The sequence below is a fragment of the Lissotriton helveticus genome, chromosome 12, assembly GCF_964261635.1.
Source record: "Lissotriton helveticus chromosome 12, aLisHel1.1, whole genome shotgun sequence".
NCBI lineage: Eukaryota > Metazoa > Chordata > Amphibia > Caudata > Salamandridae > Lissotriton > Lissotriton helveticus.
Window position 1 is genome coordinate 742840081 of NC_136073.1, and position 288358 is coordinate 743128438.

The following is a 288358-nucleotide window of genomic DNA, read 5'->3' on the forward strand; positions in this document are numbered from 1 at the left end:
GAGAAGGTAGAGTAGATGAGCCGAGGAGCGAGAGGGAGCGGTTGACCAGGCAGAGAGCTTAGCTATGACTGAGGAGTCTTTAGACTAAGTTGTAAGAAAGTGAGTGGACTTCTTTGGAAGTCGCCACTGCTGACACCTTTATTAGATTGGGCTATTTTTGAGTAGGGGTGTCACTTAGTATAGTGTAGGGACAGATTAACCTGAATTTATACCTTTTATCAATGCATACTAAAACTCAGGTTATAGCAATTCTTGTTAGCCTGATGATTCTTGAATTGATTCTTGTATTATTCCTGAGCCATCTGAGACTCTTCCGTAGGATTATGTTTGTATTAGTGCCTGTTTATCTTCTAAACCTTTTGCTGAGGTGTTTATACATCCAGTTGTTTTTGGCTTTGTAATAAATCTTCAAACTTAGTCCTTAGTCGGTGGTTCTTTGGGGGAAAACAGTGGGAATCGTTGAAGTGGATTGACTATTGATAGATAGATTGCCTAAATCATTCTATGACAGGTAAAAAGGTCCAGTCGACCTGAGACGGGATTCTAGAGAATGAGATGCAGACTCTAGAAGGAAAATCCCGCCCTTTCACAGGCAAAGGGTTAAAGTTTATATGTCAACTCGACAGTCATGAATTTATGTTGTGTACAACAACTACAAAGATGGAGGCCTGAGGCTGAAAATATAAACGGTGGAAAGCGTGGATTGATCAGCATATGTATCAATTATCAAGATTAAAAACTCTAAGGTACACTGCTAAATTCATATAATTTAGGTAGTTAAAGTTGGTTAATATACCAAGTTCGTGCCCTGGTACTGTAGGATATAATCTTCCCTTTAACCGTTTTAACCGATTGCAAGTACATGTAAATGACATCAGTCACTGGCTCCTGGTATGCTGCCCACGGGAAACAGCCACTACAACGCGGCCCTTTCCACGCTGTACTTAACCACGTATGCTTTACAATGCATGCGTGGTTACCACGTAAAGCCTTTACCATGCATTTCTTTACTACAAAATACGTAGTAAAGGAATGTGTGGTAAAGGTAGAATTAAAAAAGGGAGCTGGGCGGGCTTGGGGTGGGGGTTCCCCCCTCAAACAAAAGAGTGAGTTAAAAAAAAAAATCTTACCATAAGGACGATGATTTGTGCCTTTTGTCCTTCCAGAAATAAGCCAGCCTCCCTAACGATGTAATAACGTACGTGCGTCTACTTACTGCCTTTTCAAAAAAATAGAAAAAGGACCACCTAACATTGAAGAAGGAGAAGTCCGTCTATGAAAAACTGTGAGTATTTTTTTTTTAATATACTAACTTATAATGATATTAGGGAATATATAAGGAATTGGGGCAGGGATCGAAAAAAACATTTACAATGAAAAGGCCATTATCATGCATAGTTATACAAAGAAAATCGTTGTTTAACTATGCGTGGTAAAGGCATTTTCGTTGTATAGCAAATTCGTGGTAGTGGTATTCGCGTTGTAACGCATGCGTGGAAAAGGCATGCGTTGCAACGGAATGCATAGTAACATCATACAACCCCTGCCCACAAGCTAAGCTATAAAGTATATGAGCATGTTTCACTAGTTTTGCCTGACTTTCCATAACATTTCTGGGTGGTAGGGTGTGCCGGATCACTCCTTAGTAGGGCACATTGGTGCTGTTTTTCATTGTATCCTTTGTTTGATATAATGCAGAATACTTCAACGGCTCTCCTGCCTGCCCCAGAGTATAAGGGATTTACTTTCAGCAGCAAATCATTTCCCTTAATTGCAAAAACTGAAGTGGACAACCACATAGCTCCTTTAGTAATTATTTGAAAAAGGGAAATGTATGACTAGGATCCCAGTGTGGTTGTTTGTCATTGTCAGTGTTCCCCCTTTCACAGATAGAGTGATCACCCCCTTATCAGTGGTATAAGTCACCCAGTGTCATAGATTTCAGTTCCTCTCATTATACTGCCCTTTGCAAAAAAGATAATTATGATGGAGGGCTGTAAAGAAAATCTACCTGGCGTGACACTTAAGGTGGGTTCACAACACCACTACACGAATTAGCCAGATATAATAGGGGCCACTGGAATTATGTGGCAGCTGAGTTTTTCATATAAATATAGATTTGCCGCATTTCCCACATAATCCATCATCTGCTGCATATTCTGCAGATTTTACCCAAAAATTATCTGGCAGATGCATCAACGAAAATACCTCCCGGTAAAACACCGAATCGGTAAAACAGGCCGATACCGAACGCAAAACCAGAAAATGCTATGCATCAAACAATAAATCGGAAAAAAATAAAGATTCGCTAAAACCCCACGCGGTAAATTACCGAATCACTAAACAGACAATCGGAATTACCGAACCCCAAAGCTGACTTCGGAAATACCGAATCGCTATTAACGAACCGCAATGGTATGCATGAAAAGTCGCTAATACCAAAAATCCCTAAAATCGCTATTTAGCATGAGCAAAATAAGGGGAATCACAATCAGGAGGTAAAGTTAACTGAAGGACAGAAAAAAAAATTCCAACCCCATCAGCAGGTGCTGACAATCAGTAACCCTTCATAAATGCCCTGGGAAAACCCACATGTCAACCAAAATGGCTGCCCCCTACGTGCTTGCTAGGAGGAGGAGGTTCAACGCCCAGGCCCAGCGCAGGAGGATGATACAGGACAGGATCTTCAGGGTGCGCATCACTTTGCTGGGGCAGACCGAGGAACAGGTGTACGACAAGTATAGACTCAACCGTGCCATGATAATGCGCCTAATAGCAGACCTGGAACCATTACTGCAGCACGAGACCCGTAGGACCAACGCCATACCAGCCCATGTGCAGGTCCTATGCTGCCTGCACCTGCTTGCGTCTGGAAGCTTCCAGGGAGTAATAGCTGAGAGTGGAGGCGTGTCGCAAAGTGCTTTATCACGATTCTTCCACCGGTTCCTAGAGGCCATGCTGACATTAATAAATCGCCACATTACCTTCCCCACAACCCCCCAGCAGCTGACCCGCACCAAACGAGAATTCTACCAGGTGGCACAATTCCCCCATGTCATCGGGTGTGTTGACTGCACGCATGTCGCCATCTGTCCTCCATCAGCCACCGAATACATATTCTGCAACCGGAAGTCATACCATTCTATCAATGTGCAGGTGGTGTGCAATGCCAAGTACATAATTACGGACCTTGTAGCCCAATTCCCCGGGAGCACACACGACGCCTACATATTCCGTCACTGTGGCCTCCACAGGCGCCTGATCAACGGTGAATTCGGAGAGGGACACCTACTAGGTACATATAGATGCATCATCGTACTCTCCAACCACTCCATCCCCACATGTATATTTTCATTCATGCTGATTACCATTCTCTCCCCATCCTGCAGGTGACAGCGCATATGCATTGCGTGAATATCTCCTCACTCCCTATCTCAGCCCAGCTACACCGCAAGAGCAGCGCTACAACAGAGCACACATCAGCACCAGGAATGTGGTTGAGCGGACATTTGGCATCCTCAAGAGCCGCTTCCGAATACTGCACAAGACTGGAGGTGCCTTGCAGTACGACCCAGTGACCTGCTGCCAGATCATTGCTGTGTGTGCCATCCTGCACAACATCGCCACACGCAGGGGGATACCCATAGAGGTGGACGGAGAGGATGAACTACGTGCACAGCAACCCCCCCCAACACCGACAGGCGCATGTGCCCAACACAGCTGAAGAGCAAAGGAGGCGGACATACATCACACGGAATAATTTCTGAGACAGGTAAGAGAGTGACTTGACAACAGGATCAGTTTTGCAAGGGTTTAATGGGCATGGACACCTGACTGGTGCAGAAATACGTAACACAAACATGCTGCTGCTGCAGTTAAAGTCAAACTAAAATTGTCCCTTCTCAGAACGGGTGATGCGTGCGGCACCTTAGTCTGGCCATGGTTACGTCACCAAGGACTGTGTGACTTTGCCACATGTTCACTTCCGTTTGCCGCGTACCCCCAGTCTCTTGTCCTGTGACTCCTCGGCTTCTACACGATGGGAGTCAGTGGCAGTTGCATTGCGGCCACTGCGCCTCCTCCCGCTGGACTCCGACAGGGAGACGCTGCTGACACTGGAGGCTGCCTCACTCCCCTCTTCCGCTCCCAGACTGCTGACACTGGCTGACCCAGGCTGCAGTTGCTCCACTGCAGTGGTCACCCTCTCAAGGGCCTTTGCCACATCCCCACAATAATGACCTAGGTCCACTTGCAGGGACACGGACCTGCGGGACAGCACAGCCGTGCTGTTGCACAGCTTATTAATGGCCTTGTTAGTTGTATTCACTGCCAGCATGATCTGCCTGTGACGCAGGCGCTCACTCCGTTGGCCTGCGACCACGGCACGTGTCAGTTCTTGCAGGCACAGCTTGATTTCATTGTTGCCGGCAGCTACGGCAGTGGTGTGCTCACGCACAGCGTCAGTCATGTTGCCTAGTTTGTTGCAAAGTTTGGTCATGGAGAGTTTCATGGCACCGATGTGTCTCCCCTGCAGGCGCTGGACACGCAGCATCCGGGTCTCCACAACTCCGTACCCTTCGGACAGATCGACTGGTCTTGCAGCAGCCCGACCCGGGAGCACAGCCCTCTGCCTGATGCGCTGTTGTGCTGCAGTTTGGCTGGTTGGAGTGACGACAGCCTGGCGTGGAACATTTGGGTGTGCTGAACTGTGATCCGACTCCATCACGGGCAGGGAGGGAACATCTGCTCTGCGGCTCTGCGGAGTGGCCCGCACTGGTGGTGGTGGTGGTGGTGGTGGTGGTGGTGTCTTGGACCGCGAGGATGGTGGTGGTGGTGGTGGTGGTGTCTTGGACCGCAGGGATGGTGGAGGTGTTGTCCACCGTGGTGGTGAAGGGGAGGACATGGCTTCAGCTCCCTGTGAGCACTCCGCATCTGACAACACTGGCGTCTCTGAGATGACGAGGCGGGCACTGTCGTCAGAATCGATGGGGGATGCATCTGTGTGTGAAACAGTGCATTGTTATTATCATGGTATAGTATGTGACAATAGCTGTGGCATCTCACAATAAATAACTTTTTCTGACTGACATTTGGCCCTTTGCTGCTGTATTCATCTCTGGGCTCTGGCATGCACCCATTCATGTATTGACTACAACTCCCATGGTGCAACACAGTGGTGAGGTTATGTGTTTAGGGCAATGCTACATGTGCACTGGGTCTGGCATGGGGGATTGGGCAGGGACTTAGTACGCGCTGCATTGTTACGCTGCCATGCTTCTTACCTTGTCCTCCTTCCGCAGCACCAATCAATCAATCAATCAATCAATCAGAGAATTTGTATAGCGCACTACTCACCCGGAGGGTCTCAAGGCTCTGGGGGGGGTCCGCTACTGCTCGAACAGCCAGGTCTTGAGCTGCTTCCTGAAGGCGAGGTGGTCCTGGGTCAGGCGGAGGTGGGTCGGAAGGGAGTTCCAAGTCTTGGCGGCCAGGTAGGAGAAGGACCTTCCTCCTGTGGTGGCTCTTCGGATGCGGGGGACGGCGGCGAGGGCGTGGCTGGTCGATCGAAGCTGGCGCGTGGGAGCGTAGAAGTTGAGGCGGCTGTTGAGGTATCCTGGACCTTGGTTGTGTAGGGCTTTGTGTGCGTGGGTGAGGAGCCGGAAGGTGATTCTCTTGTTGACCGGGAGCCAGTGCAGGTCTCTCAGGTGTCCGGAGATGTGGCTGCGGCGGGGGATGTCCAGGATGAGTCGTGCTGAGGTGTTCTGGATCCGCTGGAGTCTCTTCTGGAGTTTGGCGGTGGTTCCGGCGTAGAGGGAGTTGCCGTAGTCCAGACGGCTGGTGACGAGGGCCTGGGTGACCGTCTTCCTGGTCTCGGTGGGGATCCATCGGAAGATTTTGCGTAGCATTCTCAGGATGTGGAAGCACGACGAGGAGACGGCGTTGACTTGTCTGGTCATGGAGAGGGAGGAGTCCAGGATGAAGCCCAGGTTGCGTGCGTGGTCAGTTGGTTTGGGTGCGCTGCCCAGGGCGGGGGGCCACCACGAGTCGTCCCAGGCGGAGGGTGAGGATCCCAGGATGAGGACTTCCGTCTTGTCTGAGTTCAGTTTCAGGCACCAGAGGTGTCCAGACGTGTGACCCCCACAACAGCTTCCGGTTCTATGGTGGACTCCACTAGATCCTCCAGGGCTGTATTGGGCGTCACATTGGATGTGCCCCCTACTGTGCCAGCAGCATCCCTGACCCTCTGTGCTATCTTCTCCTTGGCCCTCTTACGCAGGTCGTACCAGCGTTTTTTTAGGTCGTCGATGCTGCGGTGGGTGACTCCGCAGGCATTTACCTTGTCCTTGATGCGCAGCCACATCTTTCGTTTTCCTGCCTCTGGCACCTTCAGCGACAACTTCCCAAACAGTCGGTCATTGTTGCTGGTCACACACTCTATTAGGATTTCCAGCTCCTTATCAGAAAACTTGTGTTTTCGCTTTCGGGGTGTGTCCTTTCCCTGCTGGGGGGCCTCCTTCTCCATCTTGTCCTGCTTGCCTTGTCCTGGTTGCTACTGGTTCTGTCAGGGTCCTCAACTCCTGTGCTCTGCCTCCTTCTCTGTGCTACTCCAAACACTGAATGCAGAGTGGCTGTCCTACTTCCTGGTTGTGATGTCATCGGCCTGCTTCCGAGGCGTCGCGTAAATTTACCGTTTTCACTATTACCGAATTCGCTAATACCGGATTCACTAATACCGATTCGGTATTAGCTAACTTGGTATTTGCTACGCTGTCGTACTTTCAGTATTTAATAGCGATTTTTACCGATTCAGTAATTTTTACCGATTATTTTGATGCATCGCGGTTTGCATGTCCTTAATAGCGATTCGTTATTTTTCGCTATTACCGACATGTATTATCGATTGTTGATGCATATGCCCGTATGTTTCTAGTTCAAACAGTTGCTGCGCAATGGATGCCTTTAGCAAAGGTTAACTGCTCACCTTTCTGTTGCTAATTGCAATATTGTGGTGTTAAACAGGTGATAATGAGGTGTAACTGATGCCCAGACAGTGTTAACAAGTGTAAAAATAACAAAATAATGAAGTAATACTATCACAAAATGTGCTGTGTTATATCATTTTAAAAATAAACTAAATTAATTAATTTGTGGGGGGGAAACCCCTTTTAATAATTATCCTTACCGCCCTATACCCCTACCTAACCCAAAAACACTCATGCCACCCAATACCCCTAACCACCCCTATACCCTAAAATACCCATACTCCCCTATCCACCTACCATCCCTAACCCTTTACCTCCTTATACCCTTACCCACCCTATACCCTCAAATCTACCCTTTCCATCGAATATCCTTACTCAACCCTAAATCATAAAAATACCCGTACAACCTAATACCCTTACCCACCCCTAAACCCTAAAAATATCCTTTCAACCCAATACCCTTAGCCACCCCATAACCCTAAAAATACCCTTCCCACCCTATACCCCTAACCACATCAAACCCTAGAATTCCTTAACCACCCTATACCCCAACACACACCTCAAACACAGTGCAGCACCATTTCTACAAATTCTGGCCTGCTGCTGGTGTTACACGCTGTGCTGGTGCACAAACAAATATATGTCATTAGAACTCATGCGTTACATCGCATGCCATTACTACGCGGTCGTTTCAACGAACGCGTTGTTACATTGCACACGATTATATCGCAAGTTGTTCCAACGACTTGCTGTAGGGGGTGCGCTGGACTTAGGAATAGTATAATTTATTATTCCTACTCCAGTTTGTGCAAAAGCAGGGAAGGTGTTGGATTTACAATCCAACACCTTCAGCCCCCACAGCATTGTAACGACTTGCGATGTAATCGTATGAGATGTAACAACGCAGTCGTTGTAACAACCACGTTGTAATGTCATGCGATGTAACACATGCGAAGTAGACAATGTCTCCTGCACAAACAGGTGCATTGTGTGAAGCACATCCTCCTGCCGTGGAAGAGAGGATCATGTGCAGGGTCTTGCATAGGATTTATACTGAGGGAATACAGATTTAATGCAGATGTCTGTGAGTGTGAGTTTCTATGTTTTGGTGTTCATACAGGTGGCCCCTGAACACATTCAGTCCTTGAATTGGGACTGAATGAGACTAAAATTTCAATATAGCCGAAGCATGAGTTTGTTGTCGAGTGCGTACGCTCAAAAACACCATCCAAAAGACTTGATAAGAATGGCAGGAGGAGAGATGCCCGGACCAAAAAGGGTGTGGCTCTGGGAAGTGTCCTGGGGAGTCCACAACTGACTACTTTAAGGCTGATTGAAAAGGTGACATGGTGATAGATTGGAAGTGGTCATCTACAGAGGAGGCAAGCCACTGCATTAGAATCTTTATTAGTAAAGAGGGACAGACGACTGATCGGCGTCGTGTCTGACAACATGTCGAAAGCTACTAAGAGGGCCCTCATGATTGCCACCACCATCAGAAGTCTACAAATGTCCTCCGTTGCAGAAGCACGTTTTGAGGGCAGGGTGGCTGGAGGTGAGTAAAGTTTGATTGGCGACAGGAGGGTAGTCAAGTCAAGTCAGGGACATTTGTATTGTGCACACGTCACTCCAGGAGTCTCATGGCGGTACCCCATGCCTCAGATTGTCCATTCATCATCTATGCACGCAGTCACTCATCCACCCGTGCACTTATTTATTCATGCATTCACTCAGCCGTTGACATATTCTCACATTCACCCACTCGCACATCTACATATCCAAACACACAAAAACACACCAATCAATGAAGAAGCACTTTCAGCTATAAAAAAAATCCAGACCTTTTGGCTCTGCCAATCCATGTTTATCTCTCATCTTTGGCCACATTTATGTTTGCCTGTTCCACTGTTTCCTGTTCACTCTTGCAGATACTACTCCATGTGCCTCACCGTGTCGTGCAGGAGCCTATGAGATCTTCCCTTCAAGAGACTGCTGCTTTTAGGAGGCATGTTTGGCTTTTGCAGGATAAGCTGCATGACTGAGATTACCTGCATGGCTAGGTCATCTGTGCTTTTAACTCTTCATCATGACCTTCAGCTGTGCAGATGATGTCTACTTACAGCAGTCATACACTTCACTTGCCTATGGACCTCCATTAGGTCTACTTGGCTAGGTAGGCCCAAAAAGGCTTATAGCCAACATTTGCCTGAAAGTCCTGATGTGTGTTCAGACCAGCAAATGACCTCAGACACTTGGAACCATTTGGAAGACCTATTGAGCATCCAGTGCTTGGTCTGTAAAAACCCAGGGTGCAAGGGCCGAAACGTTTTCTTTGTAGCCTGTGACAGGCGCTGGTGAATGCTTGTATCACTTAACTCGTAGGCTTGATTAGTCTTACTTGTACCTCCTGCCCCTTTTATCCAGCCCTCCATACTTCTTGTCTCTTTCTCCCTTTGGCACTATTCTCCTATCTTTCTCTTTCTTATTTCTCCATTTTCTGTCTTTCTCTTTCTCTTTATTGCTCTAGGTCCATGTCTCTGGAAATGTGTGACTCTACTGCCACTAGCTCACACCTGCACAAAATAAGCAATACTTTCGAGACCTAAAGTGTTGTACCTGCTCTTCTTATTCCTTGATGCTATGCAAGGGTCTGAGTCAACTTTGACTTACAGAGGTTTATAGATTCACGTCTCTGAGTACTTGCAGTTTGAAGTTCACATTTGCTACGTCTTTTTAAGTATTATGTCAATGCCTTTTGATTTGTCCTTTGTCGATCCTTTTGTATCTCTTTATGCACCATCCTGAATTAATTTTGCTTGTTTACTGTGTTTTTCATGCACTTACTATTCCACCAATAAAATGCTCTGTTGGATTTCCCTTTTATGTGAATTTCCTTTAAGAATAATATGGAGCCAGTTCTAAACAGACCTGTTATTAATCACTAATAAACATGGGTAGTTTAGGCAAAGAGAAACACACTTTTCCATATATTTTACACTAGCTATACCCGGCTATACGTTGCTGCGGCTCAGTCTTGTTAAATTGAAGAGAAAGAAAAGAGTAAGTGCACGTTTCTAATATGTTTAATTTACCAATGCTTGTGGGTATACAATATGTGTTTGTCCATCCTAATATATGTAGACTATTGTCTATATGCATTCCTTGCATTTGTTGTGCAGCAACCAAATCAATAGGGTCTGTTCGGCCTTTCGATTAAAAACACACGCGTATTGGACACGCGCGTATTCGAATCCAACGTTGTGTATGTATAAAAACACTCTAATGTTGCAAACTGAACCAACTCCTCCCCCCTCCCTCCACCCACTTCCCGGTCTGCCATCCTGACACCAACTGTCCACCCTAATATATGTAGACTATTGTCTCTATGCATCCTTTCTTAAGTTGCCAAGTGAACCAACTCCTCCCCCCCTCCACCCACCCACTTGCCGGTCTGCCATCCTGACACCAACTGTCCATCCTAATATATGTAGACTATTGTCTATATGCGTCCCTTGTATTTGTTGCGCAGCAACCAAATCTATAGGGTCTGTTCGGGTTGCAAAGTGAACCAACTCCTCCCCCCGCCCTCCACCCACTTCCCGGTCAGCCATCCTGACACCAACTGTCCATCCTAATATATGTAGACTATTGTCTATATGCGTCCCTTGTACTTGTTGCGCAGCAACCAAATCGATAGGGTCTGTTTGGCCTTTCGATTAAAAACACGTGCGCATTGGGCACGCATGTATTCGAAACCAAGGTTGTGTATATATAAACATGCGCTAATGTTGTAAAGTGAACCAACTCCTCCCCCTCCCTCCACCCATTTCCAGGTCTGCCATCCTCACACCAACTGTCCATCCTAGTATATGTAGACTGTTGTCTTCATGCGTCCTTTCTTAATGTTGCCAAGTGAACCAACTCCTCCCCCCTCCCTCCACCCACTTCCCGGTCTGCCATCTTGACACCAACTGTCCATCCTAATATATGTAGACTATTGTCTCTATGCGTCTATTGTAGTTGTTGCGCAGCAACCCATTCGATAGGGTCTGTTCGTCCTTTTGATTAAAAACAAGTGCGTATTTGACACGCGCGTATTCAAATCCAACGTTGTTTATATGTAAAAACACGCTTATTCGAATTCAACGTTGTGTCCAAATTTCAAAGCAGTAGGTGAAGAACTTTCGTAGATTTTAGATTTTTCTCAAACGCACATTGACATTTGTATGTGTCTTTTTGTGCTCTCGATTAAAAACACGCACATATTCGACACACGCATATTCGAATCCAACGTTGTGTATATAAAAACACGCACGTACTCGAATGCAAAGTTGTGTCAAAATTTCAAAGCAATCGGTGAAGAACTTTCGGAGAGTTTAGATTTTTATAAAACGCACATTGACATTTTTATGTATTGTATTGTATTGTATTGTAATTGCATTTATATAGCGCTTACTACCCCTGACGAGGCGTCAAAGCGCTTTTTCGGCGGGTAGCACGCTACTCCGGGACCCACAGAGGATTAGTGTTGAATTAGTATAGTGAAACATGCAAGTACATTTTAAGTGGTGGATAGGTTAATCAGTTATTTGGATTTGGAATGATAGCAGAAGGATAGAGTAGGACAAAGGTTTGTATTTATCTATCGCTCGCTTGTTGACGCATGCTATTCAGGGAGCCTATAGAGGATTAGTGGTGAATTAATATGGTGAAATATGAGGTAATTTCAGTGGTGGATATTAGTCTGTTACTTGGAGTGAGAAGGAGGCTTTTGGATGAGTAAAAAGGAGTTTTGGAGGGAAGGAGTCAGAGGGGAGAGTTTAGAAATGTTTGTTTTAGGGGATAGGTGTAGTAAAAAGAGGTGTCAAATGATGCAAGGAGGGGTAGAGCAGGAGAGAGTCTAGAAAAGGTTATTTTGGTGATCATAGTAGTGGTATGGGGTTTGGGATAAATGAGAGAGTGGATGTAGAGGATATATTGATAGATCTATAGGATGCGAGATAGGGTAGTGCATTAGAAGGAGTAGTAGAAAGAAGTTTGAGAGGAGTCAGAAGGTTGGGCTAGAAGATATATTGAGTGAAGTATAGGCTGAGAAATAGGCTAGTGCATTGGAAATGCTAAATTAGAAGAAAGAGATAAGTATATAGATCCATAAGTACATTAAAAGTATATAGATACATAAAAAAGTAAGTATATTTAGATTAAATATATTGATAGAGGCACAGGATGAGAGATAGGGTAGTGCATTGGATATGCTTTTTTTCAGGAGAAAAGTAACAGACACACAGATCCAAGTACATGGAAGGTACATAGATGTACAATGGAAGTATGTACATGTAGACCAAAAATGATTTTTATTTATTGATGATGATTATTATTATTTATTTTTTTCGTCTCTTAAAAAAATTATTGTTTTACATGTTTTATAAAGTAATACACAAAGATAGGTACATATCTATAGTGAAAATAAATGCTTATATACAGAGGGATATGCTGTAAATTTCTATTTTCGTATGGTGCTTATGTGGGGAAGAGCCAGATCTTGAGTAGTTTTCTGAAGATAGGTGGTTGTCGGTGGATCTTATGTTGGGGGGTAAAGAGTTCCATAGTTTGGCTGCTTGAACAGAGAAGGATGTGCCACTCATTGTTTTTTTCTTGTACGGTGGGATTTTGAGGCGAGATTCTCCTTTAGAGCGTAGGTTCCTTTGTTGAATGTGTTTGGTGATTTTATTCCTGATGAAGAGTGGTCCTATTCCATGTATTGCTTTGTGGGTAATACAAAGCACCTTGAAGGTGGATCTTCGGGCAACCGGTAACCAATGCAGGGCTTTCAAGGCAGGGGAGATGTGGTCTCGTGGTTTGATATGCAAGAGTAGTCTGGCAGCCGAGTTCTGAATCCGTTGTAGTCTTTTCATGGTCGTTAAAGGTGATCCGTGGTAAAGGCTATTGGCGTAATCGAGTTTGGATAGAACAAGGGAGATGGTAGCTTGGACCTTGTGTGGAAATCCCAAATGAGGGAAAATTCGTCGCAGCGTTTTTATAGTAGCAAAGCTTGATCTTGCTAGTTTATTTACTTGGACATTCATTGACAGCTTGGAGTCCATGGTCATTCCGAGGTTTCTTACTTCCTTCGATACTTTAGGCAGTGATCCCAGTTCATCAGGCCATGCGGCAAGCGGGTTGTAATTTTTCCAATCGCCACACGTGAGTATTTCAGTTTTTGAAGCATTCAATTTGAGATGGCTCCAAGTCATCCACTGATCCACGGCTCTGAGACAGCTGAAAATTGGTGATTTTCCAATGTCTTTGGGGCATTCTAGTTGAAGGAGTATTTGCGTGTCATCTGCATAGTTGTAGCACGTGAGGTGAAATTTATTGATCAGTACTGGTAAAGACTTCATGTAGATGTTGAAAAGCATGGGCGAGATGATAGAACCTTGAGGAACCCCTGCTTTTGTGGAGTACGGTTTGGACGAGAAAGGTGGGGTGTGGATGACATTAGTTCTGTTTCGAAGGTAGGATGCGATCCAGTCTAGAGCAGTTCTCTCTATGCCGGCTTCATAAAGTCTTTGTTTCAGAGTGTCATGGTCAACTGTGTCAGAGGCTGCTGAGAGGTCCAAGAGGAGTAGCGCAGCAACCCCGTTGCGGTCAACTGTATTCTTTAGGTCATCCCAGATGGCAAGGAGGGAAGATTCAGTGCCTCTTCCCGGACGGAATCCTGTTTGGAAATCTGAAAGTATGTCATTCTCTTCAATGAATTGGGACATCTGGGCGAACGCTGCTCTTTCTATCAGTTTGCCCAGGAAAGGTCCATTTGTAATGGGTCTGTAGTTTTCGGGGTTCAGCGGGTCCAAGTTTGTTTTCTTCAGTAAAGGGCGTATGTATGACTTTTTGAGTTCTTCTGGAAATATTCCAGTAGTTAAGGAATCGTTGATGATTCTTCTTACTGGAATGGCAGCAGAGGTTGATAAAAGAATTGTCTTGAAAGTTTGTGGCGGACAGGGGCCAGAAGGGCTGCCGGCAGGCCTGCTTGCTTTGACCAGGTCCATAAATTTATCGTGTGAGATGTGTTGGAAGGAACGGAGAGGCTTGATTAGAGCATTCTTGGATAGTTGTTTTGTACAAGGGTTAGTGCTGGTGCTTTGTTTCTGTTGTAAGTACGAGTCCAACGTGTCTGCTTTGTCCTTGTAATGATTTGCCAGTTTGTCTGTGAAATCTTGAGTAACAGGATGAGTTCCTTCTAGGCAATTTGGTTTTCGAAATTCATTGAGTATTTTATAGAATTCTTTATTTGCACATTTAGCGTTTTGAATTCTGTCTGAATAGTACCTTTTTTTAGCTTTTTTGATAGCCGACTTATATAATCTGTTAATTTTTTGTAGGTGAAGTTTGTCTTGTTTGGCGTTTGTTTTGAGCTAGGTACGTTGCAGCTTTCTAATTTGTTGTTTTATGTTTTTTATTTCTATGTTTCTCCAAGGCGCTTTTTTCCTTTTGTTCTGTTGTGTGGTTTTGAGTGGTATCAGGATGTCAAAAGCTTCCTGTAGCCACTCATATAGATTCTGAACAGAATTTATGGTTTCCAGATTTATACTGGGTGTTAGTTGTGTTTCCAAGTGTTCCAAATTGAGTTTGTTCCACGGCCGATAGGTGGATGGATGTAAGGTAGTTTTAGGTGAGTCGCTTAGTGTTGTTTTATGTTGGAAAGCAAGCAAGTGGTGGTCTGACCATGTGACTGGATTTATAGTTTGAAAGATAACTTGTTCAGTATTAGCAAAAATGACATCTAGGATATGTCCAGCGATGTGTGTCGGATTGGGGACAATCTGATGCAGGTTCAATGCGTCTAGGCCAGTGATTATTGTTTTCGGATGGGTCACATTGGTTTTATCAAACCAAACGTTAAGGTCACCGAGAATGCACAGGTTGGAGTGTATTGTTATCAGATTTGAAACTGTGTCTAGAAGTGCGTCTGGGAATGTTGCCTTGCTAGGTGGAGGTCTGTAAAGGAGCAGGAAGTTACAGGTGGAAGACGGTGTAGGATTGCATCTTGTTAGAAGAGCCTCACAATTCTTTATGGAGCTGTTGTCAATTTTAGTGATATGTATTGTTTGCTGAATACAACAGCTAGACCACCTCCTTTTTTGGCTATACGATTTTGGGTGATTATTTGATAACCTAGAGGAATGGCTTCATGCAGGACTGGAGCCATATCCTCTCCCAACCATGATTCAGTTATGAATAGTATGTCTGGTTTTGCATCGGTGAGAAGGTCGTAGATGTGATGCTTGTTTTTAGAGAGGGATCGAGCATTTATTAATAGACAGTGTAGATAGTGGCCTTTTGTGATAGTGGGACTTTGTTTTGTAGAAGAGTGATCAGTATTGTGTGGGTGTGTAGCAGGTGAGTTTTTAGTGCTGGTATTAGCTGTATTAGGATAGCAATCGTGTAGCTGTTCTATATCGTGTTCCTCATCCAGCATGCTAAGAAGGCATTTTGATGGGTCTGCATGTGTATGTGTTGGAGATGGTGTTTGAGAATGAGTTGGAGTGCTCTGTTGCTTTTGTGGTGTAACATTGTTGTGCGGTAGACTTGGGGAAGCAAAGTTGTGAGGTGTGGCATGTTGCTTATATTTTTTGCGTATGTTGAAGGTGGAAGGTGTATGAGTCAGGGGAGGTGGTGCAGCATGTGGGTCATGCCGTAATGTTTTAAATTGTCCAATGGATGAGAGGCGGTTAGAAGAGAGGTGCTGTATTGCTGTATCTGTGTTAGGTGTGGTGGAAGAGTGGAAGCTTGGCATTGGAGTTTGTTCCTTTGTGTGCTTTGAAAGGTGGGTATATGTATGTATTTTGTGATGGTAAGTATTATGAGGTGTTGCGCTCTGAAGATCTTGTTGTGCTGGTGTGTGTGATATGTTTTGCTTTTGAGGTGTGGTGAAAAGGGGTGCTGATGTATATGTTTCATGCACCTGATTTGGTTGTGTAGTATTGTTTGTGAGAGGAGGGTGTGACGTAGAGGGGGTGGTGATGTGTTTATGTGTAAAGTGTATGCTGTGTGTAGAATGGAATGAAGTAGAGGTGAGAGCGTTTATCTTAGACTGGTTTGTTTCAAGAGTTATATGTCTGTGCTTTCGATTAAAAACACGGATTATGGTTATTGTGTAATTCATTTTAGGTGTGAGTTGTGCTGTTTGTAGGTGTTAAGGATGGGAAGTAATTTATTTGTAATTGATGAATTAATAATTGGATGTTAATACATTTCAAATAATTAATTGGTAATTAATCATGGTAATTGTGTAATTATTTCTACGTGCTTGTTGTGGTGTTTATAGGTGTTAAAGGAGGGAAGTATTTTATTTTAAATTGATGAATTAATATTTTGATGTTAATTAATTTTAATAAATTAGTTTGGTAATTAACTATGGTAATTGTGTAATTAATTTTAGGTGTGTGTTTTTGTTTTTATAGGCGTAAAGGGTGGGAAGTATTTTGTATTTAATTAATTATTATATAGTTGTTAATTAATGTTAATTATTTGATATGTGAAGTGAAGGAGAAGTGTGGCTCACTGGTTAGAGGAGGCAGACCCTGAAGCAGAGGTCAGACCCGGGACCAGGGTTCAATTCCCGACGCGGCAGGGTCTTGAGCCCAAATATCCACGGACTCGATAATTCTCGTTTCGGTGCCTACTCGAATCACGGGTTCACACTCTGCAGCTCTGGGCATTAGCCTGCTTAATCTCCACTACAGCCCCCCCGCGGCGGGATGCCTGGCTTTCACCTTGGGGAAGCCAGGATGGGTTCCCAAGGCAAGCGCCGAGATGCCTACGGGTAATCGAGCGCTATATAAGAACGCATAATAATAATAATAATAATATGTATTTTAGGTCATTGTTTATTTTTTTGCCTGTTGTTTTTACTTTTAAAGAGGTATAGGGTGGGTATTAACTACATTTTAATTACTTTATCATTATTTTTTAATAGTAATAGTGTTTAATTTAAAAATAAGTTTTAATTGTGTTTTATTATTTTAGAGATTAATTTAGGTGTGTGTTGTGGATATCATAGTGTTAAAGTGTGTGTAGTCAATTAGGGCTAGATGTAGGTAACTAAATACCGGTCGGTAACGGCCAAAAATCGTTAATTATCCCGTTAGCGACCGGTATTTAGCCTTTTCTAATGTAGGAGGCAGGTTTTAAGGATTCATTAATTTACCGATTCCTTATTTTAAGGAATTGGTAAATTACCGAATCCTTAAAAGCTATGTAGGAGGCACTCAAGTGAGTTCATGTTAGCTTTAGGGGTTCGTTATTTACCACCAACTACAGGTTGGTGGTAAATACCGAATACCTTACATAAAGCATTTTTATGCTTTTATCTCAGTGCCATGTGGCAGACATACATGCCCTTAGGGCATGTATGTGTGCCACATGTGCACACATGCACGATTCAGGGGTGCAACAGGGTGCCAATGTGACACCCTGCCACCCTTGAATATGCTCCCCCTAATACCGATTCGGTATTTACCAAATCGGTAATAGTGAATGGCTTCCCATTCATTCCTATGGGCCTCCAGGCCCATAGGAATGAATGGGAAGGTGATTTTGAATTTTTACAGATTTATTACCTACATCACATTTACCAATTCTTAAATACCGAATCAGTAAAATTCGGTATTTAAGAATCTGTAATTTATGATTACCTACATCTAGCCCTTAATGTTTATTAGTTTTTTTATTAATAATATTTTTTACATTGATTATTAATTGTGTTAATTTTGGAAAAAATGTAATAAAAATGTTGAAGTGTTTTGTTATTGGTATGGTCTTATAGGGTAGGAAATTAAATAAATACATTGATGTATTAATTAATTTGTTTGTTTGTAAATATTTCTAGTTTAAAAGACTTTTTTTAATAAATATAATTATTATTTTATATTATATATTTGTAGTTTTTTATATGTAATTAATATTATTATATTTTTTCTTTTTATATATTTAATATATTTAAAAAAATTCTTTCTAAACATTGTTTATTTATTTTTATGATTTTTTAATAATTTGTTATATTTTTTATTTTTGTTTTAACTGAGTGTGAATGTTAATTTTTGTCTCTTCGCTATCCAACACTTTAGCTAATGTTGCACTCACTGGAGTGGGAATAGTTATTTTTACCCGTCCGCTATCCAACACTTTCCCTACCGTTGTACTCACAGGAGTGGGAATCAAAAATGTTACCCTTCCACTATCCAAACGTTATTCTAGTGTTGCATTCAGAGGAGTGGGAATAGTCACTTTTACCCCTCCGCTATTCAACACTTTCCCTACACGTTGCATTCAGAGGAGTTAGAATAGTCATTTTTACCCCTCCGCTATCCAACACTTTCCCTACACGTTGCACTCTTTAGAGTGGGAATAGCTATTTTTTTTACCTCCGCTATCCAACACTTTCTCTACTGTTGCACTCACTGGAGTGGGAATGGTAATTTTTACCTCGCCACTATCCAACACTTTCCCTACTGTTGCATTCACTGGAGCGGGAATAAAACATTTTACCCTTCCACTAATCAAACGTTATTCTACTGTTGCATTCAGAGGAGTGGGAATAGTAATTTTTATGTAATGTAATGTAAGTGACATTTGTACCGCACAACTTCCACTCCAAGGAGTATCTTGGCGCTCACACAACTCAGATGTAAGAGTTGGAAAGGAAAAAGAATATCCTTTAGCCCTCCACTATCCAACACTTTCCCTACACGTTGCACTCTTTAGAGTGGGAATAGTAATTTTTCCCCTCTGCTTTCCCTACTGTTGCTCTCACTGTAGTGGGAGTAATATTTTTTACCCCTCCGCAATCCAACACTCTCCCTACTGTTGCACTCTTTGGAGTGGGAATAGTAATTTTTTACTCCTCTGCTATCCAACACTTTTCCTATTGTTGCATGCTTTGGAGTGGGAATAGTAATTTTTTTCCCTATGCTATCCAACACTTTCCCACTGTTGCTCTCACTGGAGTGGGAATAGAAAATGTAATTATTTTGCTATACAACACTTTCCCTACTGTTGCACTGATTGTATTGGGAAATGTAAGTTTAAATATGTTTTAATAGTTTAATGTTTTACTTTATTAATTAAAGATAACAGTTTATTAAAAATGTTTTAGTAAAAAAAACAACAACAAAAAAAAATATATATATATGCCACTGACTTTGAGATTTGTGTTAGTGACTTGCGCAGCCGTATGAAAGCCCGAGGGTACACAGAAAAAATGTTTAATCAAGCGCTAGTGAAATCACAGGGTAGAACACGGGCCAGTTTGTTAAGTCAAGCTTCTGACAATACCGAATTGCCTGATGAGACATTAGATATCATCAAACAGGAATGTCCCAGATTTATCACTGATTATAGCAGCCAACAAAACAAGATAAGACAAATAATAAACCATCATTGGCCTACCATACTAACTGACAATGTATTGGGTAACATGCTTCCTGATAAACCCATGGTTACCTTTCGTCGGGCACTAAGTATGGGAGCTGTGCTCGATCAAAGCAGCCCTGAGCTTAAACTGAAACCAAATTGGCTAATCAAGGAGGGATTCCGGAAATGCTCCACTTGTAGAGCATGTAATTTCGGAATAAATAAGACACATTATAAAACTCCCTTCTGTGATACTGAGCTTCCTATTAAAGGCCAGCATACATGCAAAACAGAATATGCTGTATACGTACTGACATGTACTTGCGGCCTCAATTATGTAGGCAGTACTAAACAGCCAGTACATGTCAGAATTTTACAGCATATTCGGGCCATTCTACACTCAGACCCTGCATATCCAGTGGCACGCCATTTTTTTAGCTCACGCAACAAAGATATCAATTGCTTGTCATACTATGTAGTGGCCTCAGTCCCTAAATCAAGGCGAGGTGGTAATCGGGAACTCAAACTCCGGCAACTGGAGTCACGAATGATCCTTGATTACGACAGTAAATGGCCGAATGGGCTTAACATCACAGAGGATCTTCGTCATTTCCTATGATATATTTCCCTATGTAAATATTGAGTCTTTGCGAAAAATGTATTAACTCTGAGTGTCATTTTCCCCTAGGTAGTCAGGTTCCCTGTTATCTAGTGAGTCTAATATTCTTTCCAAGGTGACCTAGGATAGTACTTGTCTAGTAAGCCAGTTGATTGGCCAGTCAAGTTCCTTGTTGGCCACTTTGCCATCAATACACCTAGCTCCTTACCTCCTCCAATTTTGTAAATATACACTGATTGCTATTTAATATTTTGTATACACCTTTTTTTATCAAACTTTGTCTGATATTTATTAGCACTTTTTTACACTGGGTGTTTTTAGCCATAAGTAATTTTACATATTGTACTTTTTATGTTGGTATCAAATGTTTTTACAGTGTTTTAAGAGATACAGAAAAGGACAGTGTCCTATCTCTAACTGTTAAATTGCATTTATGCATTGAATACACAAGGTACTTTTTGCAATATGTGGATTCAGCACTTTATCCCCATCTCCCCTATTCCCTCATGCACTTTAATATACTCCACTTGACGCAGGCTCGGAACCAGTCAAATTTGTATATATTTGCACTTATAAATCAGTCCTCCAGTCACTTTAAATACTATATATATGAAATTTACGGTCTTTTTTTAATGGATTTATCCTGAAATATGAAATTCTTATAAACAATGTTTATGGGACCATATTGCACAATTATTGCATAGTGTTATATTTCATGGTATGTTGCCTTAAAGCATGTTTTTTCTTAAATGATATACACACTAGTTGCTATAATGTAAAAAATTCCGTATGAAACACTATACTCCGATAGACAGGAGAAGTATGTCTTTTATTTCTATGACACTTTGACATCATGTGACTGGGCGGGCTGATTGGGTATGCACTGCATTATAAAACTAAAAAATTTTTAACTGGCTCACTTGCATGTGAACAAGGGCTTTTCAAGCCCGAAACGCGTAGTGCCCTCTTGCCTACCGACTATTTTGCAATAAAAGAACCTGTGAAGCGCACCTGGTGGTCCGTCTCCTCTGTTCCCTCGCCGATCTGACTTCTGTCTGACTCGGAAGTGGTGTTTGGAGTTTCCGCATATATATATATATATATATATATATATATATATATATATATATATATGTATATGACAAGTCTTTCTGCCAATTAGTAGGAAAAACCAGACACTCCAATAGAAAGTTTTAATGGCACAACAACGCGTTTCAGCTTACTCCTTCATCATGGTCTACAAAGATTCTAAATTACACTTTCATTTTTTAATTTATTACATTGAAATAAAAAGAGGACTACACCAAAACAAAGTGTCTTCGATAGTGAACAGAACCATGGCGGCCATTTAAACTCTGTAAAATTTATTTACAAAATTGTGTAAAAACATCGTAAAGGTTTTAAACATATTAGATGAAATATTCATGCCGAATGCAATCAATATTACAACCAAATTCATGATAAAACAGAAATGATCCGAACTCCAGTCAGTAATGTAACTTGATTCATAGGTAATGCCTTATGTCCCTATGAGCAACAAACAATGGCGGCCATTTTGCCACTGTAAAGTAAACTCACAATGTTCAAAGATTATATTCCCATTGTGCAGTTGCCACCACTTACGTCATATTAAGTCCAGTATGATACAAACAATAATACGATCAGCATCAAATGGACATGCATGATAGAAGTAAATGTAACACATCATAGATTCCGTTATGATAACTTCATTCAAGTCAAGTCAATTTCAGCTTTATTCGAGTTACACTCATAAAAGCACACAGTAAAAGAGAATAAATGTCTCCTGGGCTGCACATTAAAACATGTTAAAACTGATTAATGTATACATTCTAAAAGATCATGATAAAAATACATTGTACACAATAAAAAAAATATAAAAACCGTCAAGGTACAATTAAAATGCGTTAATGTAAAATTCACCCTTGGAGCCTATTTCCAGCTTTGTGCTCAGCCTAAAAAAAAAAAAAAAAGATCACAGCAAGGGCTAACTTCACTCATAAATTAAGACCCAGTGGTCTACTAACACTCAATACATTGAATGATCTCAACGTCCTGCCCAAGTGATATAATAGAATTAAGTCAAATATGTCCAAAAAAGATAATGGTTCCATGTTAGTCACTATCAACAAAAAAGGTTGTGAAAATCCCTGCACCTGTGTGAATATAAAGCAAATACAAACATCTTAAAACATCTTTAAAAGTCCTGATTCTGCAATTCTATTTACACATTCCTATGCATTCAGATGGATTGCTAGTTCCTCACTGGAACTCAAACCCTGTGGTACAAATCAATAATATATTTAGTTTCCATCTTGTGCAACATCAGTTCCCGATTTCCACCCCTTACATTGACATTCACTGCATCAATTACCATCATTCTCAGTTTTTTCTCATTTTAAAAATGGCAGTTGAAAGAAGTGACACGCCACTGGGTAACGTCTATCATTGTGCCTGATGGAACGTACATGCTCCAAAACACGTTTCTTTGCACGATGTATAGTGCTCCCTATGTACATGTTATTACAAGGGCAAATTAGAGCATATACACAGTGAGTGGTATTACAATTTAAGGATTTCTTAATCTCAAATTCTCTCTTTGATTTCGGTATTTGGAACTTCAAACAATCTGTACTATTGGTGCAAGCTTTGCAATTTCTGCAACACCGTAAACTTAAATGTCCCACAACACACGATTCTTAATTTTTCGTGACCAAGTTGACACTCAATTCATCACATAACAATCTACTTTTCCTAAATGTAATTTGAGGGTTGCTGTTCAAATATTTAGACAAGCTCTCATTAAACCTAAGGACATGCCAATGTTTATTTAAAATCTTCTGCAAATCATGTGCTTGGGAAGAGTCTATTGTGATGAACCTGATATGTTCAGAACCTTCCTCGTGTGCTACTGGATGCAATAGCTCATTCCTTGTTACCTTTTCTACTCATTGACTAGCCTGTTCAATAATCTTTTGGCTGTGTCCACGTTCAACAAAACGTTTACACATAATTGATTTTTCACAAGAGAATGCTGCTTCTGTGCTACAATTACACTTAACCCGTAATAGTTTCCTATAAGGGATACTGTATATCAGGTTAGATGGATGAGCACTTTTTGCGTTCAACAGACTATTACCTGCCGTTAACTTTCTGAATAGGTTAGTCTGGAGCTTCCCTTTTTCTATGCTCACTACCCCCTCCAAAATTTCAATGTTTGTTCTACGGTTCTACTGATGTGCTCAGTAAACAAAAGGTTACAAGAATTAGAATTAAGCTTATGCACACAACTCTTGGCAGAATCCTCATCCCCCTTCCAAATACAAAACATTTCATCAATAAAACTCAGCCACAGGACCACATAGTTTTAAAACTCCTCCAGCTGCACGGCCACCTGCTCCTCCCACCAGCCCATGAATACTTTGGCATAGCTGGGGGCGAAGCAGGTGCCCATCGCTGTGCTCTGTGACTGCTTGTAGTGGAATTGTCAAAGATGAAAAAGTTGTTCATCAAACAAAAATAAATCATATCCAAAATCATTTTAGAATGAAAAAATATAAAGATATAGAGCGTTTCTTTTAAAAATGTCTAATGGCTTGCAAGCCCGGATCATGTTGAATGCTCGTATATAGACTGTTGACATCCAAGGTTAGAAGAATATATTCTTCTCCTCCATGGATGCCATCAATGACAGTTACGAAGTGTTTGGTGTCCCATAGATATGCCGACAGCGCCATTACAAATGGTCTCAAATAGTGATCAATAAATCTAGAGGTGTTTTCTAGAAAGGATCCAATTGATGAATCAATAGGCCTGCCAGGCGGGTTTTCCACATCCTTGTGCAGTTTGGGCAAAAGATATAATATTGGCATTTTAGGATGGGTACATTTCAAATAGTTGAACTCCTCCCATTCACACAGCCCCTTTCCACCAAATCTTCTATTAGAGCTCAACACTTCATTATTGCTAGAGATACAATAGCAGTTAACATCATTTAATTGTCTCATTCCTTCAGCCAAATATTTGATTTTATCCAAAACCACAACATTTTCGCCTTTATCTGATTGGCGAATCACAATGGAACTATCAGAGCTCAACCTCTCTATTGCTTGCATCTGGGTGATCGTTAAATTCTATCTATATGTTGGTAAAGTTCTTTTTTAATTTTTTATTTAATCAGTCATGTTAAATGCTTGTTACATATACAAAAGGAAAAGAAAGATAAATTATACATGATACATGCCATACAAGCAGTGCATAAAGTCTAGATCCAGTTTTTGTTATACATATCCCCAACCCCCCTCTCCCGCCACCCTTGCCCCAGGACCATGGGGAACTATGCCAAAGTCAGGCTGCGACAACAAAAACGAAAAAAGAAAAGAAAAGAAGAAAAGGAAAAGCAAAAAGAAAAAAATCACTTCCTTAGAGAAGCATTACAAATATGAAGCAGAGATTGCAGGGATGAGTGCTCTTCCTTACCCTGTCTATTTAACATACTATAAATCTTATGCCGATTCCCAAGAGTTAAATCCCTGAGGTTATCTATGTCCCCCCGGACGACCGCCAGACCCAAATTGTTTCAAGCCCGTATGGCCATTCTCCTCAGTAAAGTTTTACAAGATAGATTTGTTAATCCAGGTGCTGATTGGGACCAGATATCCTTCCCTCTTTTCCTTGCTCTCAGGCCTCTGCGTTTGTATATCTCTTTCTCCCACAGATAAGTAGCTAACAGTTTCCCCAGCCAGCAGTGCACTGAGGGAGGATATTTGTCTAGCCATATGGTTGCTATGAAGAGCCTAAAAACCGCCATCATAATAAAAAGCAAGGTCTTCCTGGGCGCCGTCAGAGCCTGGTTGCTTACCCCTAGCAAGATGACTTGTGGAGACAACAGAACTTATATAGTTCATGATTTGATTAACGTAATATGTCATTTTGCCAATCAATTCGGTTAGCCGGTGGCAAGTCGCAAACATGTGGACACTATCGGCGGCGAGCTCTCCGCAGCGAGGGCAGTAGATACCTGTAGAACCTCCCCATTTAGAGATCCGAGAAGGAGTAATATATAGATTCATCCATGTTTTAAAACATTGAACCTGTATATTGGCAGATATAGCTGCTGTTGAGCTTAGCAACAAGGAGTCCTTGCACACTCCTGTATCCACCTGGACATTGTCCTGCCATCTATCCATATGTTTATATGTTTATCGTCCTCCATATTTTGGCTAAGCAGTGTGTAATAATTGGAGATGGAAACCCCTTGAGTCCCCAAAGCCGCCTCCATAAGGGGAATTTTAAAACTATCTTTTTTGACAAAAAATCCCTGATTTGTAAAAATTTTTAAAAGTGATTATTTCCCACTCCAAACTTTCCCTTTATAGCATCAAATGGTAAAATTGTGTTATCCCTCATTAAGTCCCCAATAAATCTAATTCCTTTCTCGCTCCAGAGTTCCATATAGCCATCATTAAAAATTTCAGGTAGGAGTGAATTATTTTGCAAGGGAGTATACCTATGAATCCTGTTCATCTTGAGTTTTTTCCTAATCGCGTCCAGATTTTGAAAGCGCCCAACAAGACCTTGAACTTTACTCTTTTAAAATAGACAAAGTCGATGTGCCGCATCAAGCAGCCTTGTGCCTCTTTTCTGAGCAGTAACCTGTAAATAGATGGATAAGAGCCGGCTGGTGCCTCTACAGAACCTTTCCCTAGCAAATCAGTCATCTGGCATAAGTTTGTAGCCCAATAAAATATCTGAATATCGGGGACAGACCACCGACCCCGCGTCTTAGGTTAGGTCATGTATTTCAACGCTCTCCGCGGGTGTTTCCCAGCCCAGAGAAATTTAGAGATAACTTGATTGAAGGCGGAGAGCCAAAGTTTGTTAACCTCCAGCGGGATTGACCGAAAGAAGTATAGGATTCTAGGCAGAAACATCATCTTTATCACGTTACACCTTCCCAGTAGTGTCAGATGTAAGCTGTTCATTCTGTTGAACTCAGATTTGGTCTTGCGTAGCAGGGGCTCCACGTCACATTGCACGATCTCGTCTACATTTGCGGAGATGTCCACTCCCAAGTATCTAGCCGTGTCAGTAACTCTGCTATCCACCAGAGTTGCCCCCGCATTTTTAACAATCATTGTTTTACCCCTGTTTAAAAAATAACCAGAGACTGCTCCAAACTTTTGAGCCTCTAGTTCCACTTCCTTTATTGAGATCGCGGGGTTAGTGGTGGTTATGACTAGATCATCCGCATATGCCAACATTTTTAAATCCACCCCTGGCGTTGGGAATGCCCTGATGTTGTTATTCCCTACAATTATCCTGATGAATGGGTCAATGTATAAAGCGAACAATAGGGGGGAACACGGACACCCCTGCCGAGAGCCACGTGTGATTTTAATTATATCCGACTCCCCGCCCATCATAGTGATCCTAGCCTCAGGGTTTGGTACATGGAGCCTATTGCATTAGTGAATTTGCTACCCAGACCCTGCCTTGCCATAGTAGCCCACAGAAAGGGCCAGGAGACTCTGTCGAAAGCCTTCTCGGCAACAAGAAAAATGGCTGCGACAGGGTCTCCTGACACCCTTGCCAGGTCAAACAGAGTAATAATTCTTCTTACATGATCTACCGTGCCCCTCCCAGGCACAAATGCATGCTGGAATGGAGAAACTAACTTTCCTATAACTGATGACAGCCTGTTAGCCAAAATTTTTGAATAGATCTTGAGGTCGCTATTCAAAAGGGTTATTGGCCTATAAGATCCCAGTTCAACTATGGGTTTACCCTTTTTTGGGAATACTATAATGTTTGCCCCTCTCCACGAAGCTGGGGTAGCCTGGTCCCTTTGAGCCCTTTGGAGAACTTTCAACATCAAGCCCATAATCTGATCTTAAAATGTTTTATAAAACTCCCCTGGAATTAAGTCTGGACCGGTGGCTTTGCCTGAGGAGGACATATCTATAGCTGTTGAGAGTTCTTCCCATGTGATTGGTTCGTCTAATCTCTCTCTTTCCTCCCCTGAGAGCTGATCCAAGGCTATCCCTGAGAGATAATCCTGGATTTCCTGGGGACCTCCCTGGGAGTCCTCGGTGTATAGCTTCTGATAGAGCTTCTGGAACGCTGAGATGATATCCTTTGAATCTGAAACCAGACCCACCCCGGGGTCCCTGATCTCCTTAATTCCTGCATGGACTATTTTCTCCCTTGTGCGTGTTGCTAGCAAGTGACCTATTCTCTCACTACTCTCATAGACCCGGGTTTTCCATGCCATATATTTGCCAGCTGCTTTTTTAGCTGAGATTTGTGTAATTGCAGCTCTGGCGATTGTGACTTTTAACTGTATTTCCTCCGCAGCCAGGCCGGCAGACAGTGCCTGTATCAGTTGGTCCTCTTCTGCGCCTAGGTCTCTATATAAAGTCTGTAGCAGGCTTTTCTCCTCTCTTTGGGACTCCCACCCAAACCTGTTAGATTCTCCTCATAGCCCTGCTTTCAGAGTGTCCCACACATTGCTTATGTTAGTGCTTCCCAAGTTATCCTCTATAAACCTAGGGATGCACTCTCTAATCTGCCGGGTGTATTCTGGGTCAGTTAAGAGCGCTCTGTTGAACGTCCACAGGGTCTGCCTGAGAGGGAACTCAATCTCTAGCTCAATCACCAGGGGGTTGTGATCAGACATAACCTTTGGGAATAGTTCGATGGAGCTCTTTGTGACAAGCTCTTGTGATACCAAAAAGTAATCCAACCTAGCATGTACCTTATGTGGTGCAGAGAAATATGTATAGCCTAATTCAGTCCCCCTAAGCAATGCCCACAAGTGTTCTAGACCATGCAATGCCTGCAATTGTGACAGAGACTTAAACACTTTGGGCTTCCTTACCTGATAAACTGACTTCCTGGAGGCTACCTGACAGTTCAAATTAATATTTAGGCCTCCGCAAAAGATTATCGGCAAAGTCCAGCCTACTAATTCGGATTTGAGCCAATCAAACAAGGCTGGATCATCTAGCACTGAGCCGTAAACAGAACACAGGGTAAAAATGTTATTCTCCATACACCCCTGTACTATTACTCATCTGCCGTGACTATCCGCCTTGCATCGTGTAAAAGTAAGACAGCTTTTTGTCCCATTCCTTGCCAAAGCAACCACCCCCTTTGTGCGAGACTCTTGCGATGTATTGGCTACAACATAATACCCAGACAGCTCGAGAAGCCTTTTTCTGCTGCCCTCAATGTGAGTTTCCTGGATACATAAGATATCGGCTCTTAAGAATTGCACATCCACACTCACTCTTCTTTTTTTTGAGGATCATTTAAACCACATATGTTAATAGAGGCTATTCTGATTTTCTTCATTTATACCTTAGTGATGCTGACCAAAACAAACCACCCTGCAAAATAACAAAATTGTGCAATCCCAGATCCCGTGAGTATCCTGCTTTTCCCTTGGTCCGGGATCCCCACCCCCTCCCTGCCCTGCCCACCCCCTCCCTTCAAAGTGGCAAAATAGGTCCGTAGAACCTTGAGATGCCTCCTGCATGTTGTTGCGCCCCTAGCTGCTCCCTCTCACGACCACACTTATAAATCCGGAAAGAGATTTAACCAGATTTATAAAAAAAAGAAAAACACCTCCCCAACCTGTAGTGCACCTATTTCTCCCCAGGTTAGCCCTTATTTCCTTACACTCTTGTTCGTGAGCTCAGTCAAATACTCCTGTGCTTGAATTTCTGAGGTAAACATTCTGATCGAGCCCTTGCAATTAACTTTCAACCTAGCTGGGTTCAAAAGAAAAACCTCACAACCCTGTTGCTGAAAAGGGGTGATAAGAGAGCGGAGCCTCCATCTCCTCTCTACTGTAGGGTGACAAAAGTCAGGTCGTGCAAAAAAAAGAATGTCCTGCTGCAGATCTTCTCACATCCGGCCTGGCTTTCTCAAAGATGGCTTCCCGCAGTAGAAAGTTCCCAAAGAAAATCAGTATGGCTCTTGGCTTTTCTTCTTGGCCTGGTCTTTTCTTGAGCATTAGGGGGAACCTGTGAGCCCTTTGCATCTCAGCATCCCAATTCCAGTGGTCTAGCTCGGGAAAAACCTCTCGAAACAGCTTTAATACAAAGCCCCGGATATCATCGCCTTCCTCTTTTTCTGCAATACCTAAAAGCCGAAGGTTGTTCCTTCTTTGTCTGTTCTCAAAATCCTCCAGCTTCCAGAGGACGTCGGTCATTCTGTTTTCGTTAGAAATGGATTGTTTGTCAGAGTTCTCCACACTTGCTTCCAGGTGGACTATGCGCTCCTCCAGTGCAGTAGTCCGTTCATTGATCTCTGAGCAGGTCTTGTTAACCTTTCTGACAGCGCCCTGGAGTTTTCTGGTAGCCGTGTGCGCTCTCTTGTGCTCATGGCGGGCTTCAGACTGAATTTGTTTTAGGGTAATATAGATCAGATCCATAGATGGTTGACCACCTTGCGCTCCCCTGGCTCCGTCCGCCCCATTGGTGCTATCCTACGCCGGAAGCATTTCAGACCCCTGGGCCTCTGCTAGGTGTGAACCCGAATAATCCCATTTCAGCTGATTCGACTGGCTGCCTTCAGAGGTAAATCCCTGGTCTTCCCCCAGATTTTTTAAACCTTTCCTTTTGGTGCGGAAGGAAATACGCCTCTGCGTGTCGGGCTTCCACTGTCTGTTGAGAGCTCCCCAGGGCTGCTTTTCCAGCTATCTTCTGAAATGTCGGAATCATCCGTCATCGAGAAGAACCTGTCCGCCCCTGGAGTCAGAGTATCAGTATATCCGGGTTGATCCTGGCAGAGTATGTCAGAAGGGGCGCGCGGGTGCTTGTCTCCATCAGCCTCCAACTGATCCCCTGGTTGCCCCTCATGTTCCACAAGAGATTCCTCAGAGAGTAGTAGTTTCAGGTCCCCATTCGCCTTGGGGGGTGTGTTAGGGGGAGCGTTGGTAAGTATATTAGCTAGTTCATTAGCGAGCCCATTGATTTCCTCAGCCCCTGTGCTGGCTGTGCTGGCTGTCTTGACAGAGTTGCTCTTGCCAGTAATATTTTGTGCCCCGCTGTCCCCCTTATCCCCCTTGTCTTCAACTGCCTTCTTTGTTCCAGTGTCCTTGAGCGTTCTGGCTTTTAAATTTGCGTTTATGATGTTACTACCGCTTTTGCCCTTGCTAGTGGGCAGTCTGGGTTCCTGTGCTAGGATGGTGTTATTTCCCTTACCTCCAAACATCCCAGGAACTATTGGAGTTCTGCTGCGGGCACCTTTCTTTGACCTTTGCTTGTTGTCTCCGCTCGGCGCTGTTTTTTCGCCCTGGCTACCTGCCTTGTGCAGCCCTGCTTGCCGATCCCGATCGGCGCTGGATTCCAGGGGCTGCTTCTCTCGCGTGCGGCAGGTCGCGGTGACAGGTTTTACTACTCCGGGCCCTTCCGCGTCTTTTGCCCTCTTCCCCTTTGGAGGCATACTTACCGGGATGTCCGATGAGTTGGCAAGGTTCTGCTCCGTGCTCTGCTGCCGTGATTCCAGCTTCTTCACGTGTCTGACAGAGACGGCAGATGCTCTCAGTTCCCTCAGCGCTCGGGTTGCCAGGGACAGCGCAGCCGGTGAAAGCTGAATCCGCATCGGTGAAGGCAGAAGCCCCCTCGCCAGGTAAGCGAAGTATTTCTATATTTTTTTTTGAAGGTTGTAATAGGTCTCAAAGTGAGCCACTATTAGGCGGGGTGCCGTTTCCCTCTTAGCGTAGCGCTGGGTTAAATTCCAAGTTTCTCTGGATTAATTAGAACATCATATGGCCGTGAGTGGGAGAGCAGCTATCCGCAAGAGTCACACAGCCGTCATCTTGCCCCCCCCCATGTCGGCCTCTCTTCAGCACCGTGGTGCTTCACGAAGCTTCTGAGGCCAGTGGTGGAGTCCTTGCGAGCCCGCGGCGTTCGTCTGATCATATATCTCGACGATATTCTCATTTTGGCACAGTGTCCTCTCCTATTGAAGACTCATTTGAATTGGTCAATAGATCTATTACAATCGCTCGGGTTTCTGGTGAATCCTCAGAAGTCTGTTTTCACTCCCTCTCAGTTGATAGACTTCCTCGGTTTTCTAGTCAATTCGGTTTCCTGTCAACTCCTCTTGCCCAATCAGACGATCAGATCCATCAAGAGGGAGTTGAGGTTGGTTTTATCCAGACAGAATGTGTCGTTGAGATCGGTAGCTCGGATTGTCAGTCTACTGGCATCTTAGATTCAGGCGATTTTCCCGGGTCCTTTGCATTACCAGGCTCTTCAGCATCTCAAAATCAGACATCTCCAGAAAGGTCTCCGCTATTCAGATCAGGTTCCTCTGTCGGAGGACGCGAGGTGGGAGATGTTATGGTGGTTGGAACACATGGAGTCTTGGAACGGGCGTGCCCTGTTCAGAAAGTCCCCGGATGTGGTGATGGAATCCGATGCCAGTCTGTGGGGTTGGGGAGCCCGTTGCGATCAGGTTTTGACGGGAGGCTGCTGGTCTCGGAAGGAATTGTCTCTCCATATCAATTGCTTGGAGCTTCTGGCAGGCTCTTTTGCGATTCGCTGTCTGGCCCCGCCAATGACGAATTGTTGCATACTCCTCCGCATGGACAATGTCTCAGCGGTTCGGCATGTCAACAAGTTGGAGGGGATGAGGTCCAAACTTCTGGCGGAGATTGCGAAGGATTTTTGGCACCTTTGTCTACAGCGTCAGATCACTGTTATTGCAGGATACTTTCCGGGTCGCGACAATCTGATTGCCGATTGGAACTCTCGTCATCCGAGGGATTTCAGCGATTGAAGGCTTCATCCTCTTGTGTTCCGGACTCTGTCCTGGATTTGGGGTCGCTGTCAGATCGATCTGTTCGCTTCTCGCCTCAACGCACAACTTCCCCGGTTTTTCAGTTGGCGTCCAGATCCAGAGGCCCTAGCCACGGATGCGTTTCTCCAGGTCTGGCCTCCTCTCCCGTGCTATGCGTTTCCCCCATTTGTCATTATTTCCAGGGTCTTGGCTCGCACAAAGCATTTCCAGTCGGAGCTCATTCTGATCACTTCTCTCTGGAGGGCTCAGGCTTTGTTCCCGGTTCTTATGGAGATGAGTTGTTCAACGCCGCTCCTTCTTCCCCAGAAATGGAATCTGTTGCTGGACCCTCTGCTTAATCCGCATCCCCTTGTACAATCGGGTCAGCTCCTCCTAGTGGCATGGCGGGTTTCGGGGAATGCTGGCAAATCCCAGGCCTTTCTAGAGACGCTACCAGATTTATCAGCGAGGCTTGGTCCCCCAACACACACAAACGTTATGCTTCAGCTTGGAAACGGTGGTGTGATTGGTGTTCACAACGGGAGGTGGATCCCGCTTCAGCGGATATCTCTCTGATTTTGAATTTTCTGGCCTCTATTGCCTCTTCGGGTCTTGCTTATAGTACAGTCAATAATTTTCGTTCTGCCATCTCTGCAGGCGACATCCCTATCGATGGCAAACCTGCGGGGGAACATCCTTTGATTTCTAAATTACTCAGGGGTATACGGCTGGTAAAACCGCCTTGTCCGAAGTATGTGGCTCTATGGGATGTTTCTATTGTTTTGCGTTTTTTGGAGTCTTGGCCTTCCAACTCTTTGCTAACTCGCAAACAGCTCTCGGCTATGTTGACAATGTTACTGTGTTTGGTCTCGTGCAAACGTGTCTCCGATGTTCGAGCTCTGGACCTTGCTGGTCGTACTTTTTCACCTGAAGGTGTTACCTTTACTATCTCAAAACGCACCAAATGTAATACGTCTTCCATTACGTATCCTTCTTTTCCTAATCAACCACAACTTTGTGTGGTTCAATGCATTAAGGATTATGAGGTGAGTACTGCTCCTTTTCGGCAGGATCTGCATGGTCAATTGTTAATTGCTCTACAGAAGCCTTTTAAGCCTGTGACTCTAGCTACGTTAGCAAGATGGGTGCGTTGGCTAATGCTTGAGGCAGGCATTGATGTTTCCATTTTTGGTGCGCATTCCACACGGGGAGCTATGGCTTCTAAATCTTTTCCTATGGGTGTGAGTCTGCTTGACATAATGAAGGCTGCTGATTGGTCCTCTGATTCTGTGTTTAAATCTTTCTATTTTAAACCTATTGTGGATATTGCATCTGTAGTGGTGGCACAGCTATGAATAAGCATAATCGGAGCCTCCGGTCCTGCCATAGAATAAAAAATGTGTAAACATACGTGACAAGAATTTTCAATTCTATTAAGGACACAGAGGCGAAGATTATCCCACCCAACTTTGTCTGATTAGTTTTCTGCATATGTTGATATTATTGCTTTTTCATGCAATTGCATATTGTGTTTCATTTCTCTATGATCCTTGTTGTGTTTACCCTCCCCCTTCTGGTTATTACACATTTCTTCTAGTATGGAATGGTGTATTGCGACTTTTTATTTCTTTTCAGGTTCTGATCCTAAATGAGGTTATTCCTGTCCGTTCCTTTCATCTGCCTGATGACTGTCTCAAGTTCCAGTATTTCTTCTGTTGCTGCGAGCATCGCGTCCTCCTTTCCAGTGGTCTGCTGTTTTCTGGTGTTGACCTCTACTCCATAGTTTTGTTTTGGACTGCGACTTTCTTCAATTGATCTGTTATTATGGACAAAGAAAGAGGATGTGTTATTCTCTATGGTTCTTTATATAGTGTGGTTACTCTATGGTTTACCAGGTGATACCCAGAGCATTCATGTGTATTGTAGTCGTATTTTTTCTTACTTATCTGTGATTGGCTGCTGAGCATTTCTGGTAAAGAAATGAGAAAAGCATAATCTTCGCCTCCGTGTCCTTAATAGAATTGAAAATTCTTGTCACGTATGTTTGCAAATTTTTAATTCTGACTCCTTGTTTGTGAAAGACATGGAGGGCTGTTTTGAATGGTAACCACTAGTAAGTTACCACTTTTTTTAAAAGCACATGCGATTTGTGCAGGGAAGGAGGGAGCAGGTAGGAAGGGGAATGAAGAGGAGATGGCGTAATGGCGGGAGTGGCACTTTGATGCTCGCGAGCCTGGTTCAAGCCTGCGGTTTGATACCTTCGGAGTGGGGGTACAAAAGTCAACAAAAAAAGTTAAAACAAGCAATGGAGTGTATATAATAGAGGAAAAGGCAATAAAGCGATGGAGTAAACAAGAGAGGGGGTGCAAGAGACAAAGGTGCAAAAATACGACATATTGTGCATAAAAGGAAAACGCAATTACTAAAAGCAGTGGGAGAGAGGGCGTGTTCTGGCCACGCGGGAAGATGGCTGCATGAGGGAGAAGCTCCGCCGAGGGATGGACCCCTGGCGAGCTTCCTGCCCTTACCTGGTGGTCAGGATCCTGCCTTTTGTACTCCACTGCAAGCGGGGACTTTGCTGAGCACAGCGGTGGTCTCAGACGTACAGCAGCGCTGCTTTCCTTCATTTTCCGGCATGTCGACAAGGGGCCCGTCTACTCTGGAGCGCGCACCGTGACCTGCGCGCTAATGACGCCGCGCCTCCTCTCAGGGTAAGCCGCGCCTCCTACAACTTCAGGGCCGGGCTTTCTCATACCTTAGGCTGCGCCCCCTCAGACGACGAGGCCGCGCTCCTCAGCCTTTCAGAGAACATGATGAGTCTAACATTGTGTGTATTCTTAATACACAGCGCCTTCTTTTAACACATTTACCAGAGGATTTCTTTGAAGTTTAGTAGAAGAGTCCTCTGAGAATTACTTCCACACGACAACTTTCACTACCTGGAGGCCATTTGAAGTATTTTCCACAGGAATTTATGTTCTGCCTAATTGTGCCTTTTTGAACCTTTTCAAATGAGTTTTATGTACTTCAGTGTGTTGCCTTCAAAGACAGTTGGTGAATTTAACTAACCCCTTCATTGGATTTTGACGCTATATTTTTGCTGTCTCATGGACATTTGGTGCAGTACTATCTACCTTCATCGAATTCCTGTTTTTTTTTTCTCTTCACGTTTATTCTTTCAGGCTGTCTCTCTCATTGTAGCCTTATAACGCGTACCACCTTGGAGACTGCCTGGAATCTATTCATTGTCATTATTTCTAGTGCCAATGCTCTAAGCTTATGTTTTATTCTACCTGCCTTTTTGTGAGTGGACCGGGGGGGGGTTTACTTTCATGTACTGTCTTCCTATTTAGAGATGTACCTTCTCAAGGTGTACAGACCTTAATGTTTTTCTACAATTCAGTCCCATAGCATTGATGGTCTGTTGTCACTCTCCTTTACCGCACTCACATGCTTTGTTTCTGAGGTAGTTCTGGTACGCAAATTTATTATTCCAGTGTTGCCCTGGATTGGTGCTACGATATTTGCTGTTTGTGACAATTTTATAGTGGTTTCTCCAATATCAGGCATTAACTGTATGTTTGATGCACCATTGATTTCATCATTGACTCCTATTCCAATATTTCATCAATTCGCTATTGTAGACCATCACTACAACGGTACACTGCAATGTCTAATATTAGAAACAGTGGTCGTGGCCCTAAGCAGACGCTTTTCACTGAAGTGGTAAAACGACCCTCTACTTCGACAGTTAAAAGTAAAGGCTCTGCGTCGCCTCCTTCATCGCAAGCTGCATCACTTCAGAGCGACAAGTCCTTGTCAGATACTATGCAACGCATTTTACAGGAACTTTCTGGGGTTAACCGTCGACTGGAAGGTTTGGATATTACCATGACGTCATTGGCTGCAGAAACTAAGTCTATTAGAGCAGAACTCACTACTTTCCATACACGGATTGACGCCATTGACTCTAAAATACCGGATATGGAAAGTCGACTGGATTCTGTTCAGGGTTCAGATCAAGACCTACTCTATCTACACAGTAAGATCATCGATTTGGAAGATCGCAGTCGTAGAGATAATATCCGTTTTTTTTGGATTTCCAGAAAATATTGAAAAGCAAGACATGAAGACCTTTCTCTGTGATGCCCTTCCCGTCTTAACTGGTATTTCTTTTGCTCCTCCTCTTGAGATCCAACGTGCTCATAGATTGGATCCCCCCCGTTCTGGTGCCTCTGCAAGACCCAGACCAATCATTGCCTTCGGCATGAACAAACCCAACAGATCTTATCACTGGCTCGTTCCCGTGGCTCCTTTCTATTTCAAGGTCATACCATCCATATGGCTGTGGACTTCTCTAAGGAAACCAATGAACGGCGGAAGGCGTTTCTCTCCCTACGGCCCCAACTACGTCAAATGTACATCAAATATGGATTATTTGAGCCTGCACGTTTTCGTATTACTAGAAACGGCGACTCCAAAGACTTCTATGATCCTGCACTTCTCCAGCAGTTTCTGGACGATATGAAGTCCGATGATATGGAAACTCAATCTTCTTTCTCTGCTCAATCTCCTCCCTCCAAGACCTCCTCTACAAATTTGCCAACGTCTCATTTCAACAATTCTATTGACCCCAGGCACCGTGGCAGGGATATTACCCGTCTGCCTCGCTCTCAAGATGATAGGGATTCAGCTCTACAGTCTGTCTCCTCCCTCACTAACACACAACAAAGAGACAAGTCTAGGTCGCCTCTCAAGAACCCTTCTGATGTTGACTGAATTCTTTTTTATGCTTTAATGTTTCCTTTTTTTATCTTATAAGCTTATTGCAGTCCTTGCTGTTGATGATGCTTTTGCTGTTTCACTTGCCAGTTGGGGTTCAATGTATTGCATACTTTGGTCACTGCTTTTTCATGTTTTATGTTGTGCTCTTTGCCTTCCTGTTATTCTATATTTCCTAATTGTACTGTCTTTTCAATTTTAAAGATATTTATCCATTTTCATGTTTTGATTACTGTATATTGCATGGCTATTGCCTCTTTCATCGAGAGGGCTTTTCTTCCTTTTTGTCCATATTCTTTCCCTATGATGATGTTGTTGTTGTTACGCTTGTTACTGTATATTTCATTTATTAGTTATTACGCTCTTGCATGCTGTCTATTTGTTTCATTGTTTCATGTGTTTAGATTAAGCTTCGTCATTTCTTTTGTTTCTCTTCTTTTGCATCACTTTATATCTTTCCCCTTCTTCTACTTCCTATCTCTTTTCTTCTTTTCACATGGCATTGTACGATTTGCTTCTTTTCGTGCTTTCTTTTTCATATTTTCTTAACTCTATTTTTCTATCAGAGATATTTTTGATGTTCGCTCAGCTGTTTGAAGATCTAATGCATTATATTATGTGGTCATTTTTGATTTATGGTTTACATTATGATCTACATGTTATTGTTATTTTGTATTCCTTCAAACATTTTGCATTGTTTTCAAAGAGCATTTAGCCATTTTCAGGCCTTGCTTATTATGTGTTACTTACGTACAAGTTTTTATACAAGTTTATTTTATTTGGTTTGGTACTCCACTGAGGACCACAAAAAAAGTGTATAAAATTCAATTCGTACAGCTTTTAAAAGTTCTCATGTTAATACAAAGATAAAAAAGGTTTTAAAAATGTATAACATTTGTAACAAACTAGTTCATTAGGGGGAGTTTTGCAAACAATAATCAGTTCCTTGACAGTGGTAATACGGCATCTGAGATATATAGGAGACAGATGTTTTGCTCTCGCCGCTACTACTTTTGGATTGGGGCATATGAACAGTAGATGCTCTAAGTCCTGCTCTCCGCCATTACATAGGCTACATATTGGTGACTCACTTAGATGCCATTTTGATGTTAAAGTTTGGGTGGGTAGAATACCCAACCGGAGTAGGATTATTACTCTCCTAGCGCCGTGAGTGAGATTAAAATCTATATAGTTCTGGGTTTTCTTAAATACTATTGATTCAGCAAAGTTTTTATAGGAAATTAATTTGGCGCAATGTGTCGAGTCAAGTTCAAAACTTAGTCTTGGGGTATAGCATTTTAAGAAGAGTTTCAGTTGAGGCGGTGTACAAGTCAGCAACAGATCAGTACTAATGTTCGCCAGTTTGAAGGCGAAAGACATGTTTTTGTAAAATACGTGCTTCGTAGAATCGTTATCAAAAGTCTCTGTTTTAAGCAGGGAGCGAAGTGTACCTTCCTTTGCATGGAGCAGGTTGTATGCCCACCTAATGATGTTTGCGATACCTCGAGAGTAAGAGCTCGTAAGCGATAGTTCAAGTCGAAGTGCTTGTACCGGTATAGACTGCGCTACTTTTAGCATTTTCCTCAATATTTTTCCTTCTTTTAGGTCCAGAAATGTCCACTGTTTTATAGGTATGTATTCCAGGGCATACGATAAAACTGCAGGGATCTTCACACTGTAGACGTTAAGCAGGGAAGAAAAATGTCTGTTTCCCGAGGCAGCATATAACCTTAGCAGAGCTCCTGCGTGCACCTCAGATTTTCTTGACAAGTTTAAGAACTGGGGGTTATTTTTTAGTGACTTAGTGAAGATCCTTCCCAGATAGGTATACTCCTCAACTTCTTCAATTTTTTCGTCCCCCGAGTCTCCAACAATATTTACTACTTTTTTTCTTGCCTGAGAAAGAAACTATTTTTGTTTTGGCTAAATTAGGTAATAGAAAGTTTTCCTTAGTGTACATAAACAGGGCATCCAGATTGTTTTGTAGCCCAAAGGGGGTTAGGTCCATCACTATAATATCGTCCGCATAAAGTAAGGTGTGAACTTTTTGGGCAGCAATCTTTGGTGGAAAGTTTAGTTCTTGCTGTAGATGCTGAGGCAAATCACAGAGATATAAGGAAAACAACAACGGGGCAAGGAGACACCCTTGCTTGAGTCCATTAGGAGTTGGGATCGGGGTAGTCAGGCCCTTTTCTCTCCCCATTTGTACTTGGCACCAGGTGTCTGTATGCAGTGCCATTATGATTCGTAACAACTGCTCTGGGATTCCTAATTTCTTTAGTTTTTTCCATAGGGTCTCTCTATCCACTCGGTCAAATGCTGTGGTAAAGTCAATGAATGCTGCGTACACAGGCTGGGATTTAACTACCACATATTTATCAAGGATAGTTTGTAACATCGCGATATTGTCTAAGACTGAGTGTTTTGGCCTAAAGCCTGCTTGGTAGAGCGGGATCAGTCCCTGCGTAAAAGCCCATTTTTTTAGTTGATCAAGTACCTCTGCAGCAAAGATCTTTCCCGTAGCATCCAATAGTGCTATCTGACGGTAGTTGCCAGGCTGTTGTCTCGGTCCCTTTTTATGTATCGGTATGACAATACTACCCTTCCAGGATTTCGGCAAATTCCCTGTGTTTTGGATGAAATTGAAGAGGGGAGATAGCATCTTACTCCAACCCTTTGGGTTAGTCTGAAGGACCTTAATAGGTATTTGGTCCGGGCCGGTGGCTCCTGTTGTTCTTGCCTTCCTTATATGCATTTCTACAGAAAAGGGGGACACAGTTCCAATGGATAAGGTAATTCCTTCGCAGTTGTTTGTGGGAGTTATAGGCCTTTCATGGTTAATGTTTAATTTATACAAGTTGGTCAAATATATCTCCCAATCTTTAGGAGAGACTGGGGTGGCTTGCAAGGCTTTTTTTGTGCCTGTTTCTTTGGGGATTAGTGACCAGTAAGTACGTTGATTGTACTGTTTTGCTGCTATTCGCAGGTCGACCCAATTTTTATCTTGAGTTATATTTTTTTGCCGTTGTTTCTCCCTCTTACGTTGGTTCTTTAATTTATTAATTTCTGCTTGTCTAGATATAGAGGGATCCAGGAACTGCGATCTTATTAATTTATTTAACCTTTTTGCACTTGTGGATGGCCTACTAATTTTATTTTTGAGTCTAGCTGGTGCAGCTTGTTGCACTTTGTGTTGGAGCATTTGTTTTAATGTCTCGATTATCGTCTCAAAATTTGTTATTAGGTTGGGGGAATAGATTGCTTGAAGGAGCTGCTTTGTATTTAGTAGAATGGCGACTTTATTGAGTGTAGCAGAATTCCAGTATATCTGCCTTTGGTTTGTCTTTACCGTAACTGTACTGGATTTAAACATGATGTGGCTGGTTGGGCATATGGTCGTTGTCCATTGGGGGTGTAGGGCCTGGTTGGCATGGTCGGTTCCTTGGACAAAGTAAATCTGAAGCTGAAAGACAGACCCGTACATATCCAAGCTGCAGATCATGTAATCCAAAATTGATATGGAGTTCGTTCCCTGTCTCGTATAAGACGCGGGGATGTCACCTTCCACATTTCCGTTTAGGATAGTTCCATTTAGTAGAGGTAGTGATTGTAATAAAATTTTCCCCCTTTTGTCAGCCTTTCTTTTGGTCGGGAACAAAGGCACTGAGATTTCAAGAGCTTCCTTCTTATACCAGCTTGCCCATTTCAGTATTTCTGTATTAGATAGTTTTCCGTTAAGGTCACCCATGATTATAAAAGGGAGATAAGCTTGAGTTTCTATTATTAGCTGGATATCTTCCAAGATTTCAACAAATAGCCCGTCGTTTTTTTGTCCAGGGGGTATATATAAGTTGAAAAGCAATAAGTTTTTTTGCAGCTCTGAAGTGTCTAACCCCAACCTGATCTTGATTCATTGGAAGTGGTTAGATTTTGTGGAGATGATTTCTTGGGCCCAGTTGTACTTTTCACTTAATAGGTTTGCTATACCTCCCTTCGCATACCATCGGCCAACCTCCTGCGCTGGGATATCATAGGTAAAATACCCCTCCTGGTAAAAACTTTTTGTTGACCAAGTTTCTTGAATTGCCATTATAGCTGGTTGATTTTTCGTAAATTCCATCATCTTTTCTGGTGTTTTCCCTGCTATGTTCCAAGACGATATCTGTAGACCACTGCTAAACTGAGCAATTCTTGTTTTTTATTATTTAAAGTCTCTGCAATCCATGACCAAGACTGATCAATATTTACTGTGTCCTTATCTTTGGAGCTTTGGCTCCAGATTTCCCTCTCCCCGTCTTTTACTGAGATAATTAGATGATCTGCAGAGTCACCTATATAATTAGTTTTTTTATTTTGCTGATTAAAGGATTTTTGTGAAGATCCCTCAAGCAGATTTCTCGGTTTTCCATCTGTAGATTTCTGTATTGGGGTTAAATTGTAGCCACATTTATGGAGAGTCTCTTTTTCTTTCAGTATAATTCCAGGGAGCACTGGTGACCAAAATTCTACCACGGTGGTTTTCATTTTTTCTTTATCCGGAAAGGATACTAAATCCATGTCTTTACGTGATAAAGTTTGTAGGGGCAAAATACGTTGAAGGAGGTTAATAATACGGCCTCGATTGAGAGGGGCTTCTTCTGTTGGAAACAGCTCTGTTATTTGCAGCTGCGTCGATATGAACTCTTCTTGTGTTGGATTTTTTTTCCGGTAATCTTCGGATCTTTTAAAATGAACTCTTAATGCAGGGCTTACTGGGTCATAAGGGAAGTCTTTTGCCCTTGGGTTTAACGGATTTTGTTGGAGAGTTTTATTATTAGATTTTTCCATCAGGTTTTGATTTGTTTTCTCTAGAGATATAGGAGATTTTATACTTTCTTCGTGAACAAAGTGGGCGTCGGGAGGGGTGGTGATCTTCTGAAATTTGAGTTTGTGCGCTTTTTTCTTTTTGAATCTTCTTAGCGGCTTTCCCCTTTTTTTCTTTCTTTCCACTTGCTTCTTTTTTATATTTTGTAAGTCCTGCGCATCCTCGCCGTTTAGGCCGGTACTATCCTTTTTTTCTTGGACCATGACGGGATTGGCCATGATAAGTTTGTCTTTGGGTTTCCTGAATATAGGATATTGGTTAGACTCGCTATTGGTGTCTTCTTTAAAGAGTTTCTTTAGGGAATATACCGTAGTTTTAAACTGATTACTTGATGGTCCCTTACCTGATTAATTACCGGTTTGTGTTCCCATTTCTCTTTTCGTCGTTGCTAAGTGGCTAGTGCTTTTGATGACACTTGTTACTTCTTGACAGTTGTCAGGTATTCCCTTTACTTTGGTTTGCTCTGTTTGTTCTTTTTTCCTTTTTTCTTCCACTAGAAATTTTAATATTCCTATTTGCACATAAAGTGTTTGATCCGAGTTCTCCAGGATGTTACCTAGATGAGCGAGGACCGATTCCAGGATTTTTTGCAGTGAAAAAAGAGAGTTCGATACTGGAGTATTGTTGTTCGTTAAGCTGGTGGACTTGAACATAAAAAGGTCCGGGGAATATTCCAGAAGACTCTCTCGGTCAGCGGATTTTTGTAATGTGCTATTGTATGTAACATCGGGCTCCTCTTGTAGCCCCAGATCTGATTCTCCTTTCTTAACGGTTGGTCCACAATGCGTCGAGATATGATCGGGGCTATGTTGAATATTAGATAAGTCCAATGTTATTTGGCCAGTTGACTCTATTTCTGGGGGTGAGTCCTCGAAATCTGTTAAGGGGGTTGTTTGGACAGGCTCAGATATAATTAGGGTGTGTTCTTTGGGGGGGGCCTGAGCACTTCCCTTTTTGTCTTTTCAGTCCTCCATTATTTCAGCTATTATAGTTGGGTTTGACTGATTTATTGCTACTAGCCCCTCCGTGGTTAATGATGTAAAGTACTTTCGTATTCCGGGGGTTCCTGTTATCCTTCCACTTTTCACCGCTTTGTTAGTTGTCTTCCTAATTGCCTCTTCTGTCCCCATTCTTTTCATAAAAATAGTTCGTGATCTCAGTTTCTTAAAGGCCCTTTCCCTGCACCAGGACTATTGATAGTATTTTTCCGATTGTAGGTTATCAATTTGATTGAGACTGTGGAATATTAATTTAGTTTTACACTGGCCAGGGGATTTGAGTGGCTTCCTCCCTCTGGCCTCTATACACTGGATTTTGGCTGGTGCTTACTACTCTGTGGTAGCACCGGCCCTTTCAGATTGAGATGATTTTCAGCTGGGAAGGGCCGTTTATGGTTGGCGTTCCAACGGTGTTATTCTTATAGCACCAAACTTAGCGGGCACACCTGGACTCCGCTTAATTCAATTGCACTCCTATTTTATATTACTGCTCCTTGCCTGACGCACTTAGACAGACCCTCCCCGAGGATTCAGCCTCAGAGGCCCGCGACGCCTCGACAACTCCGCCACCTCACTTTCCCAGGCCCGTCTACCCCTCACAAGGGGGCTGCTGCCGTCAGGGAGAGAGCGAGGATAGCCTCGGGGTTTCGAAGTCACGGTTGTTACCAAAGTTAATAAGGACTGCCACTGGAGGTAGTTCAAGGGGAGTTCGGGGGGAATGGCAATGCTAGCTGCTATTTGCTGCTGCCCCCTTCCCCGTAGCCCCCAGCGCCGCTCTCACCGTTATATTGCAGCTGAATGTCCAAGCTTCGGTACACGCCTCTTGCCTCTGGATTTACTTGACTCCTCTAGTTCCTTAGTTCCTTAGGCACCTCGGGCAGCTGCTTGTGGATGCGGCTTGATTGTTAGCCTGCCAGGATAGTGCCTCGCTATGTGCGCCTTTCTACACCTTACTGCGTGTAGTTCTTTTAGATATCCTTTGTAGGTGTCTGCCTTACTCCATGCTCCGTTGCTGATGGTGGTGCTTCGATTCTCCTGATTTTATCTTTTGGGGGGGGAGGCGAGATTCAGACTGTGGTGCTGAAATCTACAACCGAGCCGAGCAACCCTGCTCCTCCTCTTAGTCTGCTCCCGCTCAGTGCGCTGTTCAGACCCCGCAGGTTCATGAGCGGGTTCGCGCTGCCGCCAAACCTACCGCCCGCTCCTGCTCCCGCTCCCGCTTTGCTCCACACTATGCTGCGGGGTACGGGCTGCGGGCTCACGGGCTCACGGGCGGCGGCAGACAGGTTGCTGCTGTAGGCGTGCTGCGTGCTGCGGGCTGCAGGGGAACGGGCTACGGGCTGCCAGTTCGGGCTGCCGGTTCGATGTCTGAAATGGGTGGCCCGGTGACCAGGATAGCTTTGGCTTTCAACTTCGGTCTCAGGTTCCTCACCGCCAAGCCGCCACCGCTAAGCCGCCAAGCCGCCGGCCGCCGAGCAACCCTGCTCCGCTCCTCACGGCAGGCTCACACCGACTCTCTGTGACTCTGTGACTGCTGCTACTCTGCTTCGACTCTCTGTTACTTACGTAGATTTTGCTTCCTGCATGGGGGGGATTATTTTTTTTTCTATTCATTCCCTTCCCTATGGTGCGGTTAATGCTGTTAAGCTTTACACGGTACATCTCATTTATTTTTTCTGTGTCTTCCACCATGCACTATCATCTGCGTTTACCCCCTTCTTCTTCTTTTGTTCTCTACCTCTTTCCCTCTCTTTATTTGACATTATCGGGTATGTTCCCTTTTTATATCTTGTCTTCCTATTTAATTTGCTGTTTCACTTTTCTTCTGTTGTGTGCCATGTTTTCTTATCTCTACCTCCCCCTGCGGGTCTTTCATTCCTTATCATCATATTATTCTTGCATCGTGTGATTATCGCAACACGTTTTCATGATTCTCTCTATTTCCCGACTATGTTTCATGATGTTCTCTTGTGGTTTATTTCGATTTTGATATTGTAATTTTAATCCATTGTGTTTCATATATTCCATACTATCCTTTGTCCCCTAGATCCTCATTTTTCTTTCCTCGGAGGGGGTCCCACTCCCTTGGCGCTGCTTTCAGTGCGCCCAGACCCGTAGTAAACAGTCTAGGTTCTCTTTTCTCTTTTCTCATTTTTATTCTATTTCCATCTTTAATACTTGCTTCCCTCTATTTCTACCTACTTTATCTATTTTAGATGCTCACTCTGCTTTTCTAAATTACTTTGTTCTTTCTTTTTTTGTTTCTCTTTCTTTTCCTTATTTATCACTTTTCCCAACCTCTACACACTTTGTCTTCTGTTTCCCAGAGTGACATCTTTCTTCTTCTCTTTTCGTCTATTTCTTTCTTTTCTTTCTTTTTATCCTCTTGTTGAATCTTATTATCATGTCTTCTACTCAATCGTTATCAGTGGTTTCCTGGAATGTTCATGGTCTTACTCATTATATAAAACGCAAGAAAGTTCTTTCATATCTGCACTCTAAACATGTAGATGTTGCTTTATTGCCGGAAACACATTTGGATGATGTTGAATCTAGTAAACTCAGCAGAGACTGGGTTGGTAAAGTTATTCATAGTAGTATTTCCAAGCCTGATCCCACCAACCCTAACCCTGTTCGTAAGTGTGGGGTAGCCATCCCCCCCTTTACAATTTCCAAAACATGGCCTGATCCGGAAGGTCGGTATGTGTTTGTTAAGCTGAAAATTGGGAACTCTTTTATTTGTCTTGGTTCTGTTTATGCACCACTAGGTCCCAAAAAACAATTTTTCCTTCGCCTGAATCGCCTTTTCACAGAAATAAATGCTTCTCAGTTTCTCATTGGAGGAGATTGGAATCTGGCCCCAGATCCTGCCCTTGACAGAACAGGTTGCCTCAACATTGTCAATGCTTCTGATAGAGCCATTCTATGGGATATTCTGGCTGACATTGGTCTTGTTGATCATTGGAGACTCAGTCACCCCAGGACAAAGAATATACGTTCTTTATCCTTTTTCTTCCACACACGGCACATTCTCACGTCTCGATTATTTTCTTCTTTCGCAACGAGCAGCCCAATTGGTTACACAGTCACAGATCTTGGACGCAGCCATATCTGATCATTCCCCTGTTTTATTATCTCTCGATTTGGGTCTCTCCAGTCCGGGACGCAAGCCATGGCGCTTAAATGTAAACTAATATAAAACTCCAGCAGGTAAACTTCTTTTACAATCACACCTCCAGGATTACCTTGATATTAACAAGGACTCAATCTCCTCTAAGAGAATGGTTTGGGCAGCTGCTAAAGCGACCATTAGATGTCAACTCATGCGGGATGCTGCTCTTCATAACAAAAAAAATGCTGTTAAACAGGCTGATCTGGAGAAAGACATTCGTCGACTTTCCCAATCATATGTTTCAAAGCCAACCCTCCAGAACCGTAAATTGTTAGAGCAGGCACGTATGTCCCTTAAACGTCTTTTTACTTGTAAGGCTGAATATGCCTTGCAAAAGATGAAAGGACGTCATTACGAACAGGGGGAAAAGGCTGGCCGGTTATTGGCTGCGCCAGATGGCAATTCCAGCTATCAAATCAAGTTGTGGAGGTATACTTACTCGGCCACAAGAAATTGTTGAAGAATTTGCCTCATTTTACAAATCTCTTTACTCTCCAAGCACTCATATAGATATACTTCAAATGTCCAAATTTTTAGACACGGTGCATCTGCCACGACTCTGATGAAGGTAGAGCCCTACTTGATGGTGTCAGTACGAAAGACGAAATATCCTCGGCTATAACTGCCTTACCGTATCATAAAGCTCCGGGTGATGATGGTTTTCTTCCTGAATTTTTTAAGTGGACTGGTCAGAGTATGATTGACACTTTACATGCTGCATTTGGGGAAGCAGTGGAGAAGTCTTCTATCGAATCTCTTTCCAACAAGGCCATTATAGCTGTCTTACCAAAACCCGGTAAAGATCCTTTGTCATGCGGCAGTTATCGGCCCATATCCCTTTTAAATTCTGATGTCAAGATACTTGCTAGCATTCTTGCATCACGTCTTCGTAAAGTTTTACCTTCTTTAATTCACAATTCGCAGGTAGGTTTTGTTCCTGGTCGGTCCTCTCGGAATCATTTACGTACTCTATCTCATACTTTATGGTCAGCTAAACATCTTGCTGATGATGCCCTTCTTCTTTCTCTGGATGCTGAAAAAGCATTTGATCGCATTGAGTGGGAGTATCTTTTTACAATCATGCAAAGGTTTGGATTAGGCAATCAATTTATAGATAAAGTGCGACTGCTTTATGATAATCCATCAGCTCAAGTCAACTGCGGCGGTTTCCTATCTACTCCATTTCCAATTAGACGAGGTACTCGCCAAGGTTGTCCACTTTCCCCTCTTCTTTTCCTTCTCGCAATGGAACCTTTAGCTGCTGCAATACGTCAATCTGCGGCAGTGGTAGGCGTCCCTCTTCCAATTGGTCATTCAAAAATGTATTTATATGCAGATGATCTTCTTCTCACACTTACTGATCTTCCCCATTCTCTTCCTGTTCTCCTTAATATCATCAATGATTTTTCTTCCTTCTCCGGTTACAAGATCGACTGGGATAAAAGCGAAGCAATACCCATGTCCATTGGCACTACCAAAGCAGCAATTTCTGGTTTTCCTTTTCATTGGCAATCATCCCGGCTCAAATATTTAGGGATTTTACTTAATAGAGGATTTGATAATTTGGCTCCTTTAATCGCGCAGATGCAAAGAGACTTCGATAAATGGAAGGTTCTGGGTCTATTTTTATGGGGACGGGTTCAGGCGGTCAAGATGGTTACCCTCCCTCGATTTCTTTATGTTTTAGGAATGCTTCCTCTTCACATTCCCCTAACTACTCTTCGGCCTATTGACTCCAAAATAAAACTTTTTGTTTGGGGTACGCCTAAACCGCATCTTACCTTGGCCAAACTTAAATCTCACCAATTGCAGGTGGGTTTGGGTCTTCCTTCTATCGAACACTACTCACTTGCTCTGCATCTTTCACAACGTACTTTTTTTTTGCCCAAGTCCAAAGATATACCTCAATGGGTCCCTCTTGAACGTCATTTGTTGGCTCTTCGTCCCGGCTTGTCCCTTCTATATGGTACGGGTGCCAGTCCTTCTGATCCAAAAAACCCTATATTATATGCAATGTATAAATCTTGGCAAAGAAGTCACTGTATACTTAAATTTAATTCGCGTATCCATATCAAAGCTCCTCTATAGCTCAATTCTGCTATTCATATTGGAGGTCGCACTTTGTCCTGGCCTATGTGGCAGGAAGCTGGTATCCACACTATAGACCAACTGTTTCATGGTGACGCTTTTAAATCCTTTTTTCAACTTACTGAGGAATTCCATTTACCACCCACACAATCCTGTAAATGTATTCATCTTCAACAAGCTATCACGAAACATTTAGGCCCTCCACCTGACTTGTTATCCGTATCTCCTATTTTGTCATATCTACAGTTGTGGGGAAATCTTAAAGGTGTGACTTCTGGTCTTTATAAGACTTTTCTACATCCTCTATTTTCGCAGCCTCTTTCACAAGCTCTCCAGTTGAAATGGCAATCTCGCTTATCAGTTGTATATTCTAATACTCAATGGGACCAAATTTTAGAACAATTATATAAGGGAGTTCGGTAAGCCCGTCTCAAATTTTGCATTTTCAAAATTATACATGAATGGCATTGGGCTCCAGTTAAATTGCATCATGCTAAGCTGCTATCACACACTTTGTGCTGGAGATGTTCTGCGTCCGGTTGTGACATTACACATATAATATGTGAATGTCCCTGTACTAGATCCTTTTGGCTCTTTGTACAAAAGACATTGGCTAATACGATGTCCCTTCCTTTACCCTTTACTTCTACAAACATTATTTTACATGATTTTCGCAGCCTCCCGAAGCTTTCTAAACCACAAATTCGTCTTCTTCATACCGCTTTGGCCACGGCCAAAATTTGTATATTGCGTCACTGGAAATCTCCCCTTCCTCCTTCCCAGGAAGAGTGGTTGGTGGCGATGGTACAAACAGCATTACATGAACGTACAATTTATAATTTGCACGATCAGTGTGGTGTTGGGTTCAAATCAGGCCTACATACTCAGCTAAACTCTCGAACACCTTAGTATAGAAGTTGGCACGGACACTGGAAAAGGTAAAAGACAAGTTTATTAAGACCCCATGGGGTGGTGATACATTCCTACAGCACCCTTCGGTAATGTAAGAAGTAGCACACCGAACATTGGTGCGCGACCTCTTTTATACAGTTTATTAGCAATAAAAAGATAGGCGGTTACAAGTTACACATTTTAGGTACATATAAGGTCATTTTTGGAACACGGCCAACATGTGGGAGGAGTTTCAACAGCACTGGTCAGTTAGTGTGAACATTCCTAAAGAGTGACCAATTGGTGCGTAATGCGCATGTGCGCTTGACCAGTACTAAAAATAGCCTGTTGCCGAGCAGACTAGTGACCATGGGTATCGAGAAAGGACAAAAGGGCACACTGACCACGAGGCAGCGTGTTCATAGGAAACGGAAGTCAGAGGGAGCCAAAATGGCCCCCGTTCGTTTTGGTCAAGTTAACAGAAAAGACCGTGTAGCTGTGCTAAACGCTAACTCAGGAGCTGCCAAAACACGACAGACGGCCCTTTTAGCGTTTAGCAAAAGCTACCTCATAGTGAACGTAGTCAGAATGTTCATCCTCAATGTCAATAGCCATTATTTTCAATACTTCATCATTGATCAGTTTCTCTTGCTTAACAACAGCTCGTTTGGACGGAATACAGGCTGTGATACATACAGAACATAATGTAGGGACACATTGAATACATAGACAAAGGAAAAATAGTACTCCAATAAAAACACAGAGAATCGTTAATAATTTCCAACCCCAAGTACTAAGCAGGGTCCAGAACCAACCAGAAAAGGTCCATGTTCCATTTTCTGGATGGATCTCAGCAGCTATTTTATGTAATTTTGTAATCGAATCATATACAGAAGGTGAGTTATCTGGTACGTAAACGCAACAACTACTTCCGATGACGCGGCATGCTCCACCTCTATCAGCTAGTATCACATCTAGAACCATTCGATTCTGGAGCGCTACAATTCTGGTAATTTGTAATTCCTCAGTAATATTCCCTAAAGCAGAGGCAGTTTCATTAGCGACGGCTTCCACCACACGTGTAAGCCGCCTTATCTTCCTGCTATTCAGTGCAGCTCCTACGAATGAAAACAACCCCAAATTGAAATCTACATATTGTTGTAATGTGGTATCAGTCTGGTCTATTTCATCAAAATCTATTGTTCGTTTCACTCTATTCAATATGAAATCATGGTACAAAACATAATCATTGTGATACATGGGAGGAGCAATAAATACAGGTGGTAATACAAAAGCTATATAACACGTTCCCAACCATCCCAATGGTAGACGGTGGTATCCCTTATTTCCACAAATGAAATATGTGTTACGTGAGGCTACAAATGCAATTCCAGTTGGTGTATCAAAGGTAAGTGTAATATTACATTCACTGAGGCCTACAGGGATTGTACCTTTATTTCTAATACACAAATCTGCTTTTGTATCAATGACTGTTATTATATGCATGCTCGTCACATTTATAAGTCTTTGATTCGTATATACGCGAGGCGTAGAAACATTGTCCGGACGGTACTCTTCCCATTCGAATTTAGTTCCTTCAGCGTGTGGATAGCCATCTTTATCGTTATAGCATATTTTATTCAACCGAAAAAGTAGTCCACCTTTCGTTGGCCATCGCAGAGTAAAAAGAAGAGTGTACCAAGCATGACAAGAACCATTATGAGTAAACGGGAGAGGAATGAGTGGTGTTCCTCCCTTCTTCTGATGTCCGGGCAACATTCCACATACCCAACAATTGGACGTGTTGGTCATATTATGAGTATGATGCAAAATCTTAATAAAGCTGTTGTTCAAATAAGTCTGCCTATGTCTTTCTTCGTGAAAAGGCAGAGTGAAATGAAAATGTTCGGATGGACTTGGAGTGGTGGGCAGCAAATGTTCTCGTACAGGAAACAACAGTTCTATAGTCCAGGCTAATACTGCGATCACCACTACGGTCAAGACAAATAAAACAGCACCAAGAATTCTCCCTCTTCGTGTCGAAGGAGATGCCATAGTTCACAAAACAATACTCTTCAAAAACAACACTAAGCCGGAAAAATAAAAAAAACGATGGTTCTGAACCGAGGCTGCCGTTGATTTGTTCTCCGGGATTCAAGACGGGTGTCGCTACACTGGGCAGAACTGATCCCCCCCCCTTGATATTCCCGGCTTCCGTTTCACAAACCTCAGAGCGGTTACCAACCAGTTTCAAAAACACAAAAGGAATCTTATTTCCTGGGGCGTAGATTATACTTCACTTTATCAGAAACAACGTGGTCCGGGAAGGCTCCCTCCAATTCATCAGACGTAACAGCTGGGCTCTTTTCTGTATCCAAAATCTTTCTGTAGTCGGATAGCACCACAGGGCTCACCAGGTCCGGAGAGACACGTCGGCAGTGCGTTGAATGTATCCACCGCTTCTTGTTGGTGACTCTCACAGCAGTTCGCGTAGCCAGCAGCACTTGCTCAGGGCCATGCCATCTCGGTTCCAAACTGCTGGATCGCTCAAAGACTTTGACCATCACGTGGTCCCCAGGGCGGAGATCGTGAGCCTCACCAGTGGAGTTATCAGGGAGCGCCTCTCGAACCTGTTGATGAATAGAAAGCAAATCATTTGTTAATCGTGCCAGATAATCGTTCATCATTATACAAGGCATATCATGTATCAAACGAGGTTTTGGAACTCCCCAAATATTCATAGGCCTTCCAAACACCACTTCGTAGGGTGTGAGGCCAGATCGAGAATGTGGCACTGATCGAATGGACAGCAATGCCAAAGGCAAAGCATCCGGCCATTTCAGAGATGTAGATGCCACTATCTTTGCTAACTTCAGCTTCAGAGTTGCATTGTATCGTTCTACTAAACCTGCTGATTGCGGATGAAAGACAGCATGGAATCGTTGCTTGATTCCCAATCCTTTCAGGACGTATTCCACTACTTTCCCGATGAAATGAGGGCCATTATCACTCCACATAAGTTTACAAACACCGTAGCGCGGGAAGTACTCTTTCAGTAACACCTTAGCTGTTGTCAATGCTGTATTGTCTTTCGTAGGGTAAGCCTCAATCCATTTGCTGAAGGCACACACCACTACTAGGACATACTTGAGATTATTACAGCGCTCCAGCTGGATGTAATCCATTTGTAGTACTTCAAATGGTGCAGTAGGTGGAACAAACCCACCTTTAGGAGTATGAGTCCCTTGTCCAGGATTGTGCTGCAAACATATCAGACAGGTCTGCACTACTCTCTTAGCCGTGCTAGCAATGTCAGCATTTTCCCAAACTCGTGTAAGCAATTTAGTAATTGCGAGAGCTCCAATGTGTGCCAGCCCGTGTGTCATTTGCACCATTGTTTGTACATAGGCCATGGGTAGTTTCCATCTCTCCATATCTTTACTACGCCAGCAACCCTCATCATCCAATACTCCTTCAGTGGCCCATTTCACAAGTTCTGCCTCTGAGGCTGACTTCTGTATATCTAGTATTTCTTCTCTAGCATCATGCCACCGCTCAGCTTGTGACTTCACCACATACATGGGGAAATTATTTTGCAGCATAGCGGTCTCTCTCGCAATGCGGTCTGCGAAAGCATTGCCTTGCCCTATTTTGTCCGTCACCTTTTTGTGTGCACTGCACTTGACTATTGCAACTTTCTTTGGACATAACAGTGCATTCAGGAGATCGCGTACCAATTCTCCATGCATGATGTGTGCTCCGTGTGAAGTCAGGAATCCTCGTTCCTTCCAAAGTAGGCCAAAATCATGCACTACTCCAAAAGCGTAACGACTATCCGTGTAAATGTTCACATATAGTCCAGCACTTAACTCACATGCCTTCGTTAAGGCTATCAACTCAGCCGCTTGAGCCGATTTTTGGGGTATTCGTGCTGCTTCTACCACAGTCTTAAGTGTCGTGATCGCATAAGCTGCGGAAGTCGTACCATCTGGTAACCTCACGCACGATCCATCAACCCACAGTTCCCCATCTACATCTGGAAATGGCGTATCCTGTAAGTCGATACGACCCTTTGTCTGTTCCTCAGTCAGAAAAACACAATCATGTTGTTCTTCCTTCTGGGTCTCAGCAACAGGGTCCGGCAATAAAGTAGCAGGATTTAGTGTTGCACATCGTTTTAATGTGATGTGAGGCGCCAACAACGTTAGCTCATATCCTGTAAGTCGGGCACTGGTTAGATGCTGCGTTTTCGTTTGATTCAGTAACGCATCTACCGCATGGGGAACTAGCACCAACAATTTGTGTGACAAAACTATTCCCTCACTTTGTCGTATCGCAACTGCTGTTGCTGCAACTGCTCGAAAACATCCAGGCAATCCTCGAGCCACAGGGTCGAGTACCGCCGAAAAGTATGCACAAGGCCTCTGTTTGTCTCCGTGTGTCTGCACTAAGACTGACAATGCGCACCCATCCTTCTCGTGTACATATAATGTGAAAACCTTCGTATAATCAGGTGTACCTAACACTGGTGCAGAACAAAGAGCTTGTCTCAATTGTTCAAAAGCATTCTGACATTCATCCGTCCATTCAATGGGAATCGGTGTATCTTTAGACAACAATGCTAACAATGGTTTAACAATATGCGAAAAACCCAATATCCATTGCCTACAAAAAGACGTCAAACCTATAAAGGCGCGAACATCCTTCTGAGTGCGAGGGACTGGAGTATCTAGAATTGCTTGAATTCGATCTGGTGTCAATGCACGGCCCTCCTTAGACAAAAGATGACCGAGGTAGGTCACCTTTGGTCTACAATATTGCAGCTTTTTCTTCGAAACTTTATGATTATGTTTGGCCAGGAAGGAAAGCAAGGAAAAGGTACTCTTCTCACATTGTTCTGGCGTATCTGCAGCAAGTAAGATATCATCTACATATTGAATGAGAACCACTCCCTCCTGTAAGTCAAAGGAATCAAGCTGTCTTTTTAATGCCTGACTATAAATGCTAGGACTTTCAGTATAGCCTTGAGGAACTCGACAGAATCTGTACGATTTATTATTTAATGTAAAGCCGAATAGATATCGACTGTCAGGATGTACAGGGATCGAAAAGAAGGCATTCTTCAAATCGATGACTGTAAAAGTAGTTGCCGTCGGTGGAACCAACGTAAGCAATGTGGTGATGTCAGACACCACTGGATACTGAGGCACTACTATCTTGTTTATTTCCCTCAAATCAATAATGAAACGGTAAACCTTAGCATCTGTATCTCTTTTAAGGATTGGTAAAATTGGGCTATTACAAACATTGTAGGGGACTTCCTCAACTACTCCTGCCGAAATTAAATCATCTACAATGTGTATCAAAGCAAGTTCACCTTCTCTGGAAATCTTATATTGTGGGACACGTGGCAGAGATACTCCCTCCTTTACAGTAATACGCACTGGAGGAATTATCATCTGCCCTACATCCGTATCGGAAGTGGCCCACAACGTTTTCGGTAAGGAGGCCAGAACTTCAGATTCATGGAGAAAACACACTCGCTCTAATTCCGGGTAATTCTCATTCAACACAACTCGCACTCCTTCTGGGGCACAGTGAATAGTAGCTCGAAAGTGTTTTAACATATCGAGTCCAATAATATTATCTGGTGTATTTGGAGACAACAAAAAGGGACAAGGGGCAGCAAATTTATCAACATGAAATGCAACTGGTTGAGACAATGGGCTAGAAGTAGGTGTTCCATCGAACCCTATTGCTGTAATTACCTCGCCAGACAGGGGAGCCCTTGGAACCAAGTATTTGGACAAAGCGCTACGAGTAGCTCCTGTATCGACCAGAAATTTATCAGTGGAACCCAGAACATGTGCTTCTATGTATGGACCCCTCTGATCAACTGGTACCTCAACCGATTCCACACCCCATCCTACGCAATCCTATGCGTAATGCTCATCCCGTGGTTCAGCAGGACCACCCTCATTTATCTGATATTGATTGCGATTATCAAACGTATTATAATCTGACTGACCACGACCCCTTGCTCCATATCCTCCACGATCATTCATGCCATAACCTCCTCTTGACCCTCCATAATAGTTCCTAGATCTCCCACTTCCTCGTCCCCTCAAATTACGCTGCTCTCGAAACACCAGACAGTCTGCAATCCAATGCCCAAACTGTTTGCAGTATGCACATTGATTCACAGAAATGTCAGAACGAGGGGGAGGAGCATTACTGTATGATCCTCGCCCTCCTCTACTGTTTCCCCTCGTAGCCTGAACCTGAGCTAACATTACCTTCGTTTTCAATTCCTTCGCCTTCTTTTCACTACTTTCTTTCGCCTCCAATTCCTGTCTTTCATAATATTGAGCCATAGTCAATAAAGAAGCAGGGGTTGCTGTGGTCCATGAACTTTCACTCGCTTTTAATCGTTTCGCAATCTCCGGTAGGAGATTGGCTACATACTTATCAACGAATAGATGCCTGCCAGTATCTTCTGTCAATAATTGACCACTGTAATCATGGAACGCTTCCTCGAAGCGAGAGAAAAAATCGGAAACTGATTCATCCGTTTTCTGCTTACACGAGGCTAATATAGTCCAATCAATCTTTTTAGCGGGAGCAAGAGTCTTTAGTTTTGTTAGTATGGCCCCTGGAAGGTCTAATATTAATTGACACGGCTTACATGCTGGTTCTCTGTCTAAATCAGCCTGAACAAGATCTTTCCAAGTGGCCCCGAGAGTCGTGAGGTCATCAAACCTACGAATTACTCTCCACATATCAGGGGGCAATATCAACCCGAAAAATAGATCAATATCAACTAACGTCATGATACATGAAGAAATTGCACTTTCAACATTTTCATAAAAAGCCGCAGGGTTTTTACGGGGATCAGGTAAAGCATTCTTAAGCGCCATGACATCTGCTCTATTCCAAGGCGTATAAACCCAATTATATACAAAATACCCTTTCGCGTCTTTGGATCTTTTATCATCATCTGTGCCATCCCCTTTATGAGGGACATATAACGGCGCAGCTTCTCGCATAGGTCTAACATTAATCGCAGCGATCTTATCTGTTTCAAAAATAGGGCATTCTTTGGATATCCCCGTCGCTCCGGACGTAGACGAATTCTTCGACTTTTCCAACTCCCGTAGTCGCGTCGCCTCATTACGCAGTTCAATCAAACGCTTGAAGAAGTCATCCGCATCTGAAAGAACAAAAAGACCTTTACGAAAATACTCACGACCCTTGGATATCTCCTTCGGTTCTAACTCGAGAGAATATTTTCTATACCGCTCAACAACTTCATCTCCAAAATGATCTAAAAAATACAGTCGTTCCTTATCAGGCCACTGTTCCATTTGTTCAGTAACGTCAGAAACAGTAACAGTATTAATATTTAGTTTTCGTGCAAATGAACGTAATTCCGCAGCTCGTTCCGCATGTAACCTGGTACGCTGTGTTCGATCACTATCCTCGTCTGATCCCTCGCTCGGAGCCGTTGGCGTGACGTACGGGGCGGACAACGATCTAGTAATGAAAAATCATCCGTTTCATTAGTAAGGACTGGATAGAGAGGACGCCTGATAGGGAATTGACCATTAACCTGTAAATTGCGTTCTCGTCTCTCCCTCTCTTTCTTTTCCTGTAATTCCTTCTCCTGTAGCTGTAAAGCTTTGTCATGTGCAGCCTTCCGCTGCACTTTCTCCGCCAAGGCTTCCTCACGCTTCGCTCGTTCACGCACCTCTTTCTCCCACATGCGCACACAATCAAACATATCTTGTCTAGACCTTCGCTGAAACAAACACTGTTCCACATACTGTACCTTTCGAAGGTCAAACGACCCATATAGTGGCCACTGTAATTCACGATCAGTTTTAGTATACTTATGCCATAATGTACTATACATTATTGGTGGAATACCGAATTTGACATACATTTCACGATTTGGAGTCCCCTCTGGGGGAGCCGGCTGTTTTGCACTTAATCGATAATTGGTACCATTTTCAGAACAGCACATCCTACGGAGTGTGCTAAAAACAGGCATGTTTCAAAAGGTACCACGAAAACGCGATACTACAAAAATGCCACCTAACACGGTGTACCGTTCAAATCAAATAAATCAGAGAAATATCCCTACATGCCTGCCTATGTGAGGTGCACTTCACATATTCAAATTCAAATTCAAAGATTCAAAACGTTAGCTAACAAATTCAAATTCAAATTCAAAGTTTCAAAAAGCCACAGTAAGTGTCAGCAGACTACCTCATCAATCAAAAGCTTACCAATTTCTTTTCAAACTTCCAAAGTCCAACTGCCAAGTTCTGTGGTCAAATCAGCCAAAACAGCACATCACGACAATCCAAGATCAGAATCTCAGTCGAAGACCGGCGCCACCTGGAAGGTCAGATCGGAAGGACGGGAAAACACACCGTGGGTGCCGAGACTCGGGTCACTCAGTGGCAGCGTACGCGTCCATGGCGAGTTTCCTGACCTTCGTCACGACCTCTCCTTCGGGCATCCGAGTCGCCGATGAGTCCCTTCGTGGTCGCCAATTGTGGTGTTGGGTTCAAATCAGGCCTACATACTCAGCTAAACTCTCGAACACCTTAGTATAGAAGTTGGCACGGACACTGGAAAAGGTAAAAGACAAGTTTATTAAGACCCCATGGGGTGGTGATACATTCCTACAGCACCCTTCGGTAATGTAAGAAGTAGCACACCGAACATTGGTGCGCGACCTCTTTTATACAGTTTATTAGCAATAAAAAGATAGGCGGTTACAAGTTACACATTTTAGGTACATATAAGGTCATTTTTGGAACACGGCCAACATGTGGGAGGAGTTTCAACAGCACTGGTCAGTTAGTGTGAACATTCCTAAAGAGTGACCAATTGGTGCGTAATGCGCATGTGCGCTTGACCAGTACTAAAAATAGCCTGTTGCCGAGCAGACTAGTGACCATGGGTATCGAGAAAGGACAAAAGGGCACACTGACCACGAGGCAGCGTGTTGTTAGGAAACGGAAGTCAGAGGGAGCCAAAATGGCCCCCGTTCGTTTTGGTCAAGTTAACAGAAAAGACCGTGTAGCTGTGCTAAACGCTAACTCAGGAGCTGCCAAAACACGACAGAAGGCTTCCATTTTTCTTCAAGTATGGTCCCCTTTCCTGGAGAACACTGTAGATACTGACTCTGTCTCCATTCCTTCTTCTCCGAATACCATTCCTTCTTAATTCTATTCCCTCCTGGTCCTCTTTCTAGTCACTCTACTATACAATCTCTTTACCTTTCTGGATGCCACTTCTCCTCGTATCTGTTCTTGTTGCTCTGGGACTCTTTCTTTCCTTTTCCTTCTTTTTTCTCTCTCTCTTTCTTTTTCTTTTCCTTTCCTTTTTGTTTTCTTTTCTTTTTCTATATTTCTCTTTTTCTGGTATCCCTTGTTATCATTATACTCAGGATTATGGAATATATGCTATTTTGCTTCCTCATAGTTGATATATCTTTTGTACTTCCTCTTCTCATTCGTACTACTTTTCATTTATCAATATTTTATTCTGCTTTATTACTACCTTTGTATTTTCATCTGAAATTGTTGATACAAAATTTCACCACAAAAAGCAATGGGAGAAAACAAGCGAGGGGGCGTAAGGGACAGGCGGGTAAAATGCAACCGGCAATGGAATAAATAGTACCTTCCTCAGCAGAGGAGCACTAATGAAGTCAAATGAATTTGTACTTGAGCGTGCTTTTCAGTTAGAAACGGAAGTGACGTATCAGGTAGCCTAACCAATTAGAAGGTGGCAAAGAGGAGTGACACTATAGTAAACATATAGTAAGTATCAGGCTGGATCACAGTCCTTTTAGTATTTTAGTAAATACAACAGGTCTTGCAAGCAGCGCATGCCTCACTGACTCTCGACCTAAAAAAGGACTGGAGCGTGTAGTTGCAGAAAGACCTGGGGAACTTGGCAGGACAGGTTCTTGTAACACCCCTTAGGATCGCACACGGTCGCACGAGTGGTCCAACTCACAGGTCGGGAGCTGTGATCGGCTGTAATGAACAATGCAGACCGTCATTTTGTATGTGGAAAGAAGCATGCGTGTACCTTTAATACCCAAATCTGGGGCCTCATTTATGAAAAGTGACGCATCGCTGCGTGAAAACAGCGATGCGTCACTTTTCACTGCGCACTCCTTGCGACACCAATGATGCGTCATATTTAATGTATGACGCATCATGTCGCAAGGAGTTACAGATACGTCAGTATTTCTGACGTATCTGTAAGCGCAAAAGTGACGCATTGCTGGAGTGTGTCACAAAAGTGACGCAACTCCAGCAATGCACCCTTTCACATGGGGCAAGCCCCATGTGAAAGGGCCTGCGTCAGTATTACGCCTGCTGTGAGGCAGGCGCAAGATTTTGACGCAACGGCGTCACTTCTACGCCCCTTCCTTGAGTCAATACGCCCCCCTTGCATACATTATACCTGGCGCAGGTATAATGTGGCGCAGGGGTTTACAAAGTGACGTATCTACCTAGATGCGTCACTTTGTAAATATGGTGCAACAAGGCACATTATTTACGCTGCTGGTGCATCACAAAAAGTGACGCACCGGCGGCGTAAAAGTGACGCACGGCCTCATAAATGAGGCCCCTTGTGCGGTGTGCTTAGTTTTGGAGAGTAAGGTGATTAATAAACTTTTTGGGGACACAACCGCTAGTGTTGGTCTGGTTGAAAAGAAGTAGTAACAAAAAGCAGATCACAGCCATCCACTTAACCACGTCCTTTCAAAATGCACACCCTCATAAGTGGCAAGAAATCCTCATTTATCATTTATGCATAGTTTGCACAAGATGGCAGTTCTAAAAAAGTAACGCTAGAGGGAGCCAAATTACTAGAAACAGGAGCCCTTTCTCCGTCCTCGCACAGAGGCAGAAACATTGTGGGGCCTCACTGTTTTATAAAGGTCTAGTTCATGGTACAAATGCCTGTAATTCATTTAATGTCACATGCATCAAAGCTGCTCCGAATGGCTGAATAATTCTAACACGTATGTGAATAATATACAAACGATCCTATTCATTTAAATCAATGTAACTTTTAACTGTACTTTATAACTCCATATTACAGGGGATAGGATGAGTAAATTGTAATTAAGCTTATGCACAATAAGGGTTCATGTTATTTCTCGTGTGAACGTTTTAAACAATGATAGCTAAGCGGGGCCAGAACACACGGAGTTCTCATCGTTCTGTGAGAAAACATGTTATTTCGATCAATTGTCCTAATAAAGATAGATTCCCTCCCAGGGGTGGTTGGTGCATGTGGGCAAAAAGGGCGGTGCCCAGCCACACAGGAGAGAAAGAGGAGAAGGATAAAACTCACAAGCAGCCCAGTGAAAGGACTGGCTGCTCCATCAGGCACAAGATGTGTGTGTTTATTATAACAGGGCATGCAAATGCACCTGTGCAGAGCGAGATTTTCACTCGCCCCTGAGGCACTAGTGAGAGTGCTGGCGTCATTGAAGAGCTGTGGCCTCTTGTTAGTACCAGTGATTCGATCGGCAGTTGGGAGATATGTTTGTGACCCTGGGCGTGGCCAACTGGGTGCCATTGGTTTTAATGGTTAGGGGCAGGACAGACCAGCACATTCAAGGCAGTAGTGAATGGAGCAGGTTTGGGGGAAAGTCATGAGCTCCAACCTCTTTTTTCATTTTGCTCACTGCTGGTTGGACTTTGTGAGGGGCTGGGGAGGAGTCCAGGAAGGAGACTGACTCACCGGCTCCTCCCAAGCCCTTACTAACACCTAATCAGCAGTAAGTAGGCGCTCGCAAGAAGAATTAACCCCTTCGCAGCTGGGCTAATTACCCCGCGGTGCTAAGGGGAGGGGGGCCGCGCGCAGCGCTGTGGTGCTCGTGACGAGCTCAGCTCGTCACGCAGCATGGTGGCGCTGTGCTCATAACGAGCTGAGCTTGTCACGACCACGCCCATTTCAATAGAACGCTCAGCACATTGGGGGAATTATCCCTGCGCGTGAGCGCCGCGTGGGTCATGACGAGCTCAGCTCGTCATGAGCACAGCGCCACCGTCCCTCATGATGAGCTGAACTCATCATGAGCACGGAAGGAGATAATTAGTACTCGTTTCTTCCGTGAGTGACTTGCTGCCGCATGTGAAGTGCACCTAGACAGTCCCTCTCTAATGTTGTGAGTGCTCTTATCTTGACTAAAAGGCCTACTACTGTATACACAAAGCTAGTAATGGCAGCAGTATGTAGCGAGAGTGAAAGCACTTTTAATGAGCCTGCCTTCAGTTCTGACGTCGGACCTGGACTTGGTTTCGCTTTCACATTTCTTTCGAGCCACAGTAAAAAGAATGCATTTTGAAGGACTGGATGAGGTGGTGAGCCCAGTAATGACAGAAAGTACCGTTTTATTACTTCCCTTTTTCTTTTTCGACATGAAAGCTGGCTAAAAGAAGCACAGAAATGTCTTTCCTCAGAAGTCGATAAGAATTATTCTTCTGGGATAAAATATTTCTTAATGGAGCGGCATCTCAGCAGGTTACTTGACCTAGATTGAAAGTTAAGGTGCAAAAGGGTGCTGTCTGTGGAATGCACAAGACCTAGAATGTTAAGTGCACACATTTAAAATCGATGAGGTAATTACGCCCTACCACTTTAAAATGTCACCAGCCACCACTGGGGCAGGGGCGTAAAAAATAAAATGAAATGGCCAACAGCGACCATGAGAGACCGTGATGGTGTTTGCCCCAGCTGTGAAATGTCAGCTAATCCCTTGCTGATCCGCTGAGTGTAATATTAGTATTCTTGGGGGAGGGGTGGAGCATCACGACCTACTCAAGTCTTCACCTTAAGGGAGTCAAGGCACTGCCCACTCTCACCAATAGTAATACATAGCATCAACAATGGGCCTGTACACACGTCAACAGCGTATGCCAAGCAATTTCTCTTTATCAAAAGCTTCTGACAGGATGGTGATATGGTGTTACACAATATATTACAAATGAGTAAAAACAATCAGGAGTATTTATTTGTTCTTCTTTTAATTCTTAACGGTTGCCCAGCCAACACTTGTTTCGTCAGGGGAATTACCCCAAAATTTGTTCAGGGCTTATAGGCAAATGAAAATCGTGGTGGATCTCTCTGCCGGTTGTACTTCGGTCCCGGCTGGCGTAGGTAAGTAGGAGATAAAATCGTGTCAGGTCTCCCTCGCTCTGCCTCTATCTGCCTCCCTCGCTCTCCCTTGCTCTCCCTTGCTCTCCCTTGCTCTCCCTCTGTCTGCCTCTGTCTCCCTCCCTCACTCTCCCTCTGTCTGCCTCCCTCGCTCTGTCCCCCTCCCTCGCTTTCCCTCTGTCTGCCTGTCCCTCGCTCTCTCTCTGTCTCCCTCCCTCGCTCTCCCGCATTCCCCCGCGCTCTCCCTCGCTCTCCCTTGCTCTCCCTCTGTCTGCCTCTCCCTCACTCTCCCTCTGTCTCCCTCCCTCTCTCTCCCTCTGTCTCCTTCCCTCGCTCTCCCTCTGTCTGCCTCGGTCTCCCTTCCTCGCTCTCTCGCGCTCTCCCTCGCTCTCCCTCTGTCTGCCTCTCCCTCACTCTCCCTCTGTCTCCCTCCCTCGCCCTCCCTCGCTCTCCCTTGCTCTCCCTCTGTCTGCCTCTCCCTCGCTCTCCCTCTGTCTCCCTCCCTCGCTCTCCCTCTGTCTACCTCTGTCTCCCTTCCTCGCTCTCCCTCTGTCTGCCTCTGTCTCCCTCGCTCTCACTCGCTCTCCCTCCCTCGCTCGCCCTCCCTCGCTCTCCCTTTGTTTGCCTCTCCCTCGCTCTCCCTCTGTCTGCCTCTGTCTCCCTCCCTTGCTCTTCCTCTGTCTCCCTCCCTCGCTCTCCCTCTGTCTGCCTCTGTCTCCCTCGCTCTCTCACGCTCCCCCTCGCTCTCCCTCTGTCTGCCTCTCCCTCGCTTTCCCTCTGTCTCCCTCCCTCGCTCTCCCTCTGTCTCCCTCCCTCGCTCTCCCTCTGCCTCCCTCCCTCGCTCTCCCTCTGTCTGCCTCTGTCTCCCTCCCTCGCTCTCCCTCTGCCTCCCTCCCTCGCTCTCCCTCTGTCTGCCTCTGTCTCCCTCCCTCGCTCTCCCTCTGTCTGCCTCTGTCTCTCTCCCCCTCTACCTCCTCCCTCTCCCTCTGTCACCCTCTTCATGTCACCCTGCGTGTGTGCCCGGGCTGACACAGCTTCCGGGCACACACACACACACAGCCGCACCCGAGCACTTCACAGGTCTTTAAAAGACCATTCACATGTTAATGAGGCTTTGTTCACCTCTTAGGCCCCTGCAGCTCCACTCTGACTATGGTGGGAATCGCCCGGCCCCCACAGAGCAGCAGTCTTTGAGTCGCTCTGCCGCAGGGGTGTTTGCTGACACACTTTAAAATAAATAAATAATTAAAACATGAGTACGATGTTTGGACGGTCTGCGGGCCGCCAGGGAAGGCTTGCCGGGCCGCTGTTGGACCGCTGGCCGTACTATGAGTACCCGTGATCTAGGGAGATCAGGACGAGTGTGGCTCCAGTGGCTTTCCAGTTCTCTGACAAGTTCTTGTAATAGGGAATATAAATATAGTCACTTTGTTACAGATTCTCAGCCAGCAGGTGTTTTGCTGCATCCATGCAACTTTATCAAGGCATCGTAAAGAAATGGAAAGAAAAATAATCTCTTGTACCAACTCGCAGGAGACAGATCAATGTTTTGAAATTGAAATATATGTGTATATTAAACTGAATATTGAACACTGTATAACTATACTAAATGTAAATCACAGTTAGGACTTTAAGGGTGTTTGAAAGAGGTAGTGTTTTAAAAATACGGGGGGACAGAAATATCTGGAATAAAATATTGTGACACACAAATATCATGATGCACCAAAATTGTTATGAGTAAAGAACAGTGGTCCCAAGATCATAGATATCACAATGTACAAATACATAAAATGATCAATTTATTCAATTGTATCTTAAAAACCAAAAAAAACATTGTGACGGCACAGTGGGTATGTAGTGAGAAACGTGTTTAGTGCTCTCATACAAGCATACAAGTGATACATATGTGTCACGATACGTGTTAAAGAGTGTGTATTAAGTAAGAACACAGACCATTTTTTCTTATGAACAATCAAATTGGGTTGGCTTCTTCAGGGCTGTTACAAACAAAAAGATATACATCAATTGTATATTTAAATTTAAACACACAAAAAAATTATATATGTATCATAGGATCTCCTGGTACAGCATATATTTCACAATAAATGTAAATAATATTCATAGAAAATTAGAACCTTATTGTGCACTAAATCTAAAGTTCAGCAGTCAGTGCTGCATATAAAACTCTTCTAATTCTCTAGAGACATTTAACTCTTTATACATTTTGATTTATTTTTTGTTTTTATGTTTTAGCACCCCAGGGATATGTTTTTCTTTTACCTATGAAATACACAATTCAGTTTTCCCATATTGATTTTGGAGGTAGAGCAGTAGTGACCTTATTAGTTCCACTATGCCTTAGAGCTATTATATTAGAAAATCACTTACCTCGAAAACTTCTGTTTCTTCCATTTTTGAAGTAACTAGACTATGTGCATATTATATCCTCCATTCTTGACAGCACATTTCAGCAATTAAGAAAAAGGGTGGGAAGGGAAGTAAAAGAATGGTCAGAATATAAGCTATAACTAGTATGTTTAGTTAATCTTTTATTGTTACTGCTTATATTATTTGTTTTCTTATAAACTTACTTTTATTAGATGGTAGTTGTTTAGCAATTTCCAATAATACTTTTATAGATCTATTCTGTTCTTCTCTTCTAGTTATATTCTCAATGTAAGCGTCTATGATTTCCTTGTATTTCACCTGTAACAATCATCAAAACGACCCTTACATTATGCCCTAAATTTCACTCCTTTCCTTTAACACCTTAGTTGCTTCGAATGCGGAACGTTCAAAGAAACGGGCGGGGCTGCGACGGCCAACGGTCGTTCGCAGCACCAGCCAGGTAGTGCTCCCATCGGCCGTTGGCCGACGGGAGCACGGAACGGGTTAAGTTCTCTGCTTTTTTAGTGTCTCACCTTATTCTGCTGTTTTCTTTTTCGGTGTATGTCAATTTATCTTTCTTCCAGCGTTTAATATCGTTCCCTTGATAAGGGATACTATAAAGATAATGCATATCTGTCACTCATAACCTTGCTTCGGTTATCTGTTTAATAAACTCGGCAATCAATCTCATCACATATCTCCACATTTTATGAGGATTATCTCCTTTGATATACTGACTATTGGTGTGATGCTCTGCTATCCTTTGTGTCTTTCTCACCGGGTGAGAGTTCATTGGGGAGTTTGGGGGTCTCTGCAAAGTGGTGATGAAATGATAGAGTGAGTTGTCAATTTTTTTTAAATTATATCCCAGAGTAGCTTCAGCATGTTAATATTACCAACGGACTGTCCAGGTCCTAAAAAAATTGTCCATATCAAATTAGGCTGTCAATTCAACAAGTTTAAAATGCAAGGAAGCAAATATATCAGATTAGTATGGTCGGTCTCCCTGCCGAACTTTCACCTGGTGCAAAAGACACTCTCCCTACTATTGCACTGTTTGGCGTTGGAATAGACATTTTTACTCCTCTGAAATCCAATTATTTTCCAATGTTTGCCCTGTTTGGAGTGAGAATGAGAAATTATACTTCTCCGAAATCCAATGCTTTCTTTACTATCACTGATGCCCTAAGATAACTATAACTCGCACCCTAGCCATGAACAGTTTTTTTTATCAATAATTTTATTGCAATATTAGATTGTTCTCAACATATTACAAGAACTTATATGACTCCAAAACGGCTTCCTCAGAAGTAGATATTAATAGCTACCTCGAAGACATAGCCCTAGCATGGCTGTCAGATGGACAACATGAACATCTGCTGCAGCCAGTGGATGTGGAGGAGGTGACTGAAGCCATATACTCTTTATTTAATGGAAAAGCACCAGGGCAGGATGGATTTAGTGGCAAATTTGCTGATCTGTTGGGGCGGTACAAAAGGGGGTGGTGATTGGCGGAACATCTGAACCAATCAAACACTCACACCCAGTCAACAGATCTGGGTTCGATCCATCACCGTTCTTTAGCCCACTCTACCACCCCAGTTCAGACATGGCCATATGCAAATCAGTCTGACCCTGTGCCTCATGGGAACAGTCCAGCCCGAACTGCCAAGCCATTCATTCCCTGGACCGGACTCAAGCTTCCTAGGACCGGTTTCTGGCATTAAAGCCGTCTTCAGCCAGGCTTGCTTGAATCCAGTGGCAAAGTGAGCAACGGACTCACGTCTGAGCATACCCTGCCTCACTTATGGATTAAACCCAGATCTGTTGACTGGGTGTGAGTGTTTGATTGGTTCAGATGCTCCGTCCATCACCACCCCCTTTTGTACCGATCTGTTGGGGCCGCACCTGCTGACGCTCTACACGGAGGCATACACGAAACAGAACCTGCAGCTGACACCATGGGAGGCCCTTCTCATAGGGCTACTGAAGCCAGAGAAACAGCCCAACAACTGTGAATCGTATTGCCCTCTATCACTTATTAACACCAACACCAAAATATTGGCGTGCATACTCGCCAATAGGTACAACCATTGATATGTCAACCAAGGAAGAGTAGGGTACTAGGAGCTAATAAATGTCCAATACCCATGCTCCACACAGTAATTATAATCTAAAAATAGGGTTCCTGTTCGTAATGAGAAAGGAACGGTGTCCATAAAGGGAAAACAGAAATGTAAGTAACTAGGGCCCACATGCATCATTGTGTCTTTTTGCATTTCTTAATTTGCCAAAAATAAGGAATCGCAAATTAAGAAATGCAAAATGATATGCATCAATATTTTCGGTATTCTTGTGGGATTCGGTAAAAATCGCATTTTTTACCGAATCCCAAAGAAATACCGATTTCTTAACTTAATTTTCGCAATTCCCATTGATTCCTATGGGCCAAAAGGCCCATAGGAGTCAATGGAAATTGCGAGTGGCACGTAGAAAATTTCATAGGTGCGGGGGGGGTCCAAAGGACCCCCCCATGCACCCCTGAAATGTACTTTTCAGCATAAGTTACATACACACATGTCCTAAGGACATGTGTGTGTGTAACTTTACAGTTTAAAAAATGCATTTTTGTGCATTTTTAATCAATTTCGCAATTTACCACGAAGTTGAACTTCGTGGTAATTTGCACTTCCAATTTTAAAAAACGCATATTTTTCTATAATGATGCATAGCATTTAAGAAATCGCACAATTGCGATTTCTTAAATGCTAACGCAATTTTAGAAATCGTAAAAAAGATGCGACTTCTAAAATGGCATGATGCATCCCAACAAGCACTTTTGCATTCGCAAACGGCCGATTTTAAGGAATCGCACCGTCTGCGACTGCAAAAATGCTTGATGCATGTGGGCCTAGGTACTCTTCTATGAACAAGAGGCAGTCATAAGTTATGTCCCTTGTTGCCCTCACACACCCCAAGGGATGTCATGCTTCATCATTGGGCTGTGCTCCTCATTGTGCCGGCGCTGCAAATTCCTATGGGTCCCCCGAAGGGTCATTTTAGGGGAGATCTTTTTATTTCACCGTATGATGAGTGAGGTTGTGAGTTTTCAATGAGGTCGTGAAAGGTGAGTGTGTGAATGAATATTAAAACTGGCTAAGGGATACCATGAACGTTTTTTAATATGTTGGTTCCCTTGTCAGAGTTACCTAGGTTTTTGTTACTAGTGGGGTAATAATGTCCCCTAGTAACAAAAAGGTGAACATGTATCTCGCCTTATCGTGGTCAAACAGATCCATGGCGCTTTATCAGGACCAGAGGAATTGTTATAAGTGAGAAATTCTAATTGAGTTAACCCCAATCGGGTTCAGTGATAGTGCGGTCCCCCTTTCTTTTGTTGTGGGTGGCGCCAGCTCGTGTCAATCACTGTTTTACTGACCTAGAGAGCAGAAATGAATAAAAAGAGTGACACTTCTGGTCCTGATGAAGTGCCATGGATCTTTTTCACCATGATAAGGCGTGAAACATGTCCCCTTCCTTTTTGGTTTATGGAGAATCAGTTACAACCCAGTGGTAATAATGCATCTGGATTATTAATACCACTAATATTGGTAATTACCGCCCTACAATCACTGTTGAGTTTATAATGGAGGCTTTGATGTTGGTAAAAGGCATCTGAGGCCTTTCATATGATAGTTTTGTAAGTCCTGATTCCAAAATAATGGTGTCAACCACCTTCCCATCACCGCTACCCCGCTAAAGGAGCTGCATGGCCCTGCGTTAAAACTCTACCTGCGCCCATTAAAGCCTGAAGGTTTTATTTCACTTTGTAGTATTTGCTCTCTATTTGCTTTGCCTTGTCTTCTACAACAGTAGTAACTTCAGGAGGTGGGACACAGCCCCTCTTTGAGCAGGCTCAGCACAGAGGCCACGAACTGTCTGGCCAAGTCTTAACTCGTTCAGTTTGAAGTACACTGGTGGCCTTCTTTATACACTTGGTTTAATTTCTGAAAGCATGTACTACAACCAAGAATAGACTCATGCTCTTTCGATATAGGGTGGCAAATAAATGCCTCATGGTAGCAGTGTAAGACATAGATGTTTTATGTCATTTTTGGTACCACCGCTCTACAAATATTTAGGGAGTGATTACGAGTTTGGCAGTGTTGGAGTGGGCCGCCATGCCACCACCCGGATCCCACACCACCAAACAAGGCTGCTGCCCACCTGCAAGATTACGAGTCAAATTGTGGTCTTGCGGGCGAGTAGTGTGGTGGTCCAGCAGCGGTGCAGTTTAAAGGCTCATTTGTGAGCCATAATGCTGCACAACCATGGGACTGGCACAGCGAATGACAGCACAGCATGGTCAGTAAAGTCCATGCCATGCTGGGACTGGGGGTGGTTGCACACAAGGGGCACAACATGTGATCCCCTGCATGCACCAACATACATGGTGCAAGGGGCCAATGTAGGGCCCCTTTATTTTCATGACCACCAGCTGTTTGATGGAGTAAGAACCTCCATGAGACCACTGGCCATCTTGAAACTCGTAATATGCATGGTGGTGCTGCAGCAGAACAAGCAGCATATTGTGAGCCCCTGACCGCCGGGCCACAGCCAGGGAACATGTTTCCCTGGTGGTTGCAGTGGCCCAATGGCGGTCTGACCACCAAAGTTGTAATAGGGCAGTCGGACCGCAGGTGCACTAGGGCCAGACCGCCATCGCCAGGCCACTATGAGTTTGGGGGTCCACGAACTGCCAAACTCATATTCAGGCCATTAGTGTGCTTGCCCTCGCGCTCTCAATGGTACAAATTTCATCACTGCTGAAAGTGGAAAGGTGGAGTTGGCCCGCTGCAATTTAAACTTGAGTACTGTCTTTTACATGCAGGGGCTCTGTTTGTTGATTTCTTTTACCCATTTACTAAGAGCCTGACTCTTGCTTGAAAAGTCTCAACCCGAAAGATACCCTTGGTCTATCGTCAGGGCCGGCCTTTAGCATGGGCGAACTTGGCCCAGGCTCAGGGTGCCAATTTTCTGAGGGACGCATGGAGCTGTGTGTATTAAGGTCATGCCAACAGCAGCACCCTTCTCATCTTGCTCCAGCCTATTTCTATTTCTATTTAGGGGGTTTTATAAAGCGCATGGTGACGCAACAACCGCGTGTCCCCGCGCTGAGAGGATACTTTATTACTGGAACATACAGAGGCGGCACACCTACTGAGCGAATAGAGCAGTTTTGAGCTTAGCTCTAAAAATTGATTCAGATGGCTCTAATCGCAACGCCATGGGCAGCTTGTTCCATCTAGCGGCTGCAAGGCATCTGAAAGATCTTCCCCCCATCCATGCTTTAGACACCTTAGGGACAACCAGGAGTCCAGAGCCGGAAGATCTCAGGGAATGGGGAGGCTCATAAGGTGTCAAAAGTCCTTGCAGAGGGAGAGGGGATCTCCCATTGCCCTTGTCCATGCCTGTTCATTTCTGTCTGATTTGCCAGTTTAAAGTGGCTTTAGTCCTTCATTATCATATGGCGGGGTGAGGTTTTTAACACCTTTAGCCACTTCCTTGCCAAGCCATAAACCTTTGACCCCTGCTGGCATACAACAAAACCATCATCTGCCTGAAGCAGCTAAGCTATCGGTGATTCGGGGAGGTCAGGGGATGTTTGTGATGAGGGTCCAGTCTCTTCTCATCCAAGTACTGAACCAGTGATCACAAGAGTCCCCCTGCTGTCTCATTTAATGTACTACCATCAGCAAGGGCGCCAAATTTCTCCCCGCCCACACCCAGGGCGCTATCTTAGCAAAGGCCGGCTCTGGGTATCATTTAAGACCGAGGATGAAAAAACACACGCACGCAACCACCCCTGAACCACAAGAATAACGATTTGCTGTTTATAGAGCCTGTGCTCTTGTAGTCATGTGGCTTCATAGCGCTATACATTACAGGTGCTACTGTCACCCAAATTAGTGGTACTCCTCTTATCTTAGCAGAGGCACTTTTTCTGGAACAGCTCTACTGATAAATGACAATTACTCCTTCAACGGTACTCATTTCACCTAAATGTAATCGCCCAACGAACACTCCAATAAGTTCGACTGCAAATCTGTAATGTGCAGGTAGTTCGGTCATTTCTGTGTAGACTCTATATTTGTGGGGTCAAGGAAATATATATTATGTGATGAAATTTGGATCATTTATAACTGCCTTTGACATTGCAGGTAATTTTTAAAACAAATTATGAAAAGGGGTTATGGGGATCATAAAATGTCTCTTTTTAATACAGTAATATTTATATTGGCACAGCTGGCTTGAATCAAACTGAAATCAACTTGAAACTTGTGTGTAGATGATAACCTCACCCACAATGTTATACCTCATTTCGGTGTGCACTGTTGGGGACATCTCAGATTTAAGAAAAATGAACTAAACTCGATTTGTGTTTCTATACGAGACAAAATATATATAAAATCGTAACAATGGTAAAAGAAATATAGGTGCATTAAAATGGCAAACACCCTTTAAAAATTGGCACAAGGTTGATGTTGCCTAGCGTCCTGGGACAATTGTTGCCATCAAGCTGTTGTTTTTTAAATAATTTGTGCACAGAAGAAAGGCTGAATGGCACCAGTTGAATATGTAGCTTCATTGCATGTAAGTGTTTCTTTAGTGCTAAATGGGACTGGGGGAGCATTTTAGCGTTAGGCGCTTTCAAGATACGCATCTCGTGTAGACCACGCCGATCGCGTACTGATGACCACCTTTTTATATTTTCTTCTACTGTTCATTAAAGATGCGCCGAGTGATGTCTTCGATTGAGACGCAAATCTATTCTGCGGACATAAGGCTGTGCTTCCTGCCGTATACTCTTTCCCTTGAGGAAAAGAACCCTTGTGTGTCAGAAAAAGATCTGAAGAAAAAATGCAGCACCGATAACCCGGTGTTTTTTGGGTGAAGTACTTAGAGGGATAACAAACTGACGCTTACCACAAGAGGGCAGCAGAAGAACGCATTAGGGTCCAGAATAAGCGCGGGAATGACAGCTAAAAGAACGCGCTTGTTTATATTTTTTCATTTTTGCAACGGATTTGTGGATCCACTTTCGATTCCGTAGCAAAATTGAAACAAGCATTTGCAATGCAATAGGTCTCGCATTTACGAGAGATAGATCCATTGACATTGTAATTTGCGATGCTGTTATTTATGTGTTGTTTTTAAAGCAGATACATAAACGGCATTGTCATTTACAATGCCAATAGCTTAAACTCTCGCAAATGCAAGACCTATTGCATTGCAAATGCTTTTCTTTGTAAAAAAAAGCCCCATGCTGCACTTTCTCTTTAATGCCAGCTGCGCCCCTTGCTTTAGAAGAGCCGCGTCTAAAGAAATGGGTCTGACTACCTTTAAAGTGAAAGTGCAGTATGGGGCGCTTTTACAAAAAAAAAGCATCTGTTTGTCAAGTTGTTAAACAAATGCTTTTTTTTGTAAAAGTCCTTTATGCCGCTGTTTCACTTTAATAGTGGCCATGCACCTTTCTTTAGACGTGGCTCGTCTAAAGAAAGGGGCGCAGCCATCAGTAATGTGAAAGCGCAGCATGTGAAGAACCGGGTTAATCAGAACCGGCGGCGTCAGGGACACGCCCGATGTCTTCGGATTCCCCTGTCCTGGCAAACAGAGACACGGAAGCTTCTAGGTGACGTCAGAGATCAAATTTATTGGCTGCAGCCAGTAACAGAAGTCCTAGAAGTCATCACGGTATGAGTTCTCAGGAGACTGCTCAACTTTACAAAGCAAGTCATCACTTTTTATGCCAAATATTGTGCTTCAGGCAAACATTCCTAGATTACAGTTCAACCAATCACATGTTTCCACAGCATTACATAACGACAAACCCATTTTACAGTTGTCCGGCCCATGATCAATCACTGAACAAACCCAACATTCTTCTTTAGACAAGCCCATAATAAAAGGACCACAACCCATATCATAAATAGACCATAAAAGTAGGAACAGAAAACAGATAGAAGTAAGATAAGGCATGTTTGTGTGCAATAAAGGTTTACAACGTCCTGTGCTCTGATCCTTAATCTAGATCAGCTAAAGGGCAGGAACTGGTTCAACAAGGTCAGCTTCAGGCAACAGGGTCAGTTCGCTCAGGTCAAACAGAAGTCAGCACGAACTGCAGCTAAGATGTACGTGTACTTAAAAAGACTAGTTCATCCACACTCATCGGCCTATGTGAGGGCAACCACAAAATGGCTGCCAAACACAAAATGGAACCCAAGGGTTCAAAAAGAAATCCCTAAATACACAGTGAATCCATCGGTCTAACATGACGGAAACACTGGTACTTGCCGAACTAACTAGTTACGGTTCGCTAATATCAAATTCGTAACGAAACCATGCCATTTATAAAACGGGTTCAGAATTCACGGAACCACACATGGGGCGCTTGGAAACAAAAACAAGCATTTGCAATACAATAGGTCTCGCATTAGGAAAGTGTGAGCTATTGGTATTGTCAATGACAATTTTTTTTAATATGTGTTGGCTTTGAAAATATATAAATTAATGGCTACCCATACAATAACTATTCTACATTAAAGCTGCTCATCCATGCCTACAAAGTCCTCCACAATACTGAACCTCAATGACCAACTTCAACTCTACTATCCAACCAGAGAGTTTTGCTCAGCCTAACTCACCCTTGCATGTGTACCTTGCATCTGCAGAACCAAGTCAGGAAGGTGCTCTTTCTCCTACCAAGACCTGGATTAAACTTCCTCATCACAGCAGGACCGCCCTTTCACTACACAACTTCTGCAAGATACTGAAAGCCTGGCTGTTCCAATATGAGCTCAGCCTGACCTACGTTCCTGCACTAATGATTTGATACCCCCAAGGGTGATAAGTAACGCCATACAAATTGACCTAAAATAATATAACATTACTAAATCAGCAGTGCACAACCACTGGGTTCCACGCACAGACTAAACACAGCATTAACACACTTACAGACGATATTGCAAACTCAAACAACTGGGGCAGGCCCTAGATATAGAAATAGGACTATATCTTGTCACTCATGGCTATAGAGGGATTTTAGTGACAGTATTCACTGATAGAAAGACTACACAGACAATGATCAGATGCTCTGCATTTTGTTCCACATCACAACATTTTGTCTAGCTTATTGAAATGAGAAAGGCAAGTTGTTTTAAATCAGCGTAGTACATCACTGACTGGTTTGCTCTGAATCCTGGAACATGCAGTCTTTCATTATATTGATTAAAAATAAAGACATAAGTGCCAGAAAGTAAGTGATTAAACCTAGCCTGGATAGGCAAACAGAGATATTTCTGAGGTGCGTCACTCGGAAGATAAAGATAAATCAGAAATATGAGTTCTTTTAATTACCTGGAAATCCGGGATGTCTGATTATCCTATTTCCACGTAAACACTCAAATCTGCTGCTCCAGGTTCAATGCTACAGTGCATGTTTTTAACCGCAAACTCAATAGAAGACGTGCTGCACCCTCAAAATACTATACACAATCAACCCATGAATGCAGAGCAGCTGGTAACCCTTCGGTACTGCATACAGACCACCGAGTTACTAATTCTATGTCAGGACAGGAGGCTCCGATTATGCTTTCTCATTTCTTTATTAGAAATGCTCAGCAGCCAATCACAACTTAGTAAAGAAAAAAACAACTACATTTCCCATGAATACTCTGGGCAACCATAGAGTATATACAGTATATAAGGGACCATAGAGAATACGATATCCTCTTTCTTTGCTGCTCCGCAGCCAGTTAAGTGCATTTTACTTACTACTTTGCATTGCCTGTGGTTTCATGCTTTATTTTGCCTTTAGCGCTGATATCTGCTGTCGCTTTGCTCGCGCTCTACCGGTATGCTGTGCTGCTTCTCAGCTGTTTTCTGTTAACCGCGTGTGCGTTTTTCCATTATCGCCGCTTCTTCCTGGCGTTCCGTGTTGCAGGGAGCGTGTGTTCACCTCCCCGAAGCTGGGCGCTTTGCGCCCGTGTCTTTTACTTTGGTGGAGCGGGAGACGGGGCTCGGGGACTCCCGCGCTGTGCGCGAGGACTCTGCTTTTGCTTTGCCGGGCGGCCATTACCTCGCATGCGCGGCAGACATTATTGCTGCAGTATTTCCGTGTTTACACGGCGCCTGACAGGAGAAAGGTCGTTTTCACAAGCCAATTGCCCACAGCCTGGCATAACAGCCCCATTTACGCCCTTTGCCTAATTTATAGCTTTGGGCAGTTAAGCTATTCATAGGCTTTGCCTAGAGTGACAGTTTGTGCAGCAAGCCCTCCCTCCACATTTTAATATTAGCAGTGTGCTCAGGTTCTGCCTGTGCTGCTGGCTTGCTGTTGGGTTTGTTCACTCCCCCTGCATTGTGCCTTTGGCCATTGTTGATATTTGTCATCTTTGTGGGCTTTATTGTAACACTTTGTGTCACTATGGAAGATTGTTATGATGAAGATGACTATTACTATGGTGAGGACGCCTCTGGCTCTATTGAGCACAACTTGGTTGAGGCCTTGGATCAGGGAGTGCAACACAAGTTTAATAAGGCGCTGGTGCGTGCCATTAATCCCTTGACACAACAAACGAAGTGCCAATGCTGATTTTTATTCAAAAACCTATTTTATCAGAAATGTATAAACCTTTACACATTTGAAAGCTCATTAGTAGCTTTTTATTTTTTGTTTCTTTTCATCTCATGAAAAGTTACAAACAGCAATTATTTGAAAAAGATTATAATACAAAAAATGATTTGGGGACAAGGAAACTAATAAAAAGTCACACAATCACTCATACAAACAATCATATTTCAGGTTCCACATCATAGCACTCACAACCAACTTTCAACCCACCTGCAAGGTACATACACACACCAAAGGTAATTAAAATGATCCACTGGAGTAGCACATGGTTTGCCAAAACCTCTAATAATACAAGGAGTTTTATCAACTGTGTCACAGATGTAAATCCATACGATTGAACAATTTTTACAAGGTTATCTTTTACATTCAATGTTACTATGAAACACCTTATTATTATTAACACACAAGTTAATTTGGCAAACCCAATGGTCTACGCATTTCAAATCCCTTGAGTTTTAGGGATTCTCGTCAGGACCAAAAATAATCTGAAATGAGAAAAGGGCGAATATAAATTGTTGCTAATTCCAATGTGTTGCATTATAGCAAGACAAAACTGAACTCATCGCACCGTTCTACAGCTACAGCTTACCAATATTTCAAAGAAAATTAAACTCTATTTCTTCTTACACCAATAGTTCTGTGGAAGAGAAAGAGAAAAGGGAATGGTGCTGGAGAGAAAACAGAAGATTTATTAATAACTGAGCCCTGGGTGTTCAAGCCCGACTGCTCAGAGGCCAAATCTTTCCAAAGTATAATCTTACCAAATCATCTTCCCCACTTTGTTTATTTATTCAATTTGGACGTGATGGTCGCTCTGCGCACAAGCAGTCTAATCCTCCGCTCCTAGACGGGAGCACAAAACCATAACAGACAATGTAACTAACCCCGTTTCAGAATTGTTAACTCATCCTAACCCCGTTCGAAACACGCGATCATACAAATTGCTTACCTCCAGGAGTCTTTGGTAAACGGTTCCACACGATTGTGGCCGGCAGTTGTTTCTTTTCCGTCCTAGGGTGAAAACGTAAACAGCCTTCAGTGACAATCCAAGCAAAATCAAAGTGGGCCAATATGATCCGGACCATTCGATAATCTCTTACTGTGTAGGAGTTAATCTTTTAGTTATAGTCTGGGACCTTCCTCTTGCAACGTTAGTTCCAAACAGAGTCGGCAACAAATGACGTAGGTACTTCCATTGGATGTTTGTTGGGAAATGTAGTTTTTGAGCGCCTATCGCGCATGCGCATTGCGGTGTCTTTTATTAACAAATGTCCTTCCCTCAAGTAAATCGCAGCCGGTCCGCGTGTCCAAATCTTCATTATTTCAAATTTATACGGGAAGTTGTGCAATGTTAAATGTAAAACATTATCGAATCCTAGTTATTCGTGACGGATCGGTGGTAATGTATCCTCTCAATAGGAATTATGGAAGATGTAGTAAAATGGGAAGGTAGGTGATGGAATTCATGATGACAATATTCACTCATTATACTGAACAAGGTGTTTTTTGTGAATAGTTCGGGCCTTATGTTCTGTTCTATTAAATCCGTATGGCTGCTTTAAATATTACTTAAAACCAGCGATGGCTGGCATTAGCTCATCACATCATAAAAACCGTTCCATGTTTTTTCCGGATTGTGCAGTTCACCAAAGGGAGGGGGGGGGTGTTTTCTTTGTTTGGTTATTTGTGTGCAATCTAGGTTTGGCTTAGTGAGGGGATTTATATATGATGTATAAAAGATGCTCTCTTTGGGGCCCCATCTTCAGGTAAGAATGGCTTAAGCTTCTTATATCTAGGGTATTTTCATTCTAATAAAAGAATAGAGAATTCCCTGTATTTGTCGGAGGGCTTCAGTTATAATTTGTATATTTTAGAGATCTCATTGAGACCTGACACGTCCGTGTCAAATTTCACAATCAAGATTGCCTCTTGTTGGGCTAATTTCAAGTCCATATTGCCACCCCTTTGATCTTTTTCCACTTTGGAAATGACCGTTCATCTTAGGTCATTTATTTTATGTGCTTTCTTTTTCCAGTGGTTTACAAGTGGGGAAGTCTCCACATTTGTTTTAATTTGCGATTTATGTTGGGAGATTCTTTGTCTGACTTCCTGGTTCGTTTTCCCTATGTAGAGAAGCCCACATGGGCATGTAGCCCCGTAGATGACATTTTTTGTTTTACAGTTACTGAATGTGTCATGTTTCCAGGAGATTCCATGGTGTTGAAATAAAGAACCCTCTACTGTCAGTTCGCAATAGACACATGTTCCACATTTATGGTGGCCTACAACGGGTGGAAGTCCAATGAGTTGTCTTAAGGTTGGTTTTGGGTCTTGATGCATTGCCGCTCTTACAATGTGGTTCGAGATGCTGCTTTCTTTTTTTAAGGCAAAAAGCGGTTGTGACGAAAACCTAGTGTCCAAGTTTTTTATTAAGTGCCAATTTTGGCAAATAACTTTCTTCAACTTATTCGAATTTGGACAAAAGGTGGTAACGCAAACTGGGCATTCAGCTGTAAATGTATTCTTTTGCTCCAAGAGTGATTCTCTGGGGGTCCAGCGTGCACGCTTCATTGCATTTCTTACTAGTTTTCTCGGGTATCCCCGGTCTCTTAGTTTTTCAGACAGTATACTAGCATGAAAATTGTAGTCATCATTATAGAAGCAGTTTCTTCGAATTCTTAAAAACTGTCCGTAAGGTAGGTTTTCTCGCAAGCTCCTGGGGTGGTTGCTCGAATATAGTAGGGCTTTATTTCTGTCTGTGGGTTTAACATATAGTGTTGTTACCAAACCTCCTTCCTTCGGATAAACCTCAACATCCAGGAAAGATATTTTAATGGCTGAGTACTGAATGCTGAATTTTATATCCGCAGTTCTTGCATTTAACCACTCAAAAAAGAGCATTAGTTGTTCCTCACCTCCCGTCCAAACCATAAAAACATCATCAATTGAAACGTAGCTACGTAGTAATGTGCTGTATGAATGGGTTGTTGTTATGAATAAATGAGTTCTCGTACATGGACATGAACAGTACTGCCAATTCTGGGGCAAAAGGGCACCCCATGACGACACCTTTTATTTGGTAGTAGAAATCTCTCCCAAAGGAGAAGTAGTTCTTTTTAAGGGCGAAGGCATCTAAGTCAACAATAAATTGGGTTGGCACTTAAACCGGCCTAGATCCTTTTTCCAGGTAATGAGAGAGCACTGCCACTGCCTCATCCTGTGGAATTTGTGTATATAAAGAAAAAGAAAAAAAAAAGAAAAAACAGATAAGGACAGACTTGCACGGCCATTTTTTGTTACAACACCTAAGAGAAGGCACTATTCCGGGAGGTCTACAGATTCGTAACATTCCAGTCATCTTTACGGATGATCCAATTTTCAAAAAAGATTTCAGCTTCATTGAAACTAAGTGTAGCAGGGACCTAATGGTCCTCACTGTTGAAACAGCTTTGAGAATTTCACAAAAAGAATTAGAGGAAATTGCCTCTTTGGAATTGGAAATTAAGAATAATCAAACAATAACAGATTCGAAAGCCTTACTGAACAAGATTGAAAAAGAAATCCAAGAATTCAAGGATTATACGATTACGCAAAAAACAAATCAATTTGAAACAGACCAGAAGAATTTTTCCATGGACACTGTTTATCCATTCTTAGAGGCAGATTTCTACACTAGGGTGGATTCGCGTAGATTTTTACCAGACAATCAAGGAAGGTCACGTAATCAATGTATTTCTTTTTCAGATACCTCTTCGTCATCAGGAGTAGAAACAGATAATAGTGATAGCCGTCCTAATAGGACTCGGAAATGGAACCAACCCCAACAACAACGCCCTTCGACCAGCTCGTCTTTTTTAGGAAGAGGTCAACCCAGAATAAGAGTCAAAGTGAGATACAACAACCAGCCGTGGGAAATGACCACGTGCAGACAGCATTACAAAAACTAGTGGTATTCCCAATTTTTAACTTATCAAACAGAGTGCTAACTGATACAGAGGTAAGTGTTTTGACAAAAGGGTTATCTTTTGTTCCATCAAAAAGGACTGATTTTGTAAAATTAAAAACCGAATTCATTGAATTTTGTCGTAAAATCAGATTAACCGCGTTTTTTGCCAATAATCCAATGAATACAGCATTAGAGGTAACAGGGTTACGGAATAAGTCAACCTTTTGTCCACCAGGATACAAAATACCCAAAGAGGTTATTCTGTTTGAAAAACAATACTGTCTGCTATTTCAGAAATGGAGAAGACTAGGAATTATGTCAAACATAACATCACTAAAGAACAAAGAGACACGCTGACTACCCTAAAAAATGACCCCACAGTGGTAATCAAGCAAGCGGATAAAGGGGGTTCGATAGTCGTGTGGGGAGCAGGCGACTATTCAACAGAAGTTCTCAAACAATTAAACGACCCTACTTGCTACAGAAAGATTTCTAAAGACCCAACGCTTGAACTTTAAAATCAATTATTTGCGATCATCCAAGAAGGATTCGAACAAGGTTTCGTAGGGGCTAAGGAGTTTAATTTTTTTACAAAATAAATTCCCACGGACACCAGTATTTTATATACTGCCAAAGGTCCATAAATGTGAAAAAAACCCGCCCGGAAGACCAATCGTGTCCGCCTGCGAATCTTTATTGGAGCCAATCTCCAAATACGTAGACCATTCCCTGAAAGAATTCATGATTGATGTAATTTCATATCTACAAGACACGACGGACTTCATAAACAAACTTGAACTAGTGGAATTTGACCAGAAGAAAGATCTAATGGTGACTCTAGATGTCACATCTTTATATACACAAATTCCACAGGATGAGGCAGTGGCAGGGCTCTCTTATTACCTGGAAAACAAATCTAGGCCAGTTTAAGTGCCAACCCAATTTATTGTTGACTTAGCTGCATTCGCCCTTAAAAAGAACTACTTCTCCTTTGGGAGAGATTTCTACTACCAAATAAAAGGTTTCGCAATGCGGTGCCCTTTTGCCCCAGAATTGGCAGTACTGTTCATGTCCATGTACGAAAACTCATTTATTCATAACAACAATCCTTTCATACAGCACATTACTACGTGGCTACGTTTCAATTGATGATGTTTTATGGTTTGGACGGGAGGTGAGGAACAACTAATGCTCTTTTTGAGTGGTTAAATGCAAGAACTGCGGATTTAAAATTCAGCATTCAGTACTCAGCTATTAAAATATCTTTCCCGGATGTTGAGGTTTATCTGAAGGAAGGAGGTTTGGTAACAACACTGTATGTTAAATCCACTGACAGTTGTAAAGCCCTACTATATTCGAGCAACCACCCCAGGAGCTTGCGAGAAAACCTACCTTACGGACAGTTTTTAGGAATTTGAAGAAACTGCTTCTATAATGATGACTACAATTTTCATGCTAGTATACTGTCTGAAAAACTAAGAGACCGGGGATACCCGAGAAAACTAGTAAGAAGTGCAATGAAGCGTGCACGCTGGACCCCCAGAGAATCCCGCTTGGAGCGAAAGAATAAATCTACAACTGAACGCCCAGTTTGCGTTACCACCTTTTGTCCAAATTCGAATAAGTTGAAGAAAGTTATTTGCCAAAATTGGCACTTAATAAAAAACTTGGACACTAGGTTTTCGTCACAACTGCTTTTTGCATCAAAAAAAGAAAGCAGCATCTCGAACCACATTGTAAGTGCGGCAATGCATCAAGACCCAAAACCAACCTTAAGACAACTCATTGGACTTCCACCCGTTGTAGGCCACCATAAATGTGGAACATGTGTCTGTTGCGAACTGACAGTAGAGGGTTCTTCATTTCAATGCCATGGAATCTCCTGGAAACATGACACATTTAGTAACTGTAAAACAAAAAATGTCATGTACGGGGTTACATGCCCATGTGGGCTTCTCTACATCGGGAAAATGAACCAGGAAGTCAGACAAAGAATTTCCGAACATAAATCGCGAATTAAAACAAATGTGGCGACTGCCCCACTTGTAAACCACTGGAAAAAGAAAGCACATAAAATAAATGACCTAAGATGGACAGTCATTTCCAAAGTTGAAAAAGATCAAAGGGGTGGCAATATGGACTTGAAATTAGCCCAAGGAGAGGCACTCTTGATTGTGAAATTTGACACGGCCGTGTCAGGTCTCAATGAGATCTCTGAAATATACAAATTATAACAGAAGCCCTCCGACAAATACAGGGAATTCTCTATTCTTTTATTAGAATGAAAAATACCCTAGATATAAGAAGCTTAAGCCATTCTTCCCTGAAGATGGGGCCCCAAAGTGAGCATCTTTTATACATCATAAATACATCCCCTCACTAAGCCAAAACTAGATTGCACACAAATAACAAAACAAAGAAAACGACCCCCCCCTCTCTTTGGTGAACTGCACAAATCCGGAAAGAACACAGAACGGTTTTTATGATGTGATGAGCTAATGCCAGCCACAGCTGGTTTTAAGTAATATTTAAAGCAGCCATAGGGATTTAATAGAACAGAACATAAGGCCCGAACTATTCGCAAAAAACACCTTGTTCAGTATAATGAGTGAATATTGTCATCATGAATTCCATCACCTACCTTCCCATTTTACTACATTTTCCATAATTCCTATTGAGAGGATACATTACCACCGATCCGTCACGAATAACTAGGATTCGATAATGTTTTACATTTAACATTGCACAACTTCCCGTATAAATTTTAAATAATGAAGATTTGGACACGCGGACCGGCTGCAATTTACTTGAGGGAAGGACATTTGTTAATAAAAGACACCGCAATGCGCATGCGTGATAGGCGCTCAAAAACTACATTTCCCAACAAACCTCCAATGGAAGTACCTACGTCATTTGTTGCCGACTCTGTTTGGAACTAACGGTGCAAGAGGAAGGTCCCAGACTATAACTAAAAGATAAACTCCTACACGGTAAGAGATTATCGAATGGTCCGGATCATATTGGCCCACGTTCATTTTGTTTGGATTGTCACTGAAGGCTGTTTACATTTTCACCCTAGGACGGAAAATAAACAACTGCCGGCCACAATCATGTGGAACCGTTTACCAAAGACTCCACGCCGTAAGGTGCCTGGAGGTAAGCGTTTTGTATGATCGTGTGTTTCGAACGGGGTTAAGATGAGTTAACAATTCTGAAACGGGGTTAATTACATTGTCTGTTATGGTTTTGTGGTCCCGTCTAGGAGCGGAGGATTAGACTGCTTGCGCGCAGAGCGACCATCGCGTCCAAATTGAATGAATAAACAAAGTGGGGAAGAAGATTTGGTAAGACTATACTTTGGAAAGATTTAGCCTCTGAGCAGTAGGGCTTGAACACCCAGGGCTCAGTTATTGATAAATCTTCTGTTTTCGCTCCACCCCATTCCCTATTCTCTTTCTCTTCCACAGAACTTTTGGTGTAAGAAGAAATAGAGTTTAATTTTCTTTGAAATATTGGTAAGCTGTAGCTGTAGAACGGTGCGATGAGTTCAGTTTTGTCTTGCTATAATGGAACACATTGGAATTAGCAAAGATTTATATTCGCCCTTTTCTCATTTCAGATTATTTTTGGTCCTGACGAGAATCCCTAAAACTCAAGGGATTTGAAACGCGTAGACCATTGGGTTTGCCAAATTAACTTGTGTGTTAATAATAATAAGGTGTTTCATAGTAACATTGAATGTAAAAGATAACCTTGGAAAAATTGTTCAATTGTATGGATTTACATCTGTGACACAGTTGATAAAATTCCTTGTATTATTAGAGGTTTTGGCAAACCATGTGCTACTCCATTGGTTCATTTTAATTACCTTTGGTGTGTGTATGTACCTTGCAGGTGGGTTGAAAGTTGTTTGTGAGTGCTATGATGTGGAACCTGAAATATGATTGTTTGTATGAGTCATTGTGTGACTTTTATTAGTTTCCTTGTCCCCAAATCATTTTTTATATTATAGTATTTTTCAAATAATTGCTGTTTGTAACTTTTCATGAGATAAAAAGAAACAAAAAATAAAAAGCTACTAATGAGCTTTCAAATGTGTAAAGGTTATACATTTCTGATAAAATAGGTTTTTGAATAAAAATCAGCATTGGCACTTCGTTTGTTGTGTTGTGTATTAGGCTCAGCCTTGCTGATTAGAGCCATACCTGTTTTGGTCCTACTAATCCCTTGAAGCGTCATTTGTCGCAATATGCTCAACAGCAAGGTTGGTTGCCGTCTTCTCGAGCTTCCTCGAAGTCTCCTGCTAACCCTCATAAGTCGGATTTTCAAAGATTGGCAAAGAATTTGACCTCTGATAAATCTTCCTCTAAGAAGTCGGCTTGAGCTTCAACTTCCGCAGATCCCATTACGGATACTGATGACACTAATTCTTCTGCTTCCTATGATCGGGATGATCCTCCACCGATGAAGAAGGCTCGTAAGGAGCACTTCGTTGATGCTCCCACACATCCCCCTTTGCTCAATTTTGATCCTTCTGATATTATGCATCCACACTCCACTTCATGGCTTCCGTCCCCTGCTGTGGCGGAATATGTCCGGACACATATTTGTCGCCGCTTTCAGAAGGATGTCAGGGCCCGTCTCAGGTCTGAGTGTCCACGTCCGGATTTGGCCGACCATTTAGCTGACACTCCAGAAGTGGATCCAACAATGGTCACCTATCTTAAAAAATATGCCAAAGACCCGAAGAAGGGTCTTGACAGGTCGTGGCGGTCCTGCCAAGACAAGATGTTGGACTTACTGGGTCCTCTTATGAAGATCCTGGACCTTGGGTTTCAAGCCAAGGAATCTTCGGCCCTCATTGACCCGGATGAACTCATTGAGTGGTCCCAGAGGGCTATCTGCCAGTTGCGATGCTTATGCAAGCCCTAAAAAGTGAATAAATATAAAAACTTCCGGAAGTGATCGGTGCCGCAAATAAACCAAAGGCGCAGCCGCCACTGTATCAGAATGGTGTGCCAAGCTATAAAAAAAAGAAAAAAAGCATTGCGGGACAGCGTGTTCTACCTGCAACAGCAGGCAGTTGTAAACCATTAGCCAAAATAGTGCTCGGAGGCTGTAATTAAAGCCTTCCGAGTAACATGGGGTGTCCTCATGGGAGGTTACAAAATGAGACAAAGCTATACTAAGCAGGGACTAACAGGTCTATTCACTAGTGAAAATCCACACTTTACAAAGGACGATGACACAAGCCCATGAAAAATATGTGCAGAGAGTAGGCGGAGCTTCAAGCATACCTGAATACATCATTCGCTCTCCAGCCTCGATCTAAAAACAGACTCCCCTCTTCCTGTACGCTAAACCCAGTTCAAAGACGCTTTGCGCATGCATGGAGTCAGACTGAATTAATGTGTGATACTTCTGTTCATTAAAGAGTGTACTAACTTAGGTCAAGAAAAAAATTCACGCAAAGCATTGTCCTTTGGTGGTAAAAGCATAGAGAACGAGACACTCATGCAGTGGCTGAATACCACCAGGCCTAACCAAGAAAACTGAGTTCATATCCTATCTTCCCCGCTTACCCAAATGGTGTGATCCTATGCAAATCACTTTGATTCACATACCTCATTTTAATTGAGCATCAGAATCTGAGACCACATTAAATACATTTTCGATTAAAAGGGTTCTTTCATGTGTAGCCTGCCGACACCAATTTCAGGTTTTCCCGTTTAGTAGCGTTTGATAAAGACATTCTAGTGTATGTAACATCAGCACTGCCTGGTCCTGAAATTGTCATGTGTTTTGCATTATGCTTCCTGTTTCCTCCACTCCACTTCTTGACTGTAGCCTTCGGGTCGGTCCCTGCTACCAAAGGACATTAAACTGCTCTTGCTGCATTACTGGTAGCCATGCCCCCTGACTTTGAGTGACACGTCTTCGGCCCAGACTGCTCATCTCGGCCCTGTGCCACTGCACCTGCTGCACCAACAATATCTACACCCCTGACTGTGAGTGACGCACCTTCGATCCAAAGAGACAACTCATCCTGGACACTGCACCAGCAGCACCATTGATATCTATGCCCCGCCCCTCACTGTGAGTGACGCATCTTCGACCCAAACAGACAACTCATCCTGGCCTGGTGTCACTGCTCCTGCTGCACCATTGATATCTACGCCCCTTACTGTGAGTGACGCACCTTCGACCCAAACACTCAACTCATTCTGGCGCTGTGCCACCGTACCGGCAGCACCATTGATATCCACGCCTCCTGACTGTAAGAGACCCAGCTTTGGCCCAGACTGCTGATCGCTGCCCAGTGCCACTGCACCTGCTGCCCCAATGATATCTACGCCCCCTAACTGTGAGAGACACAGCTTCAACCCAAACAGACAAGTCATTCAGGCCCGGTGCCATTGCCCCGCAGCACCATTGATATCTACGCCCCCTGGCTGTAAGTGACACAGCTACAACCCAAACAGACAACTCACCCGGGCCCGGTGCAACTGCATCGGCAGCACCATTGATATCCACGCCTCCTGACTGTAAGAGACACAGCTTTGGCCCAGACTGCTGATCGCTGCCCAGTGCCACTGCACCTGCTGCCCCAATGATATCTACGCCCCCTAACTGTGAGAGACACAGCTCCGGCCCAGACTGCTGATCGATGCCCGGTGCCACTGCACCTGCTGCACCAATGATATCTACGCCCCTGGCTGTAAGTGACACAGCTTCAACCCAAACAGACAAGTCATTCAGGCCCGGTGCCATTGCCCCGCAGCACCATTGATATCTACGCCCCCTGGCTGTAAGTGACACAGCTACAACCCAAACAGACAACTCACCCGGGCCCGGTGCAACTGCATCGGCAGCACCATTGATATCCACGCCTCCTGACTGTAAGAGACACAGCTTTGGCCCAGACTGCTGATCGCTGCCCGTTCCCACTGCACCTGCTGCACCAATGATATCTATGCCCCCTGACTGTGAGAGACACAGCTCCGGCCCAGACAGCTGTTCGCTGCCCGGTGCCACTGCACCTGCTGCACCAATGATATCTACGCCCCCTGACTGCGAGAGACACAGCTTCAGCACAGACTGCTCATCTCGGCCCGGTGCCACTGCACCTGCTGCACCAATGATCTCAAAACACACAAGATGATGGACGGAATGTTGCACAATGGCAAACCATTTACCCCCAGTCACAGATCTGGGTTTAATCCATCGTTATTTTGCTCACCAAGCCACCCCAGTTCAGACATGGCCATATGCAAATCAGTCTTGACCCTGTGCCTCATGGGAACAGCCCAGCCCGAATTGCTAAGCCATGTCTTCCCTGGACCGGAATCAAGCATCCTAGGACCGGTTTCTGGCTATCAGCCGTCTTCAGCCAGGATAGCTTGACTCCAGTGGCTTAGTGAGCAAGGGACCCACGTCTGGGCATACCCTTCCCACATAGGGTGAACAGCAAAACACACAAGATGGTGGACGGAATGTTGCACAATGGCAAAACATTCACCCCCAGTTACAGATCTGGGTTTAATCCATCGTTATTTTGCTCACCAAGCCACCCCAGTTCAGACATGACCATATGCAAATCAGTCTTGACCCTGTGCCTCATGGGAACAGTCCAGCCCGAACTGCTAAGCCATGTCTTCCCTGGACCGGAATCAAGCATCCTAGGACCAGTTTCTGGCTATCAGCCGTCTTCAGCCAGGTTAGCTTGACTCCAGTGGCTTAGTGAGCAAGGGACGCACATCTGGGCATACGCTTCCCACATAAGGTGAACAGCAAAACACACAAGATGATGGACGGAATGTTGCACAATGGCAAAACATTCACCCCCAGTCACAGATCTGGGTTTAATCCATCGTTATTTTGCTCACCAAGCCACCCTAGTTCAGACATGGCCATATGCAAATCAGTCTTGACCATGAGCCTCATGGGAACAGTCCAGCCCGAACTGCTAAGCCATGTCTTCCCTGGACTGGAATCAAGCATCCTAGGACCAGTTTCTGGCTATCAGCCGTCTTCAGCCAGGTTAGCTTGACTCCAGTGGCTTAGTGAGCAAGGGACCCACGTCTGGGCATACCCTTCCCACATAGGGTGAACAGCAAAACATACATGATGATGGACGGAATGTTGCACAATGGAAAAACATTCACCCCCAGTCACAGATCTGGGTTTAATCCATCGTTATTTTGCTCACCAAGCCACCCCAGTTCAGACATGGCCATATGCAAATCAGTCTTGACCCTGTGCCTCATGGGAACAGTCCAGCCCGAACTGCTAAGCCATGTCTTCCCTGGACTGGAATCAAGCATCCTAGGACTGGTTTCTGGCTATCAGCCGTCTTCAGCCAGTATAGCTTGACTCCAGTGGCTTAGTGAGCAAGGGACCCACGTCTGGGCATACCCTTCCCACATAGGGTGAACAGCAAAACACACAAGATGATGGACGGAATGTTGCACAATGGCAAAACATTAACCCCCAGTCACAGATCTGGGTTTAATCCATCGTTATTTTGTTCACCTAGCCACCCCAGTTCAGACATGGCCATATGCAAATCAGTCTTGACCCTGTGCCTCATGGGAACAGTCCAGCCCGAACTGCTAAGCCATGTCTTCCCTGGACCGGAATCAAGCATCCTAGGACTGGTGAGTCCCTTGCTCACTTTACCACTGGATTCAAGCAAGCCTGGCTGAAGACAGCTGGACTGCCAGAAACCAGTCCTAGGAAGCTTGTTTCCTGTCCAGGGAAGGCATGGCTTGGCAGTTCGGGCTGGACTGTTCCCATGAGGCACAGGGTCAGACTGATTTGCATATGGCCATGTCTGAACTGGGGTGGCAGAGTGGGCTAAAGAACAGTGATGGGTTAAACCCAGATCTTTTGACTGGGTGTGAGTGTTTGATTGGTTCAGATGCTCCGTCCATCACCACCCCCTTTTGTACCGCTTTGTTCGCCATAAGTTTGGCAGGGTATGCTCAGACGTGAGTCCCTTGCTCACTTTGCCACTGGATTCAAGCAAGCCTGGCTGAAGACGGCTGGAATGCCAGAAACCGGACTTAGGAAGCTTGTTTCCGGTCCAGGGAAGGCATGGCTTGGCAGTTCGGGCTGGACTGTTCCCATGAGGCACAGGGTCAGACTGATTTGCATATGGCCATGTCTGAACTGGGGTGGCAGAGTGGGCTAAAGAACGGTGATGGGTTAAACCCAGATCTTTTGACTGGGTGTGAGTGTTTGATTGGTTCAGATGCTCCGTCCATCACCACCCCCTTTTGTACCGCTTTGTTCGCCATAAGCTTGGCAGGGTATGCTCAGACGTGAGTCCCTTGCTCACTTTGCCACTGGATTCAAGCAAGCCTGGCTGAAGACGGCTGGAATGCCAGAAACCGGTCTTAGAAAGCTTGTTTCCGGTCCAGGAAAGGCATGGATTGGCAGTTCTGGCTGGACTGTTCACATGAGGCACAGGGTCAGACTGATTTGCATATGGCCATGTCTGAACTGGGGTGGCAGAGTGGGCTAAAGAAGGGTGATGGGTTAAACCCAGATCTTTGACTGGGTGTGAGTGTTTGATTGGTTCAAATGCTCCGTCCATCACCACCCCCTTTTGTACCGCACCAATGATCTCTACGCCCCGCAACTGTGAGTGACGCATCTTAGGCCCAAACAGACCACTCATGGTGGGGGCAATGAACCTTCTTTTCATACCGGCCATCGGAGACGAGGAGCGCCCTTCTGACCCCTTTCTTCCCCCCTTTTTGAGCCACTGTGACTGCGCTTTGTTTCCGAGTTGTGGCATGTAACATGACAATTCTTACAATCAATCAATCAATCAATCATAGCATTTGTATAGCGCGCTACTCACCCGGAAGGGTCTCAAGGCGCTTGGGGGAGGGGTCCGCTACTGCTCGAACAGCCAGGTCTTGAGCTGTTTCCTGAAGGTGAGATGGTCCTGTGTCAGCCGGAGGTGGATGGGGAGGGAGTTCCATGTCTTGGCTGCCAGGTAGGAGAAGGATCTTCCTTCCGCGGTGGCTCTTCGGATGCGTGGTACGGCGGCGAGGGCAAGGCTTGTAGAACGTAGCTGGCGGGTGGGCGTGTAGAAGGTCAGGCGGTCGTTGAGGTACTTGGGGCCCAGGTCGTGCAGAGACTTGTGTGCGTGGGTGAGGAGCCTGAACGTGATCCTTTTGCTGACGGGGAGCCAGTGCAGGTCCCTCAGGTGGCCGGAGATGTGGCTGCGTCGGGGGATGTCCAAGATGAGTCGGGCGGAGAGGTTCTGTATGCGCTGGAGTCTTTTCTGTAGTTTGGCTGTGGTTCCCACGTAGAGGGTGTTCCCGTAGTCCAGTCGGCTGGGGATGAGTGCCTGGGTGACCGGCTTCCTGGTTTCGGTCGGGATCCAGCGGAAGATCTTTTGGAGCATACGCAGGGTGTTGAAGCACGATGAGGAGACGGCGTTGACTTGTCTGGTCATAGAGAGGGAAGAGTCCAGGATGAAGCCCAGGTTGCGTGCGTGGTCTGTTGGCTTGGGAGCGGTGCCCAGGGTGGGAGGCCACCAGGAGTCGTCCCAGGTGGAGGGCGATGGCCCCAGGATGAGGACTTCCGTCTTGTCTGAGTTCAGTTTCAGGCAGCTGTTCTTCATCCACTCGGCGACGTCTTTCATCCCTTCGTGTAGGCTCGTTCTGGCGGTGGCGGGGTCGTTGGTGAGGGAGAGGATCAGCTGGGTGTCGTCAGCGTAGGAGATGATGTTGAGGTTGTGTTGGCGTGCGATGGCTGCGAGAGGGCTCATGTAGATGTTGAAGAGGGTTGAGCTGAGCGATGATCCTTGCGGTACGCCGCAGATGACTTCGGTGGCCTCGGATCGGAACGGGGGGAGACGGACTCTTTGTGTTCTTCTGGCGAGGAACGAGATGATCCACTCCAGTGCCTTTTCTTCGATACCGATGTTGCTGAGGCGTTGAACTAGGGTGCGGTGGCAGACGGCGTCGAACGCTGCCGAGAGGTCCAGGAGGATGAGGGCCGCTGTTTCCCCGTTGTCGAGCAGGGCTCGGATGTCGTCGGTGGCTGCGATGAGGGCGGTCTCGGTGCTGTGGTTGGCTTGGAAACCGGACTGCGAGGGGTCGAGGGATCCGTTTGTCTCGAGAAAGGCTGCAAGCTGTCTGTTGACGGTCTTCTCGATGACTTTGGCAGGAAAAGGGAGGAGCGAGATGGGGCGGAAGTTCTTGAGGTCGGTGGGGTCCACTGTTGGTTTGTTCAGTAGGGCGTTGAGCTCGGCATGCTTCCAGCTCTCCGGGAAGGTGGCGGTGTTGAAGGAGGAGTTGATGACGTCCCGGAGTTGGGGTGCGATGATGGAGTCGGCTTTGTTGAAGACGTGGTGGGGGCAGGGGTCGGTCGGAGATCCGGAGTGGATGGTGTTCATCGTGCGGGCTGTGTCTTCGGTGGTCACCATGGTCCAGGTGCGGAGGGTGGCGGTGGGGGGCGTTGGTTCGACGGTCGAGTGCGTGGAAGGTGCGCCAAAGCTGTTGTGGATGTCGGCGATCTTGCGGTGGAAGTACGAGGCGAGAGAGTCGCAGAGATCTTGTGAAGGAGTGATGTCGTTGTTGCCGGTGCTGGGATTGGAGAACTCCTTGACGATGCTGAAGAGTTCCTTGCTGTCGTGGGCATTGTTGTCCAGTCGTTTCTTCAGTGATTTCTTCTTGGTGGTGCGGATGAGCTGGTGGTGCTTGCGGGTGGCGTCTTTGAGGGTGGTCATGTTGTCTGTGGTCTGGTCGAGGAGCCAGGCTTTCTCGAGGGTGCGGCAGTTCTTCTTGGAGTCCTTGAGTTCGTCGGTGAACCAGGAGGCTTTCTTGCTTCTGGGTCTGCTGGGCGGGTTCTTTAGTGGCGCGAGGTCGTCGGCGCAGGCAGTCAGCCACTGCGTGAGGTTGCGTGCTGCTTCGTTGGGGTTTGTTGTGCTGGCGGGTGGGTTCTGGCTGAGGGAGGCGGTGAGCTGCTCGGCGGTGATCTTGCTCCAGCTCCTGCGAGGAACCTGTTGCGGGTGGTGGTGGGTCGTGGTTCTTCTGAAGCTGAAGTGGACGCAGCTGTGGTCGGTCCAGTGAAGTCCGGTGGAGTGGCTGAAGGTGATGTGCTTGCTGGATGAGAAGACGGGATCAAGCATGTGGCCGGCGTAGTGGGGGGGGGTGTTGACCAGTTGCTTGAGTCCGAGGTTGGCGAGGTTGTCCAGCAGGGCGGCGGTGTTGCGGTCTTTGTTGTTCTCCAGGTGGAAGTTGAGGTCCCCTAGGAGGATGTAGTCAGCGGATCGGAGGGCGTGCGGGCTGACAAAGTCCGTGATGTCTTCGCTGAATTGTGTACGTGGTCCCGGGGGTCTGTAGACGAGGGTGCCTCTGAGGGTCGTCTTTGGGTCGGTGTGTATCTGGAAGTGGAGATACTCGGCGGCGGCGAAGGTGTCGTTGGAGTCGGTCGTGATGCGGATGGTTTTCTTGTGTACGATGGCGATGCCTCCTCCAGTCTGGTTGACGCGGTCTCTCCGGATGATCTTGTATCCGTCTGGGATGGCGATGGCGATGTCGGGTGCTGAGGAGGTGTTCGTCCCGGTTTCTGTGAGGAAGGCGACGTCTGGTGAGGTTGTGTCGAGCAGGTTCCAAAGTTAGATGGCGTGTCTGTGGATGGAGCGGGTGTTGAGCAGGATGCACTTGAGGTGGCTGTTGTGGGTGCTCGGCTTGGTAGCTGTGGTGCAGGTCTGGAGGCAGGTGAACTTGCAGGCTTGACAGGTGAAGGGTCCGTGGGTGCGTCTCGGGGTGGCTCGGTGGCAGGCTCTTGTTCGGTCGGGTTTGAGTGCGATGAGGGTGGCGGCGTCGTAGGTCCGTCATGTGGGCTGGCATCGTCGGGGGCCAGGGTTCCTGGCAATGGGCACGGTCCAGGCGCGGACGGGCGCAGACAGGCTTGCCTTTGGCGCACAATCGGCGCACCCGCTGCGCGTGCGTGGGGTCGTCATAAGTAGGCAGCCGGGAGGAGGGTCAGTGGCGGGGTGGCGAATGGGCTGGCGGGGCCGCAGGGAGGCAGCGGCAGGAAAGTCTGGTGCGGGCGGGCGGCTCAGCGACGGCTGGGTCGCCCGGGCAGCAGCAGGAAAATAAGGCGGCAAAACAGCGGGGCTCAGGAGAAGCAGCAGGAGGAGCATGGGGGCGACCAGGCCACAGGTGCAGGCACAGTGGTCGCTCCCTGGAAGAGGACACGGCTCCTTTAAGTAGGCAGCCGGGAGGAGGGTCAGCGGCGGGGCGGCGAATGGGCTGGCGGGGTCGCAGGGAGGCAGCGGCGGGAAAGTCTGGTGCGGGCGGGCGGCTCAGCGACGGCTGGGTTGCCCGGGCAGCAGCAGGAAAATAAGGCGGCAAAACAGCGGGGCTCAGGAGCAGCAGCAGGAGGAGCGTGGGGGCGACCAGGCCACAGGTGCAGGCACAGTGGTCGCTCCCTGGAAGAGGACGCGGCTCCTTTAAGTAGGCAGCCGGGAGGAGGGTCAGCGGCGGGGCGGCGAATGGGCTGGCGGGGGCGGGGCCGCAGGGAGGCAGCGGCGGGAAAGTCTGGTGCGGGCGGGCGGCTCAGCGACGGCTGGGTCGCCCGGGCAGCAGCAGGAAAATAAGGCGGCAAAACAGCGGGGCTCAGGAGCAGCAGCAGGAGGAGCGTGGGGGTGACCAGGCCACAGGTGCAGGCACAGTGGTTGCATGTCAGTGTGTTCTGCTGTGTTGTATGAAGTGACACAGCTACGAGCAGCATGTCAGAGCCAGTGTGAAATGGTCGTCGTGAAGGTAAAGGGCTATATTTGATTAGAATTGGCGCTGCAAAGCCACCGTGTTTTAGGCGCTACGGGCCATATGTATCAAAAAGTCATTTTGCGATTCTCAAATAGCGATTTTTTGCGAATCGCTATTTGAGAATCGCAAAATGCTATGTATGTAGGATTTGCAATAAATTTTGCGAATCCTACATATTCCTTAATTGCGAATCTCAAATTGCGATTCGCAATTAAGGAATACCTCCTCATTCATTCCTCATAGGAATGAATGGGAAGACATTCTCAATTTGCGATTAGCAATTAGCGAATAGCAAATTCAGAATGCAATTTCAAGGGTGCAAGGGTCTCAAAAGGACACCCTGTTGCACCCCTGAAATAAGCATGGTGCACATGTGGCACACATACATGCCCTAAGGGCATGTATGTGCGTCACATGGCACTTTGAAAAATGCAAAAAAGTGATTTTTTTCAAAGAAATTGCAAATTACCACCAACTTGAAGTTGGTGGTAATTTGCGATTCCTTAAGGCGAAATGGCACCTTTTTGGTGCCTCTTACATTGCATTTAAGGAATCGCAAAATTTGCGATTCCTTAAATGCAATCGCAAAATAAGGAATCGCAAAATTTGCGATTCCTTATTTTGCACGCAGATTTGCTTCATACATACCATTTAGCAAAAATGTGATTGCAAACGCCGAAATTCTGTGACTTTCTGCATTTGCGATCACATTACTGCTTGATACATATGGCCCTATGACACATATCCTATTAAACCTGATAACATTTCTGCATGCCATCAGCACAAACCATAGAGTCCTGGTTTAACTCTGCATAAACGTTATCCCTGCTGCAGAAGAATTGTAATTCACAAAGAAACATGACTTTAAATTGCATTTGACATCGGTAGCTAATTTAAGCCAAACTCTTTCATACAGAAAACAGTGACTGACTCGGCCACTGTCTAGTAGAGTTTCTAGGATTATTCTTTCTTTTCCACATCTCATCCTACAGTTTTACAAATCACGCAGATTCGCTGCATTCAAAGCTTGAAGAAATTATGAAACCTAGCCCCGCACCTTGCCCCGCTCATGTCCTCAACCCCAACCTCCAAACCTACTCACAGCATCTAAAACCCTGCCTAGATCCTCCCCGGGCTGTTGTCTGTGTGGTCCTGTGGCTCTCAAGTGCAGCAGGCACCAACAAAGCAACGATGGACAGAACACCCACCTGCTTAGGTCAGACTGCTCCCCTGAACAGAATGTGCCTGTACTCACATTCAACCCTTGTTGTGAACAATCTCTACCTTGCGGTTTCTTCTATCCTACTCATCAGAATTTAGGTTGCTGCTGTGGATCGAGATTCCTAAAATGCATAATACTCTTCAGAAATACTTCAAAGAAAATAAAATGCTGTTTCGATGTGCATGCAGCAGTCTCCCTTGACCTTCTGTGTATCAAAATGAAATGAAAAAGATTTTTGTATAGCGCGAATAGTTGCCCTGAGGCGTCCAAGCGCTGAGATTGCAGCTGAGAGTGTAGTTGATTAAGATATATCAACCCGATTCCTGTTTGTTAAACAGGAACGTTTTCAACTGTTTTCGGAATGAGGTGAGATCGGGGTTGGACCTTAGATGTTGGGGGAGAGCATTCCACATCTTGGCCACATTGTAGGAAAAGGACCGACCTCCCGATCTTATCCTCTTTATCTTGGGGACTGTAGCCAGGGTGGCAAGGGTTGAGCGCAACTGTCTAGCAGGATGGTACGGCGTGATGAGAGATTGGTTGATTGCTGGGCCCGAAGACCAAAATGCCTGGTGAGCAATACAGAGGGATTTAAAGCTGACTCTTTCCCTAACGGGGAGCCAGTGAAGCCTCATTAACCCAGACTGGTATACAACGGTAACCACGCGGAACGTTACCACGCTACTTTTACCACACAAGTCGTTACCACGACTTGCGCTGGGGGGCACTCCAGGATAGTAAACAGTTTAATTTACTATCCAACTCCTTTCCCTAGAGTCCACGGGGACTGGAGTTGGAATAGTAAATTAAAAAATGTACTATCCAGCGCCCCTCCACGCAAGTCGTTGTAACGACTTGCGTGGTAAAAGTAGCGTTGTAACGGTACGCGTTGTAAAAGTACGCGTGGTACCGTCATACATCCACCCAGACTTCACAGATGATCTCCGAGCGATTTGCAAAAGGGTCCGGGCAGCGCAGTTTTGTATTAGTTGTAGTTTACGCAAAGTGAAGTCAGGAGCTCCCAGATACAGGGCATTCCCGAAATCCAGACAGGATTGGATCAAGCCCTGAACCACGGTCTTTCTTGCTTCGAAAGGGAGCAGAGGGAGGATCTTTCTAATGACTCTGAGAATGCCAAAGCAGATGGCAGATAGTCTAGTTGCCTGATGGTCAAATGACAGAGACCTGTCCAGCCAGATGCCAAGGCTCTTGATGGTATCCTTGGGTGCCGGAGCAGGGCCTAAACAGGGTGGCCAAAGTGCATCGATGGAAGCTGGTGCAAACCGACCCAGTAACATGAGCTCAGTCTTGTCTCCATTAAGTTTGAGACAAGACTTGGTCATCCAGCTCTTGACCCTCTCCAGACAGCCTGCAAGATCCACCCCTGCTGAAGAGCCCCCTTGTTGAGCCAAAGAGACCACCAGCTGAGTATCGTCCGCGTAGATAATGATCTTGATCCCATATGGACGGACGATCTCAGCTAGCGGCCTCATATAGACGTTGAATAACGTCGGGCTCAACGAGGATCCCTGCGGAACTCCACAGCCCAGCAGCTTACTGGTGGAGGTGGCATTGCCCTCATAAACCTGGAAGGTTCTGTCGTTCAGATATGAGCTGAACCACTCCAGGGCTCTGACAGATATTCCAGTATCCAGGAGACGCTGCAAGAGGATACCGTGGTTAACGGTATCGAATGCAGCGCTCAGATCAAGGAGGATGACTGCCACTGATCCCCCTCAAAAGCGTGTGTTGTGTCTCCGGCTAGTGAATCAGGTGACCTACGCTCGTCACATTGAGCGTTCACACCACATATCCCCCAAACTGTGCAGCTGACTTGCACGCTTCTGTAAACGGACAGTTCTGTGGTCCTCATCTTGCCGACTCCAGAAGGTCGAGAGGCTGGGTTGGCCCCAATGATGTTCATGCCTGTGACGTGCAGCCTTCCCAGAGATGTGTGTGCAGGAGAACGAGCTCTCAATAAGCTACAGGAACTCTGCTACGGCTCTCGGGAGGGGCGGGGGCAAGCTCGTTTGTGCTGCTGCTTGCTCCTGTTCACCCTCCCTCTGTAAAAAAGTGATATAATACGGACACATCTGCACATCACATATACACACGCACTCTCACGGGACACACCGAGTCCAACACACACACATACACACACACCATTGCACGCACACACACACACACTATTGCACGCACACACACATCCTATATATATTTTTTTAAATGTAAGCTATGGGATAGGAAGTTATGTAATGTACTACCAAAAAAGATAAGATAGCATGCTTACATTTAAAACAAGTTAATACTAGCCCACTGTTCCAGGCAGCACCATCTGTTACACGTAAAAAGTCCTGGCCTCTGCCCTGCTCGTCACAACCGTTCTGATAATGGGTCAGTATCAGCTCTAAAACCACAAACAACAACACTAGATAACACAGCACAATAACGGCCCGAAGGTCGAGCAATCCATCACCGCTCGTGTGAAGGATTACAAAACTAGGGGGGAGCTGGTGTGGGGATAAAAGTAAGTAAAGTCGGGGTGGTGAGAGCTAATGCAGCACACAAAGTTGCAAGAAGCTCACAAAAAGGAATCCGGACAGAAGGCGGAGTGAGGAGTAGGCAATGGAGATAATAAACGCGCCAAGCGCGCGCTGTGTTCACACGGAGACAGGAGATGTGCACGCGTACGAAGTGCACATTTCCTGTCCCCCTTCAGAGGAGACACCAGAGAGGAGACGCCATGCGCGTGCACATCGCCTGTCCGTGCGCGCACATGGTTTGTCTTCCTTCCAAACCAAACCGACAACAATAGTCTCGCCAAGGAAAAAGCACCCCATGTGCTGCGTTTGCTAGGCGAGACCTAAAAAGAGACCATGTTTTTGCTCCTCAGCAGGGTCCCTGTGGGACCCCACCACCAGGCCTAGGGGGTTAGGGTATTCCTATCCTGCCTCCTTATGTGTATTTTTCCCTCTTTCTGGGGACTCGGACAAGTCCAAATCCCAAGATGGCTGCCTATACTTCCTGGTTGAAGTGTTGGTAGCCAATCAGATCTCACCATGATATCTGTCAGCTCCACTGAGGATTCACGTCCCTAGATGTCTATAAATCTTTTTCCTTCGATAGCTCCAAAACTACTGAACGGATTTACACCAAATTACAAAAGGGTAACTTTCTGCACTAAGATCTACCTTTCTACCAATTTTGGTGTAATTCCGTTGAGCTGTTCAGGCTGTTGTCGTGTCTAAAATCCTTATGGGAAATTGCATGGGGAAAACGTACTTTAGCCCCCCCTTTTCTCAGCCCTCACTTGATGAATCACCCCTAATATATTGTCAGACCATGCCTTGTCCTGCCACGGCCTCACCCCGGGCCCCTCTTGACTTCTACGCTCTTTCTCCCCTCCAGCCTGCAGACGCTGGCGATCGCGTCGGAATTCAGGATCACCAGGAAGAATGCGGCGGCTGGCCCTCTAACCCCAGCTCCTCCTTTGATGACCCAACCCCTTGGGAGGCGGAGCTACAGCATGACGAGCAGGATAAAGACTGGCGACTGCAGGGAGAAGGCGGAGCCCGGAAGGAGGAAGCGGAGAGTTGGATATCGTGGGGAGAGAAGCCGAGGATCCTGGAGCAGTCGAGATCCCCTGTTTGAGAAGCCAAGTGGCCAACCAGAGGATGCTGCGCCCAGCCAGGGCCCGTAGGGTCGTGGCTTGAACAGGTGCGTGCTCGGGTACGGGGACTAGGGAGCGGGGTGGGAGCTCGCAAGCCGGCAGGTCAAGCGGGGGAGCTCACCTAATCCCGCTGATTGCACATTGGGTAAACAGTCAGCAACGGGTTGTCTACAATCTCCCCTCTCCGGTGACAGTGTTTTCTTCCTGCTCCCTCACACCTGTTAAACCGCAGTGTGTGTTTCCTCACGGCTCTCCCACCCCTGGTTTCCTCTTTGTAACTCAGCAAAACTCGAGCACTAATCAGAGTGCCTGTTGTTTTTTTGTTGTCTTCCTTCTCATTCCACGCAACGAGAGGAGCCCAGCCCGACGCCGTCAAGGAGAGGAGGGTTTCTTCCCCTGGAGAGGATGCGGCCAGGATCGTTGATTTTGGACTTGTTGTACTATTCCTGTTTACCCCTCACACTATTTAAGTGAACCAATCAAAGGGAGCTCCTCCCTTGCAAAGAAATCTCTTGTGGTCCGCCTGATCCCTGTCATACTCCGACATATATATATATATATATATATATATATATATATATATATATATATATATATATATATCCAACAAAACCTCCAATGTAGAGCCCAAAGAAGGACGCCGCAGCCCGGATTTTTGATAAAAACAGGCGCTTTATTCAATGCAAACTTCACAGAGCGGCAACAGATTCTGTCCTGACGCGTTTCAACTCAGGCGAGTCTTGTTCACAGGTGAGCCAAATGAAAAATGACTTTGGATTCAGTCTGCATTTAAAGGGCCACGGTGTCACTCCGTAGTTCCTTCAAACTGCCATATCCATAATGCACCGGGAATGTCTCTTTAAACCTGATAATCCTGTGTTTTTCTCAAAGCCTGCAATTTCGTTTTCCACTCTAGTACTCAGTTCTGGGGAAAAGGCAGGCTTGTTATTTTTATCTGTTCGAGATTTCCCAGCACAATGAAAAGGCTCCAAATCTCTTGTTGCCTAATTCTTTGCAGTGTCTGAATTTCAAAACCCATCAAAACGACCAGTGTCAGTTTGAAATCCCTTGCTCTGCTACACTCCGTAATGCCAGGTTGAAAACATTTTTCGTACCTTTTCATGAAGTGTACCATGCAGGCGGGTCGGGCTCATGTTATTTTTTATCCAACGTAGTTTCTCCAATGTTGAACCCAGACCTCAACAGGGCGGCCACGGCGTGCGGGTATTGGAGCACTCCGCAAACATCCAACAAAACCTCCAATGTAGAGCCCAAAGAAGGACGCCGCAGCCCGGATTTTTGATAAAAACAGGCGCTTTATTCAATGCAAACTTCACAGAGCGGCAACAGATTCTGTCCTGACGCGTTTCAACTCAGGCGAGTCTTGTTCACAGGTGAGCCAAATGAAAAATGACTTTGGATTCAGTCTGCATTTAAAGGGCCACGGTGTCACTCCGTAGTTCCTTCAAACTGCCATATCCATAATGCACCGGGAATGTCTCTTTAAACCTGATAATCCTGTGTTTTTCTCAAAGCCTGCAATTTCGTTTTCCACTCTAGTACTCAGTTCTGGGGAAAAGGCAGGCTTGTTATTTTTATCTGTTCGAGATTTCCCAGCACAATGAAAAGGCTCCAAATCTCTTGTTGCCTAATTCTTTGCAGTGTCTGAATTTCAAAACCCATCAAAACGACCAGTGTCAGTTTGAAATCCCTTGCTCTGCTACACTCCGTAATGCCAGGTTGAAAACATTTTTCGTACCTTTTCATGAAGTGTACCATGCAGGCGGGTCGGGCTCATGTTATTTTTTATCCAACGTAGTTTCTCCAATGTTGAACCCAGACCTCAACAGGGCGGCCACGGCGTGCGGGTATTGGAGCACTCCGCAAACATCCAACAAAACCTCCAATGTAGAGCCCAAAGAAGGACGCCGCAGCCCGGATTTTTGATAAAAACAGGCGCTTTATTCAATGCAAACTTCACAGAGCGGCAACAGATTCTGTCCTGACGCGTTTCAACTCAGGCGAGTCTTGTTCACAGGTGAGCCAAATGAAAAATGACTTTGGATTCAGTCTGCATTTAAAGGGCCACGGTGTCACTCCGTAGTTCCTTCAAACTGCCATATCCATAATGCACCGGGAATGTCTCTTTAAACCTGATAATCCTGTGTTTTTCTCAAAGCCTGCAATTTCGTTTTCCACTCTAGTACTCAGTTCTGGGGAAAAGGCAGGCTTGTTATTTTTATCTGTTCGAGATTTCCCAGCACAATGAAAAGGCTCCAAATCTCTTGTTGCCTAATTCTTTGCAGTGTCTGAATTTCAAAACCCATCAAAACGACCAGTGTCAGTTTGAAATCCCTTGCTCTGCTACACTCCGTAATGCCAGGTTGAAAACATTTTTCGTACCTTTTCATGAAGTGTACCATGCAGGCGGGTCGGGCTCATGTTATTTTTTATCCAACGTAGTTTCTCCAATGTTGAACCCAGACCTCAACAGGGCGGCCACGGCGTGCGGGTATTGGAGCACTCCGCAAACATCCAACAAAACCTCCAATGTAGAGCCCAAAGAAGGACGCCGCAGCCCGGATTTTTGATAAAAACAGGCGCTTTATTCAATGCAAACTTCACAGAGCGGCAACAGATTCTGTCCTGACGCGTTTCAACTCAGGCGAGTCTTGTTCACAGGTGAGCCAAATGAAAAATGACTTTGGATTCAGTCTGCATTTAAAGGGCCACGGTGTCACTCCGTAGTTCCTTCAAACTGCCATATCCATAATGCACCGGGAATGTCTCTTTAAACCTGATAATCCTGTGTTTTTCTCAAAGCCTGCAATTTCGTTTTCCACTCTAGTACTCAGTTCTGGGGAAAAGGCAGGCTTGTTATTTTTATCTGTTCGAGATTTCCCAGCACAATGAAAAGGCTCCAAATCTCTTGTTGCCTAATTCTTTGCAGTGTCTGAATTTCAAAACCCATCAAAACGACCAGTGTCAGTTTGAAATCCCTTGCTCCGCAGCCCGGATTTTTGATAAAAACAGGCGCTTTATTCAATGCAAACTTCACTTCGTCATTTTTCATTTGGCTCACCTGTGAACAAGACTCGCCTGAGTTGAAACGCGTCAGGACAGAATCTGTTGCCGCTCTGTGAAGTTTGCATTGAATAAAGCGCCTGTTTTTATCAAAAATCCGGGCTGCGGCGTCCTTCTTTGGGCTCTACATTGGAGGTTTTGTTGGATGTTTGCGGAGTGCTCCAATACCCGCACGCCGTGGCCGCCCTGTTGAGGTCTGGGTTCAACATTGGAGAAACTACGTTGGATAAAAAATAACATGAGCCCGACCCGCCTGCATGGTACACTTCATGAAAAGGTACGAAAAATGTTTTCAACCTGGCATTACGGAGTGTAGCAGAGCAAGGGATTTCAAACTGACACTGGTCGTTTTGATGGGTTTTGAAATTCAGACACTGCAAAGAATTAGGCAACAAGAGATTTGGAGCCTTTTCATTGTGCTGGGAAATCTCGAACAGATAAAAATAACAAGCCTGCCTTTTCCCCAGAACTGAGTACTAGAGTGGAAAACGAAATTGCAGGCTTTGAGAAAAACACAGGATTATCAGGTTTAAAGAGACATTCCCGGTGCATTATGGATATGGCAGTTTGAAGGAACTACGGAGTGACACCGTGGCCCTTTAAATGCAGACTGAATCCAAAGTCATTTTTCATTTGGCTCACCTGTGAACAAGACTCGCCTGAGTTGAAACGCGTCAGGACAGAATCTGTTGCCGCTCTGTGAAGTTTGCATTGAATAAAGCGCCTGTTTTTATCAAAAATCCGGGCTGCGGCGTCCTTCTTTGGGCTCTACATTGGAGGTTTTGTTGGATGTTTGCGGAGTGCTCCAATACCCGCACGCCGTGGCCGCCCTGTTGAGGTCTGGGTTCAACATTGGAGAAACTACGTTGGATAAAAAATAACATGAGCCCGACCCGCCTGCATGGTACACTTCATGAAAAGGTACGAAAAATGTTTTCAACCTGGCATTACGGAGTGTAGCAGAGCAAGGGATTTCAAACTGACACTGGTCGTTTTGATGGGTTTTGAAATTCAGACACTGCAAAGAATTAGGCAACAAGAGATTTGGAGCCTTTTCATTGTGCTGGGAAATCTCGAACAGATAAAAATAACAAGCCTGCCTTTTCCCCAGAACTGAGTACTAGAGTGGAAAACGAAATTGCAGGCTTTGAGAAAAACACAGGATTATCAGGTTTAAAGAGACATTCCCGGTGCATTATGGATATGGCAGTTTGAAGGAACTACGGAGTGACACCGTGGCCCTTTAAATGCAGACTGAATCCAAAGTCATTTTTCATTTGGCTCACCTGTGAACAAGACTCGCCTGAGTTGAAACGCGTCAGGACAGAATCTGTTGCCGCTCTGTGAAGTTTGCATTGAATAAAGCGCCTGTTTTTATCAAAAATCCGGGCTGCGGCGTCCTTCTTTGGGCTCTACATTGGAGGTTTTGTTGGATGTTTGCGGAGTGCTTCAATACCCGCACGCCGTGGCCGCCCTGTTGAGGTCTGGGATCAACATTGGAGAAACTACGTTGGATATATATATATATATACAGGTTCGAGCGACCGCTCGAACCTGTTCCAGGTGAGGTTGCCCCACCACCTCCGCTGCTCCTGCCCGCCGTGGCCAGGACCCTGCCCTGCTGAGTGCCGCGCACTGCCTTGCACACCCTCGTCTCGCCGCTGTCTGTCTGCTGCGGCGTGCCTGCTTCCCCCCTGTGTCTTCTGTGCGCCTGCTGCGTGTACTATCCACTAGCCCCCCTGGTAAATTCTCCTGTTTGCCTCCACTCGCATCTTCTCCTTCCCCCCGTAGTGTAACTTGCCTCCACTTGTTTCTCTGTCTCCCCCCGGTTTCTACCTGTCCCCCCTCGCCTTCGCTCACTTGCCTCCCCCTTTTGCCTTCTGTACCCCTGTGCTGCCCTCCCCCTCCTGCTCGCTCCCTCGAGCCGCCCTCCTTCCCGCCACTGCCCCCCGGTGTCTCCACCCCCCTCCTGCCCATTGGCCGCCCCGCTCCCGCCACCCAGCTGACCCGCCCTCCCGGCTCCTCACTTAAGGGGACTGGGCACAGAGGTGAGCAGCGACCGCTCGAACCTGTTCCAGGTGAGGTTGCCCCACCACCTCCGCTGCTCCTGCCCGCCGTGGCCAGGACCCTGCCCTGCTGAGTGCCTTGCACTGCCTTGCACACCCTCGTCTCGCCGCTGTCTGTCTGCTGCGGTGTGCCTGCTTCCCCCCTGTGTCTTCTGTGCGCCTGCTGCGTGTACTATCCACTAGCCCCCCTGGTAAATTCTCCTGTTTGCCTCCACTCGCATCTTCTCCTTCCCCCCGTAGTGTAACTTGCCTCCACTTGTTTTTCTGTCTCCCCGCGGTTTCTACCTGTCCCCCCTCGCCTTCGCTCACTTGCCTCCCCCCTTTTGCCTTCTGTACCCCTGTGCTGCCCTCCCCCTCCCGCTCGCTCCCTCGAGCCGCCCTCCTTCCCGCCACTGCCCCCCGGTGTCTCCACCCCCCTCCTGCCCATTGGCCGCCCCGCTCGCGCCACCCAGCTGACCCGCCCTCCCGGCTCCTCACTTATGACGCCCCCTGAGCGACCGCGCAGCGGACGCGCACAGCGGGAGCACCGACTGAGCGCCGAAGGTGCGCCAAAGGTAAGCCCGTCTGCGCCCGTCCGCGCCTGGACCGCGCCCAGGGCCATGACCCCTGGTCCTCGCGGACCCCAGCCCTCCCGCCGGACGTACGACGCCGCCACCCTCAACGCACTCAACGCCGGCCGAACGCCTGGATGCTACCGAGCCACCCCGAGACGCACCCACGGACCCTTCATCTGCCATTCCTGCAAGTTCTCCTGCATACGGACCTGCACTGCACCAGCACCCACCAAACCGAAATCCAGCAGCAGCCACCTGAAGTGCATCCTGCTCAACACCCGCTCCGTCCACAGACACGCCGTCGAGCTCTGGAACCTGCTCGACACCACAGCCCCAGACGTCGCCTTCCTCACGGAAACCTGGATGAACGCCTCCTCAGCGCCCGACATCGCCATCGCCATCCCGGACGGCTACAAGATCATCCGGAGAGACCGCGTCAACCAGACAGGAGGAGGCATCGCCATCATTCACAGGAACACCATCCGCATCACGACCAACACCGACGACACCATCGCACCCGCCGAACACCTGAACTTCCAGATCCACGTCAACCCCAAGACCACCCTCAGAGGCACCCTCATCTACAGACCCCCGGGACCACGCACACAATTCAGCGAGAACATCGCCGACTTCATCAGCCCGCTCGCCCTCCCCTCAGCCGACTACATCCTCCTCGGGGACCTCAACTTCCACCTGGAGAACAACGACGACCGCAACACCACCACCGTGCTGGAAAACCTCGCAAACCTGGGACTCAAGCAACTGGTGACCACCCCCACCCACCTCGCCGGACACACACTCGACGCCGTCTTCTCATCCAGCAAAGTCATCGCCTTCAGCCACACCACAGGACTCCACTGGACGGACCACAGCTGCGTCCACTTCACCTTCAGAAGAACGACGACCCACCACCACCAGCAACAGGTTGCCCGAAGAAGCTGGAACAAGATCACAGCCGACCAGCTCGCCGTTTCCCTGAGTCAGCACCCTCCCGCCAGCTCAGCGAACCCCAGCCAGGCCGCCGACAACCTCACGAAGTGGATCAGCAACTGCGCGGATGAACTCGCCCCTCTGAGGACCCCGCCCAGCAGACCCGGCAGCAAGAAAGCCCCATGGTTCACCGACGAACTCAAGAGCTCCAAGAAGAACTGCCGAGCCCTCGAGAAAGACTGGAGAAGGGAACCTACACCGGACAACATGACCACCCTCAAGCTTGCCACCCGGAAGCACCACCAACTGATCCGCGCCACCAAGAAAACTGCATTCAAGGACCGACTGGACAACAACGCACACAACTGCAAGGAACTCTTCAACATCGTGAAAGAGCTCTCCAACCCCAACGCCGAAAACAACGACATCACCCCATCGCAAGACCTCTGCAACTCCCTCGCCTCCTACTTCCACAACAAGATCGCGGACATACACAACAGCTTCAGCAGTCGACCATCGCACACAGCGACCGCAGCAACGCCACCCACCACCACCCTCCACGCCTGGACTCCGATCAGCACCGATGACACCGTCCGCATGATGAACTCCATCCACTCCGGATCTCCGACCGACCCCTGCCCTCACCACGTCTTCAACAAGGCCGACGCTGTCATCGCACCCCACCTGCGGGACATCATCAATACCTCCTTCGACACAGCCACCTTCCCGGAGAGCTGGAAGCACGCTGAACTCAGCGCTCTACTTAAGAAACCAACAGCGGACCCCACCGAACTCAAGAACTACCGCCCCATCTCGCTCCTCCCGTTTCCAGCCAAAGTCATCGAGAAGACCGTCAACAAACAGCTGGCCGCCTTCCTCGAGACGAATGGATCCCTCGACCCCTCACAGTCTGGCTTCCGAGCCAACCACAGCACCGAGACCGCCCTGATCGCTGCCACCGATGACATCCGAGCCCTGATGGACAACGGAGAAACAGCGGCCCTCATCCTCCTAGACCTCTCCGCGGCATTCGACACTGTCTGCCACCGCACCCTAGTGCAGCGCCTCAGCAACGTCGGAATTCAGGAGAAGGCACTGGAATGGATCGTCTCCTTCCTCGACGGAAGAACACAGAGAGTCCGCCTACCACCGTACAAGTCAGAGGCCACCGAGGTCATCTGCGGCGTTCCTCAAGGATCCTCGCTGAGCCCCACCCTCTTCAACGTCTACATGAGCCCCCTCGCGCCCATCGCACGCCAACACAACCTGAACATCATCTCCTACGCCGATGACACCCAGCTGATCCTCTCACTGACCAACGACCCCGCCGCTTCCAGAGCCAACCTTCACGAAGGGATGAAAGATGTAGCCGAATGGATGACGACCAGCCGCCTGAAACTGAACTCAGACAAGACGGAAGTCCTCATCCTGGGCTCCTCGCCCTCCGCCTGGGACGACTCCTGGTGGCCCCCCGCCCTGGGCACCGCACCCACACCGACAGACCACGCACGCAACCTGGGCTTCATCCTGGACTCCTCCCTCTCCATGACCAGACAAATCAACGCCGTCTCCTCGTCATGCTTCAACATCCTGCGCATGCTACGAAAGATCTTCCGGTGGATCCCCACCGAGACCAGGAAGACGGTCACCCAGGCCCTCGTCACCAGCCGACTGGACTACGGCAACGCCCTCTACGCCGGAACCACCGCCAAGCTCCAGAAGAGACTCCAGAGGATCCAGAACGCCTCAGCCAGACTCATCCTCGACATCCACCGACGCAGCCACATCTCCGGACATCTGAGAGACCTGCACTGGCTCCCCGTCAACAAGAGAATCACCTTCCGTCTCCTCACCCACGCACACAAAGCCCTACACGACCAAGGCCCGAGCTACCTCAAAAACCGCATCAACTTCTACGCTCCCAAACGCCACCTCCGATCAGCCAGTCACGCCCTCGCCGCCGTCCCCCGCATCCGAAGATCGACGACAGGAGGAGGGTCCTTCTCCCACCTGGCCGCCAAGACCTGGAACTCCCTCCCGACCGACCTGCGCCTGACTCAAGACCACCTCTCCTTCAGGAAGAAGCTCAAGACCTGGTTGTTCGAGCAGTAGCAGCACCCCCCCCCCCCCCCCCCCCCCCAAGCGCCTTGAGACCCTCCGGGTAAGTAGTGCGCTATATAAATGTCCATGATTGATATATATATGTATGTATGTATGTATGTATGTATATATATATATATATATACATATATATATATATATATATATATCCACACACGAAGGTTGCCTGTAAAGGAGTCGCCTCACACCAGGTAGGTTATATGCCACTGTAATTTTAATGCAGGTCCAGAGAGGTAGCAAACCGCACAGCACTCCAAATGTTGCTACAGTGCCTGACGCGTTTCGTGTAAGCACACTTCATAAAAGGCTCTGAGTAATTCAAACACAGCTGTTACATTTCTTAGCACTACTTGTAAGGAAACACAGTCCCGCCCCAGTGGGCGCGGCCAGCCCCGTGGCCTGCTGGATGTCGTAGTGCTAAACTCTTGCTCCAGTGAGCTTAACATGCTGAGTCACAATTAAAAGTACGTATTACCCCAGTGGGTTTGTGAAGCACGGAAGAACCCCTCACTGGCATTGTGACTCAGCATGTGAGAGGTTGAATAAAATCTCCCTTACTGCAGCCTGGGGTCCGTGTCTTCTTTGTGCAAAGATTGAAGATTTGGTGTTTATATATATATATATATATATATATATATATATATATATATATATATATATATATATATATATATATATATATATATATATATATATATATAAAAATATATATATATATATATATATATATATATATACATTAATCCAAGGATACAAAGTTCATATATAAATTCCAATCCTGGATCAGTTTTTACTGATGTAAATTAATTATTGCAAATATACATGTGCATTTATATTTTCATACTAATACGTTTAAATATGAAATATTAATATCAGGTAAAATAAATATTTGGATTAATTATGTTACACTATACATATATATAAGTATATAAATACAGAAACACATATATATAAGTGTTTCTTTAAGTAAAAATGTATATATATCATTAACTATTAGTGGAATATCTTTAGTTTACATTATATAAAATGTATATATTAACATATTTAAAATGTACTACTTTAAACTCTATTTATATTAAAAAACAATATTTTGTCTGCTTTTTGGATGATGTTAGCATAATCAATACTTTTTTTCTGATATTTTTGTACTTATAATTATAGTTATAGGAGCACAATATTTTGGTAAGCAATATTTTTGTCAATGATATTGTTTACCACGATATTGTGTCAGTTATCAGACTTTAAAAGTAGATTGGGCATTTACACAGTGACTAAAAGTTAAGCAATCGCTTTTCAGACACAAGTGACCAAATTCATGTTCTCTAAATATCAATGAGTGTCTCCATTTTCGTTCTTTCCCCCAATATCCAGCTAATAGTGCTTATCTTGAGGATTATTTCCAGCACGAGATCTTGCAGTTGATATAGTTGTAGGGCAATAGTTTTGCTTTTGATTTTTTGCCATACAACCACCTTGTGCGGCAGTCACTATCTCCTATGGTTGTCCATAGAACACTTGACTTGCTTCCCTTCATCCATGAGTCAAAGCACAGAGAAAGGCAGTGGAAGAAAAATGTGATGCTACTAAACAAAATAAGGAATTCACCAGGGAACTCAATGCTGCACTTCCTGAAGTATTCACTAGTCCTTACCCTGGGCGTAGTTCGCGTAGTAGCGCTACGCGTAGCTACCTGAAGAGCACTTCGCACCACACGAGTTACACGTAGCTACGCGAACTTCATAGTGCACTGTGCAAAATGCTGTTTGCACTGATTGCACTTTGCCGGATGCTTGTCTGCACTGTGCAATCAGCGCAAAACACATCTTGCAAAGTGCAAGCGGTCGTTTTCTGCAGCTCGAGTAGATTTCTATTCAAGCGTCAGCTTTCTCAATGCGGATTGGTAGTTTCTCATTGCGAGCGGTCGCGAGCATAAGCAACCTTTCACAATGAGAAACCTGACCTCTCTGCGTTGAAAATCTCGCCGAGAGGTTTATTTTCCACGCTCGCGATCGGCAACCTGATGTTGCTGATCGCGAACGAGGAAAAGGTCTCGCCGGGATGCCATTTTGCTCGCTCGCGGTCGCCAACTTGAATTTGAGGACCGTGAGCAGGCAAAAAATGAGCGCTCAGTTACGCTACGCGTGTTTGCACTGGGCTACATGCAATTCGCGTAGTGTGAAGTAGCGCAAACTTTGCAAACTACGCGAGCGTAGCGTAATCACTACAATAGACCAACCAACTTTGCGGGAGACAGGATGTGAATTTGGGGGTCCATACACGGTCCTAACAGGACTGCAAGGAGCCTTGGAATTTGGGGCACCTGCACCTGTTTCTTATGCAAATGCTGGTTTTAGAAGAACACACATTGGACACTAGTACTTAGAAAAGATTTGTGATTGCGAACCATGGGATTGTGGCATGATTTATCTACTTGGAATCACGCTGCACATGACATACTCAGAAGATATACACAGTGGACCCTGAAAGATTTAATTTTTCATCAGGACCGAATATTTAACCGCATGTGCTTTTAGACCTTGATGCTCCATTTTTTTTACACCAGGAAGATACTTGCATTCCCAATGGTTCAGATCTCTGGCCCTAATGAAGCCTTTGTAAGGTGAAAAACGTTGGCTGTGTTATCTTGGAAGTACACAATAAAGAAAAATGCTTCAGTAATAATCAAGACCCACGAGCATCTGTTTATTTTTTTATTTCAAATCTTTTTTATTGAGAATCAAGACAGTACAAAAGGACGCACAAAACTATATAAAATATAAAATAAAGTAAAAATATAAAATACCAAAAAATACAAAAGAGCATCTGTTTATTTTAAAAGTGGTCATATAACTATTTCTGTTGCCTCTCAACTATTGGTATAAAAACTTGACGCTGCAGTCAATCTTGAATACTTCTTGGCCGAAACTGAATTTTGGCACAACCTATTGTTCTTCATACAAGCTGAATTTGTACAGGACTTTCTGAATAAATTAAGAATAGTTGTAAGCCACCTTAGTGAGGGAACAGATCCACGGGTAGTTTACACCATTCATAATTTGCTCCTACAGGGAAGGCAGGCTAAGCGACTGTTAGTCTAGTCTCCATCTGATGTGGGCCATTTCATGATCCCTCCCTCTCACATCTTTTCCCTTTGGCCCAGACTGTGCCCTTCCCCATGTGAGTGAACAAGGGTGATGTTGGAATGTAGAATTTAAGAGACATGGGCGTAATGACGCGTAAGGATCATAGTGAGTGTCACAGCGAGGAGAGGTCTATAGAAGTGCTTTTAGTGTCATTATTACCATAACCCTGATGAATCATTTTGGAAGTGCCAATAAAATGTTTTGGGTAAAAAAAAGACATTTGTTTGGGGAGCGTAGAATGTGTTGGGAGTGAATGAGGTCATGAGTATAATTCGGAAAAGGGCTCTTCCAATGTGACTCACCCTTAAAATATGTGGCTAAATTATATTATTGCCAATTAATTCTCATCAGACCTTTTTTCTCTGTGTTGAATCCTTAATGCTTGTTATTCATAGTTTATGTTTATTGACCTTGCTTCCAACCCATTCGTCCGCTACATCATGTGAATTCCACTATCCACTCTGGAATATTCTTTGTATGTTCCTGCCTTTGTCCTGGAGCCTTGCGATCTCAAGGCCCATGGATTGGGATGTGGCCTAACGGCTAGAGCAGTGGACCTCAAAGATGAGGAACCGGATTCGAGTCTAGTGGGATGTTCAACATCCTATGATTCTGGGCAAATCACTTAATCACCCCTTGCCTAACAAAATGAATGTGTCCCTCTGTAATGCAACTGGTGCTCTTGTAAAGCGCTCTGATACCTTCGGGTCAAGTTTGCACTATATAAAACTAACAAAAAATGGATGAGAGGTGGGACAGAGCCTGGTGGGTTGTCAGTGAGATGGATGCTTATTTGTTTGACAAAGTCAATTTGAAATCAAAGTCCTACAATTCGCAACATGACATGGTAAATGACAGCAAAGTAGCTTTTGCAAAATGCTAAACCAATTTAGAGAGTGGGAAAAGCCTTTCTGACTCGAAAAAGGAAATACCAACCCATTCCAAATCCGATTTGAGAAGTGGAGTGAGAGGGCCATCCCCTCCTGATTGCGATTCTGTGTGAAATTTATCAAAGATCTGAGACTGCAATTGAAGGGGACCACTGCCTGCTCCCACAAATGAGTTCTTAAACTGCCCAAAAAAATTAAGCACCCCTGTAATAGGAGCAGCTTTAAAAAACTTTTCTGCTTTGGAATGGAAACACATGGACACTGGTCTGCTGGTCCTTGCAGGCTACCATCTTTAATGTAGCCTACGGCTAGAGCGGTCGACCTGGAAGCTGGGGGACCGCTTTCGAATCTCGGCAAGGACGCTCAACGTCCTGTGATTCTGGGCAAATCACATAATCTCCCAGTGCCTAACAAAAATGAATGTGTCCATCTGTAACGAAACTGGTGATCATGTAATGCGCTCTGATACCCGATGATTTCTGGGGTCTAGTTCGCGCTATATAAAATAAAAACAAACAAAAAAATATATATATAGTGTGTCACTGGGGGTCACAAATAGCGAACACCTCATATTTTATTGGACAGGTCGTTTTGCGACCCTCGTGACTGACGATTAGTACAGGTCGCATCGCACAGTACATTTGTAAGCAGCCTTTCAATCCGCTGGGAAATAATGTAGTCATTACCACTTATATTGCTAGAAGGCATTCCTGCTTTATTAGAGTCGCCGAAGTCATGGCCTCCTACAAGACTGTGCTTAGCCTCTTGTTCTGTCTTAGAATGGAATACAGCTTAGACATTTACATTCTCCAGCACGCTACGGATGTATGTTTAAAATGAATTAATTGTAGGTGTTTTGTGCATCAACACCATGGGCCCCAAATTGTCTTGCATGACAGACATGTATCCCTTATGCAGTACCTATTATGCATTGTCAGAGTAGCTCAACCTATTGACCTGTTGTTTTTTCATCCTGGTCAAGCCCATCCAGGCTGACCTTTAAATGTAAACACGTATTGGTGTCCTGGGATGCCAATGACAGCAGAGGGTGGGGCTGCTTCACAAACCCTGAAAGAGGCAGACGACGATCCCTTCTGTAATGTAGGTCACTGCAGATAAATGAGTGTTTGTTTACTCTCACGGGAGGCCTCAGTGCGCCTCGGCAGCCCCAAGCCCATTATAATGAGAAATCTGCCTCATGTAGCTCTATGGATACCGGACGTCCAACACAGCCGCTGTCCTTGGTGCTGAACCCGACCGGAAGTAAGTCAAAGCCTTGTGACAACAAGCACAGCTTCCATTAGGGGGCGCTGCCAATTATATGTTTTAAAAAAAATTATTTTTCAGTTGTATAAAGCGGAGAGAGCTAATGAACACATGGGTATCTAACGCGGCACAAAACAAGATCTCCAAGCACCTGCTTAATTTGTGGAAAAAATAAGTGTTGCTAGCTTGGATTTGGTCATACCTAATCTCGATTGCATCAAATACCTCTTTCTGCTACCACTCTACAACTCTTGCCTCTCCTTACCTCACTCTTCCAGGAACTCTGTCTTCCTGTTTTGCTGTTAGCCTTTCTTTCCCACCTTCTTTCTCTCTTTTCTGCTTTGCTCTGTCTTGCCCCGTCACAGTCTGATGAGGAAAACTATGTGCCTGTCCCCAAGAGCCGGCGCGCAACTCCTACAACTGGCGCAAATGAAACACTGATACAATGGGTAGATTGCGATTCTTTAGGAGTAATTCTGTTTATATCAAGTGTGGGCGAAATGTTCATAATTTCTTTTAGTGTAATTATATGAAATTTCAGAACAATAATGCCAAAAAAGTATTTAGCGCTATATTTCAGCACAAAATGCATCCTCTCATCCATTTTGCAAAAACACAAGCGCCGCGAACAACAGGGACGCATGTACTGTTGTTCACATTGTTCACGAGGGATAAAGATAACATTTGACCTCAAACGGCATGTAATTATGTGATGTGGCGTAATCGCATAACTTCTGGTATATTGCGTAATGAAAGTAACATGAAATCACCAAAATTACGCAAGATCCCATCGGCATCACATACATTTCGCCCTGACTTGTTTTTTTTACTGTAATCGAATCATTCATGTTTTCGCACCCCACCTGATGTCTAGGCGGGTCTGGCAACTGTGAGTGCCCGATGGGGAGGTAATTACAGACACAGTAGCTGATATTACAAGCTCAATATCTACCTTAGCTCATTTCCTTACAGCGACATTAACTGGGAGGGAGGACATGTTATTTGATATATTATATAACATATCCCATAGGACATGATAACTAGTAAAATGTTTGTCTGGATTACCATGAGATGATCATTGACAAAAGGCGTGTCTAATGGGACATAATTTGCACAACAATAATTAAGTTGGGAGACCTTATCATTATCACAAACACAGTTTTATTCGGGCATGTTGACTGTTACAGTATTTTTCAGGTGGGGGAGGAATTTCTGCTAATAAAAGTGTCTGATGGCGGCATTGTTTCAGGAGATATATATTTGTCTGATTGAGAAATGTTACTGACATAACACGATTCGGATGGTTGTCAAAGTAAGCAAGCATAGTCCACCATTTAAGAGTGGGTGAGAATCTAAAATAAAGACTAGGCACATATAAATATAGCAAGCAATATTAACAATAAGGCAACACAAGTTTTTATGTGACAAAAGAAACGAATATCAGAAACATAGGCTTCTGCATATTATAAGGGGAGAACATTGGGCTAGGTGTTGAAATAGCCCCTGAAGCTCCATCTAAGCAGAGGGCCACGTGCTGGAAGGACCAGCTTACTCCAAGTCATTTTTCGATCTGTGTGGACAGTGCAGCAGTCTAAGAAATCTTATCTTCAAAGGACTCTTGGCCTTGGGATCTCAGCTTCCAAGTCGCCCTTGAGTTGACCTTGAGTTTGCCTCTTGAGTGCAAAGGAATCAATCCGCTGATACGTCCAGCGTACGATTTCTAAAGACATTTGTTCTTGGGGCAAAAAGGGCCAGATTCTCCTTAGGAAATATATTTTAATATATTTTAAAAAGTAGCCTTCTTCAGGGCTGGGATCTGTTGAATAGAAGGAGACGGGGGGGGGGAATCAGAACACAACTATAGGGGCATAGGGGGAACTATGCCCCATAAAATCAGCAGCCAGTGACTGCTGACACAAAATGGCGGCTGCAGCATTTGGGAAGTGGGAGGGACAACCAATGCAAAGCCCGCAGGAAGATAAGCGACAGATGTGTAGAGGTGTGTATCATAAGCAGAATGGTATGTGCACGTTTGGTGTTGTATTACATTGTTTTATAGTTCATTAGTCTGTGTTAATTTGCATTAGATGAGCTCCAGGTACTGGGTTATGTTATGTTGTGTTGTGGCATTGTATGCTGCATTACACTGTGCTAGAATGTCTGAATATATATGTAGTCTATAAAACATGTATAAATATGAAGGCGATCCTATGGCTTGCAGAATACATTGAGAAAACGGAAAGGGGGATTTATATTCAACACTAGTACATGGTGACTAGCATGTTTTAGGTCTGGCTTGACCGCACAGCTGTTGCTGACCTAATGAGACCAATTCTTTAAAATATAGATTGCTTTTTTCCACCCAGACCAGTAGTGCTCTCTCACCTCATGCTACTGGCTGTTTGTTGTATCATTCTCTCTTATATGGAGTGTTTGCATTTTAATACACAGGGGGCTATACATCTAAAAAGTCTCTGATCCATCAGAAATTAAATTATTTAGGTTATATGCATTTTATACAAAAATGTATATATTTTTTATTTGTTTTTTACTTATTAACTGATGGAGCCTGGATTTCCTGCAGGCCAGAAGGAAGGAGAAGAAGAAGAAGAAGAAGGAGGAGAAGAAGAAGAAGAAGAAGAAGATGAAGAAGAAGAAGAGAATACTAGATAGTAGCCCCTCGGAGGAACCCAGTCACCCTCTAAGCCTGGATTTTATGAACGCAGAACTCCTAAAGACCTTTATGGACAAGGCCTGCGGCGGGTGTTCGTTGGTTGCAGCAAAGTCGAAAATGCTGAGATTTATCCAAAAACAGTAGGACCAGCCAGTTCCTGACTCAAGCTGCTAGCATGGGGCACCTTGAGATTACTGCTGGGGGCTTGGTGGAGGGGGGCGTATCCAGTCACACCTGTTTGTTGCAATGGAGGACTTGCTGACATTAGTAACGGTTGTGCATGAGGGCAGCTAAACCGCAGACCCAGACCCTCCCCCACCCGGCGGCTTGAGACCCTCACTGGTGAGTAGTCGCTCATTATAAGATTCTGATTGATTGATTTAACCGATTCCTGCAATACAATCTCAAGGTTGGGTAGCGAGTCTGGACTAATGATGAAGATACGAATGAGTGACTGCCAACCAAGTAAAGGCGACACCGTTGCAGATGTTTGTTGAGAGTAGGACTGAGTCTGGCTAAAAAGTTCAGTTCTTTTAGGGAGCTGGATCAGTCTGTGACAGTGATCATTCCCTTTGCTTTATAAATCCTAATTGAACCGGGCAAAGAAGGCTCAAGCAGGCTGTGCTTTGCAGCATAGAAACTTCCCACCCCTTAGCTACTGCCAAGCCAGTGTTGTGAATGTGTAGTTGGCTGGCTTCATGATTTTAGCGGTTCCTTCTTGTTGAAAAGTAGGGTGAAATAGTAGACAATGAAAAAAGACTAGGGCTGTAAGAGATTAATGAAGAGTTCAGGAGTAAACTTGCTGTTAATCATCAGCCAGGAGGATCCACATGAAGGCATTGTAGGCTCATGAGTTGACCCTGCATCAATGTAGATAGTTTTCTCTCTGATCCTTCACGTATCGATCTGTTTTCTTGGTTTGGTGCACTGACATCAGACAACACTGATGCGTTTATCTCTTCTAGGGGAGCGTCTCATGGAATCTGAGCCTCAGCATGAGTATTGGTTTCTGGAAGTGGCTTGTGAAACACAGGGCCTGATTCCCAAAGGGCCTATGCACTTGCGGCGGAGGTCCCGCAGTCGTGGAGGAGTCTCGGTACTCAGCGCGGAATCGCCGCAATGGGAATTCTCATTGCGGAGATTCTGCTACAAGTGTGGAGACTCTCCCACAGCTGTGGGTCTTCAGCCATGAGTACGGAGGCCCTTTGGGAATCAGGCCTTCAGTGTGTTATTTAGATATACTATGCATTGCGTAGGTCCCTGCAAAGCACCCCGCACTCCCAAACAATTGAAATCTATGAGTCAGTGTTGCTCAGGATCCTGGAAAGTCAGCAAGTATTGTCTAGCGGCTGTGTTTTAACATCTGGGTACTAGCAGATTGCCTTAACTGATAGAGTCCAAGGAGGGGTCTGCATTTTCAATGGCAGAGGGCCACTAGCAGTTCAGGGTGATGCCGTTTGGGTTGAAGAATGCCCCTGCCACTTTTCAGAGGTTGGTTAACCAGGTGTTGGCTGGACTCGAGGATTTCAGTGCCACATACCTGGAGGTCATTGCAGTGTTCAGTGCCACTTGGGAGGAACATATACACCACCTCTGGGAAGTGTTGAAGGCCCTGCAGAGGGCAGGCCTCACGATCAAGGCAAGCAAGTGCCAGATAGGCAGGGATGAGTGGTGTACTTAGGGCACCAGGTAGGAAGAGGCCAGGTGGCGCCCCTACAGCCTAGGATTGACCCAGAGACCCAGACAGAGGTGCGAGCATTCTTAGGCATCACTGGTTTTTAAAAGAGGTTTGTCAAGAGTATGGCACCATAATTGTTGAGTCCTTGACTCAGCTGACTTCCAGGAAGCAGCCCAAGAAGGTGAACTGGACTGTCGCCTGTCAGAAAGCTTTTGATGCCCTGAAATCTGCCATGTGCACAGTGCCCGTGCTCAAGCCGCCCACTTTCTCAAAGTAATTCATGGTGCAGACAGATGCTTCAGAGCATGGTGTGGGGGCTGTTCTCTCACAGCTAAATGATGAGGGTCTAGACCAACCCGTAGCCTTCATTAGTTGGAGGTTACTTCCCCGGGAACAGAGGTGAAGTGCAGTTGAGCATGAGGCTTTTGCTGTGCTTTGGGCACTATAGAAGCTGAGTCCCTAATTGTTCGGAACTCATTTTTGGGTTCAGACCGACCTCAGGCCCCTCAGATGGTTGATGCGGATGAGGGGTGAGAACCCCAAACTGTTGAGGTGGTCCATTTCCCTACAGGGGTGGACTTTACAGTGAAACACCACCCTGGTGCAGAACACGCCAATGCTGATAGTCTGTCCAGATGTTTCTGCCTTAGTGAAGAGAACTCCCAGGAGGGTGGGGTTGTTCTCCCCACTTTTCAGCTGGGGGGACATGTGGCTCATGCATTTTTGCTGTGTGTTGGATTTAATTTTTGCTGGTCTAGATGCTTTGGGCACTTTGCCACTGCTAATCAGTGCCAAAGTGCAAGGGCTCCCTCTGTAAATTGTGAATATGGATTGGTGTTTCCATGATTGGCTTGTTTGACTCACTACTAAGTCCCTAGTACAGTGCACTGTGTGTGCCCAGGGCCTGTAATTCAGTTGCTGCTAGTGGGCCAGCAGCACTGATTGTGCCACCCACACAAGCAGCTGTGTCTGATCGCAGTCTCTACTGCCATGTCGACCTGGCAAGTAGCCCTAACCTTCCCTTTTATTACATGTGAGTCACCCCTAAGGTAGGTCCAAGGTATCCCTTTGGGAAGGGTGCAGTGTAAGTGAAAGGTAGGACATGTACATATGTGTGACATGTCCTGATAGTGAAATACAGTGTATTTCATTTTTCACTATTGAAAGGGTATCTGTCCCATAGGATAGAATGGGTGTTTTCTTATAATATCTTATAAGTATAACTTCCCATTGGGACAAGACTTGAAGATGGAGTTGAGTATGCCTTTACTCAGAATATAAAAATGTATCTTTTAGTAAAGATGATTTTTATATTTTGTGCTTAAAAATACCACTTTTAGAAAGTGGGTATTATCTTGCTTAGCTATCCTGTGTGCCACTCCTGGTTTGTGGATTGACTGTCTGGCCCTGGAGGGACATGGGCTGGGGATGTGCATTCACTGTAGACAGCCACCGGGAGGGGGGTTGAGGTGTGTCCTGGCTTTCCTGGATGAGTCAGGGCTGGGCTGATTAGAGCTTGGCTGCATTTAAAGAAGGGGAGGAGATTTATTGCACCTGAATGCCTTACACAATGCTCTCTCCCCCCTCCTGCCGGGAAGCTGGACCAGAGAGGACAGAACAGGTTTTGGCAGAGCACAGAGCCTCTCTGCCACAAGTGAACAAAGGAAAATGCTGTTTTAATATATATGTATAAGTATTCTAAAAAATGTGGAATACTTCTGGACTCAGGAGGATCCTCTGCCAAGGAGAAGAGCTGGGAAAACTGAAGGAGAAGTACTGCCCCTTTACTGTGTGCTGTCTGTGGTTGGCCGGCAGTGGCTGATTATGCCAAGAAGAGGACAAAGACTCTGCTTTGTGCTGAGTATCCTGCTTGAAGAAGATCTCCAAGGGCTTGAAGTAGAGCTTGCCTCCTTTTCTGAAGTCTCATTGGCACAACAATTTCATCCCCTCTAAATTCCTGTATCTGGAACTGCTGTTTCAGCTGCCACAGAGGGAAATTGCAACCCGAGGCCAGCCAGCGACGCCATGACCTCTAACGAAGTGGTGGGCACTGCGCGTGAAGTGTACGACACACCGCCCCAATTTACACCGCAGCCCCGATGTCAGCCGATGCTGCACCATATTGACTCCGAAGCCATCATCGAGGCTGCTGCCTGCACCAAAGCCATGGGCACCACTTGTGACATTCACAACACACCACCTCGACTCGCACTGCAGCCTCAACTTCAACGATGCTTCGACATCATGGAGCCAATACCTGACGTGGGTGACTTCCTGAATCCTTTGAAACTGCACTGTAATAAGGAACTGACTCCTCGCTGCCACGCGACATCACCTCCCCGACACCAGTAAGGAACTAACGCCTCACATCCCCTGCATCGCAGTAAGGAACCGACGCCTCACCACCACTGGGGTCATAAGAGACCGACGCATCATCTCCCCTGTGGTTGTAAAGAACCAACGCTGCCCAGCACCAATGAAGCATCACCTCCCTGACGCCGTGCACCATCTTTGTTTTCATCATTTGCCAAGGTAGTGTTCTTTGGGGGTCTGTATGACTCCGCGCTCTACACCACGCACCTCACAGTCTGCGCTGTTTTTTGGATTTTCATCTGTCACTACGTCGTAATAGCTCCAGGTGCAGTTAGTTGTTGTCTAATAAAAGAGAGAGGGACCCAAAACCAAAGGGATAGGGTGCCAAGAATAGACTTTATGTCAAAATAGAATTCCCTTTGGGCACATTAGATATGAGGACATCAACTTCACTGTCACACGATCGGACAACAAATATACACATAAGAGAAAAATATTTTTTCCCAAACCACATAGACTAAGAGCAATGCATAAGCTACAAAATTATGAAATAACGGTAATTTCCTGATAGCACAGTTTATTCATACATAAAATTAATAAAAACAAATTAAGATCACAGTAAAATTGGGAACACAGAAAATATACCAGAAATGAATCAAAACATCAATACATCTAGTCAGATTCAAACACCAAATCAGGGAGGTATACACAATTCCTAAATCAAATATTAATAGTACTATCCCTCTATTTTATTTCAACGCGTTTCGACGGACAGTTGGAATATCGCCGTCTTCATCAGGAAGTATATACTGTATTCCCAAAAGATATCAAGAGTGAAAAGACTATGAATACCTTTCCAAGGTAAGACGAATTGTTTATTCAGTAGGTAATCTACACAGAGTGTATTTGGAATCCAAGGTACTCGCGGTAAAAATCGCAGTTCAGCAGCACATAGCCATATATCTGCGACGCAGTTGCAAGGAACAATCAGTAATATCTTTTCCTGTGTTAGTCTACTAGCTGCATACGTTTTCCGGGCCTTTTTTGGGATTTCAATAGATCCTCAAGCCGCCTCGTGAATGTATTGCTGCTCGCATACCACGGGTAATCTGCTCGTCTCCGTATGATTAAATAATGCACACGTATTCCGGGCCTTTTGTATGGATTTTCAATGAATCCTTAAACCGCCTCGTGAAATATGCTGCTGTGCGCGTCCCGCGAGTAACCTGTCGTCTCCGAATTCGGAGACGACAGGTTACTCGCGGGACGCGCACAGCAGCATATTTCACGAGGCGGTTTAAGGATTCATTGAAAATCCATACAAAAGGCCCGGAATACGTGTGCATTATTTAATCATACGGAGACGAGCAGATTACCCGTGGTATGCGAGCAGCAATACATTCACGAGGCGGCTTGAGGATCTATTGAAATCCCAAAAAAGGCCCGGAAAACGTATGCAGCTAGTAGACTAACACAGGAAAAGATATTACTGATTGTTCCTTGCAACTGCGTCGCAGATATATGGCTATGTGCTGCTGAACTGCGATTTTTACCGCGAGTACCTTGGATTCCAAATACACTCTGTGTAGATTACCTACTGAATAAACAATTCGTCTTACCTTGGAAAGGTATTCATAGTCTTTTCACTCTTGATATCTTTTGGGAATACAGTATATACTTCCTGATGAAGACGGCGATATTCCAACTGTCCGTCGAAACGCGTTGAAATAAAATAGAGGGATAGTACTATTAATATTTGATTTAGGAATTGTGTATACCTCCCTGATTTGGTGTTTGAATCTGACTAGATGTATTGATGTTTTGATTCATTTCTGGTATATTTTCTGTGTTCCCAATTTTACTGTGATCTTAATTTGTTTTTATTAATTTTATGTATGAATAAACTGTGCTATCAGGAAATTACCGTTATTTCATAATTTTGTAGCTTATGCATTGCTCTTAGTCTATGTGGTTTGGGAAAAAATATTTTTCTCTTATGTGTATATTTGTTGTCCGATCGTGTGACAGTGAAGTTGATGTCCTCATATCTAATGTGCCCAAAGGGAATTCTATTTTGGCAGTTAGTTGTTGGTACAAGCTTTATTTGTGTGAATAACCTATTTTGGAGGATATCTTGGTATATGTATTGTAGATTTTTGTAATTTTGATCTTGTTTGGTGTAGATAAAGATTGCTTATTTTTCTAAACTGGTGTGGTGTCCATTTGTATTGCTTTCACTGCATTACTGTAGGCGTGCACAAATTCTTACACACTGCCTCTGAGGTAAGCCTGTCTGCTCATGCCAAGCTACCACAGGGGTGAACAGGGGTTGTCTAAGGGCATAACTCCCTTACCCTGACTAGAAGCAAGGGTCCTATACTTGGACAACGGTGCAAACCATTTCCAACTAGAGACCTCCATTTCTATATTATGTGATGTAGTAGTTGTAACAAAGCTAACACTACTCTTACTAGTGATGGAGTAATGCCAAAAAGGAGATAGTAGTTCCAGTAATGGTAGTAATGCTATTAGTAGTAGTACACTTAATAGTAGTATCAGAACAACTAGAACTAACGGTAGTAATAATAAAATTAATTGTTGTATCAGTAGTAGTACCAGTGGTAGTAGTGGTAACAGTGGTAGAACTACTTTTACTAGTGGTGGTAATAATGTTACAGTGGTGGTAGTAGTTGGAAGAGTATTAGTAGTAACACTAATACTAGTAGTAATAACACTTCATGCACAAGCCGAAATTGAAGGAGATTATTCTTCTGTTGCACTTACATCGGCGACGAGCAAGGATCGGGTTCTTCAGAGGAGAGCCAGATAATAGTTTCAGCTTTTTATACCTTGACTATTTGAGGATTCTGTGAGAAGCCTATCATTAGTGAATCAAGCCCAAAGCTTTTTGCACAGCTCTGTGACCACCGGCAGAGCATTTCCTCCTACAAAAGAGCCATGAAACAGATGACTCAATAGAACACCTGCAGAAGGTGAGTTTTTACAGAACTGGGTAGCGGTTCCTAGAATATTTATTATAAATTTCACAGTTCTTGGCCACAGTGTTCCTGCTCAGGCTCATTATTCACCTCTGATAGATTGACGAAGATGCAATTGTCCACGGTCCATGGTGCACGAGTGCGTGAAATCCTATCTCTAAAATTAGACTAGCTAGAAGCAAAAATCCACAGTCAATGACAGCATTAAAGTTTTACAAATCCATCAACTTACCCTTTAAATTGAATAGATATGAAAACCACCTCATCCTGCTACACAGGAAAAGCACGTTGGTGCTAAAATCTTATGGCTCATCGTGCAAGTCCATGTTCCATCTTCTCAGGGTCAAATATAGACCCTCCTTGGTAATCTATGGTGGATATGTGACTAATAGAAAGTGCCACATAAGGAGACATTTTTAGAAAAGCAATAGCCAGAGTCAATACATATGAGCAATGACCAGAAGACTGAGACTTTATTAACTAGGCTCAATTCATGAAGGCTTCTTGGAAAGGGGGTTCTTTATTTACAGTGCTCTGTTGGTTGTGGCAATAGCACAGCCAGGTTGCGATTGGCCATAAGAAGCAAGATAAGTGCCCCGCCCTACTACTGAATAGTAAGAGAAAATCATATTTCAGGGAAGGGCGCTCCTCAGAGCCCTATGCTGGGTACTACAGTATCTGTTGCCCTAATAATGACCATGCCCCAGTAGTAGAACCATCTACTGGAACATTGTAGCCAATAACCGCTTTCTTTTGCCAGAAGATGTCAAAACATTCTTCGACCACTCTTACTCTAGAGGTCCCTGAGCATTGGACTGTCTAAGCAAGGACGGTGTCTCCATGATGTTCTCACTCCAATAACCCACACTCAGACCAGCTGACTAGGGCACCCAGATACTTTATCATTCTCTGTTACGAAAGAGAGTCGCACTGTGAGCGGGATTCCTTGTAGATGCAGTGGTTGGTGGTACAGATTCTGACTGAGAAGTAGCGGCCATGTGGGTGCCTGAAATAGGATGGTGACCACTCTAACGTCAAAAGTCAAGAGCCGCTGGTTGACATATAAGAAGAATCTTTTGCCTACTGCTCAGGGCTATATTTTATGTAGGGGAGCCTTTAATGACATAGATTTCTGTAGCAGGCTATAATAGCTCAAGAGTTCATTAAATAAAAGCATGAGTAAATAGTACAATTATAGAATTTAAACTATGAGAAAATATGCACTTTCATAAAATCAGCCAAGTTAGGTTCTGTAAAAATGGAATGCTACAACAAAAATCTATCTTGTCTAAGCAGAAAGCAGTCTGTTGTCAGCTAACTGGGCCTGCCTTTGAGGATTCCACATAACACAAAATTCCTAGGTGCCAAATATGGGTTTATTGGAAGGAGCACTTATGGGAGAGATATAAATGACTGTTGTTTGAAGATAGCATAATTCACTTATTAAAAAAGTTGTTGGGGATGCTGCTAATGCATCTAATAGGTGGAGGTTGGTTGGCAGAATGTTTTGTGGCACATTCCTATAGGATATGGCCTGTGACTTCAGGGTATGGTTTATGATGGAAAGAGGGCAGGCTGGGGGGCCTGGGCAGGTGGAAGTCATGATGCACGAGGCAATGTGAGGTCAGTGGATCTGCAAGATTGGTGGAGAACTAAAAGGCAGTCACTATGACAGGAGCCAAGGTGGAAAGAGATCATAAGAGAGAGATTTGTCTCTATGGCCATTCCATAGTGAAAAAGACAGGGGAGCAGGAAAATGGTAGTCTCAGGTCCAGCCCTACGGTTTGGATGAGAATGCAATGGCGGTTGATTGCCGGGGCAACGGGGTGATGCACTGGTTTAACAGCTGCCACCTCTGTGGGAAATGAGTGAGCGGGCCGCAGAATGGACATGATCTTAATCCACTTGGAGAAAATTATCTGGTGCAGTTGGAGGCTTGAAACTGTTGAAGATGATAATGGGGGGCTTGAAGGTAATCCACGACCAGTGGGAAAACCAAAGATGTGTTTTGGACACAGTTGCTGTATAGAGAGTATGGTGGGGTGGTGGTGAGCCAGTGTCGAGCAACGGGTCTTTAGTATGGTGTCTGGTATGTAGGTCTGTAGTACGGTGTCTGGTATGTAGGTCTGTAGTATGATTTCTGGTATGTAGGTCTGTAGTATGGTGTCTGGTATGCTGGACTGTAGCATGGTCTCTGGTATGTAGGTCTGTAGTATAGAGTCTGGTATGTCGGTCTGTAGTATAGACTGTGGTATGTAGGTCTGTAGTATAGTCTGGTATGTAGGTTTGTAGTATGGTGTCTGGTATGTAGATCTGTAATATGGTGTCTGGTATGTAGCTTTGTAGTATGGTGTCTGGTATGTAGCTTTGTAGTATGGTGTCTGTATGTAGATCTGTAGCGTGGTGTCCGGTAGGTAAGTCTGTAGTATAGAGTCTGCTATGTAGGGCTTCAGGGCCAGATGTATGTAGTGTGTGGTTTGCGATAACTTTTTGCGATTCCCTATTTGGTAATCGCAAACACCCATGTACCAATCTGTGTTTAACACATTTTGCGATTCCCAGTGGGTCGCAAATCAACTTAACTCATGAATATGAATGAGGTAGGTCGCCATTTGCGACCCATTGGGATTCACTAAAATCATGGGGATGGTGACCTGCTAGGGTCATCTGACCACCATGTCTTTATTTGCTTTTAAATAAATCATTCTTTTTTTTGAAAAAGCAGCCTGTTTTCCTTAACCGCATGCGTGCGGTTGGAATTCTGCTCCGGCGCTGAGATTTTTTAAATCGCACTTTACATGACGAGCTGGGTTCGTCATGAGCGTGCGAGGAGGCTACCTCATGACGAGCCCAGCTCGTCATGAGCGTCGAAGGGGTTAAAGGAAAACAGGTTGCATGTATAAAAAGAAACATGAAAAGTTTTCTTTTCATTTTTTAAGAGCAGGCAGTGGTCCATGGAACCACTGCCTGCTCTTAAAAATGTTTTCACCACCACTCCCAAAGGGGAAGGGTCCCTTGGGGACCCCTACCCATTTGCAAATGGGTTGCCACCAACTTCAAGTTGGTGGTAACTTGTGAACATTTTGAGATCGCATTTAGGGTCACAAAACATTCATACAAACCACTGTAATTCTCTATTTGGAAGAGATGCCCTAAACAAACTCCTTCCAAATAGCGAATAGCTAACCCATTTTGTGATTCGGTAACAGATTATCAAATCGAAAAATAGGATTTGATACCCGGCAAAAGCCTTTTTTGCACTCTCAAATGGGTCGAATCTGCCCATTTGTGAACGAAAAATTTGTTGATACATGTGGCCCTTAGTATGGTGTCTGGTATGTAGGTCTTTAGTATGATGTCTAGTATGTAGGTCTATGGCATAGAGTCTGGTATGTAGGTTTGTAGTATGGTGTCTGGTTTGTAGATCTGTAGTATGGTGTCTGGTATGTAGGTCTTTAGTATAGTGTCTGGTATGTAGGTCTCTGGTATGGTGTCTGGTATGTAGATCTGCAGCATGGTGTCTGGTATGTAGGTCTGTTGTATAGAGTTGGTATGTACTGCTGTAGTATGATGTCTGGTATGTAGCTTTGTAGTATGGTGTCTGTATATAGATCTGTAGTATGGTGTCTGGTAAGTAGGTCTTTAGTATGATGTCTAGTATGTTGGTCTGTAGCATAGAGTCTGGTATGTAGGTTTGTAGTATGGTGTCTGTATATAGATCTGTAGTATGGTGTCTGGTAAGTAGGTCTTTAGTATGATGTCTAGTATGTTGGTCTGTAGCATAGAGTCTGGTATGTAGGTTTGTAGTATGGTGTCTGTATATAGATCTGTAGTATGGTGTCTGGTATGTAGGTCCTTAGTATGATGTCTAGTATGTTGGTCTGTAGCATAGAGTCTGGTATGTAGGCTTGTAGTATGGTGTCTGGTTTGTAGATCTGTAGTATGGTCTCTGGTATGTAGGTCTTTAGTATGATGTCTAGTATGTAGGTCTGTAGCACAGAGTCTGGTATGTAGGTTTGTAGTATGGTGTCTGTATATAGATCTGTAGTATGGTGTCTGGTATGTAGGTCTTTAGTATGATGTCTAGTATGTTGGTCTGTAGCATAGAGTCTGGTATGTAGGTTTGTAGTATGGTGTCTGGTATGTAGGTCTGTTGTATAGAGTTGGTATGTACTGCTGTAGTATGATGTCTGGTATGTAGCTTTGTAGTATGGTGTCTGTATATAGATCTGTAGTATGGTGTCTGGTATGTAGGTCTTTAGTATGATGTCTAGTATGTTGGTCTGTAGCATAGAGTCTGGTATGTAGGCTTGTAGTATGGTGTCTGGTTTGTAGATCTGTAGTATGGTCTCTGGTATGTAGGTCTTTAGTATGATGTCTAGTATGTAGGTCTGTAGCACAGAGTCTGGTATGTAGGTTTGTAGTATGGTGTCTGTATATAGATCTGTAGTATGGTGTCTGGTATGTAGGTCTTTAGTATGATGTCTAGTATGTTGGTCTGTAGCATAGAGTCTGGTATGTAGGTTTGTAGTATGGTGTCTGGTATGTAGGTCTGTTGTATAGAGTTGGTATGTACTGCTGTAGTATGATGTCTGGTATGTAGCTTTGTAGTATGGTGTCTGTATATAGATCTGTAGTATGGTGTCTGGTATGTAGGTCTTTAGTATGATGTCTGGTATGTAGCTTTGTAATATGGTGTTTGTATATAGCTCTGTAGTTGGTGTCAGGTATATAGGTATATAGTATAAAGTCAGGTATGTAGGTCTGTAGTATGGTGTCAGCTGATGTCTGAAATGCTGAGTGAATGAGGTAATAGAGAGCTGGTGTGTGGTGTGGAAGCTAGGAGATAGTTATAATTGTAGGGAGGATAGAGCCATGATGGGCCCTACCTGCTGCTGTAGCCAAAGGGCCAAACATGAAAAAAGAACTTATCTCATACATGAGTGGCCCCAGAGCCCTCCTGTAAGAAGCCCACTCACGTCTACATTTTAGCAGCAAGTTAAAGGCCTGGAGAGGGAGGGCGGCCAGTCATGAGATGAAAGATGGCCCTGTAACCACGAAGGACTAGCTTCGGCTATCCCACCCTCAAATCCATCTGCAAGGGGTGTCAGCTCAAGCTGCTGCTCAGGAGAAGCCCAGAGGAGCAGGCGGACAAGGAGCCACCTGCGGGGAGGTGATCTGTCCCCGTGTATAGTCCCGAGCTTAGGGACAATGATATGTTGACTGTGTTAAAGAACAGCACTTTACAAACAGTAGGAAGACACGGTTATTGTTCTTTACAGTGAGCATAACTCTGAAATGACCCATGAAGCTTCAGACAGTGGTACATTCAATAGTCACACAAGGACACACAAGGTTATGCGGCTGTGTGCCGCATAACTTCTGAGTAAAGGTCACTGTGGCACAGCCTCGTCTATGCCTGTGGAGGGTCCAGCATGCATTCCGCATAGTTGATGCCCCCAAGTGCAGAGTGAGCAGAGGACTTTACGGGCTCCTGCTAGCGCTGTGGTCAAGGCGGTGGATGGAGGGTGTTGTCTGACAATACGCAGCGCCAGGTAAAGGAGAACTTTCCTCTCCGGCGTAATTAACTCAGTGAAAGAAGAGCATGTGGTGTTTGAAGGCACAGCAGCTCAACCTTCTCATGAGAGAGCCTCTGCCATGTCTTGAATTCCAGACCTGGGTGGAAGAGTGGAGAAGCTGGCTGTGTGGATGTGGTACAAAAGGGGGTGGTGATGGACGGAGCATCTGAATCAATCAAACACTCACACCCAGTCAAAAGATCTGGGTTTAATCCATCACCGTTCTTTAGCCCACTCTGCCACCCCAGTTCAGACATGGCTATATGCAAATCAGTCTGACCCTGTGCCTCATGGGAACAGTCCAGCCCGAACTGCCAAGCCATGTCTTCCCTGGACCGGAAACAAGCTTCTGAGGACCGGTTTCTGGCATTCCAGCCGTCTTCAGCCCGGCTTGCTTGAATGGATGGATGTGACATCATGAAGGAGGCCAGTAAGCTGTTGCTTGGTTGTGAATAGTCTGGAGATGTTGAAGAAAGTGTGAAGAAAGGCTACACAAGGATTCATGGTTCATCCTTCATCTTTCTTGTCTGTTTCTGAGTCTCGGCAAAAACGTTATGAGACCCTAGGGTGATATATGTGCTGTGAGAAGTTGGCCTGATATATGATGTTTCCAATTCTGGAACCACCCTGTATCAGTCCAAACAACCCTTATGGTGTCTGGTTGTAAGTCAACCTTATTAGACAAGCTATCCTAGGGGTAGCATGGACTAAGCAGCCTAAAGGCTTAACTTAAGAGGTCGTGTTAAGCGAGCTGTTTTACCACATACAATCCTGTAATATCAAATGAAAGGACACCACACAAGTATATATTATAAAAATATATGTATTTATTACTAAAAACAATCCCCAGTATTCTTTATGAACAAAGGGGCACAAGCGTTAAATCAAAAGCACAGTATAACATACAAAGTTGCACAATTTTGGATGAGGCCTAGGGGCCACTCAAACCATATACTAAAAAAATGGTATAAGAGATACCAATCGATCAGTGGTTAGGCCTAGGGCCTAGGGAATCGCTGGGAGCAGTCGGGACTAGCAATGCTGAAGTCGGGAATAGCCCGCGGGATTCGGGTGCAGCACGTAAAGTGCGGCTTGCATCAATGTAAAGTCAATGGTGCGTAAAAGTTACAAAGTTAGAGTTTAAGGACACTTCTGCTGAACCTAGAGGAACAAAACTTAAGACACAGACCCTAGAGGTGTGTACCAGTGTGGGAACACCGGCATTGCAATGTTACCTCACCCACAGGAAGTGGGTGCACAGGGTCGAAGTTGAGTCGGGTTTCGTCACGCAGGCTCTTGGTGCTTGGAGCTGAAAGGGCTGCAGGCGAGGTGAAAGAGAAGTGTCCGGTGGAGTCCAAGGGTGGACTCAAGTCGAAAAGTACCTGAAAGCAGAGGGGACAGAGTCTGGGTCACTCAGCAGTGACCAGGGTGGAACCAGGATGGAACCAGGCAATGTCGGGCGCAATCAGGTGGTTGTCGAGGAGCTTCTCTCCGCTGTCACGTGGGCTCTGGGGCATCTACGACGTCCAGGAGCAGGTCACGATCTTTCCCACGCAGGTTCTCGCCGTCGGCGCTGTCGGCTTCAAGATTGGAGCAAACAACACTTGGCAAAAGCAACCCACGCGAAACCGGGAGATTGCTTCTCACTCGAACCAGGAGGGTCAGAGTGGGGGCTCCTTTTCAGGGGAGCTGGTGCAAATCTGGAGCAACCAGAATCGCAGGTCGAATTTCATGTTTCGTTGGTACAGAGGCCACAAGCTGGCTGGCAAGTGACCGGACCAACGCGTTGAGCCAAAAGAAGCAGAAGGGCCCCACGCAGCACTCGTCAAGTGTGGAGGGCTGAACTTCGGTGCAAGAGTGGCTCAGGGTTGGGGCTTCTCAAACCCCGGTGTACAGCTTCGAGGGTCACTCTTGGGCTGCACGGTCAGCGTCTCGTTGTCTTTCCAAGATGGCGTGCCCCACGCTTCCGGTCGCCTCCACGGATCTCAGCTCTGCAGGGACTGTGGATCGGGCTGTTGGAAGGCAGGCAAGCTTGATCTCGTCGATCTCTGTCGCTCGAGTTCCGGCGGGAACTGCAACAAAGCAGACGTCGAAGGCTGGATGGTGCCTGTTTGCACAGGGTGGTCACTCCTTGACCACAAGGGAGATTCTTCAGTCTTCTACGTTGAGTAGGATGTCGAAGGGTCCAGAGTTTCGTTTCTTATGTTTCATCAGGATAATCTGAAGTGCATTGGCACTGCTCCCACTCTTATTCGAATCTAGGGGGCTGGATTACCTGCTAGGTCCCCTCCTATGGGTGGGACCCAGGAAGTGGGTGGATACACCCCCTTTCTTTGATCCTGGCCACGCTGGGACGGGGGCTGGAGTGCCCCAGAACCGGTTTGGCCGGATTATGCAAGGGGCAGCCTGGTGCTCCCCATGCAGTGTCTGGTTTCTTTCAAACCTCCCTGCTACAATCCACTATCTCCTGTCTGAGGGGGTGTAACACCGCCCTGCGACAGGAAACCCTTTGTCCAGGCCCCCTTGGCTGAGTTTCGGTCAGCTGCAGGGGGTCAGACCTGTGTCTGAAGCATCCATTTTGTGGATGTGAGGCTCTTTTAAAATTAACCGCATTTCAGTAAAGTAACATGTCTTCTCCCTCTAGAGGGGTGGAATGCTATCCCCGTCGCCAGAACTGGCGTGGGGATAGTATTCCAAATCGTATGACACCTTACACGACATGTTTTGATAAAGCCAAACCAAAGTTGCTATATAACCGCGAGGATTATAATGCACTTAATAGTATATGGTATGGCATTATCCTGAAACAGCTTAGGGAGTTCTTCCCGACAGCTGCAGACAGGCTCAGCTCATGCTAGAGCTCCATCTCACATTAAACCACGCACTCTGCCTCCAGGATTGATGAGGCCTTCCATAGGAGTGGCTCACAGGTTTATATGTGTCCAGATATAGGTTTAGATATAGGTATACTATACCTAAGCAAGGGGTGATTACACCACCTTGCCCCAGCTGAGTGATCAGCCAGTTGTGTCAATTTAAGAGCCAGCCAGGGGTGGCAAAAGATATGCTGCAGCCCCTGGTAGGCCTTGGTGGCACCTATGCCCTGAGCACCTATAGTGCATGGTACAGGGGCTGACAAGGAGTCCATTTCCAATTGTGGTATGTACCTATAGCACATGTATTAATAATTTAGAGAGAGAACAGCAGGCTGGGGGTCTGTTTAGCAGGCCCACAGCCTCAGTAGTCGAAAACCAGTGAAGCAAAAAGCAAAAATTTGGGGTGACCATAGGATAGCAGACCCTACTCTCCTACACAACCCCCCCCCCCAAACGCAGGGACATTAAACTAACCTTGACCAGATAAGTCTTCATGTTCTAAGTGGAAGTACCTGGGGAGACCATCTGCATTACCATGGTCAGTCCCTGGGCGGTGCTCCACTGTAAAGTCCATCCCCTGTAGGGAAATGGACCAACTGAGCAATTTGGGATTTTCACCCTTCATCTGATTTAGCCACAGGAGGGGCTTATGGTCTGTCTGAACTAGGAAGTGAGTTCCAAACAAGTAGGACCTCAACTTCTTCAGGGCCCAAACCACAGCAAAGGCCTCCCTCTCAATGGCTGACCAACGTTTCTCCCTGGGGGTCAGCCTTCTGCTAATAAAAGCAATGGGCTGGTCTTGACCATCTTGATTAAGTTGTGAAAGCACAGCTCCCATCCCCAACTCAGAAGCATCTGTCTGTACAATGAACTGTTTGGAGTAGTCAGGACTCTTCAGGATAGGTGCAGAGCACATGGCCTTCTTCAGGTCATCAAATGCCTTCTGACAGCTAACTGTCCACTGAACCTTTTTTGGCATCTTCTTGGATGTCAAGTCATTTAATGGTGTCACAATGGACCCATAGTTTTTCACAAACTTTCTGTAATACCCAGTCAGGCCCAAGAAGGCTCTGACTTGTGTCTGGGTAACTGGAGGAGCCCAGTCCTGTATGGTCTGGATTTTGCTCTCCAGTGGTTGAACCTGACCCCCACCTACTAGGTGGCCCGGGTACACAACCTTACTCTGCCCTATCTGGCACTTAGTAGCCTTGATAGTCAGGCCTGCCTTTTGCAGGGCCTCCAGAACCTTCTTCAGGTGGATCAGGTGATCCTCCCAGGTGGAGCTAAAGACAGCAATATCATCTAGATATGCTGCACAGAAGTTATCCAACCCAGCAAGGACTTGATTCACCAACCTTTGGAAGGTGGCAGGTGCATTCTTCAAACCAAAGGGCATCACCACAAACTGATAATGTCCACTGGGGGTAGAGAATGCTGTCTTGGCTTTTGACTCCACAGCTAGTCTGATTTGCCAGTAGCCAGCTGTCAAATCAAATGTGCTCAGAAACTTGGCAGAAGCCAATCTGTCAATGAGCTCATCTGCTCTTGGAATGGGATGTGCATCTGTCCTAGTGACAGCATTGAGGCCTCTGTAGTCCACACAAAACCTCATTTCTCTCTTTCCATCTTGGGTATGAGGTTTTGGCACAAGCACTACTGGGCTGGCCCATGGGCTCTCTGATGGCTCAATCACTCCAAGCTCCAACATCTTTTGCACCTCAGCCTTGATACAATCCCTGACATGGTCAGGTTGCCTGTAGATCTTATTCTTGACAGGCAGACTGTCACCAGTGTCCACCTCATGGGTGCACCAGTTTGTCTGGCTGGGTGTGAGTGAAAACAAGTGTTTGTGGGCTTGCAAAACCTGTCTGCAGCCCATCTGTTGCTGGTCAGTGAGGCTGCCTGCTAAGGCTACTCCATCAACTGAACCATCATCAGGGTTCTGGGAAAGCAGGTCTGGGAGAGGGTCACTCTCTTCCTCCTGTTCCCCATCTGTGGCCATGAGCAAGCTCATGTCCTCCCTGTCCACAAATGCTTTCAAACGATTCACATGGAGCACCCTGTGGGGGCTCCTAGGGGTTCCAAAGTCAACCAAGTAGGTGACTTCTCCCTTTTTCTCAATGATAGGGTAGGGTCCAGTCCATTTGTCCTGGAGTGCTGCTGGGGCCACTGGCTCCAACACCCACACCTTCTGCCCTGGCTGGAACTCAACCAGAACAGCCTTTTGGTCATGCCAAGCTTTCTGTAATTCTTGACTGGCCTCCAGGTTTTTGGATGCTCTTTCCATATACTCAGCCATCCTGGAGCGGAGACCAAGTACATAGTCCACTACATCTAGCTTAGGCTTTTTGAGAGGTAACTCCCATCCTTCCTTCACCAAACATAGCGGACCCCTCACAGGGTGGCCAAACAAAAGTTCAAAAGGGCTGTAGCCAACCCCCTTCTGTGGGACCTCTCTGTAAGCAAAGAGCAAGCAGGGTAAAAGAATGTCCCATTTCCGCCTAAGCTTCTCTGGTAATCCTTTTATCATTCCCTTGAGGGTCTTGTTGAATCTCTCCACAAGCCCATTGCACTGTGGGTGATAGGGTGTGGTAAACTTGTAGTTTACTCCACATTCCTTCCACATTGCTTTCAGATAACTAGACATGAAGTTAGTACCTCTGTCTGATAATACCTCCTTTGGAAAGCCCACTCTTGAGAAAACTGCAATGAGGGCTTTTGCCACCACAGGTGCTGTGGTGGTCCTCAGGGGAATTGCTTCTGGGTACCTGGTGGCATGATCCACTACCACCAGTATAAATCTGTTCCCAGATGCTGTTTGAGGATCCATGGGACCCACAATGTCTATTCCAACACGTTCAAAGGGTACCCCCACCACAGGTAGTGGTATTAGGGGGGCCTTTGTTGTGCCACCTGACTTACCACTGGCTTGGCAAGTGACACAGGAGCGACAAAACTGCTTGACATTTTCTGACATATGAGGCCAGTGAAAGTGTGAAACAAGCATGTCCCACGTTTTGTTCTGGCCTAAGTGTCCTGCAAGGGGGATATCATGGGCTAAGGTAAGAAGGAAACCCCTAAACTTCAGAGGTATGACCAACCTCCTGGCTGTACCAGGCTTGGGGTCTCTAGCCTCTGAGTAAAGGAGTCCATCATCCCAATACACAGTATGGGTACCTTGGGCATCCCCAGCAGCCTCAGCAGCAGCCTGCTGTCTGAGGGGTTCAAGTGAAGGGCAATCTAATTGACCCTGCCTCAGGTCTGCCCTTGAGGGTCCCCCTGTCCCCAGAAACTCAACCTGGTCAGGTTCAAGTTCCTCAGGGACAGTCTCCTCTTGGACTGCAGAATCAGTTTCCTGTGAAACCTGATCCTCAACCTGGGGCAAGGTGGAAGGCTCAGCCTTTCCTCTCTTGCTCCTTCTCTTGGGTTGTGGTTGGTCTATTGTTTCAAGATCCACCACTGGTTCAGGAAGGCACTTCTTAGCCTGAGACCTTGTCACTGTAAGGACATGAGCAGAAATCCCTAGCATTTCTGCATGAGTCCTGTACTCCACTTCTGACCAAACTGAGCTTTCAAGATCATTGCCTAACAGACAGTCTACTGGGAGGTCTGCACTCACAACAACATTCTTTAGGCCATTTACCCCTCCCCAGGAGAAGTTCACAACTGCCACACTATGGGAAGTAGTGGAGTTGCTTGCATTGGTCACTAGGTAACTTTCACCTAGTACAATCTGTCCAGGGTCCACAAAGTCAGGTGTCACCATTGTGACACTGGCACATGTGTCCCTGTAGGCCTGAGCCAGTTTCTCATTGATTAAAGGCGTCTACCTATATTTGCCCAGGTTACTGGGACTCACTGTAGTGGACAAAGCTAGGTCCACATCATATAGGAGAACTGCCTGAGTAGGGATTCTGACTAGGCCAGATCCTACTTCAGTACCCAGGGTTAACCCTACTACACCCTTTGGCTGTGTTCCACCACTGCTTACTGAACTAGGGGGTGCAGGTGCTTTAGGAGCTGCAGGGGTGGGGACTGGATTTGTCTTGGTGCATTCACTGCCCCAGTGTGAAACTGATTTGCAGTTATTACACCAAGGTTTCTTTGGGCCATTCTTCTTCTTTTTCTTGTTCCCATTTTGGGGACCACCCTCCTTATTATTAGTTTGGGGGCCTGAAGACTTCTGGTCCTTTTCTTTATCTTTCTGATTCCCACCCTTCTGGTCTGTTTTCTTCTGGTCACCACCTTGGTTCTGGGGTTTCTGCTTAATCCTTGTTCTGACCCACTTGTCTGCCTTCTTTCCCAATTCTTGTGGAGAGGTTAGATCAGAGTCAATAAGGTATTGATGCAACAGCTGGTTTGTACAGTTATTAAGGATCTGTTCTCTCATGATAAGATTGTACAATCCTGTATAGTCTGAAACTTTACTTCCCTGCAACCAACCCTCCAGACCCTTAGTGGCACAATCCACAAAATCAGTCCAGTCCTGAGTCTGTGCTTTTTGGGTGTCTCTGAACAACAACCTGTATTGCTCAGTGGTTAGGCCAAACCCTTCAATAAGAGCACTCTTCAGGACAGAGTAGTTTTTGGCATCCTCAGGTCTAACTGTGAGGAGCCTGTCCCTCCCTTTCTCTGAAAAGGAGTACCATAAAATTGCAGCCCACTGATCCTGAGGAACCTGCTGTACCATGCAGGCTCTCTCAAGAGCAGTCATCCATTTGTGGATGTCACCCCCTTCCTTGTAGGGGGCCACAATTTTTGTCAGGTTTCTATTATCATAGCTCCTGTCTTTTTCTCTAGGAAATATGCTGCCACCAGTGGCATCTAAGCCACACAATTTCTGCTCTCTTGCCAAGGCAAGTCTAGCTTGAGCCAGGGCTACCTCCTCCCTCTCTATTTGGAGTTTGACAGCTCTCATCCTGGCCTTATGCTCTATCTTTTGTGAGGCAGTCATGCCTCTCTGAGATTCTCTGGAGGCACTAGAAATATGAGAGTCCCCTGATGGAGATCTCACTCTTCTGTTGCCTGGGAGAATGCTCTGGTGGGACCTGGGGAGGTGCTGGCCCTCTCCATTTCCCAGTAGGTTTAAGTTGGCCTGGTTAAGCCTGGCAACTACAACCTGGTTAACCCCTTGATCCTGATCTTCAGGTTCATCTAAGTCTGAACCATCCTCCTCCTCTTCCTCCTCTTCTTCTTCCTCCTCTGGAGTGGTATCAGTTACAGGGGGGTTCACTCCATCTCCTGACTCTAAGGGAACTGCATTCGCCTTTTCTAAGTCATCCTGTTCCAGAATGGCTATCAGGGAAGGACTGGTGGGACTTCTGCCCCTTTTTAACCCTCTTGAGATGCACAAGGCAACCAAGTCTTTGTGGGTTAGCTTGTCATAGCTGGAAGTTGCCTTGGTAAGGTCAACAGTCACAGAACCAGACCCTGAGGCCTTTCCTGTGTCAGACATGACTCTAGTGTGGTGTAAGTGATGCACCTACCTACACTAAGTGTTTCCCTACTGTACCTTACTAGTGAGTTGTAGTCAGGGTGTGCTATTCCCTTTAATCTACAACTACTAAGTTCAGTAGAACTTAAATATGCCAAGCTTTTGATTTATATGTACCTAGAGGTACTTGATGTGATCTTTCAATTTGATAAAAAGATTGCAATGGTAAAACAACAGCAAGCTCAAATCCGCACCGCTGCTGACCAATGTGAGAAGTTGGCCTGATATATGATGTTTCCAATTCTGGAACCACCCTGTATCAGTCCAAACAACCCTTATGGTGTCTGGTTGTAAGTCAACCTTATTAGACAAGCTATCCTAGGGGTAGCATGGACTAAGCAGCCTAAAGGCTTAACTTAAGAGGTCGTGTTAAGCGAGCTGTTTTACCACATACAATCCTGTAATATCAAATGAAAGGACACCACACAAGTATATATTATAAAAATATATGTATTTATTACTAAAAACAATCCCCAGTATTCTTTATGAACAAAGGGGCACAAGCGTTAAATCAAAAGCACAGTATAACATACAAAGTTGCACAATTTTGGATGAGGCCTAGGGGGCACTCAAACCATATACTAAAAAAATGGTATAAGAGATACCAATCGATCAGTGGTTAGGCCTAGGGCCTAGGGAATCGCTGGGAGCAGTCGGGACTAGCAATGCTGAAGTCGGGAAAAACCCGCGGGATTCGGGTGCAGCACGTAAAGTGCGGCTTGCATCAATGTAAAGTCAATGGTGCGTAAAAGTAACAAAGTTAGAGTTTAAGGACACTTCCGCTGAACCTAGAGGAACAAAACTTAAGACACAGACCCTAGAGGTGTGTACCAGTGTGGGAACACTGGCGTTGCAATGTTACCTCACCCACAGGAAGTGGGTGCACAGGGTCGAAGTTGAGTCGGGTTTCGTCACGCAGGCTCTTGGTGCTTGGAGCTGAAAGGGCTGCAGGCGAGGTGAAAGAGAAGTGTCCGGTGGAGTCCAAGGGTGGACTCAAGTCGAAAAGTACCTGAAAGCAGAGGGGACAGAGTCTGGGTCACTCAGCAGTGACCAGGGTGGAACCAGGATGGAACCAGGCAATGTCGGGCGCAATCAGGTGGTTGTCAAAGAGCTTCTCTCCGCTGTTACGTGGGCTCTGGGGCATCTACGACGTCCAGGAGCAGGTCATGATCTGTCCCACGCAGGCTCTCGCCGTCGGCGCTGTCGGCTTCAAGATTGGAGCAAACAACACTTGGCAAAAGCAATCCACGTAAAACCGGGAGATTGCTTCTCACTCAAACCAGGAGGGTTAGAGTGGGGGCTCCTTTTCAGGGGAGCTGGTGCAAATCTGAAGCAACCAGAATCGCAGGTCGAATTTCAAGTTTCATCGGTACAGGGGCCACAAGCCGGCTGGCAAGTGACCGGACCAATGCATTGAGCCAAAAGAAGCAGAAGGGCCCCACGCAGCACTCGTCGAGTGTGGAGGGCTGAACTTTGGTGCAATAGTGGCTCAGGGTTGGGGCTTCTCAAACCCCGGTGTACAGCTTCGAGGGTTACTCGTGGGCTGCACGGTCAGCGTCTCGTGGTCTTTCCAAGATGGCGTGCCCCACGCTTCCGGTCGCCTCCACGGGTCTCAGCTCTGCAGGGACTGTGGATCGGGCTGTTGGAAGGCAGGCAAGCTTGATCTCGTTGATCTCTGTCGCTCGAGTTCCGGCAGGAACTGCAACAAAGCAGACGTCGAAGGCTGGATGGTGCCTGTTTGCACAGGGTGGTCACTCCTTGACCACAAGGGAGATTCTTCAGTCTTCTACGTTGAGTAGGATGTCGAAGGGTCCAGAGTTTTGTTTCTTATGTTTCATCAGGATAATCTGAAGTGCATTAGCACTGCTCCCACTCTTATTCGAATCTAGGGGGCTGGATTACCTGCTAGGTCCCCTCCTATGGGTGGGACCCAGGAAGTGGGTGGATACACCCCCTTCCTTTGATCCTGGCCGCGCTGGGACGGGGGCTGGAGTGCCCCAGAACCGGTTTGGCTGGATTATGCAAGGGGCAGCCTGGTGTTCCCCATGCAGTGTCTGGTTTCTTTCAAACCTCCCTGCTACAATCCACTATCTCCTGTCTGAGGGGGTGTAACACCGCCCTGCGACAGGAAACCCTTTGTCCAGGCCCCCTTGGCTGAGTTTCGGTCAGCTGCAGGGGGTCAGACCTGTGTCTGTGGCAGAAGCATCAATTTTGTGGATGTGAGGCTCTTTTAACATTAACCGCATTTCAGTAAAGTAACATGTCTTCTCCCTCTAGAGGGGTGGAATGCTATCCCCGTCGCCAGAACTGGCGAGGGGATAGTATTCCAAATTGTATGACACCTTACACGACATGTTTTGATAAAGCCAAACCGAAGTTGCTATATAACCGCGAGGATTATAATGCACTTAATAGTATATGGTATGGCATTATCCTGAAACAGCTTAGGGAGTTGTTCCCGACAGCTGCAGACAGGCTCAGCTCATGCTAGAGCTCCATCTCACATTAAACCACGCACTCTGCCTCCAGGATTGATGAGGCCTCCCATAGGAGTGGCTCACAGGTTTATATGTGTCCAGATATAGGTTTAAATATAGGTATACTATACCTAAGCAAGGGGTGATTACACCACCTTGCCCCAGCTGAGTGATCAGCCAGTTGTGTCAATTTAAGAGCCAGCCAGGGGTGGCAAAAGATATGCTGCAGCCCCTGGTAGGCCTTGGTGGCACCTATGCCCTGAGCACCTATAGTGCATGGTACAGGGGCTGACAAGGAGTCCATTTCCAATTGTGGTATGTACCTATAGCACATGTATTAATAATTTAGAGAGAGAACAGCAGGCTGGGGATGTGATTAGCAGGCCCACAGCCTCAGTAGTCGAAAACCAGTGAAGCAAAAAGCAAAAATTTGGGGTGACCATAGGATAGCAGACCCTACTCTCCTACATGTGCCTCAACAAGAACCAGTACATAGACATTTAGAAAGACAAGTAGAACTTTATCCTTGGACATGGGAGATTAAAATAAGATTGCACTATTTGAGAGTATGCAATGTCCTGAAGTCATAGGAAGTTGAAACATCACCTGCCTGGCATTTTCCCAATTGGGATGTTAAAATATGACATTCATTTAATTATTTAGTGGGGTCGTTTGGCATTAATTGAGTTCATATTACTGTACATGCTTGTGCCCTGGTTAGCAGTTTAGTGCAAAAAGTGTAGTACCCATCTGTGTTTTGCTGTATAAATACATGTTGTATGTGACCAAGTGTTGCAGATGTATCGAAGAGTAGTGCCCCGTTGCAAGAGGAATGAGTATGAGTGCAGTGCACTTGTGTTTGTGTGAACTGGGGGAAAGTAGCACCTTGTCACTGGATGTTGTATGCAAAGTTACACCGTAGTTTGTGAAGTAGGGGAAATGTAGTAGTCTCTCGTGAGAATTTGAATGGGGGAATGTCCCATAATGCACTAATTGGGAAGTTGAATTGGAGTGAAATATGGTAGAAGAAAAGGACCATGTTTTGAGAAGCTGCAAGGGAAAGTACCCCATATAGGGACAATTGTGAGGAGGTGTGGCACCCAGTTTTGCTGTGGGTAATAGCCACAAGATTCCACTGAGTCGTCATTCTGTATGAATGGAAGATTTGACAGGGGTGTTGTTGGAAGTTGGAGCATGCTTGTTATTGTTTTGTAGTGCTTTTTATTCAGTTTGCCTTTAATGGAGTTGGTCAGCATTGCATGTGGATGTTAGTTTTTAATGTAGCTCAGTCTAGTGTGTTGTAAGTGAGCACTTCTCTGGCTACCCGTGTGATCTGCGGTTAATGTGTGGTCTGCAGTCAATAGTGATATTCTTGCACTGCTTTAGTGTTTGCTTTTTGTGTGGCATCAATAATCTTTCAGTATGCTTCTACTGGAGGCTGCCATCATTCTGTTGTGTAGACGTCCCTACATTTTCTTGTGCAGTTTCCAGAGGGTGTGGTACTGGATGCAGATGTAGTGCCTTCTTCATCTTGGCATTTGGTCATGTTGGGTTAACCACCTAGTTTGACTAAGTGTAAGCCACGTTAGCGTGCTGGTCTGTATTTATGTGTGTGAGTGTGTGGTGGAGTATGTTTTCATTTTGGGGTTGTGTGTTGATTGTGGAAGATGGAGAAAGTGTGAGAGATATGGTGTCTGTGTTGCTTTAATAGTTTTGTCATGTTGGATGGATGTATGGTACATTGTATATGAGTGTATTTGTGATGAAAGGTTTTGAGTTGGAGTCTGGTCAAGGGAGGTGTGAGTTAAGGTGATGTATGATTAAACATTCCCTTTTTGTTTTGTTTTGTGCTTTGAATGTGTAGACTTAGGGATGATGAGAAAACCTTTCTTTGAATGAAGCAGGAAGGCTCAGTGCCCAGGCTGTCGCATGACATATAATCCATGACTACATATCCTGTGTGCAGAAATGTTGTATGGTGAGTATGTAGACATGTGGTGATAATGCCTCATGTCCGAGGTGATCATAAGATGTGCATAGCTTGAACTGTTGTTCAATGGTGGTCAAAACCTAGTTGTTGTCTTGTTTCTTTATTTTTTATGAGTTGTGGGGACCCCCATGTTTGACCCAGTGCAGAGTTTTGGCGCCTGCTAATTGTTGATGTTTCGTGTCAATGTGGGTACTGGAGAATTTAACGGGATGTTGTTCGCTGAATGTGTAAGCTAGACATGCTGGCGTCTGAGAGATTCTAAATGATTATCCCAGTACTCCAAGTGCAAAAGAATGGCTATTCTTTGTTCTGTAGTTCCTAGGGAAGAGGTGTGGCGCCGCGGCCAGGGCGACTGACTCCGGAATCTGGGGATCACGGTTCGATCCCCGACACCGGCGCCAGATTAGCCCAGCACCATGTGACTCTGGGCAATAGCTTGCTTAATCTTCCCGACGGCCCCCAGCGCCTAGAGACCCTTACGGGTGATTGTGCGCTTCACAAATGTGGATTATTATTATTATTATTATTATTAAGAATAGGAGCCGTTGTTGTATCCTATGTGAACCCATGCCCTGTACGTCTGAGCTGGTGTATGGAACGTGGAGCGCGAATGACGTGATACAGCGTTGGTGTGTGGTGTTGTTAAAGGTCAGGCTACCAGCCGAATTAACAGAACCTTAAGTATTGCCCGGCGGTGTCGCTTCTTAAACCCACAAGTTATTAACCAATGAAGAGGCAGGCGCTGGAGACTGGAAGGCAGGAAACAAGGGTTTTTTATTCTCTCCGGAGGAGAACACATCAGTTCGGACAGCAAGTATCGTCACGAGGTGCTCTACCCGCATCTCGGAGGCCTGGCCTCTTATACACAGGTTTATTGCTTTATTACATACAACACATTCTTGGTAATGCTTTGATGTACGGAAAGGATATCCTCCGAATCTCCCCTTCAGGCTCGTTCCCACACACAGTTACAGTTGAAGTCCCCACCCCGGTCACAACAGGTGATGATTATCGCGCAGCGGGACATTCCGCCGATTCACGGAATGTGGGGGGTTTGATCGGATCTCATAGGGTGGGGGCTTTGATCAACTCGAGGATCCTTTAATGAGGGAAGCTTCCTACTGTACGGGGGGGGCAATAAACAGTATCCGCAGAGCTTAGGTGGTGGCCTGGGAACGGGGAAGACAAACGGGCACACAGGAAAAAGGGGTTTGCATCAAAGGGCCTGGGACCATGAAAGGAATGAAGGGAAGTGTCGCGCTGGGAACAGGATGGGGTTCCGAGGCAGAGCCGCGCAGAAGAGGGGTTTATGACCCAAGACATGTGAGAGTAGAGGGGGGGTTGTCAGCGCGCGGGGGGGGGTTGCCTGCGAGGTCGGGAGAGAGAGAGACGCTGGCTATCGGCGAGGGGCAGGGAGGCCATGGTGTACAAAATGGCTGCCGCTTACACGCACGAATGGGCCCAAGGAGAGCAAGATGGTGCCGATAATGTTGACATTTTCAGTCTAACTTTTAACAGTCCTCCCTTTTCAACATATCTAGCCAACTTGCCTACTCAATGTCAATCTTCATCAAATTCCCAACCTCGGCATCATATAATGCTCCCATGCGTTCGTTTCCAAAGTCCACGGCCTTAGGGCAAATACAGTTTGCACATAATGAACACAGGGGTGGCAGACATTGAATTCCTAAGCATAGGCCACATATTACTACTACAGGAATTAGGATAATGGTGAACAGTCTCCAGCCCCAGTTCTTAACGGTGTTCCAGAACCAACCACCAAGCGACCATTCTTCCTGTTCCTGGTGGACTTCCGAAGAGAGTCTGTGAAGATGTTCGATGGCTTTGTACACTGAGGGCGAGTTGTCCGGTATGTATGTACAGCAGCTGGACCCAATAATGCGGCATGCTCCACCACGGTCCGCAAGAACCACATCTAGGACAAGGCGGTTCTGTAGGGCCACCAAGCGGACCGCTTGGAGTTCGGCGGTGTTGTTGGCAAAGATACCAGCTGTGATGTTCATTGTTGTCTCAACGGCCTGAGTCAAATGTCGGATGGCCCGGCTGTTTGCCATCGGGCCCCAAAGAGGAACAAGTCCCTTCATAGCATCGAGGAACTGTGCTCCTGTTGAGTCGGCTTGCTCAATGTCCTTGGCTCGTTTTTGCCTATGATGATTCGCTGGGGCCACATAAGTCAGAGGAAGGACGAAGGAGATGAAACAAGTGCCCCCCCAGCCTTTGGGGAGCCAGGTGTAGGCCTTTGTGCCGCAGACGAAATACATGTTTGGGGACGATACAAAGGAAGGTGGATCTGTAGTGTCCAAAGTTCTGGTAAACCGGCAAGCACTGCGGCCCACCAGCTGTGTCCCATGTCCTTCTATGCACATGTGGCCTGTGACGTTGACGACTGATAGGGCCACAGTCAGAGTGGCAGCCGTTCGTTTCCGCAGGTAAGAGAAGGTGGGTCTGGTTGGATTGTTGAACACCTGCATTTCAATTCGTTCTTTAGCAGGGATGTCCCTGTGGATGGAGTCGTTGGAGGTCTGCGGGCAGAAGTGTGTCTTTGTTTTGTTTCGCCGGACCCCGTGGGAGAAATGCGTTACGGTTTTGCTGGAGGTGGCATTGTCCTTATAGCTTTCTTGCAGGAGGATCAGCCAAGCAAGGCAGGAGCCATGAACTGAGAAGGGTGAAGGGATGAATGGTATCGAGTGTCCAGTGGCGTGGGGTAGCAACCCACAGATCCAACAGTTGGTGGCATTGGTGGCAAGATTGTGCTGGTGAAGGAGCTGCACGAAAGAGTTATTCCAAAACTCCTTTCGCCTCTCTCTGAGTTGGGGAGAGAGCGAAATCAGATAATGTTCCTTCGTGGTGGTAGGCTGAGCAGTGGTCAGGAATGTTTCGTGAGCAGGTGCATTTTCTTCCACAATCCAGAGTGTGGTCATGAGGAGAAAGCAAAAAAGGATTGCGATGAAGAGTGCAATTGTCTTTGAGCTGTGGAGTCTGTCTGTCCTTGGGTTTCTGTAGTGGGTATTTCCTGTTGTCTCCATCATCTTCTTATTTGGCGCTTCCATCATCTTCTTATCTGGCGCTTCCATCATCTTCATTTTCAAGGTGCTCGGTAGTGGGCAGAACCAGAGACTTAGTTTAGCTTCTCTCCAGGCAACCCTTGATCGCTTTGGGTCACCGTGTTGAGTTTCAACTTAGTTTGTGGTCTACTTAGCCGAAGCTCCCTCCTTTCGACGCAGGAAATACCCTTCTCTGGATGGCACAGTGGGATCAGGGAATTTTGAAAGTTCAAGTGCTTCGGTATCAGGATAGCAGGTTAGTGATGGTCGGTCCTTGTTCAGGAGCTCTTCTTGGTCGCCGATGTTTTCTTCTTACAGTGGTGCGCGTGCAGCCAATGCCTTTTCCCCTCCACACGAAGAGCCGTCCGGGTGGTGATTAACACTTGCCAGGGGCCCGTCCACCGGGGTTCCAAACTTTTTTCCCGCTGAAAGTTTCGGATCAGCACGAAATCCCCGGGTTGGATGGCGTGACCCGGACCCCTGGAAGCATCGGGGATGGCCTGCTGCACCTGCTGATGAATGACAGACAGAGTTTCAGTCAACTTATACAGATAATCAGACATTAGGACGTCCGGGACGTCATGAATGGAAGTTGGCTTTGGTGCAGACCAGATACTCATGGGTCAGCCGAAAACAACTTCATAAGGGGTTAAGTGATGTCTGGTGGGGGTGGAACGCATCGATAGCAATGCTATTGGGAGGGCGTCTGGCCATTTCAGACCCGTGGTAGCTACTATCTTGGCCAGTTTAAGTTTTAGTGTGGCATTGTGTCGCTCAACAAGTCCAGCGGACTGGGGGTGAAAGACTGCGTGAAATTTCTGCTTGATGCCCAACCCCTTTAAGATGAACTGGATGACTTCGGCTATGAAGTGGGGGCCATTATCGCTCCATAAAATACGACAAAGGCCGTAACGGGGGAAAAACTCCTTTAACAGTACCTTCGCGGTGGCCATAGCAGTGTTGTCACGGGTTGGGTATGCTTCCACCCATTTGCTAAAGGCGCACACCACGACAAGTACATATTTCAGGCCTTGGCACCTATCTAGCTGGATGTAGTCCATTTGCAGGACCTCAAATGGGTGGTTTGGGACCCCAAATCCTCCCCGGGGCACTACAGTTCCTTTCCCGGGGTTGTGTTGCAGGCATATCAAGCATTGTTGGACCAGACGTTTGGCGGAATCTGTGATTTTATCATTGTGCCAAACCCTGGAGACAAGTTCAATCATGGGGGCTGATCCTATGTGGGCAGGGGAGTGTGCCATAGCCAGTATGGGAATCAAGTATGAATCAGGTAGCAACCACTTGTTTGTGTCTCTTGTCCGCCAGCAGCCTTCATCGTCTTTCAATCCCACCCGTGTCCATTCAGTCAACTCGTGTTGTGTGCTAGCCGTTTGAATGTCTCTAATAGTGTCTCTAGCGTCAGTCCATTTTTCTGCTTGTGACCTGGTCACGTACATATGTGTTGTCGTCCTATTTTCAGCTGTCGTTCGGGCAGTGATGTCGGCTAGCGCATTTCCCTGCCCAATGATGTCCGTCACCTTTTTGTGTGCCTGGCATTTGACGACTGCAAGCTTGTTGGGGAGAAGGACGGCCTCGATCAAGGCGGAGACTAGATCCCCGTGCAAAATGGGGGTGCCGTGTGAGGTCAAGAATCCCCTTTCCCTCCAAAGGAGTCCAAAATGGTGAACCACCCCAAAGGCATACTGGCTGTCGGTGTAAACGTTCGCTGTAGTTCCTGTTGCCAGGATGCAGGCTCGGGTCAGGGCAATCAGTTCCGCTGCCTGGGCAGATCGTTACGTGATACGGGCTGTCTCAACTACAGTTCGGGCCGTGGTGACTGCATAGGCAGCGGAAGTGGTGCCATCGGGGAGTTTGATGCAAGAACCGTCCACCCACAGCTCTCCGTCAGGATCAGGGAAAGCCGTGTCTCTAAGGTCAACCCTACTTCTAGTCTGCTCGTCCGTAAGAGTCACGCAGTCATGTACAGGGTGCACGTTGGGATCGTTTTCTGGCAAGGGTAACAGAGTTGCCGGGTTCAGTGTGGTGCATCTTTTCAGGGCGATATGGGGTGCAAGCAAAGTCAGTTCGTATCCAGTCAGTCGTGCACTCGTCAGATGTTGCGTCTTGGTTTGGTTCAGGAGGGTGTCGACTGCATGGGGTACCAGTACCGTGAGGGAATTCGAGAGTACGATCCCCTCACTCTGTCGGATAGAGATTGCAGCAGCAGCTACAGCTCGAAGGCAGGCAGGCAAGGCTCTGGCTACAGGGTCAAGAGTGGCAGAGAAGTAAGCGCACGGTCGTTGCTTTGGGCCAATGGCCTGGGTCAGGACAGATAAAGCGCACCCCTCCCTTTCGTGAGTGTAAAGGGAGAAGGGCTTTTTGTAGTCAGGGGTACCTAGGACAGGGGCTGAACAAAGGGCATCTCGTAGTTCCGTGAAGGAGGTTTGACACTCAGGGGTCCAAGGGAGTGGGAAGGGGACGTCTTTACCTAGCAGAGAAAGCAGTGGCTTCACAACGAGGCTAAAGTTTGGTAACCACTGTCGGCAGAAGGAGGTGAGGCCTAATAGGGAGCGTACCTGCTTCTGGGTCTTAGGGACAGGAGTATCGAGAATGGTTTGGATTCGATCAGGAGTGAGTTTCCTTCCGTCTTTGGACAAAAGGTGGCCTAGGTAAGTGACCTGGGGTTGGCAGAATTGCAACTTCTTCTTGGAGACCTTGTGGCCATTTTCCGCAAGGAAGTGCAGGAGTTGAATGGTGGCTGTGACTGCTAATGGAGTGGTGTCGGCTGCTAAGAGGATGTCATCGACATATTGCACTAACACCACTCCGTCGGGTAACTGGACTTGATCTAGTTGTCTCTTGAGGGCCTGGCTGTAGATGCTAGGGCTTTCTGTGTAGCCCTGGGGTGCTCGGCAGAACCTATATGAGCGGTTTTTTAGGGTGAAGCCGAAGAGGTATCGGCTGTCTGGGTGGATGGGGATGGAAAAGAATGCGTTTTTGAGGTCAATGACAGTGAAGGTGGTGGCAGTAGAAGGAATCAAAGTCAGGATGGTGGTGATGTCCGAGACCACAGGGTACTGGGGTACCACTACTTTGTTGATCTCTCGTAGGTCAATGATAAAACGGTATGCTTTCTCATCTCCCTCTCCCTGTTTCTTGATGATGGGCAAGATAGGGCTGTTGCAAACGTTGCTAACTACTTCCTCTACCACTCCTGCGTCTATCAGTGACTGGATAATCTTAGCTAATGCCTTCTCGCCCTCGGGCGATATCCGATATTGTGGAAGTTTTGGGAGAGTTGCGTCTGGTCGGACAGTAATGTGCACTGGGTCAATCAGCATGCGCCCTACGTCCGAATCCGCCTTGGCCCACAGATACGGAGGCAGAGTGTCAAGTAGGGATGTGTCAGCATCGGAGATGGAAAACATGCGTCGGGGAGGGCAATGTCTAAGTAGGACAGGGTTGTCGTAAAGGAAAACTCGAACTCCGTCTTGAGAACATCTGATCGTCGCTCGGAAGTGTTTCAATAGGTCAAGTCCCATAATGGCGTCAGGGCTATTGGAGGAAAGCAAAAACGTGGTGTCAGTGGTGTTGTTTTCTACGTCAAAGAGGATCGGGGCGGACAAAGGGTTAGTGGAGGGCGTTCCATCGAAACCTGTCGATGTTATAAGTGAGCCAGACAAGGGTGCCCCCGGAATCAGTCGTTTAGATAACGCACTACGTGTTGCGCCATTGTCTACCAGAAATGGAGACTTGGTACCCAGGACCTTAGCAGTGACGTAAGGGCCTTGCTGGTCAACATAGAGCTCGACTGGATCCCTCCCTTGCCCTTGGCAGTCCTATGCAAAGTTGTGGGTGTCATCATAGTCAGATTGCTGGTATTGGTTCTGCCTGGGTCGATCAAATGTATTTGGTCTACCTGATCTGTCGTTAATCGTGTCATTTGGGGGCCCTCGCTGTTGTCCCTTATTTCTCGGCCCATTTGCTATGTCCTTGGGGTCTTTGTTTCTGATCATGTCCAGAAGAACTGGGCACTGGGATTTCCAATGGCCAGTCCCTTTACAGAAAGCACACTGATCCTCTCTAATGTCTGTACGTCCACTGTGGGGAGTCGAAGTGCGGTCCTGGGGCTTAGGGGCGTTCGTCTGATAGTTTCCCCGGTATTGGTCTCGTCCTATAGTCACCCCTTGCAGCTGGGCTATCATCACCTTCTCTTTCAAGTCCTTCTTCTTTCTCTCTGTTGCCCTATCGTTTTCATTTTTCTGATGTTCATAATATTGGGCCATCTGGAGGATAGCCGTAGGTTTGGAGGCTGCCCAACTACTCTCGCTAGCCTGTAGTTTCTGGGAGACCTCGGATGACAGACCCTTAACATAATTCTGGACAAATAGATGGTGTCCGGTTGCAGTGGTCATGTCCTGGCCGCTGTAATCGGAGAACACTGTTTCGAACCGAGAGAAGTATTCCGATACATCCTCCTGGGGTTTCTGGCGACAGGCCGTTACTATGGACCAGTCCACTTTCTTTTCTGGAATCAGGGTTTTTAATTTCTGCACGATTTTATCTGGGAGGTCTAAAATGGATTTCAAAGGCTTTTGTCCCGGTCCTCGTTGTTTATCAATTTCCTCGAATTGTGTCCAGGTATGTCCGAGCAGCTCATGGTGGTCGACTTTCCGGATTTGCTTCCACACATCAGCTGGTAGACATAACCCGAAAAACAAGTCGATGTCAGCCAGGGTCATAATCGTTGAACCTAGGGCTGTACCCAATTCAGTATAGAAGGCAGTGGGGTTTTTACGTAGGTCGGGTAGAGATTTCCGGAATGTCAGAATCTCTTGTCGGTCCCATGGCTGGTAGACCCAGTTGTACACTACTCTTCCTTTTGCATCTTGGTGGTTTGCATCATCGTGAGTCCCTGCACCTCGTGGAGGCACCCAGTAAGGGGCAGCCTCTCGTATTGGCATCATGGCGTTAGGTTGCTCAGTTTGTGGTTCGGTCGCCACGGATGTCGTGGGTTTAGTTCCCGATTCTCGTTCAGTGAGGTGGCGGAAAACCTCAAGCGTACGCGTAAGGAGGTCCGTCACATCACACTCGCCCTCATCCCCGATATCGACCTTCCGGTACAGAGTCGCTAGGCTCTCGGGACCTTGGTCTCGATATCGGTCCTCGTATGCGTTCAAGACATGGTAACACAGTCGTACAGTAAAGTGTCGTCTGTGACTGCCTGTATATGATTTAAACATATCCGTGTTGTACTCTTCACCTTCCTTCCTTTCTACCAGTGTTCTTACTATCTTGTCGATCCCTGCTCGCTCATCTTTGCTTAGTCTGTTTATTCTTGCGGAACCGGTCCCTCGGATCTCAGGGTCGCCCAACGTTGCCGTTTGCGGAGTATTTGGTACAGGGGGTTCGGCCGACACAGAGACCATGGGGGCCGATACTGTGGCACCACCCTCATTTGCACCTGGGGGTGGTGGGTGTTGTGTTAAGGGTTGGAAAGGGGCATATGGAGGGGGCATGTAGATGGTCGGAGGGCCTAATAGCAGATCATCGCTCGCTCGTTTTTGTCTCGCGGATAAATCAGGGTAGAGCATGGAGGGCGTTCTAACCGGGCACTGGCTTGATGTTTCCATTTCTAGTTTCTGTTTGGCTTTCTCTCTTTCCTTTATCTCTCCTTCTAGTTTCTGAGCAGCTAGGTGGGCTGCTTTTCGCAGCTCTTTTTCCAACCTACTCTCAATTTTCCTTTTACGTTGTTCAGTTTCTTTGCGCCACATGCCAAAACTATCAAGCATAGCGGGCGTTGTCTTGTTTTTACCTAGGGTTGTTTCTAGCGCGTTTATTTTGTCATCATCGAAGGATCCTATCAGTGGCCACTGACTTTCTCCATTCTTTGTCATATATTTATGCCACAGTTTGTTATAGGCTATAGCGATCAATCCATGCTTCATGAACATGTCCTTATTAGGGGTGCCTTCCGGTGGAGCCGGATGGTTCATCTCTAATAAGCGGTCCGGGCTAAACAGGCTACCGATCAGTGGGGAGAAGACAGACATGACGGCTCGCAACGAGGGACAAAAAGTCAGCACTGCCTATCTTATCACTGTGTGCAAAGACTAGACAGAATATTTCTATTCTACGTTGTTTGCAAGCAGTGAATACCTCATGAACCAATATAAAAATAAAAAAACAATTCAGTGGGGAGAATAAGCAGGCTCGCAAAAGGTCTGCGTTACCTACCCTTTCACTATCTGTAAAAAGGGTGGGGAGAGGGGCTCTTTCCTGTTTGCAGACAGAGAATCTCCAGAAAAACAGTCTGTGAACAATAGTTCAGTTTCAAGTAATTAATCAGTGGGGAGAAAGATAGACACGACAGTTGTATTACCTATCCTCCACCGTTTGCAAAGGGAGAGCCTGTTGTTTCTCCGTTTGCAGACAGAGGATCTCCAAATAAATTAACAAAGAGTAATACTAGTATTTTCTAGACAATTCAAATGACCATTTCGTAATTCGTCGTGTTTACACGACCTTACCCGGACCGCCTGGACAGTTTCTCGTCTTCCGAATCCAGCGCCCGATCGTCCTCTTTTCCTCGTATTCCTCGCGGCACTCCTGATGGTTCCCAGTCAGGACCGTAGATCACTCGAGAGAGGTCTGTTCGGAACCAGTGAAGTTCGGATGATCGGCTGTCAGACGAGGGTCTATCGGACAGGCGCGCTCCCCATCGTTGCAGTCGTTCACTCTGTCGTCAGGACCTCTCCCACTGGATCCACGAGTCACTGATGGGCCCCACGTTTGGGACGCCAATTGTTAAAGGTCAGGCTACCAGCCGAATTAACAGAACCTTAAGTATTGCCCGGCGGTGTCGCTTCTTAAACCCACAAGTTATTAACCAATGAAGAGGCAGGCGCTGGAGACTGGAAGGCAGGAAACAAGGGTTTTTTATTCTCTCCGGAGGAGAACACATCAGTTCGGACAGCAAGTATCGTCACGAGGTGCTCTACCCGCATCTCGGAGGCCTGGCCTCTTATACACAGGTTTATTGCTTTATTACATACAACACATTCTTGGTAATGCTTTGATGTACGGAAAGGATATCCTCCGAATCTCCCCTTCAGGCTCGTTCCCACACACAGTTACAGTTGAAGTCCCCACCCCGGTCACAACAGGTGATGATTATCGCGCAGTGGGACATTCCGCCGATTCACGGAATGTGGGGGGTTTGATCGGATCTCATAGGGTGGGGGCTTTGATCAACTCGAGGGTCCTTTAATGAGGGAAGCTTCCTACTGTACGGGGGGCAATAAACAGTATCCGCAGAGCTTAGGTGGTGGCCTGGGAACGGGGAAGACAAACGGGCACACAGGAAAAAGGGGTTTGCATCAAAGGGCCTGGGACCATGAAAGGAATGAAGGGAAGTGTTGCGCTGGGAACAGGATGGGGTTCCGAGGCAGAGCCGCGCAGAAGAGGGGTTTATGACCCAAGACATGTGAGAGTAGAGGGGGGGTTGTCAGCGTGCGGGGGGGGGGTTGCCTGCGAGGTCGGGAGAGAGAGAGACGCTGGCTATCGGCGAGGGGCAGGGAGGCCATGGTGTACAAAATGGCTGCCGCTTACACGCACGAATGGGCCCAAGGAGAGCAAGATGGTGCCGATAATGTTGACATTTTCAGTCTAACTTTTAACAGTGTGGCATGGAAGCTAGGCGATAGGAACAGTTGGAAGAAGGATGGAACCCTAAAAGGACCTACCTGCCATTGCTGTGATCTATGGGCCTAACATGAAATAAAGGGCTTACCCTAAGTGCCTCCAAATTCCTATATGAAGACCCCGCACCTTGACTTCAACAAGGTCCCACTAGGAGACATTAGGTTACTCTCTAGTTTCTGCAGTGCTTACGACATGGGTGTAGATCAGTCTGGGGACACTGAGGACAATATGGTTCTTGTTACTCAGGTAGGACAATTACACCTGTGCGTGTTGGGGAAGAGGATTTACTTGATGAAGGTGATGGAAGTGTTGGAAGATTTGGGGGGAAGTACGCTTCTGGGTAGGATCTGTTGGAGAGAAGAGAGATCACAGGTTAAGGCAGGGGTGAGGAGCATGGATTGTCAGGAGCTAGGAAGTAGGAGATAAAAACAGTAACAAGGAACCAATTGAAGGCAACCTAGGCGTGCAAGCTGCAAAGGAAGCAAGTGAAGATTTTAGGACTAAGAAATAGTGAATAAAAAGTCCTCAGGTTTACTGTAGCAACTCTGATTTTCAAAAGAGAGACCTTAAGGTTAATCAAAGCTTTGAAGCTGATCCCCCTTCAAACAGATACATTACTTACAGAGAGTTTTTCCAAGCAGAGTTATCAAATAGATAGCAACAGCTCCTATCATTGGTTACTGCATATGCTAATTGGTAAATTTGGTTAATTAATTGCTTGAAAACCTCCACAGCTCCAGCACTTCCGAACTACCAAAAATCTATTATCACAGCTCCCTTCATCAGTTTCAGCTAGGAGTTCCAGCTTATGAAATAATGACAGACGACTGAAATCGACTGCTTTTAATTCCCAATGAATTATTCCGCCACCAAACCATTAGCATATACTGCCAGCAGCATTTAAAGTCTAGATGACTGAATATCAAACATTTGAAATGTCAAGCTTTTAATAATTGAAATACCTCGGTTGTGCAAGCATTGATAATGCCATAAGGTCAGTGCCAGGTGTCTTTCTATGAAGTAATAGGGTATATTTTACTTCTTTTGATTCATTTCTAAAAAAAAAATATATATATATATACAGCGGACAAAGCTTTCTTAGGAGCCTGCCCGGATTCTCATGAATTCCAAGGTTGGCCAATGCCAAGGCTGCCTAGTCTTGATTACACCTCAACCCTCTTTCTTTGCCACCCTACGCTTTCTGTCTCTATCTCACACTTGCAGATTCCGTTTCATCCCTGATTTCTACCTTTTTTTTCTTTTGAGACAATTTGTATTGAATTTTGATCATAATACGTATAGCAAACAGTGCTGATCATACCAAACGCTCTTACAATGCAAAGTTTACTGTAACAGGAGAACATGGTTCGATATGAATGAAATACAAATCTCAACAAACACAACAAAATAGCAGATCACCAAGACATCCTGGGCGTTAATAAAGCCAGCGTCCTAAATGCTTCACAGTCCAGTCATGGGGGTGATTTCTGTGGAACCTTGCACAGCGACCATTATTCAGTTTTCTTACTTCCATGTGTGCATTCAAAGCTCCTCCTTGATGGAAGAAGGAGAAGACAGGCGTCCAATCTACCTTACAGAACAGGGCAGCAGGTTTGCCAAGCCACATCAGCACCACCTCAAATAAGTCCCTGATCATGTGCCAGCGGGCCCGAAACGTCTGTCTCTATCAACCGCCCAGGGGGGCATCCTGCGTATCCTGTGAGTCTCAAAACTTGTTGTCCCACAGATCACCAATCCTTGATTTTTACCTTGTCATTGGTTTCTTGTCTTCCTCTTTCTCCCTTTTCTGCCTTTCTCTCTATTGCTTTGTGTCGAAGCCTGATGAAGGTCAGTAAGTCCTGGTTACTAACGATAAGTGCTGATGCCCACCACCTGCAACCACCAGCACAGATATACCATTGCCCTTATTGCTAAGAAACTGTCATATCATAATGATGGCTGAGCCAATTGACTAACTCGTCCCTTTTTATTTAATTTGATATTAAATCCACCAGGAATGTTCACTTAAAACACTAAGGGGGAATTCCAATCTGGGTAAATGTAAAAGAACACGGTAACATTGAAATCCAAACGGATTTTGTCCTGGATCCTAAAAGTTAGCGCTTCTGGTTATTGTCTCCTAAGGTATATGGTAGCTTTAAATGTCTCCTATCAGATTCCAGCACCGGGGTTCAGCTGTGGTCCGTGCAGGTAACAATCGGTGGGGCAGTGGGGGGATTTCGAGGGACGATGGCGAAGGAAAATTAAATAAATAATTAATTCTCCCTCTGCATCTTCCCTCAAAATCCCCCCCTCCCACATTGCCCCACTGCTGTTACTTGCACGTACCGCGGCTGCCGGTGTTGGGTATTTTATGATGCAGGACATTACTGCTATGCAAACTGCCAATCATGACAAGGCGCGGCACAGCCAGAGAACGGCACTGAGTGGGTGGAATTTGGTGGAACAGAGTCAGAATGGAGACCTGGCATGGGTGGGTGATAGGAGTTATTCAGGGAAATGTAAATAATGGCTGGAGGACCACCAATTGTAGGGTGGCAGCATTGGCATGACTGGATGCGGACTAATTACGGGGACTGAAGACCTGGGGCCAGATGTACGATCAGTGGCATTAGCAACTCGTAATTTGCGAAAAATTGTGAGTCGCAATTTGCGAGTAGCTAATGCCAATGTACAACAATGTCAAAGATAATGTTTGCTATTCCGAATGGGGTAGCGAATCGCATGCTTCATGCATATTAATGAGGCTGTCGCAATTTGCGACCCCATTGGGAATGGCTGGCCCTCCTAGGTATGGTGGCCTGCTAGGCTCAGCAGACCTCCATGCCTGGGACTGCGTTTAAATAAACCTTTTTTCTTTTTAGGTCGAGCTCAGCAATGCGAAGCATTGCGTCTAGCTCGACAACTTATGTTGCCCGTCTCCTTGGAATCTGAGACAGGGGACGGGAACGCGCGGCGATTGGTTTCTGTGGACATGCACGTCCAGGCCGGCGCCGTGCACATCCCCTGCCTCAGATTCCCTGAACACACACATACACACATGCACACGCAGGCACGCACACACACACACACGCAGGCAGGCACACACACACACACCCCCCCACGGGCTCACACGCACACAGCCCCCCCGACCCACATATACACACGCCCAGCTAACAGACACACAGTCACAAATATACATACACACACACAGCTACACCCATACACGCGCACCCCCCCCCAGCCCCACTTACCGTATCGGCGCAACTCCGGACTTAAGCTGCCACCGCGGGGCTCTACCTCGGGCATGGGATCCCCGCGTCATCACTGCTCCTCTCCTAGCCAGCCACTCCGTGGGCGCGAGCTTCCAGCAGGAAACGGAAGTCCCGCCCCACGGCAGTTTTCCTCACGCGCACGTCTTGTTAGCAGAGGGGGCTGAGTTAAGCCGAGTTACAGTGGCCTATGCATGCGAGGAGACTAATGTATACTGTTTGTAACCCATGTCCTGTGCCCACCTCAGTACAAGGTCGGCGGCTCCCGCTCTGTGCGAATTTGCACTAATGCTGTTGTAATATGCTTTGGCCGTGCACTATTAAAGGGGTCATCCATCGGTGTCACAGACCTTCAAAACCCAAGCAGACCTCGCCAAACAAAGGAACTTTCTCAGCTATTTGCTGTTGGTGATTAGCAGTGACTAAGGAGTGGGTTAAGGCGAGTGTCTGTTTTTTCATCAAAACTCTATGGCCCCTTTAAAGCGTACGTTTACTTTACGCTACCTCTGTCCGTGGGGAGGCGGCGCTATCAGCAGATCTGTACCGGCTTGTTTTTCCCAAGACAGCCCTTTTTAAAAGGAAAATGCAAACGTAGATTTGTATATTTGGATCATTACATGTTTGGATGCCAGGAGGTGTTCCACATCTTTCTCTCCTTAGTGCTGTGGAATCCAGCCTCCAATGCGCACGCTGACACTGGGCCGCGCCTCACCTGTTACCCGCCCTTCCTCCCAGGACCAGTCATCCTTCACCACTGTGCACCATTCACCAGCCTCCGCTACCTGTAACAGCCTGCTCTGAAGCATTGTCTGACTGGCCCATCCTTGCCACTCCTAGTGCCCCTTTGTCACTGTTACAGTTTGTAGAAAAGCTGCGCTGCCCCCACCGTCCAAATGCTGCAGCACAGTACAAACATAAACATAGGGTAGGTATTTTCCTACTGGCGGGCAGTGATCAGACCCAGGGTGCTTTGTAGGTTGGGCACACTACAGCAGAGTAGGGACGGCTTTCGAGGACTAGGTCTGAGCCGTGGGATTTTGAGGCGATCGCTCCTGCAGCATCACAGCTCTTCACTTTGCATAGAATGAGTAAGCCAACGCTGATAGCCTTGGCAGACAGGGCAGCAATGGTAGTTAATTAACTGCTCCCAGCTTAAAGGGCCCTCGCTTGGGCTTGGTACATAATTGCGGAGTGGGTATTTAACTCAGTTGCCACTGAGTTTTCCGCATAATTATGAATCTGCAACACTTACCACATAAACCATCTGCTGCAGAATGTTCAGTTTTTAAGAATACTTTGTTTCTCGCTCAGGTGGATTGAAAGTTATTAAAAACTCTGTCACATCCGCTGCTGTAGTATGCCCTTTGCGAACGTTGACTGGTGGCCTTTCGTTTCTCGATAGCTATATTTCTATTAAGGACCACGATGTGGAATTCTGCAGAGTTGCAAAAAATAACTACGTGAAACTTCGCTCTGTTCCGCTCCGTTCCACCCCAATTAATAAAACTGAAATCTCAAACACCTTTGATAAAGCAACAAGCTACTCTACATTTACATGCTAAAGAGTATATAGTTCTCACTAAAGCTCATGCTAGACAAAAAAAAGGGAAGTTTACATTAGTAAAGTCACAGAAAACAGCAATGCTTGTGTTTGGAAAATATTCAAAAGTAATTCCTTTCTCTAGGAACAGCAACAAATACAGCGCAAGGTGAGGACAGCAAATCTATACAATGACTGGAGCAGCTGACACTGTCCCTTACAGCTGTGCGTGTGAAGGACTTGATACCGAATGTCAAACGTCGCCAGAGGTTCTACGTTCTATATCGCAAAACATTGAAACAAGCAAAAGACAAATAATATTGTTTCACCCTCACACACTCTCACCCACACACTCTGCACCCTCACACACTCTGCACCCTCGCACACTCTGCACCCTCACACACTCTACACCCTCTCACACACTGCACCCTCACACACACTGCACCCACACACATTCAGTGCCACATAATTATATGCTATATAATTACACTGCACTCAATGCAACATACACTCCAAACAATACCACTCAGTGCCACGTAATTACACGCCACACAATTACAGTCCACTGAATACAACATACACTCCACACAATACCACTCCTTGCCACATAATTATATGCTACATAATTACACTGCACTCAATGCAACATACACTCCAAACAATACCACCCAGTGCCACGTAATTACACGCCACACAATTACAGTCCACTGAATACAACATACACTCCACACAATACCACTCCGTGCCACATAATTATATGCTACATAATTACACTTCGTTCAACGCAACATACACTCCAAATACCACTCAGTGCCACATAATTACACACCACATAATTACACTCTACTGAATGCAACACACACTCCACACAATACCACTCAATGCCACATAATTATATGCTACATAATTACAATGCAACATACACTCCAAACAATGCCACTCAGTGCCACATAATTACACGCCACACAATTACACTCTACTGAATACAACATACACTCCTCATAATACCACTCAGTGCCACATAATTATATGCTACATAATTACTGCGCTCAACGCAACATACACTCCAAATACCACTCAGTGCCACATAATTACACGCCACATAATTACACTGCACTCAATGCACAATACACTCCAAATACCACTCAGAGCCACATAGTTACACGCCACATAATTTCACGGCACTCAATGCAACATACACTCCAAAAAGCACTCAGTGCCACATAGTTACACGCCATATAATTACACTGCACTCAATGCAACATACACTCCAAATACCACTCAGTGCCACATAGTTACACGCCACATAATTACACTGCACTCAATGCAAAATACACTCCAAATACCACTCAGTGCCTCATAATTCCACACCACATAATTACACTGCACTCAATGCAACATACACTCCACATACCACTCAGTGCCACATAAATACACGCCACATAATTACACTCTACTGAATGCAACAAACTCTCTACACAATACCACTCAGTGCCACATATTTATATTTTACATAATTACACTGCACTCCATGCAACATACACTCCAAACAATACCACTCAGTGCCACATAATTGCACGCCACACAATTACACTCTACTGAATACAACATACACTACTCATAATACCACTCAGTGCCACATAATGGTATGCTACATAATTACACTGCGCTCAACGCAACATACACTCCAAATACCACTCCGTGCAACATATTTACACGCCACATAATTACACTATCTATCTATCTAACGCCCTCACTCTACCTCTCGATCGAACTATCTATCGCCCTCACTTTATCGCCCTCACTCTATCTATCGATCGCCCTCACTCTATCTATCGCCCTCACTCTATCTATCACCCTCACTCTATCTATCGCCCTCACTCTATCTATCTATCACCCTCACTCTATCTATCCATCGCCCTCACTCTATCTATCGCCCTCACTCTATCTATCGCCCTCACTCTATCTATCTATCGCCCTCACTCTATCTATCTATCGCCCTCACTCTATCTATCTATCGCCCTCACTCTATCTATCTATCGCCTTCACTCTATCTATCTATCGCCCTCACTCTGTCTATCTATCTATCGCCTTCACTCTATCTGTCACATCACCACAGCATCACTCAGCGCCACCACAGCATCACTCGGGGGCACCACAACATCACTCAGCGCCACCACAGCATCAATCTGTGCAACCATTCATCTACAAATGGTTCAAATATGTTCTCTCAATGGTTCAATCTTTAGTACAAATGTCACAAAAATATGTTATTTCACTTCTGTTCTTGGATTTTCGTCACAATAAAATACACTGAACATAATCTTCACAAAAGTTATTTACAAAAGTTTAAGCTATTGCCATTATACATTACAATAACTTTTATTTAAGTATTAATTATTAAAAAAATTAAAAGCCATTGTTATTTGTAATATCAATTCATCTAAGTCACGTAAATACAATACACATTGCATTGCAAATGCTATAGGTGTCACATTTGCGAAAGTTATAACTAATGGAATTGTAAATGACAAAGCAATTAATTTCGCTATTTTCAAAACCAACACGTAAATAAAAAAATTGTCATTTACCATACCAATAGCTCAAACATTCCTAATGCGAGACCTATTACATTGCAAATGCTTGTTTTAAATGCAGCCCTTTTTCCTTAAAGGAAAACGGGATGCATTTGAAGACAGAATAATGAAAAGTTTTCGTTTCATTTTTTAAGGGCAGGTAGAGGTCCCTGAGACCAATGCTTGTCCCTAAAAAATATTTTCCCCTGCCTTCACTAAGTGAAAGGGGTCTGCAGGGGACCCCTTCCCTTTTGCGAGTGCTTTACCACCCTCTTGAAGAGGGTGGTAAATTGCGAGTGTTTTGAGACTTACATAGGGTAGAGAGTCGCTATTAGGAAGGGACGCCCTTGGAACGCCCCTTCCTAATAGAATGTCGCAAATCCTATTTAGTGAGTCGCAAATAAATTGCGACTCACTAAATAGCGTTTATACATGGCCCATTGGGGTTTTTGCATTCACAAACCCATTTGCACACGCAAAAATGGGTCGTACATCTGGCCCCAGGTGTTGCTGGTGGATCAGGGGTGAAGTGCTGAATTTTGTCGGGGAGAGGACACCTTCTGGTTACTGAAAGGGTTCTGTGTGGCATTAATCTTATACATTCTCGTCTTCAATGTTTCCAAGCTTAAGCTATATTTTTGTGTTTATTTTTTAGTGTTACAAAAGAATGGGGTATTTATAGTAATCTCCTAATTTGCCTTGGAATATTCATGAGTTTTCCTCAATAGAATTTGTCCATGTCTTTTTACAGAATGCTGGCAGTACGAATTGAGCTAAAAAAAATGTCAATGTCAATGTCAAGGTACTGGTAGGCTGGTCACTGCACAGCTGTTCGTCTTGCTGCTGGTGGGTTCTGACAAAAATGTTTTTTAGGAAATCCATACGGTTTTCCTCAACCGTAAGCGCAATACTATATGCAACTGTTGAATGCATGGATGAAGATGGGGTCGGTGCAGCAGGAGGTCGAAGAAGAAAAATGGTTGCATAGGAAGGATAGATACCTTTAGAATGAACAATCAGTCTGCTGAAAATGGAAGTTTTTTGGAGACGAAGGGGCTGTTTTACAAAGGGCTTACGCACTTGTGGCGGAGGCCCCACAGTCATGCCGGGACTTCCGCAATGGTAACTACAGTACGGAGAATCTGCCACGACTGGAGGGCCGCCACCATGAGTGCAGGGTCTCCGCCATCAGTTAAGGACCTCCGCCACAACTGCAGGCCTTCCCTAATACTGCAGAGCCTCTGCCACGAGTACGGAGCTCCTGCCACGAATGCTGGGCCTCTGCCATGAGTGCAGGGCCTCCGCCACGAGTACGGAGCTCCTGCCACGAATGCTGGGCCTCTGCCATGAGTGCAGGGCCTCTGCCAAGAGTCCAGGCCCCCTGCCAAGACTCCAGGGCCTCCGCCATGACTGCAGGGCCTCCACCACGACTGCAGGGCCTCCCCCATGACTGCAGGGCCTCCACCACGACTGCTGGGCCTCCCCCATGACTGCAGGGCCTCCACCACGACTGCTGGGCCTCCCCCATGACTGCAGGGCCTCCGCCATGACTACAGGGCCACCATCATCAGTTAAGGACCTCCGCCACAACTGCATGCCTCCCCCAATATTGCAGGGCCTCTGCCACGAGTACGGAGCCCCCGCCACAAATGCTGGGTCTCCGCCAAGAGTCTGGGCCCCCTGCCAAGACTGCAAGGCCTCCGCCACGACTGCAAGGCCTCCGCCACGACTGCAGGACCTCCGCCACGACTGCAGGACCTCCGCCACGACTGCAGGGCCTCCCCCATGACTGCAGGACCTCCGCCACGACTGCAGGGCCTCCACCACGCCTGCAGGGCCTCCCCCACGACTGCAGGGCCTCCACCACGACTGCAGGGCCTCCCCCACGACTGCAGGGCCTCTGCCAAGACTGCAGGGCCTCCACCATGACTGCAGGGCCTCCGCCACGACTGCAGGACCTCCGCCATGACTGCCGAGGCCCTTTGTGAATCTGGCTTCTCGTTTTGTTCAGTGAATGGCGAGACCCATAGACAAGTTTCTGCTCTCAAAGCTCGGATGTCCTGAGAGAATGACAGGCAGTGGTTCTACTAAAGTTAGGCTGTCGGTACCCATAAACCCATTGAGAAGCTTCACATCTCAGGATCTGTCATTAGTACAGAACTGCATGTCTGTGATTGTAGCATCAAAACATCACATCCTTTCAGATCATTAAAAAATAATAGTTTAATCATCGCATTTTTACTTAAAATCTCTGCAAAAATAAAAATAGAAATAGAAAATTTGAAATATAAATTTTAATGGAAGATTACCTCCAGGTGAAGAGGTCTTGGAGAGTACTTAATATAGCAGAAGTATATTAAAGAAGTGAACACCGCCAAGAGCAACATCCAGCCTGCTTATCCCACTCTCTCCTACCTGCACCCCATTTGCCAGTGGCACACCAGCATTCCATGACATCAGTGGCCAGTATGAGTAGAGCAAGGGAGGAATAGCCTCTACGGAATATTACAACACGCCCACTTCTTTTTGAAACATAGAACGCGAGCTAGAACAATACCATGCACTTACGTAGACAAGATGTATAGAAAAATGACACACTCAGCAGATAACAGCTATATTTTCGCATGAAAAACAATCCAATCGAAACTACTGTAATCAGCAATGTCTGTATGTCTGAGTATCGTTGACAAAAATATTGTGTCCTAAATATCCTTTACAAAAATATCATCCACTAGATTTCAGGAGCTGCTCGTGTCAGGGAAAAGAGGCGGGGTGGGGAGGTTCGGGCAGGGATGGATGGTGGACGGCAGAGAAAAATTAATAAAATTAAGAAAGAACGTGCCTGCCGCCCTCCAGCTTCGCGCTCTTCTGCTCCTCTCCACTGCAGGCACAGGCTCCCAGACTGTCCTGTGGCCAATCCTGAAGCTGTTCTCATGCATGAGAGCAGCTTCAGGATTGGCCCGGATGCCGTGTATTTGAGCTCCCAGGGAGACTGGGAGCCTGTGCCTGCTGTCTACAACCCGGTAACGCAGCTCGGGTTGGAGAGAGCTTCAGTGCACATGACCGTTTGGACGTTCTCAGACGGTCGGCCAAACCGTAATGCCCACTGATAACAGTGCCCACCACTCCCCTTCAGTACTGTCACTCCCCTGGACCGCCCCCAAGACTCGGCACACAGTCACCTAAAAGAAAAATAAAACGATAATAAAGCGGGTTTTAAACCCATTTTATCATTGTTTTATTTTTAACGTTTTTGAGGGTGTTGGGGGAAGAAAGGAGCTGCCGCTGCTAGTTTGATTATTTCCTCAAATGAAGCAATAGTTTTAATAATGAACGATAATTAGGATGCAATATTTTTGTCATATAATGTTGAGTGCATAATATTCTGGTAACATACTCTGAACTGGCTGCGCTGCTCCACTCAGAAACTGAGACATGCCATGCAGTCTCTACTGCCCACATGACCAGGGACTGGCAGAGACAAGGAGGGACAGAATGAAAGCGACAATGGTGCAGGGAGAGTGCCCCACCAGTAGGGGGCTCACTAGGAAGCAGGTGATCAGTCTTCTTCAATAATCCAGTAGCGTAGCAAGGGGGAGGCATGGGGGGGCGGTTCGCCCAGGCTGCATGAGTTTTGGGGGTGGTGGTCTCCCCCCGCTCTTACTTGAGACTGTTGCGGGGCGGCAAATGCGGGAAACACCAGCATGCCCCCCACGCTCGTACATGCGGCCCCCACACTCTTACATGTGGCAAGCGCAGGGACCGCCACGGGCGGACAAAGGTCTAGCTACGCCAATGCAATAATCCTTATCGACATTAACTGTTCTGGCCTCCTGCTCTTGATTAACCTGGACGCTAACTTCCATTACAACTGATTTCTGTCCTGGAGCTTCCTATCCCATAAAAGAGTGCTACAGTACCAGCAAAAGATGGAGCCACATTATTACACCCACTCATTCGGCATCCATTTGCATTTTTTGTTCTTTGAATTTTTGTCTATAATCCATGTCATGGTCTTTCCCCAAAATAAATCACACGGGGCCAGATGTAGGAGCCATTTACCGACCGGTAACGGCCGATTTCGGCCGTTACCGACCGGTAAATGGGTTTCCGGTATGTAGGGGCACTTTTTTACAGAATCGGTAAATTTACCGAATCGGTAAATTTACTGATTCTGTAAAATACCGAATCGGTATTTTTACCGATTCGGTAAATCTCAGATGTAGGTGGGACTCTTCAGAGTCCCAAAGGCCCTACAAATTCGGTATTTTACCACCCAATCCAATTGGGTGTTAAAATACCGAATTCAGGTGTGCATGCACATGTGTGCCTATGCCATGTGACAGACAGACATGCCCTTAGGGCATGTCTGTGTGCCACATGGCGCACATGTCAATTTTTGGGGTGCCAGAGGGTGTCAAAGTGACACCCCCTGCACCCTTGCTAAAATCATTATTTACCGATTCTGTAATTACAGAATCGGTATTTCCCATTGATTCCTATGGGCTTCACAGCCCAGAGGAATCAATAGGAAATACCGATTCGGTATTTACCGAATCGGTAAATACCGAATATTACCGATTCGGTAATTCCACATCTGGAATTACCTACATCTCCCCCCCTCTATTTTACCACTTCTTAAATACCGAATCGGTAAATTCGGTATTTAAGAAGTGGTAAAATAGATTTACCTACATCTAGCCCATGGTCCTAACTATCCTAATAAGTTCTTCTGCCTCATATATCTTATGCTTGCTTATCTTCACGGTAGTTAGAAAGTGGGGCCTACCTAATATGCACATGACTGTGCTTGCTTATTGGCCCCTCTCAATAGATAAGAACCTTGTCAGCCGGTCCAGAATTTCAGTGAAGGCCTAACTAATATCAGCTAAGCCAGCAACAGAAAAGTGCGAGGATCACACTGTTACTCGTTATTGTTCAGTTAGCAGTAGCCAGGAATGAATAACAGAAATCTACTCAAGTGGTTTCAAAGTGGAACTCATTTCACTTGTCTCAGAAAGAGATCAAGGATTGAATGGGCATGAAGGTGTCTGAAGTCCCCTTTCTCCCATGCTGAGTAGGTACCAGGCACTTTGTCTGCAGAGTATGAAGCATGCATTTGTACTGCGGCCCAAACCCAAAAGCATGGAGACAGCACTTACCATGTACATTATTGTATAGCATTGTAACATTCGTTTAGCATGAACTGCACCAAGGCACTTCTGCTGGTTATTCTAGAGTTTAATTTGTGGCAGTTTGCCCTTGCTCGGCCTGGCACCTATTTCTAAACATTAGCCTTACTTATGAGACTCATTCATTTATTCATCCATAAAAGCTTTATTCTGCCCACATTTTCTGAGCCATAAAAGCACAAACTATTACAATCAATTATTACAGTATTATTAAAAACAATGATCTCTTAAAAATAGAGTTCAAACAGTGCCAAAACAGTTAAAAGGCTCCATCAAATGGTAGCACTGTGTGTCTATTTGTTTAGCAGAGCTAAACAGTGTAGTGCAGGGTCTCCAACTGTTTCTGTTGTGACAGCTAATTCTGCTCAAGGAAAGTCCTGCTGAGCTACTAGCATATTTTATCACTGTAAAATGCGGATTATATGTATTAACAATACACTGTGACCACCCTAAGCACGATTATCAGTAGTAACCACCCAAACATTCCAGGTGAAGTTATCAGCAGAATGCTAGGGAAACGTTTATCAATATTAAATGCTTGTAATCAAGTACAATTCAAATCATCACATGCTGTGTGCCACAAAGGGTATTACCACAGCAGTAAGTCTCCCCAACTCAAACTGAATTATCATTCAGCTAACAACTTTAAATGTGTTTTAGAATTGCAATATTTTGTCTTCATTAGTGTATTAGTTTTTGAAAATACACATATTTTTCTATCAAAATCACTTTCCACTTTGAGCAATCAAACTCAATTTTCTAGAAGAAAAACCTTTCTGAAAAAACATTTTTTTCCTTTAAAAATCAAATCAGTTTTACTTGTTAGAAAATAAACAGTTTTATAAATTAAGCACTTGTGTATTCCTCCACACACTTTCGCTCACACACTGAATCAAGGGCAATTTCATATTAAGGGGCATAATTACAAGCCCCTATCGCCACAGGAATGTCACTTTTAAAGACGTTCCTGTGGCGATAGGGGCTACGCCTTATTTACAAGGTGGGGGTAGCCACTTAACATAGCTTAACGGCACCTTGTAAATAAGGCATCCATTCACGCTATACTTAGCGTGAAAGGGGTAGGCAATGGGTGTTGCGGTGGATGTTCCGCTGCAACACCCATTGATTTCGACACTTCCCCAAGGTTCGCGTAAATATGGGGCAGTGCCAAAATTAAGACCAGGGAAAACCTGGTATTAACTTTGCGGAAGGAGGAGAAATGTTTAATTCCTTGTTTTTGCTGTTTCTTTGTGTGCTGCATTCTGCAGCACACATAGAAAAAAAAACACCATAAATTATTGTTTATGTGCAGGAAGGTGTCCCTTCCTGCTCATAAACAATCATTATAAAATGACAATTTGAAACTACAATGTGTGCTGCATTCTGCAGCAAGTATAGGAGTTTCAAATCGCCGTTCTGGATTGTTTATGTGCAGAAGGGACACTTTCCTGCACATAAACAATCATTCCCTCAGCGCAGGCACCCTTGCACTGCGGTACAAGTGTACCTGCGTTGGCGCTAGGCAGCTGCATTTGGCGCCGCGCATGGAGAAAGGCTTGGGTGCATCGTATTATTGTAAACACGGTGCATTCCTGAGTTTTTAAAGTGACGGAGCATGGAGTTAGCTATGTTGGAGCTAGCCCACGCTCCGCCACTTGTGTTGTGGAATATATCCCCCAAAATCTTTCCCACTCACCAAATTCACATAGTCGCCTAGAGACAATTGCTTGAGAAGTGGGAACTGTAGCCAGACCACTGGATTCTGCGACCATTGCATTTTCTGCATAATTATGATTCACCACTCTTGCCACCTAATCCATCTTGGCTGCATAATTCGCGTTTTGTATTCAAAACTGCATTTATAAATCAAATGGAACAAAACCACAGCACATGGATCTGATCATGGGTCGACTCTTTGCAAAACTTTAAAAAGCTGCTGCCTATTAATTGCGGATTGCTCTATTCAGGTATGTAGAAAAATGACAAAACTGCAAACGAATACTGCCATGGAAAGGGCCTAATTATGGCGAATATAGTTTGAATTTCATTGCCACTGTCAACTCTGCCACATAATTTGGCCCTATATTGCCATATAGCTCCAGCAACTCGACTATATAAAGTATGCTCTCTTCTAGGGTTGAAATCTTTCCAAGAGAAAAATACTAACCATTGGGTCACATTTTTATATTCCGCAAAGGCCCAGACATCATACTTAAATCTAAATTTATACAGATATACAGAATAGCCTGTTATCGTTCTAAACACAGTCTTTCTTTGTTTTCTGTAATTATTAGTCTTGGATCATTAGCAGCTCTAGAAAACATTTTAAAGCGATTTCTTATATTTAAAGTATGTACTTCTGATGGGGAAAAAATACCAGCTTTACATGATTTTCCTAATTTTTATACCGGCAAAAAAAAATACTGATTTTGCTGGTAAAAAAAAACGGCCAGGTAGCAAGCCGGACCCTGGCTCAGCAGACATTTATGTATGTAGACTAAAGAGGCTTCTGTGTACAATCTGTCATCGATTGATCAGGCCTGGCTCGTCAAGCGCAGTCACGTTTTCCGCCTGCGTTGATGTCCACGTGCGTCTAGTAACTATAGTAACTTGCTATTACCTTATCACGAGCTCTCGTCGTCTGTACTCTTCAATCAGGGCCCCTTATTGATTACACTTGCTTATTCCTTTTGTGGCTCTGCTGAAAGGCTTAGGTAAGTAAGCCAGACTGACATTTGCTTCTGCCAGACCCAAGGTGGCCCATTCATCCCCTGTTCAGGCGGGAGACTGGAAGACCGAGATCATTAATGAAGCCATTCCTGGAGCCGGGCAGCCTGTGCCAGGAACAGGGAACCAAGTCAAGGAAACAGTGTCAAAACAATAGGTCTCTCTTTCAGTGTGCTGTGAAACGCTACCACGTATTGATCTTGGAGACATATTTTAGGCTTTCTTTGTTGGTGTAACGTTATTGTGTTGTATTGCAACATTCATATAGCGCTTACTACCCCTAAGTGGGGCACTGAAGCACTTTCTTGTTTGAGTACCATGCTACACCATGTAGGGAGTGTGGTTGGAAGGATGTCATTTTTGTTGTGATGCTGTGTGGGAACTTGGAAGTCTTTCCATGGGGTGCCTGATGACCACCGAGGTGCTGTTATTGTTATTGTGTCATGGCTAAGTACTGCAGTCCTCTGCAAGGCGCTGCATTGTTATAGAGGATCATTAGCAATAGAGATATAGGCTATAAGATGAGCAGGTCCTGTGCTAACTGCCACAACAAAAGCCAGTTGCCTATCTGGCCTATAAATGTAGACAACAGTAACAATATTTGTTGGGCGCCTAGAATAATCCAAAGTACATCCATAAGGTTTACTCCTTTTATTAGAAATATAGAACACATGTCTTAACGATAGATTCTTGTCATTAAATTATACATTCATTCTGGTATTAAAACAGGTAGCAAATATCCATGGTTACAACATAAAGATAACTTAATATCACTCTATTGTGTCGAGCCAACTTGACAACTTTCATCCAGCACGTGTTTCGCAGCAGCCTACAATGCTTCTTCAGGGCTAGTTGCATATATCTGTAGAGTATCATATGGAAAGGTCTGACAATAAATATCAATTAATACGTTGGTATGGATAAGATGATTGTATGTAGAGTTTGAAGTGGTTCGAAGTCATTTCCCAGATACTTTGAATCTGGGTAAGAAAAGGTGAGCACGGATCAAGAGTAATTCTTAGTTCTAGCCAGGATAAAGGCGGAATCTTCAATAGGAATCATCCATGTGTCTCGAACGGAATATGACAGCACTGGATCGATAAGGGCGCCCTGGAGAACGTTCCCTCTACATTTTCTTACGTCTGTTATACCCAGGTTGTGTGTACGTTTGGTCTACAAGCGATTTGTACTATTCCATTTGGATGCTTGAGCCTACCAGAAGAGACAGAAGATCCTTGTTAACAGATGTGTCACCAGATTGTCTAATAATTCTAAGGATCTCCAGTGTGGAGCTGCACTCTGCCTGGCAAGACTGTCCTAGTGCTTTCCATTGTATGGTGGTAGATGTAGTCTCAGAAAGACATTACGCACAGTAAACAGTAGTAACCGGAAAGTTCACACTCATCCCATTGATAAATACCCTTTGACATTTGTTTTATACTTTCCTAGTCATCAGATGAGTAAGGTGGGGGACACCTACTTTTATATTTTTAGGTCTAGCTTGACAGCACAGCTGTTTGCATGAGCTTTAGGTATCAATTCTTTGAAATATACATGGAACAGGCTTTGGCCCTGCCCGGAAGAGTACCCTCTCACTGAATGCTACTGGCTCTATGGTGTATCATGCCACCTTCTTGGAAATGCCTCCAATAGGATGCATGAAGGAATATTCTCCACCTGGAAAGCACTTTCAATTTACACACTGTTTCTTATTTATCTTTGATATGTATTTCCTATAGAAAGCAAGACTTTTTTACTACTTATGTTCAAGTGGTGTCAAGGCCATTAGGCCTGGCTTTAATGTGCTGAACAGCATTTGTGCATGCAAAATATGCAAATGACATCTTTGTAATGCCCTTCCCTCTTGCCCCGGTTTACAGTCATACTTGTTATTAATTCAGAACTCGCAGCATCGTTTCATACTCATCAGATTTCGCATGAATTACCTACCATTAATGCAGGGCTTTCCTGCAAACTGTTATTCACTGCAGGAACTCGGTTTATGTCCCTGTGATGGTTCGTCAGATAAGTCCAACCTGCACTAAATGTTTTTTTGCACTTTTTATCTTTCTCCGAGGCAGAAATGTATTGTCCCGCTTATGCGCAGGTAGAATTGTAGGCAGTGCAGGCCAGCCCTTTGTTATATGCAACAGTGGATGGTCCATTGGTGTGCCAGGCCCTTGCATCTTATCTCTGGCAATGCCTGACATTTAGATGTCAGCTGTCACACTGATCAGACGAAATATATGATAATATTGAGGAAAGTCCATGTGTTTCAGGACTTAATGAATGATGTGTTCTCACATTTACATTGGGTTTATCTAATGGTTTTTTATAAAACGTTCTATTTCAAGTGTCATCCTAACGATGAAGGATAATATTGATTTTTTAGGTTATAAGACCCGTGAAGGGTTTTAATAATTGTATTATTAGAATGTTTCTAATGTTCAAATTAATTGGTTAGTTCAAGATTATCTTACCGTGAACTCTTCTAAAATGTACCTTTGTTTCATTTCTAAGATGAAGTATTCTAGTGTGAATCTTTTTGAAATGTTCCTTCAATTCACTTCTTGGATGAATCGTCATTAGCTGGCATACCAATAGGATTTTTGAATACATGTTTTAGAGGGGGGCCGGGCACATAAATGGACTGATTGTCTGTTTTTAAAATGCTTATTTGGGTGTGTTATGAAATGTTCTTTTTATGCTACAGAAACAAATCAAAATAAAGAGATATGACTGGCTGACATCTTTGTATGGCTGTGTTGGTATGTTTAGGAATAATAAAGTCAGACCTATTGCCTTTGCCAATGCTTATTTCTGGATGAGTACCATAAGAAACTGGTCTCAACCGGCAGGTTCTGCGTATAAATGTAAATGTAGTATACTTGTAACGCGCACAGCTGCCCCAGCAACGGGGCGTCCCGGCGCTGTATAACTCTGGGGAACCCGTCCTGGCTTTCCCTGTGGGATGGTCCCTTGCTGGGAGTCCCCAAGGTGGAGCCAGGCATCCCCGGAATTGGTGGGGCCGTTGTGGAGATTAGGCAAGCTAATGCCCAGAGTTGCCAAATGGAACCCCTGATTAGAGTAAGCACCGAAGCAAGATTTATCGAGTCCGCTGACCAAGGTCCACGACCCTGCCGCGTCGGGAATTGAACCCTGGTCCCAGGCTGACTTCTGCTCTCCGGCCTGCCGCCTCTAACCAGTGAGCCACACTACTCCACTAAGTCAGAAGTTCCATAATGAAGCTTTCATGAATTTATCAAAATGGTTGGGCTGCACTCTGGTTAGCAAGACTGTCCCACTCCTCCCCATTGCATGATGGTAGATGTAGTCATGGAAAGTCCTTACTTATAGTTAAACAGTTGTAACTGGAAGGTTCCAATGAAGACAACATTTGTAGAAGGTAGACATGACACCTGTACATGCTCAGCTACTGCTTTTTGGTAAAATCAGGTACAAATACTCTATGCCCCAAATTATAATTTTGTGTAGTTCGCCTCTCCGTTTTCGCACCTGTTATAAAAAAATTTGAGAAACCAATTATTTTTAGGGTGAGCACCTCACTACGTATCACCATGGACAGTGTTTTCAGTTCCATACTTTTCACAAACAAATCTTTCCTATTGGGTGTCTCAATTTAGTTACTTCAAATCAAGGCTACAGTTTCCACAATGCATTTGGCTTAAGCTTAATAGCCCAGGTCCACGTCAGCAGAACATGGAATAAGGTAGTCACCTTACAAATCATCATTTGTGTAAAGGTTTCATGGTCCCATTTCATGTGCACTATTAGTTAATTTGTTGGAATTTGGTGCTTACCCCCAGTGCAAAAAAATATAAAGAACAATTAGCTTTTGTGATACACTAATTAATAAATACACATTTTAAAAATGTATTTATTCAGTAGTATATCAAATGCATAGGAACTCTTAAACTAGAAGGTCTGCGGATGAATTTCACTAATACGGAATGCTAGGTGGAAAACTATATTTCAATATGATGGAGAAGTGTCTATTTTTCTAAAATGAAACATATATATATATATATATATATATATATATATATATATATTCCATGAAAAGTGGCGTGCTTCTGCCGCTTGCACGGCGGGCGCTCGACCGGGTCGCCAAACCCTTAAAATTCAAAAGTACCTGGTGTAGTTTCTTGGAGAAAATACCAGAGTCGAAGCCCAGTTTCCTTATTCAGTGCTCAAGTTTATTTAGCGAAAATAAACAGCCCCTTGGGGCTGTTTATTTTCGCTAAATAAACCTGAGCACTGAATAAGGAAACTGGGCTTCGACTCTGGTATTTTCTCCAAGAAACTACACCAGGTACTTTTGAATATATATATATATATATATATCTATATATATATATATATATATATCTCAGAAGTGTCTCAATATTGGTGACATCTGTGATGCGGCCCCATGTACTATTCCGCCAATCCTGTGAGTTACAGCTTGAGCTGGATAGTTCAGTCTAGCATTGAGGTGCTGATAATGTGATGTTCCATTCATCAGCGTATTGTCTCACTATGCAGCTTTTCCTAATTGGACAGGGCCAGGTAAGTCGTGAATTTATTACACACAAAGGCCCTCATTATGAGTTTCCAGAAAGTAAGGGTCTGTCATATCGCACTGAAGGCTAGATGTACAGAGAGTTACTCAATCTGTAATAAGTCACAAACTGGTTACCGACGTTTTCGAATGTATCGAAAGCATTCGTTGCGCTATTTTATAGAACCGACAAGTTACCGAATCGATATTTTTAGCAGCCATAGTTTGCATGTCACTGTTACCGATTCCCAAATACCGAATCACAAATAATATGTATAAGCCATTCAAAAATAGAGAATAGGCGCGAAATGTGGATTTAGCAGGTGCCAATTACCACCATCTCTAATCAGGTGGTAACCAGGTGCAACCTTTATAAAAAAGTCCCAAAATGCATCAGGGTGTTCCACCATGGCAGTGCTGTACGTGACAATAAGGAGGATGAGGATTCCCAAATCCTGCAGGGAAGGAGAAGGAGACTGGAACAGATTTTCAGAGTGAGGCAGACACTCTTCCAACAAATGGCAGAGGGCAGTTTTGATAAGAACAGGCTGCGTAGTGCAGCTATTTTAGACATAAGTGCAGAAATAAGGCTTCAGCATGAGGGAAACATTCTGAGAAGCAATGCCACACTAACCGTGTGCAGGTACTATGCTCACTCCATCTTTTAACCTCTGAGAGTTACCAAGGTGTCATTGCGGCTGCAGGTGGGGTATCACAGAGTGCCCTTTTTAGGTTTTTAGGCATAGCAGCATTTACTCACGTCTTCTCATAGGAGAGTTTGAAGATGGCTTGCTACTTGGTAAATATGGCCTATGCATATGACATAAATGTCCTTAATGTTTAAATTGTATATATCATATCCACATTCCTCAAACTTTTTGCAAGTGACAGTACATATGCCATAGGTCATGGATATTAACACCATGTCTGCATCCAGCAAGCCTAAGGGAGAAACACTACAAAGCAGCACACAAACTGACCCGGTCTGCAATAGAAAAGGGCATTTGGTCTCGTGAATAATAGATTTCGCTGTCTACGCAAAAGTGGGGGTGCCCTATGATATTCCCCAGAGACAAGTTGCAAGATAATTTCTACTTCTGCAAATCTTCACATTATTGCAATGCAGAGAGGAGTGCCAGAGATAGTGTCGGAATCAGATTACGATGAAGAAAAACCACAAAAGCCATCAGCAGAGGCAACACAGGAAGGTACATTGGTAGCAGAAGGAAGAGCCAGACGAACAGCCATTGCAAACAGTTACTTTTAAGGTATGTGAATGTGGTTGGGTGTTACATTTTGCACAAAGCTAAACACAAGAAGTGCAGTGTTAAAGAAAATGTCCTTTAATTTTCGGGTTATGAAGGGAGTTATGAAATCCTTTTTACTCCTCAGTTGTTCAAATGAGAGAACAACATCAGTACATATTACATAAATAGCAAACAATGACAAAACAATATGTGGTGCAAAGGTAAGAGTTATTACTCTTTGTGTCAACTGCAAACTGAACTTGGTTGCACAGTTGCAGTGGAGCCTTCTGTAGCAACAACACCACCTCTTGATCTACTGCGACCCACATTCATAGCCTCATTCACAGGAACACTGCTTATACAGGCTCGGTCTTCACTCTCAGCATGCCCAACTACTTTGTTTCATGGGATTTGTATGGCTTGTAAGCTCTCTACTACTGTAGTCACTTGCGCAAGGCCCCATGCAACATCGCCACTATAGTGGCCCATTTCAATCTACAGCCCTACAGTACGGCATCAGAGGGTTGATGTAGCCTGTGCAAGGTGATTTACTGAGCGACTCAACATATCCGTACTGGAGAATGAATGGCACTGAGTGCGTCTGTGTGTTGCATCGTCTTCTTGCACTTGGCCAAGTAGATTGTTCATAGCCGCTGTCATTGAGTCTACGTTTGCTGCAGAGACTGGTGGGTATCCTCAATGGTTGTTGCTGCATGTTGGGCGCCAGTTGTGATGCTTCTTTCTATTTCAGAAATGTTTTTGTAATAATGCGCATTTGCTTGTGTTGTAGGTGCTCTACCTTCAACATGGAGGTTTCAAGACCAGCAAACACTGGGGTGGTATCGCCCATAGCTGGATTGACCTTGACCTGGGATTAGGCTGCCTGGCGACACTGCGATGTTGGTGTACCCCTGTGCAGTGACCTGTGCCTCACTGCAGGCTCTCCTGGGACATTTGGACTCCCTGCATCATTGACTTCCTAAATGGGCAGTGTCTGACTACCATGTTGAGGGCTGGCATCAAAAGGCTCTTCTTTACCTTAGGTGCCATTTCAAACCATATCCACATGTGAGATTCCTGAGATTCAATAATCTCAAACTTTTCCACATCCCACGTATTTACAGAGCCAGACTAGGTGGCAGATCCTTCACCTATGTGACAACTAAGCTGTGGAAAATAAACAATTGATGGACGGAATGCAGAACAATGCAAACATTCACCCCCAGTCGCAAGGATCTGGGTTTAATCCATCATTCTTTTGCTCACCACACCACCCCAGTTTGGACCCAGCCATATGCAAATCAGTCTTGACCCTGTTCCTTATGGGAACAGTCCAGCCCGAACTGTCAAGCCAGGTCCTCCCTGTGGAGCTGTGGAGCACACTTCTTCTTAATCTGAAAAGTGGCACGTCTGAAGCTGCTTTTAAAAAGTCCTTAAAACCTTTTCTTTGTTACTCTTGTTAATGCAGCTGTTATCCACTTTTCTGCTTCCTTTTCTGTTGATCTTTTCACCAAGCACCGGGACACCTCCTTAGATGTAGTTGTGCGCTCTACAAATGAGATTGCGTTGTATTTCATTGCTACTTTGCTCCTGGGGTAATGTATGTGGCATTATAGACTCATTGCCTTCTTGACTGGACACCTGTATGTCTTGCTGACCCTCTCCTTCGGATTCATGTTCAGTTGATGCTGGAACATCTGTATAGAGATGCAATGTGTAATTATTTGTAAATAAATGTTGTTATGTTAACTTATGTTTGTAACAATTAGAGTACGGTAAGTTTAGTTTGTGCTGTAGGTGTCCATAATGGAGTACTACATTTCCCATAATGCACTACTTGGATAGGCCTAACACTATCTAATGGTGATCCTCTTATTATTCTGTCGTAGCTAAACATGTCCCAACCTAACATGTTTGCAATGTCACCTCACACATTACTGCAGACATGGTATTGTGACACTGTAAGCGTATGTTTCACTCTTACCTCTTGAAGTAGAAGGGAGGAGCCTCTGAGGTGTGAATGCTGCTGAGTCCTGGCACAGTTTATGGCTCCAGGGTGGACTCAATCATTTCCTCCAGGGGAGTTGGTGGTGGTTGGGTTAGAGGTCCTCGTCTTAAGCACTGGCCTCAGTTCTACGAGTTACCATCTTCTCTTTGGTCCTGGTTCGGAGGTCGTACCACACTTCAATGGATCTCTATGTGACCCACACAGAGTTGATGCGTGCCTGGATGTTCAGCCAGATTTTCTTCTTATGTGCATCTGGCACATAGGGGAATGTTTTCCTGCACAAGGCATCATGGCTTGCCACACACTCCTCAGGGAGCCTTGCTAACTCTTTTTCAGATCATTTTAATCTTCTCTTCCTCCCTTCAAGCTCCTTCTCGGGTTTCTACCTGGACAGTTTCCTGTTTCCCTGGGCTGGATGGCTGTGACAGCTGCAGATCCCAATTGGATTGTGATGCCTATCACATGTCTCAAGGCTCTCCAGTGTTCTTATAGGCTTGCTGCTACTATGCTTCCTGTTTGTGATGTCATCACTCACTGCCAGGTAAAAATCTGGTATTGGCGACTCAAATCACTATTTACTGAATCACTATTTGCTATTCCTTCAATAATGAAAGCCAGGGGTGGAAAAAATAAAATAATAATAATATATTGTTATTATCATTTTATTTTGTCCTCCTGCTGAGGCAGCTTTGCTTGAAGGTGAGGGGCGGGGCTGCAGAGCAGGGGAGGAGTGTTAGAACCCTCCTGAGTGCGCGATGAATGTTTGGTCGGCCCTCTCGGGCGGCCCAAAACAGTCATGCGCACTTTCCCTGTTCTCCATGCAGGCTGCAATACAGCCTGCATGGAGAACATGCCCAGGCCCACAAGAACCATAGCGCTCAGACCAATCACAATGCTGCATTGCAGCATTGTGATGTCTCAGGGGAGCCTGGCTGTTTCCTGGAGTCCGAGAGGGAGGGGAGCGAGGATGTGGGACCTAACGGCAAGGTAAGTGTATTTTTTTAATGTGCCCCCACGCTGCTCCCTCCCCCTGCTCGCCTCACCAACCGCGAGTCATGCTGGCCATCACTGGTGAATGCGACTCGTACTAGTAATGGTCAGACGCTCACATTCATACATACCAAATACCAATTTATAAATTGCAATTCGGTAAGAATCGCAATTTACAATTCGGTACTCATTTGCTTCATACATCTTGCCATATGTTACCAATACCATGAGAATTGGTTAACACTGGAATCCTTTATAACTCAGGGACTGATCATAAATTCGTTCTCAGGGTATTGGGTGAATAACATGCAGGAATCAGTTTATCTGCACCAGTCCATGCTTGAAACAATTTAAATGCAGGCTTTTGCCAGGGGCAAAGTCCTCCAGGTGTGACCTGCAGAACACTGCACTTTGGGAGACTGGAACAAATGTCTAGAAAAGGAGGCTTAATGTAGTTCGCAATGTTGTCTTTATTCAGAGAGTATTGTGTTATGTACAGGTATCTCTGATAGTCTCTAGATTGAAAGGATAATATAAATCGCGTTTCCGTCTTCTTCACTCTTCCTCTAGGTCATCAGGTGTGGACAAGTTCCTCAGAATCTCGACCAAAAGAAAGTAGCGATAAGTATATGTGCAATTTTCATGCAAATGGCCACCCACATGTAATTCACATTCACCTGTAATTCTTACAATAAATATGCGCATTATTCGTGGAAAAAATTAAACACTTTTGAACAGCCCTAGATTAACCTCCACTGGTGCCCCTAAGAAACCTCAGTCTTCAGAAGTGTTGTGATTATACATGAGATAAACTATCCCCTGCTCTACGATATAAGGATATTGTACCTTACTGAGGAGTTACATGGTCATTTAGAGGAACAAAGCGGAAATCTGAGTTCGTGTATTAGGTAATGGAACTCTGACAGAACTTGCAATATCCTTATCATGTATGACAGGGAGTACCTTATTCCTTATAATATATGGCCACACCATCAATTTTTCCACAAACCACTCAAACCCTGGATGTGCAGCTTCTTATTAAAGAGAGGGCATGTTTGAAAACATAGAGAATAAAAATAGAATCCCTAGTTCAAACATAAACACATCAAAAAGGGGTTAGATAATTATTGCATAATAATATTAAAATCAGTTCATTACAAGTCAGTTTAAAAAACAAAAAAACACAGTAGTTTGCAATGTGAAGAAATATATATGTATCTATGGAACTCTGAGGTAAATTGCGATACCCTTATATTGTACGACAGGGAGAACTTTAGGGCATATTACCAAGGGCCTTATCGCCACTTTAGTAGGAATTTTTCCCGCTAAAGCGGCGATAATTTTATCGCCCCATTACCTAGCTGTCGCTAACACCAGTTAGCGACAGCTAGTAGGAGATAGCGATCATCTTGGGGCCCACTTTGCATGTCAGCGATATTTATCGCTAATGACATGCAAAGTGGGCGTGCCAAGATGTTAGCAACTGTAAACAGTCGCTAACATCGCTATCTCCTATTACCTACAAAGGCGTACTTTTGGAAATATTCGCGCTAAGCGCAAATATCTCCAAAAGCTAACGCCTGCCCAGAGCAATTCTTAGCCATGTTATCCAATGGTGGGTGGATAACATGGCTAAGAGCCTTAGCTCGGTAATGCATGAATATCGCTGACTTTTCAGCGATATTCATGCATTACGGCCGATTTTTTCGCTTTTGAGATAAACCTTGATAATAGCAAGGTTTATCTGCGATAAATATCGCTTAATCTTGGTAATATGCCCCATGATTCTTTATAATACATGGTCACACCATCACTTTCCCCATAAACCACTTACATTCTTGGTGTGTAGCTCTCTCTTGTGAAAGAGAGAGTGTGCTTTAAAACATGAAGAATACAAATAGAATCTCGAGTGCAAACTTAAGCACATCAAATGTGCTGTTAGATAATTGTTCCAAAATTATATTAGAAGCAATTTATTACAGGTCAGTTGTTTTAAAAAGCAGGCACAGGAGTTTGGAATGTATAGGAACATATAATTATCTATGGAGTGCAAAAAAACATATTGTCATAAATATCTTCTTTCTGCTTCTCACTATATAGCTAGAAAAACCGATCATAAGAAAGAAAAGCCACATTTCATTTTTGTTCTTAAAACCGCTGCTTTGATTATGCTCTGTCCCAGACCTCCCTTTTCCCCAGGCTGCTGACTCTGGTTAGTACAGTTGAATTCTGACTTAATTTCTCTATAATAGGTGACTGGGCATGTCACAAGAGTCCTATTATCTATGGAATGAAGTATTCCCTGCCATACATTGTATGGATATTGCAATTCACTGAGGAGTTGAGTGACCTTATAGAGGAGCAAGGCCAACCGCTGAGATCCTTTATAATGTTATGGATATCCGAGGTAACTTGTAATATCCTTATCATGTACGAAATGGAGTTCTTGATTCCTTATGATACATGGTCACCCCATCACCTTTCCTTTAAAACACTTAAATCCTTAGTGCGTAGCTCTTTCATAAGAAAGAGAGAACCTGTTAAAAAATATGAGGAATAAAAAGTAGAATATTTAATGCAAACTTAAACACATCAAAAAAAGCTATTGGATATTTGTTGTAGAATTATATTAGAATCAGTTTATTAAAAGTCAGTTTTAAAACAAAACAGGCGAGTAATATGTAATGTGTACAAAGATGCAATTAACTAAGGAGAGCAAAAAATAAACCAGTTGCTATAAATATCTCTTTTCTGCTTTTCACTACGCAGCTAAAAGAACAGAACAGAATACAGAAATATCAGGTTCATTTTTGTTCTTTAAACAGCAGCTGCCTCTGGCAGCAGGCATTGTGATGTCCGAACTCAACTGTAAGAAGTTAGTACAGTTGCATTTTGGTTTCCTTTTATATAATAGGTGAAATGGTGTATCACAGGTCGCCTGTTATCTATGGAATAAAGTTCAGCTTGCCATACATTATATGGATACTGCAAGTCACCAAAGAGCTCCTTCACCATATAGAGGAACAAGACAAAAGGCTTGGGCCCACATGCATCAAAGGAAAAACCGGTCGCAAACGGGCAGATTCTCAGAGTCCGCCCCTTTGCGACCGGTATTTTTGCATTTGGGATGCATCATCCCAAATGCAAAAATTACAATTTAAGAAATCGCAAAATTGCGATTGCATTTAAGGAATGGCAAATTGAGATTCCTTAAATGCAATGCATTAAAGTACAAAAAATAGCGAATTTGCTAATAGGAGTCGCAAATTACCATCAATTTGTACTTGATGGTAATTTGAAAAAACTTTGAAAAATGCACTAAAGTGCATTTTTCAAAGTTCCCTTGGGGCATGTGTGTATGCAACATGTACTCATATGCCGATTTCAGGGGTGCAAAAGGGTATCCTTTTGGAACCCTTGCACCCTTGAAATTGCATGCGCAATTTGCGAGTACCTATTCGGTACTTGAAAACTGCGAATCCAATTCCCATTCATTCCTATGGGCCTTTATAGGAATGAATGGGAAGACATTCTACATGCATAGGCTTTTGCGATTCCTTAATTGCGATTCCTTTATAATCGCAATTAAGGAATCGCACAAGCCTACCTTGATGCATGTGGGCCAAAGGCCCATATGCATCAAAGGAAAAACCTGTAGCAAACGGGCAGATTCTCAGAATCTGCCCCTTTGCGACCAGTATTTTTGCATTTGGGATGCATCATCCGAAATGCAAAAATCGCAATTTAAGAAATTGCAAAATTGTGATTACTTAAATTGCGATCGCATTTAAGGAATCACAAATTGACATTCCTTAAATGCAATACATTAAAGTAAAACATTTAGAGATTTCGCTAATAAGAGTTGCAAATTACCATCAATTTGTACTTAATGGTACTTTGCAAAAACTTGGAAAAATGCACTAAAGTGCATTTTTCAAAGTTCCATTTTACACACACTCATGCCCTTGGGGCATGTGTGTATGCAACATGTACTCATATGCCGATTTCAGGTGCAAAAGGGTATCCTTTTGGAAGGCTTGCACCCTTGAAATTGCATGCGCAATTTGCGAGTACCTATTCGGTACTTGAAATTTGCGAATCCAATTCCAATTCATTCCTAAGGGCCTTTATAGGAATGAATGGGAAGACATTCATTAATTGCGACTGGCATTTTGCAAGTCGCAAGTAAGGAGGGTTTAGAAATCACTATTTTTTTTAGCGATTTCTACATGCATAGGCTTTTGCGATTCCTTAATTGCGATTCCTTTATAATCACAATTGAGGAATCGCAGAAGCCTACCTTGATGCATGTGGGCCAACATGCATCAAAGGAAAAACCTGTTGCAAACGGGCAGATTCTCAGAATCTGCCCCTTTGCGACCAGTATTTTTGCATTTGGGATGCATCATCCCAAATACAAAAATTGCAATTTAAGAAATTGCAAAATTGTGATTACTTAAATTGCGATCGCATTTAAGGAATCAAAAATTGAGATTCCTTAAATGCAATGCATTAAAGTAAAAAAAATTGCGATTTCACTAATAAGAGTCGCAAATTACCATCAATTTGTACTTGATGGTACTTTGCAAAAACTTGGAAAAATGCACTAAAGTGCATTTTTCAAAATTCCATTTTAAACACACACATGCCCTTGGGGCATGTGTGTATGTGTGTATGCAACATGTACTCATATGCTGATCTCAGGGGTGCAACAGGGTAGCCTTTTGGAACCTTTGCACCCTTGAAATTGCATGCGCAATTCGGTACTTGAAATTTGCGAATCCAATTCCAATTCATTCCTAAGGGCCTTTATAGGAATGAATGGGAAGACATTCATTAATTGCGACAGGCATTTTGCAAGTCGCAAGTAAGGAGGGTTTAGAAATCACTATTTTTTTTAGCGATTTCTACATGCATAGGCTTTTGCGATTCCTTAATTGCGATTCCTTTATAATCACAATTAAGGAATCGCAGAAGTCTACCTTGATGCATGTGGGCCGTCATGCATCAAAGGAAAAACCTGTTGCAAACGGGCAGATTCTCAGAATCTGCCCCTTTGCGACCAGTATTTTTGCATTTGGGATGCATCATCCCAAATACAAAAATCGCAATTTAAGAAATTGCAAAATTGTGATTACTTAAATTGCGATCGCATTTAAGGAATCAAAAATTGAGATTCCTTAAATGCAATGCATTAAAGTAAAAAAAATTGCGATTTCACTAATAAGAGTCGCAAATTACCATCAATTTGTACTTGATGGTACTTTGCAAAAACTTGGAAAAATGCACTAAAGTGCATTTTTCAAAATTCCATTTTAAACACACACATGCCCTTGGGGCATGTGTGTATGTGTGTATGCAACATGTACTCATATGCTGATCTCAGGGGTGCAACAGGGTAGCCTTTTGGAACCTTTGCACCCTTGAAATTGCATGCGCAATTTGCGAGTACCTATTCGGTACTTGCAAATTGCGAATGCAATTCCCATTCATTCCAATGGGCCTTTAGGCCCATAGGAATGAATCAGAAGATATTCCTTAATTGCGACTCGCATTTTGCAAGTCGCAATTTAAGGAATGTTTAGAAATCGCTATTTTTTTAGCGATTTCTACATGCATAGGCTTTTGCAAATCCTTAATAATCGCAATTAAGGAATCTCAGAAGCCTAACTTGATGCATGTGGGCCTAAGTTTCTTTATAAGGTATGGAACTTCAAGGTGACTTGCAATTTCCTCATCATTTATGGCAGGAGGTACTTTATTGCTATAATACTTAGTCACACCATTACCTTTCCCACAAACCACCTAAAATCATGGTGCAAAACTCTTTTATGTGAAAGAGAGAGCAAGTTTGCAACATCAAGAATAAAAATAGATGTTCTGGTGCAAAATTAAACACATCAAAATAGCTGTTAGGTATTTAATGCAAAAAGATATTAGAAGCAGTTTATTACAAGTTAGTTTTAGAAAAAAACAAGGTGCAGTAGAAACATTTAGAAAGATGTCAAGTTATAATAAGGGGTGCAAAAAAACATAAAATGTTTTCCATAAATATCTCCTTTCTTCAGCTAAGAAAACAAAGCAGAAAAAAAAAGTAACTATAATTTTTCGTTATTTAAACACCTGCTATAATTATGCTCCGTGGCTTGACCTGCTTTTCCCTTGGCTGCTGGCTCCGGCAGACATCAGAAAGTTCTAATGTAATCGGTGACCGGGTGCATCACAAGTTACCCATTACAAAGAAATTAGATACAGGTTTTTATAAAGTGATTTCAGAATACCATGTATTATAAAGAAATTAGAGACCAGGCTTTATAAAGTGATTTCGGAATCCCATGTATTGTAAAGAAGTCAGAGACAAGGCTTTATACAGGGATTGTGGAATCCAATCCATACTAATATAATAAAGAGAGAGCCCAAACCTTTGAGGTGGGTAATCTCAGTAACCACAGCACCAATCACAACACCCAATACAGCGTTGGAAAGGGCAGTTGCAGCAGAAGGACATAGGCTATGCAGACGCCCACCATATACATTTAAAAGGTAAAAGAACCGTGCCAGCAAAGTAGTCCCTTGTGGGCGTGTGTGTGTTCTGCTGTGAGCGTGTGCTGGGGGTGTGACAAACGCAGGGGGCGTGTGGTACGTTGCGCCCTTCATGCCATGTGAGTCGTAATTACGCCGCATCAAGGGGCATGCTGGGGGTGTGACACGCTGGGGGCGTGAAAAACGCTGGGGGGGTGTGTCCGCGCTGTGGGCGTGTGTCCGCCCTTCATGCCATGTGAAGCACCAATTACGCAATTGCGCCGCATCAAGGGGCACGCTGGGGCGTGTGCTACGTTCCGCACTTCATGCCATCTGGGTCGTACATTAATCAGATCATCTGCTGTGGCCGTGTGCTGGGGGTGTCACAAAGGCGTTCACCTCGAAGCGTGGTAAGTAACCATTCGCAAGACTCCCTTGGGGGACTGCCCGTTGTCTCACACATACTGGGGGTGCCAAATGTAGTGTGTGCCTTGGCCTGGGTGCATCTGAAAGGGCCAAACGCAGTGTGTGGTTTGGCCTGGGTGCGTCTAAAAAGCACTCGGGCCGAAGAGCGTCGGTGTGGGTTATAACAAAATAAGAACAGCGGGAAACAATCATTCAAGACTCACACAATTCTAATTGTTAGACAGTCGCCGCTGGCCCTCAAGCGGGGGCACATGCGACTGAGCGTGTCTGCGGGAACAATTACTGCAGCCTCTCATGCGCGCTGTTACTGAACTATCACATTAAACCAAATTACACACGCCTGCTAATATCAGCCAGGGTTGTAGCCGGGCTCAGGCGGCGGATCACTACACTAATTACCTGCGCCTGCTAACATGAACCAGGGCTGTAGCTGGGCCTCAAGCGGGGGGACACGCGCCTGCTAACATCAACCAGGGCTGCAGCTGGGCCTCAAGCGGGGGAACACACGAATGACCGTATCTGAATACACACATTACACACATTCTATTTCATACCCGGACTACGTCGGGACGGGCTGCTAGTGTATTATAAAGAAATTAGAGATGAGGCTTTATATAGAGAGTGCAGAATCCCATGTATTATAAAGAAATTAGAGACAAGGTTTTATGGTTGTATGACGTGACCCCACTTGCATTTACCACGCATGCTTTTATCCCGCAGTTTTTACTCCCCAAAATCATTTACAACACATGGCTTTACAATTCACTCTGTTACAATGCATTCCCCATTACAACACAATTACTATTCTAACTCCAGTGGGGCATTACTTTGGGGCATGCGTTGTAACAGTTTGCGGAGTAAAGCCCTGCATTGTAAAAGATTTTGTGGAGTAAAAAATGCGGGGTAAAGACATGCGGAGTAAAAAATGCGGGGTAAAGGATGTTTCCCAGGTTTTATACAGGGATTGCAGAATCCCATGTATTATAAAGAAATTAGAGAAGAGGTTTTATACAGGGATTGCAGAAACCCATGAATTATAAAGAAATTGGAGACAAAGTTCTACACAAGGATTGCAGAATTTCATCCATACTATACTATCTATACTAATATAATAAAGAGAGAGCCCAAACCTTGGAGGCGGGTAATCTCAGGAACCACAGCACCAATCACAACACCCAATACAGCGTTGGAAAGAGCAGTTGCAGCAGAAGGACATAGGCTATGCAGACGCCCACCATATACATTTAAAATGTAAAAGAAACGTGCTAGCAAAGTAGTCCCTTGTGGGCATGTCTGCGTTGTGCTGTGGGCGTGTGCTGGGGGCGTGACAAATGCTGGGGGCGTGTGGTACGTTCCGCCCTTCATGCCATGTCTCATATCGTGTGCTGTGGGCGTTTGCTGGGGGCATGGGCATGGGATTACGGGGAAAAAAGCGAGCGTTGTGCCCAATATTTCATTGTTTTTTCTTCCCAGGTTCTGTACATTCCAGCTCTGTGTGTCCACCCTGCTCCCTTTAAATACCCCTGCACCCCATAATCATAACCCACCCTTACTCCTTAAAATACCCCAACACCCTTAAACACTAACCCATCTTAACCCTATAAATATACCCTGTACCCCAAAACCCAAACCTATCCCTAAACCCTAAAAGTACCCCTGTACCCCAAAACCCAAACCTAGCCCTGAACCCTATAAATACCCATGTACCTCAAAACCTAAACCTACCCCTGAACCCTAAAAATACCCCTGTACCCCAAAACCCAAACCTAGCCCTGAACCCTATAAATACCCCTGTACCTCAAAACCCAAACCTAGCCCTGAACCCTAAAAATACCCCTGTACCCCAAAAGCCAAACCTAGCCCTGAACACTAAAAATACCCCTGTACCCCAAAACCCAAACCTACCCCTGAACCCTAAAATACCCCTGTACCCCAAAACCCAAACCTAGCCCTGAACCCTTAAAATACCCCTGTACCCCAAAACCCAAACCTACCCATGAACCCTAAAAATACCCCTGTACCCCAAAACCCAAACTAGCCCTGAACCATAAAAATAACCCTGTACCCCAAAACCCAAACCTACCCCTGAACCCTAAAATACCCCCGTACCCCAAAACCCAAACCTAGCCCTGAACCCTAAAAATACCCCTGTACCCCAAAACCAAAACCTAATGTTAATGTTGGTAATGTTAAAAGTACTTATTAAGCGCGCTTACACCTAACGGTTTCATGGCGCTGTGAGCGGGGGAGGGGCAGACAGTTCAGCAGTGTAGTAACACAGACAATATTTAATCATAGGCTTTATGGAACAAAAGAGTTTTCAGGAGTGACCTGAAGCGAGCGTAGGAATTAGTTAATCTCAGCTCCAGGGGGAGTGCGTTCCAACAGGAAGGGGCAAGAAACGGAAATCTAAGGCCACCATGTTTTTGCGTTTGAAGGTAGGGGTGGTGAGCAGAGCCAAGTGGGAGGAACGAAGATTACGTGATGGGAGGTAATGATGAAGGAGAGAGGAGATGAACACCGGGCCTTGGCCTGCCAATGCCTTAAAGGTGATACAGCCTAATTTAAATTTGCAGCGCTTGGCCACCGAAAGCCAGTGAAGAGTTTTAAGCAGGGGGCGGACATGGTGGTGCCTAGGTTGATGAAAGATTAAATGCGCGGCCTGATTCTGCACCAACTGTAGGCGGTTTAGCTGATACGCAGGGATGCCTACGTAAAGAGAGTTGGCATAATGAAGCCTGGACACCACCAGGGCCAATAGAGCCAGAGTAAGGGCCTCGCTGGTTAAAAAGCAAGAGATCTTACGGATTTTCCGGAGGTGGAAAAAACTAGAGTAGACCACCGCATTGATATGGGGCTTCAAAGAAAGGTCCTTACAGATAATAACTCCAAGGCTCTTGGCGGAGTCCACAGGGCATGGAGGGGTACCAAGGCAAGAAAGCCAGAAATTAGTGCTCCAGGGATTGGAGACGCCACCGGTTAGGACCAGCTCGGTCTTATCGGGGTTGAGTTTTAAATGATTGTTCTCCATCCAGTTGCTAATGAGGCACAGAGTTGACTGGAAGTTTTGAATAGACTTATCAGAGGAATCAATATCAAAAACTAGCTGGATGTCATCAGCGTAGTTAAATGCAGTGACCTTACTGCCTTGCAGGGAGCGAATAAGGGGGGGTCAGATATAGATTAAAAAGAAGGGGAGAGAGGGAAGAGCCCTGGGGGACACCGCAGGTCAGATTAACCTTTTCCCCTGAGAAGTTAGAGAGACGGACAGCCTGGTGGCGATCGGTCAAAAAAGGGCTGTCCCCTGGATGCCGGCCTCCTCGACACGGTCGACCAAAATGTCGTGGTCAACCGTGTCGAAGGCGGCCGACAGATCCAGGAGCACCAAGGCCTGGCTGGTCCGCCCCTCTCCGCAGTTCCTCCATCACTGAAAGAATGACTGACTCAGTCGAATGGGCAGGTCTAAAGCCAGCCTGTTGCGAATCAAGGAACAGGGAGCCTTCAATGAAGGAGCTCAGAAAGCCGGTGACATGGGCCTCCAACACTTTACTCAAGTAGGGAAGAAGAGAGATGGGACCAAAGTTGCTCATCACAGAGGGGTCGGCATTGGGCTTTTTCAAGATAGATACTACTTTGGCAGTCTTAAAGGATTCAGGGACCTGGCCCAGTCGTAGGGAATTGTTAAGAAGGGTCAGAGGATGTGTGGGGCAAGCAGTGAAAGCCTCTCGTGAGATATGGGGGGGACTGCAGTAAGTAGGGGACACCCGACCCAACTCAACCTTTTTCAACAGGGCAAAGATTTCATCCTCAGACATCGGAGGTATCTGATCTACTGTATGGGGATTTATAGTGGCCGGGGGGGGGGCAGGAATAGGTGTAGAGGGTGCCGTGCGACGAACAACCTAGCCCTGAACCCTTAAAATACCCCTGTACCCCATAACCCAAAACTATATCTGAACCCTTAAAATACCCAAGCACCCCAAAACATATACCTCAGTACCTCAAAACATATACCCCTATACCCATACTTACCTTATCCAACCATTTAAAAAAAAAACATGCTTTTACCATTCATGCATTTACAACGAATTTCGTTGTAAATGTATGATTGGTAAAAGTATATAAAATGTAATGCCATGCGTTATAATGGCACTGCGGAGTCATGGTACTTTCGTAATGAAAGTATGCGGAGTGATGGTATGCGGAAAGAAAGTTGCGGAATAATGGGTGTTTACCCTACCCCGGTAAGTACATTGGTGGCACGGTGGCCCACATCTCCAGCAACATACTCATATTTTTTCACCACCGATTTGAAAAATGCACAGGTCTCTCTCATTGATGGCCTGCACCGGCATACACTTTTAGACACACCTCCCGCCACAAGTTCTAGAATTGCGAACTTTAGAGCTGGGGAGCTACGTTCGAATCTCGGCATCAGCTCAACATCCTGTGATTCCAGGCAAATCGCTTTGTCTCCCCGTGTCTACCACAAATGAATGTGTTCTTCTGTAATGTAAATTGTGCTCATGCCATGTTGTCGAGTTGGCGCTATATAATATTGCAAGGAAAAATAAAGTAGGGAAACTCGAGTTCACACACTACTGAACGCGCACTCTTAAGTGCATCAGCAGTGTGCTGGGAATCGGAGCGTTTCACAGGCCTGTCACAGATAAGAAATTCTATCAAAACGAAATCCTACAACACAATATACAACTGGCCGGCAGCAATTCATACCCGGACAACGTCGGGACGGGCTGCTAGTAATATTATAAAGAGAGAGCCCAAACCTTTGAGGCGGGTAATCTCAGTAACCACAGCACCAATCACAACACCCAATACAGCGTTGGAAAGGGCAGTTGCAGCAGAAGGACATAGGCTATGCAGACGGCCACCATCTATATATATCTTTTTTGCAGAGTTTTATATAGCGCGAACTTGACCCGAACTGAATCAGGTATCAGAGCTCTTTACATAGCACCAGTTATGTTACATGAGGACACGCATTCATTTTTGTTAGGCACGGGGAGATTAAGTGATTTGCCCAGAATCACAGGATGTTTGGCGTCATTACCAAGACTCGAACCCAGATCCCCAGGTCCGAGGTTGAGCGCCTTAGCCGTTAGGCCAACTCCTCCATACATTTAAAAGGTAAAAGAACCGTGCCAGCAAAGTAGTCCCTTGTGGGCATGTCTGCGTTGTGCTGTGGGCGTGGGCTGGGGGCGTGACTAACACTGGGGGCGTGTGGTACGGCCATCACATCGTGGGCTGTGGGCGTGTGCTGGGGGCGTGACAAACGCTGGGGGTGTGAAAAACGCTGGGGACATGTGTCCACCCTTCATGCCATGTGAGTCGTACATACAAGCGCCAATTACGTTGCTGCGCAGCATCAAGGGGCACGCTGGGGGCGCGACACGCTGAGGGAGTGAGAAATGCTGGGGGCGTGTGCTACGTTCCGCCCTTCATGCCATGTGGGTCGTACATTAATCTGAAGATCGTCTGCTGTGGCCGTGTGCAGGGGGCGTGACAAACGCGTTCACCTGGAGGCCTGGTATGTAACGTTACTGCAGCCTCTCCTGCGCGCTGTTACTGAACTCTCTCATTCAACGAAATTACACGCGCCTGCAACCATCCACCAGGGCTCTAGCCGGGCTCAGACGGCGGATCAGTACACTAATTACACGCGCCTGATAATATCAACCAGGGCTGCAGCTGGGCCTCAAGTGGGGGAACACGCGCCTGCTAACATCAAACAGGCCTGCATCTGGGCCTCAAGCGGGGGAACACGCAAATGTCCGTGTCTGCGGGGACAATTACTGCAGCCTCTCCTACTCGCTGTCACTCAACTCTCTCATTAAATGGATTTACCCGCGGCTGATAACTCTCTCATTCAACGACATTACACGCGCCTGCTAACATCAACCAGGGCTGTAGCCGGGCTCAGGTGGCGGATCACTACACCAATTACACGTGCCTGCTAACATCAACCAGGGCTGCAGCTGGGCCTTCTCCGTCCCTATTCTAATGAAACAAAAAATGTTGTCTACCGCGAGATTTTAAAATAAATTGCCCTTGCCAAATACACACATTCTATTTCATGCCCGGACAACGTCGGGACGGGCTGCTAGTGTATTATAAAGAATTTAAAGGCAAGGCTTTATACAGGGATTGCAGAATTATGTGTGTTATAAACCTCTTGCCTCCTACTTTATTACCTGGGAAGATGAGAAGCACTATATGAGTCCTTGGTCCTAAAATAAATTGTAAAATACAAACAACCATGTTGAAACAATATGTCATCAGAATTACCATGCCAGTAAGGTCTGTTGTCTTTAATTTCAGTCCATCGAATAGTCATCAAATCACCCCAGGTTACCTTTCACATTACAAAATGAACACATGGTCTATTATTTATTCATTTTAATTATGAAAGGTGCTTCAACATTCGGTAAATTTCTTCAAGTGGGAAAATCGTATTTACATAAATTATGTGCCAGCAGGTGCACCAATTCATTTGAAGCAGACACCTCTTCATGGGTCAGTACTAGATCAGTGTGTTATCAGAGTTACATCTAGTGTATTCAATGATTCGAAATGCATTCTGGGACATGGATTGTTGTGGCATTCATCAACAAGTTGGACAGTGTTTTATGGGGGCTGCTTGTCTTCCTATTCAGAAGGTGCTATCCTGGAATGTTAAGCAGGACTGTTCCGGTTGGGGCATGGTAAAATCAGATTTGCATAAAGTTGGTCCCTGTCTAAAGTGACATCGCAGGTAAAAAGCAGACTAGAATGTGCCCTGTATGATTGCACTAGCTGAAATGTTTGTAAACTTTTAACTGATCACTTTTGTGTTTCAAAGTGATGCCCCGATACTACTGGTAAGCACCGAGGTGGTCCCCTGCACACTGTGCCATGTAACTCAAGTTGTACCTCATTGATGAAACCTAAACGATGCTGAAACAGGTCTGTGGTTGCTGGTCGCCCAGTCCGTGGGGACTAATCAGGCACTTTAGAGTGGACTGTCCGCAAGTTTCATTTGCATATTGTTGGTCCCTGTCAGAGTGATGTCGTGGACAAGAAGTCATGGTCTGGGAGGACAGTCCAAGTAATTGTCAAAGGCTGACACTTTAGCAAGCCTTCCGTCCATCACCTTTGATTTCAGTGTGACACTGTAAGTGTGACAGTATTCCCAGATAGTAGACTGAGGGTCCTTGAATTCCCCTTCAAAGGAGACCTGTCCTGCCAATTCTTTCTGGACTGTTCCTGCTGGGATAGGCCCAAGCCTGATTTGCACAACTTCAGTGCCTGCCTGAAATGGCACTGCAGGACAAAAAATGATTGACTAGAATGTGAACGCCAGGTAACTGTAAATGACAGAGACCTCTGCAAACATTCCATTCCATTCCTTTGTGTTTTAGTGTAATGCTTGATTTGCCACAGTCGTGTCCAACCATGGGTCCTATGCTTATTGGGAAGCAACCATTACAAAACAGTCATTACAATGCACTACCTTTACAATGCAGTCATTACAATGCAACATCCTTAACATTGCATGCCATTACAACGCAGCCATTACAACGCATGTCACTATAACACATGCCATTACAACACATGCCACTACAACGCATGCCATTACAACGCATTATAAGGTAAGTAATGGGAAATAGTAATTTTTACCCTTTTACTAGCCAACACTTACCCTAATGTAGCACTCACTGGAGTGGGAATAGTATTTTTTACTCCTACGCTATCCAACACTTACCCTACTGTAGGACTCACTGGAGTTGGAATAGTAATTTTTACACCTACACTATCCAACACTTACCCTACTGTAGAACTCACTGGAATGGGAATAGTAATTTTTACACCTACACTATCCAACACTTACCCTACTGTAGCACTCCCTGGAGTGGGGATAGTAATTTTTACACTTACACTATCCAACACTTACCCTACTGTTGCACTCTCTGGAGTTGGAATAGTAATATTTACCCCTACGCTATCCAACGCTTTCCCCACTGTTGCACTCGCTGGAGTTGGAATAGTAATTTTTACCCCTTACACTATCCAACACTTATCCTACTGTAGCACTCACTGGAGTGGGAATAGTAATTTTTACCCCTACACTATCCTACGCTTTCCCTACTGTTGCACTCTCTGGAGTTGGAATAGTAATTTTTACCCCTTACACTATCCAACACTTAACCTTCTGTAGCACTCACTGGAGTGGGAATAGTAATTTTTACCCCTACGCTATCCTACGCTTTCCCTACTGTTGCACTCTCTGGAGTTGGAATAGTAATTTTTACACCAACACTATCCAACACTTACCCTACTGTAGAACTCACTGGAGTGGGAATAGTAATGTTTACACCTACACTATCCAACACTTACCCTACTGTAGCACTCCCTGGAGTGGGGATAGTAATTTTTACACCTACACTATCCAACACTTACCCTACTGTAGCACTCACTGGAGTGGGAATAGTATCTTTTACTCCTACGCTATCCAACACTTACACTACTGTAGCACTCACTGGAGTGGGAATAGTAATTTTTACCCCTACGCTATCCAACGCTTTCCCTACTGTTGCACTCTCTGGAGTTAGAATAGTAATTTTTACCCCTACGCTATCCAACGCTTTCCCTACTGTTGCACTCTCTGGAGTTGGAATAGTAATTATTACCCCTACGCTATCCAACACTTTCCCTACTGTTGCACTCTCTGGAGTTGGAATAGTAATTTTTACCCCTACGCTATCCAACGCTTTCCCTACTGTAGCACTCACTGGAGTGGGAATTGTAATTTTTACCCCTACACTATCCAACACTTACACTACTGTTGCCCTGAAAGTATTATGCATTGTAATGGTATGCGTTGTAATGGTATGCGTTATAATGGGAAACATCCTTTACGACGCAACTTTTACCACGCAGTGCCTTTACAACGAAGGTTTTTCAACGCAAGTCATTACAACGAATTGCGCTGGGGGGCGCTCTAGGATAGGTAATAGTTTAATTTACTATCCAACACCTTCCCTACTATCCACGGGGACTGGAGTTGGAATAGTAAATTAAACTATTCACTATCCAGCACCCCCCAATGCAAGTCGTTGTAACGACTTGCGTTGAAAAACCTGCGTTGTAAAGGCATGCGTAGTAAAAGCATGCGTTGTAACAATGTACATCCGTTATAATGGATGTTGCAATGTAAAAACTGTGTTGTAAAAGCATGTGTTGTAAAAGTTTGCGTTGTAACGTGTCCTATTCATGCTTGTTGTGCCACAAGACTCCAATTACTCCTCCATTATGTACGGGGATGGGTGTATATCCGTTCAGAGGGGGGCCTGAGCTATTTTCAACGACTGAGACCGCTGCAAGCATTCCACTGAGTGCCCTCCCCTCCTCCACAACAATGGTCTCTGCCAGGTGTGGAAGAGCAGATTTCAGGGGACACCTTTCCCTCTGTCCCCTCGTTTGTCGCCCAAGTCTTATTATCCTCGGTTCAGATCATGAGCCCGCACGTGGACACAAAATATAATTATTTACCCTTCCATGCTTGGAATGCAAGAGCGCTCCAAGCCCTCTTTTTAATCAAGATTCATTTCTAAATCAATTACAGCCAACAAGGTAACTATTCCATCCAGCCCTCCAGGTCAGACGTGCTCCCTTCAGACTTGGCGAGTTAGCAACTGTGAAGGGCAAACGCTGTGAGCACAGCCAGGGACATTCATTCACCTCTGATTATTTCAGAAGCGTGATGTGTATAATTAAGAGGGCTTCTGGGCACTGACAAAGCTAAGGTATTCTTCACTTGCTACCTACAACCAGGGGCATCACCAGAGGCGTAGATACCATTGGTGCAGCAGGTGCAGTGGCACCAGGTCCCAGAGAGGCCCATTGCACCCTGATAATTGCTGTATTTACTACTGCAACAGCAGTCATAGGGGGTATTTTTCTTGCTTGCACCAGGGCCCATGGCAACCTTGCTACGCTACAGGGAATAACGCAAGCCGCGGTGGCACAGGGCCGCCCCTCCAATAGGAAGACCTCTTACAGCCCAGGGCCTAGAAATATCTGTGACCTATGAGAGTCTCAGGGGACCCCGCACCACATTGTGCGGTGCGGCCCTATAATTTTGCATTACGCCGCTGCCTACCTCTTGCACCGCATCATATGACGGACAGGCAAGTCGCAACGACTAGTCAGAACTTTACGTGATCTGAAATCTCACAGCTTTAGATCTTTCTATTTGAGTTATTTTATTCGGATTAATGTCTTGAAAACAGAGATATTGCAAAACGTTTACATCAAAAGGAGGGTAATGTTTTTAGCGCCTAAGAACAAAAAACTAAGCATGGGTGAGATTTAAACTACACCAGCGTAATTGGGTTAACTTTGGGAATTTGGGATTCTGCTTATTAGGCGAAATTCCTGAACTATGCTATTAAGCAGCACTGCGTAATTACGCGGCGTTCGCAGCAACATTTTACTAAGACCACTTGGAAATAACATGAATGGCCAGAACTCGTGCGGCTTTTGTTTTGTGATTTACGTGCTATTTGTTTCCAGTGAAATGTGCCCTTGGGTTGCAAATTGATGCCAGGGCGCATTTCACTTAAAAACAACGGCAAGTGACGGATCCGCATTTTGCGTAATTTATGAGAATTTCGCACATCCCCACAAAAAATCAAGATACACGAGTAAAGTGGGAAGCGAGAGAGTTTAAGATGATGCATCAGTTACACAGTAGTCTTTTATTTCTGGTTTACATGCAGTAACCCTCATCCCACCTACCCTCCTTAACTTCACACTCTTTCTTACATATTTAGGCATTTTGCTTCCCTACAGACCTATCAAAGCACCTTGTTTTACACACAGGACAGGACAAACGCGGCGAGCTAGGCTGCGGTTGCGTGTATGCTCTTGATGCTGCTTAGTGTTTAAAATTGCTGATTTTAATAGCACTTTTGACATGTTATTTTAAAAATCCTCATTTCTGCATTTATGGTGTGCATATTGTAGCGCTTTTACTTACCTGCATTTTGACTCGCTCGTGGCCCCGTTCCGGCCCGGCTTTGTGCCGTTTGTGCGGAGGGTCAGCTAGAGGAGCGTCACTTCCTGCTCGTGACACTACTTCCGCCCTGCACCTACTCATCGCAGGTTAGCGGTCTAGTGTTCCCTCACCTCTAGTATAAAATGGCGGTATGGCGGAAGCGCAGCGGACGAGCGCAGCGGGAGCGCCGACTTAGCGCCGAAGTCGCGCATAAGTCAAGCCCGTCTGGGCCCGTCCGCGGCCGACCGGGCCCAGGGCTCAGTCGTAATGCCCTTATTTATACTTATACTTCCACCGACCTCCACAGACTTAACTTCCCAGGGCCTATTTCTGGTTGTGCTGCCAGGGCAGCCCAGGACTGTGGTATCTTTGTCCCTTCTGATATTCCCGTCCTGGAAACCCCTTCCTACCATGAACCCTCTCTATCCCTTCCCTCCTCCACGACCCTGAAACCTGTCCCTCTGATGGTGTCTTATCTTAATACCCGCTCCTTAGTGAGCTATCAGCTAGAAATATTTCAATTACTGCATGAGAGTGCTATTGATATTCTCCTCTTAGCCGAAACGTGGCTAACCGAGGATTCAGCCCCTGACATCCTTGCAGCAATCCCTGCTGGTTATTATATCATGCAAGCCAACCGACCTGCCGGGAAGACCGGTGGCGGGGTGGCGGCCATTATTCGCTCTGAACATAAATTCACAGAGTTGACTATGATCCGTATTCCCCAAATCGAGTGTCTTACTCTCAAATTCTCTTCACCCAAGTCCGCCTTTGTTTGTGTCCTGGTCTACAGGCCCCCTGACTACATGCCCCTCTTCCCTCAACTCTTCGGTGAATTCATTTCCCAACTCACGATTAACCATGCTAGTATCATGATCATTGGAGATTTCAATTACTGGCCATCCGACGCCCGCGAAAGCCATCTCTCTGCAGAGTTCACTGACCTTTTAGCAGGTATGAATTTTCACCAGCACATTAATACTCCTACTCATCGTAAAGGTCACACTCTAGACCAAGTCTGGACGGCCAATCTTGATATCTCACTTCCCTCAGTACTTCCCTGTTCTTGGTCTGACCATTGCTTTATATCTTTCTCTCTTTATCTTTCTATATCCTGTCCCCCTCTTCCTATTAACAACCTATCTGCTCGTAACTGGAAGAAAGCTAACATGACCGATTTTCATGCCTTATTGGCCTCCACCGTCCCTACACCTTCGATTTCGGTGGCTGACCAGGCTGTCCATCTCGAAGAATGGCTGTTATCCGCCTGTGACAAAGTTGCCCCTTATAAAACTATTAAAGCCAAGCGTCCTCATGACGCTCAGCGGTGGTTTTCCGACCAGCTTAAGGTAGATAAACTTGCTCTTCGGCAGGCAGAGCGCCGTTGGAGGCGCAATTATGATCCCCAACTTAGACTTGTTTATGTAGAATCTTTGAACACCTACAAAAAATCCATTCTATCAGCTAAAACAGCCTACTTCTCTCAAAAAATATTGGACTCTAACACTAAAGCAAAAGACATCTTCTCCATTGTTAACGAGCTCTCCCTGCCTGATAGGGTCACACCCCAACCCCAACCGACCCAAACCTTGTGCGATTCCCTCAACTCTTATTTTACAGACAAGATCACTACCATCAAAAACAACATCCCTTCCCCTTCATCCCCTTTTCCTCCACCCCTTCCCTCCATGAACCCTAGTCGATTGGTAGAGTTTCCGCCAATCTCTCCAAAAGAATTCTTTTCGCTACTTCAGAAAGTTAGATCAGGTTCCCCTAACGATTGCTGCCCCCCTCAGATTCTGAGGGAGGCCTTTCTGGCATGCCCTGGCCCCCCATTGGCCCTGCTTAATAACTCTTTAGCCACTGGGGAGGTCCCGTGCTCTTTCAAACAGGCAGCTGTCATACCTATTCTCAAAAAAACTAATGCTGATCCCACTACCTTAAGCAATTACCGACCCATTTCCCTCCTTCCCTATCTGGGAAAAAGTTTGGAGACATATGTTACCCGCTGTCTGAGCACCTTTATTGAGGACTCCTCCTTCCTGGATGCCCAACAAGTGGGCTTCAGACCCCTCCATTCCACCGAGGCGGTCATAGTGGCCGTCATGGATGCCCTTAGGAAAGGAGCCGATAAAAACATCTCACAGGCCCTTGTCCTCTTGGACCTGTCGGCGGCCTTTGACACGGTCGATCACACTATATTGATCGACCGTGTCAACAATGCTGGCATCCAGGGGGTGGCCCTCGATTGGCTTAGATCCTTCCTGGACCACCGGACTCAGGCGGTGCACTTGTCTACTTTTTCTGCACCCTATTCGTCTTTAACCTGCGGGGTCCCTCAGGGCTCTGCGCTATCACCCTTACTGTTCAACTTGTACTTACAGCCCCTCTTAGCTTCCCTCCGTAATACCCCGGGACTATTTTCAACTATGCGGACGATCTTCAGTTAATCTTTCCCATTGATTCTCTTCCCTCCTCCCGTTCTATTTTTCAGTCTACCATGCTTGACATTGCAGAGTGGATGTTTCATAGCCAATTGAAACTGAACCCCACTAAAACAGAGCTCGTATTGGTGGGAGGTCCCACTAATCCGTGGAATTCCACCTTCTGGCCTTCATCACTAGGGGCACCACCTACTCCTGTTAGCACTGTGAAGAGTCTGGGGGTGGTCATCTCTGACGACCTCTCTATGAGGCCACAAATCAACGCAGTCACTTCATCCTGCTTTTTCTATCTAAGGAGGATCCGTAAAATCAGCAGGTTCCTCACCAGAGATGCCCTGATTCTAGTCATCCTAGCTCTTATTACCTCCAGACTCGACTATGCTAACACTCTATATGTCGGGATTCCAGCATTCCACCTCCACAGGCTACAACTGGTGCAGAACCAGGCAGCCCGCCTGATTTTCCACCAGCCGAAACATCAGCACGTTACCCCCCTTCTGCGTAGCCTCCATTGGCTCCCTGTTACCAAACGCTGCACTTTCAAGCTTGCATGTACCATCTTTAAAGCCTTATCAGATCTAGCCCCTGCTTTTATCTCCTCTTGCTTGACACGTTATGTTCCCCACAGAGATCTCCGCTCAGCATCTCTTAATTTACTTGTTGTTCCCAAAACTAGACGGAAAAAGCATGGCGGTCTGAGTTTCTCTGCCATGGCCCCCTCCACTTGGAACTCCCTCCCTTCAGCGCTTCGTCTCTGTCCCAGTTACGACTGCTTTCGCAGACTGCTAAAAACCCTTCTGTTCCACTCTGCATTTGAGTAAACCTTCCGCCCAAGTTTCCGTTTTGTCAGGAGCGCCATGAAACCGCTTGGTGAACGTGCGCGGTAAAAATGCTTTTAACGTAACGTAACGTAACAGGCTTTACCCAAGACCTTTGCATTTTATTAAAATAATATTAAAATGTCTTTACTTATAAGGGCTTTCAGCCAGCCCCTTTCTTCCATTGGTCTGTTTTTGTGTCACTCTAATTTTTCTTTGGACCACCACAGCACGCTTCAGCCATTGGGTAACTTCACTGTGAGTGACGGTATTCTGCTCTTTCACCAGAAACACGGCCATGAAAAAAGTAGTTCTCTTCATGCCCGTAAACTGCTAGGCAATGTGTGCTTCTTAAGACCAAAAAATATTTGTGCTTTTAAGCAATCATTTTTTTTTTTTGATTGACGAGGGCACTTCAGCTTCCCCAACAATAATGTTTTGCAAACACCATGGCCGAACAAACAAGCATTGGCAAACCCCTGTGGCTCCACCAATGCTTGTTTTCTCTTCGTACGGTCCTATTTATTTCCCCAGCCTTCCTCCAATAGGCGGGACCTACCCGTCTTGTATTCTGTAACAGCCAGGCACTGCCAGGGAACTTTCTGTAATGTACCAATGAAAGACATGCCACGGACTCCATAAGGGGAGACGGGGATCAAGGAGTGGAAGACTTGCCTAATGAGGATTACACCAAGTAATCCAGACATTTTCTATTTCTTTCAAAGTGAGGATATACCAATGAAAGAGCAACACAAATGATTCATAAACCATATGACATACACTCCCATACCAAATCAGAAGCAAACCTAGAGAAAGACATTGAACACCGAAACCAAGGGCAGGACATAACATAACACAACAGAACATAACATATAACATAGCATAACATAGCATTTTTAATATTGGTGACTACAATGTCAATGTACACCATGAAATGTGCAGACCCAACAGTGGCAATACCAGTAAATGCAATGTCGTTGTACGCCATAAACTGTGCACGCAATGTCAAAACTAGTAAAAGCAATGTTGATGTACGCTACGACAACTGTGTGCATAATAACGAGATTGTCAGTAAATATGATATCAATGACCACCATGTTCTATGCACACACAGCAGCGAGCTCATATCATTGCTGTTGAATTCCCCCGAGATTACCTCCTCATAAACCTTAAATCAGAAATACTAGGTCCGAGACTGGTGTGCAGATGCCATCATTGATTAAAAGTTCTGCTCAATCCGCGGGGCAGAAGTCTGTCCAGAGGTCGCCGGCACAAGGGTAAGATGCTACATCTGATCCTTAGTCCGAGCTCAGCATTTGGCAAACTAGGACAAGCGCGTAGATCCCTTTTTCCTTAGTCAGCACGCTAGAGAAGGTGAAGGTAGTTTCCATTTTTATCGCTTGAACAGTTGAGCGTTACACAACTGGTACCCCCCTCGCCCTTGGTGGGTAATATAAATCCACTTATTTATTTCATTGGAACCACTGAGTGTCACACAACTGGTGCACTGTCGGCCCTTGGTGTGTTCTATAGGGCCACTACCCTGATCTTATTTTTAAGTTAAAAGAGTTTTCTTAGGGACTGTCGGTTTCTTAACACTGACAGTGTCTGAAAGAAGTGAAGAGGTGAATTTGTTTGCTTGTACCACTGGGAGGTACAGCAGAGGTACGCAGGGCCCCTAGGTGTGATATAGGGTGTAATCCAGACGTTAGGGAAAATTCGGACCCTGGTGAAAATGGTGCAGCTTGTGTCAGGCCGCAGAGGGCCAATAGTTGTCAGGTTGTTAATTTTTCTTTGCACAAATTGTTGCTATTCTTTGTCCCCGAGCCCAAACTGACAGACAATTTGGCTCACTTAGCTCTGTGTAGCACACATAGTATCCCCTCTCCCCGGGCTGTAGGTGCTAGGATGGGCTAAGATTTATTTGGATAAAGGGATTATATTTTCTGCCTATCTTTTCTCTTCTAGTTTCTTTTAGGTTTTCCATTTACATATTGTTGATGTTGTGGTACTGTTCAAATTTTGCAATTGTATTTCGCACACAGTGAAAAGAGATAGAAGAGAACCACTAAAAAAAGGAACATGGGAACTCTCCAACAACTGTCTAACAATTTTTACCGAACCTAGCGACATTCAAACAGAACTAGACAGGATGAGAAGGAGGGACACTATAGGGGAGAACACTGTTTGGCCCAAGGACTTTGTTGAAAAGAGGTTCTTAGGGGTGCAATCACATCAGTGCAAAAATACGTCCACTCCCGCCTCTGTCTGTTGTTCCAGGGTGGCCCTTAACATCTTTGGGGCCACCTTTTTTAATGACAAGTGGACACCAGAGGTGGACTTTTAGTGAAGAGCTGCTCTCCTTGACCACACTAGGAGAAATTAGTTCCATGGGAGAGGGTCAAATGCCAGCATAGACCCCCCTATGCCAGGAAATATGGGATACTAAGATTAATAGGTACACATGGTTGGAGGGAAAAGGGCAAACCCTAACTGTGCAGAAACTTACGCTGTACTCTTTCTGTTTCAAAATAACCATACCGCTTGGTTATAATGAGCACTGGGGAAGTGATAATGCATGTACCGGACCTGCAATGGGGTACCTCCACATTGATTGATATGCACTGGCATTGTGGTGAGCTTGCCTACACCTAGTGTGTCCCTGAATGGTGATAGCTCTGCTCCCTGGTCACCATACATACCCCAACACTGGTCATCCCTGGTGAAAATCTGTCTGAGTTGTCCCAACATCCGCCACAGAAAAAACAACTCTGTATATCAGGCTTGAAGAAGAAGAACTGCTGAATATTTTGGTTGGTCTCAGTACAAGGACATTCTGAAAGAATGTAGACTGACCTTTGAAACTCAAATAAATGCCGGGGGGGTTGATACGCTTTTTCACCTTGCAAATGAAGGAGAATGCCCACTGGTTACAAATAACCAGATGGGAAATGCTGAAGATGGTCAATGACACTGAGCTTGGCCTAAACACTATCAAGAAAGAACCGAGAGCCATCTACCTTATGGTGATGCAGCATCAGCACGTGTTAGATTTGATGACTGTGGGGTGTGTGCCAAGATTGGAGCTTCCTGTTATACTTTTATTCCTGGAAATGATCTCGAAAAAAAACAGAACTCTCGCTCTTGCTATCCAAGCACTGCATCGTCTACAAGCTGACATAAGGAAGGAGGGAGGAGACCCTGAGCAGGACTGGATTCGTAGTATTTTGTCGTATAAATGTCCAAACTATTCACGTCATTACTTCCAGTTTTTATTCTTGTGCTACTGTTGTGTGGTTTCCTAAAAATTGGGGTTCACTGCTTTAAAAACGCAGTCCTCAAATTAGGTAGGATGCAAATAGCCAGAGAAAGATTAGCAGACACTACAGCAACATACAACTTATTGAATAATGTGTTTGTCTTGACATAAAAGAAAATAATGTAGTGGAAAATTCAACTAGAGGGTTGAATGTTAATAACGGTGAATAAAATGTCAATCTACACCATGAAATGAGCTGGCCCTTCAGCAGCAATAAGAGTAAATGCAATGTCAATGTTCAAGAAGAGAGTATGCAGTTCCTCAGGTGGGTCAAAAGAGGAGGAAGGAGATATGTCAGGTTGTCACAAAGGGGAGTGGTTGTCCTACAAAAGTCAGAAGGAGGGGAATTCCTCCTTTCGGAACTAGGGCCCTCACACACCCAGCCAGCTAGGTGTCATGCTTCATCATATGGGCCTGCTCCTCGTCAGGTCAGCGCTTCAATACCAGACGGGCACCCACAGAGGGGCTTTTTGGCAGAGATATTTTGTTCCTTGCCTTTTGGTGCAGTGGGGGTAAGGGGCCTCAAAAGTGTAGATGTAGTGAGAAGTGGTTAAAACAGGTTCGGTAATACAAAAACAATTATATTCAAATTGGTTCTCCACCTGATTAAAAGGAAGGAAGAGTGGCGACTATCTGGAGTAATGGTTCAGGGTAACTGCACTCTACTCTTGTTGGGTCAACATGTTTCATGCCAAATGGTCTGGAGGATCAGTGGCAATTCATCAGGACCTAGTGAATAAACTATCTACACACCTTGAAAGGTGGGACACCTACCTACCACGTGTTAGCGCTGCGAGTAAGGTACACACAGTATCAAAGGATGACCTAAAGGTAATCAAAGTGTCCCCTCAACAGTGTCTTGAACTTCCCAAGCTCCATTTAGCTTCATTGTAGTGTTTCTGCAGGTTTATAAACCCTTGTATGTACAGAATAGACACAACACAAAGGCTGGCACCAGGGATGAATGTGGGTCCTCCAGAGCCACTCATCAGAACACTTCAGGGCCTGTGTAAGTTGCCAGGTGACCGCCCTGCTGCTTGAAGGACTGACTTTCTGTTTGAGAAGGAAGACTGGACCAGCTTGTCCAATGGTCTACAGGGACACAACAAGCTTCAGAGACCTCCCTGCAATTGTCCAGATGACCTCCTGCAAATTGGATTTGCCTGAGCCCTGCTGGCCTCTGCTGGAGTGAGTTGAGATCATCAAAAGTCCTGGACTCTTGGCTAGCATCAGAGTGTACTTCTCCTACAAAAAAAGATTAAAATCCTGAAGGCTGGGCTCCTTGCAACCGCAAACAGGCCCATTCAGGCCAAGACACTGAGTAACCCTGCTCTTAGAACAGGCGCCTGACCCCGGACACCTGCACTTTGCACTACTGCAACCACTGTCCGTAACACTTAGCCTCCTCCTCGCAGCCTTCTCAACATGAACCGAACTCTTCGTGCCAAACTTAGAAGGTAACTTTTCACAGTCTGGTATGAAGAACAGGAAAGCTATTTAATTTGTTTTTGTTTTGCATGTTACCCTCTGCGGCTGTTCCACCTAATTCTCATGTCACTGTATGAAAACATGTTTATCATCACTACTAAGTGCACTGATGCCCTTTTATGCTCTTAGATAATGCTATCCCAAAAACTGCTAAATAATAACTAAAATGTGTCTTGAACACAACCATGAATCCATGGTAGAAGCAGTCAAACCTCAAGACACAACTTGGGTGGAAAACTGAGGACATCAAACCAGGAATTTCAAATTCCCTTAACGTTTTCGATTAGGGTTACTCATGTAATACCCCAGTAGCAATACTCCCTGATGGACCTGACATTCCCAGCGTGATATTCACCCACACTTTGTTTTGCTTTCTCACCTCCTGTTTGATGAATTTGTTTCTGTTGGGCTTTAGGATTATGCACTTTACCACTGCTAACCACTGCAAAAGGGTAAACGTCGTTTACAACGCAGTGTTTACACCGCATGACCTTTACCACGCTGCCATTACAACGCAAGTCGTTACTACGACTTGTGCTGGATGGCGCTATTGGTTAAGGAATATTGTAATTTTATATTCAAACACCTTCCCTACTGTTACGTGGACTGGTGTTGGAATATAAAATTATAATATTCCTCAATCCGCGCCCTCCAACGCAAGTCGTTGTAACGACTTACGTTGTAATAACCGCGTTGTTAAGTACCGCGATCTAAAAGATCACGCTGTACTGACATACATTCATGCAAACGTGTGTGTGCTCTCTCTTTACACATGGTAAAATTAGACTACAAATAATTGGCACATTTAAGTTACTTGTAACTGATTAGTAAATGGTATTACCTATACACAGGGCCTGTAAATTAAATGCTACTAGTGGGTGTGCAGCACTTTAAAACATGTCTCATGCCACTGCACTTTTAAGCTGTCATTGTGACCTGCCAAAAGAAACTTTTTGCGAGGCCTAAGACTTAATTTTTCATACTTATAATTCACCTCAAAGGTTGGCCCTAAAGGGTTATAGGGCAGGGTGCATTGCATTTAAAATGTAGGAAATGTGTATGTAAGTTTTACTGGTCCCGACAGTGACTAACTCCTAAAGTTGTTTTTCATCAGTGTACGGCCTATCTTTCCCATTGACTAACATTGGGTTACCTTATTAAATTTAATAGGAGCTAACTTTGGATCGGGAGAAGAGAGAGATACTCAATCAAAGTGTAATTTAAAATCCTGTTTAAAAGTAAAGTCAGATTTTAGGTAAAAAATCTGAGAATGCTACTTTTTAAAAGTTGGTATTTTCTTGTACCAATCATCAGTGCCTTCTGCCAGTGGCCTGGGTCACATGACTGTGAATGGCTCTGCTGTTGGGGTTTGTTGTAGCTTCCAGACAGTAACACAAAAGATGGCTTAGGTATGGACCGGATGACCCTTCTTGGCAGGATGACCGGGCAGGGGCTGCACGCAGCCTCGCCTTCAAGGATCTTTGACACCTGTATACACAGAAATCTGACACCAGGACTGCCTTGCCCTTTGTCATACTCATACAGTCTAGAATCTTGTCAGAGGAAAGGGAAGAACTTCCCAGAACCAGAGGTGGGGGTATGGCAAAGAGTCCCCATATGCAAAGGCTGGCACCAGGTATAAATGTGAGACCTCCAGAGCCACTCATCAGAACACTCCTGGACCTGTGAAGTTACAGAAGAAGGACTGCCATGATGCATGAGGATTGCATTGCTGTCTGAGAAGGAATACAGGACGTGCATGCCTTCATCTCAGGCTATCCAGAGTGACTCAAGGGCCACTTAGCTGACATTCTGTGTGAGCTACAGGGGCACAACAAGCTTCATAGGCCTCCCTCCAACTGCCCAGCTGACCTGTTGCAACTGGACCTGTACCTCGTACCATTTGTGCCCTACTGGTCTCTGCTGGAGTAAGTCCTGGTCCCCAAGAGGTACCTGGACCCTTGGCTGGCATCAGAGTGAGTTATTCCTAAAGAAAACGTAAATATCCTGAAGTTTGGGATCCTCACAATTATGAACAGGTTGTTCAAGCCAAGACTTTGCTGCTCGTGATGACCACCAACTCTGATGAACCCTGATCTTTGCTTTGACAACAACTGTCAGGCAGCAGCAGTCAATGCTAGACCTGCACTTCATACTACAGCGATGACTGTCTGCGATGCCCGACCTACTCTTCTGGCAACAATGACAACTCTCTGTGATGCTCAGTCTCCTCCTCCTAGATTGGTTTGGGGTTTTTCTTGTCTTGCGATTTCACTTTATTAATTGTCTGTATATTACATAAATAATTCACACGTTGCCTCTAATTTAAGCCTGACTGCTTTTGCTCCAAACTACCAGTGGGTTAAGCTCAGGCTAATTTAGTGGCTTTTGTGAGTTCACCCTGACAAGATTTGTGGTTGTTGGGCTTCCACCACCTCAACTAATAATCCAATCTCATACACTTCAAACTTATCGCTAGAAGCGGGCGGTGTTATTATTGGGTCAGATTCCCTGAGCACTCAAAATGAGGCCCATATTGTGTCTCACTTCTGGGATAATGGCAGGGAGCCTAAAACAGATGCAAGAGACAGAGACACCGCCATTTAACCATGGGATTGACTCCTCATCATTGCAGTTTCAAGCTCAAGAAATACTATGGGGCATATGTATGAAGGAAGAGTTTTGCGAGTCCTTAATAGCAAATTTTAGCGATTCGCTATTAAGAACTTGCAAAAGGCAATGTATGTAGGATTCGCAATAATGATTGTGATTCCTACATATTCCTTAATTGTGAATCGTGAGTTAAGGAATATCTTCCCATTCATTCCTATGGGCATAGAGGCCCATAGGAATGAATAGAAAGCCATTCGCAATTTGCGAGTATCCATTAGGTACTCGCAAATTGTGAATGCAATTTAAAGGGTGCAAGGGTGTCAAAAGGACATCTTGTTGCACCCCTGAAATATGTATGTGTGCACATGAGGTGCACATACATGCCCTAAGGGCATGTATGTGTGCCACAGGCACTTTAAAAAATGCAAAAAAGTGAATATTTCCAAGAAATGGCAAATTACCACCAATTTGAAGTTGGTGGTAATTTGCGATTTCTTAGGGCAAAATCGCACAACTTGCGTGCTATCTGCATTGCATTTAAGGAATCGAATTAACGATTCCTTAAATGCATTCGCAAAATAGGGAATCGCAAAATCCAATGAGCTGTTGGATGGGCTTCCGCCCGACACTGGAATAAGAACCTTGGAATGATACATTCTCGTGAGCAAAAGCAAGTAATGAAGACCAGGGAAACAGATAAATATCCCAAATTACACCCATTTGAGCAACAAGAAACTCTAAGAAGACTTAAAACTGCTGCAAAGCACTAGAAATGGAAGGACACTAACCTAGTGCGCCTGTAGCCATAACTTACTGTAAGACAAATGCATAACTACAATATCAGTCGGTGGGCTCTATGACCCACGTGGGACCTGACAACACCAAACAGGCTGAGAGGTCCCTGCGCGGATCTCAACTGCATAATACATTTAGTCAGAGTCAATTCACTACTGTTAGTAGCCAGTGGCGGCTGGTGACCTTTAAAAGTAGTGAGCTCGAATTCCAAAGAGCTTTTTCTTGAAGGGTTCTCTCATACTTTCCTGCATTAAGTTTACTGTCTCACTCTGACTCACTCAGTCTCACTTGGTGTTACTTATTCACATAGTCTCACTCCTACTCTGGGCCACTCTGTCTCAATCAGTCCCACGCATTCTCACTTTCTCACTCATTCTGAATTACTCAGTCTTACAGTGACACAGTCTCACACACAGTAACACTCAGCTGCACTCACTGTCATTCTCCCTCACTTGCTCGCATTCATTTTCACACATGCTGGTCCTTACTGTCTCTAATTCTCACTCACTCTGATTCATTCCTTCACTGACTCTCTCTCACTTTGGCTCACACACACAGTCACACAGACATGCTCCCAGTGCTGGAATGGTGCAGGCACCCTCATGCAGCTGTGTCAGCAATCAAACAATGCCACAAGCTGCCTCAGTTTGTTGCTGGCCCCAAAGCAGTTCTGCATTTTATTTTCATTATGTCAAAAATTAATAATGATTCTCTCTTACTACAATAAAAATGGACCACAAAACAAGGAGGGTTTAGTGTAGTTGTGGAGCCCATAAAGGAGAGCCGCCACCTGTCCAGGGAAACCTATCCATCAAACCAATCTCTCCATTCAATCATCCATCCTTTCACTTATCCATCTCCCCTTTCATTCATCAATTCACCCATCCATTCAATCATGCATCTAACCTTTAACTCATCCATCCACACTTTTGGTCCATCTATCCATCCTTTCACTCTATCCATCCATCATCCTCCCTTTGACTCATCCATCTAGCTACACTTTCACTCAGCCATCAATCCTTGCACCCATCCATCCATCCTTTATCCCATCCATCCACCCATTCAAATATCCCTCCATTTAGTGTTTCACTCAGCCATTCATCCATCCTTTCACTCATTCACTCATCCATCTATCTATCCATCTATTCATCCATCCATCAATTCACCCTTTCACCCCTCCATCCATCCTTTCATTCACACATCCATCTACCCTGCCTTTCACTCATCCATCCAATGTTTTACTCATCCATCGTTACCTACATCCATTCATTCATCCATCCTTTTGCTCATCTATCCAGACTTTCACCCCATCCATCCAACCACTCATCCATCCATGTATCCTTCCACTCTTCCATTCATTCTTTCACTCATTATATCATCCATCCATCATTTCTCTCCTCATCCATCAACCCACTCTCTCATCATCCATCAACCCATTCTTCATCATCAGCCATCATCCATCAACCCATTCTTTTACTGCCTCTTTTCACTCCATCCATCCCGCCTTCCCTTTCACTCATACACCCTCACTGCCTTTCTCTCTTCCATTCTTACGTCCATCCTTTCACTCATTCATCAATGCATCTATCCATCCACCATTTCATCCATCCATCCACCCTTCCTTCCTTTCACTCACTCACCCTCCGATGTTAATTATGAGCCTTTGTCCCGGAGCTGCCTACAGAAGAGGCCCATAAAGAACCCCACCCCACTGTAGCTGCTACAGCAGGTTTTGAGGACGCCCCTGATGCAGGCAGAAGCTTAACTGCACACTTACCTCTTAGTCCACAAGTGCAATTGTTGACAGCCACTGGTTACTTCACTCTCTTGGGCCTCTATGGTCGAGATAAGGAGCAATCTGTTGTGCTCAGCTCCATAACGTTTTTTTCCCAAGTGAAACCAAATGCAGTACTAAACACGTTACTGCGAAGAACATCCCCCTGGATCCCCCTAGAGCCTTGCCCTCTGTGAGGACCAACAAAGTGTTGCCACCCACACCCTCTTTGTCTCATCGGCCTCCCCACCCCCAGCCATTGCAGTGGATATATTTATGTATCTTCTACCAGGCCTACTTTTTATGCACCCCAAAAGCAACTGGATCGCTTGCTTTCTAACTCAGCACTCCATCTCCTGTGATGTCACTGCTGTAGTGTGTGCGTGCAGGTCAAAGAAAACCTTGCCAGGCTGGCACTTGCGCAGGAGGACATCTGCAAGGTTCCCTAGAGTTCACCCAAGGGTGTCAGCACCCTGCCTCGGAGCAGTGATTTATTTTCAGCTGCTCTGTGTTTACTTCCCTATTCTCGTCTCTCGCGGAAGGTGGCAGGGCAACGCCCCTTTTGTCCAGGAGCACCAGGCATCATCCGTGTTAGTAGCGCAGCCCATCCCGCTGGCAGCCTGGGGACAGCAGTGAGCTGAGGCTCAGTCAGGCTGCAATTTTCAAGAAATGTAATGCTAGCTAATAATTAAAATCAATAATTTACCAACTCCACACATTGTCAGCTGAGCGGTCCCATCCGGAGCGCTGCCAGCCCCACTGCAGCACCAGCGCAGCCTGAGAGCAGTGAACGACAACCAGGCTCAGACAGGAAGTGACGCTGTTAAATATATTGGGGGAGATTTATGAAGGCCTTGCGCCGCCGGTGCATCACTTTTAACATGGGAAAAAGTGACGCACCGGCGGCGCAGGGCCTTCATAAATCTGCCCCATTGTACTGTGCTTGAACGTTGGACCCGTCATGACGAATTAAACAAATTGTAGTCCGACTTCTCGTCCATTCCAATCACGCTTTAATAAATGATTATGAGATGGTGTAATGATTGGGTTTTCACCTGAAAGAAGGCTGCTAGACTCGAGCTGTGTGGGCCAGAATGTTTTTATTTATTACAAATAATAATGCTAGGAACAGCGCCGGGCGACTGGCTCCGTTGCACTCCGAGCCGCTCTGTGTGGCGCGAACCGCCGTTCGCGCATACGCACTCGCAATGCGTTCTAGCCCGTGCGTGCTGCGTCACTGGCACACAACGGGGCTAGAACGCTAACACTACATATCTCCCTTTTTTTATACAACCATATAAATACAGGAAAGTTCAATAGTCGTCTCATTCAAAGTCTCTGAGATAGGCAGGTCTGACAACTACCCTTCCAGCACGTGTGCGTCTTACCGGTGTGGAGGTTTCTTGGACACCTGGCGAAGGACTCATAACTTCTTCTCTCCGCAGACCCGGTTCACTTCTCTTGGGCGTCACCTCCTTTCCTGGTGTTGCCTCCTCCACACTCGGTCTTACCCGGTCTTCTCTCTCCACGTGCACTCCTTCTCCTACGTCTTCACCATCTAATGTCCTTTCTACTGTGTCACTCCTCTGCCTTTGATCTTGCGGTTCACCTCCTTTTTCCGCTGGCCATCGTACAATTTTATTGATCTTTGCCATGCGATCATGGGACCACACGTTTCTGTCACTGAGCAACGCGGCTCTATCATAAACTTCTTCCACTTGCAGGGGTGGGCTGTACTTGCTTTCTCCTTTCTTTCTCAGTACCGCCTGCTTGACTCTCACCCACTCCCCTCTTTCTAGCTCTGTTTCAGTTACATTTCTTCTCCTGTTGTAATGCTCGGTGTAGACTTTTTGGGCTTTCTCCAGGTTGTGCTGGACCATGGCCGGGGACCACTTGCTGGTGATGGTTTTTTCTCTCCAAACTACATTGTCTTTCGTGAACGGGTGCCTGCCTCTTAAGATTTGAAAGGGGCTGTACCCTGTCGACGAGGGAGTGATCCTATATGCCCACATCATTCTCTGGATTTCTGTCTCCCAGTCCTTTCCTTGCATGATTGCAGCTTGTATAGATCCCATGAGGACCCGGTTAAATCTTTCCACCTGTCCGTTTCTAGCTGGGTGGTACACTGAAGTGTGCTTGGACTTGATTCCATTTCTTTACATGTATCGGTGCCACTTTTCCGAAGTAAATTGCGGGCCATTGTCAGTCAGAATTGTTCTGGAGATTCCCTCTCTCAGGAACACGGAGGTGAGGAACTTGATCACCACCTCTGAATCCATTTCCTCTTGCACCTGTACTTCAGGCCACTTAGAGTATTTGTCTACCAACACACATAGGTATTTTGCAGTCCCTTGGTTATCCAGTACTGGCCCTAGAATGTCAACGGCGACTTCTTCCCAGGGGTTGCAGGGCAGGTCAAATCTTCCTAGCGCTGATCTTAACGGTTTGAGCACCTTGTCTGCACCTTGACACTGGATGCAGTCTCTCACATGCCTCTCCACTCGGATGTCCATACCCGGCCACCAGTACATTTGTTTCACTCTCAATTTGGTCTTTACAATGCCGAGATGACTTTCATGCAGTTGACACAGAAGGGTGGGGATCATTTTCTCTGGGGGTACGACCTTGTCACCGCGATACAGGAAGGTACCAGAATCGCACATAGATAACTCTTCTCGCACTTCATAAAACTTTCTAAGTGTCTCTCTTAGTCTTTTCTTGTCTGGCCAACCTCTGATGAGACAGCTCTTCGTCCTCCTCATACGCTTGTGTCCACTTTTGTTTGCTGATGGCACTTTCTGTGTCCTCCATAACAGCTACCATCTCTTCGTTCTCTGCTATGTGGATCGGCGCCTCTTCCATGGCTGAGGCCCTGCTAAGATAGTCAGCCACTTTGTTGCGCATGCCTGGTATGTACACCACGTCATATATGTACTCCAGCAGCTTGAGAGTCATTTTGGCTATACGTGGGGTGGCTGTGGCATGCCCACTTGAGGTGAGCACCTTGACTATTGGTTTGTGGTCAGTCTGTAAGCGAAACCTCGTGCCCCACAGGAACTGCCTGAACTTCCCCATGGCCCATGTGGCTGCCAGCATTTCCTTCTCAATCACGCTGAACTTCTGTTCCGTGGGGGACAACGCCCTGGAGGCAAAGCTGAGGGTTTCTACGGTGTTGTCATCTCTTACCTGTGCAAGGACGGCTCCTAAGCCCTTTTCGCTGGCATCGGTTGTCAGAATCGTTTTTCCTGTGGGGTCGTGTCCATGTAAGGGCACCGCCTGGCTGATGTTTCTCTTCAGTTCATCAAACTCTCTCTCTGCGCTTCTTCGTCCCAGAGGAACGCTGTCTTGTCTCTTAACAGCTGTCTCAGTTTGTAAGTCTTTGTGGCAAAGTGCTGGACAAATTTACTGTAGTACTCGGCCATTCCCAGGAATGACCGCACTTCCTCCTTGGTGACCGGAGCTCTGGCCTCACAGATAGCTTTCACGTTCTCACGTTTGGGAGTGATCCCTTGTCCACCTATCTCATGTCCCAGGTAGGTGACGGACGTCATTCCTAACTTGTACTTTTCCCATTCCGCCGTTAGACCTTTCTCTTGCAGCACACTCAGCACTTTGTTCAGTTTGTTGTCATGGTCCTCACTATCCATTCCCATAATTAAGATGTTGTCCTGGAAGTACTGGATGCCTTCGACGTCCTTAAACAGACGATGCATCAGCTTTTGAAACACCGCTGCTGCTGACGCTAAGCCGAAGGGCATCCTACGGAATTGATAGCATCCGTAGGGTGTGATGAACGACGTGAGTTTCCTGCTTGATGGATGCAAGTTAATTTGATGATAGGCGGACGTGAGGTCCACTGTTGAGAACCACTTCACACCTCTCGTTTTGGCCAACATCTTCTCGATGCGGGGCAGAGGAAATTTCTCGACTATCAGGCACTTGTTTAGCTCGCGGAGGTTGACGCACAAACGTACCTTGCCGGTGGGCTTCCTGGCTACCACTAGGGGGGCCAACCATTCTGAGCTGTCTATGGGTTCAATTATGTAGTACAAAAGGGGCGGTGATGGACGGAGCATCCAAACCAATCAAAGACTCCCACCCAGTCAACAGATCTGGGTTTAATCCATCACCATTCTTTAGCCCACTCTGCCACCCCAGTTCAGACATGGCCATATGCAAATCAGTCTGACCCTGTGCCTCATGGGAACAGTCCAGCCCGAACTGCCAAGCTATGCCTTCCCTGGACCGGATTCAAGCTTCCTAGGACCGGTTTCTGGCATTACAGCCGTCTTCAGCCAGGCTTGCTTGAATCCAGTGGCAAAGTGAGCAAGGGACTCACGTCTGAGCATACCCTGCCAACTTATGGTGGCCAAAGCAGTACAAAAGAGGCGGTGATGGACGGAGCATCCGAACCAATCAAAGACTCCCACCCAGTCAACAGATCTGGGTTTAACCCATCACCATTCTTTAGCCCACTCTGCCACCCCAGTTCAGACATGGCCATATGCAAATCAGTCTGACCCTGTGCCTCATGGGAACAGTCCAGCCCGAACTGCCAAGCCATGCCTTCCCTGGACCGGATTCAAGCTTCCTAGGACCGGTTTCTGGCATTACAGCCGTCTTCAGCCAGGCTTGCTTGAATCCAGTGGCAAAGTGAGCAAGGGACTCACGTCTGAGCATACCCTGCCAACTTATGGTGGCCAAAGCAGTACAAAGGGGGCGGTGATGGACGGAGCATCCGAACCAATCAAAGACTCCCACCCAGTCAACAGATCTGGGTTTAATCCATCACCATTCTTTAGCCCACTCTGCCACCCCAGTTCAGACATGGCCATATGCAAATCAGTCTGACCCTGTGCCTCATGGGAACAGTCCAGCCCGAACTGCCAAGCCATGCCTTCCCTGGACCGGATTCAAGCTTCCTAGGACCGGTTTCTGGCATTACAGCCGTCTTCAGCCAGGCTTGCTTGAATCCAGTGGCAAAGTGAGCAAGGGACTCATGTCTGAGCATACCCTGCCAACTTATGGTGGCCAAAGCAGTACAAAAGGGGCGGTGATGGACGGAGCATCCGAACCAATCAAAGACTCCTACCCAGTCAACAGATCTGGGTTTAATCCATCACCATTCTTTAGCCCACTCTGCCACCCCAGTTCAGACATGGCCATATGCAAATCAGTCTGACCCTGTGCCTCATGGGAACAGTCCAGCCCGAACTGCCAAGCCATGCCTTCCCTGGAACGGATTCAAGCTTCCTAGGACCGGTTTCTGGCATTACAGCCGTCTTCAGCCAGGCTTGCTTGAATCCAGTGGCAAAGTGAGCAAGGGACTCACGTCTGAGCATACCCTGCCAACTTATGGTGGCCAAAGCAGTATTTGGTGGTTTGGTTTGCCCTGTTCCCATCATGCACTGGGACAGGAACAGACTAATTTGCATATAGCCAGGTTCTGAGCTGGGATGATGCAGTTAGCTAAAAAACGGTGATGGATTAAAACCATGATCTCTTGACTTGGTAAGAGTATTCTGCATCATTCAGAAACTCTGTCCATCACCACCCCCCTTTTCCAAAATCGGTTTTATCCACACTATGTGTGGGAGGGTATACTCAGACGTGAGTCCCTTGCTCATTGCACCATCAGGATTCAAGCAAGCCGGGCCGAAGAAGGCTGTGATGCCAGAAACCGGTCCCCGGAAGCTTGTTTCCTTCCCAGTATAAGAATTGGCTTGGTAGTTTGGTTTGCCCTGTTCCCATCATGCACTGGGACAGGAACAGACTAATTTGCATATAGCCAGGTTCTGAGCTGGGATGGTGCAGTGACCTAAAAAACGGTGATGGATTAAAACCATGATCTCTTGACTTGGTAAGAGTATTCTGCATCATTCAGAAACTCTGTCCATCACCACCCCCCTTTTCCAAAATCGGTTTTATCCACACTATGTGTGGGAGGGTATACTCAGACGTGAGTCCCTTGCTCATTGCACCATCAGGATTCAAGCAAGACGGGCCGAAGAAGGCTGTGATGCCAGAAACCGGTCCCCGGAAGCTTGTTTCCTTCCCAGTATAAGAATTGGCTTGGTAGTTTGGTTTGCCCTGTTCCCATCATGCACTGGGACAGGAACAGACTAATTTGCATATAGCCAGGTTCTGCCGCTGGCCGCGCGACGCAAAGGGGAGCTGAGCGAGACAGCGTCTTAGTACCACATGCCGCGCGAGAGGAACTGCAGCGCGCCAGTCTATTGAGCCGCCATCCTCGCTAATGACCAATGGGAGGGCGCGACCAATGGGAGGGCGCCCTCTGGCGGGGTGGGCGTTCCCAAGAGGTTTATTGAGAGCACAGCAACGCTGCTCGGTCTCTCCTGCCGCGCTCGTTCCCTGGGCTGCTCTGCGCTGTGTCGTCTCCTGCCTCGCCGCTTTCCTGTTTCCTACGGTCGTCGTGTGTTCAATGGCGGTGAGTCGTTCCCTCTCGTGGCAGGCAGGCCCCAGGTCTAGCGATGGTTCAGTTTAGGGCACTGTTACCACTTAGCGTGCGGTCACGCGATTGCGGTTTGTTAGTAAGGGGGCATTGCGGGCGTGGGTTCTTTGTGCAAAGCCCTTTGTTTTGGTGCACATAGTCTGGGGAGGCAGCGGCGCTGTGTAGAGGGAATTCTGCCGCTTGAGGTCTGTTGCCGGTGGGAGCGAAGAGATCAGGCCGGGACTCGGGTGTGAGATGCAAAAACGCTGCGGTTCCTTTGTACAGTAATCTCTCCGGTCAGGGTGGCTTCTGGTTCACCCTGGTTAGTCTAAAAACACTGACATTTCGCGAAAGTCTCTTGCTCATGGTGGGGTATTTGTAAGAAGCACTATAGCAAATGGCTTATTGGCGCTCAGGGCATTGATCGGTTTCCTGAATGTAAAGTCAGTAACGGTTCTCCTCGCATAGCCAGGGGCAGAATACTATAGGCCTTAGCTGCGGCACAGAGAGTTGCTGTTTATGAATTGTGAACTGTTATGAGGGCATACGGTCTTGCGTCGATATGATGTGTCCGACGTTCTGCTGTTTGCTCTGCTTACGGTGAGTAGGGATGAGAAGCGTGTTGGCAAGTTTCTTTGTCCGGGTGTATGTGGGGTTATTGGTGCTGGCTCCGGCGGGTTACCTTCTTCTTCGCCAGTCACTCTCCTTGTCCCTCGGTGTCTGCATTGGTGTCTCCCTCCACGGTCCTGTTGCCCTCAGCGTCCCATAATCGTGAATACATTCTAGGCGCTTGTTGGTGAATATATTCTAGGCGCTTGTGGGTTCTCTCCTACCGGGTCCTTGCATACGTAGATGCTTGTGGTAAGGCGGGGCTTTGAGCGCGGTTTCCATCATGTTAGCCTGGCTTTGAGGGTTGATTAACGGGACAACACAGCACTGTATAGGCCTACTGTTGTGCGCGTGCATCTGCGTTTAGCCATTTAATATGCGGGGTGTCTGCTACCCCGAGCATAGCAGTGATCGGGGGGTTTATGTTTTGGGAGTAATGTGGCCGTTCTTGTAGGTCGATGTTTCCACGCTGGGTACGAGTGTCCATGGTGTTGGCAAGCGACTAGCCGAGTCGCATCGAAACCCCTGATCTCTAGCACCGAGTCCGGGGGGACTCGGTAGGCACTATTGTCCGGTGTTGGACAGCGAGGGTGGAGGTCAGAACAATTGTGCCCCTGGAGGCGCCATTCCTCTTTGTCCAGCTTGTCATGCGTTTATTGCAGGGTCGCGGGGGCCGGAAAGGAGTTGTTTTCAGGACGAGGGAGCAGCAGGGCCAGGAGCGTGCAGATCTTAGGTGGGGTTTTGTGCGGCTCCTGGCTCCTGCGGAACTGTGGTTCCGCCCGGTCCTTTTTTGCGGCATGTCTGCTTGATGAGACCGGGGAGCAGCTCTCCCTGCAGCGTCGGGTTCCTGGGGGCCTACCGTCGCTTTGTCGCGTATGGAGAGGATGCATTCACTCGCCTATAGGGCAAACGGAGTGGTTACGAGCGCATCCACATTCCGTGATCCGTCATATCACTTTGGGCTCTTTCCACCAGCAGCACCGGTAGGGGGGGCTCGGGTTGTCATGCTGCGCAGGCAGGGAGATAAGTCAGGCGTTTTCATGGTTCTTTCCGTACTCGATTACGGGGTAACTTTGGTGGCCACTATGCGCCTAGAAGATGGTGGAGAACAGCTGGATTATTGGGCTGGACACTAATCAGGGCAGCCATTTTGAGTGTGTGGGTGTCTGTAAAGGGCTATGAAGGGTCCTGTGAGGTGTCATGCCGAGTGCTTTCCATACGGATCTTTCTTCCCTCAAGCGTAGCAGGCCTGCACCTTTGTGCCGAGGGATTTAGGGCAGAGGATGCCGACAGCAGCCTGGCCTGCATCGAAGCACAAAGGGATGCGTGACCCTGCACTGGGAGACAAAACCCCGCACTGCCTGGCTCCGCCTCTCTCTGGCACAGAGCCAATGAGTCACTAGCAACAGCAGAATAAACCCCCTTGCCACCGCTGCCTGTGCGTGTGCGCCTGTGTGTGCTGGTATCTGCACGTGCGTTAGCGAGTGTGCGTACACCTGTGTGGGGGCATTATTCAGCGTGCGTTTCTTTATGCCCATGCATGTGTGCGCGCATCTGTGTGTTAATATGAGTGCATGATCTTACTGGTGTGCGTGTGTGTGTACTTGTGTTTGTGTCTGTCCGCGACTTTATTTGTTTTGCATGTGTGCATTCACTCGCTTGTGCTGGACCATGTGCAAAGGATGAGTACATGATCTTACTGGTGTGCGTGTGTGTGTATTTGTGTCTGTCCGCGACTTTATTTGTTTTGCATGTGTGCATTCACTCGCTTGTGCTGGACCATGTGTAAAGGTCCCGCCTCCTCTCCCATCTCCTTCTGGAGGCCGGGCCCAGATTGCAAGAGTCGGCGCTCTGCTTGTGTTTGTCAAACAGGGCTGCCTCTCCTGAGACGGAGGCATGTGGCGGGTCCCAGTCCCAGATCACTTTAATCAAGGCATTATTTACCCTGGGAGGCACAGCACAAATGAGAGTAAATCCAAATAAAATTGCATGACTGCGGCATATAGCGCTGGAAGTAATCTGCTATCTCCGAGAGACGCACCTTTGCATCTGCACCATGCGCCATCTTAAAAAAATGCAAAGCAGCATCTCCGGTTTACATAATTTTGTGACTAAACAGATCAGTTCAGGTGACATGATCAAAATGTCCCCTGGAACAAAAAATACACAGTAAATGAAAGAATAAGAGTAATAATCAGCGGCAATCTTAAAACATGCTGACACAAATCTGTAATATTTCGAAGTAGAAGTAGAGATCTTTCTCTTGACGCTGTATTTTGATCAAAATTTAGCGGTGCAGGAGTTACACAAAAGCTGTGAAGTAGGGGTGGGAGAACGACATCAGCGTGTCTCCAGAAGGAGGGCAACTAAACACCCCTTCCGGCAAATTTCACTATATGTATTGACCGTACTCCAAATGACATTTACCAAATTAAGGGGGTTAACGGAAGTGACATCATACATTCCTTGACCACTGATGACACCAAAGCGTTGATTACTGTTCCCGACCGTAGCCGGAGGACCGAGGGACTGATGCGTCAGGGACGGGGCGCAAGTAATTATTGGCCGTTCAGTGGTAATGGCAGAGGTGTTTTGCCACAGAACTTTGCATACCTGCTACCTTCCGGGTGGCTCCAATTTTACCATTGCTATGCGCGCCCAATCAGTTCAAACTGTAGGTCTTATTCCAGTCAGGCCGCGGCGTAGCTGAGCTAGATAGGCCGTTTTATGAAGGGTGCCAACTTAGTGCCGGGGCATAATGTGAGAAGGGAGTCCTAATAGCAGGCAAACTCCTTCGGTCAGTGTCGAGGTCGCTGTATGGTTTTGACGTGCTCAGTACTACGTTTGCGTGTGTGCAATGCTTGGGTTTGGGTGTCCTCTACCCCCCCCCCCTCCTACGCGTTCGGGGATAGGATCATGTACCGGAAAGGAGAGCTACTTGTGAGGCCCGGCTTGTGGCTCGCCATTCTAGGGAGCGGTGCGAGGCACGATAGCCCGTTTCTACCTTTACGAAGTGCTGATGCCTATGGGGAGGTGGCGGCTGTCCGTGTAGAGGTTACAGTGCCTGCTGGCTAGGCCGCGAGTGGGGATCTGCTAAGTAGTTATTGGGTTGCTGGAAACGTGTGACTCAAGGAATTTTGAAATTGCAGAGGTCATGGCATTACAGCTAACTGTGGCTAGGTGGCAGTTGTACAGATTGCTGTTTATGGGCGTTGGCATGTCAATAAGCGTGGAGGCGGTTGGGGTGTCCGACTAGTTATGCAATCGTTCGTTGTCCGCAGTTGACGGCCAGCTTAACCGTTTTACTTTGTTTGGTTTCGCGCACGAACCTGCAGGGCATTGGGCAGGCTTATACGCAGTGCGTGGTTCGTATTCCAGTTTTCAAGGTTATTTAGTTATATATGTTACCATGGTTCTGGCTGGGTGCTCGAGGCCGACAATGTACACTGTTTCGCGTTTAATTAGGTCTGGGCTATGAATATTGCAGGTTGTTTTCAGGTTTGCGGGCGACATATCCCTGCCAGGGCAATGCGGTGTATTTGACCAATGAAGGGTATTTTGATTTAGGCGAAGGCAGGACAAACTGTTGGGCTGTTCGGAGGTTCTTTCAGCTTGATGTAGCATTCCTCAGTGGGTATCTACGTCAACAGATGGCGCTGCCCCCTATCCCTTCGTACAAATTCTCTTCAACTTGAACATACTGCACGTTTTAGCCAGGGTTCAGGGTCACTAAGCGGGTGAGTTAGCTCAGCTGGTCATCGCCCTGCTGCATTTGGGTGAGAACTAACAGGCGGAACACAGAAGGAATTTTAAACAGCTTCCGTTAATTTATATGCAGGGAGGGATGCCTGGAAGTCTTTTGAAGGCATTTAGTTGAGACCCTTCACCAGCACCTCCCTTCCAGCTACATGTTTAGCCAAAACAGGAACCCAGTAGCGTGTTAGGGGTGGGGGTCACAAAGAGGGCAACTATGTTAGTGTGCGGCTACGGCAGCAGCTAACATTGTAATGGGTCTCTTTCTTGTAAGAGCCTGTGTAGCGTTTCAGAAGGCATCAGAAATCATACACTTCCCCTGCCTCCAACCACGTTACCGTGTGCTTGTGTCTCGGAGGTGAAGTCGTAAACGGGTACAGCATGGGAATGTGATAAAATGACCGAGTCCAGACCCTGCATAGCCAGAATTCTTACCTCATAAGACAATTCACTCTTGTGACCAGATTGTTGCCCCAATTATGGTGTTTCTAACATCTTAGTTCGCTCCACTGAGATTGTCGTGCTAATTGGTGTTAGGAAGGAAAACAAGGACCGATTGTAAGCATGAGTTAGAAAGGCAGATGTATCAACAGCAACAGATAGAACTCGGTCATCTATCAGGGGCTATGGTGGTCTCTCACGGTCGCCTGTCCATTAATTGCTGTAACTTGGTGAGTTACATGACGTTTAACACAGCAAACAAGCATAAGTACTTTCCCTTTCAAATATTAGAATCTTTACTTCCAAATCTCAATGTTTGTTCTCTGTACTGTGTGACGAATTCGTTGTTGTTCTCTTGACAAATATACATCATCAGAGATATTTCAGTTTCGAGTGACACTTGCTGGGAACGAAGTTGCCAATTTTCACCCAACGAATCTGTGCCTCGATCTGGCGACCTTTTCACATCTGCTGAGTTTCGAGGTCATGTAATATCGGTGGGGAGAGGCTACATTGGGCGGTTTCGAGCAGCCAGGTAGGCCGGGTTTCGGCACGCCTACCTCGGAGCACTACCTACTTCAGGCTTTTCTGGTAGCTATAAAGCGCCAGCTGTAAAAGGTTTTCAGAGCGCTTCCATGCATATATCCCTTGCAAGCTCTACAGTCTATTGATAGATGCCTGGGCCCTGTGTTATCCCTGTGACGCCTCCCAGAAGCTGCTCGCGCTCTCTGTCTCTCCATTGCGCATGGCCATTTATGAATATGATATTCGTTACCACTGTCTCAGAGTAAGTGAGTAGTAAAGCTGCAATGGCAAAATGAACGTGGTCCATCTAAATTGCCTTCGTGGAGTGCGCATGGCCATGTATGAATATGATATTCGTTACCACTGTCTCAGAGTAAGTGAGTAGTAAAGCTGCAATGGCAGAATGAACGTGGTCCATCTAAATTGGTAAAATAGTCAGAAACATGTAGCACTGGTTGCAGAATTGCATTACTCTTTTCATAGCACTTAATGTAATAGAGGGAGAACCACTAGAAACAGATTGTTCAGTGGGTTAGCGCCATGGTGTACATCCTACATATGATTACAGGCACGGTAAGATTGCCAGATGTCAGGACATCTTCTCAATGGAAAGTAATTCAGTTCAGGTTGGGATAGAGTTGCAAGGCGGAGGCTACAGTAACCCTCTCAGCATTAAGGCAAATGCTAGTTGGTGCCCTAAACAATCTCAATAGCGATCTTGCAGTGATTTGCCAGGACATTCACTGTCACGATTAGTACAGCACTGTACATGACTTTCATAAGCCCTGGACATAAGACATTTATATGTCACTCGAATAGACAAATTCCTTCCAGCATATAATTTACCAAATTGTAGGCAGACACTCTCCCTGGTATGGAAGTGCTATCCAGGCTGTATTTAAGCACACAAGCACTGTGTTACACCAGAGAATACTTCATGGATCCACAAGTTTGGGCGGGCGATAAGGGGTGCAGCAAAATAGGCATGCCAAGCTTGTTCGGCAAACACGCCACCCTGTGTGGGGCTCTACAGGTGGTACGCAATACATGCCTGACACCCAGGCACTAGAACAAACGTACAGAGGCAGCCATGACGCTTGTGCAAGTGCAAAGGTAAAACAACACGTGAAAAATAGCATATGGTGTGTTCAGAGAGAAGTGGGTGGCTGTCCCTAAGGGTAACAAACAAAGGTACAAGGAAAGCACCGCAATAATGGCAAACACTTACACTGAGAACTGGGAATGACATTGACGGTTACGGGCACCCGCTAGCCGGCCCTAACCAGTCGCAAATAATTGTCTTGCAGTGACCTGCCAAGACAATCACTGTCATGATTATTGATGCACCATGGCTCAGGTAACCAAGGGCGCGTCTTAAGACCCATTTAAGAAATTTTCATAAGTGGTGTGGCCGATGTGATTGAGAGCATGAGAACTATAGCAAGAAACATTTATTGGCCGGTACCGATCGGTGAGAAATAAACTTTGATGAAGTGCACTAAACAGCAACGGAAAGTAGCTAGTTGGTGGGGGGCTCTGTCATCGACGGGGGCCTCCTCCAGAGCTGTGGCGGAGTACAGGGCGATCTGGAAGCAGATGGACAGTAGGGGTACCTCTGCAGCAGAAGGATACAGTCAAGACCTCTGCCTGGCACAGTAGGGGTGCCTGAGCCAAGAACCTGGAGCCAAGGGGGTTCCAGGAAACAGCGTTGGCGCCCCGTTAGTTCTTCGGGCGGTCGGGGGGCCTGAACCGACCGGGGCTGTGCCTCATCGCTCCGCCCTGACAGGGGGGGCGGGAGTAGATCGAAATAAAGTGATAATGTACTGCACCGTCAGAGCATCGACTCGCCGTGCAAGATGGCTCGTTAGGCATGCGGGTCAGCGAGGGGCTGCCGCATTGGATCGCCTGTAAGATGACCCACCTTATCTGCTACTTGTTGTGCGAAATAAACCTGCACCACTGCTTTCCCACAAATATGTCTCGTGAGTTTCCTTGGTATATAAGTGTTATGATGCACAATGTGGAGCGAGCGCTGGCGGTGTGGGCACTATGCTGCTGGCCGCGCGACGCAAAGGGGAGCTGAGCGAGACAGCGTCTTAGTACCACATGCCGCGCGAGAGGAACTGCAGCGCGCCAGTCTATTGAGCCGCCATCCTCGCTAATGACCAATGGGAGGGCGCGACCAATGGGAGGGCGCCCTCTGGTGGGGTGGGCGTTCCCAAGAGGTTTATAGAGAGCACAGCAACGCTGCTCGGTCTCTCCTGCCGCGCTCGTTCCCTGGGCTGCTCTGCGCTGTTCCCACCCTATCCCTGACCCAGCGGCAGGCGAAGTTGCGAACTGTTAATGGTCTTGTTTTATGTTGCAGGCGGAGTCACAGGGCGATCTGGAAGCAGATGGACAGTAGGGGTACCTCTGCGGCAGAAGGATACAGTCAAGACCTCTGCCTGGCACAGTAGGGGTGCCTGAGCCAAGAACCTGGAGCCAAGGGGGTTCCAGGAAACAGCGTCGGCGCCCCGTTAGTCCTTCGGGCGGTCGGGGGGCCTGAACCGACCGGGGGTGTGCCTCATCGCTCCGCCCTGACAGGGGGGGCGGGAGTAGATCGAAATAAAGTGATAATGTACTGCACCGTCAGAGCATCGACTCGCCGTGCAAGATGGCTCGTTAGGCATGCGGGTCAGCGAGGGGCTGCCGCATTGGATCGTCTGTAAGATGACCCACCTTATCTGCTACTTGTTGTGCGAAATAAACCTGCACCACTGCTTTCCCACAAATATGTCTCGTGAGTTTCCTTGGTATATAAGTGTTATGATGCACAATGTGGAGCGAGCGCTGGCGGTGTGGGCACTATGAGCTGGGATGGTGCAGTGAGCTAAAAAACGGTGATGGATTAAAACCATGATCTCTTGACTTGGTAAGAGTATTCTGCATCATTCAGAAACTCTGTCCATCACCACCCCCCTTTTCCAAAATCGGTTTTATCCACACTATGTGTGGGAGGGTATACTCAGACGTGAGTCCCTTGATCATTGCACCATCAGGATTCAAGCAAGCCGGGCCGAAGAAGGCTGTGATGCCAGAAACCGGTCCCCGGAAGCTTGTTTCCTTCCCAGTATAAGAATTGGCTTGGTAGTTTGGTTTGCCCTGTTCCCATCATGCACTGGGACAGGAACAGACTAATTTGCATATAGCCAGGTTCTGAGCTGGGATGGTGCAGTGAGCTAAAAAACGGTGATGGATTAAAACCATGATCTCTTGACTTGGTAAGAGTATTCTGCATCATTCAGAAACTCTGTCCATCACCACCCCCCTTTTCCAATATGGGTTCAATTATTCCATGTTCTTCCAGCCTGCGTAGTTCTTGTTGCACTGCTTCTTTCACTGCTATAGGCACATTTCGGACTTTGTGGGACACCGGTCGGGCGTTCTCCTTTAGTATGATCTTGTGCATGAATTTCTCCAGCTTACTGACTGTACCTCCGAACACTTTGGGATAGTCCTTCCTTACTCTCTCCAGGTCCGGCCAGTTGTCTCCGTCCATCAGCAGTACTTGCTCTTTGCCTCCTGGGTCTAATTTGATTCCTAGGTCCCCCTGATCTCTCCATCCCAAAACTGAGGGGTCTTTCTCCGCCACGTACAGTTTGCATGTCGCTGTTCTTCCTCTGAATTCGAATTTCAGGCTCCGGTATCCTACCATGGGGATCAGGTTGTTTGTGTACGAGATTGGTCTAATGTCTGGTGGTTCCAATTTGGGACCCAGGCTGGGCATGAATTCTTCCTCCCACACTGACCTCTGAACAATGGTGTACGGGGATCCTGAGTCTATTGCAATTCTGATCTTCACTCCCCCTATTAGCATGTACGCACGCGGTTTATCGGAGCGTTTGACGTCAATGTCCAACACCTGTTCTTCGATGCATAGCACTTGGTTATCTTCATCTGTTTCCTCGCCTGCCTCATCTTCTAGCTGCGATTGTGCTATGTATTTTACCACCGACTTCTTCCCTCTCCTGTGACAGACTTTCTCGTAATGCCCAATTAGCCCGCAGAACATGCACTTGGCATGGAACGCCGGGTAGTGCCTGTCTTGGGCTGTGTGGGTTGTGCTGCCGCACCTGTAGCACGTGGACTTGCTGTCGGCGGTCTGCTTCCCCGACTGGCTCGGCTTTCCCGCCCATTTGTTGGTTCCTCTACCTTCCCTGGGTGCCATTTTGTATCTCCCTGAGGGCTCAGCATCGTTCACCTTGTTGACCATGATCCTCTGCGCATTTTCCCTTTTTGCTGCTTCAGCGCAACGTTTCGAGAGCTCCGCCTTCTTCACCATCACAATCACCTCTTTTAGTGTTGTTTCTCCGTGCGCCCACAACTTGTCCTGTACGGTCTTGTTGGTGGTGTGAATCATAATTTGGTCTTTGGTAAAGTCGTCCTGGGACGCTCCATACCTGCACGTAATCGCTAGTCTTCGTAATGCCGCGACGTAATCCTCTATGGACTCTCCTTCCCCTTGTTTCCTCTGTTGAAAGCTGAAACGATCTATGGAGATACATACCGCCGGGCGATAGTGAGTTTCTAGGTCTTCTAAGGCATGTTTAAAGACATCTACATCAGCTGCTTGTCGAGTTGCGGGTACTATATTCGTGAATACTCTTATCCCTTCAAGGCCTAAGTTGTGCAGAAGTATCCGTTTTCTTCTTGCGCTGGAGAATTCCTCTCCGTTTTCATCTTCCAAGGCTTCAAGGTAGTTCTTGAAATACTCCCTCCAGTCCTCCCATTTCATCTGGGGTTCACCTGGTTTGGGCAGGAACGGAATCGGCGCCGTGAGCGAGAAGGTTTGGTTGCTCATCTTGGCTTGTTCTTCTGGTTCGCCTCCCTGGTTCGTGGGGCTGCCTGGCGCACTGGCGTTCCCTCCCTGGTTCCTGGGGCTGCCTGGCGCATTGGTGTCCCTTTCTCGCGACGTGCTGTTGCGGGGTTCGCTCCTTCCCCTTTCACCTCGATCACCTTGTTCAGCCAGGGCCTTGGCTGTGGCACTGCCTCTCTCCTACCGTGTTTCTGTGCAAGGTGTGGTGCAGCCTGGCTCCTGGGCACGTGGTGAACACTGCTCCGTCTTTTGCGCCTCTGCCACGCTCTTCCTGTGCTTCCTGCTGCCTGTATCCACTTGCGTGAGTGGTCAGTTTGAGTCTCGCAGCGCCGTCCTGCTTCCTCCCACACCTCCACGCTCTGTGAATATTTTGTTTTTTCAGGGAGAAGCGTGTGGGAGATCCCACTCCTCGTCGCCACTGTAATGATTGGGTTTTCACCTGAAAGAAGGCTGCTAGACTCGAGCTGTGTGGGCCAGAATACTTTTATTTATTACAAATAATAATGCTAGGAAGAGCGCCGGGCGACTGGCTCCGTTGCACTCCAAGCCGCTCTGTGTGGCGCGAACCGCCGTTCACGCATGCGCACTCGCAATGCATTCTAGCCCGTGCGTGCTGCGTCACTCGCATACAACGGGGCTAGAATGCTAACACTACAGATGGTCTCATGATCTGGATTATACAGGCAGCCGCGGTCCATGCAGGTAACAGCGGTGTGGCTGTAAGGGGGGATTTTGAGGGACGATGTGGAGGGAAAATTAAATAAAAAATACATTTTCCCTCAGCATCGTCCCTCGAAATCCCCCCTTACCCGGCCCCACAGCTGCTACTTGCATGGACCGCTGCTGTATACAGGTCATCTGAGCGTAGTGTAGCCCAGTTCTATGTTGACATCATACCCGGTTCCGACGTAAAGAGCTTGTGTATCTTTCTACTATAGGTGATGTCCGGGGTGGGGTCTGTAGCGGTCAGGGTGGATGAGGTGTTGAAGCTGTCGTGAATGTCGGCGATCTTGCGATGTAAGAAGGCGGCCAGGGAGTCGCACAGATCTTGCGAGGGCGGTACGTTGTTGGTGTTGGTGCTAGGGTTGGAGAGTTCCTTCACTAGGAAGAACAGTTCTTTGCTGTCGTGTGCGTTGTTGTCCAGGGGTGCTTTGAAGGAAGATCTCTTGGTTGTTCTAATGAGGTGGTGATGTCTGCGGATGGCGTCCTTGTGGGCTGCGTGGCTGTCTGGTTTGCGGTCGTGTAGCCATTTCTTCTCCAACTTTTGGCAAGTGCGTTTGGAGGTTTGGAGTTCTTCGGTGAACCAGGCGGCTTTCTTGCTGGGGTGGTTGATGGAGGGTTTCTTGAGCGGGCAAGGGTGTTGGCGCAGTCGTCTATCCACTGTCTGAAATTTCGGGCAGCGGCATCTGTGTCGGTGGGGTAGGTGGGCGGATTCTGGGTGAGGGTGGAGGTTAGCTGGTCTTTGGTGAGGTGTTTGAGTGTAGTCTAACTTCATGGGGCTTTTGTGAATTAGACCGACGGAACCAGTTGTTCTATGTTGACATCATACCTGGTTCCGACGTAAAGGGCTTGTGTATCTTTCTAAGGATGGTACATAGCAAGCCTCGCTTTGCATCGTGCTAGAGTGGCACAAAGCCACAGTAAATCCGGGCGTAGGATTTTGTAGGGGATTCCTGTAATAAGTAATAGATGTAGCTGAAGTATGATGATTAAATAGGTTTATTGATGAATTATAAGTCTGAATCATAGAATCACAAAAGCCCCACCAGGAGCAGCTCCCTTGCTGCTCAGCCCAATCTCTCAGCTGACATTCATCCATCAGGCATCCCCAACATTCTATCATCACATCACATAACATACCAACATTCCACTGATTATCCACACTGGCTGAGCAGCAAGGCAGGTAAGCAGGAAGATGTATCGCACCTAAACCACGATACAACACACCTTCCCCCTTTAAGGAACACAAACAAATGAATAATACAAGTAATAAGCATAGTAATAGTAAAATTGAAACTTACAATAAATCTATAAATGAATACAATAACAAATAAACAAAGAATGACATAACACATGACCACCTCTTCCCCTTTACAAAGCGAATAAAAAAAAAATGGTCATAAAGAAATGCAACTGTCAAACTATGGTTTCAATAAACATAAACTTTGTACTAAAATGTTTTGAAGAAATCCAATAAATTGACTTCTACATTACCAACAGGACATACTAGTTGGCCAGACTAGCATGGTGATGGATAGCAGACCATTTTTACCTTTTGGCAGACAGCAGGCTCAGCTGGCATTCCACAGGCTATTTACCGGCGCCCATCTCACACAGCCTACACCTCGCCGCACCCGCTCCGCGGGTGCCGCTTCGCGTGCAAGGACTCAGGACACTGCGGGTGAGAGGCGCTAGCGGGGCTGCGAGCGTGCAGGGACTCCAGGAACCAGGAGTCCCTGCGAGACCGTCATCCAGCTTCCGGTCCGCTCTCCCTGCTGGCCCTCCCCCCGCCATCGAGGAGTGAAAAGCGACCCTCTTTGCCTGTTCCGTGGGAGACCATTTTTACCTTTTGGCAGACAGCAGGCTCACCTGGCATTCCACAGGCTATTTACCGGCGCCCATCTCACACAGGACACTGCGGGTGAGAGGCGCTAGCGGGGCTGCGAGCGTGCAGGGACTCCAGGAACCAGGAGTCCCTGCGAGACCGTCATCCAGCTTCCGGTCCGCTCTCCCTGCTGGCCCTCCCCCCGCCATCGAGGAGTGAAAAGCGACCCTCTTTGCCTGTTCCGTGGGAGACCATTTTTACCTTTTGGCAGACAGCAGGCTCACCTGGCATTCCACAGGCTATTTACCGGCGCCCATCTCACACAGCCTACACCTCGCCGCACCCGCTCCGCGGGTGCCGCTTCGCGTGCAAGGACTCAGGACACTGCGGGTGAGAGGTGCTAGCGGGGCTGCGAGCGTGCAGGGACTCCAGGAACCAGGAGTCCCTGCGAGACCGTCATCCAGCTTCCGGTCCGCTCTCCCTGCTGGCCCTCCCCCGCCATCGAGGAGTGAAAAGCGACCCTCTTTGCCTGTTCCGTGGGAGACCATTTTTACCTTTTGGCAGACAGCAGGCTCACCTGGCATTCCACAGGCTATTTACCGGCGCCCATCTCACACAGCCTACACCTCGCCGCTTCGCGTGCAAGGACTCAGGACACTGCGGGTGAGAGGCGCTAGCGGGGCTGCGAGCGTGCAGGGACTCCAGGAACCAGGAGTCCCTGCAAGACCGTCATCCAGCTTCCGGTCCGCTCTCCCTGCTGGCCCTCCCCCCGCCATCGAGGAGTGAAAAGCGACCCTCTTTGCCTGTTCCGTGGGAGACCATTTTTACCTTTTGGCAGACAGCAGGCTCACCTGGCATTCCACAGGCTATTTACCGGCGCCCATCTCACACAGCCTACACCTCGCCGCACCCGCTCCGCGGGTGCCGCTTCGCGTGCAAGGACTCAGGACACTGCGGGTGAGAGGCGCTAGCGGGGCTGCGAGCGTGCAGGGACTCCAGGAACCAGGAGTCCCTGCGAGACCGTCATCCAGCTTCCGGTCCGCTCTCCCTGCTGGCCCTCCCCCCGCCATCGAGGAGTGAAAAGCGACCCTCTTTGCCTGTTCCGTGGGAGACCATTTTTACCTTTTGGCAGACAGCAGGCTCACCTGGCATTCCACAGGCTATTTACCGGCGCCCATCTCACACAGGACACTGCGGGTGAGAGGCGCTAGCGGGGCTGCGAGCGTGCAGGGACTCCAGGAACCAGGAGTCCCTGCGAGACCGTCATCCAGCTTCCGGTCCGCTCTCCCTGCTGGCCCTCCCCCCGCCATCGAGGAGTGAAAAGCGACCCTCTTTGCCTGTTCCGTGGGAGACCATTTTTACCTTTTGGCAGACAGCAGGCTCACCTGGCATTCCACAGGCTATTTACCGGCGCCCATCTCACACAGCCTACACCTCGCCGCACCCGCTCCGCGGGTGCCGCTTCGCGTGCAAGGACTCAGGACACTGCGGGTGAGAGGTGCTAGCGGGGCTGCGAGCGTGCAGGGACTCCAGGAACCAGGAGTCCCTCCGAGACCGTCATCCAGCTTCCGGTCCGCTCTCCCTGCTGGCCCTCCCCCCGCCATCGAGGAGTGAAAAGCGACCCTCTTTGCCTGTTCCGTGGGAGACCATTTTTACCTTTTGGCAGACAGCAGGCTCACCTGGCATTCCACAGGCTATTTACCGGCGCCCATCTCACACAGCCTACACCTCGCCGCACCCGCTCCGCGGGTGCCGCTTCGCGTGCAAGGACTCAGGACACTGCGGGTGAGAGGCGCTAGCGGGGCTGCGAGCGTGCAGGGACTCCAGGAACCAGGAGTCCCTGCGAGACCGTCATCCAGCTTCCGGTCCGCTCTCCCTGCTGGCCCTCCCCCCGCCATCGAGGAGTGAAAAGCGACCCTCTTTGCCTGTTCCGTGGGAGACCATTTTTACCTTTTGGCAGACAGCAGGCTCACCTGGCATTCCACAGGCTATTTACCGGCGCCCATCTCACACAGCCTACACCTCGCCGCACCCGCTCCGCGGGTGCCGCTTCGCGTGCAAGGACTCAGGACACTGCGGGTGAGAGGCGCTAGCGGGGCTGCGAGCGTGCAGGGACTCCAGGAACCAGGAGTCCCTGCAAGACCGTCATCCAGCTTCCGGTCCGCTCTCCCTGCTGGCCCTCCCCCCGCCATCGAGGAGTGAAAAGCGACCCTCTTTGCCTGTTCCGTGGGAGACCATTTTTACCTTTTGGCAGACAGCAGGCTCACCTGGCATTCCACAGGCTATTTACCGGCGCCCATCTCACACAGCCTACACCTCGCCGCACCCGCTCCGCGGGTGCCGCTTCGCGTGCAAGGACTCAGGACACTGCGGGTGAGAGGCGCTAGCGGGGCTGCGAGCGTGCAGGGACTCCAGGAACCAGGAGTCCCTGCGAGACCGTCATCCAGCTTCCGGTCCGCTCTCCCTGCTGGCCCTCCCCCCGCCATCGAGGAGTGAAAAGCGACCCTCTTTGCCTGTTCCGTGGGAGACCATTTTTACCTTTTGGCAGACAGCAGGCTCACCTGGCATTCCACAGGCTATTTACCGGCGCCCATCTCACACAGCCTACACCTCGCCGCACCCGCTCCGCGGGTGCCGCTTCGCGTGCAAGGACTCAGGACACTGCGGGTGAGAGGCGCTAGCGGGGCTGCGAGCGTGCAGGGACTCCAGGAACCAGGAGTCCCTGCGAGACCGTCATCCAGCTTCCAGTCCGCTCTCCCTGCTGGCCCTCCCCCCGCCATCGAGGAGTGAAAAGCGACCCTCTTTGCCTGTTCCGTGGGAGACCATTTTTACCTTTTGGCAGACAGCAGGCTCACCTGGCATTCCACAGGCTATTTACCGGCGCCCATCTCACACAGCCTACACCTCGCCGCACCCGCTCCGCGGGTGCCGCTTCGCGTGCAAGGACTCAGGACACTGCGGGTGAGAGGCGCTAGCGGGGCTGCGAGCGTGCAGGGACTCCAGGAACCAGGAGTCCCTGCGAGACCGTCATCCAGCTTCCAGTCCGCTCTCCCTGCTGGCCCTCCCCCCGCCATCGAGGAGTGAAAAGCGACCCTCTTTGCCTGTTCCGTGGGAGACCATTTTTACCTTTTGGCAGACAGCAGGCTCACCTGGCATTCCACAGGCTATTTACCGGCGCCCATCTCACACAGCCTACACCTCGCCGCACCCGCTCCGCGGGTGCCGCTTCGCGTGCAAGGACTCAGGACACTGCGGGTGAGAGGCGCTAGCGGGGCTGCAAGCGTGCAGGGACTCCAGGAACCAGGAGTCCCTGCGAGACCGTCATCCAGCTTCCGGTCCGCTCTCCCTGCTGGCCCTCCCCCCGCCATCTACGCCCCTATAAACTTCCTTGTCCCTCCCGCAGCGCGGGACGCAGCCCGGGGCGAAGACTGGGCAAAGACTGGGCCGTTTGAGGCCGTTCGAGGTCTAAGAGGACTGGGCTGGGCCACGCCCCATGGTTGGTTGGTGCATTATACAGTTTTATTGGTGTAAAATTTTATTAATTTTTTATTGGTATTTATTTCTTAATCTGTATAATGTGCTCGCGGGGTAGTCGGAGTAAAACCCTTATGGCTGTGAGTAATTCTAGTTCTAATCGGACACTGGATGATTTCCTAGTCAAAACCAATTTGGCTATTGACGAGGAAATCAGCAAAATGCAGCACAGGGTCTCTTTGGATCTTGAAGCTGCACGAAGGTTATCCGAGCATTTAGCTACTACTAGAAAGTCTTCCATGGGGAATATTGCTTCTGCGTGCACACCCGAGCGTACAGTAGGTCCGCAGCCACTAATGACATCGGCTCTTATCCATCCAGCACCTTCTATTTCCTCTTCAATATCCCCTTTGATCCATTCGCCTACTCCATTGGAACCAATTAAGGATCCCGTCCCATTAACTTGCATGTCAGGCACCCTGTATCCTCCTAAAATTAATTCATTTATGAATATAGGTAGGGCCAGGAAAATGGCAATACATAAAAGGAAATGTATTGCCAGGGCCATCCATGCTCGGAAAAAGGCGAAAATTGCTAGATCACAATTTTTCAATAGCAGAAGGGCACTAGGATCTTTTGGGACAAAGGATGATAGTATGAAAATTAATCCTGGCACTTTGGGTGGGGCAGCCGTTCCGGATTCAAATATCTCCGCGGATGATAGCATCCTGGTTGCCTCCCCAGGGACAAATAGAATGGATGATTCGACGGTTCAAGTGGGTGGATCACTAAATGATAGAGGGGGTAATGAAGAATTCCTCAATATAGTTTGGGGCACGTTAAAACAGCTACTTACCCCCTTAGAATTAAGGCTTTCTCGTATAGAGAATAATCTGTTGGAAATGGATAAAACCATAGTTACCTTGGCTAGCCTGAGCCTAAAGGAAATGGAAGCTAAACGTACCAGTGAGACTGATTTAGCCCCCAAGACAAAAGAACCAGTACCTTTGCCACTACCCTTACAAATACCTCAAAATATTCCTATGCCCTTACCGATAGCAAAACCCATACCGAAGCCACGCACCACTGTTGCAAACCAGACTGCATCAACCCCTATCATTGTTGCACCAAAATTATGTCCCTTGCCTAATCCAGCCTATAGGCAGAATTCTAATTTACGAGCTGCCCCACAACACGGCAAAAGGCAAAATTATCAGAATAATTTTCAGCGGTCGTTCAGTCGCCCCAACTTTCGTGGTGGTTTTATTGATCTTCCACCAGAAGCCGGGCCTTATGTGACTATACTAGCTGGAGTTCCTGAGTTGGATCAGAATTCCCAGGAGAACCCCCAATCCCTGAAAAATAAAGTCATTCATTGGCTTAATTCCAACACACAGCTCCCCGTTCATCATAGAAGCAGTATATTAATGGTCCGAAGAGTGCCATGGATAGGCCCCACACCCAAGTCCGTGGCAGGTGACTGTATTATTGTTTCTTTTGCTGATCCTTACACAGCACAAAACATATGTGTGCGGCCATCGTATGAAGTTAACCCTACAATAGTTATGAGACCCCTTACCTTCTTTTACCCTCCAAGAAGTCACCATGCGAAAGAAGGTTCATGGACTATTGTCCAGAATGCTGGACGGACATCAAACAGGTCCGATGGATATAGCCAGCAAAATTGGTGGCAAGGGACACCAACTACCAACATGTTTGGTTCCCTGCCGGAAGTGGCGGGTTGGTTTCCAAATAATATTCCGTTAAGAAATCGTTTTGATCCACTTGTGGGCATGGACGAGCAAGATTGACCACGACAATATTCTCCGGGTAATGCCCTGATAATAGAAGAGTCCAGCCAGAGGGAGAAGGGTGAAAGTCGCAACGATAACCCATGGGCGAATGTTCCCATCGGTGACGGTCGTGCTTCCAAACCCCAAGTCCCTGTGGCTGGTATCAACACAGAAAGTGCATCAAATGTAACTATTCAATGGCACGTTCCGGAAGTATCACTTAAGCCAGCCACAAAGATCCCAGGTGAACAAAGGATGTGCTTAATTTCATGGAATATTGCTGGGCTTGCTCAAAGACTGGAGGATGAGGCATGGTTAGATTTTGTGGGTGACTGTGATATTTTGTGCCTCCAGGAAACATGGAGCCGTTGCGCACAGGATATTGATGGCTTTCAAGCCCTTAATACCCTAGCGGTACCTTCACAAGCTGGTAGGGCAAAGGGTGGTCTAATGACAGCAACCTCATTAAAACTGTGTAAACTTGTAATTACCAAGATAGTTGACACCCCATGGTTCCAAGTGCTGATGTTGGTCAATCTGTTTCCTGAACCGTTGTTATTGATTAATTGGTACTATAACATTTTTGATCATAACGAGACAACTGTAATGTTGAAGTTGGAGGAGGCCATGACCAGGGCACGTCACGAGCAACCCCTACTTTTTGTCATCTGGGTGGGAGATTTTAACTGCTCATTATGTACCCGTGGGGACTCGAAGGTGTGTGGTTTGAGAGATTCTGACGACCCTCCTTTGACACACTTTAAACACACACCCCAGGGGGACGCTTTAAATAATATCATCATTTTGAATGACTTATCTATAGTGGAACCCTGGGTTGGTCCAGACTTGGCCCCGATACCGACATTTCAGGGAAGTAGAGGCACGATGAGTTTTATTGATTTTGTGATTATCTCCAGTGGGTATTTCCACTATGTCGATAAACTGGAAGTAATTGCTAATGCTGGCAGTGACCACAACCCTTTGACCCTATCCCTCCTCTGTCCTGTTAAACTCAAACATCCTGTTTGGGATCAACCCATAAAATGTAACAGGAATCAAGGTATCACTCTTAAATGGGGTAAAATAGACGCAGCAGGTCTTGAGGCAGAGATTATGACCAAACATAGCTCAGAATATGATGCATGCCTATCACCGACAGCTAACCCTGAAAAGGTTATAGGGAATTTTGAATTATTATGTGGGCATGTAGCCGAACGCCTTACAAAACCAATTGGGAAAAATAAAAGGTCAGGGCCCAGATGGTTTGATGCTGCATGCTCAGCAACACATAGATCCCTTAAAGTGGCATTAAATCAAAAACCCAGGGATATAGAATTGGTTAGGGCATCTAGAATGGCCTATAAAGAAGCAATGAGAATAAGGAAGCTGGACCTAAAAAATCTGGCTTGGGAAGACTTAGAAAAGGCCTCTGATCTGAAGGACAGTAGGCTATTTTGGGAAGTAATTAATCGCCCTCTTTTCATAAGTAATGGTAAGGATAATATTGTGATGCAGATTGCTTGTGAAACATGGGAATCACATTTTGGGGCTATTTTTAATCCGCATGGAACTTCACTTAATGAACTGTCATTGGGAGACCCTAGGGAACTAGTGGTTTCGCAATCATCTTTGTCCCTGAGCTTATCACTCACCTTGCAAGAAGTGGAAGATGCTTTGTCGAAAGGTATATCATTAAAAGCTCCCGGCCCTGATTTAGTGCCATTGGACTTTTTCAAGCACAATGTTAAGATTTGGGCCCCTCTTTTATTAAATGTATTTAGAGCAGTTGTCATTAGTCGTATTCCATCATCATGGAAGGAGGCAGTAGTGGTGCCAATTTTTAAGAAAGGCAATAGATCTGATCCCCGATGCTATCGCCCAATCTCATTAATTGATGCATCTTGTAAGATATTGGGTAGGGTTATCTTAGCCAGATTGGAAACATGGGCAGATTCGGTGGGCCTTATTGTAAACTCCCAATATGGGTTCAGGAAAGGCAAAGGTACTGTCGAACAGTGCCTGAACCTGGCATTGATTATAGGGAAACACATGAAGGCAATGAATTCTTCCATTCATCTTGCCTTCATGGATCTCTCAAGTGCATTCAACACTGTCTGCCGAAGCAAGCTGTGGAAGATGATGGAGGATATGGGTTTTGAGGAACCTCTGGTTCACCTGCTCCGTAGACTCCATGAAGCTACCACTGTAGCCATAAGGTTCGGGCCAGGGGGAGAGAAAACAAAGTCTATCCCCTCGACTGAGGGCGTCCGTCAAGGATGTATATTAGCCCCCTTCCTGTTCCTAGTTTACACTAATGGGCTGGAAAAATACCTGTTGGACCACTGCCACGATTTCCCAAAGGTTAATGGCAGGAGCATACCGATGCTTTCTTATGCCGATGATACGGTATTAATGACTCTCACAGGAAATAGTATGCAGCATTGTCTTGATGCCTTCCATACTTTTATGTTGGACCTAGACCTGAAGGTAAATTTCACCAAATCCTTTTCTATGGTCTGTGGCCCAAAGGGCACCAAAACCAGAAAGTTTGTAGTAAACAACTGTACCATTGAAAAGGTTGAAAACTTTAACTATCTGGGAAACCTTTTTAATAACAAATTAAGTTGGGCCCCGCTAATTAAGACTCGAGTCCAGAGTGCTAGTCGCTCTATTGAAGGACTGTTTCGTTTCTGTGGGAAGTTAGGTCAAAAACCTGTCAATCATTTAAAAACCCTGTATAAAGCAAAATGCTTGTCAGTAGCTATTTATGGGGCAGGGGAACCGAAAGCCCAGATATAATACAAATTATGGAGAATAAATTTTTAAAACGTGTATTGGCCATTCCACTAAGTTCCTCAAATAGATTTGCCCATGATGAGATAGGTTTGAGTTATGTGAGTGACACTATTCGCCTCTCCCCCCTACTATTATGGGGCAAAATATGGCTATCAGAGGATCTACAATTGTCTAGAGACATCCTTCGGGATTGTCTAAAATTGACACACATGAATAAGATCCCATGGTTATCTTATGTAAATGTAACACTTCATAAAATAGGCCTGGGTGACATTTTTGATAGCCCCGAAAACATTCAGGGAGATATCAAATCCGTTATCAAATCAAGTTATTGGAAATCTTCATTTGTGCACTCTTTGGTTAGCCCTCACGAACTTAAGGTTACTTTACATCATCAGTTCTATTTAACCTTTATAAATCATGTGCAATGGCGATTCTATTTGACAAGGTTTAGGTTACACATTTTGCATTTTCTTTTTGCGTTTCCTAGACAGGGGAGCTGGTGTGAGAGACTGCCCCCCTGTCCCTGTAACAACAAAGATAGCCAAAGCACGATGCATGTTGTTCTTTTCTGTTCTTTATATAAGGATCCGAGAATGAGGTTTATCAAGCCGATCCTTAAGGAAAAACAACCTTGCCATTATAAAGAGGGTTATGACCATTTGTTAGCTTTGTCTACATCTGACGTTTGTTGTGCAATGCTAAGTTTTATACGTGTGTCACTCATGATCAGAAAACGGTATAGTTAATTTTGGCTCCCAGAACTAGTTTTGTTGCCCAGGTATACTGTTGTTTTTATTTTTAACACAACACTGATATGAAGTATTCATGATTAATTGAACCTGATCGAATAGCTATGGGTTATAACTTTGTCTAATAATCAATGTATTTTAGTAATTTATTGTATAAATTTAAAAACTGCTTCTAAATGAATTTTAAAGTATGTTCTGAAATGTATTTTTTTGACTTTTATGATTCTTGTGTGAATCGAATAAAGTTTATAAAACAAAACGAAACGAAACGGATAGCAGAGAATGTCAACCATTTAAAAAGAAAAGAGTAAGAGTAAAAAGCACAAGGAGGTACACCCATTAAAATAAATCCATATGACAGTAAGCACTAAGTAGGTGTGAAGTCACCCACAGGTACCATGTGAAAGTGAAAAAAACACCTATAGAAAGTTTTAGCTTATACATATATTTAACTTAATAATAATTCCTATGAAGAAACTAGAGAACTAAATACTGTAAATTAAATAAATGTAGGAATCATATAGGTGACTAATCCACGGGCAATAATTTAAACAAAAGTGGAGAGTCACATGCTCGTATGCTGTCGCATAGCACTATAAATTAAAGTAAAACATCATGCACTAAAATATGTAGGTGACGAATCCACAGGCAAAAAATGTAAACAAAGGTGGAAGGTCACATAGCCAGTAATCAGTAGGCTATTACAATGAATATCTTAATTAATAAAAGTTCATCTACAGGAACTCGTTAAACTGAACATTAATGTCACGTAATTAAGTAATATTGTGTTATAATGTAGATGATGTATCCCTGTCTAAGTGAAACACATGACACAAGCTATCAGACGTATACTTCAAAACAGTAGAATAATTACTCTCAGGATGCTAAAATAACATTTTAACTGTAGGAATTAAACATGCAAAGAAGTAAAAACTCCCATACTTCTTATAATTGATAAAGTAATCTTAACCCCATGTACAATTAGGCTTAATAGCATTAAGGCTTCTCATGGAATGACGTACAATGCATAGAAAAGTATAAATACAGTCCTCCGGAAAACAATAAATTAAAATAACTAAAATAGTCACCGTGGTCAGGAAACAGATGAAGGACTGTGCTCAGGAACAGGGGACTGACCTAACTCCTTGTAAAATGATGCAGCTGTTCAATTGAAATGGAATGTTCCATGAACTGGGGCACAACAATACGTAGAAGTACTTACATGGGAAGGCTGCCAACCGCATTTCAGATTAGGAAACCTGGATTTTTCCTCAAACTGCCGAAAATCGAGCATATAATTATAGCGTGTGCATCGCTGGATTTAGATGCGCTGGACTTAATTAAGTATTTGTTTAGCGTGCGCGTCCCTTAAATTAGACCGCTGAATTTAATTAAATTTGCTTGCAGGTATTGAAGTTTTCACGGATGAAGTGAGATCATCCAATGCTGTAATGCCAGGATTGGCCCAATGACACCGCCTCGAGGACACCACGCAAAGGAAAGACACATTGCAAGGGGAAATACCACAGAGAATGAAGGCGGTGTTTTGCTTCAGTAAGGCCGCTTCAATAAACTTTATTAGAAAGTACAGAACATGGTTGGCAGAACGCGCTAAGAGATGCCTGTTGATTGGAATGCCACTCACAATATGGCGGTACGTAGGGTAACGCCGCACCGGATGCCTCCCAGCATCACCATGCTGTAAACGTTCGTGAAGGCAGAGAACCTTGCGAGGAAGCACACGCGAGGAAGAACGAAAGGAGGCATGGTGGAAGAAGTGGAATGAGGTAACTGCGTGTGCTAGTGTGCATGCGCTGTAGGCAGCTCGTGGGAATTTTTTTAAATGACGGGTAATTGTAAACTGCCATGGTGAGGACACAAATAGCCGAAAACCACATCAAAACACAAAGTACTCACAGCCAAAGGTGATAGACCTTTCTAACACAGGCAAACATAACCGCTGACCAGGATTGCTGATTTACAAATCCCAGCGGTTGCAGAGGGGCAAAGCAGGCAGAAAAATGGGCTTCCTGTTGTAAATATCTTTCAATATATCGCAATTAGATTAATGGTACGTCCCACTCACCCCTTCCTCCCACGGGAAGTACACTTCCCACTTCAGGAAAGGAAGTTGATAAATTGTAGTAGTCCTTGACGCTCTTCCACACTGAAACAGGTAGTGTGCCAAGTAGAGGCAGGCGGGAAGAAGTGTGACGTTGTTAGCAGGGAAGGACTGGCACACTTAAGCTGTATGCAGATAGTAACTAGCACACTTAAGTTGTATGCAGGCAGTAAATGGCACATCCAAAGTTGAGGGCGACCGGTGGAAGGTCACTGGTGGGGCTTGATCGGGGTGCCAGTAAGCTTGAGTTGCTTTTGAGAAATTCTTATATCTGGCTTGTAGTTCTTAATCTTGGAGTTTCTTGAGGATTTTTGAGGTGTAGGTTTGTTCCAATCGTCGCCAAATGTAATAAAATGAAAGATGTAGTCGAAGTATGATGATTAAGTAGGTTTATTGACGAATTATAAGTCTGAATCATAGAATCACAAAAGCCCCACCAAGAGCAGCTCCCTTGCTGCTCAGCCCAATCTCTCAACTGACATTCATCCACCAGGCATCCCCAACATTCTATCATCACATCACACATACCAACATTCCACTGATCATCCACACTGGCTGAGCAGCAAGCCAGGTAAGCGGGAAGATGTATCGCACCTAAACCACGATACAACAATTTCCTTATACAGAAAAGTTAGACAAGTTGCTCTGTGCGAAAAATAGTTGATACCTGACAACTCATATGTGACACCACCATTCAGTCAGTGACAGATTTAAAAAAAAGTTTTATAGAGCAGAAACTAGACCCGAGTCATCAGGTATCAGAGCGTGTTACGTGAGCACCAGTTCGTTACACAAAAACACATTAATTCTTGTTATGCACGGGAAGATTACGTGATTTGCCCAGAATCACAGGATGTTGAGCATCGTTGCAGAGACTTTAACATCGTTCCCCAGCTTCGAGGTCCACTGCTCTAGCCCTAAGGATACGTCCTCTCCCAAAACATCTGGCTTCGGACAGATTAAACCTTCGGGAGGCCCCTAGACAGTCGAAATATCGGTGCCCCCCACGCAAATTATCTCCTAATACCTTTTTTAATTTTACCAAACAACAATTTTAATAAATCCGTTTTATTACACAAAACTAAACATTAACAATAATTAATGTCATTAAACATTTTTTTTTAATTAATAAACTAACAACACTTTAAATATTCACTTTCTTCAATTTGTTTGTGGTGAAATCTTTCAGGATACCTTGGAATATTATTTTGATCCGTTGTCGCAGTGCCCCTAAAAGGAGTGGGGCCCATAGGGCGGTGCCTACTTTGCCTATTTGCTAATCGCGAAACTGTATTTCATCCTAGCCCTTTGGCTAACAACTCTTTACATTCTAGTAGTTTTAAGCCCACACCTAAACCAGAATGCAAAACGTGGCTGTCTGAAAAGGCGGGAATGGCAGAAGGTACCAGAGCTCTGCATGGGGCCCTGTGGAGGCGACGGGAACTATGGAACCGTAAAGTCACCATTGTCTTGTCTTCAATGGGTTTTCCTCGCACAACAAGTGACAGGAACATAATTAGCTCTTCAAACAGGACCACCTGCTGGGTAATGTGATGTCACCATGGCCACATCTCTTTCTTTCAGTGGACTTTGATGCGAGCACCATTGTTATCCAGCCCCCTGCCTCACTGTGACAATTGTGGAGAGCTGGTGGCAGCCAGGGGTGTGTTTGAACGTGGTCTAATAGGGGAAGAAGGCCCCGCCTTCCGAGAGCCCTTGAAAATTCCTGATAATAGTCTAATGCTGTAATTAGGTCGACTCACTCGGAAAATGAAGTGCCACCACAAAGAGATCGCTTAGAAACATAAATATGAAATAACTTGTGTAAATATCACTTCTTATAATGTCTCCACCTTTATTTGCAACAAGTACTACCAGCAAAAAGTTGGGGGCAAGGTATGCTCTGTGATGACGTTTTACTGCATTTTCCCTCTGTCGGTCGGATGTGATAAATGTGCCGGGATCCTGTTATCAGCCTTAGAAAGATGAAAGGCGGACTCACTATGCCGAGGATACCAATCTGCAGTTTGCTAACAGACATAAGTAGTACACGCAATAACCCTCTGAGCTACACTACTGCACATAACTTTGACGCCTTCTGGAGGACTTGTGCACAACTGGGGTGCATAAGGGATTGTCGGTTATAATATGTCAGTCAGTCAAGTTATCTTTTTTCAGCCAAATTTCGACCATAAATCCACAAAATGAAAAACCGTTTACAATGTGCACATCAAAGGTTTACATTTTTTTAAAAAAGACGTTTAAAAAAACACAATAATTTAAAAAGACACCACAATACAATTCATCTTTGAAGTGCATACGTTCTTCTCAGTTTAATATAGCAGCACAATTTCTATTATTATATGGTTTTAGATTGGTCGGTGGATGACAAAGCATTTGTATGCAAATCCATGAGAGCAGGGGCAAAGCCAACAAGCGCAGGGGTGTCACACCAATATGTCCCTGCACCTTTCGTGCAAGATCAGGCGGTCCCAGGAAATAGACAATTCGCCAGGAAGGAGCTAGGATGTAAGCACAGTACTGAACACTACGCCTGCTTTAGGCTGACAGTTTGTAATATGTCATAAAAACACAATTAGAAAGGAAACGTGTGAAACCGAAAGTGGTGTAAATGTTAGTAGATGGGCACGCTTTCTTGTCAGCCAGGGGCGTAGCTTGGTCAGGAAGTTTGGGAAGTGGGGGGTGTAACCCCCTGCTGGCATATCTTGTTGAGATACATTATATGAGAAGCAGGACATGAGAGGCTTAAGACATAGTGGAAAGCAGGGTTGGGTTGGTAAGGCGGGCACCAGGGCAATGGCCGAGGGGCCGGTGTCCGAGTTCCAGGTTAGGGCCGCTTTTTTGGGCAGCCTGGGGGCGGATGTGGGTGGTGTCTGTGCTGTTCGGATGCGGCCAGCAGCCCAGTGGGGGCCTTAGTGGCCTGTCTGGAGGCAGATGGGTGTCCATTACCTCCCTTTTACCAACAGGGCAGAGGTGTCACTCCCTTTCTCTTGCTCGGCGGCCCATTAATATATGCAGATTGAGTGGGGCAGGGGGGCCAGAGCAGAAGTGGTCTCACTTGTATTCATGTGTGGTTCACCAGTGTGAACTAATCAATTTTTTTTATCTTAGTGAAGTTAAGAAAACATGCCCCAGTCAGAGACCCCCCCTTTCTTGTCATAAAACTTTGCCAAAACAGTGTTTTGCAGAAAGGCAATCCGCAAATGTGGACAAGCTTTTTTTTAGCGTGCCCGGGACTATTTTATATCCTAATCCAACCCTGGTTGAAAGGGAAATGAATGTGTGTTGTTAGGGGTATTTAAAACAATATTTAGCAAAATAATCAACATTTTTGAAGGTCTTCAAAACAGAGACGTGTGTGTGTGTGTGAGTGTGTGTGTATGCGTGTGTGTTTGAATGTGTGTGTGTGTGTGTGTGTATGGGTGTGTTTGTATGTGTGTGTGTGTGTGTGTGTGTGTGTGTATGCGTGTGTGTTTGTATGTGGGTTTGTGTTACTATCCTTGTGGGGACTTGGGTGTGATAACACACTCACGCTGTGGGGACTTGATTGCACTGTGGGGACCTGAACCCAAGTCCCCACAAGGCAATTTATTCTAAATGATAAAAAATGGCTTCAGGAACATATGTGCCAATTTTTACAACTTTTAAAAAAATTGCCTTGTGGGGACCTGTGTTTCAGCAAGTGTGTTTAAATTTTTGCTCGCTCTGCCCCTGTAGAGGGGAGCTGGTACTGCAGCCTTAAACACACTTAGCATTTAAACACACTTTGCTCACCAGAATCACCTGCTAGCAGCAGAAAGGACAGAGATGTCAAAGGGAAAGCTGCATAATCTTGTTTTTATACAAATATTTTCATGAAAATTAACCTTTTTTCTATTTAATAAAATAAAAATTATATTTACATGAAGCAATTTAACGTAGACCTTCGGTGTCTCAAAATTGTTGTTGTTTTATAAATATTGCTAAAAGCAATTAGGGTGAGTTTTTAAACCCGGAATACTTCATTATTGCCTTTTGATCCTTATCTACAATTAAAGAATGATGTTGCCCTGCACTAGTTTTTGAAAATGACCTTGAGGCATCAATGCCCATTATTATATTTTAATGCTTGTATCAGGAATTCATAGTTTTTGTTGCTTTGTCTTTGTTCACTTACTAATATGCACAATAGAATATATTCTTTTAGATGATGGCTAGATGAGGTGTTTCAAGGCTTTGATACAAAAAAAGTTTGGAGCATTAGCAAAAGGGTGCTCTGATGCTTTGATCATGGGGCATGCTTTTCACCTCTGGTACGAATCCACTCTTTTCTATTTTGCATAAAGGACATCTCAATACTATGGGTTGTTCGCATCTCTGACTCACTTTTTAAAGTCTTCCCTTACAGATGTTTCTCCTTGCCATGCTGTGATTTTACAGAGCAGAGCACAGTGCATATCCCTTTACTACTGTTTCACCAATGCCTACATCACACTGCAGCCACGACCTGTTCAGAGGTCGAAATAGATCTTTAGCAAACCCAAGGAACATGAATCACAGAATTATTCAGAAGCGTTACATAGCGTTAGTATTTTGAATTTGTGGTTCCTTTTTTTAATCTTTTCGATGTGTCGGACGGCCCCTGGCCGTCAGACGTCTCCATGGGCATGTGCGCCGGACGCCGTCTGAACTGTGCACAGGTCAGTTTTTCCGTGGCGAAGCGGTTAAACACAATGTTTTAGAAATAAGCTTTGGCATAATAATAACCTGATATTTGTGAAGTGCACACTAATCACCCTAAGAGTCTCAAGGTGCTGGGGGCTGTTTTGGAGATTAAGCGAGCTATTGCCCTGAGTCACATGGTGCTGGGCTGAGCTGTCGCCGGAGAATGAACTGTGAGCCCAGTGCTCTGGAGTCAGCTGCCCTGGTCGCTGTGCCACACCTCTCCCTTCCACTAACTTATCACTCACTTTATAAAGTTGAATCGTACTGGCTTTGCTAACCATTGTTTTCTGAGTACTTTACACTATGGTCACTATGGCCATAACTCACGTACAGTGGGTCAGTTTTCAGTTGCAAGCATCTTACCTTAATGTTCTTTCACCGTACAGGCTCTTCATAAAACTATTTACTTATGAGATAAGTATGGGTGGTGCTGTTGTTATGATTAACTCACTTTGGATAACATTCATGTATTCCTAATTTGTGAAATAATTCAAATTGAGCAATAGGAACCGTTTTTTGTGTAACTAGATATTTAAGTATTAGTTAGTTGGCATACAGGGTTACCCCTTTAGTGCAATTGTAAAAGTACCTGGCATTGGCAAAGCCAATGGTGATTAACGGCAGGAGAGGGTAAACAAAAAGCGAGAGAAAGGAGGGGAGGACAGATAGAAAGCGCAATACCGAACTGGCCAGTAGTTGTTGTATGGGTATAAAAATGATGACCGTGGGGATGGGTATAAAAATTATGAACGTGGGAGGAGGATGGGGTGTGAGGGGGTCCGGAAGGGGGTAGAAGAGGGGGACAGAAAGCAGTACAACATGCACTACTACGGAGTACTAAATCATAAATGATGGGGAGGGGAAAAAAGAAAAAAATGTCCCTTTTGACAACCGTGAAAGGGTACACTGAACCAGTAAAAAACAAGGGTGAAACCTAAATAGAGAGCCTTCCTTTCATCATACATTGTTTTATGTCTCTCAGCTGTTGTTGTTGCAAGTATTTCTTTAGGTACATTTGTATTCGCTCAATAATCCAGTTTCATTGTATTTGACATTCACAATGAATTTACTGAAACTAGGATCAATTTAAATCTGCAGCGTGCAAATTATAAGTAAGCAAACACATTAGGCATAAACTTTATAAGGAATGACCTGCCTCTAGAATCCCGGTCTGAAAAGTGCTTTTCACACTATTCTATGCATGCTTTAACATCATTCTACCAGATTTAAAATCTCTTGCCACATATTCAACACAACACTAAATACCTTACGCCAATCATATTTTCTTTGGGTGGGGGCGGTACGAAGAGGCTGACATTCTTTTAACTGCACAACAGACTGCAAGAAAGAACTGTTAAGGGGGATGAGAAGACTAGCGCAAAGCAACAAAAGACAGAGTGGTTCACGTCCAGACCGATGATGTGACCATACCACAGTCATAAAAACAAAGAATCTAATATAACAACATGCAGATATATCTGAGGACAAGCTTTTACATTGCGAGGTCCAGGGGTATAGAGTGTTGGGATAATTGCAGTACAAAGGACGCCAGAGTACGAGGTTTGCCACCAGTTTAATTCATTGGTTTTGCGGTGGTAATAGGCATTGCCCCTTTATTGTAAGCACACTAGAACTTTATTCAGTACGCTACAGGCTTTACAATTTACATTACTCTCAGGTCTCCGCAGTGCCTTTTACAAGTTTTGAAGCTGCAGCCCAAACCATGTTATTGGGGGAAGGGCGAGGTGTTACTTTCATTCACACAGTTAAGGGCTCAGATTTTGACTTTGACCTCTGTTTCCTGCCTTGGAAAAGAAACAAAGGCGCTGATTTACATACATTAACGCCTTTACAGGTGATCGGCCAAAAACTATTGTGTTGCTAATATATTGCTGCCTTTTCTCCTGGTCTGAGAGGGATGGAAGTTTACCTAAATCTAAATTTTGAGAACCGCTGCTTTGAAGGACCCTCTTTCTTCACAGTGTAAAAATGCAAAGTCTTTTAAATCTTTATTACCGCGAGCATAGAAAACAGGAGCAGCTATCTATGTATTCTTTATGTAATCCACATCTTAAAGCAACAATTGGAAAAGTGTCAGCATTTAACTTTTGTGACCTTTGTAAAATACTCTTGCTTAATCCACGCAGAAAAGTGTATGAGAGCTAGGCATAATTGAGGGCTTCTGGGCCTGGTGAGCCCCTTTTGAGCATGATGCATTTATTTTCATCACAAGTGCACCCAGCTCCAAACAGTGTACACTGCAGAAGAACACTCGTTAAGGGGATATGCTTCTTCCACTGTGTCGAATAGTAAAAATCTGAGAGTCTGGATACTGGAATAATAGTACTTGTAAATCAAAGTCAAAGTGGCGTTTTTTAAAAGCTTCTGAAAGTATACCAAGTATTTGGTCCGAGCTCAGGAAATATCTCCTTTACTTGGCAGTAACCCATTGACGCCTGAAAAGGTACAGATCGAAATTAAACTCAACATTTTGAAGTAAATGTTTTATGTCAATTAGAGTGCATATTTGATATTGAAAGGCAGTGTCCATTGAAAATGGATATAGCATTTGCCTTGCAGAGGTAGTAGTCTGATATTATAACTAGATGCACTTCGCAGAGACACACAGGTCACTGCTGGTTTAACTCTTCACGTGGCTGGCCTTGGCTTTCATCCTTTTATGATCAAACTCAATGGATAGTATGCTTGATGGATAGGTAACAAAAGCATCTATCACATTACCTGTTTGGTTTGTCATGTTTGCAGTATGCATAGTTAAGGTGAGCAGTTATTGGCAAATCAGGCACTTTAGTATATCATTAGAATAATGGATTTTAATATTATTATTAAAGCCCCTTTTACCAGCGGAGCTTCTTTTTTGTTACCTGTCATAAAGATGGACTCATACAATATAAATGCATTTTGTGACATGAACATTTGGCACCTTCATTCAGTGCCACATTTTCTCTGTTGCAAACTTTACCTATAGGTAGCCCAATAGCTTCCTCCCCACTCCCAATATTTTTCTACAGTTGACACAGCACTGGCCAAACTAGTTCTCTTTAGTTTAATGATGAAAAGATTTTTCTCCTTCATCTATTTTCTTTAACACATACCAGCAAATACTGCTCAGCAACAGAAGTATAAGCTTCATTCAGAGTAAGGAACAGACACAACAGCAGTACCATCTAACTTACACACATAGAATACCCATAGTATTGATACAGGCAGTGCCATCCTACAGTGCTCTCCCTCACCTCACTAATTTCAGTAGCTACCAGATTAGATAGGGCCAATTAGGCTCCTCCTTTTTATTTTGCTGAGAGTAGCCCAACCAGCCAAAAACAATTGAACACATTAATACATGTTTTTCTACTTTTATGGCTGATTGGACATCTCTGACAGCAAAATCCAAGGGAGGAGTCCAGTCTGCTGCGTGACAACAAGTACTACTGAAAAAGCAGGAGGTAAGGGAGAGCTGCAGGAAAACAGACTTTTTCCCCAGTAGCATCTTGTAAGAAAAGCTCCTGCTTCCTCAGTGCTCCCAATTATGTTTGAGTAGGTGCCAAAACCCTTTTCTGATCGATATTTTTAACCGCATCTTGTGAATATTCTAGAACATCAAACTAGAAACTGGAATAAATCGTAAATCATACATTCTTATATAGCGCCTTTCACCGTAAGGTCTCAAGGCGCTTGCTTTGGGAACCCGTCCTGGCTTTTCCCTGTGAGATAACCCCTAACTGGGCATCCCCAAGGTGAAAGCCAGGCATCCCATCGCGGTGGGGCCATTGTGGAGATTAAGCAAGCTATTGCCCAGAGTTGCAGAGTGTTAACCCATGATTTGAGTAGGCGCCGAGGCGAGAATTATCGAGTCCGTGGACATTTTGAGCTCAAGACCCTGCCGCGTCGGGAATTGAACCCTGGTCCCAGGTCTGACCTCTGCGTCCGGGTCTGCCTCCTCTAGCCGGTGAGCCACACTTCTCCACTATGGAAGACCATAGTACTGCGCTTGCAGGTGGTGTTGGGCAACTCAAAGCCTTATCTGTGCTGCTCCAGAAGACAAGCACTGGGCTGCATATTAGCAACACCCACATCAGATCCTTTCTTTCCTCTCCTTCACATGCACATCCAGATCTACTTTTTCAACTTGACAAGACTTTCCTTACAATTTTTTTCAATTGTACAGTATGAGAGGAAAAATCCCAAAATAACAGAGGTGAACTTTTGTAAGGTTGTTGCAAAAAGATGCTTTTGACAGATCCTCACAAGGCATGCCTGTGGTATCTGGGATTTGAACAGAATTCCAGAGTCTGCGACAACTGCGTCCAGATGAATCTGAAGGCTATACAGGAACGTACAACGAAACTCTACATTGCTAACTTTCTAAGACTCCGCAATACGATTGGTGTCTAATTTCTAAAGGAAGGTGCTGTTCTTGCTCCCAAAGTCTTTCATGTGGCAGATCTTTGTCTCAGTTATGTTTCAGAAAGTCATCAGGTAAGTCCAAGAAGGAGCACAAGAAGTCAATTGAGGACTCTCCCCCTTCCCACTATTCGTGAACTCCAGAAAAGGTGTGAGTACATGAACGTGCCAGTCGGTCATGCTCCCAATCTCCTGAGGAGCCAATTCTGAGCTTTTCACAAGTCAGGTCATTTGCTGCAGCAGCATGCTGCACATCTTTGACATTTAGCTGTGCCCTCTGGTTCACCAGAAGGTCCCTTAGGATCTTCACGACCTCTAGTCAGAATTTGCCTACAGGTCTGCCCTCATGCTACCTGTGCCCCCTGAACCCACTTCGGGTTCTGCACCAGCTCCGGTGCAACTATGGACCTGGCTCCACTCCCTGCGCTGCTAGCTAGTTTGTAGTAAGGGTTACTTGTGACCATTCATGTCAGAAGATTGTCCTCTAAAAAGATGCATGTGACTTTAGTGACTATTAAACCACTATGTGAAAAGTTTGCTAGCAAGTACTCAGTCATAATTTTTCTATGCAGAGGTATCTAGGTTTGAGTCATTTTTAATGCTGGAAGTGAGTTCCAATCACCATTAAGGCTGCAAGATGGGGTCCTACTCTGTAATCTCCAGGATTGCAGAGACGAGGTAGGTCTACCAGCACTGACCACACTTGAGGCAATGAGTATACTTCATTCCCAACCCGCTTGGAATCGCTTCTAAATGCCTGACTAGGACAGAAACATGCAACTGCACTTTCAAAAATCACACACAAAACAGTTGCCTACCCACGGAGATTGGACGCAAGGCCTAGTCAATGCCATTTGTGGTGGGAGTTTGCCGCCAAGGAGCAGCAAACCCCTGCAGTAGCTTGGGTGATGTCATCAGTGAAATCAGCAATTATGTTATTTGAAATATCATCAGTATTGTCATCACTGATGCCTGAACATATCATGAGTGATGTTATGTTTATGTGTAAAGCACACTATCATGTGCAAGGGTATCCTGGCACTGCTGTGATGTGATATTGAGGTCATAAGCAGGGCATGGCGAGGTGTAAGTTACAGTTAGGTCAGTAAACTATAATTTTTGAATTTCAGAGTTTTTTATGACAGACATTTTCAACTACATTGAGACTGATTCACAAAGGGACTTGCATGTAGTCTCTGCTGCTGTGGCGGTGTCTCCACACAATGGGATGAAGTTACACTCTCGGGGCATAACCTCGACACAGCCCACACTCTGCAGTGTGCTGTGTGAAGATTCTGCCCTAAGTGCAGAGATTCCACATGAGAGTGGAGGGTTATGCTGTGAGTGCAGAGTCCTGGCACTCGTAACTTTACAACACGTAAGTCCCTTTGTGAATCAAGTCCTCTAACGTTACTTTAAATGGGTTTTTTTCAGTGAATTTCGAGTTTTTTTTATGTAAAGTGTGATATTATTACCAAGCATCACTATTATGGCACTTTAAAGTTTTTTTTCCAGTGAAACAATGGAATGTATTGTTGTGTGGTTGTAAGACCTCACTATGTAACACACTTACCAACCCATTCAGGGCCCGATGTAGGTAGGACTTATTTACCGAATCTTAATTACTGAATTTTACCGATTCGGTAATTAAGAATCGGTAAATAAGAAGGGGGGACATGTAGGAGCATCCAGATGTTCCTATTACCGAATCGGTACAAATCTGTATTTACCGATTTGGTGAATACCGACCGGTAATGCCCATTCATTCCTCTGGGCTTTGAAGCCCATAGGAATGAATGGGCATTACCGATTCGGTATTTACCGAATCGGTAAATACCGAATTACACAAGGGTGCAGGGGGTGTCACTTTGACACCCTCTGGCACCCCCAAAAGAGGCTCGGGTGCCATGTGGCAGGCATACCTGCCTAAGGGCAGGTCTACCTGTCATATGGCATAGGTGTGCATGCACACCGGAATCGGTATTTTAAAATCAAAATGAATTTGATGGTAAAATACAGATTCTGTAAGGCTTGTGGGACTCAGAAGAGTCCCACCCACATCTCAAATTTACCGATTCGGTAGAAATACCGATCGGTAAATTTACCGATCTGTGATTTTACCGAATCAGTTACACATGCCCCTACATCCCATTTCTGTTATACCGGTCGGTAACGGCCGAAAATACCGATTTTCAGCCGTTACCGACCGACCTACATCGGGCCCTCAGTCCCTTAGGTTTCGTTTGTCAAACCTTCAGTTCAACCATGTGTAGCTGTGGCTCTGAGCAGCAAGATGTGCACAAAGGAACACAAGTAATGCATAAACAGCACCAAAACAATTAAAGAAGGAATCAACAAGACACCAACCAAATCTGACTGCAATTTATAAAAATTGACTGTCTTTTTATCTATATTTAGACACCACATTGAAAAAGATCCACCATAGGGTTCTATAAATATAGAATTTACACGATATATTAAACCAAACCATTTCATTCAACCTTATAAAAGCATTGGCAAAATCAAAGAATTTGACACTTAGCCCAAACATTTGAGTAAAAAACATTCTAGGTGTAATTCAGTCACTTGGAGTTCGTTTAGATGACCAACTCGAGTAGGGAGCCACTCAGGGGGACCAGCGAGGTCCTCAGAAACAGATACCCATAAAAGCCATCATGGAATTGTTGCCACAAAACACGCTTTCAAAGACCAAGTCTGGTTTCTGTACCCCGATGATAGGGTTGAAAAGGAATTAAAGGCCTTTCATCTGTGCCACTGCCTTTCTACTAACGTTATTCAACGTCTACATGAGCCCCCTCGCAGCCATCGCACGCCAACACAACCTGAGCATCATCTCCTACGCCGACGACACCCAGCTGATCCTCTCCCTCACCAACGACCCCGCCACCGCCAGAGCCAACCTGCACGAAGGGATGACAGACGTAGCCAAATGGATGTCGAACAGCCGCCTGAAACTGAACTCGGACAAGACGGAAGTCCTCATCCTGGGATCCTCACCCTCCGCCTGGGACGACTCCTGGTGGCCCCCCGCCCTGGGCAGCGCACCCAAACCAACTGACCACGCACGCAACCTGGGCTTCATCCTGGACTCCTCCCTCTCCATGACCAGACAAGTCAACGCCGTCTCCTCGTCGTGCTTCAACATCCTTCGCATGCTACGTAAGATCTTCCGGTGGATCCCCACCGAGACCAGGAAGACGGTCACCCAGGCCCTCATCACCAGCCGTCTGGACTACGGCAACTCCCTCTACGCCGGAACCACCGCCAAACTCCAGAAGAGACTCCAGCGGATCCAGAACACCTCAGCACGACTCATCCTGTACATCCCCCGCCGCAGCCACATCTCCGGACACCTGAGAGACCTGCACTGGCTCCCGGTCAACAAGAGAATCACCTTCCGGCTCCTCACCCACGCACACAAAGCCCTACACAACCAAGGACCAGGATACCTCAACAGCCGCCTCAACTTCTACGCTCCCAAACGCCAGCTTCGATCGACCAGCCACGCCCTCGCCGCCGTCCCCCGCATCCGAGGAGCCACCACAGGAGGAAGGTCCTTCTCCTACCTGGCCGCCAAGACTTGTAACTCACTTCCGACCCACCTCCGCCTGACCCAGGACCACCTCGCCTTCAGGAAGCAGCTCAAGACCTGGCTGTTCGAGCAGTAGTGGACCCCCTCCCCCCAGCGCCTTGAGACCCTCCGGGTGAGTAGTGCGCTATACAAATGGTCTGATTGATTGATTGATTGATTATTCAACACACCTTAAACATGCCAAAACTCCTGAAGCATGCTTGGAAAAGAGTAGCCATTGACTTTTTCGGTACACTTGACAATAGACATCACCTGATGGAGATTGCGGATGAATACTCACAATTTTTTTAAACTGAGGATCTCTCATCTATCACAAAAAAAACAAGCAAATTAAGGGACAGGATGGGATCTTTGCAAAATGGGGTGCTCCAGCCATATTGAAATCTTGGCCCACAGTTTAACAGTTGTGAATTCAAAGAGTTCTTATAGCAGCTAAATATAAAGTATCAGAAGAGCACACCTCTCTGGCCGCAGGCATATGGCCTTGTTGAGAACTTCATGGGTTCACTAAAGAAAGCAGTGCAGCAGGCTACTCTTGAAAAGCTCCATTTAAAAACTGTATTACATTTTATCTTAAGAGCTTATCATTCAAAATCTCACTTGACCACAGGTGAAAGTCCTGTGACAATGATGTTTGGGAGAGCAATGAGGCAGCCAAAATTCCTCAGTGGACCAATCATAGAAAGGAAGACTTGAGCGCAGTTTGTGTGAAGGACTTGGTTCTTAAAAAAAATGAAAGTTTATGCTGACAAAAGACGACATGCAAAAAACATGGTCTTTAATAGAGGAGATCGAAGGCTCCCACACCAGATGCAGATCATTTTCAAGTGGTTTCTACCAAGGGACACATGGTGACTGCCCAGCACCATGTGTAGTCTATTACCAGAGACTTTTCTCACTTTTTGCGTTCAACTTCTTGTTCTTCAAGTCTACACATTGAAGGAGAGACTGATTCTGCTATACCAGTGACTGATGTTCACCTTCCCCTTCAATGCAGATCCTGGACATTGAGTGTGACAATTCCCAGTTTCCAATGAGGGGATCAGGCCAAACAATTAAAGCACCAAAAAGATTTATTGAAGTGATTTAATTGCATTGTTCATTTTTCATGTAATAGAGGGGATGATGTAGTGCCTTGAGAGTTAACATAACGTGTATTTGTAAAGCGCACGTTGACCCAAAAGGGTATCTGTATAACGGTGGTTTATTTTTACCCAACTCAATGGTACTCATTTGATCGACCCCAGCAGGATGAGAGGCTGAGTGGACCCGCTGTGATTTGAACCTGTGACCATGTGGTCAAACACAGGCTCCTACAGTGAATGCATTAGTCCTTTGAACCACCAAACCCAGCCTAGTTTGCAATGATGGACCCCTTTTAGCTCCTGATGGACCCAGTAGAGCTGTGCCATAAGAGTTAGAGCTGAATGTGTTGCAGACTGATTTAGAATGTTGAGTTCACAGTTCCACACAGAAGAATAAAAATGTGTTATACTAAGCTGCATGTTTGGCATAGTCATTGACGGGTACTTGCCCTGGGGAGGATAGTAAACTACTTAGGAACAATGTAGTTAAACACCATGGGCAGTGTGTGTTTCCCAAATGCCACCAACTGTTTTAAGAATGTTCTAGGTTAGAAGTGGGTGCCACCAAAAGAAAAATGCTGTTTCTAGTGTTTCAACCTAGAACAAGAGTAGGCGGAAACCCACAAGATGATCAAGCTTCCAAACAACACCTTGAAATTGAAATATCCAGGGGTCCAATTGGAAGTTGCCTTGGCATAACCCACAAGATGACACAGCTTTCAAAAATTACCATGGCGTTCCTAAATCTGTGCATGAAGATCGATGACAGAGAGAGAATGAATGGATGGATGAATGGAGAAGTTTGTATATTTGAGGCTGAAGGATGACTTTATCGATGATGAATTCAAATTCAATCTACCGTTGAAAATTAAGTCAGATCCTATATTAATTCATTATTAGATCAGCACAAATACAATTTGCAGCATTTAAAGAGCAAAACCATGCAACACAGACATCTATCACATTTGTTTATGGAAAAATACATACTGGTGTAAATTTATGTTCTGACTCTCAAACAGCAATAAGATGAAATCCTATCATTTCTTTTTTCTATTAAGAAGACATTTACAATATTCATTCAATCAATCGGACTACTTGTAAAGCGCGCTACTTACCCGTGTGGGTCTCAATGCGCTGAGGGTGGGGGGGTGCCGCTACTGCTCGAAGGGCCAGGTCTTCTGAAGGCAAGTAGGTCTTGGGTCTGCCGTAGGTGGGTAGGGAGGGTGTTCCAGGTCTTGGCGGCGAGGTAGGAGAAGGATCTGCCACCGGAGGTCGTTCGTTGGATGCGGGGGACAGCGGCAAGGGCGAGGCTGGCGGAGCGGAGCTGGCGGGTGGGGGTGTAGAAGCTGAGTCTGCTGTTCAGGTAGGCTGGTCCGGCGTTGTGGAGTGCTTTGTGTGAGTGGGTGAGGAGCTTGAAGGTGATCCTCTTGTCGACAGGGAGCCAGTGTAGGTCTCTCAGGTGGGGGGTGATGTGGCTGCGACGGGGGACGTTGACGATCAGACGGGCGGAGGCGTTTTGGATGCGTTGTAGTCGTCGTAGGTGTTTGGCTGGGATTCCTGCATAGAGTGCGTTGCCGTAGTCCAGTCTGCTGCTGACGAGGGCCTGTGTCACCGTTCTTCTTGTTTCGGTCAGGATCCACTTATAGATACTGCGGAGCGTGCAGAGGGTGTTGTAGTAGGAGGAGGAGACGGCGTTGACCTGCTTAGACATGGAGAGGGAAGAGTCGAGGATGAATCCTAGGTTGCGTGCATGGTCGGTGGGTGTCGGTGCTGATCCCACTGTGGTCGGCCACCAGGAGTCGTCCCAGGCTGAGGGGCTGGGTCCGAGGATGAGGACCTCTGTCTTGTCCGAGTTCAGTTTCAGACGGCTGCTCCTCATCCAGTCGGCAACGGCCTTCATTCCCTCGTGGAGGTTGGTTTTGGCGATGTGTGGGTCCTTGGTGAGGGAGAGGATGAGCTGGGTGTCGTCGGCGTAGGAGATGATGTTGAGGTCGTGATTGCGGGCCACTTGTGCGAGGGGGGCCATGTAGATATTGAACAGCGTCGGGCTGAGGGATGAGCCCTGGGGGACGCCGCAGATGATGTCGGTAGCTTCGGATCGGAAGGGTGGGAGGCGGACGCTCTGGGTTCTGCCGGAGAGGAAGGACGTGGTCCAGTCAAGGGCCTTCTCTTGGATACCGGCTTCATGGAGGCGTGTCTTTAGAGTGCGATGGCAGACTGTGTCGAAGACGGCTGACAGGTCCAGGAGGATGAGGGCTGATGTTTCGCTTCTGTCTAGTTGGCGCCTGATGTAGTCTGTGGCGGCGATGAGGGCTGTCTCGGTGCTGTGGTTTCGTCTGAATCCGGACTGGGACGGGTCCAAGATGTTGTCTTCGAAGTGGTGGGCCAATTGCATGTTGACGATTTTGTCGATGACCTTTGCCGGGAACGGGAGCAGGGAGATGGGCCGGAAGTTCTTGAGGTCCTTGGGGTCCGCCTTGGGCTTCTTGAGGAGGGCGTTGATTTTGGCGTGCTTCCAGCTTTCCGGGAATGTCGCTGTTTTGAAGGAGATGTTGATGATGTTCCGTAGTTGGGGTGAGATGGCTGCGTCTGCTTTGTTGAATACGTGGTGTGCGCACGGGTCTGACGCAGATCCTGAGTGGATGGAGTTCATGAACTTGCGTGTCTCTTCGTCATTGACATTGGACCAGGAGGTCAGGCGGTTGGCGCTGGTGGTGTTCGCAGGGGAGGTGGAGTCTGACGTAGTCGGGTGGTTGTGGTGTTGAAGCTGTCGTGGATGTCAGCGATCTTGCGGTGGAAGAAGATGGCCAGTGAGTCGCACAGTTCTTGTGAGGGTGGGATGTCGTTGGCATTGGCGCTGGGGTTGGAGAGTTCGTTTACGATGCTGAAGAGCGCTTTGCTGTCGTGTGCGTTGTTATCCAGGCGGTCTTTGAAGGAGGATCTCTTGGCTAGTCTGATGAGGTGGTGATGTCTGCGGGTGGCGTCCTTGTGGGCTGCGTGATTGTCCGGTGTGCGTTCGTGGAGCCATTTCTTCTCCAGTTTCCGGCATGCGCGTTTGGAGGTCTGGAGCTCGTCGGTGAACCAGGTGGCTCTCTTGCTGGCATGGCTGTTGTAGGGTTTCTAGAGTGGGTCGAGGGTGTTGGCGCAGTTGTCGATCTACTGTCTGAGGTTGCGGGCTGTGGCGTCTGGGTTGGTGGTGTCGATGGGTGGGTTCTGGGCAAGGGTGGTGATCAGCTGGTCTTCGGTGACTTTGCTCCAGCAGCGGCAAGGGAGCGGTTGGGTGTGGTGGTGCGTTGTTGGTTTCTTGACGGTAAATGGATGCAGGGGTGATCGGTCCAGTGGAGTTCGGTGGTGTGGTCAAAGGCGACGTGGGTGCTTGTGGAGAAGACGGGGTCCAGCGTGTGGCCGGCGGCGTGGGTGGGTGAGGTGACGAGTTGTCTGAGGCCGAGGTTGGTGAGGTTGTCGATCAGCGTGGCGGAGTTGGCGTCGTTGTTGTTCTCGAGGTGGAAGTTCAGGTCCCCGAGGAGGATGTAGTCCATGGAGGCAAGTGCGTGGGTGCTGGCGAGGTCGGCGATGGAGTCGCTGAACTGATCCCGGGGTCCGGGGGGGGGGGGTCTGTAGATGAGTGTTCCTCTGAGGGTGGTGTTGGGGTCGGTGTGGATCCGGAATTGCAGGTGTTCGGCAGTGTTGAGGGTGTCGTCTGCGTGGGTGGCGACCTTGAGGGTGGACTAGTGGACAATGGCTATTGCTCCTCCGATTCCGTTGGCGCGATCCCTGCGGGTGATCTTGTAGCTGTCCGGGATGGCTTTGGCGATGTCGGGCGCCGAGTAGTCGTTCCACCAGGTCTCGGTTAGGAAGGCCACATCTGGGGCAGAGGTGTCGAGCAGATCCCAGAGCTCGACAGCGTGTTTGCGTGCCGAGCGGGTGTTGATGAGTATGCAGCGGAGGTGGTTGGGTCCAGTCCTTGGAGGTTTGAAGGCTGTCGCAGGTGAAGCTGCAGGTGCGGCAGGAGAAGGGTCTGTGGGTCCGTTTCGGGGCGGCCTGGAAGCAGGTATGGTTTCGACCGGCGTTGAGTACGTGGAGGGTGCTGGCGTTGTAGCGAAGTCTGGTGTTGTGGCGTTCGCGGGGTCCAAGGGTTCTGGCGCTGGGCGCGATCCAGCGTCGCGGCCGCACAGCGTCCGGCATATATGGGGAGGAGGGAGGAGCAGCTGAAAGGCAGGAGCAGCGAGTGTGCAGGGGGGTGGGGAAACAGTGGGACAGAAAGCAAAATGGTGCGCAACAGAGGGGAAAAACGAGTGGCACCGAGAGCAAAAGCAGGGCATAAAGTAGGGGGAAAACAGTGGCACAGAGGGCAAAAACGGGGCACAACAGAGGGGAAAAACAAGTGGCACAGAAGCAAAAATGGGGCACACAGAGGGGGAAAAACGAGTAGCACAGAAGCAAAAACGGGGCACACAGAGGAGGAAAAACGAGTGGCACAGAAGCAAAAACGGGGCACACAGAGGGGGGGAAAAACAGTGGCACAGAGGGCACAACAGGGCACAGAACCAGGGGTAGAGCACACTTACCAGCGGGTACTCGGCAGCGGCAGCAGGGGCACACAGGCGGAGCTGCGTGGAGGGGGAGCGACCTACCAGGAGGGTATGGGCTCGCTCCCCCTCCATTATTATATATATATATATATATATATATATATATATATATATATATATATATATATATATATATATATATATATATATATATATATATATTATAGCTGTAGAATGATACCCAAATTTCATTTACAACTTGAACAAAGTCACCCTGAATAGGATGAAAGACAAGTCTGGGGGACGTTTTATACCTGTCCATGCATAATCCCATTATTTGAATATTGTATGGGCGCTGTATGAGAAAAGCAGAAATGACCAGAACATATTGCACTGATCAGTAGTCTTAATTTATAAATACATTTTAACATTCAAAGACTTAGGTTTTCCTTCCTGTGTAGCCTATGAGGAGAAATCAAGGGCCATATTTATGAAGACAATTTTGCGATCGCAAACCCCGAAATTCTGCGAATTTCGGCGTTTGCGATCGCAAAATAGCTAAGTGGTATGTATGTAAGCAAAACAGCCTCGCAAATATAAGGAATCGCAAATTTGCGATTCCCTATTTTGCGATTGCATTTAAAGAATCGCAAATTGCGATTCCTTAAATGCAATGTATGAGGCCCAGAAAAAGTGCAATTTGGCCATAAGGAATGGCAAATTACCACCAACTTCAAGTTGGTGGTAATTTGCGATTTCTTTGAAAAAAGCTTTTTTTTGCATTTTTCAAAGTGCCATGTGGCACACATAAATGCCCACATGGGCACACATGCACATTTCAGGGGTACAACAGGGTGTTTTTTTTACACCGTGGCACCCTTGAAATTGCATTCTCAATTTGCGATTCTCTAATTGAGATTCGCAAATTGAGAATGTCTTCCCATTCATTCCTATGGGCCTCAAGGCCCATAGGAATGAATGGGGAGGTATTCCTTAATTGCAATTTGCGATTCGCAATTATGGAATATGTAGGATTCGCAAAATTTTTTGCAAATCCTACATACTTAGCATTTTGCGATTCTGAAATAGCGATTCTCTAAAATTCGCTAATTGAGAATCGCAAAATGTAAGTTTCATACATATGGCCCCAAGTGTTTTCTCAAACAGAGCGGCTGCACATGAAAGTGGAATGAGCTGTTAAATTGTGAAATAAAGCTATCCTTATGGGCTGCCCAATATAACAAGTCACTTTTGAACAGCACACTTACCAAGTAACCACAGGGACATCCAAGCCAGATCATCTTGTGAAACTAAAGTATGGTACATTTAAAGAGGCGAAAGGGAAAGCAACAAATCCAATAAACTGAACCTGCCAGTAATTTTTAACACTGCAAGTCATAATCCACATAACAGCCAAATAAACAAGTGCATAGTTACTATTAGTGTAGCACATGCTACAGCAATAGGGTCCAGTGGAAATATTCACTGTTTGTCAATTATGGGGAGGGCTTGTGAAATTATGTGATTCCTCAGCCACTCCTTTTATCCCATAATTAAGGATTTTCTGCATTTGCTACATAGTCCATCATCACTACCTGCATAATCTGCAGATTTTAACAAAACAATTTGTTTCAGGCTCAAACGGATCTAAGGTTACTAAAAATGGGGCGATAAGTGTTTGCGCATCTTCGAAGACCCTTCAGAAAGGTTAATTGGTCATCTTTCATTAATGTATTTGGTTGTTAAACTGGTACTATTTAGGTGAAATCTTTGCCCAGACAGCATTATGATGTGCAAAAATTACTAAATAAAGAAGTAGTGCTATGAAAAATGTGGCACATTACCACATACTTTGCCTTTTTTGGCAACCTAATTTAATCAACTCTGCTGTATAATATGGTGCTCCCCTGCCACCTGACTCCAGTGGTTCTGGTTATGGCTGTTTTCGTACCCAACCATTGATAAGTGGAGTAATGTGTTCTTGCCTGCATCAGGACTCATGACAACTTTGAAACAGCATAGCAAATAAATAAATACTCCATTAAAATTCAAAGGGAATGAGCCTGCTAAATTGCACTGGCCTACCATTGGTTTTCATAATTAGAGACTTGGCCATGAGCTGAAAACAAAACAAATAAATAAGTGTTGTCCTTTTTAGACATGTGTAATTATTGATATTTTAGTTTGGCAAACATCTTTCAAACAAACACTATAACATGACATTTTTACATTGTTGAGTTTGTAGTGTTTTGGTATGTTTGTATTAGGATTGGCAAGTGCACGCATTCTCAATACACATCTCTGATAAAACTCTACCATATGTGTTTTTACAACAACAAAAAATGCGCCTTAACCAATATTGTCTGAATCTACTGTAATCTATGCTGAATAAAAAAAAGTGTAATGCATAAGATTGTAAATGTACACATGGGCATCTTAGTTATGTAAACTTGCCTTCAATATCAATCAGTGTATGGATTACTGTGTGTTTATACTGTAGACCTTCTGGAAGCACCTCCATCTTTTCTAAATACCCCTGCACAACCTTATTGCACACTTTACTTTCTATGCGCGTTACATCTATGACCGTCTCATTAAAAACATTTTAACATTCCCACCGGTCATTAAAAGGAGATGCATGATCGGAATTCTTTTAAACTCAGAGAATCCTCTTCAGATAGCTGCTTTGAAAATCGGGCCTGATAGCTCCTCGTTGATAACAATGCAGGTGGTGTAAAAGTAAATACGACTTTGCAAAAGTGAAAAACAAAACAATTCCATGACAGGAAAGGAATCGTCTCTTTTGTACCTCGCCCTTTCCTCTGTGTCTGGAGAGGGGATAGGCATACTTGCTTGCCTGCAAACAAACTCAAGGCAAGGCTTCAGGATGGGCCGCCACAGATTTGCAAATGCACAATTGCGCATAACAAAAGGCTCATTAGCAGGACAAAAGACCTGTGTGCTGGCGGCTGTTGAACTTCATTCCTCTTCCAGACTGGGGGATGGGCCCCTCATCAAAGAGCACACCTTTCTGCAGAGGAGCAGCGTGACTCGGCTGAAGCATCCAAGCAGGCCTGTTTCTGATCCAGTGCTCCTGGACACAGTTATTTTCCAGTACATCCGTTCAGTGCAAGTAGTAACAGGTTCTTTGGAAGTTATTGCTGTAGAAGAAGTTATTTTGAAATGAAATAATTTGTTCTTTACCGGCTGGATCTATATCAGGAGGTTGCACCCAGCCACAAGGATACGTGTCTGATGTCTCAGATCCCTTCAGAAGCTAATTATTTTGAGCTATTATATCCAAATCCTTCCTATCACAGAAACTCCTAACGCTATCAGCAAATAACGTTCCACACCAATTGTAACAGGTTAAGTGGCCCATTTTGTTCTTAATACTTCGGTTTGAACCAAAAATGGCACTTTGTTTTAAAATGCATGCTTGTGGGCTTCTTCAACCCGGATAGAATTGCTTTTGTAAACAAACTTTTAAACATCATTGGTAGATAGTCATGGCCGGACACTGGGAAGGCTGTGTTTTCAAGAGAGTCGGAGTGCTCCATATAACATTGTTCTGACGGCATCCTCTAAACGGAAGTATCTAGGAGGTCCTCTGAGTATTCTGTAAGGTAGTATGGTGGCACTATATAACACTCTTTGGCAAAGCCAATAGGTCTCACATTTGTCACCTATCGACTTTGCCAATGGTTTTTAGCCACACTGCACAGCATATGCGGTGCACTGCACATGCACAAGCCTACAAAATGATGCAGAGAATCGTTTGTCTTTTTAGTTATCAATCCGTGTTGGATCAATAACTAAAGACAATAAAACACGCAAAAATATTTATTTAAAGAAGACAGGCAAAATAGACACTGGGGAGGGAGGGGGGAGCGGCAAAGCAGCACAGGGTATGGGAATGGCGTAATAACAAGGGGGATAGTACTGGGACGCAAAAGCTACACACGAGGGGAAGGGCTTGACGGAGACATGCTGGCTGTGAAAGTAACAGGGAGAGGGGGAGAGAAACATGGGGGTTGGGGAAAAGCAGCAACAAAGGCATTTGGTAGGGGAAGCAATGGGGAGAAGCACACAGGTGAGCACAAGAGGGAGGATTAAGGGCTTGGGGGAAGAGAACACGAGACCAACACAGTGCGGGAGGAGAGAAGTACATGAAATAGACAGTCTGGAATCTCATGCACTCTCATGGAGTACTTCACACAAAAGAAAAAGTAGTACTGGAAAAGCAAGCAGTGGAAAAATAAATGACAGCCAAGCAAAGAGATTGTAATGAGACAATGCTCCATGGTAGGGAGAAACACAAGATTGAGAAGCTGGGACATGAAGAAGAAGCAAGCGCATGAGTGAAAGGGAAAGTCAATCAATGGGAAGGCATCAGACCCCTCCATGTTCTTGATAAGCCACAGTGCAGGCTTGCTTTGCCTAGTAGGCTCAACATAAAAATAGATGAACATAGCTGATATTGATCCAAATTACTTTGTGACACTGAACACTTTTTTTGAAAAAGAGGTGTCATTATAAAGGAAATAATACCTTTATTGTCTGATGGTCATTTTTTTGAAATGGCTTTAAAAAGGGCATGTTATTAACAGGAGACAATACAGGTCAGAATGTTAGATAATTTCTGGAGTCAGGGTCTACTTTGTAAACCGGCCACCAGTGTTTAAATTAGGCCTGGGCAAAATTTAAACTATGCTGACATACTTCACACAATTTCTGGATTTTCATTTCACACTTGATACATGACATTCCAGAAATTATGCCATGATGCCATATTGCCTAATTAGGTGGCGTTAATGGCAAAAAAAACATTTCATACTAATTCCCTCATTAAGGACTTAGGGGTACATTTATTAGAAGTCATGAAGTGCAGCACAGCACTTCATGCTGCGCTGCATGAAAGGGAAAGAATGCAACATATTTAAAAGAATACAGCACATTCCTGCCTTTGTCCCTGCACTGGCACTGTTTTTGCTGCCTAGTGCCGACGCAGGCATCCTTGCACCATGGTGCAAGGGTGCCTCTGTTGCATGCAGGATTGTTTTTGTGCAGGAAGTGGCACCTTCCTGCACAAAAACAATCCTGAGAGGCATATTCCTCTTTCTGTGTGTGCTGAAAAATGCAGCACACATAGAAAGAAGTAATGAGGATAAATAAAGATATGTCTCCTTGTTACAACTCCCCTGAGAAGGCGCATCTTTTTAGTGCGTTCCCAGGTCTACCACTTTTGGTAACCCTGGGAAGGAGCCAAATACCATGAGAGTTGCGTGGAACGCCCATGCAACGCCCATAGGGTACCTTCCCAGGGCAGACAAACCTAGACAACACTAACACAACAGTGCAGCAACAAGTACAGTCCAACTACTCCATCACCATCAACCTCTCAAACCTAGGCAACAAACCACCCACTAGAAGCAGGGATGATAACGTCCCCTCTAGAGGAATGGGCTTCACTGATTATCCTTCAAGATCCCACTAAGATTTTCACATTACCATAGATTACCACAATAAGTTCCCATCTGGTGATTTATAGGTAGTTTTATGTGAATTTTCTTGTGAATCCCTTTGCTACTTAGTGTGTAAAAAGCGCTCCATCAAAGTGCTCAAAAGACAAGCCCATCCATGCCACCAGTAGTGGGGTCCTGCTCAGGAGCAGACCAATAATGAAGCATGACAGCTCTGCGAGTCTGCATTCTTTTTTTTTCCAGAAACATACTTGGTTAACTGAGTTAGTCTCTCATTTGAGCAACCTTTCACATTTGAGATAAAGTAATATGAGCTTGATAGTACTATGTGGAACAATAAAACTTTTGGACAGCCAAATCCTCTCATTTCCTCACTTGACTATTGCATCGCTGATCTCACAGACTATCTTTGTGTGTACATGACTAAAACTATCTTAACAGACTATCTCTTTGGGCACTTGAACACAACTATGATCACACACTATCACTGGGGGAACTTTGACATCACTATAAGCACACACTATCTCTGTGGGAACATGAGCATTATTATAAATAGACTATCTCTGTAGGGTTTCACAATGTTTATCATCACACGTTCTCTCTGAGGGGACATGAACATGACTATAAGCATGCACTATCTCTGCAGGAACTTAAGTATGACTGTCATAACATGCTATCTCTTGTGGTAAATAAATAAATAATACCCTATTTTTGACTAGACTTATAGCATAACAGATAGCTCAATAAAATAAGAGTCAAGATTCGAGGTAGTAGGAGTTTCTGCAGGTTTATTACAGCATAAGGACAGGATCAGGACAACCTGCATAGGAACAGAATGATAGGGCCCAGCAGGGGAAAAGAGGCCCAGCAGCTGCTGGGGCTAGGTCTGGGATGAGCGCGCTAACATTCAATAACAAAACACAGGCATATATACATAGCGCGAACACATAGCATTACATTGCAGTAGGCGTAGCAGTGGGTGGAGCAGAAGGCGTGACGTGTAGCAGTCGCGAAAGATAACAGTAAAAAGAGGTGTAACTGGGAGTATACATTGACATGTGATGCAAACGTAACAGAATATGTCATGAATGGGCGGAAACATAGGAGGGGGCTACCTAAGGAGCCGGGACCTCTAACCTAATGGTGCACGAAAACTGGCAATGTCGTATTACTAGGAGAAGCTGGGGGCTACGAACTCTGTGCTAGGAGCAGAGACTAGAGTCTGGAGGGTCGGAGCGACATGTACCTAAACCCTATCTGGTATCTAATGTTTAGGGAACATGTTGATATAAACTAGAAGTCATGAGGGGAAAAGCTAACTTGACTCTAAGACTGGACCATGCATTATTCTACTTGTAGTGCGTGATGAAGAATATTAAATGACCATTAATACAGTATTTCTCTAACGTGGAGACGAGAAGGCTAGACAATGACGGAAACTATTGATGCAGTTCAGTAGCTTAGGAATGCAGAAGAGGAGGACTGAACTGATAGCTGGAACTATAACATACTTTTGGCAGACTCAGAGGCAGAGCCAAGCTGCACCGGGCACTGCGAGGCAGGAAGTAAGTGAAGGGTCGAGGATACAGGTGGGGGCTGTATCGCTCCTCAGCGAGGCTTTCAGGAGACAGAAGCTGAATCCAGGGTCCGGGCCCTGTTGAGGCCTAGAAACGGGGACTTTATAATGGAATAACGTGCACACTGGAAAACGTGGCAACATTACTTTACATAGGCCTGATATTCGTAGTATTCACGAGGACTGGAAACTGGCATACCAGAGGTGGACACAACCATAATTGCGTCATTAATCGGACATGGGGAATAACATATGCATATTGGTCATGCACACATAACATATGATGGATGAAGCGTAGGGACACAGAACATGGCAAAATTTACTTTTCCACATTCCCTCCTTGTCACTACGTTTCCATCAGGAAACATCAATTTTCATGATACCATCTATCATTTCATACAGTACCATTTGCTCGTCTCGAATTGTCTTGGAACGGGATTTAGAACGGGGCTTGGGACTAGGAATACAAGAGGTAGCACACATGCTGCAAATCGCAGGGCCACATTGTATACAGAGGCAGCAGCTAAATATGATCGCAACTGCAATACCTAGAAAGGACAGGACTTTCCATCCCCATGCGGAAATTACATTCCAGAACCAACCGGACCATGTCCAGGTGCCTGGATCTTGGTGTAACAGATGGGCAATTTTATGGAGTCTGGTTATAGCTGAATAAACAGACGGCGCGTTATTTGGAATGAAAATGCAGCAACTAGATCCGATGACTCTACAGGCCCCGCCCCTATCGGCCAGTATGACGTCAAGGACGAGACGATTTTGCAAAACGACAAATCTCATAGCAGATTGTTCTTCGGTTAGGTTACCTAGAGCAGAGGCAGTCTCATTAACTACAGCTTCAAGGGTTCTTGTTAACCTACGGATCAGTTTACTATTCTGGACAGGTCCTACGAAGAAGAAGAAACCTTTATTGAAATCTGTATACTGTTCTAGAGTAGTTTCAGTGTAATCGACAATTGGGGACTCCCTTCTATGTCTAATGTGTACTAAATGTGTGTTTCTGTGATAATCAGATGGGGCTAGGAAAACAGGTGGCAGTAGGAAAGCAATGTAACAGGTTCCCTCCCAATCGAGGGGCAGACGGACATATGCAGTTTGACCACAAATAAAATAAGAATGACGTGAAGCTTTGAAAACAGATTTCCCACTGTCACTATACTTGATAACAGTAGTACATTCACTATGACCTATGTGTACAGAACCATAACTACGGACACATAATTCGCCTTTGACAGGTAGTACTGAAATAGCAGGTAAGTCTGGAGTAGTATCAGACTGAACATTCAGGACCATGAAATTCGACGAATAATTTCCTAAATTATATACTTCGTTTTCTAGATCTAAACCTGTTCTGTGGGGGAGACCTTGCTTGTCTGGAAAACATGTACTGTTAAGAAAAGACATATCTGTTGAGGATGACGTTAACGTGGACCATGCTCCACACGAACCATTGTGTGAGAATGGATAAGGAAAGAGTGGCAGAACTCCCTTCGGTGTCTGGAAAGGGGGGAGCCGACCACATACCCAACAATTAGTGGCATTGCTGGTCTGGTGTGAATAATGTAACATACGGATAAATGTGTTGTTGCGCATAGCAAGACGGTAAGAATATTCGTGAGGAGGCAGATCACTAAACGTGTGCTCTACTGTAGCATTAGCAGACATATTTACATGAGGAACTGGACAATACAGATAGAACGCATAGCTGGTGCAGGAAATCATTATGCTGATGAATAATATGAAACTCAGAAAAACGATACATCTGATTGAACTTTGACTGACTCTCTCACTATGGGGGTCTATTTTATACATGTCAGAAACAGTCTAACCGTTTCACCTAGGGGAGGACTTATACAATCAAACTGACTGACTTATTTTACTAGACCTTAATTTGAGCTTATACTCCTGTTGCGGAGTTTTCTCTAACAAGGGAGGGGTTGTAATAATGTCTTGTGCGGGACAGTCCTTTAAAACAATGTTCTGACAATCTTTCGAATCCTGGAAATCCTTGGAAATGTTCTTGGAGACTGATTTCAATCCATTGAAAAGTTTTACATGAGAAAGGTGGACCCACCCCTTCCTGCCTTCCAACTTGACGGCAGTACGGGTGGTCAAGAGGACCTGGCGTGGCTCCTTCCAACGTGGTTCCAGCGGACTTGATCTGTCAAAATTTCTGACCATCACCAAGGAGCCTGGAACGATCTCGTGCGGTGCCACCTCGGTATTGTCTGGAAATGCGGCGGCAACCTGTGAACGACATGAGTTGAGGGCAGACATCAAGGAAGCTAGGTAATCTGTCAGCATATTACATGAAACATCGGTAATACTTCGGGGTCTAGGAGTACCCCACATGTTAGGGGGGCGGCCGAATACGACCTCATACGGGGACAGACCTGATCTGGAATGTGCGACCATGCGCATATAAAACAAAGCGACTGGCAGAGCTACTAGCCAGTCTACACCTTTGTCCTTACAGACTTTTGCAATGCGGATTTTCAGAGTCTGATTATGTCTCTCGACCAGACCGGCTGCTTCAGGATGGCGTACACAATGGAACTTCCACTGGTACCCTAACAAAAGGGAAACGTGTTTCATGAGTTCAGATGAGAATGGCTGGCCGTTATCAGAATATACGACTCTAGGGAGTCCGTATCTAGGGAAAAATTCACGAACCAACTGCTTGGCAGTGGTCGCGGCTGTGTAATCTGGGACTGGATATGCTTCTGTCCACCTGGACAAAGCGCATACAACTACAAGGACATACTTGAAACCTCGACATCGCTCCATCTGAATATAATCCATCTGGAGGACCTCAAAAGGGTGGTCAGGCGGCTGGAAACCACCTTGTTCCACCGGGACACTTTTACCTGGATTAAACTGACAACATATCATACAGGTACGGACTTTCTGTTTGGCTGCAGCTCGTAAATGCTTGTTGAACCAAATGTTCTGGATACTGTCTAACATAGCTTTTTCTCCTAAATGTGCTGGACTATGTGCGGTATTGATAATGACTTGAACCATAGAATCGGGGAGAAACCATGTGGCTCTACCCTTCGTTAACCATCCTTGATCTGTCTGGACCCCTCCTTGTTCAGACCATTTCTTGATTTCATCGGGAGTAGCATGTAACTGGATATCTATGACGTCTTGTGTAGGGTCCTTAACTGTCATACATGTAGTCGGATCTGGAGTATGTGTCATGTTAACTGGAATGTCTGGAGTCTGTGCTGTAAGCTTGGCTGTGCGGTCTGCTAGATCATTACCCTGGGAAATAATGTCGGTGACTTTCGTATGTGCTTTGCATTTCATGATAGCAATAGATGTCGGTAAATGTATGGCATCTAACAGGGCTTGAATAAGGAGACCATGCTGGATCTTGGTTCCATGAGAAGTCATGAAACCTCTCTCCTGCCAGAGTACTCCGAAGTCGTGTACAACTCCGAATGCGTAACGTGAATCTGTGTAAACGTTAACCTTCAGGTTCTTGGCATGTATACAGGCTTGTGTCAGAGCGATTAGCTCTGCTGCTTGAGCGGACAGGGTGTCAATACGGTGTGTTTCAATAACTTCAGTGTCAGTAGTCACTGCATACGCGGCGACTAGTTCTCCTGTACTAGTTCTCATACATGAACCATCCACATAAAGTGTCAGGTCAGGATCTGGTAACGGAATGTCTGTCAGATCTTGTCTTGGCTTAGTCGTAATATTAACTACTTCCACACAATCATGTGGGTCTGGTTTTAAATTAACTGATGGTAACAGTGTAGCAGGATTCAGAACGTTGCAGCGTCTAATTTCTATGTGTGGCTGGAACAGTGTCAATTCATAACCTGTTAAACGTGCAATTGTCAAGTGCTGTGTTTGTGTTCGGTTTAAAAGAACTTCTACTGAATGTGGGACTTGTACTGTCAGGGAGTGTCCTAAAACTATGGAATCACTTTGTCTGATAGCTAGTGCTGTGGCTGCAACTGACTTGAGGCACGCAGGTAACGCCTGGGCGACTGGGTCTAATGTGCTCGAAAAATAAGCACAGGGCTTGTATTGTCCTGCTTGATCTTGTGTGAGAACAGATAATGCTGTACCTTTGCGTTCAGTAACAAAAAGTGTAAAAGGCTTACTGTAGTTCGGTGTAGCTAGAACTGGAGCTTGACATAGGGCTTTCTTTAACTCGTTAAAACTAAGTGTATGTTCAGATGTCCAAGGGAGGACAGTCGATACGGCTGCCTCCTGTGTCGTTAACTGTATCAGTGGCTTGGCTAGAAATGCATACTGGGGAATCCATTGTCTACAATAAGAAGTAAGGCCGATAAAGGCACGTACCTCCTTCTGGGTTCTGGGCTGGGGAAGACTCGCTATTAACTGGATACGGTCTGGTGTCAACTGCCTACCCCTCTTGGACAGCAAGTGTCCTAAGTATACCACTTGCTGGACACAGAATTGAAGCTTCGAAGGTGACACCTTGTGCCCCATCTCGGCGAGAAAATACAGAACTGTAAGGGATGCTCGCTCGCAAGCACGGTCAGAACGGGCTGTGATCAGTAGATCATCGACATACTGGAGCAGGGCAGTGTCAGTTGGCATGTGAATGTTGTCTAGTTGTCTCTTGAGTGCTTGACTGTAAATACTAGGACTTTCTGTGAAACCTTGAGGAGCGCGTGTAAACATATAGCTCCTTCCATTTAAACAAAATCCGAAAAGAAACTGGCTGTCTGGATGAATTGGAACACTAAAAAATGCATTCTTGAGGTCAATGACAGTGAAAAACATGGCTTCGGAATCAATGGCTGTTAACAGGGATGAGATGTCTGGGACAACTGGGTACTGAGGAATAATACATTTATTAAGCTCTCGTAAATCAATCACTAATCGATATACTGGGGGTGCATTCGGATCAGTACGTTTCATGACTGGAATGATCGGAGAATTACATACATTGGAGTCAGTTTCTACAACTACTCCTTGAGCCATGAGCTCGTCAATAATTTTGGATAAGGCTGCTACAGCCTCAGGTGGCAATCTGTACTGTCTGATTCGGGGTAACACTACACCTGGCTTTAGAGTCACACGATGGGGTGTGATTTGCATATAACCTACATCAGTTGGACCTTGCGCCCATAAATGCTGCGGAACATTAGACAATCTTGAATCAAAATCTCGTAATACATAGTGACCCTTAAAGTCACGTAGGAACAGACGTATTCCCTCTGGGGAACAGCATATAACTGCACCTAATTCTTTCAGTGTCTTAATGCCTAATAGGTTTTCTGGACATGACTTAGTAAGTAACAGATCAGTAGTACGGGACAATGGACCTACTTCTAGAGTGACTGGCTTTGATATTTCATTAACTATTGGCTTTCCTGAAAATCCAAGGGAAACATTTCTTGAGCCTGAGAGCGGAGCCCCTGGAACTTCGGCATGACTAATTGTGGTCCTACTTGCCCCTGTATCGATCAAAAACTTTCTGTCTTTCCCTAATACTTGACTGTGAACATAGGGACCTTCTTGATCTACAGGTATCTCGATGAGAGGCAAGCCTACCTCCCTCTCTAGGCTGTTTCATGAATATGACTGGTACTCTGGATACTCAGACTGCGCATACTGGTACATCTGTGATGTGACATGCTGTGTTGCAGCAATAGGCTGCGGTACTGTAACTGTCTGTTGTGCATTCTGTGACTGAGGAATCTGTGAAACTTGTTCTTGTCTAGGCGGACGTGGTCTTTCTTTAGTCTTACCAGTAGCTATGTTATGTTTCAGAACTGCACACTCGTTTATAAAATGACCTGGCTGTTTACAATAATTGCAGTTCCCTTTAACGGGAGCTGCAGGATGACTGGCTTGATTCGGACCCCTCTTCTGACTGTCTTGAGGAACAGATTGTGCAACTAGCACTTTCATTTTCGTGTCTTTCATACGTTTTCTCTCGTGTTCTTGCTCTTCTCTAATTCTATTCTGGTGATACTGGAGCATCTGGAGCATCTGGGACGGAGTATTTGCTTGCCAGGTGCTTTCGACTTTCAAAACTCGATTTTTAATTTGTGGACTTGAATTCTCGACTAATTTAGTAACGAAAAGGTGAGGGTATGACTCACTACTTGTCTTGAGACCACTATTGATACTGAAACATTTCTCAAATCTAGAATAAAAATCACTAATATCTTCATCTTGTTTCTGTTTACAGGCTGAGATTGCATCCCAGTCTTCCTTCCTTGTTGTCAATAATCTGGGTAAAACTTGAATCAATAATTCTGGTAATTCTTTACATTTATCTCCAAGACCGGTACCTGGTACTCGTGCCTTGTCTTCAGCTTCTAGAGCTGCCCAATCGATCTTTTTCTCTCCCACCTCCCATTCCTTTTCCTTTAACTTTTCATACACCCCTGCGGGTAACAGGACCTTTAACATTTTAATGATATCTGGGTAAGTGTATTCTCCCATACGGAGCATGTCTTTTAATTCTCTATGGAACCCTGCTGGATCTTTGTCATGACAGGGAATTAATTTCTTCATTTCAAGAAGTTCCATCTTTGAAATCGGAGTGTATACAAACACTCGTTGCATTACGCCACCCGCCCCTTGGACTGGGTGGACTTCTCGTAACGGATTCTGTCTGTCTATGTAAAATGATTTACTTTCTGGGGGTGAGACATGAACAAAATGCGGGTTCAGGAACGTTCTATATTTATGACGCTGTTCTAGAATGACACTAATTAAATCGGTACCTAGACCTCTCCATCTATACTGGAGTAACTCGTTCAGGACATCGTGTAACGGGCCTGGGTCAGAATGTTGACCCTCATACAGAGTAATGAGGTGCTGAATCATATACATACCCGCCAGTCGTTGCTCGGCTGGGGGCAGTTTTAGAAACATTTGTGCCACTATTTCGTCTGGAAAAGTGGTAGAATCAGTAATCCATCGGACTGCTGATCGGGCTAGTTCTTGTTCATGCATGGTACTTAGCTCACTGTAACCGACTCGTGATTTCAGAATGTGATCGGTAGCTTGAAATACTTGTTCTAGAGAACCTTGTTCTGGTGCTGGATGATGAAAAATAGGCTTGTGTTCTAGGCGTAAATGGCGGTCTGGAAATCTGGATTTTCCTACATACGCTATTCTGGCGGGATTCTCGTTCTCTTCCTCTTCAGGATCAGAGATACTTTCTTTCTCGCTTACTTGTGCTGCTTTACGCTGTTCGTGTAACCTTATTATTTCTTTACGAATTTTCTTGTACATACTCTCCATGGCACTGACGGTCTTGTGCTTACCCTCGGCTATATTATCACTCCACCATGTCAGGATTCTCATTTCGGCGGGATCTTTAGACGGGTAATCTTGTTCTCTTATTAGACAATTGATCAGGAACTTTAATATCATGAGCTGAATCTCGGCTTTCCTTTGAGACATAATCTCGCCAATACTTTCTGGATCATCCCCTGTACGGATGAAACGATATATTCTGTCTAGATCTTCTTTCATATTCGGTAAGGTGACTAGATACTCGGTCACTCTCCTTACACGTAAGGAATATAAAACCATAGTATATTCGCCTGGAACTGGATCATAGACACATTCGTTAAGGGCTTGTCTGATTTCTGTAACAGACTTATTACTTTTAGGAGTACGCTGTGATGCTTGAGCATGTAATTCGAGTGCTGATAAACGCTTGTGTGGCGGCGGGGTTTGAGGAGTAGCTCCTCCTGCGGCCCCTAGACTAGAGTCGTCTACTGAGGCTCTACGTCCTGGCAGAGTGGGAAATGGAACTGTAGGCTGGACCGGGGGTACCGTAACAGGTACTCCGGTGTCTGGAGGAGCGGGAAGTGCCTGATTTACAGGGACTAGCGGAGCGCGAACAGGATTTGCATATTCTGGGACTGTGTCGTCCAGATAGGACGAAATAAAAATATCAGCTGCGGTCGGTTTGTGACGTAGCTTGGTCGGAACTAATGGTGGCGGGAAATTACTGGGTGCCTCTGGGGTCGCTTTTGGCAAACCTTCGGCAAGGAGAGGATACATACCCTTGATAAGGGCATGCCTCTGTCTGTCTGACTGTTCGGTTTTGACTTGTTCACCTATCTCGATTAACTCTCTTTCTTGGGCTCGTTCTTGGGATTCTCTACTTAACTCTGACTTTCTGACTTCCTTTTCCATTCTTCTATGAGCTTCCTTACGCCATAACTCGATGGCATCTTTCTGTGACTGTCTGGCTTTCTTTTTCCATAATGCTTCTTCTACTCGCATGATACATTCGGCATCCCATGTACCCGATACGGGCCATCTATACTTTTCTTCTAACTGTTTGGTATACTCTACCCATAAATCTAGATACAATATGGCGCTTATGCCATGTTTCTGATACATAAAATGACCTGGACTGTCCCTAGGTGGGACAGGAACCGCTTCCTCTAACAGACCCTTTCTAGTTTTTAACTGACGTAACTTGGAAAAGAGCGGCATGACTGAACTGTAATCTGGACATAATACACTACACAATGAAAACACGAAATCACATCGCACTCATACCACGACAGTAAAATACATGAAGAACATTATAAATAACAGTTCGAACAGAATATTACCTGGAATACTGAGAACAGAAATAGAACAGATCTTCTCGAGAACGGAACAGACTAGAGTTACTGGATGCACTACTGTAACAGTACGGAACATACCGGTCCCATAAAGGGACGCATCAGGACCCGTATCCACCTAGGTGAACACTTCGTTTGTGAGTCTGGGCACCACCAACCCACGGACCAGGAGTCAATTTAGATTGGTCCTGTCTAGATACTACCCCAGCAATGGTACTCACCGGGCAGCACGGAACGGAAAGCCTCGGACTGGACTGGACGACGGACGACGAACTTCGGACTTCGGACTTCAGTTACAGGTGGACCTCCGGATACCTCGGACCTTGGACTCTCGGCTTGGGCTCTGGTCGGGACTCGCCGCGTTCCTCCACCGTCTCGTTCGGATGCTGGACCGCCTCCTCCGTCTCCTCCGTGGGCCTGAGGGATACTTGAGCAGAAATATCTGCCACTGCGCAGAAGAGTTCCGTCACGACTGCAGAGGGTCAGGGGGTCGGCGTGGCTTCACCGACGCGTGGGGAAAGGGCAAGTCCCTATTCGGGCGCCATTATGTGGTAAATAAATAAATAATACCCTATTTTTGACTAGACTTATAGCATAACAGATAGCTCAATAAAATAAGAGTCAAGATTCGAGGTAGTAGGAGTTTCTGCAGGTTTATTACAGCATAAGGACAGGATCAGGACAACCTGCATAGGAACAGAATGATAGGGCCCAGCAGGGGAAAAGAGGCCCAGCAGCTGCTGGGGCTAGGTCTGGGATGAGCGCGCTAACATTCAATAACAAAACACAGGCATATATACATAGCGCGAACACATAGCATTACATTGCAGTAGGCGTAGCAGTGGGTGGAGCAGAAGGCGTGACGTGTAGCAGTCGCGAAAGATAACAGTAAAAAGAGGTGTAACTGGGAGTATACATTGACATGTGATGCAAACGTAACAGAATATGTCATGAATGGGCGGAAACATAGGAGGGGGCTACCTAAGGAGCCGGGACCTCTAACCTAATGGTGCACGAAAACTGGCAATGTCGTATTACTAGGAGAAGCTGGGGGCTACGAACTCTGTGCTAGGAGCAGAGACTAGAGTCTGGAGGGTCGGAGCGACATGTACCTAAACCCTATCTGGTATCTAATGTTTAGGGAACATGTTGATATAAACTAGAAGTCATGAGGGGAAAAGCTAACTTGACTCTAAGACTGGACCATGCATTATTCTACTTGTAGTGCGTGATGAAGAATATTAAATGACCATTAATACAGTATTTCTCTAACGTGGAGACGAGAAGGCTAGACAATGACGGAAACTATTGATGCAGTTCAGTAGCTTAGGAATGCAGAAGAGGAGGACTGAACTGATAGCTGGAACTATAACATACTTTTGGCAGACTCAGAGGCAGAGCCAAGCTGCACCGGGCACTGCGAGGCAGGAAGTAAGTGAAGGGTCGAGGATACAGGTGGGGGCTGTATCGCTCCTCAGCGAGGCTTTCAGGAGACAGAAGCTGAATCCAGGGTCCGGGCCCTGTTGAGGCCTAGAAACGGGGACTTTATAATGGAATAACGTGCACACTGGAAAACGTGGCAACATTACTTTACATAGGCCTGATATTCGTAGTATTCACGAGGACTGGAAACTGGCATACCAGAGGTGGACACAACCATAATTGCGTCATTAATCGGACATGGGGAATAACATATGCATATTGGTCATGCACACATAACATATGATGGATGAAGTGTAGGGACACAGAACATGGCAAAATTTACTTTTCCACACTCTGCAGGAATTTCAATATGATTAACATCACACACTTTCTGTAAGGGGACTTGAACACAGCTGTAATCACAAGCTATCTCTGTGAGGGCCTGAACATCACTATGAACACAAACAATCTCTTTGGGGGCCTGGACATCACTATAATCACCCCTTTTATTTTATTTATTTATTTATTTATTTATAACGTTTTATATAGCGCAAACTTGACCCTAGACGGGTATCAGAGCACTTTACAAATAGTTCAATTGGTAGAAAATAGACAACCAAAAAACATGTATGCTTAACATAGAGCAGTAATTGCCTGTTTTTGTTGCAGCACTGTGCTGTCTACAGCTTACACATTAACTCAGATTTTCAGAGTTAATGTTTGCACTGTAGACAAGGCAATTTAAAGAAAAAGACAAAGACCCCTTCTGCGTCCCACTCTGCACTGAATCGCAAGATGAAATGGTCCATGCAGACAACCCCCTGATGGGCATACCACCTTCACAAACAACCTCACAGTGGCAACCTTAACGCACACAGTAGGAAATGCATGTCTGCCTACATTAACCAGTGAACACACTAATGCTGTCCCCACCAACACACTAGAACTATACACGGGTGCCAGTTCACTCCGCAATCAATCCATTTCAAATGAATGCATAAAACCTTCAGAATTTTTGTGTATATTTGATGCGCTTGTTTGCACAGCATTATTGATTTAGTCATGACCAGAAGTGAAGAACTTCGTGAAAGTGATTAAGGCTGACCCGTGTTCTGGCATTTTTTGGCTGCCCCTTCATAGTTTTCCAATGGCCGTCGAGGTCGTACGTGGCTGTGCTCAACACGACTCACTCCACTCGGGACTCTGTCACTATTAGGCTGCCACGGCCCCCGCAGCTTCATGACATTAACTCATTAGGCCCCAGTGCCTGCCAGGCCCTGCCTCATCTGGTGCTGCTTAGGCTATTGCGCAGCTTTATTTTTTTAACTCAAGAATCGATGATTAGGCCTACCAGGCTCTGCCTCACCTGGTGCTCAACTCTAGGTACTGTCCAGACCAGTCTACTCCACCGAGTCCACCTCCACGCGGCCAACATCGTCCAGGTCATGCTACTTTAAACGGCGGTGTCCGTTGAACCACGATACTCGATGCGGTTAGGTGCGGCCATGCGGGTATGCTGGGGGACGTGGCAAAAAGCAGCGAATGCGCGCACAGCCCCACAACTCGCAGAAGACCAGGCAAAGCCCTGTCCAACTCAGTGTCGCGCCCACTGGACCCGCAACACTGATCCGCTGCCCCTGGGCCGCCAGTGCCTGATTGAGAAGAACTTGAACGTCGTGAAGACAGAATCGGAGTCACAAAGTGAAACAATTTCTTCAACATCACCAGTCATCACACAACCAGTACCTCTTAACTAGTAACACATCACTGACGGCTGCACTTTTGGTACAGCAGCACAGCACACACTCTGTGCCACTAATTATAAGTCAATTACTGATGTTCACTAAATACTTGTAGACCCGGCCCTGATAATTAAGTGCCGGTGCTCAGCACCGGCAAGCACCGGCACAAATTAGGCACTGGCAGGGGGCCACCATGTGTTGTTCCAGGCGTCAGGATGTGGGCCCATGATGAGTATCTCTGTGATGTTCGTGTTGAATTGAAGTCAGCTGTTCTTCATCCATCTGGCGACGGCTTCCATTCCATCTTGAAAGTTGAGTTTAGCGGTGTTGGGTTCGTTGGAAAGGGAGAGAATGAATTGGGTGTCAACTGCATATGATGTGATGTTGAGTCCGTGTGCTCTGATGATGGCTGCAAGCATGGCCATGCAGATGTTGAACAGGATCGGGCTAATGGAGAATCCCTGGGGGACTCCGCAGGTGGTTGGAGTCGGTTCTGAAGCCTGATTGGGAGGGGTTGAGGATATTGTTTTCTTCGGTCACGGCTGCGAGTTGGAAGTTGACTGCTTTTTCCATGACTTTGGCCAGGTAAGGGAGTAGGGAGGTTGGTCTGAAATTCTCGAGGTTGGTGGGGTCTGCTGAAGGTTTTTTCAAGAGAGGGTTGATCTTGGCATGTTTCCAGTCATCGGGAACGAGGTGGTCTCAAAGGAGCCGTTGGAGATGCGTTGAAATTTGGGAGCGATGATGTCTGCGACTTTGTAGTAGATGATGTAGGGGTAGGGTTCCGTGGGGGCCCGAAGTGGGTGGTCTTCATTATCCTCAGAGTGTTTTCGATGCTGAGGGCTGTCCAGCTGTTAAGTGTTGGTTGCGTGCTGCTGTGTGCAGTGGGAGAGGGTTCCTCACGGGGGTTGTTGACGTCGAAGTTGTCATAGATGATTTTGATTTTGTGATGGAAGAAAGCGATGAGTCTGTCGCAGAGGTCCTCGGAGGGAGTGATGACTGTGGACTCGCTGTTGGGTTGAGCGAACTCTTTGATGATGCCAAAGAGTTCCATGCTATTGTGAACATTGGTGGCGATTCTGTTCTGAAGTACTTCCTTCCTGGAGAGTCTGATAAGCTTGTGGTGGGCCACAGGAGCTATTTTGAAGTTGTCATGGTCAGTCATGGCTTTGGAGTTGCTCCACAGTTTTTTGAGTCATCTGCAGGTGCGTCTAGAGTCTTGTCGTTCAGTGCAAAAATAGCTGGCTTTCTTGGCGCGGGGCTGGATAGTTTATTTGAGAGGGCCAATGGTGTTGGCACAGTTGGTGGTCCAGTTGTGTAGCATGTGGTCGGCGGTGATGGGGTCATTGTCTGTTGTGGTGGGAGCAGAGCTGCTGAGGGCGGTGGCAAGCTGGTCATCGGAGATCTTGTTCCCGTTCGTGCGTTGGAGCTGATGTTGGCGTTTGCGGGAATGTTGGATTTGAAGCTGAAGTGAACACAGAGGTGGTAAGTCCATGGGAGGTCAGAGGTGTGGCTGAAGGTGATGGTGTTCCTGGCTGTGAAAATGAGATTGAGGATGTGCCCAGCTGAGTGCTTTGGTTCGGGCACGATCTGCTTGAGTCCGACAGTGTCGAGGTTGTCCAGGATGGCTGCGGAGTTGGGGTCCAAGCGGTTATCGAGGTGGAAGTTGAGGTATCCTAGTAGTGTGAAGTTGATGGAGGTGATGGCATGCGGGGTGATGATGTCTGGCATACTCTGGGGATCACTGCCAGCGCTGCTTTTCCAGATCTAGGCGGTCTGGAGGGTGTACACGCCTTGATAAGGGGGAAGAGATAGCTGGGACCCCTCCAATACATTATCCTATGCGTGAAGCACAGGGCTTTATGCTCAATTCTGTGTTTAACTGGGAACCAGTGAATTTCGGCCAGACCGTGTCTAATAGGGGACCATTTCAGTAGTCTCAGAAGCATCCGTGCTGCAGCGTTTTGTACTCTTTGCAGCATCGCTAGCCTGCCTATAGAAGTACCCAGATAGAGCACATTGCAGTAGTCCAGCCGAGACATCAGCAGGGCCTGCACTACTGTTTTTTGAGCTTCCGCCGGAATTAGCCTCAGGAGCTTCTTTATTAGTCTCAGCACCCTGAAGCATATGCCCACTGTGGTCCTGATCTAACTGTCAATTGACAACTGTGATTCAAAAAGGATGCCTAGATTTTTCACTTTGGGTTTCGGGTTTCGGGGTGGGGCCTATATCAGCCCGTCACCATGCCGAGGACCAGATGGAGGGCTGTTTCCCCACCACCAGAACCTCTGTTTTCTCAGCATTCAGCTTCAGGTAGCTAGCCTGCATCCAAGTTGCTAGGTCAGCGAGGCATAGTTTAAAGTTGGTAGTGGCCCTCTCATTGTCATTAGCTAATGTAATCATAAGCTGAGTGTAATCAGCGTAAGACACCATCTTCACCCCATGGCTCTGGATAAAATCGGCCAATGGGCGCAGGTAAAGATTTAAAAGAGGCACTCTCCTCTGCAATGGGATATATGGCTTTTGGATGACCTGAAACCAGCGTTTATGAAGGAAGTCTGCAATCCTATCAAAGGCTCGACCCCTAATACCCTGTGTCCACAATTGATCCAGTAACACAGTACGCAAGACTGTATCGAAGGCTGTGCTGAGATGTAGCATAATGAGTGCCACAGATTTCCCTTCGTCAGCCACCTTGAGTAGTGACTCTGTGGCCAGAAGTAACCCTTTGCGTAGTTCGCGAAGTAGCGCTACGCGTAGCTACGTGAAGTGCTCTTCGCACTACGGGAACTGGGCGTAGCACCAGGCGAACTGCGTAATACCCTGCTCGCACTGTGCAAGATGCCGTTTTCAATGATTGCACAGTGCGGACAAGCATCCCGCACTGTACAATAATTGAAAACGGCATCTTGCACGGTGCGAGCTGTAGTTTTCTGCCGCTCGAGGAGAATTTTACTCGAGCTGCAGCTTTCTCAACGCAGACTGGTAGGTTCTCATCTCGAGCGGTCGCGAGCAAACGCGACCACTCGCAATGAGAAACCTGACCTCCCAGCGTTGAGAATCTCGCTGGGAGGTTTATTTTCCACGCTCGCGATCGGCAACTTGATAATGCTGATCGTGAACGAGAAAAAAGTCTCGCCAGGATGTAATTTTGCTTGCTCGCGGTCGCCAACTTGACGTTGAGGACCGCGAGCAAGCAAAAAATGACCGCTACGCTACGCGTGTTCGCACTGTGCTACGTGCAGTTCACGTAGTGCGAAGTTGCGCATACTTCACAAACTACGCAAGCGTAGCGTAGTGCTTTGCCCAGGGTTAGCCAGAAGTAGGGCCGATTCTGTACTATACTGAGGCCTAAAGCCTGATTGGGTCTCGTGCAGGATTAGCTTCTCAGTGATGAACTCTGTAAATTGTGAGTTGATGTGCATTTCCGCCAATTTAGCCGCAAAAGGTAGGAGAGACATGGAGCAAAAGTTCTCTGGTTTAGAGGGATCCAGGGAAGGGTTTTTTTAGGAGAAGGATCACCATGGCCTGTTTCCACTCAACCGGGAGTCGGACGGCCTCAAACGACATGTTGAGTACCGCACACAGTCTGGGTGCCAATGCGGGCATCCCCAGTTTCGAGAAAGCTGGAGGCGCTGGGTCCAGTGGCAAGCCAAATTTTATTTTAGTCACTAGAGAATCTAGTTTTTCCACTGAGATGCTCTCAATCTTGAAAGCGTCATTGAGGAGAGGTTCAGAGTTCCTCATGGATGGACGGTCAGAGTTGTTGATAGAACCCAGAAAGGAGGCGTATATCGCTGAGATTTTAGCTGAAAAAAAATGGGCAATCTTATTGCAGCAGCTTCTGCTGGGGTCCATGCCCGCTGATATCGTATCAAGTGAGGTGAGGATTTCACAATTCTAAAGATCTCCCGAGGGGCGTTTTAGACTGCTTTGATCTTTTGAGAGTAGAAAACCGTCCGCGGCACCCTGATATTTTAATGGTATTCTTTTAGCAAACATAGGTAAAACTCTTTGTTTTGCAAACCGTATTACATCCGCCATTTACGTTCTAAACGCTTGCAAGATATTTTAGTTTGTGCGAGGTCCTCTATGAACCAGCCTGCTGAGGATCTGGACTGTGGAGAATTAAATGTTCTGCACGGTGCTATCCTATCTAGTGCCACCCCTAACCATGTTGTAACTTGCAGGTTGGTGGCCTGTGGGCAATATTCTAGGCAGGGAGGACTATGATTCAGGCCAGAGGTAAGTGCCTCCTGACTGATCCTAGTCCAGTTTTGAATTTTGCGGTGGGGGGTCTGGGTGGGTTAAGGTAGGTAGTGGGTATCCAGAATCTGGAAGGGGATAGCATAGTGATCGGACCAGGTGATAGGAAATAGGGTGTCGACTTTCACCAGCTCCGGGTTAGCAAAAATGGGGTCAAGGATGTGCTCCCGGATGTGGGTGGGTGCATGTACCAACTGCGAGAGCTGGAGCCACTTTCAGTCTTCCATTAAATCTACTGCAGTGTAGACAGGCTGCAGTGTAGCTGATTCTTGTGTATAACTGCCAGCCCACCCCCTCTCCCCAGATGTCTATCCAGTCTGGTTATTACATAGCCCCTAGGAAAGGCGTCTACAATGTCTAGGCCGGACTGTGCATGAAGTCATGTTTCTACAAGGAAAAGGGCAGTCATGTGTCCCTCCACAATCAGGTCTGCAATTTCAAATCTGTGCTTAGGGAGGGAGCGAGAATTTAATAGGAAAAATTGGCCTTTCTTAGGATTGTCAGGGGAGTTTACCATTATCGGGCATAGCATAAAGGAGCTTCTCTTGCAGGAATTTTGTCCCAGCTCCACCTGAACCAAATGCTGACAGATGGTGTTGCGCTCGTGGTTTAGAGTGTGTAGCTTGTTTGCATAATATTGCATCAGACTTGGCCTGCAATCGTCAGGGTTTCTGGCCCCTGGTGCCGTCCTGGCAAGGACGAGCGCAGACAGGCTTTCCTTTGGTGCACCAGCCTTCACTATATATAGCCTGCGTGACTAGAGCTCTGCAGGATGAGATGGCATCCTCGCTCCACCCTACGCCTGCCCAGAGGACCGAAAATGACAGAGTGAGTTCGGAAAGAGAGCCACTAGCCTCAATCCCGGGCAAGACCCCCCCCCCCCTTCCCCCCTGCAGCCTCCCGGTAAGCAGAATGCTCTTAGTTTGCAGACAATGTCAATTCCAATGGAAAGCCTAGGAATTGATGGACTAGATTTACTGTTCCTACTCCAATTTAAGCAACAGTAGGGAAAGCGTTGGACTTCACAAAGGTTACATATACCATTCCAATACAGTCATTAAAAAAAATGTAAATACGTAAAAATATAAAATGATTAACCATAGTTAAACTAGAAAATATATATTGTATACATTTAAATAAAATGCACAATTTATTATAAATATACAAAATAAACATATAATTCAATGAAATATTTAAATAAACATACGTAGAATTCACTTCTCTCACTACTACTGAAAAAAACCACAAACACCAAGAAGATAAATGAAAAAATAAATAAAACAATAATAAAATTTAAATAAATTAAACAAATAAAAATAATAAATATAATATACACTTGCTGATATATATCACTAATTATTTCTTGCATAGTCTAAATTAAAAAAAATTCATTTTAAATATTCAATGAAAAAATTCAGATTTATGAATGACATATTTAAAAAAAAAAATACTATTTTCATTGAAATAATGTCTCACCCAATTCCCCTACAAACTGATATGCTGCTAATCATACTATACAAAATATGATTTAAAAATCTGAAATTAAACCCAAATAAATGAAAGAACAATTAAACAATTAAAACATTACATATTAACCATTATATTGATTTTACCTTACATTACTTAACATTACAATATAATTAGTTAAAATGTAATTAACCTCCCACCATATTCCGCTAAAAACACAATATCCCCCTACTAAATTATAAACTACTTAACCACATCAATGCTGTGCATTTTCCCGCTGTCTGCTGGAAAATGCAAAAACACATGTACCATGACGAGCTGGGCTCGTCATCAGCGTAGCAGGAGGCTACCTCATGACGAGCCCAGCTCGTCATGAGCGTGGAAGGGGTTAACAGAGGTATTTGTAGATCGCACATTAACTCTTAGGTACCTCAACACTAACCAATGTTTATTGTTACCCAACAGTACTCATTTTACTGACCTTAGAAGGTTGAAAGCCTGAGTGGACCCGCTGGGATTTGAACCTAGGGACATGAAATTGAACACAGCGCCCTGCAGTGGACCCATTTGTCCACTGAGCCACAAGACACATCTAATTGCCTTTTAAAAATTAAATTGACATTTAAAATTGCAAACTATGTTTAAAAAAAGACATATTCACTAATATTATAAGTATATATATAAATATATATATATATATACATACATATATATATATATATATATATATATATATATATATATATATATATATATATATATATATATATATATATATATATATATATATATATATATTTTAAAAAACAATGTTTAATACAAGTATACTAAAGAGCACAATATTAATTACAACAATTGTCTTCATTGCCACCATATTGTATACAATAAAACCTGCATTCCTAATTTTGATATTCTGTTCCACTATATTTTTGCAGTGGTGATATTTTTGACAACATGTTTGTCACATGATATTTTGCAATCAATATTTGTTTCATTCACCATATTTAACATGTACCCATTTTGAAAATGTCCCTTTTCTCATGAAAAGTGTAGTTACAGAACTATTTGTCATTTTCTCTACTTTGGCACAAAGGGAACACAAACCTAATTGCAAAATGAGGAGCTTATTGTTGAGCCCCTTGATACACGTTTGCCCCGCCCTTGCATCACTTTTTGTGAGGCTGCAGTGGCATAAATAAATATTGCGCCATGTTGCACCATATTTACAAAGTGATGCGTCAGGTATAATGTATGTAGGGTGGGTGTTCCCCCCACTAAAAGCCTTGTAGAAGTGGCACAGTGATATTTATCAGATTTCACTCTGCCGCTTCTAGGACACTACTGCGTCACAATGATACGCCTGCCTCATCACAGGCATAAGGGTGACGCAGTGCAATGGGAATAGGCTTCCCCCATGCATTGCTGGAGTTGCATCATGCTCACAACAATTCCAGCAATGCGTGGGTTTTGCGCAGACAGATACATCAGAATTCCTGACGTATCTGCCATTCCTTGCGACATGGTGTGCCGTACAATAAAAGCAGCACATCCATCATGTTGCAAGGAGGGAGCACTAAAAAGTGTTGCATCGCTGCTTTCACGCAGTGATGCAACACTTTCGTAAATGAGGCCCTTAGTGTTCAAGACTGTATTTATAAAATGCCCACTGCCAAAAACATGTTTTTCAACTTTGTGAAGGACTCCTATCTTTAACATTGGGACATTTTAAGTTTTTTTTCTCTCACAAAAACAGCCAGTGCATGACTATCAAATTGTATTTCTCTATTCCCGAACAAAGGATTTAAAGGCTCCTTTTAGGAAGCCTAGTTTTATACCCCCACACACCGAAGTACAACATTTGGGCTCACTCCTCAAAAATCTTTGTTAACATTGTGAAACATTCCTATAATTAAAGTAGGCACATTCTGGGGTTTTAGTCCCATGAAAAAGACAGCTGTATGTCAGTCGAAGTGACTTTCTCTGCTCTTGTTTAAGAATATCTATTTTACACTCCAAATATAAAAGGCTGAACAAATAGATGTTTCAACTTTGTGAAAGTTTTCAATGTTTCACCTGGGCACATTTTGAGAATGTGCCTTCCCATACAAAGGTGGATGTACCACTGCCAACTTGTTTTTTTTCTACTCTTGCACAAAGGACTGCTAGCTCCATTCTGGAAATCCATGAATGTTTGAAGTTTGTTAAACAAGGTTTATGTGTGTGTATATATATATATTCCGGTGGTACGTGTTTGAGGCAATGCCACATCACACCTCTAACAATCGAAAAATGTCACTTCTCACATGAAGAATAGACCAGCACTCAAATCTCTGGAATTATCCAATTTAATTCAAAGGCAGCATTCGGGAGGACATATGTTTATACAGATTTTTATAGAGAGGGAGTCTGGAAAGAGCCCCAAGAGCAGGTGTAAGGAATACTTTGAGAGAAAGAAGAACTTTGTGAGGAGAGGACCATTTCATTCTTGCATTATAATGACAAACATTATAAAGATGTGACAGTTCTTAAATCAATTTATCTATTGTAATCATCCTAAAGTATCAGAACAAATGAGTATGGGGAGTTTATTGCAATCAGAAATACAGTTTTATCTTCTTAATGGAGACTAGAGTTGATAAGATGGGTGCTAGAAAAGAAAATGAGAACTCTGATACTTGGATTTTTAAGGAAGTGTAAACCTTCCTGGATGAATACAGTTTAAATCAGTTAATGCTGCATTTGAAGTGGGATTCTTAGATATGGGCAAATTACAGTCTATCTCTAGTGGTGGCTTGAGTCCCACTATTATCACATTATATCATCTCATGAGCATATATAAAGTGCACATTAACACCTGAGAGTACTTGTTGCTGAATAGCATATTTTTTTGGTTATCCAAGTAAATAACACTGATTGTATAGACCTTGGAAGGAATAAAGGCTAAGTGGCCGCACCAGGATTCAGACATGTGAGAGAGTGGTCAAACACATTTTCCTCAAGTGCATTACTTCATTTAATAAACCACCAGACTAATACAATCTGTATTGGTTCTTCAACACACCTATCATTGCAAACATCACGATGGAGACTTGAATGTGACTGTAATCAAACATTATCACTGTGGGCACTTAAACATCACTATAATCGCATAATATCTCTGTGAGAACTTGTACATGACTATAATCACTCACTACAATGCTATCTCTAAGCATCTGATTATTCACACGCTATCTCTGTGGGGACCTGGACATGTCTATAATCACACACTATCTCTGTGGGGACCTGGGCATGTCTCTATTCACACACATTCTCTTTGGCAACTGGAGTAATACTATAGTCACACACTATCTCTGTGGGGACCTTGGCATATCTATAATCACACACTATCTCTGTGGGGACCTGGGCATCTCTATAATCACACACTATCTCTGGGGGGACCTGGGCATCTCTATAATCACACACTATCTCTGTGGGGACATGGGCATGTCTATAATCACACACTATCTCTGTGGGGACCTGAGCATGTCTATAGTCACACACTATCTCTGTGGGGACCTCAACATCTCTATAATCACACACTATCTCTCTGGGGACCTGGGCATGTCTATAATCACACACTATCTCTGTAGGGACCTGGGCATGTCTATAATCACACACTATCTCTGTGGGGACCTGAGCATGTCTATAATCACACACTATGTCTGTGGGGACCTGGGCATGTCTATAATCACACACTATCTCTGTGGGGACCTGAGCATGTCTATAGTCACACACTATCTCTGTGGGGACCTCAACATCTCTATAATCACACACTATCTCTCTGGGGACCTGGGCATGTCTATAATCACACACTATCTCTGTAGGGACCTGTGCATGTCTATAATCACACACGATCTCTCTGGGGACATGGGCATGTCTATAATCACACACTATCTCTGTGGGGACCTGAGCATGTCTATAGTCACACACTATCTCTGTGGGGACCTCAACATCTCTATAATCACACACTATCTCTCTGGGGACCTGGGCATGTCTATAATCACACACTATCTCTGTAGGGACCTGGGCATGTCTATAATCACACACTATCTCTGTGGGGACCTGAGCATGTCTATAATCACACACTATGTCTGTGGGGACCTGGGCATGTCTATAATCACACACTATCTCTGTGGGGACCTGAGCATGTCTATAATCACACACTATCTCTGTGGGGACCTGGGCATGTCTATAGTCACACACTATCTCTGTGGGGACCTCAACATCTCTATAATCACACACTATCTCTCTGGGGACCTGGACATGTCTATAATCACACACTATCTCTGTAGGGACCTGGGCATGTCTATAATCACACACTATCTCTCTGGGGACCTGGGCATGTCTATAATCACACACTATCTCTGTAGGGACCTGGGCATGTCTATAATCACACACTATCTCTGTGGGGACCTGAGCATGTCTATAATCACACACTATGTCTGTGGGGACCTGGGCATGTCTATAATCACACATTCTCTTTAACAACCATGGTATTACTATAGTCACAAAACATCTCTGTGGGGACTTGAGCATTCCTGTATTTACAGGCAAGCTCTGTTTTGGCTTGAGCATCATCTGCTTCACATTCCCTGTATGGGGCTTTGTGAATACTAATACGTAGTAAAGTTAGACTTTTAGTCTAAGTTTACATTGTTGAAACTGAAAAGTAGAAAAGTTATATTTTTTGTCTAAGTTTACCATTGTGAATTTTGCCCTATTTTAATGAAGACTTAAACACAGTCATCTTCATGAACTATATCTGTGGGGACTTAAACATCGCTATAATAACACACTATCTTTGTAACAGCTTGAAAAAAAACTATAATAAAACACCATCCTTGTGGGAACTTGAACATCACTATAAAAACATATCATCTCTGTGGGGACGTGAGCATTCCTGTAATTAATGGGGACGTGAGCATTCCTGTAATTAAACACAAGCTCTGTTTTGACTTGAAGCAGTAGGGGGTGCCAGGAGGCACAGGGTTAAGACGGATTTGCATATAGCTGGGTATGAACTGGGGTGACAAAGTGAGCTAAAGAACGATGATGGATTCAACCCAGATCTGTGACTGGGGGTGAGCGACTGAAACATTTCAGCACTCCGTCCATAATCTCCTTGTGTTTGATTTGTTCGTCCTAAGTTGGCAGGGTAGGCCCAGATGTGGGGTCCTTGCTCACTTTGCCACTGGATTCAAGCTAGTGGTTGATGAGGGGTGTTACCCTGAAACTGGTTGCAGGATGCTTGTTTACAGTCTCGGGAAGACCTGGCTTGGCAGTTTGGGTTGGACTGTTCCCAATGAGGCACAGGGTCAACACTGATTTGCATATAGCTGGGTCAGAACTGGGGTGGTGAAGTGAGCTAAAGAACAAGGATGGATTTAACCCAGTTCCGTGACTTGGAGTGAGTGACTAAAAAGTTTCAGCACTCCGTCCATCATCTCCTTGTGTTTGCTTCGACTTGATCAGTTTAACAATCTCTGTATGGGGCTTGGTGAACATTGAAAAGAAGTAAAGTTAGACTCCTGGTCTAAATTTACCTTTGTGAATCGGGCCCTATTTTAATGAGGACTTAAAAACAATCACCTTCATGCACTATCTCTGTGGGGACTTGAACAACACTGTAATTACACACTATCTCTGTGGGGACTTAAACATCTCTATGATAACACACCATCTTTGTGGGGACTTGAACAACACTGTAATAACACACTATCTCTGTGGGGACTTGAACATCACTATAATAACACACCATCTCTGTGGGGACTTGAACATCATTATGATAACACACCATCTTTGTGGGGACTTGAACAACACTATAATAACACACTATCAGTGCGGGGACTTGAGCATTCCTATAATTACACACAACCTTGGTGTGGACTTGAACATCATTAGCTTCACACTATTTATAATGGAATTTAAGCTTTGAATGTACACACTATTTCTATGGAGACTTAAACACAATGATCTTCACCTACTATCTCTGTGGGGACTTGAAAATCTATTTTTGCAAAAATGTAAGCAGCTAATTAAGTCCTGGGTTCCACTTGACCATATTCCTTAATTCCATATGTTAGTTCCCTTATATCCTAAGATTGTATGCACTAATAAATAGGGTAAATATAGTATTAAGACTCTTTCTTTAAGCATGATATGATATTTTTCGGCACATTAACATACTCGTCTTAAATGTATACACCTAGTATATATCCAGCAATTCATATATGAATATAATATAATGTTGCTTGTGTATATTGTTGATAAAATAAACATTTAGCCATGTGTCTTTGACTGTATTCAATCACAACTACTGTTAGGGACTAGGTCCCCACAAGGATGGTAGCACATGTTCAAGTCCCCACAAGGATGGTGCTGTGCGCACGATTAAATAACAATATATTTGCAAATTTGAAGCAGGATCCTGTATCCTGAATTTTTTCTTAACATTTTTCTGTTATTAGAGTGTTGTAAAAACATTGGGAAAGGTTAGTCCCCACAAGGCTGGTATTCACACATAGTCCCCACAAGGATGGTAGAGTGAGAGAGTGAGAGAGTGAGAGAGTGAGAGAGTGAGTGAGTGAGTGAGTGAGTGAGTGAGTGAGTGAGTGTGTGTGTGTGTGTGTGTGTGTGTGTGCGTGTGCGTGTGTGTGTGTGTGTGTGTGTGTGCGTGTGCATGTGTGTGTTCGTATATATATAGATGCAGAACGGTCTGAATGCGGATGAGGCACTGAGTGTCCACCTCTAATTCCGCATGAGTTTATGACTCCATAGCGGCGACTTCTCATTCCCTGACCCACCCTTTCCCTAACATCAATCTCACTTGTATATATTCTTAACACAATCCCCCCCACCTTTTGGTCACTTATCACCGTACACATTCCAACACTTTCACTTTGGAATATATGGACACTCCTGCACAATTGCATACCAACTGTCTTAGACCACAATCCCCTTAACATGTGCACGCTCATTGGGCGTCTTATTGACACCGTAGATCCGCGCACGACTTCGTGCCCCTCTGCCCACTTGGGCTGGATCCTTTCCACGCGGTACGCCACCTAATAGGCAATAACCACCATTACTCAGGAACAATAACTCCCCGAGTAAGCCACATTGACTGCCTGAGCACATGTTCACACACAAACACATTCATTAAAATGTGCTTTCTGCATATACAACCTAGTAGGCAGATGGTGAGGCGCACATATATATTAATTTGTGCTTTAATCTAATTCTAATTTCATTTTTGGTGTGTTGTTTATTCAATAACACTGGTTCTAGTGTGAAGGATATAGTATTATTTCCATTTTGTGATTATTCAACAAATGTGATTTAACCTATGCATAATGTTAGCGAACTAAAGTTTAATCTACCTTTGTAACTTTGTTTGACTGGAAGAAACACTACACATACTCACCATGACTCTGCATGTCCCAGGCTGTATGTAACTTCTCCATTGCTGTGGTCGCTAAGTCGGTTTCCATGACAATTAGTTTTGGTTTACACCTTGTTTCTAATTTATACTGCACCGTAGAGATTTGCGATGTTGTGAGCAAGGCGGACACGTCCCCCGAAACGAGTCGTCCATCACGGAGGAATAAAAACACTTATCCTTGAAACTTTTAACCACGGAGTCAGCGCCTGTTTTATTCATTGTGTTCAGCAGGATTGGCATCGATATATATATATATTTATATATATATATATATATATATATATATATATATATATATATATATATCTTCACTGAAAAAAACATAGGTTTCACACCAGTTATAGTTAGGAATTAGCATTTAAAAAACCTATTAAATCTGCCGAAAGAAGCCTTAATTTTTTCCTGATTTTTTTTGCTCCAGTTGAGCCGTTTACAATTCCCTTTTTTTTGTTTGTCCACATAAAAAATACAAAAAAATATAAAATTGTTCATAAAAGCCAAAAAAAGTAAAAAATGTTCAAAAAAACAATAAAAAAGATATAAAACAACAAAAAGAATTAAAAAACTGTTCTTTTTAGAACTACCTCCAATTTATAAAAATATGCTACATTTTTATAAAACTCTGTCATTCTTTTTTCTCCAGGGTACGCGTACCGGTACGCGCACCGGGGCGTGCACCCAAAAAAATAAAAATAATAATAATAAATGAGTGAGCATGAGGGAAGGGGACAGAGAGAGTTATGTTAAGAGAAAGAGAGCTAGAGGGAGCAACACAGAGGGACTGTGTATTAGATAGTAAGACAGAGAGAAGGTGTAATAGGGTGTAAGTGAGAAAAGGAAAATGAATAAGGGAGCGAAAGAAGGGAAGAGAGAGGAAGAAGACTAAAGCAGAGGTACTGGGAGAATGTGAGTGGGTGTTGAAAGTAAAGGATGGGGAATGAAGAGTAGTGACGGAACCAGAGTAAAGGAACAGCGGTGAGGGAGGGTGAGAAAAGAGCAGTGAGTGTAAGTAAAGAGGGGTAAAAGAGGGTGGATAAAAGTGAATAAGGGTAAGACATGGGGAGTGACAGAGAGAAAGGATAGAGAGAGTAAAGGAAGGAGTGACTGAAAGGGTCTGAGTGAAGCAGCAAAGAAAGGTAAGTGAGGGAGTGTGGGTGAGTTGTAGGGAGTGAGCATGACGAAAGAGTAGTGACAGAGTGAGGGGACAGAGACAGTGACGGTAAGAGAGACAGAGTGAGGGAACGGAAGTGAGGAACTGTGAGGACAGACGGACTGAGAGAAGGAGTGAGAGGAGTGAAGTAAATAAGTAAGGGAATGAGTGAGGGAGCGAAGGAAGGGAACAGAGGGTAAGGGAAGTAAAGCAGGGGGACTGAAAGAAGTTGAATGTGATAGGAGAGTAAGGGGAAGAGGAGTAAACATGGAGGATAAAAATAAGTGAGGGAAGCAGAGTAAGGAAACCAATCCAATCCAATCCAATCCAAAAATTCTTTATTTCGGTCATTAAGACCATAAAAGATACAGATAAAACACACACAATTTACTGTAAAATACAATTCATACAGTTTCTTTTTTCCCAATTAATACAATAAATAGATAAAATAAAACACCACTATTTTCTCAACTCGCTAAATTAGTGCAGAAGGGAAACCAGATCATAACAATGTTCGCACATTTAGAGGATTTTCTTCTTCCTTACCAGCCAAACTGCCATGAGGAATTTGGCTACTGCAAACACAATAGGAGCAAGGGTATTGGTTTTCATTACTCTATGTGCTTGTAAGTAGTTGCTAAACCCCAAGTTTCTACAAAGAGGCGCTAGCCAATATTTCCTAGCTTTGGTATACGCAAGGCAGACAAACATTATATGGAATTCATCCTCCTCGTGAATTTTACAGCTTGGACATACTTTATCGTTGCTCGTTGACCATTTAGAAGTGAATGATCTTATGGGCAAAGTGCCGAGCCTCCATTGTGCGTACAGTTTCCTTGCAAAAGTGGGATAGATA